Consider the following 272540-nt stretch of genomic DNA (forward strand, 5'->3'; position numbering starts at 1 on the left):
TGCTCCTATTTCTTATGTTCTTATGTTCTTATGTAGGAGCCACACCCTCCCAAAGAATTCATCCATTGCCTACCTCTTTCTACACCATTAAATGGTAAGCTATATATTGTCCTCCTGGATGTAAGAACAGTCACTGCACCTCAATGTAATTTAGGTTAGTGTAGCACTTTGGGACACTTCTGAGTAGGGTGCTAAAATGCAAAATGAATACAAGTCTTTTCATTGCTAATATAGGTATCAACCATTTCAGTAATTCAAGGAGTACATTCATAAAGTTAGTCATATAATAAGATTACTTTCAATTCATAACAAAAAATAGACTCAGAACCACCACATCAGATCCTGTCATATCTAATGATTACTAAAAGACTGAAATGCAAACTAATTTAATAGTAATGTGGGCTTGAAAAGGAGAAAAGTTCTTTTTTATTCATCTTTCACATCAGTATAAATGTCAAGTAAGTATTTTTTAACACTTCTGAAAAGTTAGCAGCAATGGCCCACGAGAAAAAGCCACTATTTGTTGTAGCTCATGCAGTGTGGTTCACCGAGGCTGAGAATGTGACATCAACTCCTATTTTCATCCTCTAGCCTGAGGGGATAACAGTCCCGAGCCGAGATCCTTTATTTTTGCAAGATTTGCTGAATACCTCGAGTTATTGGGAGTTCAGGTTCGGGTGTCAGAGAAAGCCAGCTTAATAATATATCCAAGTAATGGTATCATCTTAACAGACCAATCAGTGTGACCTGAACGCTTCTTGTTCTGACTCGATATAGACTCAAATTGTTCTTGCAATACGCGTTCAAACAATGAAAATTTTGAAAAGTTAGAGTCAATTGTTTTTGATGAAGTTTCACACAAGATCTAACTGTTGAAATTTGAATCTCTCAATCATGTGTGTCATAGATTACACGGTTTCTGTGTGAAGCTGGTTCCCTGTGTTCCAGCAGTTGGATCTTTGGAATAATTTTCCCATTTAGACTGATGCAGATTGCTGTAGTTTGTGAAATTGATTACACTTTTGCAATTCAGAAGTTAAGAGAGGTTGGCTATGATAACTGAAATAAAAACAGAAAGTTCTGGAAAACCTTCAGTAGGTCTGGCAGTATCTGTGGAGAGAGAAACAGAGTTATCGGGCAGGATTTTCCTGAAACCCTGAAATCGGAAAAACCTGCCCAAGGACAACAGACCTTTCCATGCCGCTCCAATTCCCGTGGCGGGCGGAATGGGAAAATTTGCCCCATCATTTCGAATCAGTATGATTCTCCTTTAGACTTACATAGTAAGACTAACTGGGATGAGACTCAAGGGGCCAAACACTGTTCCCATGCTGTTCCTCCCTGTGGACCCATCTATCTGGTTCCCCATATTGGGATCAGGAGTGAGGGTGACGTGAGTGCATTCCTGCTGAGGTAAGATTTTATGTTGCTTTAAAGGCATTTTCAGGTTCTACTGTGCGCATTTGCTCTGTATGTCAACACAGTTTGGCCCATACAAAGGATCAAACCACCAACAGATGTTAAGCAGTACAATTTAAGTCAGCATCATAAATCACATGTGTGCAGTTAATAGCTCTTATAGGAAAGCTGTGGTTGCTGCAGAGGCCAATGCTCTTGCAGCCTGGTTTTTGAGATCCAGGTGGAATTAGATTAGTGTGTTTCCCTAAATAGATACACTTGTGTGTGGCTGACTGGGAGATGAAGCACAGCCCCAGAGGAACCCCGGAAGAAGCCTCTGGTGAAGAAGGTTAGAGGTGAAATGATCTTATAACTTTAACTTAATAAGATAAAGGGTTATAGGTAAGCCTAGTAAGTAGGGACATGTTCGGTGCAACTTGTGGGCCGAAGGGCCTGTTTGTGCTGTAGCTTTTCTATGTTTCTAATACCACTGGCGTCTAAGTTCTTGCAGCTGTAAGTCCTCATGGAGAAGCTGACTGATGTGAACAGCCATATTCCAGGATATTGTGAGGCACCTCCAAATTTGCCTTATGCTCATCTGTAGATCGGTGCACTGCCTGCAGTATACCTCTGGTCAAGCCAATGCCACCATCACATGGGCTGCTTCCCAAGAAAGCCAAAGCAGCGTACTTCCACTTCAAAGTCCTGAAAGAAGTTGACCTCAGTAGGTGCACGCCACCTCTATACAGTCAGAAATGTCAGCATTCTAACTTCTGATTGGCATGGAAGGAGGAGGAGTTTAATACTGGCATACATGGCATGGTAATGCAGACAAAAGGGTTTCCTGACATTATTGATGGGAAATCAACATGACTTTAAAGTCCCAAGTACATAATTGTGGATGTTTATCCCACCATCAGAAAACTGATTTCTGGCCTCACACCAAACTAAGTTCCCTCGTTTTCCACTGCAGTTGGGACTGGAGAATTCTGAACTGTGTTATCGAATGGTATTAAAAGCATGAAAGTAATAAGGTCAACAATGCTTTATCTAATGGCAACAATAATAGCAATAGTACCTTACACATTGACAGTAATAATGTTATTTCTTGCTAAGTTTTTTAAAGGTTTATTTATTAACAAGCTTACATTAACACTGCAATGAACTTACTGCGAAAATCCCCAAGTCGCCACACTCCGGCGCCTGTACAAGTGCACTGAAGGAGAATTTAGCACAGCCAATGCATCTAACCAGCACATCTTGCGGACTGTGGGAGAAAACCAGAGCACCCAGAGGAAACCCATGCAGACACAGGGAGAACGTGCAGATTCTGCACAGGCAGTGACTCAAGCTGGGAATCAAATCTGGATCTGTGGCATTGTGAAGCAGCAGTGCTAACCACTTCAGGAATGATGCTTTGCCTAATGATAATAAAAGCATTAGTCGCATTTTATCCAGTTGTAGCTATAATACTGGCAATGCTCTACATAAGAGTAGTAATAACAGTGGCAGTCCTTAATAGCAGTATTAATAAATAGCACTGTCCCTAATGTTACCAACATTCTTCAGTGTTTTACAGAAAGGCAGATGCTCTATTACTTTGTTTTGAAAAATCTGTTTGTTTTCACTTCTTTCTGGCTGTCTGAAGGAAATAATTGTACTCTACTTTCTGGGGTACTTGGAAAGTTCTGCCTCAGCCACTCCTGCAGCTTTAAATAATAACCTTTGTTTGCAGAATGAGATGGAAACAGAAAGATGGCAGGGCTCAAATTGTGGTCGGAACTTCCTAACACAGAAAACGATTTGATAAAGTTTAATTCAACACAGACCACAAAGGGTCCAAGATGCAATTTGACCAGAATGTTGAAGCATGAATGGACAAATATGGATTAATATTTGTGTGTGTGGATCTAGTCACGGCCATCAGTTTGCTGTGGCTCTTCAGAAAGTATCCAAAGCTAACTACATATTGTAGAATGATAGGCTTAAGAGATTCCTTCACTGAAACAGAAAATCTGGCATTTATTGGTTGCCTTTCATAATCTCTTTATAAGTTTATTTATTTATTAGTCACAAGTAAGGCTTATATTTACACTGTAATGAAGTTACTATGAAATTCCCCTAGTCACCACGCTCTGGTGCCTGTTCGGGCCAATACACCTGACCAGCATGTCTTTCAGACTGCGGGAAGAAACTAGAGCACTCGGGGGAAACCCATGCAGGCACAGGGAGAATGTGAAAACTCCACTCAGACAATCACCCAAGCTGGGAATTGAACCTGGGTCCCTGGTGCTGTGAGGCAGCAGTGCCACACTCTGTATCACCATGCTGCCCCAGGACATCGCAAAGCACTTTGCAGCTAATGAAGCACTTTTGAAGTATGCTGTAGGAAGTGCAGTAGCCAATTTGAGCACAGAACACTCCCACAAGCCGCAACCTGATAATGGGCTTGAGGGATGTTGACTGAGGGATAAGCATTGACCAGGACACTGGGGAAAATTCCCTGCTCTTCTTCAAAATAGTGTCATGAGATCATTTACGTCCATCATGGAGGACAAAAGGGGCCTCCATTTCTCACCTGCAAAACAGCACCTCTGACAGCGCAGCACTCCATCAGTACTGAACTGGAGAGTCCACCTAGATTTTTTTATGCTCATTTGGAAGTTCAGAAGGATGTTGGTGAGCTAATTGACCTTTCCATAATAATCCAGCAACTTTCGTGATCTGGTCACAGATGAGTGGATTTATTGAACAAAATTTGAAAGCTTTCAATTTGCATTTAAAACCTCTACCGGAAAATTTCTTGTCAGTCAGACAATCAGAAAGTGCTGTAGAATCCTTGGTATTTGAGTGAATTGCAGCTCAGCAGTGCAGACTTTGGGGGATGGAAGAATTTGTGTGTAAAATAGCATACGTAGAAACCAGGAACAAAAGAGGGAAGTTCAGAGTAAAACTGATAAAAATAGTGTCAGTAAAATTAAGATGAGAAATTTTGCACCAAAGAGTATGGGGGAGAAGTGCTACTAATGAGAAAGAGATTAACTACCAGATCTCAAGCATTTGCTGTTACCCTACCAGCGGTTTTTTCCTCATATAGGGGAGCAGTCTTCAAACCTTTTATGGACTTGGCCTTTATGGAAAGATAAGAGGTATTGAGGAGAAACAAGGGCTTAACATCAAAGAGGAAGCTGAGCTTCTGAAGGCAACTAACGAGAGTAATGGGGGAAGTGTGGTCAGAGAAGATTGTGAAGCAAAAAGATCAACAGGTTACGGAGGATTAAGCTTTCATGCATCACAGAAGTGGTAGATAAAAATAGGTCAAGGCATTAGTAAATGTAAATTAGTTCCATTGATAATAAGCTGATACGAATTTAGGTGCCATTAGATGGAAAGAGGTTGAGGCACAATAGGCAGAAATAGGTTAAGGTGATATTTGATGAAAATTCATTGAGATTCCTTTAGACAGTCAAGGATTGAAGTGGCATTGAAATGGGTTGGATTCAAATATTATTAGACAAATATAAGTTAACAATCTGCACCATTGGATAGAAATGGGGTGAGGTGCTTCAGTTGGAAGTGCTATTCAAAGACATAAGTTGAGGTGGTATTTTATTGGTATGAGTTAAGGTCACATTACATATCCATGCGTTGAGGTGGCATTAGACTTGCAGAAGCTGAAGTGGTATTAGGGAGTTGTGGATTAGGTAGCATTAGATGAATTCTGGTTTTTAGACCATTGTTCCAACAACACAAATAAAGAATGTGACAATTTTGCTGAGTGAACAGTCTTTGGCAATATGTGCTTGCTTTACTGCGTAGTGTTCTGCTTACTCGCATTAAAATCATAAGTAGACTTCATCAATGTTTTTATGCATAAATTGCAAAACACTTCACTCAGCAAAGATGACTTATAAAATGTTTGCATTTTCAGCATTGTCTTCATTCAACATCATTTTAAATTTTCTGGAAACTTTGATAGTTCTGGTGTCATTCTTAGCTGAAAGTCGTAGCTTTACAAACCACAGCCGGAACTTACCACTTTGACCCAGAGAATTATTTTACACTTGTCTCTAAGCAACCTAAACCTCAGTGGTCTAAGTGTTGTGAAAGAAGGAAGTAGTGTATCAAGGTTCTCTATACTAAGACACGCACAGACACACTGCTCCTCGCCTGTAGAAATTCATCATTTGCTTATTTAAAGGTCAATGCTTTAAATGAGATGAATTAAATTTATCTTCTCACCTTAGAAATTGGCTGAGCACTTGAACACTTACACATTGTGCTAACAATTCAGCTTTGGTCATTTCCAATGAAGAACATGATGACATATTCCCAAGAGAAAAGATTAGGCGCAATTCCCTTTCCATTTCTGTCAATCCTGAATCAATAATAAAATCTTGTCTCTGAGGCAGAAGATTGTGGGTTCAGGACCCAGCTAGCACTTCAGTGCAGTGCTGAGGGATTGCTGCATTCTCAGAGGTAATATTTTCAGATGAGATGTTAAACCAACACTCAGCTGTCTTCTCTTATAGACTCCATAAAGAGCAGGTGAATTCTGCTGGTGTTCTAGCCAATACTTATCCCTCAACCAGCACTTATAATAGATGTTCATTGCTCTTTATGGAAGCTTGCTGAACTCAAATTGACTTCCACATTTCCTACATTTCAATGTCAAATTTCATTTATGTGTCCCTTACAAGTAATAAGACACTTCATAGAGTTTTATCCAATGACATATGGAATATTATGAAAGGTAACCAAAAGCTTAGAACAATAGTCACTACAGACCTAAAGTGCTTTTTTTCAACTGTAAATTGCTTTGGGGTATCCTAAGGTTTTTGAACTGCCTATATACGTTCAATTCTTTCTTTTCATTTCATTCCTAGGATCCTGCCAAGTTAGAACAAGGAACAATACAGTGCAGGAACAGATCCTTTGGTCACCAGGCCTGTACTAATTCCATTCCTTATTTAGATCCACTACTTATTGCCCACACAAGTTGCTAGCCCACTGCTCAGGAGCCTATCAAGATTCACCTTGAACATTGCTAACATGCCTACTTCCACCAACTTTACTGGCAGTGCGTTCCAGGCCCCCATCATCCTCCGTGTAAAAAGCTTACCACGCACACCTCCCTTGAACTTTCCCCCCTCACCTTGCACCTGTGCCCTTTTGTTGAACTTTCCACCCTATGTATGCCTCTCATAATTTTGTAGATCTCTATCTGGTCACCCGTCAGCCTCCATCTTTGTAGTGAGAACAATCTGAGTTTATCCAACCTTGCCTCATACCTAAAACCCTCTAGACCAGGCAACATCCCGGTAAATCTTCTTTGCATCCTCTCCAAAGCACTCACGTCCTTCTGGTAGTGTGGCAACCAGAACTGCATGCAATATTCCAAATGTGGCATAACTAAAGTTTTATACAGCTGTAAAATAACTTGCCAAATTTTATACTTGATACCCTGGCCAATGAAGGCAAGCATGCTGCATGCTTTCTTGACCACCTTGTCCACCTATGTTGCCACTTTCAAGGAACTATGGACCTGTTCACCCAGTTCCCTCAGCATGTCAATGCTCCAAAGGGTTCTGCCATTTACTGTATAATTGACTTCTGAATTAGATCATCCAAAATGCACTACCTCACATTTGTCTGGATTAAAGTCCATCAGCCATTTCTCTGCCCAAGTCTGCAATTCATCTATATCTGTTGCATCATCATTTGACAATCCTCTTCACTATCTCCATCTCCATCAATTTTTCTGTCATCTGCAAACTTACTAATCAGTTAAATGCGCTCAGTTTTACCTATCTTAAATCATAGAATCCCTACAGTGCAGAAGGAGGCCATTTGGCTCATCGAGCCTGCATCAATAAGGCCCTATCCCAGGCCCTATCCTTGCAATCATCCCTCTAACCCACAGATCTTGGGACACTAAGATGCAATTTAGCATGGCCAATCTGCCTAATCTGCATATCTTTGGACTGTGGGAGGAAAGCAGGGCATCCGGAGGAAACCCACACAGACATGAGGATTGCACTCCATGCAATCACCTAAGGCCGGAATTGAACATGGGTCCCTGGCACTGTGTGGCAGCAGTGCTAACCGCTGTGCCACCGTGCCACCCGCTTGAAGGACTCAAAATAACATGTTTGCCTAATGTCCATTACCAGAACCTTAATATTCATCAACAAACCTGAAAAAAGCACTTCCACAATTGTGGTGCTATGAGCTTACTATAATAATGATTTTATTGTAAATACTGATATCAAACTGTGGTGTGCAATCACCTGGCTGTTGATTCCACAAGTAAACAGTTGGCCCCTAAATGATTCCCATCATGAAACCTGCTGTTGAGATGAGTTCTCTTTACAGTATGAGCAATCCACAAAGCTGAAATCACTTCATTTAGCCACCAGTAGCTGCTTTGCCTTGAGTAGATCGAATAATTCAGATAAATGAATCACTAAAAGCAGTCAAGTCTCTGCTTCCAATATGAACAGCACAAAATAAAATATTAATGGAAATGAGAGCAAAAAGTTGCAAAAGGGCTGTCAATCTGGGATTCTGCTAAGAATGAGACTGATAGCTATAAAGGTTACAGCCATTCCTTTGTGTTGAACCCCAACTCTTCCTTGGGCACTACAACTGAGTGGTTCTGTTGCTTCTTCAGGTGTTGGCCTGAGGTTGTGTAGGTTAGTGGTGGATTTGTGCTCACACTTTCAGCCTTTCTATCTCACTGTGAGGTGAGGAAGTTCGTCGACGAGAGAAGGTTCTCTGCTCAACCTCCTGAAAGTGATTACCATACAACCAAAACTCTCTAAACAACATCCGTATCTAACCATCTCCTGGTCTGACTCAGTTAACAAACACCATTGTTTCCATGGAGACCTGCTCTGTTTTGTACATGTTTTTGTTAATGAAAAAGTTGACATGAAACCGTAAACTCTGCCATTCAGCCAGGGCCTAACTATTAAGTGACAAACTTTTCACAATGTTACACAGTCCCAGGGTTTGTGTTGGATGGGATTAACACATCAGCTTTTCCCTCATTAAATGCTTTTGCCTGTATTTAAATTTTCATCTTGAAATAACTCCTCAGAAGTCAGTGTCCCTTCACCAGATTCCCTTTATTCACCAACTCAATTCCACTCCTAACAGTTCTTCAGGTGCAACATCAGGATCCAGAGTGCTAGTAACCCTGACACTCCTCAATGTATATACACATGACACTCCCTGATAGGGCAGGCAATCATTACCTTAATCAGGAGCTCGTACTCCAAGAAGCCAACCTCATGGGCCTCGTTGAGGTCATTATACCTCTTTCCTTCCTAAAGAAAGTGTTCCTTACTGGACTACAGTTGCTATGATGGCTGAATGTTCTCCAGTACCTATTGCATGAATTTTGGCAATGAGGTTTATCGGGTTTTGCAACACAAAGGGAATGACAGTCTAACGTTAGCTTATTCTCAGCATTTGTCATTCCCGTTATCACCAGCAAATTTTGGTACGTAACTCCTTATTTAGAGTTTCATTTAAGTTTTCACAATCATATCTCAACCTTTATCTTGGAAACCCTTGTGAATTTCCACCTGGTTCAGACACTTGTCTACTTCCACTAGAAACCCTCTGTGGTCGCAACATATACAGTGAGAGCAATTCAAATGGATTAAGGTGCTATTATATTAGTATGAGTTAAGATCATTCACCGGACAGTTGACAGTTTTATATCGAATTCCTCTGATTGTGCTAATGCAATCCCCATTTGTCACATGTTGATATGAATCTGCTTGGAACATAACCTATAATTAACAATTTATTAATGCCTGCAAATTCCACACCAGCTTTTAGGAGATACCAGAATCCACTTTTTGTCACATTTTAGGTCCCACTCCAGGTTTTAGTTCTATCGTTGCCAGGTGTTGTTATGTTTGTCTGCTTATCCAACACTAACTTAGATATTTGGCACCACCACATTTGTCTAACTGGAGTATGGATGGGACATATATATATGGGTGGTTGACAGTAGAATGGATGTAAGACTTCTCTATCTGAATTTGTCTTACCAGCCTGCATTGGCATAGCTTTCTGGCCCTAACACCTGGAACATGAGATGAATATTGTTCTCCAGCGTAGTCCAAAGTTACCTGATGTTGAAGCTACCAATCTAATTTCAGAAACTGGGATGAGATTTCATCCAATTTCTCTCCAATTCTACCTGTATAACTTAATGAAATTGGAAATCACTACAACTCCATGATCATCCCAAAAATCCTGACAACCATCAATGAAAACCACAACCTTCCTTTGTAGCAATACTCTGCTATTAGAGGCAAACTAATTTAATAAGTAGCACAATTTAAATTGAAGAGATCTTAAATCTTAAAGAAAAGGTACAAACTAACCATGCTAGCCAATTACTGGGCCTTCTGGTAGAAATTATAGCAGAGTGTGTAAGGTACTAGCTAGTTCAGTGAGCTCAGGGTATGATGCAGAATAAGATCAACAGCATGGATTCGATCACCATATTGGCCAAAGGCCTACATTGTCACCTTGTTCCATAGTCATATTGTGGCGTAAAACAGAATTAGCAAGCAGAGTAACACCAGCCATCCACTGCAGCTACCCAGACATCCTGGGTCATCCATGTCTCTGGGGTGATGCAAGCATCCAAAAGAGTGGGGCATCCTTGCGTCATAAGAATGCAATTCTTTATTGTAGGTTTAACTGTAAAATGTTTGTACAGTAAGTCTCACAACACCAGGTTAAAGTCCAACACCTGACAAAGGAGCAGCACTCCAAAAGCTCATGATTCCAAATCAACATGTTGGACTTTAACCCGGTGTTGTGAGACTTCTTACTGTGCCCACCTGAGTCCAACACTGGCATCGCCACATTCTAAAAAGTTTGACCTTTGGAATCACTTCCAGCTTGGACATATCTAAACTGAGGAATATTTATGCTACAGCAGAATCTCATGGCAAATATCGATGTTAATGTGTCTGGAACTCTTCACCCTTCATCAATAGAAATCACCACCAGTATTTGCACAGACCTTAAAACAGATTCACTTACTGTGAATCATAAACATAAACACAGGGATGATAATTGAGTGCTAAACTTTTCACTTCTGGAATACACCATCAGTGTTAACAAAAGTCTACTTACAGACACTTCATTCATTCCTCCCATTTTACACTATCTGCACTAGCATGGGACTTATTATAGGACACATTACCCCCAATTTGCACAGCAGCAAGTCTGATTATACATCACTTCACCCTTCACTCATGCTTGTGTTATGAAAATTAGCACATGTTTTATTATAAGGCATTTCATTCCCAGCGCACATTATCATTGTTAGTATGGGTCATTTTATATAACACTTCATCTTTCATTCTGAGTACACATTATCTGTGTTAACATGGGTTGAGCATAGTCACTTCACCCTCTACTCCCATTGCATGCTGTCAATATTAGTGTAGGCCTGATTACAAGATTCTTCATCATTTGCTCTGAGTTCCCTTTCTACAGGTTAATATGAGTTTGATTGCAGTGCAATGAATCGGTGCCTAATTTATTTTCATAAGAAAAAATGTGCATTTTTATAATGTCACTCACAACCTCAGGATGTTACAAAGTGCTTTACAGTTCAGTATCTTTGATGTATTGTTGGCATTGCAATATAGGAAGCAGACCTTATTTAGAAACAGTTGATCTTCGCACTAATTGATTATGGATTGAGAACTGGCAGATACAGAACAAGCTTCAAAACTCTGGAGGAGAAATCATCAACTCTAAACGTCAGTATCTCTGAGCTCTGAGTCTAAGTTATTTTTAACAGCGATACAAATAGATGACACTTTAAGTCACTTAAAGACTTTTACTTAAATCTGTAAGTAAACGACTTTTATTCAGAATAGAATTCAGACGAACACTCGTTTTCCCTGTACACAGCCTTCAGGGGCGACAAAGAGATTGCAAAATTTATCAGTAAGATTTAATTTTAAACTCTTTCCCGACAATGTATTTTGCCAGTGTAATGTGTTATTTCACATAAACAGTACCACATTGCAAGCTAATCTGTGTTACAACTGTCACACTAATGGAAGCTACTTAAACATCAACTGAACGCTAAAGTTGAGAATAATACGTTTGAATACAGTCCTCCAATTATGTTTCCTGCTCATTATGTATGTATTATTTTATTAATTAAAAGCTCAATCTATCATACTACTACACATGGCTAGTTTGCCATGTGTGTGGTTGGATTAAGCTGTGACGAGGCTGGCATGTGTACCAGAGGGTACACATTGTGGGTAGATTGCATGGTTACATACATTGGGTGGGACTTTCCAGCTGCACTTGCTCCAAAACTGGAAAAACCTGTCCAAGGTCAACAGATCTTTGCAACTTCATTGTCGTCAACTTCAGGAAGCATAGTCGAGAATATACCCCTGTCTACATCAATGGGGACAAAGTAGAAATGGTTGAAAGCTTCATGTTTTTAGGTCACCAACAAACTGTCCTAGTTTCCCCATGCTGACACTACAGTTAAGAAAGCCCACAATTCCCTCTACATTCTCAGAAGACTTAGGAAATTTGCTATGTCAGCTATGATGCTCACTAACTTTAACAGGTGCACCATAGAAAGCATTCTTTCTGGTTATATCACAGCTTGGTATGGCTCCTGCTCTGCCCAAAACCACAAGGAACTACAAAAGGTCGTGAATATAGCCCAATCCATCACACAGCCTCCCACCCATTAACTCTCTACTCTTCCCGCTGCCTCGGAAAAGCAGCCAGCATAATTAAGGGCCCCATGCACCCCGGACATTCTCTCTTCCACCTTCTTCCGTCAAGAAAAGAATACAAAATTCTGAGGTCACATACCAGCCGAGTCAAGAGCTGCTTCTTCCCTGCTGCTGTCAGATTTTTGAAAGGTTCTACCTCATATTAAGTTGATCTTTCTCTACACCCTAGCTATGACTGTAACACTATATTCTGTACTGTTTCCTTTCCTTCTCAATAAACGGTCTGCTTTGTCTGTATACTTTTTGCTGTATACTAACACATGTGACAATAATAAATCAAATCAAATGTGTAAGCTCTAGATGCAGAAATGTGGCCAAGGACAAACAATAGATAAAAAAAAGTAGCTAAAAGTGAAAACAACCATATTCCACTAAAACATTGCTGGACATCACCAGGAGACATCAGTGAGAACATCCAGAACATTGTACAACAACATCTGTGTGAGCATTGACAAAAGCACAAATGAGTGCTTATTATGCATATATATTGACCCAACAAAAATGTCTGATGTGGAAAGTTGTGGCTAATGACAACTGGTTGGAACAGCCACAAGGGGATAAGATATAGGGGATTCCTGAACATCCGTTTGCCATTGGGAAGCTACCTTTACATATTTCATAGCTGCTAAATACCCCCTTTCCTCAAGGCCCAGCACATCCTACTATAGCTATGGACACTTTGTGCTTCATGTTTCTATCAATATTTCCTCAGGAGGTTAGTACTTCCAAGCTTGATAACCACCTAGCTTTTCCACATAGCCCAGTGGAGGCTAAGTTCCAAAGCAGCCATTAATCCTTGCAGGTAGAAACAGTTGTATTGCTGCATGACTTCTGAATGAATTCCCGGCAATTCAGCTATCATATTTTCTTCTGCAATGAAAAGAACAAAATGCATTGCAAACTCTCTATTCACAGCTACAGTAGGATGTGCTGGACCCTGGGAAAAGGAGATATTGATCAGCTATGAAATATGCAAACTCTGTTAACTGTATGGTTAGGTTAGATTAGATTAGATTGTATTAGGTGTTTATGATAGATTGCAATTAGTTTGCCAGAGGACTTTTGTAAAGCATCCATCCTAGTTCTATATGATGATCGAACTCTCACTAACATACAATAATAAGGCTGAAATAACCACATTATCTATCTTTTGGACTCCACTTTCAACACAATTCTGGAAAAAAAATCGTTCCCAGTGCTTTATGGGTTCTATCAAGTTCACTCCAGGTTGTAATGTGGTGTCCATAGCACACATGACCACATTTGTGCACCAGGCACTATATCAGTAGTGTGTGTGCCCTCAACATCCAGCAGAACAGGTATACGATGATGTCCATCAGTGTGAAAGTGATGATTTGATCCTAGTACTGTGGTTTTGGAGTTCCATGCTTCAGCCTTTGCCTCCTACAGCCTTGGACTGAATATAATGTTAAGCAGCTTAAAAGACCCCTCCTTCCAATCCATTAGGGTGATTTATAGGGATCATAAATTACTTATCAGACACAGGAAAAAGTCTCAAACACCAGATTAAAGTCCAACAGATTTATTTGGAATCATGAGTTTTTGAAGTGCTGCTCCTTCATCAGATGAGTGGAAGGCTGCCAATTGTGGGAAAAGCAGTAGATAGCCATGGAGGATGACCTCGAACAGCTCTGAACCCAGGAAGCCTAGCTTCAGGCTTTGGGCTGCACTATCACACCATGGATAGCAGCAAGTTGGGTTGGCTCATTGACGGATTATCAGAGGCAGTGGCACAGAAGCAGAGGTGTCATAGTCATAGATACATAGAGATTTACAGTATGGCCATTTGGCCCTACATGTCCATGCCACCCTCATTTTTTTAAAATCCCTAAGCTAATCCCAATTGCCCACATTTGGCCCGTATCCCTCTGTATCCATCATACCCATATAATTATCTAAATACTTTCTAAAAGATAAAATTGTATTCGCCTCTACTACTACTTCTAGCAGCTTGTTCTGGACACTCACCACCCTCTGTGTGAAAAAACTGCCCCTCTGGACACTTTTGTATCCCTCCCATCTCACCTTAAACTATGCCCACTAGTTTTAGACTCCCCTACCTTTGGGAAAAGATATTGACTATTTACCTTGCCTATGCCCTTCATTATTTTATAGACCTGCATAAGGTCACCCCTCAGCCTCCTATGCTCCAGAGAAAAAAGTTCTAGTCTATTCATCCTCTCTTTGTAACTCAATCCGTCAAGTCCCGGTAGCATCCTAGTAAATCTTCTCTGCACTCTTTCTAGTTTAATAACATCCTTTCTATAATAGGGTGACCAGAACTGCACACAGTATTCAAAGTGTGGCCTTAGCAGTGTCTTGTACACCTTCAACAAGACATCCCAACTCCTCTATTCAATATTCTGATCGATGAAACCAAGCATGCTGAATGCCTTCTTCACCACTCTGTCCACCTGTGACTCCAATTTCAAGGAGCTATGAACATGTACCCCTACATTCATTTGTTCTGTAACTCTCCCCAATGCCCTACCATTAACTGAGTAAGTCCTGCCCTGGTTCAATCTACTAAATTGCATTACCTCACATTTGTCTAAATTAAACTCCATCTGCCATTCGATAATCTTCCTCATTGTCCACTATGCCACCAATCTTGGCGTCATCTACAAATTTACTAACCATGCCCCCTATTTTCTCATCCAAATCATTAATATAAATGACAACTAACAATGGGCCCAGCATTGATCCCTGAGGCACTCCGCTGGTCACAGGCTCTAGTTTGAAAAACAATTCTCTACAACCACCTTCTGGTTTCTGTCAAGAAGCCAATTATTTATCCATTTAGATACCTCACCCTGGGTGCCATGAGATTTAACTTTATGCAACAATCTACCATGCGGTACCTTGTCAAAGGCCTTGCTAAAGTCCATGTAGACAATATCAACTGCACTGCCCTCATCTACCTTCTTGGTTACCCCTTCAAAAAACTCAGTTAAATTTGTGAGACATGATTTTCCACTTACAAAGCCATGCTGACTGTCCCTAATCAGTCCTTGCATCTCTAAATGCCTGTAGATCCTGTCTCTCAAAATACCTTCCAACAATTTTCCCACCATAGATGTGAGGCTTACTGGCCTGTAGTTCTCAGGCTTTTCCCTGCAGCCCTTTTTAAACAGAGGCACAACATTTGCCACTCTCCAATCTTCAGGCACCTCACCCGTGACTATCAATGACTCAAATATCTCAGCTAGGGGACCCACAATTTCTTCCCTAGCCTCCCACAATGTCCTGGGATACACTTCATCAGGTCCTGGGGATTTATCTACCTTGATGCGCTTTAAGGCTTCCAGCACTTCCTTCTGTGTAATACGTACACTCCTCAAGACATCAATATTTAATTCTCCAAGTTCCCTAACATCCATGCTTTTCTCAACAGTAAATACTGATGAGAAATAATCGTTTAAGCTCACCCATCTCTTGTGGGTCCGCACATAGATGACCTTGTTGATCCTTAAGGTGGGAATATGAAAGAAATCACCTTGATTCTGGACAATAAATTCATGCTGGGTGCAGCCACTGCCAGTTTTGCAGGATATTGCTTCAGCACTATTAGATCCCCATTGGAGTAAAGGTTGTTGGAATGTTGCAACACTCTGCAAATCCCTTGAATACAGGTCTTCACAGTAACGATGGCACCAGTCTGAGCTTGCATCAGTCTGCGGTTTCACTACAGTACACAAACATGTGATAGCAGCTTCTTGCACTGCAGTGAAGGCTGAGGTATCAGCTATCAGGGGCTGCATCATGTTTGGGTCTACAAGTGTATTGATGGAGTTGACCGCCAATTCCTGCTAGAAAGGATGAGCTCTGAGCTCTGCATAAAGCTTTGTGCCAACATGCAGCCAGAATCCTCCATTCTGTCTGATTTTAAACTCAGGTTTTCTGGCAGGCCTCCCAATGGACCAAACATTTTGTTGTGTACACCCATTAGTCTTTTCTCTGTACCCTGGCCCATCAAAGGTCTCTGCAGTAAAGCTAGCGTGGAACCTTTGTCCTCCAACAAACTGAACCTGAGCTATTCTTGCCTTTTGGCCTGACTGCAGCCCCCATGTGCCCAGTGCATCTTACCACATGACAATACCATACCTATGTTACCCTATGGCATCTTAATCTTACTCCCCCAACCACCACCACCCCTCACCCACCCCAGGCCCCCAGCTGCCATCTGTGAGACTGAAATCAAATGATGATATGCCTTCATCATCATTGTCTTCTTGACTTTCCTCCACTGCCTAGCTAACTCGTAATCCATGGCATTTGAAAGGGAAAGATCCTGAGGTAAGGTTGCAGTTAAGAATCATAGAATAGAATCATAGAATCTCTACAGTGCAGAAGCAGGCCATTCAGCCCATCGGGCCTGCACTAACAACAATTCCACTAAGCTCTATCCCCATTACCCCATGTATTTGCCCTGCTAGGGGGCAATTCAGCATGGTCAATCCCCCTAACCCACATATCTTTGGGCTGAAGGGAAGCATGCATTCTCACACCAGTTGCAGTTTCGCAGTCAGAGATTGTGGAATGAGGCTGAAGTGGGATGTGAAATGGCCTATTGGGCAGAACTATATCACCATCCTCAATGACTTTAGTCCATCATTGACCATAGCCTCAGCAATGGTCAGGCTAATATTTGCCAACTACATCTCCACCACTGGAGATGTGCAGGTGCAGGTGTATCTGTCCTCTGGTTAGTTCCAGCTGCTTCGGTTATGCATCATCTTTCCCCGCAAGAGACAGGGAAGTGGGTCAATGACTGTCATGCAATATTTTTGGACGATGTGGCTTCATGGTTGAATAGCTGCCAATGTATTCAAGTTGTGATGTGTGGGTGTGACACTAAAGCAGCAGTGCTAAATATGTGAGGGTAAGATGAAGCATTTGGATGCTTGGTGTGAAATTTGATTGATGAAGTTTATTAGTAGGTAAATGATGGGGATGTGGTGAACTGAGTTAACTGGAAGGACATTACATTTGAAGGTGCATTCACTAGCCCTGACCATTCATCTGCAGTTCTTTAAACTTCTTGAGGCATTAAGTCCTCAAGGTGAAAACCCTCACAATGACCTCCATGCCTATTTGCTCCCATCATCTTCTCATTGTGATTGGGGGAGAGGGAAGAAAGAGAGGTGCCTCCAACCTCAGCACATACTGGAAATCTCTCCTCCATGCTACCTTCTCCAATAAGACCTCCAGTCTTACTAAAACTTTGGCATCTACAATCTCCCAAGGTCAGCCTTTGTTCTTTGTTGCACAGGACCCCGCACCCAATATACAAGATTGTTCCCTTGCACCCAAATTCCTGCACCTTCAAAGATCCCTGTCTACCCAGGCAGCTTTCTTCTCTCCCTACACTGACAGCCTTCCTCCTTTCCTATCCAGACAGCATTCCTCCCTTCCTATCCAAACAGCCTCCCTCCCTACCCAGACAGCCCTCCTCCCTCCCTATCTGGTCAGCATTCCTCCCTTCCTACCCAGGCAGCCTCCCTTCCAACCCAGACAACATTCCTGCCTCCTTACCCAGATAGCATTCCTCCCTCCCTACCTGGATATCTTCCTCCTTTGCCACCCTAGTTAGTCAGGCTTCCTCTCCAGACACTGTCCTGCTCTGCCCCCATCAGTCTGGCTTCCTTTTCCAGACACCTTTCTACCCTACCTGACCTGCCACCCATGTCTAGCTACACAACTTGGCTCACCAGCTCCTCGCTCAATAGCTGGACATTTATAAAGAGTCTCTAAGAAGGACAAAGCAGCAGCCATTCGTTCCAAAGTCCAGGAAAAGAAGCCTATCTCACCATGGGCAGAAAAATATTTCTTGCACAAGCTAACTTAATTCAGAAGGAGTGTTTAATTCTGGTAAGCTGCCCCTTTGGGAAGCATGCCATTGAGAAGCTCAACCAACCCATAAAGTTCCGAGAACTTCATTGCAAAGTTTATCCTGCCATTGGGAAGCTGAATTCTGGCCTTCTGCACAATTATATTCCCCTCCTGCCTTTCTCCCCACTCCAGGAAGGCCCAGAAGATTCCACTCATTGATCCAGAGGCTGGAATGTTACAGCATTTCACACCAGTGGGATTTTCCCATCCCACTGCAGTAAATGGAGATTTGGCTGGGTGCCAAATTCTCCGACCTCGCTGCAGTGGAGTGTGTGGCAAATGGCCGGTAAGAACGTGTCCATAGAATCGTTACAGCAACATTATGGCAACAATGTAAATTATTTGACAATCAATCTGATCTAGAATGGTGCAAGATAGTTGCAGTAAGCATCATTGCTTAACTTTCTTTTATACATCTTTCTTCCAAATACATTCGCTCTGGGTTTAACTTACGTTGAGTGCCCAATGTGACGATGAGTGAAATTAGTGACAGGTTTATATAATCACACCAGCATGAGGTCCCTTTAACCACTTCAACTCAGTACAATATGTCAGGACTGATTCTGATTTGAAAGATGTGGATAAAGGCACAGTCATCCCACCCAGGCCCTATCCCAGTAACCCCACATATTTACCCTGCTAATCCCTCTAACCTATATATCCAGGGACACTAATGGGCAATTTAGCATGGCCAATGCACCTAACCCGTTGTGGACTGTGGGAGGAAACTGGAGCACCCAGAGGAAACCCACGCAGACACAGGGAGAATGTGTCTGGATGCTGGAATCTGAAACAAAAACAGAAAATGTTGGAAAATCTCAGCAGTCTGATAGCATCCTTGGAGAGAGAATAGAACCAACGTTTTGAGTCAGGATGACCCTTCATCAGAGCTGAAGAGTCTAGCTTGTTGGGCAGGGATTAACGCAGGCTATTACTGGAGATCATAGAAAGAACATTTTGTTTTCATAATGCTTGTCTGTTGAGATTGTCTGTAAATGGAACACATGCACGGTAGCACATAGTTAGCATTGCTGCCTCACAGATCCAGAGACCTGTGTTCAATTTCCGGCATGGGTGCAGTTTGCACATTCTCCCTGTGTCTGTATGGTATTCCTCTGGGTGTTCCAGTTTCCTTCCACAGTCCACATTGGGTTAGGTGCATTGACCATGCTAAATTGCCCCTTAGTGTCCCAGGATGTATAGGTTAGAGGGATTAGCAGAATAAGTATGTGGAGTTACTGGGATAGGGCCTGGGTGGGATGGTTGTTGGTGCAGATTTGATGGACTGAATGGCCTCTTTCTGCACTGTAGGGATTCAATGATTCTAGGATTCTAAAATCAGTTCACTAATCACATCCAACACAAAAAGCTGTTGGTCCGATCAGCGTTAACTGCAGTCGCTCCATATTTAGCTGCTTAACAGATTCAAAGCAGGTTACTATTTTAATTTAGAAAATACTTATGAGTTTCCTTTCCTCCAATTCTATTTTGGAATACTCACTTGAATACCAAATTCTCAAGAAAACGTTACAGATCTGTGCAAATTCAGCCCCATTTCTTATTGTAATTTAATTTCCTGCAAGAAATGAACATGATTGTAATATGATGGAGGGTTTGAGATTGATAACTTTTCCATGATTACTAGAAGCAAGTCAGCAAGAGATTTCTCCTGCTCCAGATAGCGTCCTGTGTATTTGAGTGGTGCTTGAAGCACGGTTTCTGTCTTGACATTACTGTAGGAGAGACCCCCTTCAGTCAGAATGCGGATTGAACCCTCTACTGTTAGCATCTTTCTAGCCAACTGGTCAACTGAACTAACAGTGCACCCCCTGCTCCCAACTCAACACCCCCCGCCAAAAGTTTATAAATCAATGTAAAATGCTGAAAATCAGCAGGTCAGGCAGCATTGTAAAGACACTTGCTGTCTTATCCAAACTGAATGCAAATCCAGAATCACAGCAGCAGCTAGGCTTCCTGCTCTCCTCCCTCCCCGCCTACCAAAAATAAATGTAAGATTCACCATCAAAAGCCCCCAAGTATCTATCACTATGAGGAGCGGCAGGTCTCTACAGATTGCCAGCTTCAGTTTGGGAACCACTGTGTACTATATGGTTGTCACTACCGTTTTTCAGTCCCTGAATGTTATTCACTCTAAGACACTAGAGTCTCCTCCATTACATTGGCTTCATTGAGCTCATCTTTGGTCTCTTTCTGAGCGCACACTATTATATGCTCTACTGCTCAATTAACACAAAATTGTGTTATTTGTTCTAGGTAAATGATCAACTCATGACTTCCTGGTTCAGATTTAGGGGTTGCCCCAAAGATGCGCTGGGAAATCCCCTTCGAAAGTTTCCAGGGTTCCCAGAAACACTAACTTCCCTGGACAATTGTGCTGTGCTAGGAACCGTCCAACAAAGTGACTTAAATCATGAACTTCAGATTCACACTCACAGTTATTCTGAAAGAGTTAAAAGAGATAAAGCCATTTCTAACTTCAAACTATTTTAAACACCCAGACTGAGCCCTGTCCCCATCTAAGCAACGCCCCCCCCCCCACCCACACCTCCCCAATATATTCCCCACACACAGGATTCCCCCTCCCCCCTGACTTGACCCCCCATCCCCCTTGCAGACTGACAGGCCCGACACCCCAACAGCCTGACCACCCTCCTGACCCTCACGCCTTTCACGTCCAGCTCCCTATTCCTGATGTCTGACTCCCCCCCAATGTCCAACCCCTTGCTAATGTCCAACCTCCCACCCTGATGTCTGATTTAGCCCCTGATGTTCAACTCCACCCTGATGTTTACCCTCCCACTCCCCCATGTCCAACTCTGCCTTGATGTCCCCCTGCTCCCCAATGTCCAACTCTGCTCTGATGTCCAGCTCCCCCGCCCCCTTCCCATTCATATCCCCCTTGCCCCACTCCCTGATGTCAGCCTCTCCACCCCACATCCTGACCAAGACTGCAAAAAGCGACAAAGGATCATGAACATGTCCATCATGCAAACCACACTTCCATCCATTGGCTCCCTTGCATTTCCTGTTGCCTCAGAAAAGCAGCCAGCATAATCAAGGACCCACGCACCCAGACATACTCTCTTCCACCTTCTTTCATCAGAAAAAAGTGACAGAAGTCTGAGAGATCACATACCAAATGACTCTCTCTGTTTCGCTCGTTCTCTCTGTCTTGCTCACTTTGTCTCTCTGGCTCAAGAACAGCTTTGTCCCTGATGTCATCGGACTTTTGAATGGGCCTAGCTTATATTAAGTTGATCTTTCTCATCACCCTATCTGTAACTGCGAAATTATATTCTGCATCCTCCCCTTTCCTTCTCCCCTATGTAGTCTATGAATGGTATGCTTTGTCTACATAGCACACAAGAAACAATACTTTTCACTGCATCCCAATGCATGTAATGATAATAAATCAAATCAAATCAAATCATTCACTTGCCTTGGACGCTTTCCCTGGCCTATTATTTTTAATGGGATATATAAGCTCCCCGGCTTTACTGCAGCTTTTGCTTTACCATAGAATCATCAAATCCCTAGAGTGCAGACTGAGGCCTAGTCTGCATTGACTCTCTGACAGAGCATCATTCTCAGGCCCAATCCCCACCCTCGTAACTCCACATACAAAAGGGGACTTGTGCTCCTTCGTTCTATTTCTCTTACACTCTGGAGCTGGGAATATGCTGTGCTGCTTAACTCTCACTCGGCCTGAGTCAGAAAGGTCGAGCGAGACAGGCACTTTCGCATTTTACTGGAGGTACGGGGATACAGAGAGGTAATTGCCACTCCAAGAACACTATGACCCTGTGTGATTTATCACCATAGTTGCAGGTTGTAAATGGTAGTCCCATTGTTCTTTAGAATCAAAGAATAATGAAGGATGGATGGATACCATTCAATCCATCATGGCTGCTCTTCACATGGATTCCAAACTCACAATAGATCAACCCAGTGTGTGAGTATACCTGTGTGCAAAAAAAAAACTAAACTCCTATTTAACACATTCTTAATGTGTGAGGAGAAGCTAATTTGCCTCAGAAACATGTGTTAAGGTGTGTCCAAATCTCTTTCCCTTAGACAGTTTCTCAGGATTAAGAATGACCTGCTTCCTCTCCAGGGCAATGGATTTGGAAATGTCTGCTAAACCCATTGTGTGATCTGTAACCTCATAAGTGGAGCAAGTGGGCTTGAGGAGTTGGATAGATTGGATGTTTGGAGGTTTTTCTCTGATGCTTCAACCTCCTCTCTGTACATCAGTTGGGGCATTGAGTTTAAAAATTGGCAGGTCAGCTGTACAGAGCTGCCACACTACCAGAAGGATCTGGATGCTTTGGAGAGGGTACAGAAGAGGTTTACCAGGATGTTGCCTGGTCTAGAGGGTATTAGCTATGAGGAGAGGTTGGATAAACTCGGTTTGTTCTCACTGGAATCACAGAGTTTGAGGGGTGACCTGATAGAGTTTTACAGGATTATGAGTGGCATGGACAGGGTGGATAGAGAGATGCTCTTTCCCAGGGTAGAAAAGTCAAGTGCTAGGGACATAGATTTAAGGTGCATGGGGAAATGTTTAGAGGAGATGTGCGAGGCAAGTTTTTATGCAGAGGTGGTGAATGTCTGGAACGCACTGCCTGGGGAGGTGGTGGGTGCAGGTAGGGTAGCGGCACTTAAGGGACATCTAGATAAATATATGAATAGGTTGGGAATGGAAGGATATGGATTCCATAAGTGCATACGGTTTTATTTTGGACAGGCATCATGACTGGTGCAGGCTTGGAGGGCCGAAGATCCTGTTCCTTTACTGCACTGTTCTTTGTTCATTATATTCCAGAGCAAACATTGTGATGTTTTTGCTGTCTTTCCAATTGAGCCTTGTCCCATTTTGTCGGCCACAAGCCTGAGTCTCCCATAAGTCAATGGGTATGTGGAAGGATGATTTGAGGAAACCCCTGGAAGGGTGAAAGTCCTCAAAGAGATGTTTCCAAATACAACACAATGGCAGACAGATACCGGATTCGTAGAACATAGAACAGTACAGCATAGTATGGGCCCTTCAGCCTTTAATGTTGTGCCGAACTATGTCCAAACCCAAGATCAAGCTATTCCACTCCCTGTCATTCAATCCCAGCTCTATGCTTAATTAGTAAGCAGCAGCTGAAGAGTGAAAATTGGCCTCCTGCATTAAAAGGAGTAAAATCGTAAAAAAGCTCCTTATCACTACTTAGAGGATGCTGAGAATCAGAGAAAAATAGGAACTTCTGACAATGAAAATTGTACAGTTTAGACACTTAACTGTGAACAAAACCCACATAGCTGATGGTCACACCTGCCCCCTCCCAGACTCCATAGATTCCTGAAGAGAGATAACACCTAAAGCAATTATACACAGGTAGAACCTTTTTAAATAGACAGCTTTTGCTTTTACTTCAAGAGAAATATGGGTGAGTCAGTGTCATAGAACATAGAACATAGAACATTACAGCGCAGAACAGGCCCTTCGGCCCACGATGTTGCGCCGACCAGTTAAAAAACAATGACCCACTAACCTAAACCAATCCCTTTTCGTCCATAAACCTATCCACAGATCTCTTAAACGCCCCCAAACTAGGCGCATTTAGAACCTCAGCAGGCAGGGCATTCCAATCCCTCACCACCCTCTGGGTAAAGAACCCATCCCTGACATCCGTCCTATAACTACCCCCCCTTAATTTAAAGTCATGCCCCCTCGTGCTAGCTTTCTCCATCCGAGGAAAAAGGCTATCACTGTCCACCCTATCTAAACCTCTAATCATCTTATATGTTTCAATAAGATCCCCTCTTAGCCGCCTTCTTTCCAGCGAAAACAACCCCAAATCCCTCAGTCTCTCCTCATAGGACCTCCCCTCCATACCAGGCAACATCCTGGTAAACCTCCTCTGCACCCTCTCCAAAGCCTCCACATCCTTCCTGTAATGTGGGGACCAGAACTGCACACAGTACTCCAAATGCGGCTGCACCAGAGTTGTGTACAGTTGCAACATGACGCTGCGACTCCTAAATTCAATCCCCCTACCAATGAACGCCAAGACACCGTATGCCTTCTTAACAACCCTATCTACCTGATTCCCAACTTTCAGGGATCTATGTACACATACACCTAGATCCCTCTGTTCATCCACACTATTCAAAGTCCTCCCGTTAGCCCTATACTCAACACATCTGTTATTCCTACCAAAGTGAATCACCTCACACTTCTCCGCATTAAACTCCATCCGCCACCTCTCGGCCCAGCGCTGCAACCTGTCCAAGTCTTCCTGCAAACTATGACACCCTTCCTCACAATCTACCACACCTCCGACTTTGGTGTCATCAGCAAATTTACTAATCCACCCAACTATACCCTCATCCAGATCATTAATAAAAATTACAAACAGCAGTGGCCCCAAAACAGATCCCTGAGGCACACCACTCGTAACCGAACTCCATGACGAATATTTACCATCAACCACCACCCTCTGTCTCCTATCTGCTAGCCAATTCCTGATCCAATTTCCTAGATTACCCTCAATCCCATACATCTGCATTTTCTGCAGAAGCCTACCATGGTGAACCTTATCAAACGCCTTACTAAAATCCATATATACCACGTCAACTGCCTTACCCCCATCCACCTCTTTGGTCACTTTCTCAAAAAACTCAATAAGGTTAGTAAGGCACGACCTACCCGCTACAAAACCATGCTGACTATCTCCAATCAATTCATTGCTCTCCAAATAACTATAAATCCTATCCCTAATAATTTTTTCTAAAACCTTGCCCACAACAGAAGTGAGACTCACCGGTCTATAATTCCCGGGGAAGTCTCTGTTCCCCTTCTTAAACAATGGGGCAACATTCGCTAACCTCCAATCTTCCGGTACTATACCAGAGGCCAACGACGACCTGAAGATCAGAGCCAGAGGCTCTGCAATCACTTCTCTTGCCTCCCAGAGAATCCTAGGGTAAATCCCATCCGGACCAGGGGACTTATCTATTTTCAAACCCTCAAGAATATCCAGCACATCCTCCTTATCAACTGTAATACTGTCTATTCTACTCCCCTGCAACCCAGTGTCCTCCTCAGCTATATCCTTGTCCCCCTGCGTGAACACCGAAGAGAAATATTGGTTCAATGCCTCACCAATCTCTTCCGGTTCCACACATAATTTCCCTCTGCTGTCTATAACTGGCCCTAATCTTGCCCTAACCAACCTTCTATTCTTGACATACCTATAGAACGCCTTAGGATTCTCCTTAATCCTATCAGCCAGAGTCTTCTCATGTCCTCTTTTAGCCCTTCTTAACTCACTCTTCAACTCCCTCCTAGCCAATCTAAAGTTTTCTAGTGCACTACCCAAGCCCTCAAGTCTCATCCGAACATAAGCCTCCTTTTTCTTTTTAACCAACGAATCAACTTTTTTAGTGCACCACGGTTCCCTAGCCCTACCAATTCCTCCTTGCCTGACAGGGACATACCTATCACGGACTCGCAGTAGCTGCTCCTTGAAAAAGCTCCACATTTCGGACGTTCCCAGCCCCTGTAATCTCCTAGTCCAACCTATGCTTCCTAATTCTCTCCTAATGGCCTCATAATTACCCTTCCCCCAGCTAAAACTACTGGCCCGAGGTTCATGCCTATCCCTTTCCATCACTAAGGTGAACGTAACCGAATTGTGGTCACTATCACCAAAATGCACACCAACTTCCAAGTCTAGCACCTGGTCTGGCTCATTTCCCAGCACCAAATCCAATATAGCCTCACCTCTAGTTGGCCTATCTACATACTGACTCAAAAAACCCTCCTGCACGCTTTGTACAAAAACTGACCCCTCTAACGAGCTAGAGCTATAGCAATTCCAATCAATATTAGTAAAGTTAAAGTCCCCCATAACAATTATCCTATTACTTTCACTCCTAACCAGGATCGTCTCCGCAATCCTTTCCTCAACCTCTCTAGAACTTTTAGGAGGTCTATAAAAGACTCCCAACAGGGTGACCTCTCCTCTCCTATTTCTAATCTCCGCCCATACTACCTCAACAGACAAGTCCTCATCAAACTTCCTCTCTGACACTGTGATACAGTCCTTGACCAATAATGCTACCCCTCCCCCCTTCTACCTCCTTCTCTATCTCCTTCTTGTCATCAGAAGGAAACCTCAGATTCGAGTACCAATGAGAAGCCACACCCGAACATTAAACTATGTTTTCCTCTTTTCGATGGCCACTGTGCATTGCAAACCCTTTCGAACATATCAACATATATGTTTATAATAGTTGACAAACGTTTCATATGTTTCTACTGCCTTCTTTTACATATTATTTCGGGGGGAGGGGAGTGGGGGCGAGGGTTGGCCACTAAATATTTTAAATAGTGATTTGTTGTTGTCCCCAGCAGTATATTGTGGCCTATCTTATCTGGGATTACATTGGGGTAAACTTTCTGGTTGAATCTGCAATAGGGGTCATCGCGAGTGAGATGGAAAATTTCACCAGTTAAAGGTCCGTTGATCTCGAGTGGGAATTTCTGGTCCTGGGGCAGGCGTGGCCAGAAAATCCCAACCTTTCATCAAAATCTTACCAAAGAATGGCAGAGTGTTGGTTCCAGAGTAAAACACGGGAGTGATTCCTGTCGACAGCACTGGTGTGTTTTTGGGCCAAAATAATTTTTATGCCCACGGATTTCATGGCGCTCCAGCGCTGTGTTCCATCTGATTCACCCACCCCAGAACAAGCTAATTGCTGCAAACACTGCAAAGCTCCATATAAATAGCTTCCCCGCACTCCCTGACACTTGTTCCGCAATGACTGCAGAGGATGGCAGACAAAAAGCCCACACGGCGCTTTTCAGAGGGGGCCTTCACAAGGATGCTGAATAGAATGGAGCTGAGGCAGGACACACTCTATCCCTGCTCCAGGAGATGTCCTTCCAGTAAGGTCATCATCCTCGCCTGGGATGCAATGGCAGTCCTGGTCAGCGCAAGCGCACTCCAGAAGAAGATGAGACAGCAGTGTCAGAAGAAGATGAATGATCTTCACTCAACCAGGATAAGTGAATCACCTCTAGTCTCCCACTGGACCCTCCTCGCACACCCCTTGCATCACAACACTTTCTCTCACTCAGTCATCCTGGTCTTTGCCAACAGGCACCAGGTTCCACAATCACCATGTTCCCCCAGTAGCTGTTATGCGCCACACACTCCAGATCCCACCCAAGCCTCACACCTGCCACATGTCATTACCATCTTAAATGTCAACACTCTAACCTACACTCTTCCTCTCTGTGTGCAGGACAAACTCAACCACAGCAAGCATCAGCAGGTGCAGCCAACTGGAGTTATGCCCAAGCTGAGAACCCTCGCATGTTTTGAGAAGTGGGCCCTCAAACTGGCTGGGGAGCTGGAAGACCTGCTGTTGTCTGCACTGCTGGTGAAGTGGAATCAGCAGAGAAATGTGAGAATCTTCAACACGTATGCTGTCAGTCCTCAACTCTCAAGTGGGTAATCAATGTTCCGTCCATATCCCCCGTAATGCAGTGATGCCATCTCCCTTCTCTTGCAAGCTGAGCAGTGGGACAGGCCAGACCATTCTCATACCCCTTCGACCCACTAGATTCCAGCAGTTCAGAGGGGGCTTCTCCAATCCCACTGTTGAAGAGAGATATCACCCGCACTCAGCATCAGCATACATACTCACACCTCAGTGGAATTACTGAGTAGGCAGCCTTCTAGGTCACTCACTGGTGAGCACTTCACAGCTAAAGATTCCACAGCAGGCGGAGGCAGGAACGTCACCGGGAACCGGCACTCAGAGGAATGATCGAGCTCAGGGTTCTGCTAAGCCCCCTAGCTATGATGTGCCCTTACACCCAGTTGATCAACAGTGGTTGGAGCTGCAAAGACAGAGTCATGAGCATCAGGAGGGGATGACAGCAGCCCTTCTTGGAGTGCAAGGCTGATTGGAGGAGTCCCATCGCCTTCTTTCCAAGGAGATGATTCATCACTGCATTGCACTGAGGCCAATACTGCAAGGTTGACATCCGTAGTGGAGACCTTGGTGCAGGATGTGCACCCCAGGACACGAGATGTCCACACAATCGTGCAGTGCTTCGACTGAATGGTGCAGGCACTGGTGGGAATCCACAATTGTCAGTGCCAGAGGATGGTGACACTTCTGGATCTCACTCTAGCTGCCCCTCCATGCCCTGGAGAAGCACAAAGGACCCCAGAGAGCCCAAAGGGAAGAGGATCAGCAGGAGTCCAGCCTGGTGCTCTACCGCCAGTGGATGCTGGGCATCTCCAGCACATCTGGCACCCGCTCCCTATAAGCGAAAAACCTCAGGGGATCAAAAGCTCAGGATCGTGCTTATGTTCAATCTATAAGTGTAACCTTGAGTTTTCAGTGACCTGTCAGTTAAATTCTCTGTCCAATTGCCACTCAAACCTCTCTGTCTTTCTCCTATTACCCTGTTCCAATAAAGCTCATGATAATCTCGAGAAACAGCTCCTCACTTTTCTAAATTCAGACCACGACTTTTGCGGCAATTATTTTCAGATGGCAGCTAATGATTGTGAATCAGTCACACCTCCTCTCGACCCTGCCTTTCTTTCTCCTCCTGCATCATTGCCACCTCATTTTGCCTTGCACCATCATTCCTTTTGTCATTAAATCTCTCCTGTTCCACCCTCTTACAGACCTTCCCTTTTGTGTCTTTCACCCTTTCCCCAAATCTGTCCATTGCAAAAAGTTGTTACATCTCTGATCTTTTCTATTTCTGAAAAACAAGTCACTGACTTGAACCAAAAGCTGTTTTTCTCTTTCCCAGGCACTGCCAGCATTTTCTATTTTTATTTCAGATGACCAGCATCCACAATATTTTGCTTTAAGCATATCCTTTGCTTCCTTTCATGTGTTTCACTTTCCCTTAATTGTATCAATGCGCCTCATCTCAAGTACTCCTTGTGGTAATCAGTCTAACCAACTTTTCTATCAAGAAGTTTCTCCTGAATTCTCTGTCAGATTTGTTGGAAGCTATATTATTTTCATGGCTTTAGTTTTAGTCTCCTGGCAAGTAAAAACATGCTTACGTTATCACACCTCTTCATAATTTTAAAGGTCTTTACAAGTTCATCTTTTAGCCTTCTCTTAAGAAGAGAAAGGATCACAGCTTCTTCAGCCTTTCCTGATAAGTATGTGCCCTCCACCCCATTCTGCTACCACCAATTTGAATGCTTTTCCCACCTCCTCCAGCGCCTCTAAGTCCTTTTTATAATATGAAGAACAGAACTGCACACTGTATTCTATATATGGTCTAACCAATATTTGATTCAAGTTTAACAGAACTTCTCTTTTTTTCAATTCCTCTATCCCTCTTTGGTACCCCTCCCTACCCCCAGAAATAGACCCCATGCTTATTTTGCTTTTTTTTAATAACCTTATTAAACTGCCCTGCTATTTTTGAAGATTTCTGTATCTGTACACTACATTGCCCTTGCAGTTTATTGTACTGGGGACATGAAACAATGAATGCTGAAATCATTGCAAACAACTAAATTGCACAAATACTTGGTTTGTAAGAACATGGGACTGAATCTTGTGCTGGCTTCCTCCAACCTGCAAGTTTATAATCTATTCTCCTTCAAATTGATACTTTCCCACAGATGATAGTTATTGTAATAATAATTACTGGTAAGAATATTTCATTGTAATCCAGAGCCTGGGTCACTGTTCTGGGGACACAGATTTAAATTGATTTAAATCCAATTAATAATTAAACCTGGAATTGAAAGCTAATCTCAGTAATGGTGACCATAAAATTATCTTCGATTGTCAGAAAAACCCATCTGGTTCACTAATGTCCTTTAGGGAAGGAAATCTGATATCCTTACCTACTCTGGCCTACATGTGACTCCAAACCCACAGCAAAGTGGTTGATTCTTAACTGCCCTCTGAAATGACCAAACAAGCCATTCAGTTCAAGGGCAATTCGAGAAAGGCAATACATGTTGGTGTTGCCAGCCATGCAAACATCCCATGAAAATTTTTTTTCAAAGCATGCATTTCCCTCCAAGGTTATTGCACACTTATAAAGAGCATCCCACCACAAGCAAACTAATAGCTTCTTACAAAGTTATAAACTACACACCGTGGGAGTAATTTTACTGGCCCACCCGCCTTGGGAATCATAGCGGGCAAGGGTCGGAACTTCTATGGTCCATTGACCTCGGGTGAGAATTTCCAGCCTTGGGGCGAGCGCAGTTGGGAAATCCCATCCCCACCTGTTACCCATAACAGATCAATTGTTTGCATTACATACCATAGCAACACCTGGAAATACAATCCGAAGTTTAAGATTCTTAGTGTCATTTGGTTGTTATTTGGTGAAACTCATTAACTCTCCAGCCCCATTGTCTATTAACTGTCAAACTGTGAAAATTCCATAAATACAATGACAGGAATTTACAAAAACTTAACGTAGGCTGCTTAACTCAGTCGAGTGTCTGCAGCTAAACTGGAAGAAAATAAACCTTCACTAAAAACATTTGCAGGGTAAGCCCCGGAAAATCCATTCAAGAAGAATGATACTTCCCAAACCCACAGTCCACAGTTTGTTTGTAATATCTATCTCCCTCCGAGGTGAACTTTAAACAAACACAGCCATTATTGAAATTTCCCAATACATCGATACAATCGGTACATCGGAAACAAGTTTGCTTTTTGCAGTTCCAACATCCAACCAATCTGACTGGTCAATGCTTTTCAACCTCTAATTCCAGCAGAATCTTCTTGTGAAGCATTGACAAACTGATCTATGGGTTAAAACATTGACTGCTTACATAGCTGACACATGGCTTAAACACTGCTTAGCTCTTGATGACACATCCACCCAGTCTGCCTTCTTCCAACAATACTGTGCACAATTGCCATCAAGTCATTGTGCATTAGTTTGTACATTGTCAGAGGTAACAGCACATTCACTGAGAGATACTGCTGTTGCTTGTGTTTGTTATGGGGTTGCTGGGAGGACACTGACACACTTGTACCATCTATAATCATAGAAACCCTACAGTGCAGCAGGAAGACATTCGACCCATTGAGTCTGCACCAACAACAATCCCACTTCAGGCCCCATCCCCATAACCTCACACATTTACCCAACTAATTCCTCTAGCCTACACATCCCAGCATACTAAGGGGCAAGTTAGCATGGCCAATCAACCTAACCCGCACATCTTTGGACTGTGGGAGAAAACTGGAGAACCCGGAGGAAACCCACGCAGACACGAGGAGGCAAAAGGTAGTAAGAATGGATGTACAAACTGCCCTGAAAAAGCTCTTGAGGGTAGATCTCTTGAAAAATTCAAAATTGAGCTGGGTAGATTCTTATTAGGCTTTTGCATTAAGGCATCTGGGGCAATGACAAATAGAGTTGAAATACAGATCAGCTACATCTAACTGAATAGCGGGACAGGATTAAGGAGCCAAATGGCCTACTCTTGTTCCTATGCTCTTTTGACCCATGATGTCAGCTGCTATTGTTTGTATCATGCCCACTCAGTGTCTGATAGAGCAACAACTTGTTGAAAATATTTGATAAATGACCAACAGCTAAAGGTTTAAGAGCTGGTCACACTAATAAATTAACTTAACCTTAAATTTAATATCCTGAATACTCATTAGAAGTCCAACTCACAGGATTCCCATTCTCCTTGCAGGTTAAGTGCCCCACCAGTGGGTAATTGTGATTCAGAATCGTATATCAATGGGATGAACCTCAAGACTTTCACTTCACCAGTGATTTCAAAGTTATTTGATGCAGCTTTCACCCATCTTTACAGAGATATTGCCATATCTAACTGTGATGTGGAGATGCCAGCATTGGACTGAGGTAAACATGGTAAGAAGTCTCACAACACTAAGTTAAAGTCCAACAAGTTTATTTGGTAGCACAAGCCACTAGTTTTTGGAGCACTCTGAAAGCTAGTGACTTGTGCTACCAAATAAACCTGTTGGACTTTAACCTGGTGTTGTGAGACTTCTTACTATATCTAACTGTCTCAGACTCAGCACTAAGGTTGCTGAGCATCAGGCAAGTGGAAGATTACAGAGGCAAGACTGGGACAGGGTGACTGGAGCATGGGTGGAAAGGGGGAAATGACACAGGCACTGCTGGGACAGAGGGATGGGAGCATGGGAGGGAAAGAGGGAACAATACAGGCGGGACTGGGACAAAGTGAAGGGAGCATAGGTGAGAAGGGGGGAATGACACAGGCAGCACTGGGACAGGGTGACTGGAGCACGGGTGGGAAGGGGAGAATGACATAGGCAGGACTGATCAGAGGGAACAGGGGAGGGCAGCGGGAGAAGTTGTTAGAGGAACAGAGGAGTGTGAGAGTGTCCTGGGGCTGTGGCTATACTGTCAGGGGAAGGCAGTCCTGGGCTGAGCAGGCCATGCCACTGGACACACATGTCATGCAGAACATAATACCGTCTGAGGTGTGGGGTATTAGATGGTATTGTGTGGGGGTGTGGGAAATTGGATGGTATCGTGTGAGGGTGTGGGGTATTGGATGGTTTTGTGTGGGGGTGTGGGGTATTGGATGGTTTTGTGTGGGGGTGTGGAGTATTGGATGATACTGTGTGGGGTTGTGGGGTATTGGGTGGTATTGTGTGGGGGTGTGGGATATTGGATGATATTGTGTGGGGGTGTGGGGTATTGGATGGTTTTGTGTGGGGGTGTGGGGTATTGGATGGTTTTGTGTGGGGGTGTGGGGTATTGGATGGTTTTGTGTGGGGGTGTGGGGTATTGGATGTTATTGTCTGGGGGTGTGAGGTATTGAATGATATTGTGTGGGGGTGTGGGGTATTGGATAGTATTGTGTGGGGGTGTGGGGTATTGGATGGTATTGTGTGGGGGTGTGGGGTATTGGATGGTTTTGTGTGGGGGTGTGGGGTATTGGATGGTATTGTGTGGGGGTGTGGGGTATTGGATAGTATTGTGTGGGGGTGTGGGGTATTGGATGATATTGTGTGGGGGTGTGGGGTATTGGATGGTTTTGTGTGGGGGTGTGGGGTATTGGATAGTATTGTGTGGGGGTGTGGGGTATTGGATGATATTGTGTGGGGGTGTGGGGTATTGGATGGTATTGTGTGGGGGTGTGGGGTATTGGATGGTTTTGTGTGGGGGTGTGGGGTATTGGATGTTATTGTCTGGGGGTGTGAGGTATTGAATGATATTGTGTGGGGGTGTGGGGTATTGGATGGTATTGTGTGGGGGTGTGGGGTATGGGATGGTATTGTGTGGGGGTGTGGGGTATTGGATGGTATTGTGTGGGGGTGTGGGGTATTGGATGGTATTGTGTGGGGGTGTGGGGTATTGGATAGTATTGTGTGGGGGTGTGGGGTATTGGATGGTATTGTGTGGGGGTGTGGGGTATTGGATGGTATTGTGTGGGGGTGTGGGGTATTGGATGGTATTGTGTGGGGGTGTGGGGTATTGGATGGTATTGTGTGGGGGTGTGGGGTATTGGATGGTATTGTGTGGGGGTGTGGGGTATTGGATAGTATTGTGTGGGGGTGTGGGGTATTGGATGGTATTGTGTGGGGGTGTGGGGTATTGGATGGTATTGTGTGGGGGTGTGGGGTATTGGATGGTATTGTGTGGGGGTGTGGGGTATTGGATAGTATTGTGTGGGGGTGTGGTGTATTGAATGGTATTGTGTGGGGGTGTGGGGTATGGGATGGTATTGTGTGAGGGTGTGGAGTATTGGATGGTGTTGTGTGGGGTATTGGATGATATTGTGTGGGGGTGTGGGGTATTGGATGGTATCGTGTGGGGGTGTGGGGTATTGGATGGTATTGTGTGGGGGTGTGGGGTATTGAATGGTATTGTGTGGGGGTGTGGGGTATTGGATAGTATTGTGTGGGGGTGAGGGGTATTGGATAGTATTGTGTGGGGGTGTGGGGTATTGGATAGTATTGTGTGGGGGTGTGGGGTATTGAATGATATTGTGTGGGGGTGTGGTGTATTGAATGGTATTGTGTGGGGGTGTGGGGTATGGGATGGTATTGTGTGGGGGTGTGGAGTATTGGATGGTGTTGTGTGGGGTATTGGATGATATTGTGTGGGGGTGTGGGGTATTGGATAGTATTGTGTGGGGGAGTGGGGTATTGGATAGTATTGTGTGGGGGTGTGGGGTATTGAATGGTATTGTGTGGGGGTGTGGGGTATTGAATGGTATTGTGTGGGGGTGTGGGGTATTGAATGGTGTTGTGTGGGGGTGTGGGGTATTGAATGGTATTGTGTGGGGGTGTGGGGTTTTTGATGGTATTGTGTGGCGGTGTGGGGTATTGGATAGTATTGTGTGGGGGTGTGGGGTATTGGATAGTATTGTGTGGGGGTATGGGGTATTGAATGATATTGTGTGGGGGTGTGGGGTATTGGATAGTATTGTGTGGGGGTGTGGGATATTGGATGGTATTGTGTGGGGGTGTGGGGTATTGGATGGTATTGTGTGGGGGTGTGGGGTATTGAATGGTATTGTGTGGGGGTGTGGGGTATTGGATGGTATTGTGTGGGGGTGTGGGGTATTGGATAGTATTGTGTGGGGGTGTGGGGTATTGGATAGTATTGTGTGGGGGTGTGGGGTATTGAATGATATTGTGTGGGGGTGTGTGGGATGAATATGGTGTGGGGGTGTGGGGTATTGGATAGTATTGTGTGGGGGTGTGGGGTATTGGATAGTATTGTGTGGGGGTGTGGGGTATTGGATAGTATTGTGTGGGGTGTGGGGGTATTGGATAGTATTGTGTGGGGGTGTGGTGTATGATGGTATTGTGTGGGGGGTGTGGGGTATGGGATGGTATTGTGTGGGGTGTGGAGTATTGGATGGTGTGTGTGGGTATTGGATGACATTGTGTGGGGGTGTGGGGTATTGGATGGTATCGTGTGGGGGTGTGGGGTATTGGATGGTTTTGTGTGGGGTGTGGGGTATTGGATGTTATTGTCTGGGGGTGTGAGGTATTGAATGATATTGTGTGGGGGTGTGGGGTATTGGATGGTATTGTGTGGGGGTGTGGGGTATTGGATGGTATTGTGTGGGGTGTGGGTATTGGATAGTATTGTGTGGGGTGTGGGTATTGGATGGTATTGTGTGGGTGTGGATGTATTGGATGGTATTGTGTGTGGGGTGTGGGGTATTGGATGGTATTGTGTGGGGGTGTGGGGTATTGGATGGTATTGTGTGGGGGTGTGGGGTATTGAATGGTATTGTGTGGGGGTGTGGGGTATTGAATGTTATTGTGTGGGGGTGTGGGTATTGGATAGTATTGTGTGGGGGTGTGGGGTATTGGATAGTATTGTGTGGGGGTGTGTGGTATTGAATGATATTGTGTTGGGGGTGTGGGGGTATTCGATAGTATTGTGTGGGGGGTGTGGGGTATTGAATGATATTGTGTGGGGGTGTGGGGTATTGAATGATATTGTGTGGGGGTGTGGTGTATTGAATGGTATTGTGTGGGGGTGTGGGGTATTGGATGGTATTGTGTGGGGGTGTGGAGTATTGGATGGTGTTGTGTGCGGTATTGGATGATATTGTGTGGGGGTGTGGGGTATTGGATGGTATCGTGTGGGGGTGTGGGGTATTGGATGGTATTGTGTGGGGGTGTGGAGTATTGGATGGTGTTGTGTGGGGTATTGAATAATATTGTGTGGGGTGTGAGGTATTGGATAGTATTGTGTGGGGGTGTGAGGTATTGGATAGTATTGTGTGGGGGTGTGGGGTATTGGATAATATTGTGTGGGGGTGTGGGGTATTGAATGGTATTGTGTGGGGGTGTGGGGTATTGAATGGTGTTGTGTGGGGGTGTGGGGTATTGAATGGTATTGTGTGGGGGTGTGGGGTTTTTGATGGTATTGTGTGGGGGTGTGGGGTATTGGATAGTATTGTGTGGGGGTGTGGGAATTGGATAGTGGGGGTGTGGGATATTGGATGGTATTGGGTGTGGGGTGTGGGGAGTTGAGATATGTATTGTGTGGGGGGTGTGGGGGTATTGCCGATCGAGTATGTGTGGGGTGTGGGGATATTGGATGGTATTGTGTGGGGGTGTGGGGAAGTTGGATAGTATTGTGTGGGGGTGTGGGGTATTGGATAGTATTGTGTGGGGGTGTGGGGTATTGAATGGTATTGTGTGGGGGTGTGGGGTATTGGATGATGTTGGGGGGGTGTGGGTTATTGGATAGTATTGTGTGGGGGTGTGGGGTATTGGATAGTATTGTGTGGGGGTGTGGGGTATTGAATGATATTGTGTGGGGGTGTGTGGTATTGAATGATATTGTGTGGGGGTGTGGGGTATTGGATAGTATTGTGTGGGGGTGTGGGGTATTGGATAGTATTGTGTGGGGGTGTGGGGTATTGGATAGTATTGTGTGGGGGTGTGGGGTATTGGATAGTATTGTGTGGGGGTGTGGTGTATTGAATGGTATTGTGTGGGGGTGTGGGGTATGGGATGGTATTGTGTGGGGGTGTGGAGTATTGGATGGTGTTGTGTGGGGTTTTGGATGATATTGTGTGGGGGTGTGGGGTATTGGATGGTATCGTGTGGGGGTGTGGGGTATTGGATGGTATCGTGTGGGGGTGTGGGGTATTGGATGGTATCGTGTGGGGGTGTGGGGTATTGGATAGTATTGTGTGGGGGTGTAGGGTATTGGATAGTATTGTGTGGGGGAGTGGGGTATTGAATGGTATTGTGTGGGGGTGTGGGGTATTGAATGGTATTGTGTGGGGGTGTGGGGTATTGAATGGTATTGTGTGGGGGTGTGGGGTATTGAATGGTGTTGTGTGGGGGTGTGGGGTATTGAATGGTATTGTGTGGGGGTGTGGGGTATTGGATGGTATTGTGTGGGGGTGTGGGGTATTGAATGGTGTTGTGTGGGGGTGTGGGGTATTGAATGGTATTGTGTGGGGGTGTGGGGTTTTTGATGGTATTGTGTGGGGGTGTGCGATATTGGATGGTATTGTGTGGGGGTGTGGGGTATTGAATGGTGTTGTGTGGGGGTGTGGGGTATTGAATAGTATTGTGTGGGGGTGTGGGGTATTGGATAGTATTGTGTGGGGGTGTGGGGTATTGGATGGTATTGTGTGGGGGTGTGGGGTATTGAATGGTATTGTGTGGGGGTGTGGGGTATTGGATAGTATTGTGTGGGGGTGTGGGGTATTGAATGGTATTGTGTGGGGGTGTGGGGTATTGGATAGTATTGTGTGGGGGTGTGGGGTATTGAATGGTGTTGTGTGGGGGTGTGGGGTTTTTGATGGTATTGTGTGGGGGTGTGGGGTATTGAATGGTATTGTGTGGGGGTGTGGGGTATTGGATGGTACTGTGTGGGGGTGTGGGGTATTGGATAGTATTGTGTGGGGGTGTGGGGTATTGGATGGTATTTTGTGTGGGGGTGTGGGGCATTGGATGATCTTGTGTGGGGGTGTGGGGTATTGGATGATCTTGTGTGGGGGTGTGGGGTATTGGATGGTATTGTGTGGGGGTGTGGGGTATTGGATAGTATTGTGTGGGGGTGTGGGGTATTGGATAGTATTGTGTGGGGGTGTGGGGTATTGGATGGTATTGTGTGGGGGTGTGGGGTATTGGATGGTATTGTGTGGGGGTGTGGGGTATTGGATAGTATTGTGTGGGGGTGTGGGGTATTGGATGGTATTGTGTGGGGGTGTGGGGTATTGAATGGTATTGTGTGGGGGTGTGGGGTATTGAATGGTATTGTGTGGGGGTGTGGGGTATTGAATGGTGTTGTGTGGGGGTGTGGGGTATTGAATGGTATTGTGTGGGGGTGTGGGGTATTGGATGGTATTGTGTGGGGGTGTGGGGTATTGGATAGTATTGTTTGGGGGTGTGGGGTATTGGATAGTATTGTGTGGGGGTATGGGGTATTGAATGATATTGTGTGGGGGTGTGGGGTATTGGATAGTATTGTGTGGGGGTGTGGGGTATTGGATAGTATTGTGTGGGGGTGTGGGGTATTGGATAGTATTGTGTGGGGGTGTGGTGTATTGAATGGTATTGTGTGGGGGTGTGGGGTATGGGATGGTATTGTGTGGGGGTGTGGGGTATTGGATGGTATCGTGTGGGGGTGTGGGGTATTGAATGGTATTGTGTGGGGGTGTGGGGTATTGGATAATATTGTGTGGGGGTGTGGGGTATTCGATAGTATTGTGTGGGGGTGTGGGGTATTGGATGGTACTGTGTGGGGGTGTGGGGTATTGGATAGTATTGTGTGGGGGTGTAGGGTATTGGATAGTATTGTGTGGGGGTGTGGGGTATTGGATGGTATTGTCTGGGGGTGTGAGGTATTGGATAGTATTGTGTGGGGGTGTGGGGTATTGGATGGTATTGTGTGGGGGTGTGGGGTATTGGATGGTATTGTCTGGGGGTGTGAGGTATTGGATAGTATTGTGTGGGGGTGTGGGGTATTGGATAGTATTGTGTGGGGGTGTGGGGTATTGGAGAGTATTGTGTGGGGGTGTGGGGTATTGGATAATATTGTGTGGGGGTGTGGGGTATTGAATGATATTGTGTGGGGGTGTGGGGTATTGGATAGTATTGTGTGGGGGTGTGGGGTATTGGATAGTATTGTGTGGGGGTGTGGGGTATTGAATGATATTGTGTGGGGGTGTGGGGTATTGAATGGTATTGTGTGGGGGTGTGGGGTATTGGATAGTATTGTGTGGGGGTGTGGGGTATTGGATAGTATTGTGTGGGGGTGTGGGGTATTGGATGGTACTGTGTGGGGGTGTGGGGTATTGGATAGTATTGTGTGGGTGTGTAGGGTATTGGATGGTATTGTGTGGGGGTGTGAGGTATTGGATAGTATTGTGTGGGGGTGTGGGGTATTGGATGGTATTGTGTGGGGGTGTGGGGTATTGGATGGTATTGTGTGGGGGTGTGGTGTATTGAATGGTATTGTGTGGGGGTTTGGGGTATTAATACCATTCAATACCCCACACCCCCACACAATACCATCCAATACCCCACACCCCCACACAATACCATCCAATACCCCTCACCCCCACACAATACCATCCAATACCCCACACCCCCACACAATACCATCCAATACCCCACACCCCCACACAATACCATCCCATACCCCACACCCCCACACAATACCATCCAATACCCCTCACCCCCACACAATACCATCCAATACCCCACACTCACACAATACCATCCAATACCCCACACCCCCACACAATACCATTCAATGCCCCACACCCCCACACAATACCATTCGTGTGGGGCTGTGGAGTGTTGAATGGTATTGTGTGGGGGTGTGGGGTATTGAATGACATTGTGTGGGGGTGTGGGGTATTGGATAGTATTGTGTGGGGGTGTGGGGTATTGGATAGTATTGTGTGGGGGTGTGGGGTATTGAATGGTATTGTGTGGGGGTGTGGGGTATTGGATGGTATTGTGTGGGGGTGTGGGGTATTGGATGGTATTGTGTGGGGGTGTGGGGTATTGGATGGTATTGTGTGGGGGTGTGGGGTATTGGATAGTATTGTGTGGGGGTGTGGGGTATTGAATGATATTGTGTGGGGGTGTGGGGTATTGGATGTTCTTGTGTGGGGGTGTGGGGTATTGGATAGTATTGTGTGGGGGTGTGGGGTATTGGATGGTATCGTGTGGGGGTGTGGGGTATTGGATGATATTGTGTGGGGGTGTGGGGTATTGGATGGTATTGTGTGGGGGTGTGGGGAATTGGATAGTATTGTGTGGGGGTGTGGGGTATTGAATGATATTGTGTGGGGGTGTGGGGTATGGGATGGTATTGTGTGGGGGTGTGGGGTATTGGATAGTATTGTGTGGGGGTGTGGGGTATTGGATAATATTGTGTGGGGGTGTGGGGTATTGAATGGTATTGTGTGGGGGTGTGGGGTATTGAATGATATTGTGTGGGGGTGTGGGGTATTGGATAGTATTGTGTGGGGGTGTGGGGTATTGGATAATATTGTGTGGGGGTGTGGGGTATTGGATGGTATTGTGTGGGGGTGTGGTGTATTGGATAGTATTGTGTGGGGGTGTGGGGTATTGGATAGTATTGTGTGGGGGTGTGGGGTATTGGATAGTATTGTGTGGGGGTGTGGTGTATTGGATGGTATTGTGTGGGGGTGTGGGGTATTGGATAGTATTGTGTGGGGGTGTGGGGTATTGGATAATATTGTGTGGGGGTGTGGGGTATTGGATGGTATTGTGTGGGGGTGTGGGGTATTGAATGATATTGTGTGGGGGTGTGGGGTATTGGATGGTATTGTGTGGGGGTGTGGTGTATTGGATAGTATTGTGTGGGGGTGTGGGGTATTGGATAGTATTGTGTGGGGGTGTGGGGTATTGGATAGTATTGTGTGGGGGTGTGGCGTATTGGATAGTATTGTGTGGGGGTGTGGGGTATTGAATAATATTGTGTGGGGCTGTGGGGTATTGGATAGTATTGTGTGGGGGTGTGGTGTATTGGATGGTATTGTGTGGGGGTGTGGGGTATTGAATAATATTGTGTGGGGGTGTGGGGTATTGGATAGTATTGTGTGGGGGTGTGGGGTATTGGATAGTATTGTGTGGGGGTGTGGGGTATTGAATAATATTGTGTGGGGCTGTGGGGTATTGGATAGTATTGTGTGGGGGTGTGGTGTATTGGATGGTATTGTGTGGGGGTGTGGGGTATTGGATAGTATTGTGTGGGGGTGTGGCGTATTGGATAGTATTGTGTGGGGGTGTGGGGTATCGGATAGTATTGTGTGGGGGTGTGGGATATTGGATAGTATTGTGTGGGGGTGTGGGGAATTGGATAGTATTGTGTGGGGGTGTGGGGTATTGAATAATATTGTGTGGGGGTGTGGGGTATTGGATAGTATTGTGTGGGGGTGTGGGGTATTGGATGGTATTGTGTGGGGGTGTGGGGTATTGAATGGTATTGTGTGGGCTGTGGAGTTTTGGATGGTATTGTGTGGGGGTGTGGGGTATTGAATAATATTGTGTGGGGGTGTGGGGTATTGAATGGTATTGTGTGGGCTGTTCAGTGTTGGATGGTATTGTGTGGGGGTGTGGGGTATTGGATGGTATTGTGTGGGGGTGTGGGGTATTGAATGGTATTGTGTGGGCTGTGGAGTGTTGGATGGTATTGTGTATGGGGATTTGGGGTATTGAATGGCACTGTGTTGGATATGAGTTATGGTTGTGATCATAAGGGTGTAGGTAGAGGCGCACTCTCTGAAAGACACTGTACATATGTCCTCAGGAAGGGGAGGGGTCAATTGTCATAAATCATTGGGACATCAGCACAAGGAGGAGAGGAACATCAACCACAATGCTGATTGGCCACAGGGTTAGTGGAGGAGGTTGGAGAATGATTGGAGTGAGGGGAATTTGATTACGATGGGGAAGGATGAGAATGGGATGAGCTCGGACAGTAAAGGAGGGGATTGGAAGCTGGCATCAAAGAGGAATTGAAACATCACTATTTCCACATGGAGCTGGAATGATGCAATTTAACAGTGGAAAAGCATCACCTGGGTGGTGGTCTGAGGGTGTGTGGGAGAAGGTAATGGCTGGAGTTTTCCCATTTTTTGGCTAAGTGCAGTTTTGGCCACAAAAAGTGGTGATTGACTATTGGCAATGATGGTGGGCTTTTCCACAAAGACCAGGATTTTACAGCCTAACTCATCCCAAAACCATAAAATCCTGCCCAAGGTCAACAGATTTTTCATTGTTCAGCCCTCATTCCCATGGCGGGCATTTTGGTAAGTTTACCGTCCACATCTTGAGTTACTCCATTTAAACGCCTGCCCAGGACTCCCCAGCACTGGTTCGAAGTCTACCAGGCTGCAAAGTTGTCGACCCCAAGATTCACTGAGACATCCCATGGCAGAATTCCAGTCTAAACAATTCCTTTAGATTTCAATATAAATAATCCAACCATTATTTCAAATCACCGTGAAGGAAGACTTAATGCGAAAGAATTAACTTTGGCTTAGCATCTTCCCGCACTAAGCAGACTCAACCAATGGCCAGTGTTGTTCTGTTTTGCCTGCTGATAGATTCAGAAGTTCTGCTCTCCAAATGCCAGAGACATTGGCTGTTGCTGCCCCTCTTTTAGTGGAGTCATGTCAGTGAGGTGATGACAAGAGAGTGACACCAAGCCTACTTTAGATCCAAGACCCATGCGCTTGTGCAGCATGCAAGTGAAGGTTCTTCTTCAAGCAGATGGTCTTACTTACACATCTGAGGTGGACAGGGGGCTAGGGTTGATGCACTGCCAAGAGGAGTGTCTCTGCATCTTCCTGTTAGTACCTGGAACACAAAGGAAATGGAATTAGTCCTCAAGTAGCAGATTCATATATTACATTTAATTCAAAATATTTGTCAGCAAGCCGCCTAGGAATAGGAGATGCGTTCTCCCTGACTTATTGGAAGAGGTCAATCTTAACTTCTGATCAGGATCAATCCCACTCTTCTCCAGTCAAATCTGCTGACTTGTCATCAAATTGGAAAAGGACCCCCTTCCAATCTGCCATCTCTCCTAGTTGTGGCCTATTTTGTTCTGCATAAAGACAGGTAGCAGGACCATGAGCACAACAAATGGAAGAGGATTTCAGATGTATGCATGCCTGTTGTATGTGCCAAATCCTCCCCAGTCAGGTCTGAAGGGTCTTAGATTAGATGGTGATGTTAACGTGGCTGTCAGATATTTTCTGCTGTTGATCAATCTGCTGATACCACCTCCTCCACAATTATCCTCAACACCAGTGCCCCACAAGCAGTGTCCTCAGCCCCTTACTATACCCCTTATACACCTATGATTGTGTGGCCAAATTCTGCTCCAACTCCATTTTCAAGTTTGCTGATGACACCATCATAGTGGGTCGGATCTCAAACAATGATGAGCACTGGTGCGACAACAATAATCTCTCTCTCAATGTCAACAAAATGAAGGAGCTTGTCATCAACTTCAGGAAGTGCAGTGGAGAACATGCCCCTACCTACATCAATGGGAACAAAGTAGAAATGATCAAAAGCTTCAAGTTTTTAGGTGTCCAGATCACCAACAACTTGTCCTGGTCCCCTATGCCAACATTATAGTTAAGAAAGCCTCTACTTTCTAAGAAAACTAAGGCAATTTGGCAAGTCAGCTACGACTCTCACCAACTTTTACAGATGCACCATAGAAAGTTTTCTTTCTGGTTGTATCACAGCTTGGTATGGCTCCTGTCCTGCCCAAAACTGCAAGGAACTACAAAAGATTGTTAATGTACCCACTCCATCATGCAGACCAGCCTCCCATCCATTGACTCTGTCTATACTTCTTGCTGCCTCAATAAAGCAGCCAGCATAACTAAGGGCCCCACACACCCCAGACACTCTCTCTTCCACCGTCTTCTGTCAGGAAAAAGATACAAAAGTCTGAGGTCATGTACCAACCGACTCAAGAACAGCCTCTTGACTGCTGCCATCAGACTTATAAATGGATTTGCCTCACATTAAGTTGATCTTTCTCTATACTCTAGCTATGACTACAACACTACTCTCACAACTCCCTCATTTCCTTCTCTATGAAGAGTATGTTTTGTGTGTGTAGCACGCAAGAATCAATACTTTTCACTGTATACTAATGGTGGCCAGCAATAGGGACCAGGCATGATGGCTTCACTGGTGGGACCAGAGTCCATTGAAGCCCCTTGGGAGGTGAGGGCTAGTGTGCCAGGCTGGCAGTGCCCACTGGGCACCCTGGCACCACTAGCCTGACAGTCACCAGGCAATGCCAATGGGGAGGGTGATCATGGATGGGGCCAAATGGGGCAGAGCTAGACAGGGGTGGGGGGAGATCAGAGGGGAGGGAAGGTGATAACTCTGCACGTGGGGTGGCTGATGTAGGGCAATGATGAGAGGCCAGGTCCAGAGCCATGGGAGACTGGCCATTTGGAGGGGCGAGGGGAGGGGGTATGGGGGACAACCATGGTAGTATGGTTCGGGGCTAGTGATTTGCCGGGGAAGGGGTGGGTGCTGGCAGTGTCATGGGGGGAGGTTGTGGTCAGAGCCATTGGGGCCAGAGGGCAAGGGGGCATGGCTGACAATGTCCAGGTTTTGGAGGGTGGTGGGGGGAGGTTGGCCCTGGTGATCGGGGAGATGCTGAGGTGCTTGGCAACCAATCTCCCGGTATACTGGGAGATCGGCACATGCAGTGGCTCTCGCAGCATCCAATGATGGCCTCTCTGATTGGATTAGGCCTCTCCGTTCCCCCTCACACTGGTGTAAATCCCCCAGCAGTCTCTATGATACACAGAGTGCTGTAAGTTCATTTCACTAAGCTTGCCCAATGAATGTGTGGGAAAGACTCTCGTTTTCCTGCCCATTGGGCACTTAGTTTCCTTTTGGAAAAATCACACCCCACTAGTTACAGAAAATGCCCCTCTTATTTTAATTTTCTGTCAACTATCAGTCAATCCTTTATGCTGATATACTATCCCAAACACCATGGGCCCATATCCTTTATCTGGTACCATATCAAATATTTTGTGGGCACCCAAGTATATAAGGCATGATTCCCCTTTATCTGCCCTGCTTATTACTACCTCAAAGAATTCTAATAAATATATCAGGCATCATTTCCCCTTCACAAAATGCAACCAGTATAATCAGGAACCCCATACAGCAAGAACATACTGTCTTCCACCTTCTTCCGTCAGGAAAAAGATACTAAAGTCTGAGGTCACATACCAACTGACTCAAGAACAGCTTGAACTGCTGCCATCAGACTTCTGAATGGACATACTTTATATTAAGTTGATCTTTCTCTACACCCTAGCAATGACTGTATCAATATATTCTGCTTACTCTCCTTTCCTTCTTCCCATATACTCGGTGAAAAATATGCTTTGCCCATATAGTGCACAAGAAACAATAACTTTCACTGTATACTAATACATGTGACAACAACAAATCAAATGAAATCAAGTCAAATCTACAGGCCTCCTACAGTAGCTATTCTTGAGGTCACATACTCAACTGTTCTTGAGTCAGTTGGTATGTGACCTCAGACTTTTGTGTCATTCGCCCGAAGGGAGAAGGTGGAAGAGTATATCTGGAGTGTGTGTGGTCCTTAATTAAGCCAACTGCTTTGCTGAGGCAGCGGAAAGTGATAAACAGAGTCAATGGATGGGAGCCTGGTTTAAACAAAGAACAAAGAAAATCACAGCAGAGAAACAGGCCCTTTGGCCTCCAACCCTGCCCTGACCATGCTGCCTGACTTAGATACAACCCCCTACCCTTCCAGGGACCATATCTCTCTATTTCCATCCTATTCATGTATTTGTTAAGATGCCCCTTAGAAGTCGCTACTGTATCCGCTTCCACTATCTCTCCTGGCAATGAGTTCCAGGCATCCACTACCTTCTGTGTAAAAGAATCTGCCTCATACATCTCCTTTAAACTTTGCCTCTTGCACCTTAAACCTGTGTCCCCTAGTAATTGACTCTTCCACCCTGGGAAAAAGCTTCTGACTATCCACTCTGTCCATGCCTCTCGTAATCTTGTAGACTTTTATCAGGTGGTCCCCTCAACCTCTGTCATTCCAGTGAGAACTAACCAAGTTTCTCCAACCTCTCCTCATAGCTAATGACCTCCATACGAGGCAACATCCTGGTAAATCTTTTCTGTACCTTCTCCAAAGCCTGCACATCCTTCTGGTAGTGTGGCGACTAGAATTGAACACTCTATTCCAAGTGCAGCCTAACTCAGGTTCTATAAAGCTGCAACACGACTTGCTGATTTTTAAACTCAATATGCTGGCCAATGAAGGCAAGCATGCCGTATGGCTTCTTGTCTACCTTCTCCACTTGCATTGCTACTTTCAGTGACCTGTGTACCTGTACACCGAGATCCCTTTCCCTATCAATACTCTTAAGGTCTGTCATTTACTGTATATTTCCTATCTGTATTAGACCTTCCAAAATACATTACCTCATATTTGTCCAGATTAAACTCCGTCTGCCATCTCTCCACCCAAGTCTCTAACCATCTATATCCTGCTGTATCTTCTGATGGTCCTCATTGCTATGCGCAAATCCAGCAATCTTTGTGTCGTCCGCAAACTTACTAATCAATCCAGTTATATTTTCCTTCAAATCATTTATATATATTACCAACAGCAAAGGTCCCAGCTCCGATCCCTGAAGAATGCCAGTTGTCACATCTTTCATTCAGAAACACACACTTCCACTGCTACCCTCTGTCTTCTTTGACTGAGCCAGTTTTGTATACAGGTAGCCAGCTCACCTCTGATCCATGCGACTTCACCTTTTGCACCAGTCTGCCGTGACGGACCTTGTCAAAGGCCTTACTGAAGTCCTTGTAGACAATATTCATTGCCCTACCCTCATCAATCATCTTTGTCATTTCCTTGAAAAACTCGATCAAGTTCATGAGACACAACCTCCCCTTCACAAAACCATGCATGATGGATTGGGCTACATTCACGGCCTTTTGTAGTTTCTTGCAGTTTTGGGCAGAGCAGGAATTATACCAAGCTGTGATACAACCAGAAAGAAGGCTTTCTACGGTGCATCCATAAAAGTTGGTGTCTTAGCTGACAGGCCAAATTTCCTTAGTGTTCTGAGAAAGTAGAGTTTTGGTGGGCTTTCTTAACTATAGGGTTGGCATGGGGGGACCAGGTCAGGTTATTGGTGGTCTGGACACCTAAAAACTTGAAACTCTCCACCCTTTCTACTTTGTCCCCATTGATGTAGACAAGGGCATTTTCTCCACTACACTTCCTGAAGTCAGTGACAATATTCTTCATTTTGTTGACATTGAGGGAGAGATTATTGTTGCGCACTAGTTCACCGGATTCTTTTTCTCAATCCTGTACTCTTCCTCAGCATTGTTTGAGATCCGACCCACTACGATGGTGTCATCAGCAAACTTAAAAATCGAGTTGGAGTGGAATTTGGACAGACAGTCATAGGTGTATAAGGAGTAAAGGGCTGAGAACACAGCTTTGTGGGGCACTGGTTTGAGGATGATCTTGGAGGAGGTGTTGTTGCCTATCCTTACTGATTGTGGTCTATGGGTTAGGAAGTTTAGGATCCAGTCACAGAAGGAGGAGCCGAGACATAGGCTACAGAGTTTGGAGATGGGTTTTGTAGGAATAATGCTGTTGAAGGCTGAGTTGTAGTCAATAAATAGGAGTCTGATATAGGTGTCTTCGTTATCTAGCTGTTTGAGGGTTGAGTGCAGGGCCAGGGAGATGGCATCTATGGATCTGTTGTGGCAGTAGGCAGTAGATCCAGGTAATCCAGGAGGCTGGAATTCATTCATGCCATTGCTAATCTTTCAAAGCACTTCATAATGATGGATGTTAGAGCCATTGGTCGATAGTCATTTAGGCACACTGCCTGGTTTTCCTTTGGTACTGGGTTGGTGGTCGTCTTCCTGAAGCAGATAGGAGCCACAGATTGTTGTAAAGAGAGGCTGAAGATGTTAGTGAATATGCTGCCAGCTGGTCCTTCAGGAGCAGCATTCCGAAAGCTAATGGTATTTGCTCCCAAATAAATCCGTTGGACTTTAGCCTGGTGTTGTGAGACTTCTTACTGTGTTTACCCCAGTCCAATGCCGGCATCGCCACATCATCTCTTGTATAGGGCACAGTCGTCTGACTTGAACGCCTCAGACCTAGATTTCAACAAGCAGTGAATATCCCCATTCATCCATGATTTCTGGTTGGGAAACACGCGGATTTGCTTCTTTGGCACAGAGTCTTCTACACATTTGCTAATGAAGTCAGTTACTCAAATGGCATACTTGTTCAGGCTGGTTGCAGAGTTTTTAAATACTGACTCTAAGCAGTTCCCAGGAGATTATCTGATTTCTAAGGTAACATTGCATGAATTTCTTTGACGGATTCTCCTACCTCACTTTTTGCTTGTAAGCTGGGAGCAGAAGCACAGTCTTGTGGTCTGATTTACCAAAGTGTGGGTGGGCAAGAGAGCGGTAGGTATGTTTGATATTTGTGTAGCAATGGTCTAGGATGTTTGAGCCTCTGGTGGAACAGGAGATGTGTTGGTGATAACTTCATAGTATGCTCTTGAGCTTGGCCTGATTGAAGCCCAGGCCACAATGAATAAGGCCTTGGGATGCTTCATCTCAAGGCTATTTGTAGTGGTGTATATTTCATCCAGCGCAATCTTCACGTCCGCATGGGGTGGGATGTAAACTGCATGATCCCCGCTGGTGTGAACATCTACTGGTGGGGTCAGAATTGTTAGCGAGCCCATACGATTACGAGCCCAGTCGCGATTCCCATTTTTAGCCTGCCACTGACATTTCCTGACCCGCTGTGCTACTCAGGCAGTGCAGCAGGCCGGGAAAATCTCATCAATGAAGTTCCACAGGGATCAGTGTTTTACAAAATATATTAATGATTTAATGAGGGAAGTGAATATATTATTGCAAACTTTGCAGATGATACAAAAATAGTTGGAAGGCAAGTGATGAGAATGAGAGTCTATGGATGGATATAAACAGGTTATGTTAGTGGGCAAAAACTTGGCAGATGGAATATAATGTAGGTGCTGAATATTATTTAAATGGAGAAAGACTGCAGAAAGCTGCAGCACAGAGGGTGTTGGGGGTCCTTGTGCATAAATCACAAAAAAGCTAACATGCAAGTTTAGCAGATAACAGGGAAAGCAAGTAAAATGTTGACCTTTATTTCAGAGGGAATGGAGTATAAAAATATGGGAAGTCCTGTTAAAACTGTACAAGACACTAGTTCGGCCACACCTGGAATACCGTGAACAATTTTGGTCCCCTTTTCTAAGGAAAGATATTGGAGGCAGTCCAGAGAAGGTTCACTACGTGGATCCCGGATATGGAGGGATTTTCTTATGAGGAGAGGTTGGGCCTGTACTCGTTGGGGTTTAAAGAATGAAAGACAATCTTATTGAGATATGTGGGATTCTCTGGGAGCTTGACAGAGTAAATGCTGAGAGGTTGTTTCCCCTTGAATCAAATTGATTTATTGTCACATGTATTGGGGCACAGTGAAAAGTATTGCTTCTTATGCTCCATACAGACAAAAGATACCATTCATAGAGTACATAGGGGAGAAGGAAAGAATAGGGTGCAGAATATAGTGTTATAATTACAGATAGCATGGGAAGCTTCACTTGTGATAGGACCATTCAGAAGTCTGACGATAGCAGGAAAAAAGCTTGTGGAAGAGTCCACAACCAGGGACATAATCTCAGAGTAAGGGGTCATCCATTTAAGACAGAGATGGGGAGGAACTTCTTCTCTAAGAGTAGTGAAACTGTGAAATTCTTTGCCACAGAGGGCTGTAGAGGCTCAGTCATTAAGTGTGTTCAAGGCTGAGATAGAGAGATTTTTAATCAGTAAGGGAATCAAGGGTTATGAGGATAAGGTGGGAAAGTGGAGTTGCAGATTATCATCAGATCAGTCGTGATTTCATTGAATGGCAGACTCGATGGGCTGAATGGTCTACCTCTGTTCCAAGCCTTTATGGTCTGATAGCTGCAGAACTGTGGAGCACATAATTTGCTTCTTTTTATGCCCTCTTTGAGTCATCAGACAAGCGAGAGACCTACAAGCTTTTCATCTAATTTTTCAACTCCAAGCTTTACTCAGTTAACACCTGTACCACCAGCACTCTCTGTCAATATCTACCCTTTCATAATCCATCCAAAATATTTGTTTAAGTTCCACCCCCAACTCACTCCCAGGTGTCTCTCATTCTATATATAAAACCACCAAAAGCCCTGAAGAGATTCCAGCTTGTACTTTAACTCTTAGAAATTCTGTGTGTAAACCATCCAAACCTCCACGACTTGATTCCAGCCTGTGAAACCCACTCCTGACTATCCGTTACTCTTTATTTATTGTTAGAAATGAACGGTTGGTGGCAGTTTAAGAACAGATTTTAATTTGGAGTATGGTAATAAAACCATCTGAAGAACTGAAACAACTGAAACAGAATTATTTGCTGAAAGAGGAAGCTGACTGGGTTGGAACATTGCATCAGTCTGGCATCTTAGAAAGGGGCTGTAACATTCACTGAACACCCATGTTTGACCTTGGGGCCTAGTTGCCTGTGCCTGCACTGAATGAGGAAGTGCAGGCTTTATACAGCTCGTGTGTGCTGCTGTGCAATCAGAGAAGTTCATGGGCTCCTGTGGGGCAGCAGATATTTCTTATCTGTTTTAACAGCAACTTCCCCTCCCCAGCCTGTGGTTGCGAGCTTGCTGCGTTCCCAGGCTGTGAGCTTCACCACCCACGCCACCTCACCTCGCCTGCCTTCTCCATTCTCTCTCTGTGTGCAGCGGTGCTGTGAGAGGCCGTCACCTCATTGCAAAACTGAGGAATTAATCCAACTCAGCACAGCTCAGGCAAGAGTTTCAGTTCAAAGCTGATTAATTTAGAAACTGCTGCAGCTGACAAAGTCAGGGTCTGAAAATGAAAAGTTAACGTCTGGATGTCAGCACAAGCGTGGGTTTTTTTTTTCACTTTCGTCCATTGATCTGTGCAAGCCCTTCTGAAAGAACAATCACCTTTTAAGGCAAAAAGCAAGTCATCATCCAATCAGTATTGACCATTCTATGACAAATAAAGCTCTTTTCACAAATGGAATCTTGACAGTCATTTATAGACTGACTTTTAATTCACTCAGTAACACTACTGAATAATTAACCATCTCTTCAAATAACATTGTTATTTAAGTTAAAACTTTAGCACATGGTGGATGCTGGTTACTCACAGACCAAGTAAAAGAAAAATCTCAAAGTATTCTTTCACAATGTGAAGAAAATGAGCATTGAAACAATATCAAACAAGTAACCTGAAGGAAGGGCAGGAATGTCAGCATATGAGTGTTGGAAGTGATTATATCGATGCTTTCTCCACCCCAGATTGACCTTGAGGCCTAGTCTTGAGGCCTCATTCTGAATGAGGAAGCTGATTTATTCTGCACAGGCCTTATATGGGCAATGTGCATCATTGTGCAGAATCTCTTGAGCTCCGTGTTGTTCCATTTGCAGTGGTGGGATCCTTTCGATGTGGATTTAGGGTGGCTCAACCAACTAGTTCAACAATAGCATTCTCACCAGATAGACAAGGCTTTTAAATTGACATTTTTCTTAATTATTGAGGCTTGCCAACTACACAACCCAGAACTTTGAATTCTACACTTGGTTATGGTGGCTGAAGCCAAGAAAAGTATTTCTGTGATTTTGTAAGGTGGGGGAATGGACTGTGGACAATTCTCTCAGAGTACCAGCACAAGCACTATGACTCAAAAGCCCTCCTGTGCTGTAAAATTCTATTGTTTCATGAGGGCTCTCTGGCTAATAGTAGGAAAGAGTGGTGCAAATGAAGATAGTGAAAGGGTGAAGGTTCCGACTTTCACTCAGATAACCTGTTTCCAAATGAGGGAGCAGACCCAAGAATAGTGGGTGGCACGATAGCACAGTGGTTAGCACTGCTGCTTCACAGCTCCAGAACCTGGGTTCAATTCCCGGCTTGGGTCACTGTCCGTGTGGAGTTTGCACATCTTCCTCGTGTCTGCACGGGTTTCCTCCGGGTGCTCCAGTTTCCTCCCACAGTCCAAAGATGTGCGGTTAGGTTGATTGGCCATGCTAAAATTGTCCCTTACTGTACTGAGATGCACAGATTAGAGGGATTAGTGGGTAAAATATGTAGGGATATGGGGTTAGGGCCTGGTTGGGATTGTGGTCAGTGTTGACTCGATGGACCGAATGGCCTCTTTCTGTACTGTTGGGTTTCTATGATTTCTATGAATAGTGATTCACCAGCATTTTGTAACAAATACTTGCTTAAAGTATTCATGCCACAAGTTTGCCATGTCCTGTTAATTATTTACTGTTGCCCCATCCAATAAAGAACTCAAATGACCTCTCTACTTACTTGACTATTGCAGCAGAGCAAAACACAAATTACAACTTGCACCTGAAACTCCTGTCATGGTGAAATCACAAAGGGCTTCTCAGAAAATGTTTCTACTGCTACTTACTTTCTTCACACACAATCTTTTACTGGTACACAGAATGGGCTGTAAGTTGCTCTCTGTGCTCCTCAGCCCTGCAGCATCTCAAAGTGATTGCTCTGCTTGTAGGATGAGTTGGAACACATGACGGAAAGAGGATGGGCCCAAACATGAAGACAATACAAAAGGAGCAAACAGCTGCAGGGCTTTCAAAGAGCTGCACTGGTCCTGATTGGTTGTGTGGGAAAGAAGGAACAGGAATAACAAAAAGAACTTAAAGTTATAAAGCGGACATAATTCTCTGATGTTTTTGTTTGTTGTTTCTGGTGGAGTGATTAGGCGGCCAGCGGAGGTGCATGGTTCCCAGTACAAATCAGTATCGACTTCCTGCTATATAGGGACTATAGGCAACTGTTCCCTCCCCATGACATGAGCCTTGTCAGTGATATCAGTTTTACCCATAACCAAGGGTGGACTATGTTGATTATTCATATTCAGCCCTTCACCTTTTCTTGAAGAATGGGATATTTCATAACTTCGGCATATTGCTGTTTCTACAGGGGTTTGGAAATCAATGGCAAATGTTTCCATTATCTACCTCCCACCTTGCTTCTGTATTCTGTGTGCATACTATCTGGGCCTGGTGACCTTACTCACTTCTGTCCCATTACGTGTATGTCAGTGAGGGGAACATCAGCATAATAGGATATTCTAGTGCCCCTAATCCTCATCATACATGAAACGGGAAACTATGAGGACATCCTGAGCTCTCCTGCTCCTGCAGAACATCACCACTCCCTAATGCTCTCTTCAACTACTTCCAGGGCCTCCTCCTTATCATCTACCTCAATATCCTCTTCATCACTGTAAGCAGAGAAAAAGAGAAAGTGAACATTGAGGAATTAACCCTGTGGCCATCCACCCCCGGGAGCCTCCTTGGCCACTGACTACTATGCGGGACTTTGATGTTGTGGCCGTTTCAGAGACATGGATAAAGCAGGGTCAGGAATGGTTGTTGCAGGTTCCGGGGTTCAAATGCTTTAGTCGGAGTAGAGAAGGAGGTAGAAGGGGGGGAGGGGTAGCATTATTAGTCAAGGACTGTATCACAGTGTCAGAGAGGAAGTTTGATGAGGACTTGTCTGTTGAGGTAGTATGGGCGGAGATTAGAAATAGGAGAGGAGAGGTCACCCTGTTGGGAGTCTTTTATAGACCTCCTAAAAGTTCTAGAGAGGTTGAGGAAAGGATTGCGGAGACGATCCTGGTTAGGAGTGAAAGTAATAGGGTAATTGTTATGGGGGACTTTAACTTTACTAATATTGATTGGAATTGCTATAGCTCTAGCTCGTTAGAGGGGTCAGTTTTTGTACAAAGCGTGCAGGAGGGTTTTTTGAGTCAGTATGTAGATAGGCCAACTAGAGGTGAGGCTATATTGGATTTGGTGCTGGGAAATGAGCCAGACCAGGTGCTAGACTTGGAAGTTGGTGTGCATTTTGGTGATAGTGACCACAATTCGGTTACGTTCACCTTAGTGATGGAAAGGGATAGGCATGAACCTCGGGTCAGTAGTTTTAGCTGGGGGAAGGGTAATTATGAGGCTATAAGGAGAGAATTAGGAAGCATAGGTTGGACTAGGAGACTACAGGGACTGGGAACGTCCGAAATGTGGAGTTTTTTCAAGGAGCAGCTACTGTGAGTCCTTGATAGGTATGTCCCTGTCAGGCAAGGAGGAATTGGTAGAGCTAGGGAACCGTGGTGCACTAAAAAAGTTGATTCGTTGGTTAAAAAGAAAAAGGAGGCTTATGTTCGGATGAGACTTGAGGGCTCAGGTAGTGCACTAGAAAGCTTTAGATTGGCTAGGAGGGAGTTGAAGAGTGAGTTAAGAAGGGCTAAAAGAGGACATGAGAAGACTTTGGCTGATAGGATCAAGGAGAATCCTAAGGCGTTCTACAGGTATGTTAAGAACAGAAGGTTGGTTAGGGCAAGATTAGGGCCAGTTACAGACAGCAGAGGGAAGTTGTGTGTGGAACCAGAAGAGATTGGAGAGGCATTGAACCAATATTTCTCTTCGGTGTTCACGCAGGGGGACATGAATGTAGCTGAGGAGAACACTGGGTTGCAGGGGTGTAAACTAGACAGTATTACAGTTGATAAGGGGGATGTGCTGGATATTCTTGAGGGTTTGAAAATAGATAAGTCCCCTGGTCCGGACGGGATTTACCCTAGGATTCTCTGGGAGGCAAGAGAGGTGATTGCAGAGCCTCTGGCTCTGATCTTCAGGTCGTTGTTGGTCTCAGGTATAGTACCGGAAGATTGGAGGATAGCGAATGTTGTCCCATTGTTTAAGAAGGGGAACAGAGACTTCCCCGGGAATTATAGACCGGTGAGTCTTACTTCTGTTGTGGGCAAGGTTTTAGAAAAAATTATTAGGGATAGGATTTATAGTTATTTGGAGAGTAATGAATTGATTGGAGATAGTCAGCATGGTTTTGTAGCGGGTAGGTCGTGCCTTACTAACCTTATTGAGTTTTTTCAGAAAGTGACCAAAGAGGTGGATGGGGGCAAGGCAGTTGACGTGGTATATATGGATTTTAGTAAGGCGTTTGATAAGGTTCACCATGGTAGGCTTCTGCAGAAAATGCAGATATATGGGATTGAGGGTAATCTAGGAAATTGGATCAGGAATTGGCTAGCAGATAGGAGACAGAGGGTGGTGGTTGATGGTAAATATTCATCATGGAGTTCAGTTACGAGTGGTGTGCCTCAGGGATCTGATTTGGGGCCACTGCTGTTTGTAATTTTTATTAATGATCTGGATGAGGGTATAGTTGGGTGGATTAGTAAATTTGCTGATGACACCAAAGTCGGAGGTGTGGTAGATTGTGAGGAAGGGTGTCGTAGTTTGCAGGGAGACTTAGACAGGTTGCAGAGCTGGGCCGAGAGGTGGCGGATGGAGTTTAATGCGGAGAAGTGTGAGGTAATTCACTTTGGTAGGAATAACAGATGTGTCGAGTATAGGACTAACAGGAGGACTCTGAATAGTGTGGATGAACAGAGGGATCTAGGTGTATGTGTACATAGATCCCTGAAAGTTGGGAATCAAGTAGATAAGGTTGTTAAGAAGGCATACGGTGTCTTGGCGTTTATTGGTAGGGGGATTGAATTTAGGAGTCGCAGCGTCATGTTGCAACTGTACAAAACTCTGTTGCGGCCGCACTTGGAGTACTGTGTGCAGTTCTGGTCCCCACATTATAGGAAGGATGTGGAGGCTTTGGAGAGGGTGCAGAGGAGGTTTACCAGGATGTTGCCTGGTATGGAGGGGAGGTCCTATGAGGAGAGACTGAGGGATTTGGGGTTGTTTTCACTAGAAAGAAGGCGGCTAAGAGGGGATCTTATTGAAACATATAAGATGATTAGAGGTTTAGATAGGGTGGATAGTGATAGCCTTTTTCCTCAGATGGAGAAAGCTAGCACGAGGGGGCATGGCTTTAAATTAAGGGGGGGTAGTTATAGGACGGATGTCAGGGGTAGGTTCTTTACCCAGAGGGTGGTGAGGGATTGGAATGCCCTGCCTGCTGCAGTTGTAAATGTGCCTAGTTTGGGGGTGTTTAAGAGATCCGTGGATAGGTTTATGGATGAAAAGGGATTGGTTTAGGTTAGAGGGTCATTGTTTTTTAACTGGTCGGCGCAACATCGTGGGCCGAAGGGCCTGTTCTGTGCTGTAATGTTCTATGTTCTATGCGAGCCATTACATAGAGGATCATTTCCTTACAGTCTCCTAGAATGGACAAGACTCCATACCACCCTTTCCCCAGTCAGCCTGTCTGAGTGGCCAAAGCTTTGAAAACCATCCTGTCCCCCGAGCTTTCACGTAGGGTGCAGCACCTGCCCCTTGGGTCACTGTGAGGTTCTGTGTGTGACCCTGTCAATGAGGGGAGAGGGCCCCACATGTGATGGAGCACCCACCTCTGCTGAACTTTTTAGTCTTTGCCCTTTTTTGGGTGAGGGTGTACATGCTCTTCCACCCAGAGAATGGTGCCCCAAGATCCATCCCCCCATCCTGCACTTGAGATCCTTATTCTGGTCAGCCATCAACTTCCCCCCTATATCCTAAGCCCCTTTGCCAGCCCTAGCCTTCAAGCTCCTCCTTCCCAGTGCCCCGAACAGCATAGTCTCCTCAGGCCTTCAAACTCCCTAGTGCACCCTCCTGAACCCCAAGCCTCAAAACCGGCTTCCCTTCCTGTCCCCACCAATCCTTTTAGTGCCTTATGTCCCCTGGTAGCCATTGGTAGCCCATGGCAAACTGTGCACTCACCTCCAAACACTCCTTGTAGGTGAACTCGCAAGTGTCACCATTTTAAAAAACCTGTCAGCAATCGTGCTAACATGACATCATGCCACCATAGGTGTAATTTCCAGCATTAGGGGAGGATCGCTGAGGGGAGGCCCGTCAATGATATTATAATTAATGCAAATGGAGTTCCGATGTAGCACGGTGGACACTATTGCTGGAGTGATTAAAATTGGGAATGGGAAAAAGGCAGAATTTTTGGAGTACAGATATTTAGGGGATGCAGGACTGAAGGAGATTACAGAGATGGAGACGGGTGAGACCATGAAGCAATCTTAAAATCAGGATGAATATGTTGCAGAGAATAGGATATAGGAGACTGGCCAGAAGAGCACTGCAATAATTGAGTCTAGAGATAAGAAGGAATGGATGAAGGTTTAAATGGCAGATAAGCTGAGACAAGGTTAAAATCAGATGATACTGTGAGGTGGAAGTAGGTAATGCTAGTGATGGGACAGATGTGTGATTGGAAGCTTATCTCTGGCTAAGAGATGAGTTTCCAATCCAAAGGCTCCAGACAGACTGGATAGATCTCAGGATGTTGCCAGGGACTATGATGGAGGAGTTGGCTTGAAAGCAGAGCTTGCAATGGGGATCTAAAACATTGGCTTGTCTTCCCAATATTTAATTGGAGGAAATTTCTCTTTATCCAGTAATGGATGTCAGACAAGCAGTCAATTTAGAGAGCGTGAAGGAGTCAAGAGCAGTAGAGAAGCAAGTTGATGCCTGGTCCTTTGAGTAACACAAATGCTGGGCTCCCCTTGCAGCTGAACATCTGGGCCAGAATTTTCTTGTCATTCATGCCAGCTGGATTCTCTGGTCCCACTGCAGTGAACAAAGATTTGTCTGAGCGTCAAATTCTCTGTCCTCACTTGCAGTGGTGGCAGGGTATGAATGGCTGGAAAATTCCAGCCCTGATCTTTGGTAGGTGATTGGCAAATCCATACAGTGGGCTTGCATGATCCAAGTTTGGGCAATGGCCAGTAGGCAATATCATCAGTTCAGCCAATTCTAACAACTGCAGGGGACACCTGCACTGGTACTCTTCTCAAACTGACATCAATTTTACCCATAACCAAGGGTGGACTATGTTGATTAGTCATATTCAGCCCTTCACCTTTTCTTGAAGAATGGGATATTTCATAACTTCGGCATATTGCTGTTTCTACTGGGGTTTGGAAATCAATGGCAAATGTTTCCATTATCTACCTCCCACCTTGCTTCTGTATCCTGTGTGCATACTGTCTGGGCCTGGTGACCTTACTCACTTCTGTCCCATTACGTGTATGATAGTTTCCTTTTGAATGATCTCCTCCAGCAGCTCTTTCACATCCTGTTCAGGTATTCCCTCAGTCAAATCATTCCTGTGTGATAGCTGACGTGAAATGCATCAGCATTTCCCTCAATGATTCGCTTTAAAATCTAAGGTGGGCCTTACATTTCTAAAGAGTCCTGGCATCCTCTTTATCTGTCCTTTCACTTCTTCTATGCGTTGTTTTCTCTTTTCCTTAACTATTTCTAATCTTTCCTTCTACGCTTTTCATATGTCTTATATTTTGATTTGTACAGTTATAATAAGACTACTTTTTACACCTTATTTTTGCTCTTATCTCTGTGTACATATAACCCACTGTTAACACAGTCAAAATGTCTTTAACTTGTGTCTATCCATCTCAAATTATGTTAGTTAGTTCATTTCCATTTCTTTCCCAACTAATTAATTTGGAATAGATTCCCTTTCACCCCACTGAGATGAACAAAATTTCAGCCCACATCAAGCCATTTTGACTCCTTCCTTCAAATCAGTTTCTGATATGGTAGTTGCTAAGTAAATTAGATTGACACTGCAAATACCTAAAGGAAAGGATGAGAAGATAACTGTTTGACTAGAAGTGATTACTATTTCTCAAGTCTTCTTCTCCTACTTGTTAACCAGGTCCATGTTAAATAAAAGTTTATTTATTCGTCACAAGTAAAGCTCACACTAACATTGCAATGAAGTTACAGTGAAATTCCCCGAGTCACCATACTCTGATTTCCTCCCACAGTCCCAAAAGACATGCTGGTTAGGTGCATTGGCCATGCTAAGTTCTTCCTCAGTGTACCTGAACAGGCGCCAGACTGTGGTGACTGAGGGATTTTCACAGTAACTTCATTGCAGTTGTGACAGTAGTAAATAAACTTTAAATTTTTAAACTTCAAATGCCTATTGAAACCAGGAGAATGAAATTCAGACTGAAAAAAAATCTTATAAGGAGGCTGAGAAGGAGCAGAGAAGATAAACCACGGCGGCTGGGTGGGGGAAGGGTGTGACGGGGCAGGCGTGGGGAGGTAGAGGGGTGGCAGGTGGTGTGGTGGGCTAAAACAGGCATGATGGGCTAAATAGACTCCCTGATATTTCTATCATTCACACAGTATAACTGCTGGTGTGTTAAGGCGTTTGTGTGAAAACAGCCTCTAGATTCAGTTCAGTAATACACATTGTAAGTATGAAAGCAATGCAATTGAAGCAAGTCAGTCCTGCACCTGGACTCAGCAGCTAGCATTGTGGTTACAGACATAGCAGCAATGTAATAAAGAACAACACCTGTACCAGTGTACCAGAAACCACAGGGACAATATGCTTGCAACATTTCATTGTGCATGTTTACGAAAAGGGCCAAGAACCCTTCACTCACCACCCTGTGACAATTCGACTTAACTAAATATATTTCTCAGCTGACAAAAACTGTGAAATTAATCTTGGCAGAAGGGACTCTGCTTGGTACAGATAAAAGAAATATTGGACAGCAGACACTGCAGATGAGTAGAAAAACACAAACTCACTGGAACAAAGAGAGAGAGAGAGAGAGGGATGTTCCTAAGGAGGCAATGTGGTTAGAAAGAGATTGACTCTGATTGACAGAAACATTCACACTTAAAAACTGGAGAGAGATACAACACAAAGGACTGGAAACAGTGAAAGGAACAAATACATATGCTCTTAAAAACTGGAAACACAAAGAGAAACCAGCAAACTGAGGGTTCACATCTGCCTGAGAGAGAAAGAGGAACAGACATTCTTACTCAGGAACTGAAGACAGAGAGACACAGACATACAAACCTTCTGAGGCAGTTGAAACAAGGAAGGAGATAGATTTTTATACTGAGAAGGATGGAAAGTTATGGACCAAGTGCTGGAAACCAGCACAGACATGTTGGGCCAAAGGGCCTCTCTCTGTAAATATTCTTAAATATGGCTGCAGTATCTACTGATTCCAAAAATTAATATTCCGGTTAGTGTGAGGTCATCTTTGTCCTCAAATTGTGACAGTTTCCCGACAGATCAGGAGCTATCTGGCAAAATGTTCGACACTGAGTCACATGTTAAGAGTTTCAAATGTTAATAACTAGCTTCTGCTCTCACCTTTATTACAGGGTGCTAACACTAGCTGCTCTACATTGCACGTTATGGCATTTCCTGTTGACAAGCGAAACCATGGCTGAAGCCCTGACTTCATCAGCGCAGAAATTGGAACCTTTGAAGATGCTGGAGATAAGCTAAAGCTTTCACTGTGATTAACATCACTGACTGAAAACAACATGACAGGGAGTGGAGGGTGGGGGAGAATATGATGCTGGCCTGATACACCCATGGCTTCACCCCTTTGTTGACCCAGGAGGGGCTAGGAAATGGGGAAGTTCAACAAGGAAGGGATTACAGATCAAAAGCAAGAATGGACTCAAATAAGACCAAAGCCTGAAACAGAAATCTGTACCCACTGCAGCCATCTGGAGGTATTTTGGGACTTAGCTTCATAATTCCAAAGTGGCTCTCTACAAGTGGAAAAGCATCAGTGAAAACTGGATCTTTAAACCTTCCAAATTGTGAGGATAGGCGTTAGCCTTTATTGGTAGGAAGTTGAAGGACAAGAATAAGGAAGACATATTACAAATGGTACACAGCTTTGGTGAGGCCACAGCTAGAATATGGTGCACATTTTTAATCTCCAATATAAGGAAGGATATACTTGCATTGGAAGTGGTACAAAGAATTAGGTTGGTCCCTGGATTGAGAGGTTTTTCCTATGATGAGAGGCTGAGTGAATTGAATCTACATTCTCTAGAGTTTAAAGGAAAGAGAGGTGATTTCATTTAAGTATGAAGGAGCTTGGCGGGATTGACACTGGGAGGTTGTCTCCCTTGAATACAAAGACTTGAACATGGGAGCACAGGCCTCAGGATAAGGGGCTGATCATTTAAGACTGAATTGATATTTGATTTGATTTGATTTATTATTGTCATATATTATACAGTGAAAAGTATTGTTTCTTGTGCGCTATACGGACAAAGCACACCGTTCATAGAAAAGGAAATGAGAGAATGCAGAATTAATGCTACAGTCATAGCTAGAATGTAGCGAAAGATCAACTTAATGCAAGGTAGGTCCATTCAAAAGTCTGATGGCAGCAAGGAAGAAGTTGTTCTTGAGTCATTTGGTACATGACCTCAGACTTTTGCATCATTTTCCTGATGGAAGAAGGTGGAAGAGAGAATGTCCAGGGTGCGTGGGGTCCTTAATTATGCTGGCTGCTTTTCTGAGGCAGTGGGAAGTGTAGCCAGTCAATGGATGGGAGGCTGGCTTGCATGATGGACTGGATTTCATTCATGGCCTTTTGTAGTTTCTTGTGGTCTTGGGTAGAGCAGGAGACATACGAAGTTGTGATACAACCAGAAAGAATGCTTTCAATGATGCATCTGTAAATGTTGGTGAGAGTCATACTTGACATGCCAAATTTCCTTAGTCTTCACCTAGAGGACCTTAAATGTTTGGAATTTTCTACCCGAGGGTTGTGAATGCTCCATTGTTTAAGGCTGAAATAGATAGATTTTTGATCTCTTTGGGAATAAAAGGAAATGGGCAGTAGCTGGAATAGTGTAGTTAAGGCAGATGGCTGGCCATGATACTATTGAATGGCAGAATAGGCTCAAGGGGTTCAGTCTTTACTCTTGACATTGCTCTTCATGTTCTTGTTGACATGACTGAGGCCTGGCTCAGTGGGTGTAAGCATGTATCAGATGCAGGTACTCTGATCCACCAGTGGCCTACAGCCACTCCACTTGTTGCTCCTGAAGGCCTGCCCCTTTCTGTGTTCTTTTTAATTCATTCAAAGGATGTGGGGCATCGCTGGCTAGGCCGGCATTCATTGCCCATCGCTAATTACCCTTGAAAAGGTGGTGTATTACCTTCTTTGAATAGCTGCAGTCCACAGTCCATGTGGTGTAGGTACACTCACAATACTATTAGAGAGGGTGTTCCAGGATTTTGATCCAGTGACAGCAAAGGAACAGCAATATAAGTCCAAGTCAGAATGGTGAGTGACCTGATGGGGAGCTTCCAGGTGGTGGAGTTCCCAAGTGTCTGCAGTCGTAGACCTTCTGGCAAGAGATGGTTATGGGTTTGGAAGGTGCTGCCTATGTTGCCTTGATGAATTCCTGCAGTACATCTTGTAGATAATACAGAACTGCTGCCAATCTGCCACTTGGTGGTGGAGGGAGTGAAGTAGTCAAGTGGGCTACTTTGTCCTAGATGGTGTCAAACTTCCTAAGTATTGTTGGAGCTGCACCCATCCAGGCAAGTGGGGGTGTATTCCATCACACTCCCGACTTGTGACTTGCAGGTGGTGGGCAAGCTTTAGGGAATCAGGAGGTAGTTATTTGCTGCAGGATTCCTAGCCTCTGACCTTTTGTGTAGCCACAGCAAGAAGTCTCACAACACAGCTAACCCCAGTCCAATGCCAGCATCTCCACATCATGACAGCCACAGTATTTATATGACTAGTTCAATTCAGTTTTTGGTCATAGAGTCATACAGCACAGATGAGGCCCGACGGCCCATCAAGTCTGCACTGACGAAACTATACTAAATCTACACTCTTCCCACTTTCTGGCACTTGGCCCATACCTTTGAATGTTACGACATTTCAAGCATTCATCCGCATTCTTTTTAAAGGTTGTGAGGTTTCCTGCTTGTGCTACCCTCCTCGTAAGTGCATTCCAGATTCCCAACACCCTCTGGGTAAAAAATGTTTTTTTCTGAGTTCCTCTAAACCTCCTGGTCCCCTTTTTATTATGCTCCCTTGTTATTAACCCTTCAACTAGGGGGAACAGCTGCTTCCTGTCCACTCTGTCCATACCCCACACAATCTTATCCAGCTCAATCATGTCCACCCTCAGCCTTCTCTGTTCTAAAGAAAACAATCCAAGCCTATCTAGTCCCTTCTTATAGCTCAAATGCTCCATCCTAGGCAATGTTCTGGTGAACCTCCTCTGCAGCGCAGTCACATCCTTCCGAGAATGAACTGACCACAAATGCACACAGTATTCCAGCTGTGGCTGAACCAAAGTTTTGTACAGCTCCAATATAACCTCCCTCTTCTTATAACCTATGCCACGACTCTTAAACTTAACTACCTTAACTACCCTATTAACTTTGTCCTGCCACCTTCAGGGATCTGTGGACCCCAAGTTTCCTCTGTTACTCTGAGCTTCCTAGTTTCCTGACATTCATTGAGTACTCCCTTGTCTTGTTACTCCTTCCAAAGTGTCACCACCTTGCACTTTTCAGAGTTAAATTCCATCTGTCACTGACCTGCCTATCTGACCAATCCATCTATATCTTCCTGTAGCCTAAGTCCTTCTTCCTCACTATTAACCACCCAGTCATTCTTCGTGTCATCCGTAAACTTACTTATCACTCCCCCACAATCTCACCTATATCGTTTATATATATCACGAGCAATAAGGGACATAGTACTGATTCCTGTGGTACGCTGGTGGACATTGGCTTCCAGTCACACAAACATCCTTCTACCACTGTATTCTCTCTCTTGACGCTAAGCCAAGTTTTGGATCCAATTTGCCAAATCCTATTTGCTTATATCGTCTTTTATCTTTGTCTTCCATGTGGGACCTTGTCAAAGGCTTTGCTGAAATCCATATAAAATACATCAACAGCATTTCCCTCATCTACACACGCAATTACCTCCTTGGAAAATTCTATCAAATTTGTTAGGCATCACCTTCTGACAAAGCCATGTTGACTATCCCTAATCAAGCCTTACCTCTCCAAGTGGAGATTAATTCACTCCTTCAGAATTTTCTCAAATAGTTTCTGTGCCATTGATGTGAGTCTCACTGGTCTGTAATTCCCTGGTTTATCTTTACAAACCTTCTTGAAAAGTGGAACCACACTAGCCGTCCTCCAATCTTCGGGCACCTCTCCTGTGGCTGAGATAAATTAAAAGTTTGAGTCATAGCTCCTGTAATTTCATCCCTTGCCTCCCACAACAGCCTGGGATACACCAATTCACCCAGATCTAGAGATCTGTCCACTTTTAAACTCAACCTCCAATACCTCCTCACTCCCTATGTCAGACTGTTCAAGAACCTCACAGACCCTCTCCTGAAATTCTGTATCTACATCTCCTTCTCCCAATTGAAGACAGATGTGAAGAACTCATTTAACACCCTACCAATTTTCACTGGCTCCACACACAGGTTGCCCCCTTGATCCCTAATGGACCCTATTCACTCCCAGATTATCCTCTTCTCCCTTAATATACATAGAATAGTTTGGGATTCTCTCTAATTTTACCCATCAGTTCTTTTTCATGGCCCCTCTATGCTCTCCTAATTGCTTTCTTAAGTTCCCCTTGGTCAATGGTAACCCCAAAGACATTGATAATAATCTAAACTTGGCTACATTCTTCTTCAGCTGTGAAGGAACTTCAAGATCATTGGAAGGTAACCCATCAAACTCAGAATAGGTGACCTTTGGCTTAGTAACTTTTGAGGCCTTTAGTCTCTGATCAGAAGTCTCACCACTTCTCAGTAGTTGAGAATTTGGTTGGTCTAGTCAGAATGTGTGTGGAATAAATTCTGAAATAGAATAGGAACTCCAATACATATGGAGGAACTGAGTAAGAGATATGCCCTCAACTCCCACCCCACATCAAAATCCACTGTGTCCTCCATAGGCCAGAACTCCCCTGTTTCTGAGTTGCACCCCAAATAAAAACTCCCTCACAAGAAATCACTCTTCCTCCACTACACCCAGTACCTTGAGTTTCGGCAGCTGCCTTTTTCATTTATTTCAAGGTGGTCAACGGTTGACAAAAACCCCCTGCCAGCCCCCAGCCTTGGGGAGAATTTTAACCCGTCATACCTATCCCAAAACCCACAGCAAAAAGAGGTGCAATCATGCTAAGGGATTTAAATTAGCAATAGTCCAAAACTGAAACCGAACGCATGAATAATAAACCACCTGCCTGGTTAACCACAGTGGTTGGTCTCTATATGAATAAACCCTCTAGAGTGGGGAATTTAATGCTTAAATTAAGGTGATTTAATGAGACTTGTTCCATGAATTAATGTATTAATCCATACATTTTGTATGGATTTTCCAAGATTCAGAAAACTCCACAATAAGCGGAGTTGCAGTTGAACGAAACTTCAAGAGGTTTTATTAGTTTAGCAGTCTGAGATTAAGTTTAAATTGAAGTTTTTATTTATTTGTCACAAGTAAGGCTTACATTAATACTGCAATGAAGTTACTGTGAAACTCCCCTAATTGCCACAGTTCAGCATCTGTTCAGGTCAACACACCTAACCAGCATATCTTTCTGACTGTGGAAGGAAACTGGAGTAAACCCACGCAGACGCAGGGAGAACATGCAGACTCTGCACAGACAGTGATGCAAGCCAGGAATCGAACCCAGGTCCCTGGCACTGTGAGGCAACAGTGCTAACCACTGCGCTCCGTGATGCCCAAGGTTTGCTATTCAAAGTTCCTTCTGGGAAAGTGTTTTCCGACTGTAGTTGCTTTGAGAGACACATCTGTAGTTTTTGGAGATGTCTTTACAGGAAATATTAGGATGGCTGGCACAGTAGTTGTGACAGATGCCTACATTGGAACAGAGTTAAAGGAGAAACTCAGCTGTTATGAGCTCGACATGTCTGCAATGAAGGCACCAGTGATCAGAAAAATGATTTACCCTTCTTGGGAAGAGAGGGAATGTGACAGTGAGTTGGAAAGACAATCCCTTGAAGAGAGTGGTGTCATGGCCCTTGATGCTTCCCCCCAGCAGGGCAAATTAGCCAACGCTGGGGCTCCTCCCAAAGACTCCTCACTCTTCATCCGCAGGAACAGCATCCTGTAGGGGAGGGAGGTGCAGGTGGATAACAAAGGGGGCAGCAACAAGGGAGATCAAGTTTGCATGAGCCATTATCTCCAATGAGGTAATGCAGAGATAGTTAACTCTGCATGTTGGAGCACCCCACCAAAGATTGTTCCATTTGTATCTGTGCAAGGGCAGACTGAGCCATTGGGAATATGAACTGGTATGGGGCTGGCTGAGGATGGGCGATGGATAAGAAGTGGGAGTACTTCCATATCCCGTTCAACATCATCCACCTCTCCTGGACTAGCAGCATATCATTGCTAGTCTGCAGGCAAACAACTTGGAGCAAATCAGTGGTATCCAGTGAGGTGAGAGCTAAGACAACAGTCAGGTTAACATTCATCATATCAACGTATGAATTAGCAACAGGAGTAGGCCAATCAGCTGTTCAATCCTGCACCATCAATTCATAAAATCATTGTTGATCTGAATGTGGCCTCAATCCACTTTCCTGTCTGCCACCTGTAGCCTTTGACTCTCTTGTCAATCAAACTCAGCCTTAAGAATATTCAATAACCTTGGTTCCATTGCTCACGAGGGAAGGTAAGTGCACAAACCAACCAAACCCTGAGACAAAAGAATTCTCCTCTTAAGTGGGAGACCCATTATTTTTAAACTGTGTCCTTTCAGTATCTGCCCTGTTAAGTCTCCTCAGGGTCTGATATATTTCAATAAAGTCACCTCGCAATCTTCTAAACTCCAATTGAAACAGGCCCAACATGTCCGATCTTTCTTCATAAGATCACCTCTTCATCCAAGGAATCGGTTGGGTAAACTTTATCTGAACGATTATATCATTTCTTAAGTAATGAGGCCAAAATTATACACGGTATTCCAGATATAGGGACAAATTTTCCCATTCCATCCACCACGGGAATTGTAGCAGGGGAGGGGCAGACCTTGCAAAGGTCCATTAACTTCAGGCAGATTTTCCCATTTTGGGGTGAGTGCACTTGGAAAATCCCACCCACGCTCTCAGCAGATATGGGGGGAGGTGGTAACATCATGGTATTATCACAGGACTAGTAATCCAGAGGCCAAGGATAATGATCTGGAGAGGTTGATTCAAATCTCATTGTGATCGCTGGTGAAATTTAAATTAAATTAATAAATCTGGAATATAAAGCCAGTCTCCATAAAAGTAATTGTGAAATTATCATAGAATCCGACAGTGCAGGAGGCTACCTTTCAGCCCATCACGTCTGCGCCGATCACAATCCCACCCAGGCCCTAGCCCTATAACCTCATGCATTTACCCTAGCTAGTCCCCCTGGGGTAATTTATCATGGCCAATCCACCTAACCCGCACATCTTTGGGCTGTGGGAGGAAAACCTAGAGGAAACCTATGCAGACATAGGGAAAATGTACAAACTCACACAGACACTGACCCCTGGCCCTGTGAGGCAGCAATGCTAGCCACTGTACCAATTGTTTGAGAAGAACATAAGAACATAAGAAATAGGAGCAGGAGTAGGCCATCTAGCCCCTTGAGCCTGCCCCGCCATTCAATAAGATCGTGGCTGATCTGAAGTGGCTCAGTTCCACTTTCCCGCTTTCTCCCCATAACCCTTAATCCCTTTGCCTACCAAAAACCTATCTACCCGTGTCTTAAATATATTTAGTGAGGCAGCCTCCACCACTTCAACGGGCAGAGAATTCCAGAGATTCACCACCCTTTGAGTGAAGAAGTTCCTCCTCAACTCTTTTCTAAACCGCACCCCCCTTGTCTTGAGTCTGTGCCCTCTAGTCCTGCTGTCCTTTCTGAGTGGGAAGAACCTCTCCACCTCTACCCTATCCATCCCCTTCATCATCTTATACGTCTCAATAAGTTCCCCCCTCATCCTTCTAAACTCCGACGAGTACAAGCCTGGTCTATTCAGCCTCTCTTCATAGTTCAACCCCCTCATCTCTGGTATCAGCCTAGTGAACCTCCTCTGCACTCCCTCCAAGGCCAAAATATCCTTGCGCAAGTGCGTACTCCAGCTGCGGCCTCACCAGTGCCCTGTACAGTTGCAGCAAGACCTCCCTACTTTTATATTCAATCCCCCTCGCTATGAAGGCCAGCATCCCATTTGCCTTCCGCTCCATCTGCTGCACCTGTAGGCTGGGTTTTTGCGACTCATGCACAAGGACCCCCAGGTCCCTCTGCACCGTAGCATGCTGCAGCTTTTTGCCCTGTAAGTAGTAGTCCTTCCTACTATTATTCCTGCCAAAGTGGATAACCTCACACTTGCTAACATTGTACTCCATCTGCCAGGTCCTCGCCCACTTGCTCAGCCTATCTCAATCCCTCTGTAGACTTTCTATACCCTCCGCACAATTTGCTTTTCCACTTATCTTTGTGTCATCAGCAAATTTCAACATCTTACACTCAGCTCCCTCCTCCAGATCATCTATATAAATGGTAAATAGCTGAGGCCCCAGCACCGACCCCTGGGGCACTCCACTAGTCACCAACCACCAATCCGAATAGCACCCATTGACACCTACTCTCTGCCTCCTATTTGACAGCCAATCCTCTATCCACGCTAACACCCTACCCCCAACTCCATGCCCCCTAACCTTCTGAAGCAACCTTTTGTGCGGCACCTTATCAAACGCCTTCTGAAAATCGAGAAACACCACGTTCACCAGTTCCCCTCCGTCCACCGCACTAGACACATCCTCAAAGAATTCCAATATATTCGTCAGACACGACTTCCCCTTAACAAATCCATGCTGCGTCTGCTCTGTCAAACAATTCTTCTCAAGATGCTTTGCTATTTCTTCTTTGATGACGGATTCAAGCATTCATCCTACAACAGACGTGAAACTAACTAGCCTATAATTCCCTGCCTTTTGCCTGCTACCCTTTTTAAACAGCAGCGTAACATTAGCCGTTTTCCAATCTTCCGGCACTTCCCTGGAATCCAGCGAGGTTTGGAAAATCATCACTAATGCATCCACTATCACCTCCGCCATTTCCTTCAGAACCCTTGGATGCATTCCATCCGGTTCTGGGGACTTGTCCACCATCAGTCCCACTAGTCTGTCGAGCACTACCTCTCTAGTGACAATGATCTCATTCAGGCCCTCAACTCCTACCATCTTTCCATCGTTAATACCCGGCAAACTATTCGCGTCCTCCTCCGTGAAGACCGAAGCAAAAAACTTATTCAAGGCCTCAGCCATTTCCTCATCCCCCACCACTAAATCCCCCCTCTCATCTTCTAAGGGTCCAACATTCACCCTAGCCAGCCTCCTCCTCTTTATATATTTATAAAAACTCTTACTGTCCTTTTTTATATTTAGCACTAGTTTAGGTTCATAGTCTATCCTTCCTTTCTTTATCAACTTCTTCGTCATTCTTTGTTGATATTTAAACCTTTCCCAATCCTCTTCTCGTCCACTACTTTTAGCCACTCTAAATGCATCAGCTTTTAATTTAATACTCTCCTTTATCTCCTTCGTTATCCACGGCTGATTATCTCTCCCCCTACGATCCTTCTTACCATCGGAATAAATTTCTGCTGAGCACCAAGAAAGATCTCCTTAAAGATCCTCCACTGTTCCTCAGCAGTCCTACCGCCCAATCTGCACCCCCAATCTACATTCGCCAATTCCTCTCTCATCCTATCGTACTCCCCTCTGTTCAAACAAAGGACACAAGTCTGGGATCCTACTTTCTCCTCCTCCATCTGCATCAGAAACTACACCGTACAATGATCACTCTTCCCAAGTGGATCCCTCACAACAAGGTCCCTAATTCTACCTGCCTCATTACATAACACCAGATCTAAGATAACTCGCTCCCTCATCGGCTCCAGTACACACTGTTCAAGGAAACTATCCTGGCAGCATTCCAAGAACTCTTCCTCAAGCCCACCGCGTCCAACATGGGTCGACCAATCAATATGTAGATTGAAATCCCCCATAATCATCGCCATACCATTCCTGCACGCATCATTTATTTGTGTGTTTATAGCCCGCCCCACCTCCAGATCATTATTCGGGGGCCTATAGACCACACCCACCAGTGTCTTCCTCCCTTGCTATTCCTTATCTCCACCCACAACTATTCCACGTTCTGCTCTTTGGCACCTATATCTTCCCTTACTACCACCCTGATACTATCCTTAATCAGCAGAGCTACCCCTCCCCCCTTTTCTTCCCGTCTATCCTTCCTAAACACTTGATACCCCTGGACATTCAGCTCCCAGTCCCTGTCACCCTGCAACCACGTTTCCGTAATGGCCACCAGGTCATATCCATTTGTGCTGATCTGCACCACCAGCTCATTCATTTTGTTCCGAATGCTTTGTGCATTCAGATAAAGTGTCTTCATCCCAGCCTTTATCTGGACCCTATTTGAAGGAACGCTACTAACCTTACTCATGCTCCCTATTCCCTTTATTATTGGGACATCCTTGACCTCTTCCCGTACCTGTACCCTCTCTTTTACTTTAGACACTGTAATTTCACCTACCCTCACACCCTCCCCCCCCCCCCCCCCCAATTAGTTTAAAGCCCTATCTACAGTCCTAGTTATACGATTCGCCAGGACTCTGGTCCCAGCACGGTTCAGGCCAACACCATCCCACCTGAACAGGTCCCACCTGCCCCAATACTGGTGCCAATGCCCCATAAATTCAAACCCATTCCTCCCACACCAATCCCTGAGCCACCTATTCATCTCTTTAATCCTATCTACCCTACACCCATCTGCACGCGGTTCAGGTAGTAATCCAGAGATAACCATCTTGTCAGTTCTACTTTTTAATTCCATTCCCAGCTTTTCATACTCCCTCTGCAGATCCTCAGTTCCCATTTTGCCTACGTCGTTGGCACCCACATGTACCACAATGACCGGATTCTCACCCTCCCACTCCAGGTTCCTCTGCAGCCCAGATGAGACATCCTGGACCCGAGCACCAGGCAGACAAGACACCCTTCTGTGTTCTTTATCATTGTGTCAAAAGGCAGTGTCTATACCCTTAACCACACTATCCCCAATTACCACTACATTCCTTTTCACCTTCTCTTTGTCTTTGTCCTGTGTCTGCATCACTGTACCGTGGGCAGTTTGCTCATCAACCTCATAGCCCTCATTCTTGTCCACACTGGGAGCAAGAACCTCAAACCTGTTGTGCAGATTGAGAGGCTGAGGCATTTGGGTCCCACCCTCCTTCCTCTTCTCCCCACCCTCCTTCCTCCTCTCCCCACCCTCCTTCCTCCTCTCCCCACCCTCCTTCCTTCTCCCAGCAGCCCCCTCTTGTTCCTGACCCTTAGAGTGAGCCAGTTTAGGGGTGTGGATGTCTCTTGCACCTCATTATCTACGGTACACTCCCTCCCCCTGATGAGCCTCAGTGTCTGTAGCTCAGAGGCCAGCTCATCTACTTTGAGCTGGAGCTCCTCCAGCAACCTGCACTTACTGCAGACATGGTCACTGGGAAGGACCCTGGGATCCACCAGCTCCCACATCATACAGAAACAGGACATCACATGGCCCTCCATTATTGTCCCTTAGTAATTACTAAACACAGTTAACAAGTCAAATTTACCTGGCCCTTTTCTCCCAAGCCCTTTGATCCTAAGCCTTTACAGTTCACTCTGCTTCCCTCTCACTCCACTGCCCGCTGTCTACAGCAGGCCTCCTTTTAAACCTAGCGCGGTTTAAAAAAATCCCTTCCCACAAATCCCCGCGACCCACTTCCTTTGTAGTTTTAAATCCGAAAACGTTATTAAGCCCGCGAAAATGTTTTTTAAAGGGAATCTCTTACCTTACTCTGTGCAACCTTCAGTCCGCCCACTCCAGCGAACAATGGACCCACCTGATTCACTAATGCAGAGATAAATGTTTGACTGGCCCCTTTAACTACTGTGTGAGGTCCAGGACATCACTGCAGGAATTCTACAGGGTGGTGTCCAAGGCCAAAACATCTTCAGCTGCTTCAACAATGATCTTCCTTCCGTCAGAAGGTCAGAAGTGGGGATGTTCATCGATGACTGCATGATGATCAGCATCAGACACCAAAACAGTCCATGTCCAAATGTAGCAAGACCTGGACAATATCCAGGCTTGGCTGACAATTGACAATTAATATTTGCATTACACGAGAGCCAGGCAATGACCATCTCCAACAGGAGATGATCTAAGTATCTCCCCTTGACATTCAATGACATTATCATCACTAAATCCCCCAATATCAACGTCCTGGGATTTTACCGTAAACCAGAAATTGAACTAGGCAAGCCATGTAAATACTTTGGCTGCCAGAGCAGCTCAAAGGCTAGAAAAACGACAGCAAGTAACTCACCTCCTGACCCCCCAAAGTCTCTCCACCATCTACAAGGCACAAGTCATAAGTGTAATGGAATGCACTTGCCTGGGTGAGTGTAGCTCCAATAACACTCAAGAAGCTTGACATCATCTAGGACAATTAACCTGTTTGATTTCTACCCTTTCCACACATATTCAATTCCTCCACTGATGAACAAGGCAGCCAAATGTACCATCTACAAGATGCACTGCAGGAACTCACCAAGGCTCCTTAGGGAACACCTGCCAAACCCATAATCACTACAATCTAGAAGGAAAAGGACAGCAGCTATTTGGAAACATCACCTAGTGCTTCCCCTCCAAGACATTCATCATCCTGATTTGGAAATATATCGCCATTCCTTCACTATCACTGGGTCAAAATCCTGGAGCTCCCTCTCTATCAGCACTGCAGTGTACCTACACCTCAAGGACTGGAGCAATTCAGGAAGATCGCTCACTATCACCTTCTCAAAACCAACTAGAGTGGGCAATAAATGCTATTTAAGAAATAATTCAAAGACACTTTTGCTTACGGTAGATGGGGGGAGGATGAAGATGTTCAGTTTGCCTCTCCATAACAATATTTAATTGTGATCAGCTAGCTGGAACTCCCAATTCACCGTCATCAGTGGTTGTATATGTTAAAGCTCCACTGATTTCCAAAACTTCTTCCAAAACTTCTTGCCACTCATAAGTAGAGCAATGTGTGGAGGACCACCTCCAGTTTTCTGTTTCTCCCTGATGTTCTATGTGCTTTTCATTTGCTATTGGAGAAAGAGCAGAGTTTTGAGTAAGTGCATTAGCACATATTCTCCTGATGGATGAAGTGCATTAAATTCTCCATTTAATTCATGTCTTCCCATTCACAATCAAACAAATTAGAAAAGCAACTTGTCACCCAGCCCAAAAATGGACAAGGTGGGAAATTACTGCATTACTTCCCTTTGCATCCATTGATGGGTGTTGGGTAGCAAATCGCTTTTTTACTTCTTTATGTGACAAACTAAAGAACAGAAACTTATGTGTGGAAAAATCACAGATACCTATGTGCATATGTTTGTACAACTACAAAACTTTACTCTGCCTTTTCCAACTTTTTCAGTTGATCAAATCTCTCTAACTCAGCCTTAAATCTTTTCAATGATCCAATCGTTGTGGAATAAAATTCCTAAGGCTAATAGTCCTCCGACAGAAGAAATTTCTCCTCATCTCTGTTTCGAAACGAACAAACTTTATTTTTTAAATGGTGCTCCCTGTTCTGGATTCCTCCATGAGGGGAAACATTCTTTCAGCATCCATCCTCTCAAGTCTCCTCAGAATCTTATATGTTGCAGTAAGATCACCAATCAGAATAGGCTCAAGCTGCTCAATACTTACTCATAAGACAAACCCCTCATCCCAAAAATCAGCCCCGCAAATATCCACTAAACCATTTTGAAGTGATTCCTCCGAAGTCAGTGTCACTTCAACAGATTCCCTTTATTTACAAATTTTATTCAACTCAAAGAGCTTCTGGTACACAGTCAGAATCCAGACTGCCAGAAGACCTGACACTCCCATCTTTATATATAAGTGAGGCAATTATGACCAACCTTTTTGGGGGCAATTAGGGAGTTTATACTCCAAGAGGCCAACCTCATGTACCTCACTGAAGTCATTACACACTTATAGAGTCAGAGAATCATACAGAGCAGAAAAGGCCCTTCAGCCCATTCAGTCTGCACTGACAATAACTATCATTAAAGTCACTCTAATCCTATTTTCCAGCACTTGTCCCATATTCTGAGTTATGGTATTTCAAGTATTTTTTAAAGATTGTAAAGTTTCAGGCCTCCATTACCTTTCCAAGCAATGCATTTCAGATTCCCACCCCGCTCTGGGTGAAAATTGTTTTTTTCAAATCCCCTCTGAATCTCCTGCCCCTTACCCTAAAACTATACCCCGCTCATGATTATCCCCTCAACCAAGGGGTACAGCTGCTTTCTATTTACCCCATCCATACCCCTCATTATCTTATACACTTCAATCAGGTCCCCCCTCAGCCTTCTCCGCTCAAAAGAAAACAATCTAAGGCTATCCAGTCTCTCTCTATAGCTCAAATGCACCATCCCGGTGAATCTCCTCTGTATCCCCTGTAGTGCAATAACATCCTCCGTATGGTGAGGTGACCAGATCTGCACATAGTACTCCAGCTGTGGCCTAACCAACATCCTGTACAACTCCAACATTACCTCTATGCTCTTCTACACTATACCGCGACTAATAAAAACAAATGTCACATATCCCTTCTTAACTACATTATTCACCTACTCTGCCACTTTCAGGGATCAGGGATAAGTATCCCAAGATCCATCTGTTCCTCTGAGCTTCCTAGTGTCCTGCCCCATTCATTAAATACTCCCTTCTCTTGTGCATCACTTTGTACTTATCAGGGTTAAATATCACCTGCACTGCTCTGCCCAGATGACTAATTTATCTATATCTTCCTGTAACCTACGATCTTCTTCTTTATTATTAACCACCTTGCCAATCTTTGTGTCATCTGCAAACTTGTTTATCATTTCCCTCACATTATCATCTATATCATTTGTGTACATAACAAACAATATGGGCCTAGCACTGAACCTTATGGTATGCTAGAGGACACAAGCCTCCAGTCATTCAAACATCCTTCTACCACCACACTTCATGTCCTATTACTGAGCCAGTTTCTGATCTATCTTGCCAAGCTTTCCTGAATTCCACAGGCTTCAACCTTCTCAATCAGTCTTCCATGTGGGTCCTTGTCAAAGGCTTTGCTAAAATCCACATAAACTACATCAATTGCATTTTCTCATCTACACACTTGATCACATTTTCAAAAAATTTGTTAATCATAACCTCCTTCTGACAAAGCCAATTATTGACTCTTCCAAATTAACCCATGCCTTTCTAAGTGGAGATTAATTCTCTCCTTCAGAACTTTCTCTAATGATTTCCCTATCATAGAACATAGAACATAGAACATTACAGCGCGGAACAGGCCCTTCGGCCCACAATGTTGCGCCGACCAGTCTTATTTTTAAAAAAAAACATTGACCCACTAATCTAAACCAATCCCTTTTCGTCCATAAACCTATCCACCAATCTCTTAAACGCCCCCAAACTAGGCGCATTTACAACTGCAGCAGGCAGGGCATTCCAGTCCCTCACCACCCTCTGGGTAAAGAACCTGCCCCTGACATCCGTCCTATAACTACCCCCCCTTAATTTAAAGCCATGCCCCCTCATGCTAGATTTCTCCATCCGAGGAAACAGGCTATCACCATCCACCCTATCTAAACCTCTAATCATCTTATATGTTTCTATAAGATCCCCTCTTAGCCGCCTTCTTTCCAGTGAAAACAACCCCAAATCCCTCAGTCTCTCCTCATAGGACCTCCCCTGCATACCAGGCAACATCCTGGTAAACCTCCTCTGCACCCTCTCCAAAGCCTCCACATCCTTCCTGTAATGTGGGGACCAGAACTGCACACAGTACTCCAAGTGCGGCCGCACCAGAGTTGTGTACAGTTGCAACATGACGCTGCGACTCCTAAATTCAATCCCCCTACCAATAAACGCCAAGACACCGTACGCCTTCTTAACAACCTTATCTACTTGATTCCCAACTTTCAGGGATCTATGTACACATACACCTAGATCCCTCTGCTCCTCCACTCTATTCAAAGTCCTCCCGTTAGCCCTATACTCAACACATCTGTTATTCCTACCGAAATGGATTACCTCACACTTCTCCGCATTAAACTCCATCCGCCACCTCGCGGCCCAGCTCTGCAACCTGTCCAAGTCACCCTGCAAACTTCGACACCCTTCCTCACAATCTACCACACCTCCGACTTTGGTGTCATCAGCAAACTTACTAATCCACCCAACTATACCCTCATCCAGATCATTAATAAAGATTACAAACAGCAGTGGCCCCAAAACAGATCCCTGAGGCACACCACTCGTAACCGCACTCCATGATGAATAATTACCATCAACCACCACCCTCTGTCTCCTATCTGCTAACCAATTCCTGATCCAAGTACCTAAATTACCACCAATCCCATACATCTGCATTTTCTGCAGAAGCATACCATGGTGAACCTTATCAAACGCCTTACTAAAATCCATATATACCACATCTACTGCCTTACCCCTATCCACCTCTTTGGTCACCTTCTCAAAGAACTCAATAAGGTTAGTAAGGCACGACCTTCCCGCTACAAAACCATGCTGACTATCTCTAATCAATTCATTACTCTCCAAATAACTATAAATCCTATCCCTAATAATTCTTTCTAAAACCTTGCCCACTACAGAAGTAAGACTCACTGGTCTGTAATTCCCAGGGAAGTCTCTGCTCCCCTTCTTAAACAATGGGACAACATTCGCTGTCCTCCAATCTTCCGGTACTATACCAGAGACCAACGACGACCTGAAGATCAGAGCCAGTGGCTCTGCAATCACCTCTCTTGCCTCCCATAGAATCCTAGGGTAAATCCCGTCCGGACCAGGGGACTTATCTATTTTCAACCCATCTAGAATATCCAAAACATCCTCTGTATCAACTACAATACTTTCTATTTTACACCCCTTCACCCCAGTGACCTCCTCAGCTACATTCATATCGTCCTGCGTGAACACCGAAGAGAAATAATGGTTCAATGCCTCTCCAATCTCTTCCGGTTCCACACACAACTTCCCCCTACTGTCTGTAACTGGCCCTAATCTTGCCCTAACCAACCTTCTGTTCTTGACATACCTATAGAACGCCTTAGGATTCTCCTTAATCCTATCAGCCAAAGTCATCTCATGCCCTCTTCTAGCCCTTCTTAACTCCCTCTTCAACTCCCTCCTAGCCAATCTAAAGCTTTCTACTGCACTACCCAAGCCCTCAAGCCTCATCCGAACATAGGCCTCCTTCTTCTTCCTAACCAACAAATCAACTTTTTTTGTGCACCACGGTTCCCTAGCCCTACCAATTCCTCCTTGCCTGACAGGGACATACCTATCACAGACCCACAGTAGCTGCTCCTTGAAAAAACTCCACATTTCAGACGTTCCTAGTCCCTGTAATCTCCTAGTCCAATCAATGCTTCCTAATTCTCTCCTAATGGCCTCATAATTACCCTTCCCCCAGCTAAAACTACTGACCCGAGGTTCATGCCTATCCCTTTCCATCACTAAGGTGAACGTAACCGAATTGTGGTCACTATCACCAAAAAGCACACCAACTTCCAAGTCTAGCACCTGGTCCGGCTCATTTCCCAGCACCAAGTCCAATATAGCCTCACCTCTAGTTGGCCTATCTACATATTGAGTCAAAAAACCTTCCTGCACACTCTGAACAAAAACTGACCCCTCTAACGAGCTAGAGCTATAGCAATTCCAATCAATATTAGTAAAGTTAAAATCCCCCATAACAATTACCCTATCACTGATGTGAGACTCACTGGCCTGTAATTCCCTGGATCATCTCTACCCTTTCTTGAGAAGTGGAACCACATTAGCCATCCTCCAGTCCTCTGGCACTTCCCCCTTATAATGCAAGTATATCCTTCTTTAAGTGATGGTACCAAAACTGCACATAGTACTCTAAGGGTGATCTCACAAATGCCTTGTACAGTTGTAACAATAGTTACAGTTGTAACAATACTTCCCTACATTTACATTCAATCCCCCCTTGCAATAAAAGCCTTTGTTACCTTTGGCTAGTTGATTTGTGATTTATTTGTGACAACACTGGGACCCCTTGGGACCGCAGCACTCTGCAGTCGCTCCCCATTATATGATATTCATATTTCTATTCTTCCTGCTAATGTGGACAATTTCACAATTTTCAATGTTATATTCCATCTGCCAAACTTTTGACATTCACTTCACCCCATCAATATCACTTTCAAAACTCTTTGTATCTGCCTCACAAATTGGTTTCCTCCTTATTTTTATAACATCAGTAAATCTGACCACAATACAAACAGTCCTTTCTTCCAAGCCATTGAAACAGATTATAAACAGTTGAATCCCCAGCTCTGATCCCTGTGTCACTCCACTAGTTATAATTTGCCACGTTATTCTTTACCGTTCACAGTTACTCTCTGCAATTATGTGTTACTGATACTTGCCTTTCCACTCTGTTAACTCTTTGTAATGGTATTTTGGTTACCACACTCATTATCATGCTGTGTTCTAACTGTTGCGCTCTGAAATTCACAATTGTTGCTTTCTGTGCAGTTAAATATCTCAGTGAACCCAAATATATAAACTTTTTTAAAAATGTCATTACTATCAAGATCACCACTGCTGAACTCCAATCTGTCAGTCCAATAGTGACAATGGTGGCTAATCTTTAAAAACTAGGCAAAATATTGTAAATCACTTTGCTTTCTTTACACCTCCTCACCATGCCCCACTTTTCATTAGCAGTTTTCTTGTGAACAGAGCTTGTACTGACCGTCCGAGGGCTAAATCGAGGCTTGGTGAAACAATAATAACCATGATCACAGTATACCCATTTGATTGCACCGCAGTGGCTAACACACTTGTAAAACAGGGTGACTGCGCAAGCACTGATGGCTACAATGAACCTGCACCAAAATAGCTGAAGTCTCTGTAAATGGATGACTAGATAAGCGACAATTGGACCAACACTGAAGCAGTGTTCAAAGTGCAAGGACAGCCAGCAAATTCACCCCAAAAGCCTCTAAAGCTGGGGCGACCAATCAGGGAAAGTGACAGAATCTGAGGAGCTATCCTCTAATCACAGATTGCGTCCCTCCCTTTCTGCTGCTGACCTTGACCTTCCTCCAGGTGCACCATCTCCTCCCAGAATCAAATATGGGCCCATGGGCACACACAGGGAGGTTCAGTGTCAGGAGGTCACCCCAGGGACTTCCTCTCTGGACACTTCAAATGCGTCCAGTCAGTTCAGTAGAGCAAGATGGAAGTTCTGCTCTACTACATTGATAGAGGCTTTGACGTTCCCTCTCTGACTGTCCACATCCCTGATAACTACCTGGAACCTCATAATATGAAGGTAGAGCTCTCTCCTGTTATTCTCCAGCCTTCCCCAGTAATTCTGGTTTCATAGTTTTAGTGGTGGATATTCTTACCCTTTCACCTAAGCCCATCACTACTGCTGTGCCCATGACCAATGTGGATCTCTTCCCTCCTCGTTTGGGGTCTGTGTGCATGGTCGCCTGTGAAGGTGCATTCCCCTGAGAAATATTTCACATAGCCCATTCCCCTGTCTTGATTATGCATTGCCCAAATACACGTGGTGCCCAGCATGAAACCCAACACAGGCAGGTTGGGAAAATTCAGCCCTGAGTGTTCATTTTTATTGGTTTCAGAAGCATCAGTCCTATTGTCAGTCAACAAGTTTGTCCACTGATCTTTCTTTCCTTAGTGGGAAAACACAATAGCAAGGAAAGAAGATTTGTTCTGGGCAGCAGTTACAATGGAAAAATACAGATAACTTATTTTCCCACACCAAGGACAGCTTTAATCTAGGAGTACATGGTCCCTGCAAACTAATAAAAGACTATTTTATCCACCTCAGTCTCTGTCATGTGTCCATGTTCTGTTTAAGGCTTTCTCTTGGATTATCAGTGACTTTGTTGTCATCTTTGATTACCAATTTCAAAATCCATGGTACGTTTTTCTTTGACAGACCTGTTAAGGTTGACCAAAGAGGTGAAGGGGTCACTCTTAAGTGGGTTGCATCAAAGGTACAATCGAACAACCATCTTACCCACACTCCCCATTGATGACCTGACTGCAGCGCCCAGTGATGTGACCAGCCAAAAGTTGATCAGTAACAGCTAATCTTCATGAGTGATTCATAAATGTACCATTTAATAATTTTCATCTTGTTATCTTGTTCTATATTTGAGGAGTTTTTTTGTGCATGTCCTGGTAAAAACTGGGCATGAGTTAAATGAAACGATAAAGTATCTTTCTTATTAATAGAGAAAAACAACACTCTCACTTGTAAAAGTCTTTCACACAACTCTGAAGGAATGAAAGAGTTCTTGTGATTCTTAGTTCCATCCAGCTGAAATGTTGCACGCTGGATATTGATTACCCAGTTAATCCTCTATTTCATAACACACTTTGTGAGCAGTGTCCATTCTAAAAACAAGAGCACATGGAGTATATGATGGCACAGTGGTTAGCACTGTTGCCTCACAGCACCAGGGACCAATTCAATTCCCAGCTTGGATCACTGTCTGTGAGGAGTCTGCATGCTCTCCCTGTGCCTGCATGGATTTCCTCCGGGCATTCTGGTTTCCTCCCACATTCTAGAGATATGCATGTTGGGTGGATTGGTAATGCTCAATTGCTTCTTAGTGTCCTAGATGTGTAGTTTAAGTGGTTTAGCCTTGGTAAATGTGTGGGGTTATGGGGATGGGGCAGGGGAGAGGGCCTGTGTAAAATACTCTGTCAGAGAGTCAGTGCAGACTTGATGGACCAATTGGTCTCTTCTCTGTCACGATTCTATGATTCTATGGAGCTCTGTGATAAATAGGTAGTTTCCAGAGAATAATAACTTAGACTGTACCAATCATCCTGCAAAGATAAATGGTCAGATTCTGACAGATGGTAGCACCCAGTCCATTTACAAGAGGGCATCAATCGATTAGTCAAAGTTCAATCTGAATGCAGGCCCTAAAAGAGAAGAATGAAATATGTCTCATCATCAAGTCCCCATAAAAGGGATGAAGAGGTTTTTATCCGCAGTGAGGCGGAAAAATACTCAAACCCAATGGATGGTATTTAACGGAGAGTGATTAGTGCAATGCACATAGGACTTGTTCTAGCTGGTTGGAAGGACACTTTAGTGCAACATCCGAAAGATAACTACCTAACATTTGTTTCAGTAATACTGCATCAAACAGTCAGTTGTAGCTTCAGTTGCAAGAATCAATGTGATTTCACAAGCAGAGCTTTCATACGCCTCGCAAGCAATAATGTGCAGAATAGCATCTAACAAAGACACACAATGAAAATCGAACAATCTGTAGACTGAGCAGTCACATAATAACATGATGCCAGGGTTCCATAGGACGTTACGTGGCGGGAATGTGGGGGTTATCCCCGGGATCTCAGGTAGAGTACAGGTACTGTGTGTAACTGTTGAGCTTAGGGATAAACTACCTTTGTTGGAAATCCTTGATGTGTGTGCTTAAGGAACCCGCAATTTTCTGCACATTCAGATGTTGTAATTAAAATTCTAGTAAACCAATAGAATAAATTGCAACATCCTCTTCTGGAAACAGGAAGAAAAGAAACTGCAGTCTGCCCAGTGGGTTAGAGAACTATTGCAAAAAAATTGGATTGCAAAAAAATGAACAAATTGTTTGCAAATTACATATCCTGCTGATTGTCACAAGTAGATCGATGGTTATCGAGGTGTTGCAAGGCAACAAATTAAATATGGAAACAAATGCAGCGGCAATGCCAGTGACTGTTCTGAGGTAACACCCTTCATATAGAGGGAGGATGGGGTAGCCTGAATATTTCACTTTTGCAATAGAGGCCTTGCTAGGTTACTGACACTGTGTCAATTAATGGCAGCTATATTACCTTATCAAACATTCTTGCATTATTTTATTCTACATCAAAGGCTATCATATCCTGTATAAAATGTATGCTGATAAGCTACATGCAAACCCATATTGGCCCTTAATCATCTGCTTTTCAAACAAAGTTGTTCAGAATTATGACATTCACATTGTGAAATTCTTTTCAGATCATATCAAGTCCAACTTGAATTAAGTAAATCCTTTCCTCACATCTTGTTCACATTCATGTTGCTGCCACTGCAGAGAAAGAGGTGAAATTGGCCTCCAAAGGACAATGTGTCAGGTCAAAGGACCAGCCAGAAATTCCCCATGGGAATGGAGCGTGACTGTTTTATCAGCCAACATCTCTGAAAGAGAGAAATCACCCACAGTGCCTTCACAAGTTAAGGGGATGTAGCAGGGGGAGAACTTAATACTGTTCTTTCCACCCACCCGTGTGGTGTAAAGTATATTCAACTATATGCATAAGTACATTGCCAAATATTTTACAATATTACAGGACGCTGTTGGTAAATTGGATTGCTCTTCCTACTGGGTGTGCCATGCATTTTGAACTAATCCAGCAAGTTTGCTCCTCAGCAGAATGCAGTGTGACGCCAACTGAAGGCACTTGTATTCAGACTTCTGCCTTAATGTCGGACTAGATTCAATTTTGACAGATTTATCGTAAAACAAAGGATAATTGAAGCAGTTCTAACTGCAAGTACTGTACTGTGAGACACATACTCTATCTGGAGCTTAGGCTTATTCATTCTGCAACCTGGCTTTCTCAAGCAGGAACTGTAGACACTGAGAAACACAGTTTGGAATTTTTTGCACAACCTGCCACATGTTTTACCACGGCGGAGGCGGCCCACCATCGACTCCCATTGCTCAGCGGTGGGGTCTTCTGGTCCCACTGTTGTCAATCGGGTTGCCCAATAAATTCACCCCTTGCCACTGGGAAACCTGCAGCAGGGGGCACTGCTGGTGGGACCAGAAGATCCCACTAGTGTGAAAGACCAGGGAATTCCAACTGTGGAATGATTACAGGACAGAAGGAGACGATTTGGGCTGTCACTTCTGTACTCTCTGCAAAACAACCAGTCCCATTCCCCCACAATTCCCTATAACCCAGCAAACCTTGGCCATTCTAATAATGATCCAATTCTCTTTTGAAAGCTCTGATTGAATCTCTCTCCACCACACACTCAGGCAGTGTCTTCCAGAGGCTAACTACCCACTGCAATGATGCTTCTTCATGCTGCCTTTGGTTCTCTTACCATTTCCCTTGAACTAATGTCCTCCCAACACATCTGCTTTATTGAACCAGGTTTTCCCTAACCACTCTGACCAGACCCTTTGTGATTTTGAACACCTCTATCAGGTTTCCTCTCAAGTTTTTCTGCTTTAAAGCAAACAACACAATTTCTCTCATCTGTCTATTGCCTGAAGCCACTGATCCCTGGAACCATTCTTGTAAATCTTTTCTGCACCCTCTCTCAACCCAACCCTCTATATATTTTAAAACTTTGTCCTTATTACTATTTCTTATTTTTAAACCAAACTTTTATTGCTGAACTCAGGCAATTAAAATGGTTGGCCCTCTATCTGGAAATTATCCCACAGCAGTTTCCAAAACAAAATAATTCTCTTCTCCATTTCAGGAATGTCACACCTTGTTATGCCCAAGGAGCTTCTAACCAACCATCTGGGACCAATTTCAAAAGGAGTTACAGGAAATTCAATTTACATTTGATAAACTACGTTTGGTAGCAGAATCTGTGGGTTGAGACATCCCATGAATGGATTAAAAGAAACAATAGTTTCCTAAACACCAGTTCCTCAATATAAATGGCACACCTTTCAACCATTATGGTTGAGACAGTATCAGTCCTGAAAATAGAGTCAAACTTCAGATGCTGGATAAACATCCTTTGTTGAAGTTGCGGGGAGAAGAAAGGTTTTGTGATCCAAGGCTCTTTTGCTCCATTTAACACTACCTTTCCGAGCTGCGTGCCTGGTCTCCTGTCTAACATCCAACTGGCAGGCCACACAGAAGTAAGCCCTGTCCAGATTGGGCCACTGACCTATCTAATCTGACTCTCTTGGGAGATGTATCCTTGCCTACAGAACTGATTCTATCTCTGAGTGCCTACATCATCTTGTGACACCAACACCACCTAGAAGAGCAAATCTTAAAACACCGGACTCCAGCCAGCCAACCATGTGAAAGACTTTCTCATTGGACTCTGACTTTGGCACTCTGGAACGCACGTGAACCAATATTCACATTTTTCTCTCTGGTCCTTACATGGTTCATTGCCTTACCATTCTCCTTCCATCTCTTTATAGTATCAATGCAAAGTGGCAAACTGTGATCACTTTGTGAATGTGTAAAAATAAACTAACCTACTAAGTTAATCCTAACTTGAGTTTGCTATGCAGTTACTGGTAAGATTGGATCACACAAAAGACAGAAGAAAATTATCAGTTATTCTTTAAAACAAACTAGTTCAAAACACCATCCATTTACAGACAGGTGATAAGAAAAAAATAGTGGTGTTTGAACAAAACCCCTTTTGTCCTGGATGTCACTCTTTTTTGACTTAAATAGCTGGTAGAAAACATATGCAACAATGGGATGATTCAAGACCAAATTAAAATATGATAAATGGAATCTGACTTTGAAAGAAAATTGGGAAATGGGAATGACTGGGTTATTCTATAGAGAGCTTGCATGAACACAATAGGCCGAATGGTCTTTATCTGTACTGTAATATCTCTGTAGAGTGAATTTTATCATTCCCCACCAACATATTTGAGATGCTCAGAAAATAAACCAGGTGGCCTGCCTGCTGCATTCCCGCCCACCTCTGAAATGAGCTCCCATATCATGGTCGGCAGGCAATATCTGTCTTTGGATTTGCTGAGGCCCCTTATGTGGCTAGTTAATGGCTACTTATGAGTCTCATTCTTCCTCTGCCACAATGTTGTGTGATGGGAGAAGGCAAAGGTGAGATGAGCAAAATCTCTGACTTACCAGACTCCAAAATTCCTTTATCTTGGTGGACTGCCTGTGGTCTCAACAGGGCCTGAATCGAATAGAGGCCACTGCTGGCCCACTAGCAGCCACTGACAACAGAGCTGCCCACCAATCAAATTGGCTGACAGTTCTTAATTGGGGGCCTTCCCCTCTGAAGGGAATGTAGGTCCCAATGAAATAATGTAATATCGCTATGGGGCAGTTGGGACTATGGTTGGCATGGTGCCAACAGACGTTTCAGTCATCAGGGGAACTGGTAAACTGTCCCACCAATAAAATCCAACCCTACAACTCTATGACACTGCAAGAACAGAAATTGATATTTAAATGAGATGGTTGTAGCCAAAGGGGAGCTGTGGTTGCATTAAATATAAAACATGAAGGTACAGGAGAAGATTCAGGAGAGAATGAATCACTCTGGATATATTTAAAGGAGAGGGACAACTGGAGGATCATGATAGATGCAAGATGAAACTGCACCAATATTTCACAAAGAAGTAAAAAGCGTGTCGCTGAGCTGAAGGGATATTTTGTTCCAATATCCTTCCATCTCCAAAAGATGATGGAGTGTCTTCGTATGACATGCCTTGGATAATGGTTGAAGGGGCCAATTCTTGAGAAAATGGTTCTGCTTCAAATGAAGCTTGAAGCTACCAAATTTTCTTACTGTTTTCAGTGTTGGCATCCTTCACCAAGCTATTGTAGCCACTGGTCAAAGTAGTGGTATAGGCCAGCCCACAGGAGATATCACCATTTTCCTTTGTCATCAGCTAGTGACTCCCACGTTCATTAATCAGCATCTAAGACCTTCATGTCACACTTGCAAGAGTTCTTGAAGAGGAGCAATGGGTGTCTTGCTGCTGGCTCCAGAAAGCCCTTGGGTAGGTGACTGCGGATGTAACCAAGCCAATGAAGCTGTCTCTGATTGATCAGTGTTAACAAACCTAGGTGCTCTGCCTTTAATGGAACTAATGTGTTAATGAATTGGTCGTGGCAGGATAAACCCATAACTACCGCAGACAACAAAGGTGGAAGTTGTTGAGCTGCTTTTCTTGATTGCTGTGCGACATCCACGTTTCACAGCCTTACAGCAAGGTGCTTGGAAAATAGGCCTCATAAACCATCAACTTCATCCTCAGAACAGCTTGTGCGTTCTACGTACGTTTTGTGAGTCAGCCAAAGGTGGTAGCTGCCTTCCCTAAGCATATATCAAGTTCTACATTAAAGGACAGATTGTCTGTCAATGTGGACCCAAGGTATAAATCACTTATAGAGGGGAGTTTTTTAGTGTGATCAGGAGCTTAGATGCAACTCTTTGTCCTGTGACCATGGTTTTCCTGATCTTATTGTTAAATATTTTGATAGGTGTTGTCTTGTTGTGCTGCCTCTTTTAGAGACTACTCACATATTCAGTTTGTGACATCATTGGCTGCTTTGTTGGCTTTTACTTTGTACAGCAAAACATAGGACCATTGAATTTTAAGACAAAATTGTACCCGCCTCTACTACTACCTCTGGCAACTTGCTCCAGACACTCACCACCCTCTGTGTGAAAAAATTGCCCCTCTGGACACTTTTGCATCTCTCCCCCTCACTTTAAACCTATGCCCTCTAGTTGTAGACTCCTCTACCTTTAGGAAGAGACATTGATTATCTAGCTGAACTATGCCCCTCCTTATTTTATAGACCTCTATAAGATCACCCTTAAGCCTCCTATGCTCCAGAGAAAAAAGGTCCCCGTCTATCCAATTTCTCCTTATAACTCAAGCCATCAATTCCCGGCAGCATCCTAGTAAAACCTTTCCGCACTCATTCAGGTTTAATAATATCCTTTCTATAATAGGGTGATCAGAACCGTATACAGCATTCCAAGTGTGGCCTTACCAATGTCTTGTCCAACTTCAACAAGAGGTTCCGACTCCTGTATTCAATGTTCTGATCAATGAACCAAGCATGCCAAATGCCTTCTTCACCACTCTGTCCACCTGTGACTTCACTTTCAAGGAACTATAAGCCTGTACCCCAAAATCTCTTCATTCTATAACTCTCCCCAGTGCTCTACCATTAACTGAATAAGTCCTGCCCTGGTTCGATTGACCAAAATGTATCACCTCGCATTTACCTAAATTAAACTCCATCTGCTATTCGTCAGCCCACTGGCCCAATTGAACAAGATCCTGTTGCAATCCAAGATAACCTTCTTGATGTTATCTGCAAACTTACTAGCCATGCCTCCTAAATTCCCATTCTAATCATTAATATAAATGACAAATAACAGTGGACCCAGAAATGATCCCTGACGCACATAGCTAGTCACGGGTCTCTGGTTTGAAAACCAACCCTTTACAACTACCCTCTGTCTTCTGTCACCAAGCCAATTTTGTATCCATTTGGCTACCTCACCCTGGATCCTGTGAGATTTAACCTCATGCAACAACCCACCATGTAATACTTTGTCAAGGATCTTGCTAAAGTCCATGTGGACAACATCAACTGCACTGCCCTCAACTACCTTCTTGGTTACCCTTTCAAAAAACTCACAAAGCCATGCTGACTGTTCCTAATCAATCCTTGCCTCTCTAAATGGCTGTCTCTCAAAATACCTTCTAACAACTTACCCACTACAGATATGAGGCTCATTGGCTTTTCCCTGCAGCCCTTCTTAAACAAAGACACAACATTTTACCATGCTCCAATCTTCAGGCATCTCGCCTGTGACTATCAATGATTCAAATTTCTCTGCTGGGGACTCACAATTTCCTCCCTAGCCTCTCACAATATCCTAGGATACATTTCATTAGGTCCTGGAGATTTATCTACCTTGATGCGCTTTACGACTTCCAGCACCTCCTTCTCTGTTATATGTACACTCCGCAAGACATCACTATTTATTTCCCCAAGTTCCCTAACACCCATGCTTTTCTCAAAAGTGAATAGTAATGAGAAATATTCATTTAGGGTCTCATTCATCTCTTCTGGATCTACACACAGATGACCTTGTTGATCCACAAGTGGCCCTACTCTCTACCCTAGTTACTCTTTTGCCCTTTATGTATTTGTAGAAGCTCTTTGGATTCTCCTTTGCATTATCTGCCAAAACAATGTGTCCCCTTTTTGTCCTAATTTCTCTCTTAACTCTATTCCTACACCCTCTATACTCTTCAAGAGATCCATTTGATCCCAGCTGCCTATGCATGTCATGTGCCTCCTTCTTCTTCTTGACCAGGGCCTCAATATCTCGAGTCATCCAGGGTTCCCAACTTCTACCAGCCTTGCCCTTCACTCTTAGAGAAATGTGCTTATCCTGAACCCTGATTAACACACTTTTGAAAGCCTCCCACTTACCAGATGTCCCTTTGCCTTCCCACAGACTCCCACAATTAACTGTTGAAAGTTCCTACCTGATACTTCAAAATTGACCTTGCCCCAGTTTAGAACTTTAACTTTTGGGCTAGACCTATCATTCTTCATTGATATCTTAAAAGTAATGGGATTATGGTCACTGGTTGCAAAGTGATCCCTCACTAACACTTCTGTCACCTCTCATTCCTTATTTCCCAAGAGGAGGTCACGTTTTACCCCCTCTGTAGTTGGGCCATCCACATACTGAATAAGAAATTCCTCCTGAAAACACTCAAATTTCTCTCCATCCAATCCTTTAATACTATAGCTGTCCCATAGTCAATGTTGGGAAAGTTAAAATCCCCTACTATTACCACCCTATTTTTCTTGGAGCTATCTGTATTCTCTTTACATCCCTTTACATCCGGTGTCGTCCCACAGGCCAAAGATGTGCAGTTTAGGTGGATTGGCCATGTTAAATGCATTAGGTTATGGGGGTAGGACAGGTGTGGACCTGGGTAAAATGTTCTTTGGAGTATCAGTCCAGACATGATGGGCTGAATGGCCTCATTCTGCAGTTTATGGACTCTCTGGCTCTCAGTACAGAAGGGGTCTTTATTAATCATTCCTTAAACCATGGGCTTAGGGTGAGAGAGGCGAGGTATGATTCAGATGTTAGAGGGAGGTTTTTCACACAGAGGGTTGTGGGAGCCTGGAATGCACTGCCAAGTAGGGTGGTGGAGGCAGGCACGCTAGAGTTGTTTAAGGCTTACCTAGATAGGCACATGAGCAGACTAGAGATGGAGGGTTACAAAAGATTGTTCTAAATAAGGATCAAGAGCCTCAGGACGTTCCTGGGAATCAATAGATTCCTATGGGCCGTCCAACATATTTTATGGCTCACCTGTCTTACATTTGAGCTTCTAGGGATCTTCTGTGAATGTCTGTATAAGCTGTGTATGTTTATTGATACCTTTTTTTTTACAGCCACAGGTGATTCGGTCCGCCTTGTTGGCCAACAAGGGGCATACACGCGGTGGGTCCTGCGAGGGCTGCTCTTGGATGTTGCTTCGAGAGTTGCCTAGTGCTTCACATCGTTAGTGTACACTTAAACTGGACTAACTGATGGGCAGCACAACAGCTCAGTGACTATAACTGTTGGCCGTGCAGATACATGGACTTGGGCCGGTGCCTGTAGGAGTTTGCACATTCTCCCCGCGCTTGCGTGGGTTTTCTCTGGGTGCTCTGGTTTCATCCCACACCCCAAAAACGTGCTCTTAGGCTGATTGGTGTTAACAAGTTGTCCCTAAATTAGACCTCCCTTAATCTGGTGCATATATAATTCTCTAAATTTGCACACCTTTATTGTGGAGTCCAAGAGGTGTAGACAAAGGTCATAGGTAGAAGAAGGATTGGAATGAGGCACTGACTGAATGTTAAAATGGCAGCATGGGCTTGTAGGGCCGAAGGGCCTGTTTCCTGTGCTGTGTTGTTCTTTGTTGTAAACAGTAAACATTATGAAGGGTAGGTGAGATGTTTTTGATTTTGTTTCACTAAGGCTGAGTTCTTGAAGCACTCTGATGAGTTATCAGAACTTTCTAGAGATATATGTGACTCACAGAAATGGAGGAAAGGCCAGTGCCTTATACAGGTGTGTGTGTGTGTGTGTGTGTGTGTGTGTGTGTGTGTGTGTGTGTGCCTATACATGTTTTGTGGAGTGGGCATGAGGGCACAAGGGGAGGATGGTGTGGGAGGTGGATGCAGTACACTAGGGCTGCAATATGACCAGAACATGGAGGGAAAAGGGAAGAAGCTCTAGAAGCAGTAAGGAGAGGCAGCAAGCTCCATAGAAGGCTCTACCCACTAAAGGTGTTCCATAAGCACCATTCCTACTTAGCAATGAGGAGGCTACAATTATAAAAAAAACTCACCCTGGGTTTGCACCACATCCATCACACCAATCTGGAGTCTCAAAGAAGGGTGAGGATGGCCCTCCCAGTAATCTCAAAGCTCACTGTTGCTGGAACATTCTATAGCAATGCTCTTTCCAGGAGGGAACATTCATCAATGCATCAGGCAGGTCACAGAGAAGTATATGTGAGGGGAGAGGCCTTTGTCCTATTCTCCCTGGGTGGGAGGAATGGAAGAATGAAAGAGAATGTGGATACACTGGGCTGACATGTTTCCTGATGTTGCAAAGCACTATATGACTCTGCAAGCCTCCTACATCAACAAGCAGTAATGCAGGAATCAGAAGTAAGACCACCCTCTTAATTTGCAGCCACACCAAGAAGCTCACCTTATTGAATGCCTTCTTGCATTTAACTTGTGCCTGTCTGCACTTCAGGCCTCTAAGATGCACTAGACGATGGCTTCTCAGTGCCAAGGTCATCTACACTTGGCCATGAACCCCTTCCTACCATCTTATCATGAAAGGTTAAAGGGCCATCAATGAAAGTTATGGAGCGACCTGCAATAACTTGGAAAAACCCCATCGGTCTTCCCAAGTTTTGCTGTCTAGGTCACTTGGGCCATGCTGGAGAAAATCTCCATGTTTGTGAGGAAGTGTTACATACTCCAAAACATGGTCATTCTGAGGGTGCAGCCACTACCTCCTGGGTACTGAGGCCAGTTTGAGAGAAGGACAAAAAGGAAGGGGAAAAAGAAGAAGAGGACGAGGAAGTGGGAGAGAAGGGACCACAACTACCCTGTGCAACTGCATGAAGTGACAAGAACCGTATTCTGAGATCTTGCTCAATCCACGGAACCACCTCACCCCAACATTCCCCAACAATACAACCAATAAACTCCAACATAGCCTCTTCCTGTGCTGCAGTTGAAGCTAAAACAAGGGCCAGCGTATGCAGCATCCTGGTTGGGTGGTAACACTGCCAAGGATGTGTCACTACTTCCATGTTGAAAAAAATAGCCCCTAAGCTCTGGGCGGTGTCTGTGGACAAATTGGAGCCTGATTCCTCCACGCTCCTAGCCAGAGACTGGTCTGCATTATCATCATCAGTATTTTCCTGTAGTCAATCTCAATGAGGTCCTCATCTCGGTTCCCTGCAGTACACAGGAGGAGTTTGCTCACAAGTAATCTCTTCCCTCTAATCTGGCTGTAGCTCACTTGTGCCTGTTCACCACATGCTGATCCCAACTCTACAACAGCTTCTAAAGTTTGTGCAGTGCCAGAATCTGATTGAGCGGCTGCAAGTTTAAGGTCAAGTGACAGTGCCTCCTCTTCAAGTTATTGTGCTTGCTTTTCCTTTTCCACAGGCTCTGTTCTTGACCATCCAACAGAATAAGAGAAGGATCAAGTCGAGGAAGTGGTGGCTGTTTCACGCTCATACGTTCTGCAATTTCCATGACATGGTACCTTTCAAGGTGAGGTTTGGGGCAGAGTGGAAAAGGTGAGTAAAGCAGCAAGTGACCATCATCCTCAATGGCCTTGACAACACCATATTCCACTGCTCTATTAACCATCTTCTCAAACGCACTGAGGAGATTAATGCACGCTGGTTCACCACCTGTCTATGGGTTCCTGCCTGTTATTTGCCAACTTCTCCTGTAAAAGAGAGCACAGAATGTTAATGATTGTCACTGTGCTTGGGTGAGATGAGCGTACAGTTGAATAGTTGTAGAAAGGAATGTGAATGGCTGACATGATTGGAAGATGTATGTGGTTAAAGTTTATAATGAGAATGTTAGGGATGAGCCCTGAGGATGTGCTTCAGGGTGAAGAACATTGAGAGGTGAACCTGTAATGTGATAAACAGCTTACATTCACTTGTATTGACTACCTGAGTGGAGTCCGCCATTGCTTCCATGTCATCACGATGATACTGGGACCATGCTCCCATTTTCCTCTGAGGATGTATCTCGCAGTCTTCCTGCCTGATTTCTGGCCTCCACTTGTCACCAGTGCCTCCAGAGCAGTAACATTGCACCCGAGAGTCCTCTCCCTCGCGCATTGCAACATTTCCCTTCAGCTTCCGTCTTTGACAGTTTTGCCACCATTAGTGCAGCTACTTGATGTGGTTTGTTCACAATGCTTGTCTGCCCCCTGTGGTGTACAGAGGCTGCTGGCATCACTATGGAGAGGAGAGCAGTGCAGGGCTAGGCTACAATCCTGGAACTGAGGTGGAAGCACCAGGAGTACAGGCTCCCAAACTCCAACCGAATCACTGTGGGGATAGCACCAATTTTGAGATAAACCAATTTCTTGCCCCAGGAGTTCTCTGCAACATGGCAGGATAGTGAAAGCTAAGTTAAGGGTAAAAAAAGCATGCAGAAGGATCTGTAAGAGAATTAAGCAAGCATAGGATATTAGAATTGATGATACAATTGAAATAAATATATGACAAAAAAAAGTAAGCACATCAAGGGAAATAGAATACCAACAACGACAACTTGCATTTATATAGAACCTGTAACATAGTCAAACATCCGAATCCACTCTTCAAGAGCATAATCAATCAAAAATTGATGCCAAACCAAAGAGGGAGACATTAAGGCACATGATCAAAAACTTAGTCAGAAAGGTAGATTTTAGGGATTGTTTTACAGGGGGAGAGTGATGAAGGCAGAGTGGGTTTAGGAGGAACGTTTAGAGCTTAGGGGCCTAGGTGGTTGAAAGCACAATCACCAGTTGTGGCAAGAAAAGAATCAGGGATACACAGGAATCCATTTTCAGAGGGACACAGAATTTTTGGAGGACTGAAGGAAGTTACAGAAATAGGGAGGGGGTGAAGCCATACAGGAATTTGAACACAGACATGAGAAGTTTGAGGCATTGATAGACTTGGAGCAACTATAGGTTAATAAACACATGGGTGATGGGGATTACCACACCACTATTTACAAGGCAGATTTCTTCACCTGATATTCCAGCAGTTGAACTGAATCAACATGCCAAAAGATATTCGTACTTTGCAGGGTTAGTGGTTACCATAACAGGGTAAAACGTTGCAGACATGGTCAATGGTTGTGAAGCTGTGGTCAATTATACCAGGATGATTCAGTACCCGTTAAATTCTACTTGATCCAAAGTTGAAATGTCATGACTAGGTGACAGCTATTGTCATCCTTTTTCCGACTTACACAAAATGGTCACCACTGCAGTATGGCATTACTGATCACTCAGCCATTCAATGAAGGCAAAATGTATGCGCCATTCAAATCTCCCATTGGGAAGTGAGCCCCATACACTTTGGCATCAATCCTGGTGAATTGAACAGGTGGTTCTACACTGGATTTTATGGTCAAACTACAGCATTGAAACAAATTCTAGCCAGCATTGAAAGACAGAAATGTTCCTGTGAGTGTGGTAAGCCAGTCCCATTTGCTGGTAAGCAGTGATTGGCTGAGCTAATGCCTGACTACTGCTTTTCAGCAGTTTGTGGTATTTGCACAAACTTTCCACTGACATAGGTGAGATATGTTATCTACCACAGCATCAGGGCCAACCAATGAGAGACAGCAGCATCAAAGGCAACAGCAACTCTGCAGCACAGCTCCTACTTTCAAGATTGCTCAATGTAAAGAAATACCAGCTATCGACCCTATAAATGTATTTTTTTTTAAAAGTACCAAAATTATTGGGAGAATGTAGTGTGCAAAGGAATTGTATATTTCAGATTTCCTAGAACCCAGTACAGCACCCATTCTGTGTCAGGGTGCTAATGCAGAAAGGGATCCATGCATATTGTGAAACTTCCTTTGTTCTGCTACCTCCTCAGAATAAAAGGCCTTTAAATGTGTTAGTTGTACACACTACATACTCTGCTAACATTTTTAATTGGCATGAAAAGGTAGTCCGGTAATAGTAGTTAATAATTGATAAGGTAATTATCTTGATGTACTGGGCCACTGATTTGCTAACATAACCAACACCAGTGCTCTGGAGTATTCGGATCACAAGTTTGTTCATATAGGTGAGTAAGAAGTGGTATGGCCAGAGATGCGGTAATATAACCAGCAATGAGCGCTGAGATGCTGAGCGACAGGTTACATCCTTTACTTTGATATCCTGACCTCAGTCACTCTGTTATTGGAACATCCTGAGCAGAAGTCAGTGGGTCTCCAGTTGAAGGGACATTCGCCTTAGGCAACCTGTGCATTATCTATTAACGAGTTCAAATAAATATCAACAGGCATTCAGAGAAAGATTGAATGCCACCCCTCTTGGCTTTCATCAGTGCATGATCAGAAAAATGAAGACTCAAAAAAGTTCTAAAAGATTATATAATTCCAGAAGATTGAAGTTCTTTTCCTGCATCATTTATGGAATAGAAAAAAGCACTGGCCAGGAACTGATAACTGTTGATTTCCATTCATCAATGGGAACAAGACCACACCTTTCAGCAATATGCAGTCCTCAAGTGGACCAGTGATTTTCCAGCAGGTCAGCTGCTGCTTTCAAGGATCTGCTGGGATGTCAGCACCTTTAACCCCAATATGTGACTCCTTAGATTTCATGATGTACACCTTTTGTAGTCCTCAAAGGCAAAGCTTAGGGATCTCTGTAAAAGCCTTGTGTGACTATCAGTGTCATTTGTTTTGAATAATGAAGTCAGTTTTCAGTTTAGCTAACCAGTTGAGAATTGTGACCAGCTCTTAAATCTTTAGCTGTTGGTCATTTATCAAATATCTTCAACAAGTCGATCTCTATCAGACACTGGATATGATACAACTGATAGCAGTTCACATCATGAATCAAAGGAGCATAGGAACAGGCATAGGCCATTTGGCTCCTTAATCCTGACCCACTACTCAATTAGATGTGGCTGATCTGTATCACAACTCTAATTGTCATTGCTCCAGATGCCTTAATGCCAAAGCCTAATAAAATTCTACCCAGTTCAATTTTGAATTTTTCAAGTGACCTATCCTCAAGAGATTTTTCAGAGGCAGTTTGTACATCCAGTCCTACCACCTTTTGTATAAATAAAAGCTAAGAAAGAGGCAAAAAAAACCAGATAATTGTTCATCCCCTTCCAAGATTTCTAAACTTCCCTCATAACTCAGATTTGGTCCAAGTAAACATTGAGACCATGGTGTACAAAAGCAAGGAAGCTGTATTAAATCTTTATAAAACATTACTCCAGTGGAAGTCTAATTAATGTGTCCAGTTCTGGTCTCCACACATTAGGAAGGATGTCAAGGCCTTAGAAGAAGTCTCACAATACCAGGTTAAGCAGATTAAAGTCCAACAGGTTTATTTGGAATCACGTGCTTTCAGAGTGTTGCTCCTTCATCACTCACCAGATTCCAAATAAACCTGTTGGACTTTAACCTGGAGACTGCTTACTGTGCCTACCCCAGCCCAATGCCAGCATCTCCAGATCAAGGCATTGGAAGGGTGAGAGAAGAATTACTTGAACAATACCAAATGTGAGGGACTGCAGCTACATGGAGAAAATAGGGAAGCAGAGAATGCCCTCCTTCCAGAAGAGAAGGTTAAAGGAAGATTTAATGGAGGCATTCGACTCATGAACACTTTTGATAGCATGGCTAAAGAATCAGGAGCCAGAGGATACAGATTTTAAATTAACTGGTAAAAGAACCAAAGGTGAGATGAGGAGAAATGCTGTTGTGAGTTGTTATGGTCCAGAATGAGCTTGCTGAAGGTTGTGGTGGAAACACATTTGATAACTTTCAAAAGGAAATTAAATAATGAAGAGTGAAAATATTTCCAGAGAACAAGGAGAGGACAGGGGAATGGGGCTAATCAAATATTTCTTTCTTAGAGTCTCTATCATACTTGCTCAACATAGAAAAGCAAGAACAAATCTTCAGTCTAATGCATGTTAGAATGTTTCATTAAGGATATCACCTTGTATCAGTCCAATAGATTAGTGCACAGCCCCATAATCATAGTTCAAAAAGTTACCTTTCTAACATCTAATGCATCAATCTAATATGCCAGCACTCCAATCCATGCAGAATACAACCTCTACATCTCTTTTCTATCAGTGCACTACACCTTATTATGATCTGAACAAACCCTGTGTCTTAAAGAGAAGTAACATTTTTAAAACAGGCTGGGTTCTGCAGATAAAGAAAAAGATCAACATTGTTTCCTGTTGGGCTCTTTAAGACCTTTGCAAAACTCAGAAATCTCCTTATACAGCAAGGACTAAATAAAACTAGGCATTGTGGTGAGAAGAGATAAGTCTGTAAAAGACTGACTCGTCTAAAGTGGATGTGCAAACTACTCCTAATAGCAGCTAGCTAACCTCAAACATCAAGTAATTTAGATCTACACCACATGTAACATAGAAGAGAGCAGGAGCTATGATCTGTACCTAAAGTTCTGCTGCATTTTACTGGAAGATTTACTGAAAGAAAAATAAAAGAAGCGGGGGATGTTTGAGGAAATGAGTATGTTTGTGGAAGGTGGGGAAGTATCTGGACCTGCTTCATTATTTAATAGCGTCATTTTCATGAAAGGTATTGATAAATTACTTATCTGAGGGAGAGGAGTTGCAACTCATTTTCCTAACTGTGATATGCGACATGTAAGTTCTGCAACGATACACTTCAAAGCGTCATGGTAGAACGTAAAAATAAGTTTGCCAAAATACATTTTTCATCAAAATGGTACATTTTACAGTTTGTTGTGTTTTTGTAACTAGGACATAACACATCAGATATGTATCTTTTATCAATTTGTAACAAGATCTTTATTAATTGGCAGCTTTGAATACATCAGGCCCACTGCCACTTGTGGGTGAAGAGTTACGTTAGTTTCAATCTGTTCAAATTATCCTATTTGCCTATTGTTTCGCAAAATAGGTAAATAATTCACTAAAACATAATGCACAGATTAAACAAAACCAGAAAAGCTAAAGTAAGGTTGTTTATTATTTCAGTGGAGCAGAGATGCAAAGTGATGTTTCAGTTGTACAGAGTCTTGGTGAGATCCCAGATAGAGTATGGCATACCGTTTCTTGTGGGAAGGCACTGAGGCCAGATATATTGGACAAGCAATGGCTGGAATGCCCGTGCAGTTGGAGGCAAGCAATCATATTATTAAACCTCTAGGATAGTTTCCAACCAGCTGGGAACCCTATGTGCTCCAGTTTGTCAATTCCTAAAGCGAAGACAATGGTATGGAAAAGTAAACAGAAAATATTTTGGGGATTATGTTGGATAACTCCCAGAAAAGGGGCAATAAGTCATTAATCTACATGTGTACATTGCAATGCTGGCAACATTTTGGATGATTGCTACCTGCAACCAGTGTTACCGGAACTGTACATTGGCTGTATCCATCATCTGTAACCGTGGGTGTCTACACTTATTTAAAGGTAACTGGTACCACTTATAGAAAAGATCACTTCTTCCAGCTACAGTGCATAAGAATCCTTTGATAACTGAAGCTTTGCACTGAAAAATTGAAGACAGGTTAAATCTGCAAGAGATTGAGCTCCAAGGTAATCTGGTGGGGATCGCAACAGACACCTCCTGACGCTGAAAGATGCCCTCATGAGAACAGGATATGGCATTCGATTCATTGATCGACAGTTCCAACGCGCCACAGCAAAAAACCACACTGACCTCCTCAGAAAACAAACGCAGGACATGGTGGACAGAGTACCCTTCGTCGTCCAATACTTCCCTGGAGCGGACAGGCTACAACATCTTCTGAGCCTTCAACATGTCATTGATGAAGATGAACACCTCGCCAAGGCCATCCCCATGCCCCCACTTCTTGCCTTCAAACAACTGCACAACCTCAAACAGAACATTGTCCACAGCAAACTACCCAACCTTCAGGAGAACAGTGACCATGATATCACAAAAACCTGCCACAGCAACCTCTGCAAGATGTGCCGGATCATCGACACAGATGCCACCATCTCACATGAGAACACTATCCACCAAGTACACGGTACATACTCTTGCAACTCAGCCAATGTTGTCTATCTGATATGCTGCAGGAAAGGATGTCCCGAGGCATGGTACATTGAGGAGACCACGCAGACACTACGAGAACGATGAATGAACCAGGGAGGAGTGTTCTCTTCCTATTGCGGAACGCTTCAGCAGTCACGGGCGTTTAGCCTCTGATCTTCAGATAACTGTTCTCCAAAACGGCCTTCAAGACACACGACAACATAGAATCGCTGAGCAGAAACTCAGATAGCCAAGTTCCACACACATGAGGATGGTCTCAACTGGGATCTTGAGTTCACTTCACACTTATCTGTAATCCCCACAATTTGCCTGGGCTTGCAAAATCTCATTAACTGTCTTGGCTGGAGACAATACACTTCCCTTTAACCTGTAATTAACCCTCTCTCTACTCACATTGTCTGTACCTTTAAGGCTTGATTACCTATAAAGACTCGCATTCCAATCATTATCTTGTAAATTGAGTTTGTGTCTATATATGTCCTGTTTGTGAATACAATTCCCACTCACTTGATGGAGCTGCAGCGCTCTGAAAGCTTGTGGCTTATGCTATCAAATAAACCTGTTGGACTTTAATGTGGTGTTGTGAGACCTTATTGTGCTTACCCCAGTCCAACGCCAGCACCTCCACATCTTGGGAAATAGTAAGACAAGGTAAATGTTTTGGAGAGAAGGTCATCTGATGTCTGTCAGGGGCAGGAGGCTCTCCAGGTATATATTACTGCTATCATTCAGAAATAGTCTAATCATGTGGAGTCCTGCCAAAAAAGGGCTCTTTACATTGTACCCAGTCTTCTCTTCTTCCACGTACTTCTGCACTTCCTCCTCTTCTTCCGACTCGGCTTTTTTTTTGGCTGGTTGCTGGTAAGAACTGTTCCCTTATAATAGCCAGATTGTGCAGCATGCAACACACTACCAGAAATCTTAATCTTCACTCAGCTGAATGCTGCATGGTTCCTCCAAATGGCCAAAGCACTGGAAATGCTGCTTGAGAACATCAATGATGTGCTTTATAATATGCCTTGTAGCTGTCTAGCTCTCAATGTGCACGTGTGCATGGATCATGAGCCACCTTCTCATCTCCGTCGTAAACGGTCTATCCTGAATCTTCAGTCTGTGATTCCTGGATCGGGCCTCCCATCGTTGGGAATATCCTCCCTGCATCTACCCTGTCTAGTCATGTTAGAATTTTATAAGTCTCTATGAGATCCCCCTCATTTGTTTGAAAATAATCTTAACCTAGTCAATCTCTCTTCATACATCAGTCCTGCCATCCTCCGAATCAGCCTGGTAAATCTTCGCTGCACTCCCTTGAGAGCAAAAACATCCTTCCTCAGAAAAGGAGACCAAAACGGCACTTAATATTTTAGGTGTGGCCTCACCAAGACCCTGTATCATTGCAACACATCCCTGCTCTTGTATTCAAAACCTCTCGCTATGAAGACCAACATACCATATGCCTTTTTTACCGTCTGCTGCACCTACATGCTTACCTTCAGTAACTGGTGCATAACGACACCCAGGTCTCGCTGCACATTCCCCTCTTCCAATTTACAGCTATTTGGGCAGTAATCTGCCTTCTTGTTTTTGCTTCCAAAGTGAATAGCATCACATTTATCCAAATTATACAACATCTGCCATTGATTAGCCCACTCATCCAACCTGTCCAAATCATTCTGAAGGATCTCTGCATCCTCATCACAGTTCACCCTCCCACCCAACATGGTATCACATGCAAACTTTGAGATGTTACATTTTGTTCTCTCTTCCAAATCATTAATATACATTGTAAATAGCTGGGGTCCCAGCATCGTTCCCTGTGGCACCCCACTAGTTACTACCTGCCAATTTGGAAAGGGCCCATTAATTCCTACTCTTTGTTTCCTCTCTGCCAACCAGTTTTCTTCCACCTTTTGCTTGGCAGTGTTCCTCACACACCAGCCTACAAAAGCCAGTTTGGGTGATAAGATCTTGTGTGGCGTTCTGGCCACACAATGTTCAGTTATCCACTTTCATGGCACTTATCTCCCACACACATCACCCACACTCCCTCCCATCTGTGTGCCAACATCAGTTTGTTTTTACACTTACCCTTGCAGAAAGGAGAAGGTCATTTACCCATTTTTGACATTATAGCCAGGGCCTCCAGGTGACTCCATGGCTACTGATCTTCTCTGCCACCTTCATCCAGGCTTACCCTATGGTCTGATAGGGGCGTCTCCTCTTCCTATCCTGTGGCATGAGAAACTCCTGCCTTTCAGTCCTTTCACATTTGCGAAAGGATATATTGGCCTTGGAGGGAGTGCAGAGGAGGTTCACTAGGCTGGTACTGGAGATGAGGGGGTTAGCCTATGAGGAGAGATTGAATAGACTGGTTCTGTACTCATTAGAGTTTAGAAGGCTGAGGGAGGGACTTATAGAGACATATAAGATAATGAAGGGGATAGATAGGGTAGAGGTAGTGAGGTTCTTCCCGCTTAGAAAGGATAGCAGAACTAGAGGGCACAGCCTCAAAAAAAGGTTGGGGGGGCAGTTTAGATCGGAGTTGAGGAGGAACTTCTTCCCTCAAAGGGTGGTAAGTCACTGGAATTCTCTGCCCATTGAAGTGGTGGAAGCTACCTCACTGAATATTTTTAAGTCACAGGTAGATAGGTTTCTGATAGACAAGGGAATTAAGGGTTATGGGAAGAAAGTGGGAAAGTGGAACTGATCCACTTCAGATCAGCCATGATCTTGTTGAATGGCGGGGCAGGCTCGAAGGGCTAGATGGCCTACTCCTGCTCCTATTTCTTATGTTCTTATGTTCAGTCACAGGCTGCAGGAGGAAATGGAGGAAGTCATGTGACATTTCAGCCCCTCCATTACCATTGGGATCACTCTGATCAATGGGGAGGTGCCACGGAGGAGCAATTGTTACCCACATTTGTATTATCTAGGGGTAGCAGCTGCCACAGGAGGTAACAAACCAAAACCAGATATAAAGCCCAATAAATTGAGGCTCCCCCTTCCCTCTTTCCCCACAACATTGCCTTTTCTCTGAATTGATATACAGCTTAAAGGCATGGGTAACCCCACAATGCTGCATATTGCTGGAACCCCCTAGTTCGAAGCTTAGCTCAGGCCATAAATTTGCCGACACTCCTAAAAGTCAGCCACTAATTGGCCAGCTAGTGCTTAATGGCAGTAGGAACACAAGAGATTGGCAGAAGCAGGCCACACACTTCTGGTATCATTGCCATAACCCCCTGCAATCTGTAAAGTTCAGCCCAATAGAATCATCAAGGCACAGAAGGAAGTCACTTGCTGCATTGATTCCACATTGGCTTCTCATGTCTGTCCCATTCCCCTTCTCGATCCCTGTAGCTTTACAAGTTTATTATCCTCAACTGCCCATCCAATTCCCTTGTGAAATCACTAATTATTTCTGCTTCCCGCACCCTCATAGGAAATGAGGTCCAGGTCATTATCACCTGCTGTGTAAAAATGTTCTTCCTCACATCCTTCTTGCACCTCTGCCCAAAACCTTACATTTATGTACATTGTTCCTTATACCATTCACTAAGTGGAGCAGCCTATCTTTGCCTACGTTATCTAAACCTGTCATAATCCTGGACACTTCCATTAAATCTCTCCTCAATGTCTTTTGCTCCAAGGAGAACGACACCAGCTTCTCCATTATAATCTAATGGCTAGAATGCTTCATCCTTGGGATCATTGTGATAAATCTTGTCTGATTCAAGGACCTTTATATCCTTCCTAAAGTGTGTTAACCAGAAGTGGACCCAATTATGAAGATTCAGCATAATTATCCTGCTCTTGTACCACATAGCTCTACTTAAGAACCCTGAGTTTCCATCTGCTTTGCTAACTATATTCTCTGAATATGTCCCACTGCCTTTAAGGATCTATGCACATGTACTCCCACGTCCCACTAAGTAGGGATGCACCTGAGAAACAGGAGGCAACTTTCTCTCATTCTCTCTGACAAGTACCCGCTGTCTCTCATAACACTTGTAGAATTCTTCCATTCCAACTCTGGCAGAGTCCCTTTAAATGGTGAAACTGAACTGTCAGATGGAGTTTGCCTGTATTATTCAATCTGAGAACCAGGAAGTAAGATACTAACACTGTGGCTCAGTTGAGAAGTCACTTAAAAAGCCTCTGCTCAAACTTCTGAGTTCTTGACAAACTGCCAGTTTCACCCACAGCAAATGGGTTGCAAAGTTACAATTCATTCCACAGGTCTCCTATTAGGATCTTCTGCCATTGAATAGTTTTCTCTTAAATATACTTTATTTATAAAATTTGTTAAAGTATATTGCATAACAATTCAAATCTGACAGAGTATAAAGTGAAATACAGATTAGTTTATTTCAACATAATACAAAGGTGCCTCGCTACATTTACCATTCAATCTACATTGACATCATGTCAAAACATTCTCTGGTGCATACAGCCCGGGGAGTTTGAAATGGTTTCCAGCTCCTCAATATATTATGGCAGGAGGACCTTAGACCATGGCCATTCTTCAGTGAATCTTTCCAGCACCTGCCCAAACTGTGTGTCCCGTAGAACATAGTACTGGTCCTAGGAATGTACAAGTCTGTAACACTCGGTCATCAATAACTCTTTGCAGTTTTGGGCAAAGATCACCTTTCACTGAGTTGATGCTCCTCAAGCACTGGTTGATGTTTACCTCAGTGTGCATCCCTGAGAAGAGGTGACAGAGCCCAGACTCTTGCATTACAGAGCTGCTCAACAATCTTAGAACTTCAGGAAAAGTCACTGTATCACTTTTCAGACCTGCTTTGCAAATGCACATTCCAAAAGGAAATCAATGGCAATCTGCTCCCCACCCCTCCTACCTCGAAGGCAGCATGTGAAATCAATGAAGAAGTTGATAGGAAGGCCTCTTCTTATCATCAGCCCAAGCTATTTTGATGCTTGTTTGCATTGGGACCCTTGCCAGCACTGCACTAAGCAATGTGCCCTCACCTCTGAGTTTCTCTGAAAGTTCAGGTTGCCACATGCACACTTTTCAAATATAAATCATGTTGGTGTGGAATTTAAGTTTGACATGGGGGAATGATTTTAGCATGTGTTCACAATAATGAGTTGCAAATTTATTAAAATAAAGTTCCCGATGTTCAAAGGTGGGAAATGCAGCCAGCCATTGATGGGAGAGGGGACAATTGTTTCCTGGATCTATAATCATCAGGAAACACACCTAGGACCTTCTCATGAAATTTCCAATCTCACCACTGAACATGCCCACTCCGATTAGGCATGGCAACTCCCACCGCAAACTCCAACATTCTTACCTTAATAAAGAAAGGGAGATTTGCATTTATATAACACCTTACACAACCATCGGAAGTCTCAAAGCACTTTACGGCTAATGAAGTACTGTTAAAGTGTAATGATTGTTGCAATGTGGGGATGGCAGTCAGTTTGCACACAGCAAACTCCCACAAACAGCAATGTGATAACAGCCAGATAATCCTTCTTGGTGGTGTTCATTGAGGGATAGATATTAGCCAGGAAACTGCAGATCCTCTGCTCTTCTTCAAAATAGTGACATAGGATCTTCTATAAGCACACAACCAAATGGAATATTGGTTTATCAGTCATCTAAAAGATACTTCCTCCAACAGTCCACCTGTCAGCCTTGGTTTTTGTGCTTAAGCTTTGGAGTGAGGCTTATGCCCAAAATCTTGTGACTCTGAGCCAGGATGCTGCCAAATGAGCCACAGCTGACTCACTGAGGTACTTACTGATTCCACTCTTTGGGAGTATGATAGCTGCAAACTGAATGAGTTTTGTCTACTTGCCTTTCTGTTATTACATAGTTCCATACTCTGTCAGGCGAGTGCTCACAAATAAGCAGAATCTGTTGGTGCCGACTCCTCCAATAATCGTGGTTGTGCATTTACCATAATATGCTGTGCTGTTTATTCTTGAACTTCTGTAAAGAGCAATTCAGACGAAAGAATCATCCACCTTTGTAAGCACACCAGGCATAAAATTACTGCTAGGTTGTTTATAGAATTTCAACACCGGAGAAAACCATTATTCAGTATAGAATTAGTAGTAAATATGGAAAAATGAAAAGAGGAAAAGGCTAAAAGGAGATTTGACAGATGTTCAAAATCATGAGGGGCTGGACAGTGTAGATAGAGAGAAACTGTTCCCATTCATAAAAAACATTCAGAATGAGACAGCACAAACTTAAAGTGATTTGCAATAGAAGAAAATGTGATGTGGGAAAAAAATTTTCACACAATAAGTGGCTTGGATCTGGACTGCACTGTTTAGAAGTGTGGTGAAGGCAGCTTCAGTTAAGTCATTGAAGAGGGCATTCCATGATTATTTAAGTAGAAACAACATACAAAAAACAGGAGAATGGCACTAAGTCATAATGCTTATTTGGAGGGCTGGTACAGAGACAATGGGCTGAATGGCTCCTTCTGTTCTGTGATTTGACCCATCGTGCCTGTCTTTATACTAGCCCCATATTGCAGTTAACTACTTAATTCTCATTTATTTGCCCTTTCTTCATGGCATTTCAATATTTTTTCTCCCAAGTGCTTATTTAAATGTTAAATTCTTAAATGTTGTGCTTATCTGTGGTAATGAATCTCATTTTCTTGTGTGTGAAAATATTGCTGCTAGCCTTTGTTTCTGCTATTAATCCCTGTATTAGCAATGCAGTGCCCAATGGAAATCATAATTGGCTACTTAGCCTGCTAACCACTGTCACAATTTTAAAATTTTAAATACTTCTCATAGAATCCCTACAAGTGCAGAAGAGGCCTTCGGTCCATCGACTTTGCACTGGTTTTCTGACAGAGTATCTTACCCAACCCCTCTGACACCCCCCTCCCCCCACCAGTCCTTCTTTGGACACTAAAGGGCAATTTAGCCCTTCTGTTAGATGTTTCTTAGTCTTTTCTGTTCTAGTGAATACTACCTAGTTTTTCCCATTATCACTCTCATGAACCCAAGTTTTATATGACTCTAATGCCCTTCCTTAATATAGTGTTCAAAATGATACACTGTACTAAACTGTGGTTTAACCAATATCTTAGAAAGATTCATTAGAGTAGGTTTCCATGTTATTATGTACTACCAGCTCTGGAAAGTTTGGTTTTACCATATATTGTCCAGAGATAGATCAAAATAAACCTAATCTTAGTTAGAGATTCTACAGCCTTTCCTGGCTGAAAAAAATATGCAGCTCTCATTTCAGCTTCTGAGAAATATTTTTGCATCCAGATTGTTTATTTGCTGTTCTTCTTTTGTGGTATTTAGAAGCAATGCATATCCAGATTGTACTCTTGTGTACACCTTCCATTGCCCGACAGCTCCTTCTCAGGTATCCTCTTTTTATGAGAATTTTGTTGAACCTCACATTCTGTGCATGACTAATACTTCCCACCGCAGATCTACAGGTTGCAAATCTGAATTTGATTACATTGGTTTTCTTCCACTCGCTAGCATTGTTCTTCTGGGGTGGCCCCATTTAGGAGCTTAGACAAGGCTTTATCTTCCTGCAACTTAGTGCTTAAGACTGATTATTATTGATACTCAGAGATTAGATAGCTTAATTTATTGCTCCAAGAATAAAACTGTGCTGTAATTGGTGCTCAACATTCACTGAACATGCTGACCCTCCACTTATTGCCAGATAAGCCCAAATGCTATGCATAGTTGTTGCCATCTGTTTTATTTGGATAAAATGTGTTTCTTAATAGTAATTAGGCAGTGATGCATTATCCTGGCAGCTCATTATAGTGTTTGGTGTACATTTGCAAGATGAGAATGTTCATATAGGACCAGAACTCAATCCCCACTGAGGAACTGGAGGAACACACCGACCTCCACATTGTACACTGACTGATTATTTTGTCTATATCTGAACCCTCCCCTCATTTTGTCATCAGCATCATTCAATACAGTCACCAACAAATCTTGTAGCCATGGAAAACAGGAAGGAACAGACAATCTGAGCAGAGAAGCACTGAAACAGGGGTAAATCAGCTAAAAACCAGGATAGATAATTAGGGAAGATATATAGGCTAACAGCAAGAAAAATTTAACTCTGGGTAGATAGATGGAAAGAAAAGGTAGGCAAGTATTGCAAACAGACAAGCTAAGGGGGAGGTAGTTAAAAATAATCAACATAGCAACAGACAGACAATTAGACCAGCAAAGGAGTGTACGCAAAACATTAACCTGACTTTTCTCTGAACAGATGATTACTGACTTGATAGGTGTTTCAGAATGTTCTGAATTTACAGCAGAGAGACAGACAGCCAAGTTTGTAAAGATGACTAACAAGCAGACAAATGGACAATCAGAGCAACAGACAGGCAGTGCAGTATATATACCAGATACAGAGGCAGATTGTAGAAAGAGAAAAATTGTTATTTTTATACTGATCAAAGTGAGGAGTGTTAGTGTTGGAGAATGGGATACTGGTACCTGATGTTAGTACCAAACATTCCAGGCCAGGTTTAGTAGAAGCTCTTAGTAATCTGATCCAGCAATATACCTCATCCCAACCTTCTGAGAAACAAACTCTAATTCAGCAAACATAACATTTTCAACATCTCCCACTCAAACACTATCAAATGGGCCAGGTCTCAGAGGTAAAAGGTTAGTAAAAAGTTCCCCAGAGGAAAATAATAAAATGAAATAAAGAATAAAAACATGCATGTTCTCAGACTCCTATGGAAGTGAGTTGAAAATTACTTACAGGTGTTTGAAAAGAGATAGGAGCACTGTAGAAAATTGGAATATTGATAGAACAAGAGCCAATGGCTCATTCTTAGTGATATATATGTGGAAAGTGGTGATTTTAGGGACCAGGTATGTCTTTAATAGACAGCAAATGTACCTGAAAATGTTCATCAAGGTGATAAATTTGAATAATTTCCCATTATGCCACAACTTCAGATTCAAAGCAAGGATCAGTTCGAAGAAGCAGTGACTTTTTTTTCTTCTGAGTATAGAATAGTACAAAGAAAGCTTTTCCAATAGTATGAGTTAACCCTGTTCAACACTCTCCCAGCTAGAATCCCATCCCATAAACTTCAACTTATCCAAAGCTCAATTACCCATATCTAATCCCTACAGCAAGTCATGTTCACCCTTTACACGTCCTCGCTGACCTCGATTGGCTTTCAAATCCCAATGCCTCATATTATTGTTTTGGTTCTTGTGTTAAATCCTTCGATAACCTCATCCTTAAGTAATTCTGTAGCCTTCTGTGGCCCTACAGGTCACCCTGCCCCCATCACCACCACCTCACTGCCGTCAGCACCCCCCCATAACTCTTCCTCCCCCACACCCCATGACTCCCTTACCACCTGACTTATCTCCTTTGGTTTATTATCTATTTCTCTTCTTCCCACTGTGAAGCTTCTAGGGATTATTATGTTAAAGATGCTATAACCATGCAAGTTGTTGTTTCTGGAAATTTAATACTGTTATCTTTGAGAGTCAAGCCTCTTTCTTTATACCCAAAGAGAAAATGCTGGAAAATCTCAGCAGGTCTGGCAGCATCTGTAAGGAGAGAAAAGAACTGATGTTTTGAGTACAGATGACCCTTAAAAAGGTCTTTAAAAGGATAATCTGGACTTCAAACATCAACTTTTTTCTCCCCTTACAGATGTGGCCAGACCTGCTGAGATTTTCCAGCATTTTCTTTGTTTCAGATTCCAGCATCCACAGTAATTTGCTTTTATCCTCCTTCTTTACATTTCTGCTAACAGCCATCTTACATTTTAAAACGTTTTGCCAAAGGCTCAGAATGAGCTTTTTAGAATAATGGTGTCCTATGGTGGATGGAAAGTGAATTCCAAGTAAATAAACTATAGCCCCTTTTACAACAGAAATCCCAAATCTAAATAGCAACTCTGTCCAACCCAATCTTAAAATTCTGCTTCTTCTTATTTAAATGGTTTGATGACAGTTTCTGTAAATGGAACTGAAACTTTTGTTGTTATGCTCTGCTACATTTGAATTCACACATCACAGGTCTAGTAATTAACCTTAATTACATTAAATTGTTGACCAAAGATGATGAAAACTACGCACTACATATCAATCTGGGCAGAGGAATGTTATTCTTTAAGCAGAATTATTATTTTAGCTTAATTTACGAACAAAATATTACAGACTCAAAAGCAATTATGCCAAATGTTAACAGCACAAAACAACTGCAATCAAGCCAAAATCCTTAATAGACACTGTGTTTCTGCACCTTCTCAGAATGGAGCGATTCCTTTAGATGAATCGCCCTACCTTTCTCTTTCTACTCTGCATTTTGAAATATATTTTTGTGAAAATCCACATGATATTGAGGAATGGCTGAAGGCATTAGCTGCAGCAAAGGCTATGGCCCTGGTTACATCTCGGCTGTAATACAGAAGGCTTGCGCTCCAGAAATAGCTCCACACCTAGCCAAGCTATTCCAGTGCAGCTACAACACTGGCATTTACAATGTGGGAAATTATCCAGGGATGTCCTGCCTACAAAAGCAAAATAAATCCAATGCAACCAATTACCACCTCAACTCTCCACTCAATCTTCAAAGTGATAGAAGGTTTTGATGATAATGCTATTAAGCTTCACTTACTCAGCAACAATCTGCTCACCAATGCTCAGGGTCACTCATTCCAGACCTTACTATGGCCTTAGTCAAAACCTAATAAAGAGAGCCAAATTCAAGTGGTGAATTGAGGCTTGCTGCCCTTGACATTAAGTTAGCATTTGAATGTGGCATCAAGAGAACCTAGCAAAATTGAAATCAATTAGAATCAAGTAGAAAACTCTCCACTGGGTTATGGTTGTTGGAGACCAACCATTCCAGAATGATGGCTCTATTACTCCCCCTACAGCCTAACCATAGATTGCCCACTTGTCATCATCAAGTTCTGTCCTTGAACATGATTAGAACTTTACTAATCTGCCAACAACATTAAGAAAATAAAAATCCTAATTTACTTTGAAATCTCATGACTCAATTAGTTACTCCAACTTCCGTGGAGTAGCAGAATCAGAGTCCCACACTGCTCCCAGTTTCTTAACTCAAACGCATTTTTTGATCCTTTCTCGCCCAACCTTCTAATTCAGGTCAGGCAAGAACCGTGTACCACAGCGCACTCCTCAGGCCTTCTCATGAGGGCAACAGAGCCAGGTGCAAGGCAATCACACCCCTTTTTAATGGCACTAACTGCAATGAATGAAGCAAGTTAAAAAGTCTAGACACTTTCAAGCCAGGGAGAAGGTACATTTGTTAAGGTAAGTGAGTAGGATTTGTAGCGGTCAGGAGTAGAGGAGAAACGTTTGAGCATTCCAGGGATAATGCAGTTGGTAGGAGGTGAGCTGTGTAATTGTTGGGGAAGTGATGGGGAGGAAGAATTAGGCACTCGGAAGAATGGCCAGTGAGGTGCAGTAGGTACAGATTGTGGAGAAGTAGAGTAACGAGGAGACCTGTGGGGTGTCAAGGGAGGTCAGTACAAATAATTACCTAGAAGATGGAAGTGGTTTTCTGGATAACTATTGTTGTATGACAATTGGAATAATCTGAAGTTTAATTTGCATTTTTGTTTGTTTTTTTGTCACAAGATAGTGAAATGCATCGTTTCTTACACACTAGTCAGACAAAACACACTTAATTGAGTACACTGGGGAGAAGGAAAGGAGAGTGTAGAATATATTGGTGCAGTTACAGATAGGGTAAAGAGAAAGATTAACTTAATATATAATAGGACCATTCAAAAGTCTGATGGTAGCAGGGAAGAGCTATCCTCGAGTCAGTTGGTATGTGAATTCAGACTTTGGTATCTTTTCCCCAATGGAAGAAAATGGAAGAAAGTATGTCCAGGATGGCGTGAGGTCCTTGATTATTCTGGCTGCTTTTCCGAGACAATGGGAAGTGAAGACGGAGTCCATGGACGGGAGGCTGGTTTGCACGATGGACTGGGCTATATTCACAACCCTTTGTAGTTTCTTGCAGTCTCGGTCAGAGCAGAAGCCATACCAAGCTGCGATACATCCAGAAAGAATGCTTTCTGTGGTGCACGTGTAAAAATTGATCAGTCATTCCAGACGTGCCAAATTTCCTTAGCCTTCTGAGAAAGGGGCATTAGTGGGCTGGGATGGTTCCCAGTAAGGAAGTTCAAGGTCCCGGGCAGTTTTTGTGCAATCCTTACCTGGGGCAAAGGGTTGTTCCCAGTGCACCTTTGAGGTAGACTCCAGATGCTGTCCCCGAACTTACAATTTAATGTTTTCTTTTCACTTGTCCACAGAATAGAAGCAATTTTCTCACCTCGAGCTTGAAGGTTGAGAGTGTATTACCCATTCCAGTAACCCGAGCACTGACATTCTAGTCTTAGTCAATCAGAGATAGGTAACTCCTGCACAGAAATTATGTTTGGATTGATGTTAAGACAAAGCTCTTCTTGCTCTCTTGAACTGATGTAAAAAAGTTCTGCGACACTATTTTGAAGAACTGGTAAGTTTTCCATGACGGCTGATCAGTATTCATCTCTCAGCCATTATTATTATAACACGCTTTCTGGTCATTATCCCGATATTGCTAGTAGGTCTTTGCTATATGAAAATGCGTGCCCTATTTTCAGTATTCTGACAGTCACTGCAGCTCAAAAGTACACTGGCTTTGAGGACATGAGGCACTTTTAAAAATATTTATAATTCAAGCTATTAATTAACCAAAGGCTTGAATCTAGTGGATTAATTTTGACTTTGGGACGAAAAAAATTTTAATTTCAATTTCTGCCCCTACTTTGTTGCATTTTTCTTTGCCGGTTTTTTTTTTCCTCTTGCTTCTCTTTTTCTTACATTTCTTTTCTAGCTGTTCAAGGCTTCCTCCAGACAAGTCTTCTATTTTTATTTGTCCTGTTACCACTCACCTGACCTTGCACTATGAAACCTTTTATGATTTCATTACTCCTGATCTCCACTCTGTCACAGACCTTCCCCACTCAAGATAAAGGGGGGGCGGTTTAGAACGGAGTTGAGGAGGAACTTCTTCACTCAAAGGGTGGTGAATCTCTGGAATTCTCTGCCCGTTGAAGTGGTGGAGGCTGCCTCGCTAAATATTTTTAAGACGCGGGTTGATGGGTTTTTGATAAACGAGGGGATTAAGGGTTATGGGGAGAGGGCGGAAAAGTGGAACTGAGCCACGACAGATCAGCCATGATCTTATTGAATGGCGGGGCAGGCTCGAAGGGCTAGATGGCCTACTCCTGCTCCTATTTCTTATGTTCTTATGTTCTTTTCTTTTTGCCATCCTATCCTCTTTCACATCTAACTTTTCCCAGTTCTGATGAAAGGTCACAAAGGTGTTAAATGGGTTTACACACATTGTGCCAGTCCTGAGTATCTCCAGAATTTTCCAGGTTTTATTTGTGTTACATTCCGATTGACACCCCAATCTTTCTTCCTCTGCACACTTGTGGTGCACAACCCGGCATTCACAATAAGCACCAGTCCAAAATTGTGCTCAGTAACCAGGTGCTGTGAGACTTCTTAAAGTCCAACAGGTTTATTTGGCAGCACAAACTTTCAGAGTCTCGCTCCTTCATTAAGTGAACGAGGGACAAGTCTCTGAAAGCTTGTGCTACCAAATAAACATGTTGGACTTTATCCTGGTGTTGTGAGATTTCTTACTGTGCTTACCCTAGTCCAACACCAGCATCTCCACATCAAAATTGAGCTGCGCAGAGCAGTTATCGAATTGGGCCCCAAAAGCACCTATCACATTGAAAATACAGGTTCTATCCAAATTCAATTGAATTCAGGCCTCATCAAACACTGATGCCACTCTATGCATTGGCATGATTCTGCTAGGAATGCAAGCATCTCAATCCAAATTTTAAAAAATACTTCAGCTACGATGTCTCATAATCCTCTTGATCTTAAAAAAGGAAATCAACAAATTAAGGCAAGTAATATGAAGTTGAAGGTACAAAGAAGGAGCCAGAAAATTATTGAGAGAGATACATTGCTTCTATGAACAGTTCCTGAATCCTTACTTTTGTCACATTCTTTCCCTTGATCCCTAAATGAATAAATCTTCCCTTTTCTCATACAAACAGGTTTTTAAAACCCAAACTTGATGTCACAATCACTCATCTGGTCTTTTGCTCTGCACTTTTTCAGCCTTGATGTTATGCACTGACAGCCATGACCTTTTACCCAAGATTATCAACTTTATATAAGTTTGCATAGTTTTGTATTGAAGTTGCTGAGGGCAGTGAATCAAAATCCATTTATCTGTCAGTTGTGGTAGAGGTCTAGAGCAAGATCTATTGTTCTGAATCACTCTAGAAGAGCAAAAGGAACTTGCAACTCAAGCTACGTAGAGTGAACATAGTGACCCAAGCAAGCCAGGAAACTTCAAGTCTACAAAGAACAGCACAATATGAAGAATCCTGTGAAGTCTGTATGGGCCTCCTCACAGAACTACTTACCTGTTCTCAACATTGACAAGGAATCTTTGCTCGTGGACAGGGCATCTCTCCTGACAGGCAGGCCTGTCATCAAAGAATATTAGGCTGAACACATTAGGGGCATGCTTAACCATCAAGCCATCTCAATGAGGCAGACTGTCCTTCCAGACTGGCCCAACCGTGAAAAAATCTGACACAGCAAATCATTTGTTGTAGATGTTAACAGGATCTCAGGAAAAATTTACAAATCTGGGACCCAGTTAGCCATCAAACTCATAATTACATTTCAGAATATGGGATCAACATACTATTCCTTAGGAATTCAAGGATGCCACAGTTGTTCACTTGTACAAATGGGAAAGGATAAAAGTGTGTGTGTGTGACAACCAGAGGAATCTTGCTGCGTGTGATAGCTGGCAAGATTCCAGCCAAAGTTCTACTCAACCAAGTAGTAAATTACATAGCAGAACATACACTTTCAGAAAATAAAAACAAGTTCAGGAAATGCAGACACTTGTGACATGATCTTCACTTTTTGGCAAATGCAACAGAAAGATCATAAATAACAGATTGGGCTCTACTGTGTCTTTGTTGACCAGATGAAGACCTTTGAGAGTAAATAGAAAGGCCTTGTGCAAAGTCGTAGCTAAGTAGCATATACTGAAAAGAGTTACAAATCTGATGCAGTAGTTTCACAATGTAATGAGGACCAGTTGCTGACTGGTGAATACAATGACTCCTCTGATGTAATAAATGGTGTGAAGCAGGGATGTGTATCATGGCCCTTACGCTCCTTAGCATATTCTGGCTGCAATGCTTTCTGGGGCATTTGATGGAAATATTGGTAGAATATACATCTAATTCAGAGCAGATGGTAATTGCTTCAACTTGGGACAACTGAAATCCTCAAAGATATCAAATGGTGATATGGAAATTGCTGATGACCATGCTGCCATGTCATACTGTGAGTTTGACCTATGGGCTAGCCATCATCTTAAGGAAAACAGAGATACTCCACTAATCACCACCAAATTCTGACTATACCACAGCTTCTGTAACCATCATTGATACAATCCTGAAGGCAATCGATAGCTTCACCTATCTCAGGAGCTGAATCTCCAGAAACGTCTGCATTGTCACAAATAGAATTGCCAGGGCAAGCTCAGCACTTACCCAAGAGACTGTGGAGGAAACAAGGTGTCAAACTTGCAAATTGCTGTGTACCTCCTATACGCCTGTGAAACAGACTACATACGCCAGACATGTTAAGCAGTTCGACAGCTTCCACATTTTTGGAAAATCAAAAGGAAAAAAAATCCATGGCACAGATATTTCAAAGGGAAATGTGTGGAATTGAAGCCCTCATCACAACCCAGCTCAGATGGAATGGACAGTTATTACAGATGACTTAAAACAAAATCCCCAAGACAGTTATGTACTCTCAGTTTAAACATTACCTGAGAGGCCAGCCAAGGTTAAGATTCAAGTATTCCTTTGCCACAGACTTGGGAAAAATGGCAATGGAAAACTACCTGGTAACGATCTCAAATAATGGTGCTTTTTTTTCCAAATAGCAAAGAATATAAGTAGCTAAGAACAAGAGACAAACTAGAAAGACCAAGCACTCCCAACAAAATCAGACAATTTATCTTTGCCTGTGCTGTTGAAAGTCCACAATCAGTCACCACAGACACATTACAACACACAACAGATGACTATGCATACAAGAAGCAACCATCTCCAATGTCATATGGAAACCAACGACAGCGCATGGCAGGGGTCTAGAGCTGAGAAAAGATGGATCTGGCTGGAAACCTGGAATGCTGCAATCCACAGAATTCAACAACTCTTTAAATTTGCTTGTAAAATCCCTGTACTTCCACGTCAAGGAAAGGGCATTGAGAATCTGCGCAAATAAAAAAAATCAATTTAGCTGTAGTTTTGCAAGGTTTCATTCCAAGGCTGAAGTGAAAAGGGACTTAAATCATTCTTTTTCATGTAATAAATTGGTTAACTTTAACTAAAAGGTTTCTTCAAAGTTTTCTCAAATTCAAATATCCAAAAGTGCACGGAAAGCAACTACAACAACTTCATTTGGGGCCCTTTATGTTCAGATCAGATTTTAAGTCAAGGTGGATATTAGTAATCCCAGGGAAATATTCAATCAATATGGCACTGATACTACATTTGTAAACAACATAACTTTTATTGCCATTGACATTAAACAGTCACACAAGACTCTTCCTCGTTTCTTAAACAATAATTGGCTTTACCATTTGGTAAACAAACCAAATTTCTTCCAGTGTTTGCGGGGGCGGGGGGGAGGAGGTGGTGGGGGGGGCAGAATAAAGTATAATGTGCTGGACTCTCCACTTTTTTTTCGGAAGAATACACAACACTTCGCTGATATTAAATGCAACTTCTGGATGCTTCATTACACAAATACATGTGCGTATCTTACAAATAGGAGAAGGTGAATCCTCGTTGATAAGAATCATTAGTAATAATTTTGGTGATAAGATGGAGCCATTAAGATTTGATAGCAGTGTCTCTGGATTTGTAGATCACACCTCGACTCTTCAGCTCCCTTACAATACCTGGAAAACAAACAGATGAGACTAAATTGCAAACAACAAACACAATTGCACAAGTCAGGCCACCAGAAAGACCCAGGTTTACTCTGATATATTGCACCAGATGATGGTATCTTCAAGCAGAACTCCAGGTAGAGTTTTCAAAATACTGCATCAAATGCACCAACAGATTCAAGCGTACTGGGGAAATGGTGGCGTAGTGGTAATGTCACTTGTCTAATAATTCAAAGGTCCAGAATAATGTTCTGGGGAGATGGGTTCAAATTCCACCATGACATCTGCTGGAAGTTAAATTCAATGAATCAATAAATTCAATTTTGGAATTGGAAGCTAGTCTCAGAAATGGATGAGTGGGTGAGAGTGCCAGACGGCCTAATATTGTTCACTGCAAAAAGGACAAAGTCCCAGAAAAACTGAGACAGGTAGTTCTTCAGGCCCACCTCAAAATTCAGCAGCTTCTATATCCACCCAGAACTGTTTCTGGGGACAGTGGACCCAACTGCATACCATAGCCATCTCCCCAAAACAAAGGTCCTCCAATTTGTGGCACTTATTCTCCTGAGGTGGGTGCATTGAGCCACAATATTGGAATAACTCAGAGCTTGCTCTTTCTCCTATATTCTCTCTTTAAATTCTGGTCAGAGCATCAGCAACTACATTATTTTTTTCCCATAATCTTTTCACAGGCAACCAAATGTATTCAAGGTACATGGAAGCTTTCTTTACAAGCAACTTAACCAGCTTATATTTCTATTTTGTGCCATGGTTTTTCAGCCTCTCTGATGGAAATACAAACCAATACTTTGGCAGCCTCCCACTCTTCACACATGGATGCATAATAGTCGCACCATATGATATAAGTGGCTTTTGCGTAGGTTTCCCAACATTAATACAGAAAAGCGCAAGGGCTTTCTTACACTTCTCCTCTATTGATGGAAACATACCTTTTAGTTTGTTAAAGAAAACGTGTATCTTTAACAACCAGCTTCAAAATAATCTTCCTCAATCATTTCATTCCAGAACAAATCTTGCCATTGTATGGTCAACACCAGATGAGTAAATCTGCAAGGAAACTTTGCTCCCTTTATTTATCTGAAAGATGTGCCATTGCATTCAGTGCATGTTTATATCCTAGCTGCTGAAGCTTCAAAAAAAGTAGAACCATCAACTCTTCACAATTTCATTCAAATATGTTTACTTACTTAATTTCCAATTCTTTCCTGAGTTTATAACCTTTTAATTCAGGGTAGAAACTGATCTGGTTAAGTTCAGTTGACTTTGTTTCAGTGTCATCGACAGAACTCTTATACAAGTTCGACAACTTCATATGAGCATTTGTTCATTTTGGAGTTTTTCTTCCATGGTTGTTGACTGTTCCTTAGACGCTCAATTTACTCATTATATCCTCAGTTTCTTGATTTTTTTTCTTAGCTGCTTTTAAATTCTGGATCTCCTCCTCCAACCCACATATCTCATTCTTTTTGCTCACCAGATTGCATTTGAGTTCAAGAATTTCATTGTTCCTTTCATGGCCAAGTTCTAATAGTCAGTCAGTCTTGGTTAATTCTGCATTCAACCAACTACCCTGATGCATTAGCAATGCCTTCCCCAGACAAGGCATTTTTCATGATACTTAGCGATTTCTGATACTTGGCGATTTCTGATACTTGAAGTTTATCAAGTTCTAAGTGAAGATCTAACTCCATTGAATTGGTTTCTACAAGTTTATCATTTAGACTTCAAATCGTCATTCAAGTGTTTACTTCCTGTGACTGACACTCAAACAGTTCTTGCTTTTGATCACCTAACTCAACTTTTATGCCTAAAAATTTGTTCTGTACACTGATCAGTTTTTTCTTTAGTATATAGTAGCCCCATTGTAATGCGATGGTTGGGGTCCAAAAAACGTCATCAAGAATGTTATTGGAGTCGTGCTAAACCGGAAAGAGCAAGAAAAAGGGTTCATCCGTCATATCCGATTTCATGCTAAATCGGGGCACATAAAATCGAGATTCCACTGTAGCTGTTTATCGACAATAAGCTTCTTGAGTTTGACCACAATAACGCAAGTTCCGCATGATAGAATAACTGGTGCAATACAGTCTTAACATAAGAACATAAGAAATAGGAGCAGGAGTAGGCCATCTAGCCCTTCGAGCCTGCCCCGCCATTCAATAAGATCATGGCTGATCTGTCGTGGCTCAGTTCCACTTTCCCGCCCTCTCCCCATAACCCTTAATCCCTTCTCTTATCAAAAACCCATCAACCCGCTTCTTAAAAATATTTAGCGAGGCAGCCTCCACCACTTCAACGGGCAGAGAATTCCAGAGATTCACCACCCTTTGAGTGAAGAAGTTCCTCCTCAACTCCGTTCTAAACCGCCTCCCCTTTATCTTGAGGCTGTGCCCCCTAGTCCTACTGTCTTTTTTGAGCGGGAAGAGTCTCTCCACCTCTATCCTATCCATCCCATTCATCATCTTATACGTCTCAATGAGATCTCCCCTCATTCTTCTAAACTCTAACGAGTACAAGCCTAGTTTATTCAGCCTCTCCTCATAGCTCAATCCCCTCAGCTCCGGTATCAGCCTAGTAAACCTCCTCTGCACTCCCTCCAGGGCCAAAATTTCAGTCTTCCCTGCTTAAATCATTATCCAGTATAAAATCCACCTCTTCCACAGGTAACTAGGAATAACTCCTACAGTATCAGTTCTGTTACTAAGTTGCTTCGTAAATTAACTTTGCACAAGGGAACACATTCATAAAACTCACAAATACCTCCATTAATACATTTTCTTTCATTCAACCATCTGGAACACAAATTGTATCAGCAGCATAATTACCCCAGCATCTCTCTAAAATTAATTTGTTTACCTGGTTTGAAGGACTAAAAGATTACATAAGAACATAAGAAATAGAAGCAGGACTAGGCCATCTAGCCCTTCGTGCCTGCCCCATCTCTATTACACAGAAAACCTCTATAACCTGACACATCAGCATCTAGGGAAGAATCTACTTGAACATCCCTAGATATATCCTGAGGGATTATATGTCAATTCACACCATCACACAGGCCCTAACCCTTTTCAAAAGAAAACCATAGGCTGTGCACGCTCAGTTTGTCTCTCATATCAATCAGCCCTCATCTCCATGGAAATGCACCATGGAAGCGCTGGTCCCATTCCACTGTTTGAATGAGCTAAATCCTGAAAACACAGATTTCCACCCAATACCCAAACATACAACCATGTGCGGTGCAGAGAAGAGCATATTTCCTCCTGCCATCTCCTAGTTGAATGTCTTTTGCAAGTGCTGGAATTAGTTAATAAGTTGTTAATGTCCCAAATTGTTGTGGAAAACTGTTACAAAGTTAATTATGCTACTTAAGTCTGCAATTGCTACATTTTAGTTATAATCTGAGAGAATTCAAACAATTCTTATTTGAAAAGAGCTCACTTTAAAAATAATTCACATGAAATTGTATAGCTTTTACAGCACAGAAACAGATCATTGAACAAATTAGGAGGAAACAAACTGCACACTGATGTTAATGCTTGGCCCTCAGAACACAGATCACAATGTATCCACAGAATTCTAATGTGGTTATAGGCTGTACCCATCTTTTACTTCCCAACTTGCATTTAGTAGATTTGATATTATTGTTTGTGACTATCCAAAGCACGGAAGAGAAAGCTGTCTAATTTTTTTACCTTGAGGTAATCGTCCTGTCACTGATACTGCATAGATGCCTGGCTTGAAGTTACCTGAAAAACAGGACATAATATTAAAAAGTAACAGAGGCAAGTCATCATATACCAATTCAAGCAGACAGACATAAAGGACTGCCTTGTGAGAAAGAATTATCAGACTTCTTGAATATTATACATGAAGAATCTTTATTACCGAAGCATTGCCATTAAGTTACATTGTAATCACTAATCTGACTTGTAATATTTTAGTCATTTAGAATGTAATCATTACATTTGAAAAATCAATGAATTTCTACTACATGGAAGAGATAGGGATTGCGTCGCTGTGGGTGGAGTTGAGGAATAAAAAGGGAGAGATCACATTGCTAGGGGTGTACTATAGGCCACCCAACAGCCCAAAGCCAGTGGAGGAAGGCATTTGCAGGGGCACTTTGGACAGGTGCAGGAAGAATAGAGTGGTTGTAGTGGGTGATTTTAATTTTCCCAGAGTAAATTGGAGGGGGCCTCGAGCTGGGGGTACGGAGGGAGAGGAGTTTGTGAAATGTGTTATGGAAGGGTCGCTAGAACAGTATGTAACTAGCCCGACTAGGGGAGGGGCTATACTGGATTTAGTGTTGGGAAACGAGACGGGGCAGGTGGGTGAGGTAGAGGTAGGCGAACACGTGGCGAACAGTGACCACAAGTCCGTCTACTTTAGGATAAAAAATGGGTACGAACACGAGAGGTCATCACTTAAGGGTGAGGGGGGGGGAGGTATAATTTGGAGGTGAGAAGAAGGTTCTTTACGCAGAGAGTTGTGGGGGTCTGGAACGCGCTACCGAGTAGGGTGGTGGAGGCAGGAACATTGGACTCGTTTAAGATGCAGTTAGATAGGCACATGAGTGAAACGAGAATGGAGGGATATGGTAGGGGCTATTAAATAGGGTTAAACCTCGGGAGACACCGGAAGGGCAGGCTGTATGATTAATATTTTTGTCTTTATTCCACAGGTGGAGGTCCACCTCGTGTCAAGCGAGGGGCATGCACACGGCGGGTCGTGCGTGGGCTGCTCTTGGAAGTCCAGGAGTGGCCTAGTACTTCATGTCGGTGTGTGTGCTTGATCCTGGACCGATAGACGGGCGCCGCAACAGCTCAGTGACTAGCACTGCTAGCTGTGCAGATACATGGATTTGGGCCTGTGTCTGTGGGAGTTTGCGCATTCTCCCTGTGGATGCGTGGGTTTCCTCCGGGCGCTCCGGTTTCCTCCCACACCCCAAAGATGTGCTCTTAGGCTAATCGGTTTCTACCAAATTGACACTATTTCTTCCCTGAATCTGACTGAGTAGGGTCCCATTCGTAGACATGCAGGGTAGAATAGGTGTAGGGTGATGCGGCGGCGCGGGCTCATTGGGCCGAAGGGCCTGTTTCCCGTGCTGGGTTGTTCTTTGTTCTTTGTTTGTTTGTATGCCTAGCACAAACCAACTCACACTTCAAACAGACAGTACTTTGAAAGCCATGTGTTAACGCTTCAGCTCAGAATGGGGCTCAGATCTAAGCCAGGCTATTCAGCAAATGTGATGGGCAGAGACATGGTACTTGTCACAGGAAAGGAAGTCTGAAGCCAGTAGCTCCTATACTGATAAACTTCAATTGTCAGTTCTCTTGTCCCTTGTGCATTATGAGGCTATACATCATAGCAGCTATTGCAACGATTCTCCTTCCACCAATTCACACCCGTGTATGACTACAGCAGTTCAATAAGGCAGCTTACCACCACCTTCTTAAGAGCAATTAGGGATGGGCAATAAATGCTGGCCTAGCCAGCATCCAAATTGATAAAAAACAAACATGTTTGTACACATGTACCCCACATGAATAATGGTTACTTCAGCAAGCTTCTATATGCCAGTAGGATGTCAACACCTTGGCAGAGAGGAGAGGATAGGAGAGAATTGGTGAGAAAAAAAGACACTCCTTTTGAAGACTGGTATTGTTCTCCTTGTACATCATTACTGCCATCTACAGTGTGAAACAGGTATTTATCAACGAGGATGCAGAAGCTTGGAAGAGTAAGGATAAAAGAGGTTCAAAATCCCAACGGGACTTCAAGTTTGTGTGATTTGAACTTTAAAAAATAATTACAGAACACTTACTTATGTAGGTAATTATTTCTTCAGTCAATTCCTACAAAAGTATTGGATCTGAAACAGTAATTCTGTTTCTCTCTCCACAGATACTGCCTGAGCTGCTGGGCATTTCCAGCATTTTCTACTTTTATTTCAGATTTCCAGAAATCACACAATTCTGTTTTTAAACCATTTATTCAAATTATACATATTCTGCAATACAGAAAGTAAATTTCTGAGGACTTTTTTTTTAAAAACAGGTGTATGTGGAGCAACAACATCAAAACATGCACTATGTTCAACTGACAAGTCAAGGCTGCTTAATAAAAACATACTTACAATCATCCAGTTAAAACGGGCATCATTAAGACACCTTCACTGCACAAAATGATCGATGAAATATTAAGGGAACTGTGCACAATCTGCTACATAGATAATTCTCCTTCCTCTGTCTAAAGTAATGCCCAAATATGAACTTGAAAGAGAAATATTGCAAAGTCATTCTAAACTTACTTATCCGTTGCCACTTGGAGACCCAACTGTCTTCAGGACTCATCATTGCAATAATCCTGAAATAAAAATAGTAACTATTTGAGCAGCTACATCCTGCATAACATCTACAAACAAAATTCTCAACTGTATCAAGAGTTAAAAACTATCAGAAAAAATGGTATGTTTTAGATCCATAGCACCACGACATGCAAACAGCAAAGAACTGAAAAAGCAGGAATACACCATTGGATAATTAGCGTATTTTGAACTGGCTTTTCTGATCTGCTTTATAAGTGTGGGTAGCATTCTGCACGTATGGAGTTGGATGATTGGTGGGCAGGGTGGGGGAAGAAAAGGAACGAAATGCAATATTATTTGTGAAGAAAATCTTTACAAAATCTTATTTGGTAACATTGCATTACAGAGATCAAATGGCACCAAGCTAATTTCTAGTCTTCACTTAGCTGATCTCAACCAGGGAGAGTACTTACAGCACTACCACCTACCTGCATCAGCATTCTCTGTTGAGGGAGCAGGGAAAGGGGGAAATATCAGTCAAGGCTAAAATTTTTACCTCATGACCTGTTTCAATGGCCAGAAACAAGTCACACATTACCTTACATCATATCATTTCTAGGAAGTAAAAAGAGCACCCGGTTTAGAGATCATAGCGGTCAGAAGTTTCCAGCATGGAGACAGGCCCTTCAGCCCAACATGTCCATGCTGCCCAGTGTTTACCACTGAGCTAGTCCCAATTGTCCCATATTCCTCTATACCTATCTTACCCATGTAACTGTCTGAATGCTTTTTAAAAGACAAAATTTTATCTGCTCTGTTCCTGGCAGCTCATTCCAAACACACCACCCTCTGAAAAAAGTGCCCTTCTAGACCCTTTTGTATCTCTCCCCTTAAACCTACACCCCCTACCTTTGGGAAAAGATACTGATTATCTTGCTGATCTATGCCCCGCATTATTTTATGGACCTCGATGCTCATGGGAAAAAAGTCCCAGTCTATCCAGAGTCCCATCAAGTCCCAGTAGCATTCTAGTCAATCTTTTCTGCACTCTTTATAGTTTAATAATATCCTTTCTATAATTGGGTGACCAGAATTGCACACAGTATTCCAAGAGTGGCCTTACCAATTTCTTGGACAACTTCAACAAGAACTCCCAACTTCTGTGTTCAATGTTCTGACGAATGAGAACAAGCATGCAGGTGCCTTCTTCAATACACTATCCATCTGTGACTCTGCGTTCAAGGAGCTATGAACCTGTACTCTTAGATTTATTTGTTCTCTAACTCTTCCCAATGCCCAACCATTAACTGAGTAAGTCCTTCCCCAATTCAATCTACCAAAATGCATCACCTCACATTTATCTAAATTAAGCTCCATCTGCCATTCATCAGCCTATTGGCTCAATTGATCAACATCCCATTGCAATCCTAGATAACCTTCTTCGCAGTCCACTACGCCACCAATCTTGATGCTATTTGCAAACTTGCTAACAATATCTCCTAAATTCTCACCTAAATCATTAACATAAGTGACAAACAGTGGACCCAGCACTGATCCGAGGCACAGGCCTCCAGTTTGAAAGACAACCCTCTACAACCATCGCCTGTCTTCTGATGCCATGCCAATTTTGTATCCAACTGACTACCTCCTGGCTGGTCCTGCATGCTACACTCCAGAACCCAATGGGTGTCATCCAATAACTATGTTCCTATTTTCCCCTATATTTGGGAAGTTAGTGATTGAAGGCATCACACTGATTTTATTTCTTGAGATTGTGTGTTTCCGAATTTTCCCCTGTGTTTGAGACCACATTTTGAAATTCTGCCTTTTTCTAAGAAGATCACAAATCACTGAGTTCAATACTTTTTTTTGGTGTAGATCAAATATAGGACTTGGAAGATGGGCAACCACAATGTTAGTTCCTTTTCAAATAATTATGGCTGTTTCTTTGTAGGTTAAACCATACAACTTTTAATGGATTAGTTGAGTGAGGGCGTTGACTTTCTCCAGTCTCAATTTGTGAGGCTGCTCACTTCTTTAGACACACTTGGTGTAAACTTAGCCAACTAATAACCAAATCATTAAAAAAAACCTATCAGTTAACATTGACGCTAAGTTTTAGGGACCCACCTCTTAACCTGGTGCAATTTAGTATGAACTGGAACTTTGAAGAGAATATCAATAAATTGCAATTATGATGCCTTCAATCACTAAGCTCCCAAATATAGGGGAAAATAGGAACATGGTTATTGGACAACACCCAGTGGATTATGGAGTGTAGCATGCAGGACCAGCCAGGAGCGCACAAGAACCAATAAATACACAGACAACAAAGGCAAAGATGAGAAAAAGAAGAGGCTTGCTGATTTATACTGGAATACCAATCAATAATACAATATATCCTTAGGCAAAAAATCCTCCTTTTTCATAGGAGGAATTTATTTTCAGTTACAGGTAAAGGATAAAGTATATGTACTCGTGATACCTCACTGACATCATGTGCAGAGATCTTCCATAGAATCTCTACAGTGCAGGAGACCATTTGGCCCAATGAGTCTGCACCAGCCAGAATCTCACCCAGGTCCTATCCCGTGACCCTACATATTTACCGTGCTAATCCCCTGACACTAAGGGTCAATTTAGCACGGCCAATCAACCTAACCTCACAGTGGGAGGAAACCAGAGCACCCAGAGGAAACCCACACAGAAACGAAGAGAATGTGCAAAATCCACACAGTGACCGAGACCGGAATTGAACCCAGATGCCTGGCGCTGAGAGGCAGCAGGGTGGTTTAGTTGTTTAAAAACCACTGTGCCACCATGCCGCCCAGTAGCAAATCAACTGCAAACAACTGAGAAGAGACTACAAATCTCAATTTTAGATTGCAGTGTGCTTTAGTTGTTTAAAAATGGTGAATAGCTCCAGAGCAGTTCAGGTAGAATGAAAGTCACATCCTTTTTGTTAAGGGAACATTTACTACATTCTAATTCCTTCACCCACCCCCAAAACTCAACTGGATCATAAAACAGTGCATTGCACTCGCCCCCTCAGCCCTGTACCAATGTTCTCACTAAAATTCAGCTGTTGTACACAGCCTGTTCCTTTAAATTTTGCATCATATTTATCCTGAACAGGGACTGCACAACAACTTTCAGGATGCTGTACAGCCATGCACCTACACAGCTTAGCAGGATCATTCATCCACACAATCATTTTCAAGAGCAATCCCATTAATCCTATTTCCCAACTATTCCCCGATATCTACATACTCTTCTTCAAGGATTCATACAAATTCTATTTTAAAAGTTATTTTGAATCTGTATACAGAACGTATTAAACAATGCATTACAAATTCTAACTACTTGTTGCATCAAAAATTCCTACTTCATGTCACCTCTGGTTCTTTTAGCAATTAACTTAATTTGCGGGCACAGATTTCAACACATTGGAAACCGTTTCTTTACTTTATCTAAACCCTTCATGATTTTAAACACCTCTAACAAATCTCCTAGCTTTCTCTGCTCTAAAAAGCAATATAAAGTTCTCAAGTATCTTCCACAAACTGCAATTCCTCATCCCTGGGACAATTCTAGTAAATCTCTTAAGAATTTTTTTTAAAATAGGTTATTTGATCCTTTAGGCAAGTTCTGTCTGCCATTCAATCATGGCTGACGGCCTATCTTAACTTCATCTTCACTTCATCTTCACTATCCCTACAAATGTTAATTTCCAAACATTTAGCAATTTCTGTCTGAATACGCTAAATAATTGAGCATCCACAGCCCCCTGGAGCACAGAACACAAATACCCATAACGTTTAAGTGTAGGAGTTTCTTCTCATCTCAGTCCTACATGTCTGACTACATGTTGAGACTGCGAGCCCTAATTCATAAGAACATAAGAAATAGGAGCAGGAGTAGGCCATCTAGCCCTTCGAGCCTGCCCCACCATTCAATAAGATCATGGCTGATCTGAAGTGGCTCAGTTCCACTTTCCCGCCTTCTCCCCATAACCCTTAATCCCCTTGCCTATCAAAAACCTATCTACCCGCGTCTTAAATATATTTAGCGAGGCAGCCTCCACCACTTCAATAGGCAGAGAATTCCAGAGATTCACCACCCTTTGAATGAAGAAGTTCCTCCTCAACTCCGTTCTAAACTGCACCCCCTTTATCTTGAGGCTATGCCCTCTAGTCCTACTGTCCTTTCTGAGCGGGAAGAGCCTCTCCACCTCTGTCTGAATAACATCTAAAACATTTTAACATCTAAAACTGCCAAGCAAATCTCAGACAAGCGCAGGCTGCTTGCAATGGCACGCAAAACTTTAAACACTGCAGCACGGGCAGATGTTGAAGTACATCCGGATTCCGAAATTCTAGATTCCCCAGCCAGAGAAAACATTCTGCAGCCTTGTCAAAGCCTTCATATTCTTTGTAAATTGCACTACTCAGGATGTGTGCACAATTTTCCAGCTGGGGCCAATTTTTTTTTATATAGGTTTAACATAACTGTCTGGCATGTGTCTTTTGAGCTTCTATCTATAAAGCCTAGGATTCCATGTGCTTTAACTGTATTATTAATGTGTTCTACCACCTTCAGAAATTTAGAATATTCCTTTAATTAATGCAAGCAGAAGAGCTGATTAGAAAAAAGGCACCTCAAATATATTAATTAAAAAACTCAGCACTGTTTTGTTCTTACATATAATTATAAATTAACTCACCCATCAAAAGATGAACTGGTGCAGTCATATACCATCTCTCGATTCCCCTTCATTTGCAGATAGGAATCACAGTTATCGCAACCATCATACTCAAACTGATCTATCGTCTACAAAGGGGAGTAAAAAGACAAACAGTATCTAAGTCAGGCTTTGAAATTGAAAATTGTTTTGTTAAAGGTCTGTGACTGTTTTTCAAAGTAAAATTAAAACATATTTATCAGGATCATAGTTTCAGAAGCCAACGTGTGTCCTCCCCACATCCCAATTATTTTCAGCTGTAAAACAGCTGATTTCAAGGCTACCATTGCAAATGGAGGCTGTAAAAATGGATATTAGCATATAGCAAACAACTGGCAACTGAATAAAATTGGACAGTTGGAAATAACTGCAACTGAAGTCAAGACAAGCTCACATCCATTGCAATTACTTTTCAAATCACAGAACCTTGACAGTGTAGCAGAAAGCCATTCAACCCATTGAATATGCACCGACAACAATCCCATCCAGGCCCTATCCCCATGACCCCACATATTTACCCTGCTAGTCCCCCCGACACTAAGGGGCAATTTAGCATGGCCAATCAACCTAACCTATACATCTTTGGATTGTGGTAGGAGACCAGAGCATCCAGAGGAAACCCACAGACACCTGGAGAACCTGCAAACTCCACCCAAGGTCTGAATTAAATGTAGTTTATATGAGGCCATTGGCTTGAAGTTTTCAGAGTGTCACCCTGACTTTCAAAATTTGATTGCCAACATTAAGTGAATAAACACTACCTTGAAGCAATGGACTTAGTTATGATTTTATTCAAGATCATTTTTCACTTGCACATCGTTATTAGAGCTAAATGGTTGGTTAGTTGCATCAAACAACCCTAAAGGGATGATTTTCAAACTGGAGGCCTACAACCAGCAGTGTGCCTCAGGGATGTGTTGAGTCCATTGTTATTTGTCATTTATATTAATGACTTGGATGAGAATTAAGGAGGCATGGTTAGTAAGTTTGCAGATGACACCAAGATTGGTTGCATAGTGGACAGTGAAGGTGGTCATCACGGATTGCCACAGGATCTTGATCAATTGGGCCAGTGGGCTGATGAATGGCAGATGGAGTTTAATTTAGATAAATGCAAGATGATGCATTTTGGTAGATCGAACCAGGGCAGGACTTACTCAGTTAATGGTAGGGCGCTGGGGAGATTTATAGAACAAAACGATCTAGGGGTACATTGAAAATGGAGTCATAGGTAGACAGAGTGGTGAAGGAGGCATGCGGCATGCTTGGTTTCAGTGGTCAGAACATCAAATACAGGAGTTGGGATGTCTTGTTGAAGTTGTACAAGACATTGATAAGGCCACACTTGGAATACTGTGTACAGTTCTGGTCACCCTTATAGAAAGGACATTATTAAACTAGAATGAGTGCAGAAATGATTTACTTGGAAGCTACCAGGACTTGATGGTTTGAGTTAAGGAAAGGCTGGATAAACTAGGACCTGTTTCCTCTGGAGTTTAGAAGGCTTAGGGGTAATCTTAAAGAGATCTATAAAATGAGGGGCACAGATCAGCTTGATAGTCAATATCTTTTCTCAAAGGTAGGGGTCTAAAACTAGCAGGCATGGGTATAATCTGAGAGAGGAAGAGATATAAAAGAGTCAGAGGGGCAATTTTTCACACAGAGGGTGGTGAGTGTCTAGAACAAGCTGCCAGAGATTCTAGTAGAGGCAGGTACAACTTTGTCTTTTAAAAAGCATTTAGACATAAGCAAGATGGCTATCGAGGGATATGGGCCAAGTGCGGCAACTGGGATTAACTTAGTCATTAAAAAAAAGGCAGCATAGACAAGTTGGACCAAAGGGCCTGTTGCCATGCTGTAAACCTCTATGAATCTAATTGCTTTGAAATTACAATAAAAGTGGTTGAAAAAGTTGGTAATTGTGGAAGGGTGCATTGGATAGCAAAGGATGAAGAAGTGCTGCAGAAGTAGATGCTTCAGAGGAAGTCAAAAAACATAGCAACCATATATTATTGTCTTTAAGATGCTGCCAGAACTCCTTCAGTGTTTGCTATTCAATTTCAATATGTCAATATTTCAACACAGATTTAGATTAACTCAGAAATTACTATCAAGAAAACTGTGAACGGTTTTATTTTACTAGGAATGTTGCCCTACATATACATTTATATACAGGGTGATAGGATGGAGGGGACTCTTGCGTTATTACTTCCATCGTGAAGGCTGAAAGGAAAAGACTTCGGATTCGGAGAGAGGTTAAAAAACCTTCGTCCTCGCTGAACACCCAAATTTAAGCCCTAGCCAAACAGAACAGCAGCCAACACAATCTAGTTGGTGACATGTTCTATCCAGGCTTACCTTGACCAAGGAGCACAGCAAACAAGCTCGCAAATGCCGTAAATCCTTTGGCACAGTCTCCAATGCTGCCATTACTGATGTGGAAATCGGACAACTTCCGGCCTGAAGCAAAACTACCGGCTCCGCATGAAATTAGCGTCACTTCCGTAGATTCGGCGTGAGGAGGTGTGTAATACCGGAACCGGCCACAATAGAAAGGAATGGAGCTGTTGTTAGCCGACTCTATTGACAGATCCACAATATGGTTAGCGCAGCATTGCTGATCAAAAAGAACAGATACATCATAACAACCTCTTATTTATATACCCCATTTCCTCGATTCATAGTGTACCATCCTTACGGTTTTAAACATGAAGTAAATGTATTATTAAATATACACTACATGAGACCCGCAAAATAATTGTTTATCGTTATTGCATAAGTACTTCTTAAATCCCATGCTATTCCATGCTGCCGATGCAATACTCACATCCCATTCCTTTCTTTCCTCCCATGTTATCCCCATCCCATCTCAGTCCTTCTCTTTACCTAATCTCCATACCCAATTCCATCTTCAAATTTTTTTTGCGTTATCATCCCCATGCAAACTTTCCATGCAATCCTTCCTCACATATCATTCTATCAGCTTGTCGTATTCCCCAGTCTAACCTTTACTATCTCCCCAACTATCATGCAGTTGCCACTGCACATGCTGCTCCCCTCCTATGCCCTACTTTGTGTGCTATCACCCTTCATGCTTCCTCTGCATCCTCCCGGCCTTCCAACCCATGTAATTCAGCCCACCTCTCTTGCAGTCCCCTTATCAGCCATTCCCATACTGTACACTCCCTCCCATAACGTCCTACCCCCCCCCCAATACTATCTGTCTCTCATTGCTCTCCTCCTCTCATGCCATCCTCACCCCCTCCCATGTCATTGTTGCCACATGCAGCTCCCTGTCCCATATCAACCCTCACATGCCATGCCTCTCTATCCACCCGCCTATCCCATGATGCTTTGCCCCCATGCAGACCCGTTCCCTCTCATACCATCCTTTCCATTTCTATCGAAACCAATGCCATCCCAGTCTTTCCACTCTTCTCCCTTGCCTCCTCCCATATTATATCCTTGCCCTCTCGCAAGCCACTCCCCGTCCTCCTCTCTCCAGCTAGAATAACTATTGTGTTCTGCTTACATTCTACTGTTTTTGTTCTCCATGAACAACTCCCGACCATCCCACTGTCACTGCCACTGCTGCCGTCACCACCAATTATTGGCAATCACACGTGCATTACATGCTCTAGTGCTCAGTGCGAGCTGCATGCCTCTCTGTGCGCTCGACCCCTTCCGGTAAATCAACCACTCAATCCAACAAAAAGCACGGACAGATTATTATGAATTAAAAGAATAGTATAATAGCGATGTGAATATCATCATAATTTTGCTTTACAGCAATAAGATAATAACCTGATAGCAACTCTAATAACAAATAATCAATTGCATGCAAGTTACATGCACATGGAGTGTTTCTCCAAATTGCCTGCGATTCTCAGCTGTTGTGAGTTCCTTCATCTAAATACTCTTAAGGTGATTGCTTCATCTTTTCTTGAAGAAAGTGTCAATTCATCTCACTTCTTCATGAAAACATCAAATTGCCAACTACTATTTCTAGAAGGGATTTTTTTAACCAGTAGATAAGTCAATAGAAATATTTTTGTGATTTGAATAGGAAGTCTCACAGATTCAACAAGAGGTTGGTCCAAACAGATATCTGTCTATAATTGAAAACTGTGGTTGAGGTCCACCTAAATTTATTGTAGAGATGACGCCATTTGTTCTACTGTATCAAATGATGGCGTTGGGAATTTCCCAATTAACCATTGTAACTTTGGTGGATGGCAGAAATTCCAAATTGATCTGCCACCAGGCTGCTAATGGGGATTATAAAATACAATAACCGGAGTAGGTTTGTTCTGTTATTCGATGAAATCATGACTGATCTGTATATTGAACCTAATTTTCCACTTTTAGCCATATCAGAAGTAGATTTTGGGACACTAAAGAATCAAGTATTGTGGAGCTGGAGTAGGAAGATAGAATTGGTATAGCTGTCCAACCACGATCTTACTAAATGAGGTTCACGGAGCAGTATGTCCCACTTCTACTCCTATCCTGTGCGCCCTCGTTTGATTCCTATAGGAACAGAGTTTACGGATGTCATGAATGATTCAATTTAAACACTTCCACAGCTTTTGGGAGGGAAAAAATCTCAGATTTATATTCAGATGTGCGTGAAGAAATGTATCCTGATTTCACTCGAGTGGCCAAGCTCGAAGATTAAGATCATGCAGTATCCTCTTTATCATTTTAAACATCTCAATTAGGTCTTCAAGGAATTCCTGTGCAATACTTCCAACTATTTGGAACTTCCAGCACAAGTGAGATTTGGAATTACAATTCTAGAGAATAATTTTTCTATTCCATAAATCAGAGTGTTGTCAGGAAAGCTATGACTCTTCCGAATCGGTTATTTCTTGTGAAATTATTGCTATTAGCTCCCCATCTTTAAACTACCCACCAGAATAGATCTGTTGTTACTATTAACAAATATAATTACAGAGATGCTGGTAGAAGAACCTGGACGCAGTTGGTTGGAGAGAGAGAGAAAGCTCCTCCTGCACGGCCGGGCACACTCGCTCCACTAGTTACTTGGATGGTCGAGGCAAAGGAAAAGACTCCTGGGCGCATGCGCTCTGGCAGGAGAGGAGGCCGGGGAATTCTCAGCCTCCCAGTGGCGGCGCCGGATTGCCGCCGGGCGCATGCGCTCTGGCAGGAGAGGAGGCCGAGGAATTCTCAGCCTCCCAGTGGCGGCGCCGAATTGCCGCCGGGCGCATGCGCTCTGGCGGGGGATGAGGCCGGGGAATTCTCATCCTCCCAGTGGCGGCGCCGGATTGCCGCCGGGCGCATGCGCTCTGGCGGGAGATGAGGCCGAGGAACTCTCAGCCCTCCAGTAGTAGCGCCGGTTTGCCGCCGGGTGCATGCGCTATGGGAGCGGCCGCCGTGGCGGGCCCTGCCGCGAGCGAGTGCCGCGTGCCGCGGTCAGGGGGTGCGCGCGTGCGGCGGGCGTTTGGTGGGGGGGCGCGAGCTCGGAAAGTGATTGGCCGAATTGGAATTTAAACAGCGGTTCGGGAACGCGCACCAACGGTTCCATGGAAGCGATCGCTCGACGGCGGAACCCCGACTGAGTGAGTGGGAGTGCTCGGTTCCAGCCCGCCCCTCCCCGCTCCGGTTTACGCTTCACCGGCCACTTGGACCGATCCCCCCGATGAGCCCCGTGGTGAGCAATGAAATGGAAGAGTTCCTGCTTTCCACCCCCATCAACCCCAACAACTTCCCGGCCAAGCTGTGGAGGATCGTCAACAGCCCCCGGTACCGCTCGATCCGCTGGGACCCCCGCGGCGAGGGACTCATCGTCGACCAGCAGCTCTTCGAATCCGAGCTGCTCACCCCCATCAAGAACGTCAGCAATGGTGCCAACCTGGAGCCCGAAACCGACCTGCTCTTTAAAACCACCAACTTCACCAGCTTCATCCGCCAGCTCAACCTCTACGGTTTCCGAAAGATGGGCCAGGGCAGCGGCGAGCATCCGGTGCCGGGCGAGCTGGGGGCGGGAGACGGGCTGCTCCACCACTTCCACAACCCCAGCTTCAAGCAGGACCATCCGGAGCTTCTGATCAACATGAAAAGGCTGACCAGCGCCAACAAAGCCAAGCTGGCCGCTGGGCTCCAGGTCAACACCAGACCGCCCAACCGCTTCCAGAGGTATCTCACCAACTCCATGGACTCCATTGGCCAGACTAAAGGGGACCGACATGGTAGGGGTGGAGTTACTGTTTACACATATATATATATATACTCTGATGATTGAAGGAGGAGGAGTTGGGGAACTAATTTCAACAACAATTTGTATTTGTTTAATGTCTTCAAAAAAGGAGGGGGGTGAATTTAATACCAACAACAGCAATTTGTACATGTTTAATGCCTTCAGAAAATGTCCCAAGGAGCTTCGCAAGAGAGTGAATAAAACAAAATGTGATGCCACGTAGAATATATGGGTGACCGAAAAGCTAATTTAGAGAGACATGTTTTAAGGAGTGTTTTAAAGGATGAAAGCTAAATAACTAAGTGGGGAGGTTGAGGAAGGGAATTCCGCTGTTTAGGTTCCGGGCAGCTGAAAGCACTGCCAGCAGTTGTGGAATGATTAAAATGGAGAACACTCAACACATCAAGGTTAGAGGAGCACAGCAAACTTAAAAATCTTTTGCCTGAAGGAGATTACAGAGGTAGAGAAGAACAAGGTTGCGAGGAATTTGAAAACTAATTTGAGGATTTTACCGTGGAGTCATTGCTTAACCAGAAACCAGTAAGCTTTCACTAAAGGAAATGACAATGGACAAATGGGTCATAATGGGTGATGTCAAGTTCACTGAGTGTAGATTATGGGAGTTTGGTCAGGAGTATGTTAGGAGAGTCAAACTTAGAGCCATTATTGTCTCACCACATTTGAGATGAGGTGGGAGAGGAATCAGGAGATATTATAGAGATGCTAATAGACAGTCTTAGTGATGGCATTGATATATGGTTGGAAGCTCATCTAAGGATCAAATGTAATATAAATACACTAACAGTTTGGTTCGGCCTCAAACAGTTATAAAGCAGGAGGATGGAGGCAATAGCTAGGGGCAGAGTTTATGGTGGGGGGGGTGCAAGTACAGTCTTCAGTCTTTCCAGTATTTGTTTGGAGATATTTCTGTTCACACAGTATAGAATCCCATTGGCACTTGGAGATAGTGGAGGGATCAAAAGACATGGTAGTGCTGTAGAGTTGGCTATTGTTTAGATAATGTTGCAGAAGTGCAGAATATAGATGAGAAATTGGAAGGGACCAAAGAATGATCATTGAAGGGCACCAGGTGGGATTGTGCAGGAGTGGAAAGAGAAGCCACTATAGGTGGTTTTTCTTTGGCTCTGGTTAGATGGATAAGAGTGGAACCAGGAGAATGCAGTACCACCAGCTGAATGACACTAGAGAGCTGTTAAAGGAGGATGATTCGATCAATCATGTCAAAGGTTGCAGACAGATCAAGAAGTCTGAGATGGGATTGTTTACCTTTGTTACAGACCAACAGGATGCTATTTGTAATTTTGATTAGTTGTGGCAGAGCAGAAAACTAATCATAATAATTCAAAAATGAACTTTCTGGGATGGTGGCAGTAATGAGGACTTTGGAGAGGAAAGAGAGATTGGAGATTGGCAGTTGCTTATAAAGATGATGGCGTCATGAGAAGGCTCTTGAGGAGAGTGATGATTACAGCATATTTGAGGGAGATAGAGACAGTATCTGAGGAGAGAGATAACAGCTGACAAGCAGTGTTGGTAGACTTGTCACAATTTTGTGGGGAATAGGGTCCAGAGAACAGGAGGTGGGATTCATGGACAATCTGAACTCAGGGAGCGCATGAAGGGACAGTGCAGAGAAACTAGAGAGAGATGCAAGTTCAGGGCCAGAGCACAGGGAAATTATAAAAATGTTTAATCTGATGGGCCATGGGAAGGGAAGGAAAAACCAAAGGCAGGTGATTGGCTGGTCTCAATGTTAGTGGCATTTTTCTTTGACGAGTAAGTCCACCAGCTGCTCAGACATGTTGTTGGAGGAGCTGAGGCCAGAGGCTAAATGGGAGCAAAAGTACACCATTTATGATATTTAGGCGGTGATTTTTCCAAAAAAAAACCTAAGTGCTGAATTTGCAAGAAAAATGGTATAAATCACAATTGATTTTTCAGTGGGAATCCACACTCTGTGCACTGCAGAGGTCACATTCATAAATATCATTAAAAGCTCAGGGGTGCAGCTTATTCACACCAGGGTCTAATAGTTCCAGGCCTCTGTGCATGCACAGTGGTCCCAAACTTTCTGCCTGCAGTTTGCTGGCCAGCCCGGAACCCGTGCGGCACTGGCACTCCAGCCCCTCCAATCCCCTCCCCCACCAGCGCTGGCCCTCCATCCCCCCCTTCCCTCACCCAGGTCTGATCGTAGCCCAATCGCAGCCCCTTCAAGCATTCCTGGGCCAGCCCAGATTCAACACCCGCCCATCCCAAAATGCCCCAATTTCCAGCCCCTCCCCGCTAGCAATGATGATCCACCCTATCCCCCCCACACCCGGGATACAGACCCTCCCTCACAACAGGAGGTAGACCCTAGTGGCAGACCCCCACCCACTCAGCCCACCACAATCACTGGCCCCCGTCCGGGACCCCCCATCTCCACCGATCACTTCCTAGGTCCTGTTCCCATCAAGCTCCATCGCAATAGGCCCCACATCCTTGGCACTGCCTAATGCCTGATGGGCAGTGACAAGGTGCCCCAAGCATGGACACTTTGCCCCTTGAGAAGTGCCAGAGGACATAGGCTGCCAGCGTTCCCACCCCCCCAACTGCCTGACCCCAATGGGGGGCCCCATTTCCTCCTCCTTCATTCCAGTGGAGTCTCCCACTAGTTCCCCAGAGTGGGAAGCTACTCTAAACCCCACCAGAGTGAATAACATTTGGAAGTCTAAGAATTTCCATCGATATCTAAGTGGAAGACGAGTTGCAATACTAAGAAAGCATCTGAAAAGGAAATGGTTATTAAAACTGTCGCCATGTTGCAGGTGAAACATGCTCTTTCAGAATTAATGAAAAAGGTGGATAGGTCTCAAGTTAGTTCAGATAATTATTTGAGTACTTGTGAAGGAAGTCTGGTTGTCAGAGATTCTGAATGTTTTGATTCAAAGGGAAAAGTTTTCCCTTACTCGTCTAACAAAACAGCTAAAATTAAAATTGTAAGAAATACAGTAGCAAATCAATCATTGCTGGTAGCTGATAGGAAAGACTATTAGTAAGAGATATTAATGGAATGGATGAACCTGTTTCTTTGTGTAAAGTTAATTTAAGAAGTAGTTTTGTGAATGGAATTTTTATGGTGGTAATTATTCCTATTTTAACTTTTGGAAGAATGATAGGTAATGGTTTGGCTTGCGAGGACAGTAATGTGATAACAACTGTATTGCAACAGGAAGTTGATCATGATGATCTTAAACTTTTGAAAACTACTGTGGAGAAAAATGAAACACTTATTGTAAATAACAAGCAATGGAAGGAAAACCCGATTAATGCAGAAAATCAATTTTCACATAGGAAAGACGGGTTTGCAAATGAAAAAAGAGAATTGATAAGAATCAGTCAGGAAAAGTAGAACACTTGACTGAGGACTTAAATTGTTTAAAGAATAAACTTGAAAAAGCAAACTTGGTAAAGGATAATCTTCTGTTAAAACTTGGTGAACTTCAAGCATCAGATGTATTTTTGAAGTATTGTGGGAAATGCTTTGAACAAGGAAAGGAGGTTCAAGTCAGACAGAATAATTGGTTGAATGCAGAATGAAAAAGCAAAACTAACAAAACTGTTAGAACTACATCGTGAAAAGAAAAATATTTTTGAACTTCAAACCACAATGGAGAAAATGAAGGAGAAGATGTATAGTATGGAGTGTCACAATATGAAAGTTGTTTGTGTGAATAAAAACTCATTATTGAATAGTGATGAAGTTGAACAAAGTAGTGATCCAAGTAATATTACTGATATATCAAAGTAATGGGCAATAAAAAAAACCATAAGTACCTGCAAATTTGGAAATTGCAAATTGTCAACCAGAAGTGCTGACATTACCTTTCTGAGTCAATGACTAGAAATACTGATTTAAAAATGCATGTCTGTGATTTGACACAAGATGTATTAGTTGGAAGAAAGGCAAACGAACAGGTTGCCAAGACAATTCAAAATCTGAAAACTAGATGGGATTGTTCAGAAATTGTGCAAAAAGTTTGAGGGGGTTAGAACAAACTATTAAACTTGAGGTTGAGGAAGTGATTGAAATGGTTCAAACCAATGAAAATAACTCGTTTGAAATGGAACTAGGAGAAACAACAAGATCACAAAACGTTCAAAGAACAAGCAAAGCAAGAGAGTATACTATTTTGAGTATTCATAAGAAGCATCGTAACATTCTTGAAATGGCTAAAATAGATTTTGACAAGCGAAGAAAAGAGATGTTAATGCATAAAAATTATATTTTGATTGTGTTAAATCAAAATACAAATTTACCACATGCATTTGAGTGGACTTGAGAATGGGACTATGTCTACAAGTAGTGAAAAGGATAATTGCACTGTAGACTTAAATGAAACATTTCTCTGAGCTAAAAACTGGAAATTGGAAGAAAAAGAAACGCAAGAGTCGAGTTATGATGTTACCAAGTATTGATTCTGGTGATGCTGTTATCTTTATTTTGGTTAAATCATTGTAATTGTATGTAATTGTGAACTAAGAAAATTATAATTGTGTGATGCAATAAGTTCTATGTGATTAGATATTTATCATGCTATTGTTTGTGACAAGTGGATATAACACCCAGTATAAAGAAATGTTCATGATTATGAGGGGGCAGTGTTAGTAAAAATAAAGGTAGCTTTAAGGGATTTATATTTGTATTTGCAAACATTAGAAATAATGTATAATTTTAAATGAGTTTAATTTAATGTTTCTGTGCCTGGAAGAATAAAACCGATAGTTAGATTAATGATGGACAAAGGTGTTTGTATGTGTGGAGGTTGGTTTTAATTGCAACTATGATTCTGTTGTGCTTAGAGAGGGCTGCACCGTGAAGAGTAAATAAACCAGTGGTTATTACTTAGCAAATGGTGCCTTGTTAGGTAGAGGAGCTTTTAAATTTTAGATGAACTAATTTGATCATAGTTGGAGATGGATAGTGAGTGGAAAGGCAGATCTCACAATCCTGATAGAAGCTTTAGAAGGCTGAAGAGGGAACATTTTTTCCAAACTTGCTAGAAGAAAAGCCATACTATGGAGTAATGCTTAAGAAAACAGATGCCAGAAACCTAAAGTCCAGCTAGCTAAGAAAATTAGAAAAATGAAGAAAAGTTTCCAAGAAGTCTGGAACAGGGAGCTAGAACAGATCAGTGTTCAGTAAAGTCACAGTGAATTGAAAAGGCATTGGATCGTGAGAAACCGGAAAGATATCTGCAGCAGTGCTAAGGTTTATGAGAAATGATGACAGTTTGGGAGACATTTGAAATAATTGGAGAAATTGGTGACTGGACCTCAGCGTTTGCCTTTAACACAAAGGAAACCCGAAGCGAGATTTATAAAACCTGAAAGTGAAATCTTGATGGAAGCAGCTGAGAGTAAGCATTATTTAAAAGAAAATTTGAAAGTATGACTATTGAGAGCAGAATTAGAAATCCACAGATAGTCGCTTGGGTTCAGAAAGGATCATGTCTTACCAGAATTACCTTGTGTGCTCAAAAAGGACTTTGTGTGTTAATGAGACCAATGTAGCTTAAGATGTACTTTATAATCTGCATTGATCCTAAAATGTTTGTGTATTGTATTCCTTTATATAATCCATTTTTTTCATATTTAATAAAAATGTTTTTTTTCTTGTTAAAACTAATTTATAGTCCTGTGACTCTGATCCTCCATGTTTCTTAAAAAAGGAAAAGTTATGATCTTTTGAGCCAGCGTTCCATTCTGGGATCTTCCTGTCCAATTATAACACCAACTGGAATTGTAACAGTGTATTTTAGAAATAAATTTACAAGAAATTGTCAACAATTTGGTGCTAGCAACATTAAAAACTTCTAATTCCGCATTTCCTTCATCTGACCCATAGCACAAGAGGGAACCCAGCTAGAAACAAGGAAGAAATTATGAAGAATGAGAAGAAATTATGTTCTTTTAAGATGCTTTGATTTTCACAACGTGAAGTTTCCTCAGCACTATTTTAGAACCATAAGTCTAAATTTCCAGCAGTAAGTGAGGCATTTACCACATGGTGTCTAGCTAGCTGTTTGTAAAAATAATCCAAAATTAACTCATAGCTCTACTGCCTCCACATGCCTCTTTACCTTTCTATCTCACTAGACATAAGTAAGTGACTTGCAGTTGGAATCTCCATTCCAATTGAAACACTTAATTCTTCAAAACTTAAAATATCTATGGGGGAATGTGCCCAGATACAAACAATGCATCAAATATTGTTCCATATCTATGTTGTTCACTGGTCACAAAGAATATCTCCAGTGGTTTTTGTTTTAGTCACCGCTGATTTCATTTGATATCTGTTTAATATTTACATCATTAAAGTGATTGCACTAAACCATTTCCTAGAAAGAAATTGGTACTAATGATGTACTCAGTTCTTTACATCACTTGTAAGTGAACATCAATTTAATTCTTCAGTTAAACCATTCCTACAAAATTACTTGAGATTCATTGACAAGTTATCCAAAAACCAAAAATAATGATTATGTTGGCTAGTAGCAAGCGATCTCCATATAGGCTTGGTACAGATTAGCTTCAGTCATTTATATCCTTAGAGTATTTTCAATTCGTCCTGGTATCAGGATATCATTTGAACCTTGTATTTCAGCAAGAAATGCCATAAGTGGCCACAAATACAATGATTCCTTCTTCTTGGTTACTTCAGAGCTCCCTCTTCTCCAAATGTACACTTTGTATGGATATTAATGCTGATGAACATCCCAAACTTCTAATGCTGACCTACAAATAAACATACAAATAATTTGATTTCTCATCAGATCCTAAATTGTAAGAGACCAAAGCCAAAGAGTTTCATCCAGGATCTATGAAGGAATATCACTCATTCTTTCAAACCGTTCCAGTGATAGAACTTGAGAACTATAAATTCTGGGGATGGAGCTGACATTTCAGATCTCAAAACAGTTAATTTCCGCAGTATTTATAATTTTCATCCTTTTCTCATTCCCTTTAAACCACAGCTGAGATATTAGAGTTCCTACATGCACGCCATGCATTGGCAACAACACACAAAGCATTGGACAGTGAGTCTTTCTTGTCTGTACTGGATGACCTCATGCATATTGGTTCACTATAGCAACAATATGCAGTTTGAGTCTTGATACACACAGATGACATACTGCTTTATTGGAAACTTTGGTGAGATTTTTTGATAATCCAGCACAGGATTTGCTGAAAAACCATAAAAACTGTGATTGTATATGTTTTGTCAGTGGAATCAACTCTCAATGAACTTGCCACCCAATTCAATTATGGCTGATCAATAATACAAGTAGCTTGTTAAAGAACCCAAGTTTCCATATCAAGGCCCAAACCAATAAGTTTTCCTTATCTGGTGGAACCATTGAAATACCCAGTTGTGATCCCTCCCCTCAGAGCACACAAGGAGGGAGATTCCAAGATTTGCAGCCAGGTTGGAAGTGACCTCCAGAGTGTTTCCATTTTTATCACAATTCAGAGTATAACAGGGTGTTCATAGGTTTTAATTTTCTAGAGAAACAAACTAATAGGACATTTGCTCCATCCTCAATGTCAGAATAGCCAGAAAAACGACAGAGAAAGAGGAATACACCACTTAGCACCGCAGGCCTGTTCCATTATTCGAAACTCATGCTGATCAGGGACCTAACGGGGACCTTACTCAGAGAAACAAGAGGCAGGGTGGGAACGCTAATCAGAGAGGGTCTCATGGACTGGAGTGCATTTGTTTCAACATGTGGAGTGTAACAGGTAAGGCAGATGAACTCAGAGCTTAGATTAGTACTAGGAACTACGATGTTGTTGCCATTACAGAGACTTGTTTAAGGGAAGGACAGAATTGGCAGCTTAACATTCCAGGATACAGATATTTCAGGCGGGATGGAGAGGTTTGTAAAAGGGCTGGGGAATTGCACTACTGGTGAAGAAGAATATTACAGCTGTACTCTGGGAGGACACCACGGAGGGCTCACACAGCGAGGCAACATGGATAGAGCTCAGGAATAGGAAAGGTGTAGTCACAATGTTGGGGGTTCGCTATAGGTTACCCAACTGTCAGTGGGAGATTGAGGAACAGATATGTAGGCAGATTTTGGCAAGGTGTAAAAGTAGCAGGGTTGTTGTGGTGGGAGATTTTAATTTCCCCTACATTGACTGGGACTGTCATAGTGCTAGGGGCGTGGATGGGCAGAGTTTGTAAGGAGCATTCAGGAGGGCTTCCTGAAACAGTATGTAAATAGTCCAAGTAGGGAAGGGGCCATACTGGACCTGATTCTGAGGAATGAGCCCAGCCAGGTGGTCGATGTTTCAGTAGGGCAGCAGTTCGGGAACGGTGACCGCAATTCGGCAAGCTTTCAGGTACTGATGGATAAAGATAAGTGTAGTCCTCAAGTGAAGGTACTAAATTGGGGGAAGGCTAATTACAACAATATCAGGCAGGAACTGAAAAATGTAGATTGGGGCAAATGTTAGAGGGCAAATTAACATCTGGCAAGTGGGAGGCTTTCAAGTGTAAGTTGATAAGGATTCAGAACTGGCACATTCCTGTAAAGATGAAGGCTATGTATGGCAAGTTTTGGGAACCTTGGATAATGAGAGAGATATTGTGAGCCTACTCAAAGAGAAAAAGGAAGCATTTGTCAAAGCTAGGAGGCTGGGAACACACGAAGCAAGTGTGGAATACAAGGAAAGTAGAAAGAAACTTAAACAAGGAATAAGAAGAGCTAAAAGTGGTCATGAAAAAGCATTGGCCAGCAGGATTAAGGAAAATCCCAAGGCTTTTTATACATATATAAAGAGCAAGAGGATAGCCAGGGAGAAGGTTGGCCCACTCAAGGACAAGGGAGGGAATCTAAGCATGGAGCCAGAGAAAATGGGCGAGGTATTAAATGAGTACTTTGCATCAGTATTCACCAAAGAGAAAGATTTGGTGGATGATGATTCTGGGAAAGGATGTGTCAAAAGTTTGAGTTATGTTGAGATCAAAAAGGAGGAGGTATTGGGATTCTTGAGAAACATTAAGGTTGACAAGTCCCCAGGACCTGATGGATGTACTGCAGTATACTGAGAGAAGCAAAGGAGGGTGTTGCTGGGGCCTTGAGAGAAATCTTTGTATTTTCACTGGCTACAGGGGAGGTCCCAGAAGATTGGAGAATAGCCAATGTTGTTCCTTTGTTTAAGAAGGGCAGCAAGAATAATCCAGGTAATTACAAGCCGGTGAGCCTTACTTCAGTGATTGGGAAATTATTGGAGAAGATTCTTCGAGACAGAATTTATTCCCACTTCAAAATAAGTGGATGTATTAGTGAAAGGCAATATGGTTTTGTGACGGGCAGGTTGTGTCTCACGAACTCGATTGAGTTTTTTGAGGGAGTGACGAAGATGATTGATGAGGGTAGGGCAGTGGATTTTGTCTACATAGACTTCAGTAAGGCCTATGACAAGGTCCCTCATGGCAGATTGGTGCAGAAGGTGAAGTCACATGGGATCAGAGGTAAGCTGGCAAGGTGGATATGGGACTGGTTCAGTCATAGAAGACAGAGGGTAGCAGTGGAAGGGTACGTTTCTGAATAGAGGGCTGTGACTCACCTGACAAAGGGCAAACCCTGAAAGCTTGTGGGTTTACTGTCACATAAACTTGTTGGACTTTAACCTGGTGTTGTGTCTTACTGTGTTTACTCCAGTCCAATGCTGGCATCTCCACATCACAAGTGGTGTTCCTCAGGGATCAGTGGTGGGACCTTTGCCTTTTTTAACATATATGAATGATTCAGAGGAAAATGTAACTGGATTGATTAGTAAGTTGGCAGATGACACAAAGGTTGGTGGATTTGCGGATAGCGATGAGGACCATCAGAAGATAAAGCAGGATATAAATCAGTTGGAGACTTGGGTGGAGAGATGGCAGATGGAGTTTAATCCAGACAAGTGTGAGATAATGCATTTTGGAAGGTCTAATACAGATTGGAAAGATACAGTAAATGGCAGAACTCTTAAGAGTATTGACAGGCAAAGGGATCTGAGTGTACAAGTACACAGGTCACTGAAAGTGGCAATGCAGGTGGAGAAGGTAGTCAAGAAGGCATAAGGCATGCTTGCCTTCACTGGCCAGGATATTGAGTTTAAAAATTGGCAAGTCATGTTGCAGCTTTATAGAACCTTAGTTAGGCCACACTTGGAATGTAGTGTTCAATTCTAGTCGCCACACTATCAGAAGGATCTGGAGGCTTTGGAGAGAGTGCAGAAAAGATTTACCAGGATGTTGCCTGGTATGGAGGGCATTAGCTATGAGGAGAGGTCGGAGAAACTTGGTTTGTTCTCTCTGGAGTGACAGAAGTTGAGGGGAAACCTGATAAAAGTCTACAAGATTAGGAGAGACACGGACAGAGTGGATAGTCAGAAGCTTTTTCCCAGAGTGGAAGAGTCAATTACTAGGGGGCTTAGGTTTAAGGTGTGAGGGGCAATGTTTAAAGGAGATGTATGAGGCAGATTTTTTACACAAAGTAGTAGGTGTCTGGAACTCATTGCTGGGGGATGTAGTGGAAGCGGATACAGTAGTGACTTTTAAGGGGCGTCTTGACAAGTACATGAATAGGATAGGAATAGAGGGATATGGTTCCCAGAAGGTTAGGTGGTTTTAGTTAAGTTGGGCAGCATGGTCGGTGCAGGCTTGGAGTGCCAAAGGGCCTGTTCCTGAGCTGTAATTTTCTTTGTTCTTTGTTCTAATTTCACATACCTACATGTTGCCTGCTGTTGGTTTGATATATTTTATTAACAGAAATATCTCAATATTAAATTTAAAACTAATATTAATTGCCCTTCATATGTGGAAGTGTTTCCTACTTTCACTTTTGAAAGACCTGACTCAAATTTTTAGATTATGCCCCCATTTCTTGACTTCACAACCATCAGAAATAATTTATCCCAATCTGCCCTATCTGTTCCCTTAATATTTAAAAAATAGCAATCAAATTACCTCTTAGCTTTCTAGGTTCCAAGATATAGAACTGTAGTTTCTGTACTCCTTGAAATGTAATTCTGGCAATCCAGCTTTCATTTTGATAAATAGGGGGAGGTGGTGGCAGAGTAGTAATGTCACTGAGCTAGATTAGGAGGCCTTGTGGCACATGGTAATTCCTGCATCTCTGGATCAGACATTCCAAGTTCAAGGTTATAGAAGGAGCGTTCATGCACCAACAATCACTGTGCATTACTGGAAATGATAAAGGCACACCAACTCTGTTGTCACAGATGCTAGTCCTTCTCCTAAAGTCCTTACTAACATCCAGGAGCTTGTGCCAAAATTGGCAGAACTGTCCCAGAGATAAGTCAAACCACAGTCTGACATGGCCATACTCAGCAAATCAAACCTACAGTCTATATTCCAGCCACTTCCTTGTATGTCCTATCCCATTGGCAGCCCAGACCCCCATTGGCACAATGGTATTCAATTGGAGGAGGGCTGCCCAGGGTGTGCTCAACTTTAACTCAGGGCTCGAAGTCTCATGGTATCAGGTCAAAGATTGGCAAGAAAACCTGCTGCTGATTAACACCCAACAGTCTTCCTGTCTCCTTCCCTCATTCTGCTAAATAATCAGCACCCTTCATGTTGAGTACTGAGCTTAGCAATGTATTCTGAGTGAGGGATTTCAATGTCCACCACCAAAAATAGCTAGTGATTGAGTTAACCAAGTACTGAAGGAAATAGCAAGTAGTAGGTGGTGAGGGAACAGGCAAGAGGGCAAAACATACTTGACTTTATATTCATCAGTCTACCTGGCACAGTTCCTTCTGTCCATGATATTCATAGGAATGCCCAGTGCCTAGTCCTTGCAGAGATTTCAAATTGAGAATGCCCTCCATTATGTTGTGTAATACTAATCCACTATATTAAATAGGCAAGATTTACTACCTATCTAGCAATCCTAAAGTGTGCATCCATGAGAGACTGTGGGCCATCGGCAGCAGAGGAACAGTACTCGACCAACTGTAATTACTTGGCCTGGTCCATCCTTTACTCTATCATTACCATCAGGCCAGCGGGTGGGGGTTATCTTTGTTTCAATGGAGAGTGTAGGAAAGCATGCCAGCAACAGTACATTTAAACACAGGATGTCAAACAGTGGACATGGCACAACCAACAAATAAGATCACAGCTTTGCAGCCCTGACACATCCAGTTGTTGATGGTGGTGGATAATTAAAAAACTAACTGGACGAGGAGGCTCCACAAAATGCCTCAACTCCAATGATGGAGCCTAAAACATCAGTGCAAAAGACAATACAACAAAGATGAAGAAACTTTTGTAATGGTCTTCAGCTGGAAGCGCCGAGTGGAAACATCGCGGCTTCTTCCTGAGGTCCTTACCATCATAGGTGCCAGCCTTCAGCCAATTCGATTCACTCCACATGACTTCAAGAAATGGATGAAGGCAGTGGATATTGCTTAGACTATGGGCCCTGACAACTTTCCAGCAGTTGTACTGAAGGCTTGTGCTCCAGAACTAACCATTCCTCTTGGTAAACTATTTCAGTACAACTACAAAATTGGAAAATTGCCCAGGTATGTCCTGTCCATAAAAAGAGAGATAAATCCAACCTGGCGATTACTACCTTAGTGTAGTGTTGATCATCAGCAAACTATTGGATTGACAGTGTTTTCAAATGCATATACACAGCAATAACATGCTCACTGATGCTCAGTTTGGATTCCACCAAGATGTCTCAGCTCCTGACTTCATTACAGCCTTGGTCCAAACTTGGAGAGAGGTGACATGAGAGTGAATGTCCCTGATGTCAAGGAAACATTTAACTGGAGTGTGACATCCAGGAGTCCTAACAAAACTGACATCGATGGGAATCAGAGGAAAAATTCTCCATGATTGGAGTCATAACCAGCGCAAAGGAAGGTGGTTGTGGTTGTTGAAAGTCAGCTATCTAAATCCCAGGACACCACTGCAGGGACTCTTATGATGTCCCACATGTAAACGGACTACTTCATCAATGACTTCCCCTCCATCAAAAGGTCAGAAGTGGAGCACCTCATACTGAAGCAGATGATATCCATGTGAAGCAAGACCTGGACAACATATAGGCTTGAGCTGATAAGTGGCAAGTAATAATCATGCCACACAAGTGCCAGGAAATGACTATCTTCAACAAGAGAGAATCTAAACATGCCCCCTTGACATTCATTGGCAGAACCATCACTGAATTCAACATCCTGGAAACTAGCACTGACCAAAAACTTAACTGGACCAGTGAAATAAATACTGTGGCTACAAAAGCAGTCAGAGGCTGGGAAATCTGCAATGAGTAATTCACCTCCTGACTCCCCAAAGCATGCCCACCATCTACAAGACACAAGTCAGAAATGTGGTGGAATACACTAGAGATGTGCAGGAATGTACCGTTGGGCTGGAACAATCCAAGACAAGATCTTGTAACAAAACAGCTTTAAATGGCTGTAAATATTATCTCCATTGACGTGTGAGGCATTAAATTGCAACCTGGATTACCTTGTCAAGGTCAAAGGTTGCCTTCTAGTAGTTTGAAATATTACACTTCAACTCCCACAGATAATATTCACAATGGTAGTCCTGTTCCCTCAGCCTTACTTTCTGCTGTGGGAAGGAACTTCACCATCTCCAAAGTTAGGGAGGTGATGGCCACATCATAGCAGATAAAATATAGAAAAATGCTCTGGTTAATAAATGTGTACTTGTTGGCCCAAAACAGCTGGCAGCTCGCTTTGCTGCTGGCAACATCCAGGTTGTCATTCTAGCCAGTGACTTCAGCTGCATTATTGATGCAGCTGCATGATCAGGTACAGTCAACAACAAACTGGACCAGAATCTTGATGAAATGACTAAAGTTGTCAAGCTGGACAACATCTTTAACAACCAGGCAGATGGAGTGACACACAGATAAACCTGGTCGAAGCCATTCTAGTCTATCCGTTCCAGGATAGACTTCCTGTTTGTGTCCTGAACATCCAGAATCAGATCCACAGGTGTCAAGCTAGTGTCCTTCTTTGACAATGCCTCCTATGTGGACTGTCACTTAAAGGAAGACCATAGGCCTGGAAGAATGACATGGAAGTTGAACGTAAAATCATTGATCCAAAAAACAGTGAGGAACTTAAAAGGTTTTTATCAAGGCAGACAGCAAAGGGTTCTTCATCTTCAAAGCTGCCCAAAAGTCAAGAGAGGAAAACAGAGGGAAATGTCCCAAATCTAGAAAAGCATGCAGAATCTGTTCCTATTGCAGTTGAGGGATCAATGTCAAGGAGAATTTCTAAGAGGTGAAGGCTTAATTCTCTGCTCCAGAGACCTCAAATATCATTTTCTGGTCTAGAGTCCATTTGCTGGAGCAGAATGACACATGCTTCCTTTTCTTTTTCCAAAAGATTCATAGGGAGAACTCTGTGAGAGGGAAGAAGAGGGCGTGGTAATGTCATCACAACCTAAAATATTTCAACAAATCCTTTCATATCAGACATGAAGCCCAAAGACAGCATGGTCACTCAAATCTCACTGCCCTCTAACATGCAGGTCTTAAATGACAGTATGTGGAAGAATCAGGACAAACTGGCTGATTTTGTCACTAATCTTTCCAAAATCTCCTTGGAACACTTCAAATGACTTTGTATCAATTGCCAGTACCATTTCAAAGATCGGTCACCAATTCAGGTGGATTTTCTGTAGCTAGTCCCTTCCTAAAAGGCTACACTACATGATTGATGAACACCTGGTAAAGTCCAGATGAAGGAACTAGTTAATTTTTGTGGGTGGGTCTGACTGCTCAGATTGAAGAAAATGTGGGACTATGTCAATCCTGTGCACAAATAACAAATACACCATACACCCTTTGGAGTGGCCTAAAACACCGTGGCAATGATTATATGCAAGTTTTGCTGTACATTTGAGAGTTACATGTTCTTAGTCATAATTGATGCACACTCAAAGTGGCCAAAAGTTATCATGAGAGCTACCACATCTGAACAAACCATTGAAAAACCTAATGAAATGTTTGCAAGATTTGATAAACTGAACAGATTATTAGCGATAATGGATCACAATTTGCTTCGTAAGTGTTTGTGGGTTATCTCAAAGTAAATAATATTTAGCAAATTAAAATCACAACTTATCCATCAATCAATAGATTAGCTGAAAGCTTTGTACAATCCTCGAAACATTATTTAAAAGTTTTGAAAGAACAAGATTTGTTAGCATGTCCGAAGAATAGATTTTGGCTTCTTACAGAAACACTCCTCATGCACCTATCCAAAGTTCACCTGCATTACTATTCTTAAAAGAGAAAGCTGAGAATTTTGTTTGATTTGTCATTGCCTCCAGAAACTTCAGAGATTGTATAGCATCAACAACAATCACAGGTTGAGAAATGAGACATGATGGCAAAACAATTCTCATTTTAACAAGGACTTTGAGTGTTAGCATGTAATTTTTCTTCGGGTGAGAAATGGGTACCAGCCATAGTTTTAGCAAAAACAGATCCAATTTCTTAAAGGTTCAAACCAAAGATGAACTAATTTGGCAATGCCATGCTGTCCAATTATTGTCATCTTGAAATCATTTCTGAAAATTGTCTTCAGAAGTACCAACTGCTTTAGTCCTTAGTGTTGTAGTACAATGGAAGACTTAGTTGAATCTGAGTTCCTTGATGATTGTGTCTTTGCTACTATACCAATTGAGAATGATTAAGAATTTGTTCCAAGAGAAGGAGTGTCCACTTAATTTCCAAATCATATTTCTAGGGTTGAGGACAGTCGAACTCCAGAATGTCGTATATAATGAGAGATGATTGGACCTCATCCTGATGAACTTTTTTATTGACTGTATATGTAATTACGCATACTGCTGTGTCCAGTGTATTATTTATCCCGATGTATAACATCATAGTAATTTGTTGTCAGGACCATAGAAGTAGAGATGGAGGAATACTTAAGTGGTTGCAGTTCGCTTTAAGAGCTGATCACATGATTAGATGGTGGTGTCATTACAGTGTCGCAGAGGCTGCAGTTTTACTTCCAGTTTGCCCTCTAAACCCAGGCAAACATTCCTAGAATAAATCATATTAGTTTGATTCAACATGTGCAAACCACATAAGAATGGCTTACGCCAAACTTAGGACAACTGCTGTGAGCAAGTTCCTTCAAGGTTGTGCTTTATCTCATCGCCACTGGAATAACTCCTCTAAGGCCAGTGTCCCTTCACCAAATTCAGATTTACTTACATAGGAACACTCAGACAAGTACTTCCTCATACAGAGTGTAAACCCGGAGTGCCAGTAACCCTGATGCTTCACATTATGTACACATGTAGGGCTCCCTGATTGAACAAGCCATTATTGCCACTCTTTTTATTATCAAAACAGTTACAAATACAAAAATACATCACACTTTCAAAAAAAATGCCATCTCAATTACAAATTGTGAAGATAACACACAATAATGTCAACAACAAACATGTCATTTAAGTACAATGGTACAAACAACAGAGCACCATAATGGAGAGCTGGTAAGCAGTGCAAGTTGTCCACAGCTCGCCTTCCAAACTGCAGACAATTCACAACAACAATAAATAAAAGTTTTACGTAAACAATACTGACAGCTAACACCATCCTTTAACCAATAATGAACAACTACTCCCTTGCACTAAGAAAGGGTTCATTATAGGTTATCTTTGAATTCCCAGAGCATTGCCCTCCATATTTTCCCCTACCGAAGGGTTTGCTCTCCAAAGCTGATCCTCCCGGGGTCATACCAGAGCACAACAACAAACATCTCCATCACAATACAACAACCATTGTGAGTCATCTGCAGCTCTCCAGAGTTTCACCCTCCAGATGTTCCCACCTCCCGGATTTTTGCCTGCCCGATTATCCAGGGTTACTTTATCGGAGGGGATACATCGCCTGGGCTACAGGCAGCCCAGAATGATAGACTATGAAACAACAGAACAGCATTAACAATGATTTAGCAAGCAACTCTGGTACACTAAAAAGAAACATTATAGGTTATCTGCAACCTTCCAGGGCATCGCTTCGTGGTTTCTTCCCCTGCTGGGGGTGGGGGGCAACCCTTGGAAGGTACTTATGTCCGGGGTTTACACCTTACGGATTTTCGGCCGGAGGGGGGAGGGGGAGAAAGCCATCCGACAGTTACTCTGTCAAGACCTCCCTTCCGGATTTTTGGCCAGGACAGGGAGGAGGTGGGGGTGGAGTGGTGGTGGTGGGTGGTCTCCAGGATACTCTGTCTGGGTACAGCTTTCCAGATTTTCTCCCAGAGAATGAGGACCCTCCAAAGTTACTTTGTCTGGGGCTTCACTTTCCGGAGTTCTTTCTTGCCAGACATTACACTCCTCGGGGACTACTCTATCCGGGGGGATGGAGCCCATGCCATAAATAGTGCAAAAGAGAAAAAGGAGGAGGGGATAAACCAAGAAACTAAGACAATACCAAGGCCTCATAATACACTAACAGACAATCTCTTTACAACAATGGAGTCCACAGTAAGCAACATTTGAGTCAATTTTAAATTACCTTGCAACATTCCAGGGGCTTCACCTTTTAGGGTTTTCACTTCCAGAGTTATGCCTGCCAGGATCACAAATAGCTCATCTAAATACTTTTAAAGTTCCACCCTGCTGGGCCAGATCTCCCTAGGGTACATCTCCTGGGGTTACGCCTTCCTGAGTTGAACGTTTCAACGTTGAATCTTTCTGACTCACATTTTCCTGAGTACTCCTTCCTGGGTTGGGTCTTCTGGGATTGCATCTTTCTGGGCCACGACTTCCAGGACACGATTCTCAACTGGAACATCATCTCTCACACACGTCTCAGCCAGGTCAAAAGTTCTTACACAAATCCCAAACAAAACAGATGGAAACACTCCTTGACCCTCAGACAGGAATCAAGGTGAAGCCCAGGAGGAGGAATTTACCAAGACCTAGGGGTGGCTTCAAGGAGATTGCTGGCCTCGAAACTGTTGCAAGCAAGTTCCTCCAGAGTCATGCTTTACCTCATCCCACTAAAATAACTCCTCAGTGTCCCTTCACCAAATTTAGATTTACTCATATAGTCAGCAACATTCCACCAGGTACTTCCTCATACAGAGTATAAACCCCGAGTGCCAGTAACCCTGACATTTCAATAATATAGAAACATAGAACAGTACAGCACAGTACAGGCCCTTCGGCCCTCAATATTCTGCTGAGCAATGTCCAAACCCAAAATCAAGCTATCCCACTCTCTATCATTCTAGTGTGCTCCATGTCCCTATCCAATAACTGTTTGAAAGTTCCTAAAGTGTCTGACTCCACTATCACAGCAGGCAGTGTATTCCACACCCCAACAAATCTCTGAGTGAAGAATCTACCTCGGAGTGCAGAATCTACCTCTCAGCTCAACACCAAGTTGAACTTCAGAACAAAGGGCCCACATCACCTCGCTGGCCTGGATTCCAGTCATGCTGCCCAAATATGACCTGGTGGAGGCTAGTAAACTGACACTTGGCACACTGGCTGTCACTATGATACAGAGACCCAGCTAAGTAAAGCAATTAGAATTTCAAACTTTGGGAGTTCAATCAGCATTGCTACATGCCTGTTATTTGCCTTTTAAATGCATACATATGTAGAGCTCCCTGACTGGACAAGCCATTATTGCCTTAGTCAGAGAGCTCATATTCTAAGAAGTCGTAAGAATATAAGAAATAGGAGCAGGAGTAGGCCATCTAGCCCCTCGAGCCTGCCCCGCCATTCAATAAGATCATGGCTGATCTGTCGTGTCTCAGTTCCACATTCCCGCCCTCTCCCCATAACCCTTAATCCCCTTGCCTATCAAAAACCTATCAACCCGCGTCTTAAAAATATTTAGCGAGGCAGCCTCCACCACTTCAACGGGCAGAGAATTCCAGAGATTCACCACCCTTTGAGTGAAGAAGTTCCTCCTCAACTCTGTTCTAAACCGCCCCCCCTTTATCTTGAGGCTGTGCCCTCTAGTCCTACTGTCCTTTCTGAGCGGGAAGAGCCTCTCCACCTCTATCCTATCCATCCCATTCATCATCTTATATGTATCAATGAGATCTCCCCTCATTCTTCTAAACTCTAACGAGTACAAGCCTAGTTTATTCAGCCTCTCCTCATAGCTCAACCCCCTCAACTCCGGTATCAGCCTAGTAAACCTCCTCTGCACTCCCTCCAAGGCCAAAATATCCTCACGTAAGTACGGCGACCAAAACTGCATACAGTACTCCAGCTGCGGCCTCACCAGTGCCCTATACAGCGGCAGCAAGACCTCCCTACTTTTATATTCAATCCCCCTCGCTATAAAGGCCAGCATCCCATTTGCCTTCCTGACCACCTGCTGCACCTGGAGGCTGGGTTTTTGTGACTCATGCACAAGGACCCCGAGGTCTCTCTGCACCGTCGCCCGCTGCAGTTTTTCACCATGTAAGTAATAGTCCTTCCTACCATTATTCCTACCAAAGTGGACAACCTCACATTTGCCAACATTAAATTCCATTTGCCAGTTCCTGGCCCATTCGCCCAGCCTTTCTAGATCCTTCTGCAGACTCTCCACACCCTCCGCACAATTTGCCATTCTACCAATCTTGGTGTCATCAGCAAATTTCGACACCATACACTCGGTTCCCTCCTCCAGATCATCTATATAAATGGTAAATAGCTGAGGCCCCAGCACCGACCCTGGGGCACTCCACTAGTCACCAACCGCCAATCCGAATAGCACCCATTGACCCCCACTCTCCGCCTCCTATTTGACAGCCAATCCTCTATCCACGCTAACACCCTACCCCCAACTCCATGCTCCCTGACCTTCTGTAATAACTTCTTGTGAGGCACCTTGTCAAACGCCTTCTGAAAATCAAGAAACACCACATCCATCGGCTCTCCTCTATCTACCGCCCTAGACACATCCTCATAGAACTCCAATAAATTCATCAGACACGACTTCCCCTTAACGAAACCGTGCTGCATCTGCTCTATCAAACAATTCTCTTCAAGATGCCTCACTATTTTCTCCTTGATCACGGATTCTAACATTTTACCTACAACAGACGTTAAACTAACCGGCCTATAATTCCCTGCCTTTTGCCTGCCACCCTTCTTAAACAACGGCGTAACATTAGCCGCTTTCCAATCTTCCGGCACTTCCCCGGAATCCAGCGACATTTGGAAAATAATCACCAAGGCATCCACTATCACCTCCGCCATTTCTTTCAGAACCCTTGGATGCATTCCATCTGGCCCTGGGGACTTGTCCACAATCAGTCCCTCCGGTCTGTTGAGCACTGCCTCTCTAGTAACAATAATGTCATTCAGACCCTCCACTCCTACCATCTTTCCATCACTAACACCCGGCAAATTATTCACATCCTCCTCCGTGAAGACCAAAACAAAAAAGTTATTCAAGGCCTCAGCCATTTCCCCATCCCCTACCACTAAGTCCCCCCTCTCATTCTCTAAGGGTCCAATGTTCACCCTAGCCAGCCTCTTCCTTTTTATATATTTATAAAAACTCTTACTATCCTTTTTTATATTAAGCACTAGCCCAGCTTCATAGTTTACCCTACCCTTCTTTATCAACTTCTTTGTCATTCTTTGTTGACAGTTAAACCTCTCCCAATCCTCTTCTCACCCACTACTCTTAGCTACTCTAAACGCATCCGCTTTTAATTTAACACTTTCCTTTACCTCCTTCGTTATCCACGGCTGATTATCTCTCCTCCTACTACCCTTTTTAACCATTGGAATAAATTTCTACTGAGCACCAAGAAAGATCTCCTTAAAGATCCTCCACTGTTCCTCAGCAGACTTACCTTCCAACGCGCTCCCCTAATCAACATTCGCCAATTCCTCCCTCATCCTACCGTACTCCCCTCTGTTCAAACAAAGGACATATGTCCGGGAACCCACTTTCTCCTCCTCCATCTGCATCAGAAACTCCACCATACAATGATCACTCTTCCCAAGAGGATCCTTCACCACAAGATCCCTAATTCTACCCGCCTCATTACATAACACCAGATCCAAGATAGCTCACTCCCTCGTCGGCTCCAACACACACTGTTCAAGGAAACTATCCCGGCAGCATTCCAAGAACTCCTCCTCAAGCCCACCGCGTCCAACATGGGTCGACCAATCAATATGTAGATTGAAATCCCCCATAATTATCACCATTCCATTCCCGCACGCCGCATTTATCTGCGCGTTAACAGCCCGCCCCACCTCCAGATCATTATTTGGGGGCCTATAGACGACACCCACCAGCGTCTTCCTCCCTTTGCTGTTCCTAATCTCCACCCACAACGATTCCACTTTCTGCTCTTTGGCTCCTATATCATCCCTTACTACCACCCTGATGCTATCCTTAATCAGCAGAGCTACGCCCCCCCACTTTTTCCTCCCGCCTATCCTTCCTAAACACTTGATACCCCTGGACATTCAGCTGTCACCTTGCAGTCACGTCTCTGTAATGGCCACCAGATCATATCCATTTGTGCTGATCTGCGCCACCAGCTCATCCACTTTATTCCGAATGCTTCGTGCATTCAGGTGAAGTGCCTTCAACCCTGCCAAATCATGGGTCTCATTAAAATCATTACATTATGCAACGAAATTTTACAGCTAGCAGTTTAGGCCATCCTTTAAAAGGCCTAAGTCCCAACAGTCTTCAGACCCCCTGTAGATATACAGGCCAGAAGTGAGCTGCATATGAAGAGTTTTGCACCTTTACATTCTTCGGGCCTGTGCCTAAAGGGGACAAAAAGAAGTGCGAAAATCTGGGTCAGGTGACCGGATACAGAATGCCAGAGCCAGCAAATGTCCCAAAGCCAGCAAATGTCCCAAAGAGGTGGACAAGGACTGGAAGAAGGGACATGGAGAGTTCTCAAGAAATATCCCAGGTAAGTGACAAGAGAGAGGGTGCAGAGAGAGGTCCAACAAGAAGAGTCCAACAAGAAGGGGACAGAAACAGGTCCCTGTTCAGTTCAGGAAGTTGCAGAGAAGCAAACATTAACAATGAGAGAAAAGAGTTGTGAGAAGCAGACTTTAAGTGATGTAGGCATGGGAGAAGTCTTGGTAATGCTGAAAAGAAGCTGTGAAGATCCAAGAACATGGCCAAAGTGAAGATAGTGTTGATAATGCTTCCAAGGTGCTTCTTGCCCATTTACCTGAAATGAGTGAGGTACCCCCAAGAGATGGTCCAACCGAGTAGATGCTGGACCATAAAAGTGTTAGGGCCATGATATCCAAAGAGTGATTGGTCATTAACTTTCCTGATGCAGAGTACATAGCAATATAGAAATTAAGAACCATGAATGCACTATATCTACAATTAGGGCAGGAATTATTGTCAATACCTGATATCATGTAGTTGTGACAGTAATAACAGAAAATCCCATGAACCTCTCAGCACTTAGTGAACACAGAATGAGATACCAGAATTCCTCAGATTGTCGAACAGTGACAAAATTGTACTCTCTAATCAAAGGCTATCAATTCCATTTTATAATGCATAAACCAGTCAATTATATCCCTTAGTTTTGCTCTAAAGCTAAAAGCTATCAAATGTTAATACAGCTCCCATGATTCAGGAATCTGCTTACACATGACTCATTTCAATGGATTGAAATGGTAATCATTTCGCTGATGCAAAGTAGTTAAGAAAGTTTTGAAATATAATCTACAAATTAATGTTGACACACTAGCAGATGGATGCTTAATGCATTTGTATTCTGTTGTTAGCTATTTCAATACAGGCATTAATCAATTGATGCTGCCATTAAAATAATGAAGGAGAAATATTATATGGCAGTATTTAGTATTTGCATCAACATGAATTTTAAGCTTTTTATTATTCAACAATGCATTCATATTTGTATATAAGCATTGATCCACTAGATAATGTTATCTCTTTTGTTATGTTTTATTCAGGACCTGTGACAGTTGGACAACTTCAGCGAACATTTCGCAGGGATAGCTTGTCTCCATACCCATTTATGTCACCTTCCCACAATCAAAGTCCTTTACATACAGTATCCATTAAAAGTTTATCAAGTTCTAATACCGGAGGCCTAGATCGAACCCCTATTCCACCACGTACATGGCATAGCTCTATTGGACTAGTGGCTGGACAAATGGACACAACATCATCATCTCCATTTTCTGATAAAGCAATTCCATTTTCTGTCATACAAAGATTTCCAACTGAAGTCACCTATACACTGCAACCAAATCCTAATAATGTGCATGTTCAGCAAGGATCTCAAGAGATTGGAGCTACAGGTCAGAAATACACTGGTTACCTTACTTCTCCACCACAGTATCACCAGGCTTTCTATCCAACAGGTACAATGTTTAAATTCCTTAATTATTTTACTTTTATTTCAATTTTCATTCCATTTTGATTGTTGTAGATGTGTTCTTTGCATTTTCTCAGCAACATCCGCTATTCTGTCAGTAAACGTTTAGTGACCTTTTCAAGAACTATACCAAGCAAGCCTTGACTCAAAAAGAAGTTTTAAACAAAACTAATTATTTTGGTATATATATGTATATTTGATAGAAGCCTTAGAGTGAAATCAATCCAAGCCAGTATGTATTGATGGATGGTATTTAGCTCAGAGTGCTAAAAAAGGATTACAGTAAGAAGTTTCACAACACCAGATTAAGATCCAACAGGTTTATTTGGTATCACTAGCTTTCGGAGCACTACGCCTTCATCAGGTGACTGACCTGATAAACCAGTTAAGTGGGTTGGTTTGTCTTGGATCATTTTGAGTTTCCTGAGTGTTATTGGAGCTGCACTTATCCAGGCAGCTGGAGAATATTCCACCACATTCCTGACTTCTTGTGGATAGGCATAGGGGAGCCAGGGGGCAAGTTACTCTGCAGAATTCTTAGTCTCTGACCTACTCATGTTACCACAGCATTTATGTAGTTGGTCCAGTTGCATTTCTGGTCAACCCCTCAGAATGTTGATAGTGATGAATTCAGTGATGATAATGTCATCACTTGTAACACTTCTTTTATATCTTTCTGTTTCCCCAGTGCTTTTGGATTTCAGATCATTGGTGGAGGTAGCAACCCCTGGGGCTTAAGTTTTTGGAGGGAGGAGAAGGGATACCCAAACATTATGAATATTATCTGTACTATCATTATTTCCTACTATACTCTCAACAAACATTGCTTTGTACCCACTTCCAACAACCTCATAATTTTCTGTATCCTATGTGGTGCTAAGATTATTTGTTTTCACTTCACTGGCTATACTGTGCTGTCATATAATTTACTGGTGTTGTGATCCCACTTGATGTTACGACTGGACGTGTAGGTCCCAGAATGGAAATTGGCTCAAAAGATTGTAACCTTTTGTTTTTGTAGAAAACTTGATTAAACAGAGTCACAGGACTGCCAGTTAACTTTTGACAACAAAAAAATTAGGGGTAAAACCCTCCATTTGTTGGAGACATACCTGACAGAAAGGAAAATGGTTATGCTGGTAGAAGGTCAATCATCTCAGCTCCAGTAGATCACTGCAGGAGTTCCTCAGGGTAGTGTCCAAATGAATGCAGTAATCACAACAAGATAGATAAATTAATGGCACAAATAGAGGTAAACAGGTCAGATTAATTATCATTACACAAATATTTTAACGAGATGACCAGGCCAAGAACTGAATATTCCTGGATATTCAACATTTATGAAGAATCAACAAAAATGAAAAAGAGGTGGGATAATGCTGTTAATAAAGGATGAGATCCCTGCAAAACTGAGAGAGGGTATTTAATTAAAAAATCAAGATGTTGAATCAGTTTGGATGGTGCTACAGAACAGCAAGGGCAACAGACATTGATGGAAGTTATTTATAAGCCACCAAATAGCAGTGGTAATATAGGGCCCAGTATAAATCAGAAAATTAGAGGTAATTTTAACAGGGGTAATTTAGTAATAATGGGAAACTTCAATCTACATGTAGGCTGGGTAAAGCAAATTACTGTGGAAGATGAATTCCTGGAATATGTACAAGATGATTTTCGAGAACAATTTGTCGAGGAAACAACTGGGGAATGGATTATTCTAGATCTAATATTTCGCAATGAGAAAGGGCTAATTAATTTGCTGTAAAGGAGTCTTTGAGGAAGTGTGACCTTTATATGGTCAAATTTTACATCATATTTGATAATGATATAGTTCAATTCAAATCCCCTGTAGTGCCAGTTGAGCTTCAGCTCATAAACATTTTTGATTAGTTAGTTTATTAATCTTGCATACCAGACAGTCTCTAAGCATCTTGTTAAGGGTTAAACAAAACTCACATTCTTACATCAGTCATCTTAACCTAGTTAGGAAACCCATAACAGATTCCCCTGGCTTTTGGATTGCCGAGTAAAAGTGATAACATCTCAGAATTAGAGGTTTAAGGTTATAGTTAGTATAACTAGTTCAGTCAATTCTTGAGAAGCTTTAGTATCTGGTGCCTCAGGGAAAGTTAAACTCTGAATGACAGCAAATGCTGAAGCACCACAGGCAGTCAGGAGAATTACCCATTGTTTTTCATCTGTCATAGTGCCATTTGCCCCAAAAGTGTAGCACATGTCATCCGCGTATTGGGTCCTGTCATCAATGGCAGGGTTAAACAACTCTGGTCTTCCAAGCAAAGACATAATGCATCAGAATGGCTTATTCCAACTTAAACCAGCTGGTGCAAGTGAGTTCCTTCAGAGTGATGCTTTATCTCATCACCTCCGAAATAACTCTTCTGCTGGTATCCCTTCACCAAATTTAGATTTATTTACATAGTAAAAAATGCTCAGACAGGTACTCCCTCATACGGAGTATAACCCTGAGTACCAGTAACCCTGACAATCTACATTATGTACACATGCAGGGCTCCCTGACCGGACAAGCCATTACTGCCTTAATCAAGGAGCTCATATTCTAAGAGATCCACATCATGGGCCTTGTTAAAGTCATTACAATAAATAGATGTTTCTTCACTCAGCAAGTGGTAACTCTTTGGAATTCTCTACCCCAAAGGGCTGTGAGGGCTCAGTAATTGAGTATTTTCAATTGAGATTGAAAGAGTGCTGGATAATATCAAGGGATGATGTGGGTATGCCGGCGTTGGACTGGCGTAAACACAGTAAAAAGTCTGACAACACCAGGTTTTAGTCCAACCTATTTATTTGATAATATACTCACAAGCTTTCGAGGGACACCCTCTTCGTCAGGTGAATGGAGAGTTCTCCAGTTCACCTGACGAAGAGGGTGTCCCTCGAAAGCTTGTGAGTATATTATCAAATAAATAGGTTGGACTAAAACCTGGTGTTATCAGACTTTTTACTACTAATATCAAGGGATACAGGGTTAGTGCGGCATATGACATTGAGGTGGAAGATCAGCCATGATCCAATTGAAAGGCAAAGCATGCTCAAGCAGCCAAATGCCCTACTGCTATTCCTATTTTCTTTGTTTTTATTGTTATGGTCCTATTCTTATCAGGCTCTATCCATCCCACTAAATTCTTCCTGCCATTGTCTTCCTTTATGCATGAGTAGCTCACTTATGCTTTCCTCCCAATCACGTCTGTTTATTTTTGCCACACATGTCCTTCCACCTCACGATTCCCATAATTCCCTCATATCGTTATCTACCCTCCCAGGAGTTATCATCATGTGCATTACACCTGTCACTAATTTTACCTCTTTCAATGATATTCTGTCACATTTGTCTATCTGATCTCCTAAATATAAGCAAGCTGACCCCAAAGGCTTTTAATGAACAAATCTGTTATTTGCTTCATTATGTTCCCTTTAATTGGTTGTCAATCCCTGTTATCATTAACTCCCTCACTCACATGATCTGTTGCATACCTTTCCAAGGGCACTTTGAAATTCATGCTATGGGTGGGTGAAGGAATTTCACTAAGCGCTTCAGTTAAGTTTTGTCTGGCGGAGGAGAGAGTTCCAGCCAAGCACAGGGTCTCCCAACTACTTCTCCATGGACATTTAAATACTGAGGGTGATTCATCCAGCCTGCTGCACTGCTTTTGACCGTGTCATCATAATTATTCAAATACTTTTATTTAAAGTTATTTTAAATATTATTAGCAGGCTTGGGTCTGAAGTCTCCAGTCCCACTAGAGTCTCCCCCCATTAGGAATGGTTCACTCCAGCAAGGTTTACTATAGCTCCTCACTAATGGGAAGCTTGCGGCCTGACCCTGCTGAAGTGAAGGGGAGAGATCAAGGTCCCCCAACAAGGTCACAGGTAAAGGGGATTGCCCCCTGGGCATTGCCACCCTGGCAGTGCCAGCCTGGCTCCCAGGCACTGCCCAAGGGGCAATGTGGTAATGCCTAAGGGTCATCTTGGCACTTTCCACCAGGCATCGGGCAGTGCCAAGAGGGTGAGGCCTAATGGGAGCAGAGTCTAAAGAGGGCAGGGCCTCTGGGGCTGCAATTGGTGGGTTGGGGGGATCCCACTGTCACTGGGCATAGGGATCACAAGCAGAGGGAGGGAGGCCAGCAATAAGGGCTGGGCAATGGGATCGAGGGCATGATCGGTCTGCTGCGGGGCTCGGGACTGTAGGACGGGGGGGAGTCGGAGGCTGACGGTGGGGGGAAATGGGCAGGGGGCAGAGGGATGTCGAGTGGTCCAGACATGCTCCAAGAGGCCAGCGATCGAGCCACGGGGGTGGTGCTCAGAGATGCAACAATGGAGGTTGTGGGCTGGACCACGATTGAGCTGGCCAGCCATCAGGAGGCCAGCAGCACGGGGCTAATGCGCATGCACCAATCTGGGCACTGATAGATCAGTGTATGCGCAGTGGCCTGCTCAGCCTTATGCTGCTGGTCTCTCTGGTAAGAATAGGATCCTCCCACTAATTTTTCACGTAATTCACACTAGTCCAGGGTGTGAGAAATTTATTTTGAAACTCCCGCTGAGAAAACCAGAGGGATTTATTTCAGTTTTTGTGCAAATTTGACACTTAGAATTTTTTTGGGAGAATCTTCCCCATTGTCTTTCACTCCTGCCACTAATGTTGTCTTGCACCCTTGAAATCTGTAAATGTCCATTGTTCCCTCCTTGTGGCTCTTCTGATTCACTGTATTCCATATAATACCCGTCCATCACTTTCCTGTTCCCATCTTTGTTTTTCTGCTACTCCTCACTCCTGTTGCTTTCAGTACTTCTACTCATTCACACCATGATCTCTGCATCCTGCCAGTATCTCACATCCATTGCCTCCTCTTTCTTCTGCTGGATAACCATCCTAATTTACCATGTATAGCAGTTCTTACTACCTTAACTGTGTTATTTGAAGCACTTAAGAACAAAAGACCAAAAGTACATTTTACTTTCCTTTAAAGTGCTCACAATCGGATACTTTATCCATATGTATGCATGATATGATCTTAATTAATAACTATGATTAGATAGAGAAAACTCCTATATTTCTATTGGTATATGCTAATTATTTGTAATTAAAATTGAAACTATAATTATTTATGCATTTATGAATTTTTCACTCTGAATGACTTCATTCAGAATCCTATAGCTGTAGTCAAAGAACAAAGAGCAGTGCAGTACAGGAGCAGGCCCTTCAGCCCACCAAGTCTGTGCTGACACATATTCCTCTCTGATCTAACATTTTATTGCCTCTATATGGCGCATATCCCTTTATTCCCTGCCTATTCATGTATCTATCTAGATGCCTCTTGAACATTTTTATAGAATCTGCTTCCACCATGTCCTCCAGCAGTGCTTTCCAGGCATTCACCACCTTCTTTGTGAAAAACTTGCCCCTTTGATCTCTTTTAAGTTTTTTCCCTCTCACTTTCAACCTGTGCCCCTGAGTAATAGACCCTTCAACCCTGGGGAAAATACTCTGACTATTGTTTCTATCCAAGCCTATCATAATTTTGTAAACCTCTATCAGGTCGCCCTCCAGTGAAAAGAGTCCAAGTTTGTTCAACTTTTGTTCTCTATGTCCTCCAAACCAGGCAACATCCTGGTAAATCTCTTCTGCACCCTCTCCAATGCATCAACATCTTTCTGGTAGTGTGGTGACCAGAATTGTACAAAATACTCCAAATGTGGCCTAACCAAAGTCTTATACAGCAGCAACATGATTTTCCAATTCTTATACTCAATGCCTCAAATGATGAAGGTTAACATACCATATGCCTTCCTGACCACCTTCCCTTAGTTGCCACCTTCAGGGAACTGTAGATCTGCATGCCTAGATCCCTCTATGTGCTAATATTTTGAAGGGCTCTACAATTTACTGTATACTTTCATTCTGCAGTAGACCTCCCAAATTGCATTACCTCACATTTGTGCGGTGATGCCATCTGCCATCTTTTGGCCCAGGTCTCTGGACAATTTATAGCCTGCTGTATCTTCTGACAATCCTCCTCACTCTACACTACTGCCCCGATTTTTGTATCAACTGCACATTTACTATTCAGACCACCTACATTTTCCTCCAAATCATTTATATATATTACAAACAACAGAGGCCCCAGCACTGATCCTTGTGGGACACCAGTTGTGACAGGCCTCCAGCTAGAAAAGTACCCTGCTACTGCTACTCTCTGCTTTCTATGCCCAAGCCAGTTTTGTATCCATCTTATCAGCTCACCTCGGATCCCAGATGACACCACCTCTGAATTAGCCTGCATGAGGAACCTTATCAAAGGCTTTACTGAAGTCCATGTATTACAACATCCATTGCCCTACACTTACCAATTTTTCTTGTCACTTCCTCAAAGAACTCAATCAAGTTTGTGAGGCACAACCTCCCTTCACAAAACCATGCTGCCTATCTTTAATAAGCATATTCTGTTCCAGATTTGAGTACATCCTGGCCCTAAGAATCTTCTCCAATAATTTCCCCATCACTGACATAAGGCTGACAGGCTTGTAATTTCCCTGATTGTCTTTTCTACCCTTCTTAAACAGAGGAACAATGTTAGCTACTCTCCAATCCTCTTAGCCTGTGGCTAAGGAGAAGACAAAGGATTTGGCCAAGGCCTCAGCAATTTCTTCCCTCGCCTCTCTCAGTATTCTGGGATAGACCCTGTCTGTCCCTGGAGACTTGTCTATCTTAATGTTTTTCAAAACCTCCAATACCTTCTCCCTTTTTATCTCAGCATGTCCTAGAATGTCAACATCCTTCTTTCTACACTCACCATTCACCGCATCTTTCTCCTTTGTGAATACCAATGCAAAGTACTTGTTAAGGACCTTACCCACCTCATCTAGCCCCATGCACAAATTCACTCCACTGTTCTTGAGTTACCATAGAATTCCTAAAGTGCAGAAAGGGGCCATTTGGCCCATCGAACCTGCACTGACTTGCCAAAAAAGCATCCCACCCAGGCCTTCCCCTGTGCCCTCTCACCATAATCCTGCACATTTGCCATGATTAATCCATCTAACCTACACACTTTTTGGACACTAAGGGACAATTCAGCATGGTCAATCCACCTAACCTGGAAGGAAACCGGAGCACCCGGAGGAAACCCATGCAGATACGGGGAGAATGTGAAAACTCCACACATACAGTGACCCAAGTCCAGAATTGAACCCGTGTCCATGGCACTGTGAGGCAGCAGTGCTAACCACTATGCCACCAGACCTACACTTTCCTTAGCTACCCTCTTCATCCTTACATACACATAAAAAGCCTTGGGATTCTAATCCTGCCTGCCAAGGGCATTTCATGGCCCACTTTTGCCCTCCTAAGTCCCTATTTAAGCTCTTTCCTGCTACCTTTGTATTCCTCAAGAGCCTTATCCATTTTCAGTTTCCTGAAATTTATGTATGCCTCCTTCTTTCTCACTATGCTCACAATCTTTCTTGTCATCCAGGGTTTCCAAATCTTGCCATCTTTATCCTTCATTTTTACACTCATATTTACATTTATATTTACACCTACTTGTCCTGAATTGTTAACAACTGATATAACATATCATATAACAGCCGCATATAACATCCACCCCCAGCCTACATTCACTAGCTCCTGCTAACACAATAGTGGTTAGCCTTCCCCCAGTTTAGTACTTTCACTCGGGGACTATTTCTACCCTTTTCTACAATTATCTTAAAACTTTTAGAATTGTGATCACTGTTCTCAAAATGATCCCCTACTGAGACATCAATCACCTGTCTGGGCTTGTTTCCCAGAACCACACTTCCTGAGTTAGACTATCTACATATTGCCTCAAGAAGCATTCTTGGACACAATGAACAAACTCTGCCCCATCCAAGCCCCTGGCAGTAAAGGAATCCCAGTCTATGTTGGGGAAGTTAAAAGCGCCGATCACAACCCTGTTTTTACATCTTCCCATAATCTGTTGACATATCTATTCCTCCTCTTCAGCTGGCTGTTGGGAGGTCTGTAATAAAACCTCAAAAGTGTGATTGCACCACTCCTGATCCTGGATTCTACCCATATGGCCTCACTGCATGATCCCTCCAAGATGTCTTCCCTCTGTATAGGTGTGACATTCTCCCTAATAAGTAAAGCAACACACCTACCTCTTTTGTCACCCTCTGTCTCACCTGAAGCATCTAAATCCTGGAATGCTAAGCTGCCGTTAGTCCTGCTCTTCTTTCATCCAAGTCTCCATAATTGCCACAACATAATAGTTCCATGTAATAATCCAAGCTTTAAACTCATCTGCTTTTTAATAGTCATTTAATATTTTATATTAAATTCATCTTGAAACCACGTCATGACTTTGGCTACATGAGGGAATGATAGTTTTAAATACAACAAGAAAACCATCGTAACAGCCCCAGAACACAATATACCAGCTGCTTTAAGTTCCAGTGATATACAGCACCATATAATGCATAATTGTCTTGTATAATGACTATGTTGCTGTTATCATATACCTGTTATAACTTGTTTGTGACGTCAGTTGTCAATTTCTAATTCTTTGTTGTTACAGAAAAGTTCTTCAGGTATTTCCCTAATGTTCTGGTCCAGTTTTTATTCCAGATGTATTTAATTTGAGGAATTCCCTATATGTACCTGTGAATATGAATGTATTGATGCAATGTTGTTCTTTTAATATCATTTAAATTGTTTGCCAGCTTTCTTGCAAACCCATACTTGATTTTTTTGCTATAGACTGTAGAAATAATCTAAGCTTTTTATGTTTCAACTGAAAGCTGTTACATTGTTCTTTACAGCATTTTACTGATCAGGGTTTTGTTTTTCCAGCTGTCTTGCAATGCTGCCCTCCTAACTCCCCTCTGGATCCAATGACAGGTTGCCCAAACACAAACACTTCTTCTTATCCTAACTACAACTATTATCAGGTACGTTTACTGAGTAAAAATTCTGTAATTTACGATTAGTTCAGAAATGTCTTTAAGTGATATAGATGATTAATGTACTTTTTTCATTCTGCTATTTTAACAATGATTAACCTATTTCCTTTAAATTGTTTAACACGTCAGTTCAATTGGTGGGGAGAGGGATTTTGATACATGTTAAATGTTAAAGTATTTATAGAATTATGGATCTACTGACTTATGGAATTCTTCAATCTTGTCAAGACAATTTCACAATGTAACATATTGTTATAATTTTCCTGGCTAAAACTTGGACTGACTTTCCTGTCGAGTATAAAATGGGACTAGACAGTTACTTTGAACAGTAGATTGCTGATTATGCATACATAATCATTTACAATATAACTCCCTTGTTTCCATTTGTGTAATTTTAATTAGTGGCCAATAGTTAAGCTTGTTTAGCTGCCACTTTAGCCATATTTCATTTGTCTCAGTTCCGTTGCGCTATTTTGTCAATATGAATAAGATCATTAATTAGTCACAACAAATTATTGCTGCTTCTATTTTGTTAGATATGCTTACTGATTTACAATTGAATGTTGAAATTAATCTGGCCCAGGACTTTCAGATTTATTCCCTGTCAGGATATGCTTTTCTGGCGCTTGATTCCTCCATCTGATACCAGTTGCAAGATAAAGATTCTATTATCGACCTCCAGCACAAAAGTCTTCTGTGTCTTCTTAGGCAATCCCTCGGAGTCCAGAATGATTTGCTTCCATTTCGATTCTGAGATGGCTGATGTGTCCAATGCATAAACTGCTGACTCTGCCACTTGCAAGGAGGTGCTGCTGGAATCTGTTCTTTTACAGCCACCTAAAAGAACTGATGAGGCCTTGGTCAGAGATTTTATCTGAAATATTATGGTTAATCCAGTAGTGGGGAATAACTGACACTGACTTCTGCTACCAGAGATGTCTTCGGTTTGCACACTTGCACTTGAAGTTTACATTGGAAACCACTGATTTCTTTGAGGTGAATAGGTTGCTTTACTAGAGCTAATTAAACCGGTTCTGTTATTTTGTTATAGAATTCTTTATCATACTATACATTTGAACTCAGCAGCACAGGATATAAGGCACTAAAAAGAGATGAAGCACTTCTATAGAACAACAAAGGAAAAATAATTGGAGGTATCATGCTGTATCAGGGAAGGCAGGTGGGAAGGGGAATTGAGATAAGGGTGGATGAGGATAGAGGAGGGAGCAAGGAAGATGAAAAAAGGGGGATGAAAAATTGAGATGAGGAGGTCCTGTTAATTCAAAGTGGAGTTAGGGGGAAGCTGAAAAAGAAACATTGACCAGTCAGTGAGCAGGGGGAAGGATTCTTTTGGTACTTCATATGGCAAATTCTAATCAATGAAGCAGTCTAGGTCCTTCTTGCTACTCAACGGACAAAGGTATCATGACAAGTTTTATTGCACTGTGGGAAACTGAGCAAGTAACATTTTATTGATAGGAAGTGCAGCAGACGAAGATTATTAATAGCACTATCCTTTACTTCCCTGAAGCATCGCAAAAGAAGAGTCAACACTTGGTGTCATCTAAAAGGAAGGTGTAGTTGATAATTGAACTATGGTACATAGTCAATACAGGCACCATTTTAAGCAATTCAATCTGGCATTATTATTCCTTTAGATCATAAGAACATAAAGGAACAGAAGCAGACCATACAACTTACCAACTCTACTTGACCATTCAAAATGATCATGACTGAATTTCAGCTTCAACTCCACTTTCCCATTCACTCCCCATATCCTTTGATTCCCTGAGAGAACAGAAAGCTGTCCATTGTGGTCCTGAATATAATAAACAATACAGCATCCACTAGCCCATCCACAAGCCTAGCCAATGATATCCATATTCCATAAATGAAGAGTATTATTACCCTGTTTTCTAGGTTTCACCAGAGAGAACAACCTATCAGTAACCAGGCTGTCAAGCCCTAGAAAATCTTGTACATGTCTATAAGATCACCTGTCATTCTTCTAAACTCCAGAAAGCACAGACCCAATTTACTTGGCTTCTCATCATAGAACATAGAAAAAATACAGTACAAACAGGCCCTTCAGCCCACAAGTTGTGCTAATGATATCCATACCTACCAGGCTTACCTATAACCGTCAATTCTATTAAGTTCCATGTATTCATCCAGAAGTCTCTTGAAAGACCCTATCAAATTTGCCTCCACCATCACCGACGGCAGCCGATTCCAATCACTCACCACCCTCTGAATGAAAAACTTACCCCGATATCTGCTCTGTACCTACTCCCCAGCACCTTAAATCTGTGTCCTCTCGTAGCAACCATTCCAGCCCTTGGAAAAAGCCTCCTGAGAATCCACCCAATCTGTACCTCTCAACATCTTATATACTTATTTCAGATCACTTCTCATCCTTCGTTTCTCTAAGGAGAAAAGACCGAGCTCCCTCAACCTATCCTCATAAGGCATGCCACCCAATCCAGGCAACATCCTTGTAAATCTCCTCTGCACCCTCTCAATAGCTTCCACATCCCTCCTGTAATGAGGTGACCAGAGCTGAGCACAGTATTCCAAGAGAGGCCTGACTAGGGTCCTATAAAGCTGCAACATTATCTCCTGACTCCTAAACTCAATCCCTCGATTGATGGAGGCCAGTACACCATACGCCTTCTTAACCACAGCCTCTACCTGCGAGGCCGATTTAAGAGTCCTATGGACCTGGACCCCAAGGTCCTTCTGATCCTCTACACTGCTAAGAGTCTTACCCTTGATGTTATACTCCTTCGTCCCATTTGACCTGCCAAAATGGACCACTACACATTTATCCGGGTTGAAGTCCATCTGCCACTTCTCCGCCCAGCCTTGTATCCTATCTATGTCATGCTGCGACCTCTGATATCCTTCCAAACTATCTACAACACCACCAACCTTCGTGTTATCAGCAAACTTACCAACCCATCCCTCCACTTCCTCATCCAGCTCACTTATGAAAATTACAAACAGCAAGAATCCCAGAACAGATCCCTGGGGCACTCCACTAGTGACCGACCTCCATGCAGAAAAAGACCCATCTACAACCTCTCTCTACCTTCTGCAGGCAAGCCAGTTCTGGATCAACAAGGCAACAGCCCCTTGATCATCTCAGTGATCAATCAGGTGAACCTTTCCCACCTCCAATCAATTATACCTAATCATTCTAACCACTGCTCCTTGACATTCAATGGGGTGATCATTACTGAATCCCCCACAGTCAACATCCTTGAGGTTACCATTGACCAAAAAGTCAACTGGAATCACCACATAAACACAAAGGTGACAAGAGCATGTCAGAGGCTAGGAATACTGCGGCAAGTAACTCACCTCCTGACTCCCTAAAGCCTATTCACAATCTACAAACATTCAATCCCTCCACCACCTAAGCTCAGTAACAGCAATGTGTACTATCTACAAGATGCGCTGCAGCAATTCACTAGCAGTCCTTAGGCTACACCTTCCAAATCCATGACCACTTCCATCTAGAAGGACAAGGACAGCAGACACATGGGAACACCATCACCTGCAAGGTACCCTCCAAGCCACTCACCATCCTGACTTAGAAATTTATTGCCGTTCCTTTGCAGCCACTGGGTTAAAATCCTGGAATTCCCTCCCTACTGGCATTGTGAGTCAACCAACAGAACATGGACTGCAGCGATTCAAGAAGGTAGCTCACCACCACCTTTTCAAGGGCAACTAGGGGTGGGCAATAAATGCTGGCCAGCCTGTGATGCTCATGTCCCACGAATGAATAAAAAAAAGCCTTTCTTCAATATAGAGCCCTAACAGCACATAGTACTTCATGCATGGTCTTATCAAAGTTCTTCACAAATGTAGTAAGACTTTTTTATCTTGGTACTCCAATCTCCTTGCAATAAAGACCAATGTACCATTTGCCTCCCTAATTGCTTGCTGTACCTGCATGCTGACCTTATGTTCCTTGTACAAGTATACCCAAGACACTCTGAACTTAAAATTTACAAATTTAACTTATTTTCTGTTCTTAGTATCAGAATGAATAATCTCACACTTATCCACATCACATTCGATCTGCCACCATGTTGTCCACTAACTTAATCTGCCAATGACCCAAAGCTTCCATAAACCGTCGAGTCCCTACAGTGCAGAAGGAAGCCATTTGGCCCATTGAGTCTGCGCTAACTCTCTAAAAGAGCATCTTTCCCAGGCCAATAACCCCCCTCCCCCACTCCCACTCTACCCCACAACCTCATTAATTTTACCATAGCTAATCTATGTAATCTACACATCTTTCAATTGTGGGTAGAAATCAGAGCACCTGAAGGAAACCCATGCTAAGAATGTGCAAACTCCACACAGTCACCCAAGACCAAAATCAAACCCAGGACCCTGGCGCTGTGAGGCAGCAGTGCTAGCATTGGACTCACTTCGTCTGATGCCAATTAGCCTGAAAATTATCCACTTCACTGGACACATTTAAAAAGGCCAGACTTCTGATCCAGAATGCAGAAGAGCTCTCACAAGACAGAAACCCATGTAAAGCAATAAAGAAAATCAGTGTATAAACCACATCCCCTTTTAATGCCATTAGCAGCTAGAAGTTTAAATGTTCACCGTAAATGTTGATGAATGGGTAAGTGGATAGGAATGAGTGGATGTGTGAGGTAAGTGTTCAAGGCAGCACGTTGGTGAGATGGTAGGTGGATAAGATGCTAGATGGATGAAATGGCAAGGTTTGTCCTTTTAGAAATTGTCAGGTCGGCAGCTAGTCAGGACAGGTTGGGGATCTAGCCAAGTACTGGGTCAGTGATTAGCCAGTGGCATAGTCAGGTGATCAAGAAGTGCGTCATGGTCAGTGTGAGCTATTTGGGAGTCTGTTGTATACTTACCCACAAGTTAGACAAGATTTTTCTGTCTTCTATTTCATGGGTAACTTTCCAGGTAAATACATTGGAACTGTCTAAAGCCTCTGATGCTTCAGGGAAATTAACAGGTTTTCCTCTGAATGCTTTTGAGGAGGAGTCACATTTGACTCGAAACGTTAACTCTGTTTATTTCTGCACAGGTGCTGTCAGATCTGTTGAGCATTTTTAGCACTTTTTATTTTTAGTCCATATTTTGAACATCCACAATGATTTGCTTTTGTTTTAACCAATGCAGCCTTTACAACTCTGTGCTATTTCCTGATTGCCATTATGATTTACCTGCTAATATATTTTGGAAAGTGGCATTAGGCATGCGTTGACCTCGCATGGTGTGATCCTTCCTATCACACACTTCGAAGGAGCCGGGATACTGCTAAATGCCCACAAGAAGTGGAAAAAATTAACCTGCCTTGTAACATTCCATATTTATCAATGGGCGGAATTTTCTAATTTATAGGCAGAGTTGTGCTGCAGGTGGGAAAAATGGCTCTTGGGGCTTCCTTCACCATCTTTGTATGGTATTAGTAAAATAAAAGTTATGGGGCAAGTCCCACAGTATCACACTGATGGAGTGGGCTCGGCTTGAGCTTGCCCTACCACCAACGGCTTGAAAAAGATTGGAGAGCCTTTTTCAAAGCGCGCTCGGATTTAACAAACTGAAAATAGAACCTTCGCCCTAAATCCCATGGAAATCCACTCTCCTCATGGAACATCCATCCATTGTGTTTTGGGACTCCTGTGGAATTTCGTCGATCCCACTCCCTGAAAGTGGGAGTGAAAAATCCCCCCAGTGATTGCAAGGTAATATGCATTAACAAAAAATAAACTTGTGAATTCCCAGGTATAGCTGGGTGGTCTTCTTAAATCTCTTAATGGTGCAATCACTGTGCAACCACTGTGCAGTCAGCTGTGGTAGAGGCAAGCCATTGACATTGGTTCCACATTCCCTTCAATAAGATTGTTCGTTGCCTTCTGGTTGCCTGAAGTCTGGAGGATCCAAGCATTTTGTGGGCCTTTTGTTCAAATGCAGGAACCACATCCGTATCATGAGGCCTAGGAGTCACTCATAGAAGGGCTGAGGAGCTGCTGTCATGCCAGGAGCACCTTGAAAGGAGCCCCAGATGTATCAGGCAGTCATTCCTCTACCTTTCAAGGTACACTAGTTCTTTCCTACTCACTGAGGAGTCCAAGGACCTTGTTCCACCAGAGATTGGTGGCCTTTGGGGCCTGGATGGATTCCTGCATTGTCTGCGTTTGGTTGCACATAGCCTGTGGAAGTTCCACCACATGTTCCCACATACTGCACAAATAGATGATACCAAAGGCACGTCATCAGCCTGAAGGACAACATCATTCTGCACTCTCACAGATCTTAAAGTATAAGATACCTTGGCTGTCACAGCCTCCATCAGCTGCTCAGACTCACCAGAGATGTGATTACCAGGCTGTGATCTCAAATCTATCCACGAATGTATAATTACTGAGATGAAACACATGTGAAAATGAAAAGTGTGATTATGGCATAATGTGCATTCCACCACATCTTTCACAGTACCTAATAGTGTAGAGTCCATGTGGGGGCGGCATAATGGCACATGGTTAGCACTGCTGCCTCACAGCGCCAGGGACCCAGGTTCAATTCCAGCTCTGGATAACTGTCTGGAGTTTGCATGTTCTCCCCATGTCTGTGTTGGTTTTCTCCAGGTGCTACAGTTTCATCCCAAATCCAAAGTTGTGTAGGTTAGGTGGGGTTATGGGGATAGGGCAAGTGGTAGGGTTTGGGTAAGATGTTCTTCGGGAGAGTCAGGGCAGACTCAATGGGCTGAATGGCCTCCTTTTGCGTTGGGCATTCTATGGTCTATGGTAATCAGTAGTGAACACCTGAGTACTATGTCTTGCATCTGCCAGAGGCTCTTGTGTCATTCCGTTAGGTCCTCCAAGTTCCAGAGCCTCTTCCATTGGCAACAGGATGGCTAGGTAAGGGATGCAATTGCCCAGTTTGGCCCTTTCTTTAATGATAAGTGTTTTTTCCTCCTTCAAGCACAAAAATGTCCCTTGTTAGTCATCTACCAAAGACATGTGCAGCGCCTAAGCTGGCCGCCTGACTGTCCACAGGATTGCCTCCCACATGTGCACTTAGAAACAATATAAGAGTACTCAGTTCCAAAAAACCAGGACCCTTCATAGAAATACTGACATGCCTTTGACAGGCAATGCTAATCTAGCCATTGCTAGTGATTGGGTGGGCATTACCCTTTCTCCCAATCTCACATTGATGCCGAGTCACATATAAGGCTATAAGTTAAGCAATGTGCAGGACACTAACTTATAGGGAGTGCATGAAGTCATTATTCCATTTGCAGCACAGAAGCCAGATTTGAGGAATGACTACTAACCTCTACTAGGCTACTAACTTCTTCACAATCACCATCTAGGCTTCCTTCATTATCCTAGCCAATCTCCTCTTCCCATCCAAGAGACAAAAAGACCTCTCTCCTTGCCAATCTAGCCTTCAGGAAAGCCTGCAAGGGGACAACAAATAACTTTGGGGCTACCCTGGATTATTCTTTAGCCATTTCTTGTGCTACTTTGTTCTTCAAGCCCTCAATATATGTTGCCTTTGTGGGTATATTGAATTGGCAGAATGCTAGCAGCCCTTGAGATATAGGCAGCTCCTCTGCCTCCTGACAATTAATTAGCTGGCTGCCACTGAATTGCAGATTTTGCAGGCCACCCCACGAAGCCAATGGCTCCCATTTCAGCAGCAGCAGCAGGAGCTTACACCTCTTCAATTTGCTGCCACATGTACAGTTCAATGGAAGATCAAAGAGTAATAAGATAAAATTCTGATATATTTTAAGAATTTCTGCTCAAGATGCATCAAAGTTTGGTCAGAGTTTGTCAATGAAAAATCCCATTTTAAATGTCAGATCTATCTGCAGTACCTATTATGACTTTAAATGGTACAGTGGTTTACATTCAGTGTTCAGAGCTTGTTACAGTTGCACGGTCAATCTGACACTTGTTTTATCATGAATAAACATGTAATTCCAAGACAAAGGCATTGGGTGGCAGCACAGGAATGTCTTAGAGTATAATTAAGAGCCTTGAAGTGAAGTCAAAAATGTTTTAGAGTCGTGGAGTTTTACAGTACAGAAAGAAGCCCTTCGACCCATCATGTCTACACTGGCCACCAAGTGTTTGTCTATTCTAATCCCATTTTCCAGCACTTGGTCTGTATTCTTCTATGCTGTGGCTTTTCAAATGCTTATCAAAATGCTTCTTAAATGTTGTTATGCAGAGAATTCCAGATTCCCACCACCCTCTGGGTGAAAAATACTTTTTTCTTCTCTTCTACAAATTTTGCAATTAGCTACTTTTGTTCACAGCTTTTATATTAAATTTATATTCACTTTTCCTTTAAATTACAATCAAAAGTAGCTATTTTGCAAACCAACATGACTTTTCCATCCATCTGTACAAAATGACTGAACCTGTTGTAGTATCTTGCCCAGAAGTAATTCCTTACGACACGTTCCACTAGTTCATATCACCCATATTTTTGAGATGTTCCCCCAATCCAGCATCTGTGATTCTCACTTCACACCACCACTCTCAAAAACAAAACAAAATCTTACAGATTGAAGCTATTAAATGAAGTCGTAACCAGAGCAACGGAATGAGGTATGAAAGGTGAAGGACAAATACCCTGTAAATCTCTGTTCTGAAGATACCACTGAAGCAATCTTCTGCTCAAGGTAATGCAGCTGATGGAATTTTCTCAACCCAACCCTGCATTGAATACCAAACTAATTCACTGAGGAAACATCAGGAGAAATAAGAAATGAAAAGTTGTCCCTTCTGGAGCAAATAAGATCTCTCTCACATTTTAAAGCCTTCCACCCATCTCATTCTCATCACCATTCACCTCTATTTCCTTATCTGTTATACACTCTCCACCTTGTTTTCTCCTCTCCCCATGATTTTGGACAATAAAAAATCAAGTTGGGAGAGAAAAGTTTAGAGTGAAAACACATAAAGAAAAATTAGAGATAGAGAAATCAAGCCTAATGAAAGGCAGGGGAATTTATAAAAATTTGCAGCACCTTATTACCAAACCTGGAAGAGTGACAATTTCAGTGCGATGGAAAGGGATCTAGCCAAGATAAAATGGAACTGGAGCATAATAACCTCACCAAGACCAATCCTCTGGTACAATACTGCTTTGTTAAAATAAAGAGAAGGCTGCATTTGCAGCTTACAACAAATCAAGGACTGTGCTCTGGGCCGACATAACTCGTGGTCCAGGCTGTGACTGCAGATTTTAAAACCCTTTTACTCGCCACTCATTGAGCAAGCCCCCGTTCAATCAAAAGGGAATCTCATATTCCGTAGGCTCATGAGATATATTAATGATGCTCCCTGTTCTTCATAGCCACTATAACATCCTTCCTTTCCCAGGTCCGCATCTCTCCTAGCACCCCTGCTGGGAAGGAGTTCTTTTTGCCACTTGGCAGCCAAACCTGGAGGTGATAACCTAATTAGGGACTTCCATTTTTGGAGGGAATGCTGAAGCGTTGCTGACGCTGGTTTCTCTTCAGGGGTTTGTTTCGCTCGGGGCACCTGCCTCCTCAGCTTCCATTTTGGAGTCTGTTTCTTCATTGTCTGAAAGAATAGGTTCCAAGTTAGCCTCAAGCTGTTGTGCTGTACTTGTAGTGGCTGTCTCTATTGTTGAAAGTAAAGCCTGCTCCAAAGATGATCTAGGTATTTTTTCACAACCTTGTCCTGGATCTTCATCTTGTAGGACACTAGCCTTGTCCTTTCTAATATGATCCCTGAAACCCAGCTAGGACCAGTTCTGAAGTTTCTCTTGTAGACTTGATCACTTGTTCAAACAATTACATTAACATTACAATGAAGTTACTGTGAAACTCCCGTGGGGATGAGGAGAGGGATGAGAAGAGGCAATATAGAGACTTAGTGGCACAATTTCAAAAAGTGTTTATGAACAGAGACCAAAGGGCTCATGTGCATTGTTCTTTGAAAGTGGCAGGACACATTGAGAGATTGACTAGCAAAGCCTAAGGGATCTTGGGCTTCATGAATAGAGACATTAAGTAAAAAGCAGGGAAGTTATGCAAGACCTTTATGAAGCTGTAGCTAAGCATCAACTGAGTACTGTGCACTTTTCTGGTCACCACTCTTTAGAAAAGATATAAAGGCCTTTGAGAGTACGCAGTGGAGATTTACCAGAGTGGTGCCAGACATGGGGAGAGGCTTTAGCTTGGAAAGGCTGGGGTTGTTCTCTTTGGATCACAGGACATTGAGGGGAGATTTGATAGAATCGTATTAGGTTATGGCAGGCTTAGATATGGTTAAAGAAAAAGAAAGCTGCTTCCCATTAGTTGATTGTACAAGGCCTAAGGGCACAGATTTAAGAGGTGTAAGGGGAATGTAAGGAAGAATGTTGTTTTACACAGTGAGTGCTAATGACCTGGAATCTACTGTCCACAGGTGGTGGAAGAGGAAACAAACAATCATTTCAAAAGGAAATTGATTGGGTACTTGAGAGAAATAAATTTGTAGGACTATGGGGATCCAGCAGGAAATGTGACTGATTGCAGTACTCTGCAAGGTGCCACCCTGGACTTGATGGACCAAATGATTTGCTTTTCTGTTGGGCTAGTTTTAATGAATGCAACTGGGCTTTCGCCCACAAGCTGGAGACCTGGTGGCAACCCATGTTACCTCATTTAGGGAAGGCCTGCCAAATGAAGTACCATTTAGGCATTCAACTGGATAGTTGTGGGTCTTCTCCAGCATCAAGGACACTAGGAGTGACAGTCCCACCCACAGAGAGCTGCTGCCAATTGGAGGCTGGCAGTGAGAGTGGCACCAGGGAGGCAATGGGTGCTGTTGGTTTTACACCTATTGAAGGCATAGGATTGTCACAGGTCCCAGGCCACAGATGAAAGAAGGATGGAAGGCATTCATGAGGGAGGGGTCATCGGCAAGGATGGGGCGGGAGGGTTCTGAGTGCCCATTTATTTGAATGAGAGAATCCACCCTCCCCTTTCAATTGGTAGTGGGGCAGGATGGCTACCCACAAACCTTCCTTCCACAGACAGTAGTTCTACCACAGACCTAATAGGGGTAAAGTAGGTCCGCCACTTTCTCACCTAATTCAATGCACATCCTCCACTTTCCGCCAGTCTCACCGTGAGGGAAGGCAAAGAAATCCACTCTATGACATAATGACCTGGAACCCAAATGCAGCAGGCTTAGAGTGAGAGCCAGACTGTTACAGAGAAAATCATAGAACACATCATCAGTGATCTCATGAAATGCTTCCACTGCTTGGACTACTCTAGATGGGCCCTGTAATACTCAGTTCAGTGGATATCAAGATTTGTGATATGCCACATGCTGCACAGCCTGATCATTATGAGGGCACAGGCTTTGCCACCACCTATCAGGCAAAAAGCAAAGAAGCAGCAGCATGAAGAAGAGTTTGAGAAGTACAAAAAGAGAACATCACAAAGATGAAGGAAGGCTGATTCTACTTTGTGATCATATTATTCATGAATGATATCAGTAACCATGATCACACCTTCTCAATTACCAAAAATCCCTCAATCCTTACCATTGATCCAATGTTCTGTTAGCCATGTCACAAACCCAGCTGATGTTATCTGCGAGGATGTCCCAACCTGGGACACCAGTTTGTGGTAGTACATAAAGTTTTGTTTACAGGAGTGGTGTGAGGAGCCTCATGTGAGACCCATTGAGAACAGTAACCAGCCCAGTCATAGCATAACACTTAATAAAGACTATTTATTACAATAAAGAAAAGGTACATATACATGAACAGGACTAGAATGATCTAAGACAATTATGCATACGAATAACTAAACACATCCATACAATTTAAGTTGAATTTACCCTTTTTGATTCCAAGTACACTTATGAGATCTGAACTCTTTCAGGACTTCTTTCTTCCCAAACAACATCCAATTCAACAGATCTATAAGTAAAGGCAAGCTTATTATTACCACACTGCATATGATAGAGTAGTTATTCTGGGGAATGTCTCTTCTTGTTTCAGTGAAAATATGGCTTTTAACTGCCTCCACAAAGGTTTCTTGCTTCTGCTGTGCTAGCTAGAACTGGCTTACAGCCTGCTAGGTAGAATCTGCCCCTCAGGCTGCTAGAAGGATACTGCCTCCCTACTTCCACAAAAAGGTTGCCAATTATACTATCGTTTCCCTTTGATGGATCTCTCTGTGTATTTGCTGTCTGTCCCTTAGCTTCTACAGTTCTAAAAGATTAACAAATGTATGCCTCTCCTGAATAGGGCAATTGACTACCCAAAGTGTTTCCTATTAGCAGGGCAATGCATTCTTCTGCTAATCTCATTATTGGTATTCACACTTTGTGAAATAGCTTTTAAAATGCTGGTAGCTTTTAATCTGCTGGCACATTCATCACATCAATCATGATAAAATTTGGAGAAAAATAAACTAATCATCCTTGTATACTTCATTAGCGGCTGTCTTATGTGTACCATGTGCTACTATTGTAAAACTTTCGCAGGGTACTTCCAGAATGGCAATAGTGTGGGTGTTGAAAAGCTGCTTATCTTTAATTCACTTCACCTGGCGAAGAAGCAGTGCTCCAAAAGCTTGTGATTTCAAATAAACCTGTTGGACTATAATTAGTATATCATGACCTCTCATCTTGTCCACCCCAAACCAGCACCTGCAACCTTTACCTGAGGAGACTAGATGGATTTGAAGGGCAACCTTACTCTGGAATTAAAAGTCCAATGATAACCACAAAACTATTGTTGATTGCCATAATAATCCATCCCATTCACTAAGCGAGGAAAACTGCCATTCTTGCATGTTCTGACCTATATTTATAGCAATGTGGTTGTCTCTTAAATGCCATCTGAAATGGCCTAGCAAGCCATTTGGTTAAAGAGCATTAAATGCTAGCCCATACAGTGACACTCACATCCCATGAATGAATTGAGAAAAATCTGCTCTGGGCTTTGAAGGTCTGGCTTCAGATTACATCATCTTGACCTTGGCTTCAGTAGTCTGGATTGGCTGACTGACAATCAGTAAGATTGGCACTTGACAGAAGTGAGAGTAGGAATCCTGTCATCCTGAATGAGGATAGCAGGTTTATATTACATCGACTTTCATGGGACAGTACCTCAGCATTCATATTGATCTGTTAGAGAACAGCTTGATGGAATGCTCTGATGCTCTGAAAGCTCTCTTGAACAATGATAACCAGAGACATGAAGGGAGCAATCTGAATTTCCCTCACAGCACTCTGATCTTTGAAGAAAGTGGTGACATAGACCATCAGAGATATTAGGTATCACAGGTATGCTAATAAAAGTAACCAACCATATCACGTTTGAAAGGATGGACTTCAAGATCTATGCAAAGACCTGTGTCATACCCACAGTATGCAGAATGGGTTTGGGGGGTGGGGAGTTGGAGAGGTGATGGTGGTAGAGCATGTGAAGTTTGATATTAAATCTTAGAGGAGCCAAACTAGTAAATCTTTCTGATTAGAGTGGAAACTGCCTACAGTGATAGTGTTTGGGTAGTGGGAGTGGCCTTTACCAGTGGCATCCTCTTTAAGGGAGGGAGACTCCAACCTCAGTGGCCCTCATGGATTGCTACGAAGAGGCCAACACCGCCAAAGTGGGTGGCTATTTGTAGAGGGAGAGTGGCAAAATGGGTGTCTTGGATATGCATATTGATGACCTGCCTTCTTGAGTGGCAAACATCTCTTTGGTGGCAATGGTTTGGGAAAATTTTGCCTGTTTTGAAACAAACTTTCTATACTTTGGAGACTTTGAAACTGAAGATCTGGATGGGAGGCATTGAATTCATCTCATAGCCCATTAGGAGAGGAAAGTTACTACTGTTCATGGCAGTGATTATGTGCTGGGGATCAGCAAGTGCACAGGATAATGTTGAGGTTTCGTGAAGCACTTACCCATGACATGTGGTTTACAGACAGACACTCAGGCCCTGATTTTACTGGCATGGCCGCCTGAGACTCATAAGATTGTGCTGATGGTCAACAGGGAATGCCAATCTATGAGCCTCAGCCACCCCGATTTTGGGGCGGCCATGCCAGTAAAATCAGGATCACAGCTTCTTTGACCTCTCAGAAGAACAGTGCTTCCACAGGATGAGATTGTGGCAGAGTCCTAGAAGTTAAACTGCAACATTGACAATAGCTGTAAAAGTCACCATTGCCCTCAATATTTTACCCTCAATTCTTTCCAGGAAGCTACCCCAGTTGCTTCAAATGTCTCACAGGTCGCTGTTAAGTTTGAACTTAAATCTCAGAGGAGTCAAGATGGTAAATCTTCCTGATTAGAGTAGAAATCCCATCCAGTGATAGGGTTTGGGTCATGGGTGTGGCCTATGTCTTTGAGGGAGAAAGACTCCAGCCCAAAGGCCCCCTTGGATTGCTACAATGAAGCTACTTTCACAGAAGTGGGTGGCCATTTTGCTGCAGAAAAACGCATAAAACTGGTGACAGATAATTTATTTGCCAAGTCTGAAAGTTAAGCTTCCTCGCGATGATAATAATCAGAATGAGGGGCACTTGCATTCATCTCTCTGGTGAGATTTCCAGATATACAGGATGCCATTGACTGCATTTGTGTTATATATTTAAAAGTTGCAAGGTTGCTTTAAGAGCTGATCACATGATTTGATGATGCTGTCATTATGGTGTGTGCTCAGGTTACTTTTTACTTTCAGTTTTATACTTGCTGCAATACAGAGAGCAGCTCTTCAAAGGAAACCTGTTGTTTGAATCTACATGTGCAGACCAAGTCTTTTCTTCTTCTGTTAGAAACTACAACTCCTAATCTAGTTAGGACATTACAATTTGCATGGCAACCATGAATTTTTATGAACTGCAAGGGGCTGGATTTCCATCATGCACAGCTGGTAGTAACTGTTATGTACTGCACTTCAGGACGAAAGGATATGAAGATGTAGCACATGGAGTTTGTTGATTGGTGTTAACTGTACAAAGGCTTGACTTACACTGAGGCAAAGCCTGCAATGCAGCTGATGACACCACAACCTATAATATGACTGAACCCTTAAAGTGATACTGCAACCACATAACAAGAATCCCAAATATATAACAGTAAGCATAAGAATTGCTTCATGTAAGAGTACACCAGATTCCCTGGAATTCCTCCCCACTTTATCTCTAAGGTCCTATAACAACAAATGACCACTGTACCTTTACCTTGTCATAAAACCATAAAAACAAAGGCAGGCAATGAATCATTACACAGTAATAATACAGTTAATAGGAAAAACGATCTGGTAGGCATCTAATCTGCACCGGATACCTGCACATTTCAGGGTTTTGGTTGTTCTTGCCCTTAGAGGTGCTTTCCAGCTCATCTGAAAGATGTCTCTACCCTGGAAGGCATAACAGTCTCTTTTGCAGATGGAAAGTAAGTAGTAACAAGGGATTCTTTGGTCATCTCGGTTTCTGCTGATTGATCAGAAGTCGCAATCACGCTATCTGGTAAGATGGATGACAGTTCATCCTGAGGTAGTTCTGGCACATGTGTTACTGGCACATTGATGCATGTAGCTAACAATAGAGTTATGTGTCATGTCTACACTAATTCTGTATAGGAGATAGGGCCAGTTTGAGCTAATACAGTTGCAGGAGCCCATTTTTTGCTAGTGGTATAGCTGCATACCATAACTTTCTCTCCTTGTCAAAACAGGCATCTTTTCGAACTGCTTTCTTTTAAGATTTGTGTCTGCTGATTGTGTTTTACTACCTTGGACATCTCCTGCAGTCACAGTTGATCTAATGTAGTTCTCAGTTGGGAAACAACTCTGAGTATTTGCATGTGTGGTGTTGCGATATATCACCAAGAAACCACTTAAATGAAGATTAATGAACCTTTATCCTTGGAGGCTTTCAAAGAACGCATCAAGAACTGGACAAACCTTTCAGCTGATCCATTCGTAGATGCGTAGCATGGTGCTGATTTTACATGTTGGATATCACTCATCTTTTGATAATTTTCAAACTCCTGAACCATGAATTGTGGTCCATTATCATCCACAATTTGTTCTGGTTTCCCAAATCTGGTGAAAATCACATTGAGTTTTTTGATGCGGTTTGTTCCTCAATTGTTAGGACAACTTCCAGCCATTTAGAGTGCGCGTCTATGTCAACTATGAATATGTACCCTTCATATAGACCTGCAAAAGCTATGTGTTGACATTGCCAACCCCATGGATACAATGGGGACAACAGTGATGTATTCCTTACCTGCACACATGACTGGCACAGTCCTACGTTTTCCTTGATCTGGGCATCTGGTCGAAGAAGTTGTTCCTCATAAGTTCCTTCATTTGAACTATACTAGATGTCCTTCATGTGATTGTTCTAATACTCTGTCGCAAGTTTCACCCCTCCCAACAAGCCTTATCATATAAACTTGCGTTTTCTGCCAATACATACATTTAATTCAGGAGGCACTCCCACCGTCCTTCCTTTTAATACCATTTCCAATGCCTTTCCCATCACAGGATTTTTGTTGGAACTGAGCAGTTACTGGGATGTGTTCTATTTGTGAAAAATAGAAGATATTGGAAACACTACTGGATGCTACCTGACCAGCAGGCATGACAATGCATCAGCATTGGTATGGCTTTCCAGTTGTACTTGATCTCGTGTGTATTTGCTGATAATATTAAAGACCATCATTGAGGTCTGCTTGCAGAAAGCCCAAAAATACTACCCAAAAATAGTTGTCAAGGGACGGTGGTCCATTAACAATGTGAAGTATAAACCATAGAGGCATTGATGAAATTTCCACACTCCAAAGATAATACTCAGTGCCTCCTTCTCCAACTGGGTGTAACTTGATTCAGCACTTGTTAAGATGTTTTTTCTCCTGTGATCCATCACAGGCAAATTGGATTGCTAAATTGCTAACTTTGGGTTGAAATGTCCCAACATTTCTGATTTCTTCAGGGCTTTAACTAGTTGATATTTTTGTTTTGGATTCTGGTATCCATTGCCATGCTTGTTTTATACACAACAATTTATGCAACTGTTTAAGCAGTGTTGTTAGATTTGAAACAAATTTCCTATAACAATTAATTAACCCAAGGAATGATGTTAACTGTGTGACATTTATTGGGTGTGAGACCTCCAGAATAGCCTCCATTTTCTTAGTTGCCTTGTGTAAACCCTTGCTCTTGCTCACATGCCCTAATATTGTATTGAAGTCCTACTTACCTTTTCTGACACAAAGACCATGCAGTTGAAGGCATTTCAATGTGGCTTCTAGGTTATGTAAATACTCCTGTTCGTTGGTACCAGTAATCAATGTGTCATCAAGGTGACATTATACCCCCTATAGATTGGTCAAGATCTGGTCCATGTATCATTAGAATTAGGTGAGTGCTGATATTATCCAAAAGGTAATCGCTTAAAGCAGAATAGGCCTTTATGTATTATGATGGTGAGCAGGTGTTGAGGTTCAGTTGCAACATACATTTGCAGGTGGGCCTGTGTCAATTTTGCTGAACCTCTGTCCTCCTGCTACGCTGACAAGTAAATCCTCAATCAAAGGTAGTAGTATTGATTGAAACACAGAACTGGATTAATTGTTTTGAAATCTCCACAAATGTGTATAGCCCTGAGCTGCTTCATTACAGGCACAATTGGGGTTGCCTAATCACTAGTGGTGATGGGTTCTATGACTCCTGTATCCACAATCTCATTAGTTCAGAGTCTACCTTTGGATGCTTGGTGTAGGGTACTGTCCTAGCTATGAGACTCTTAGGCTGACTTCATTGTTTGATCTTAAGTATCACCTTCATCCTTTCATGAGCCCCAGTGCGTCCTCAAATACACTATTGTATTTCTCTAGGATGTTCTTTAGATCTGTTTTAGAATCAACTCGTCTGTTCACAACATTCCAATTTGACTTCATATTCCATAGCCAAGAGTGGCCAAAGGGTTGGAAAACTTCCTCAGATAACATGAAGTGGCAGCTCTGCAATTTTCCCACTTAACTATAATGTATTCTTCTATAGGCAGTATTTTCTCTGTGTAAATCCTCAGGATGACATCTGTTGGAATAATTGTAGGTGATAAAGTTTTTGCTTCTAGGTGGTCTCGGGAATTATGGAGGTGGCAGCCCCTACACCTCCATTCTGATAGGCTGTCCATTTAACTTTGGAACTACCCAGATCCAACGTGATTCACTCTGAACTGAAAGTACATTTAATTTCAATTCTTTGTCAGATTCATGTGCTGTGTCCTCATTGTTCTTATTACTGTTTCTTCCAAACTTCTTTTGGTGGAATTTTTTTTGTTATTCCCTTTAATTTTGTCCTGTTTCTTTCTTCGGACATTCCTTCCTGGATAAACTTGTTTTCTCCAGCAAGCTTGTGCTATGTGGCTAATTTTGCTATAGTTTTTACCTTTTGCCATAGTTTTTATATTACTCGCTCGATCCAAGACCGGAAATCCTGCCCATGGTCAACGGATATTTCCATTGTCCACCCCTTGCACGCTCGAATTCTGTGGCGGGGCCGGGGGGGAGTGGGGGTTGGGGGGTTTGGATTCTGTCAGCTAACTTTGCTTCAGCATTCAGGCAGTTTTTGCACAGCGATGACACTCCTGTTGCTTTTTATAGATTTTATGGATGCTCATGCCTGCTCTGAGCTCAGAAGCCTTCTTAGCAATAAGCACCATTGAAATGGCTATTTCTAAGGCTGTTTTAAGACATAAGTTTTGTTCAGTTAGCAATCTCCACTATATAGCCTCATTCCTCAGCCCAAAAACCAGAAGATCCCTAATTGTATCGTCCTGAGAGTCACCAAATTCACAATGCTCCATGAGGCACTTTGTTGTCACAACAAATTGTGCTTTATTTCTCCTTGTAGTTGATTTCTTCGATGGAACCTAAAATGCATTGAAATAACAAGTGATTTGAGTGAATAATGGTCCTGAAGTATCTTAGTTGATTCTTGATATGTTTTGCTACTGTATTTCTCAGGCTGGACCAAACTTCCGAGTAGATTAACAGTTTTACTGCCAACGGTGCTAAGAAAAGCTGCCATATCATCAGCAATTTTGTTAGCTAAGGTATAGTACTGAAGTCTTTCTGCATAGGACTTCCAATTCTTCCTTTAATGAGTCAATCGCACCAAACAGTCGTAAGAACATAAGAACATAAGAAATAGGAGCAGGAGTAGGCCATCTAGCCCCTCAAGCCTGCCCCGCCATTTAATAAGATCATGGCTGATCTGAAAGTGGTTCAGTTCCACTTACTCGCCTGCTCCCCATAACCCTTAATTCCCTGATTGATCAGAAATCTATCTACCTTACTTAAATATATTCAACAAGGTGGCCTCCACTGCTTCAATGGGCAGAGAATTCCAGAGATTCACTACCCTTTGAGAGAAGAAGTTCATCCTCAACTTTGTTCTAAACTGACTCCCCCTTATTTTGAGGCTGTGTCCTCTAGTCCTTGTTTCCTTTCTAAATGGAAAGAATCTCTCTGCCTCTACCCTAGCTAGCCTCTTCATTATCTTACATGTCTCTATAAAATCACCCCTCAGCCTTCTAAACTCCAACGAGTACAGGCCCGATCTACTCAATCTCTCCTCATAAGCTAACCCCCTCATCTCCGGTATCAACCTGGTGAACTTTCTCTGTACTCCCTCCAAGGCCAACATATCCTTTCGCAAATAAGGGGACCAAAATTGCACATAGTACTCCAGTTGCGGCCTCACCAGTACCTTGTACAATTGCAGCAAGACCTCCCTGCTTTTATGTTGCATCCCCCTTGCGATAAAGGCCACATTCCATTTGCCTTCTTGATCACCTGGTGGACCTGCAAACTGAGTTTTTGTGATTCATGCACAAGGACCCCCAGTTCCCTCTGCACAGTAGCATGTTGTAATTTATCATCATTTAAATAATAGTCCATTTTACTATTATTCCTTCCAAAGTGGATAACCTCACACTTGCCAACGTTATACTCCATCTGCCAGATCCTCACCCACTCACTCAGCCTCTCCAAATCTCTCTGCAGACTTTCCACGTCCTCCGTGCAATTTGCTTTCCCACTCATCTTTGTGTCATACCATTTTACAATGATTACAGGATCTGCTCAACTACTTTTCTTCAGGAATTTGCTTTAATATAAATAGTTCAGTTTATGTTGTAATATAAGCCAATTGTAACAGCTTGTCCTGGTTAATGCATTGCAAAATTCTCTCTGTCTCAATCTCTTAATCTAACTGTGCACATGATGAGCTCTGCAGCTTGAGCTCTTAAGGGTGCCAATTTTAATTTTAAGTATGGACCTTTCTGTTGTTCTGCCCAACAACCTAATTGGCTCGATGCCAGGTTCAATCAGCTAACCTGCTGTTGATTCTGCCCCAACACAGAAAGTTTTGAAATTTTCAGTTGATTTTCTTTTCTTGCCTGAAAAAAATTTAATCCCGTCCTTTTTGCCAGTATTCTTTTTATCCTGTTATGTACTGGACTTTTAGGAGAAAAGAATGTGAAGTGGGGTTGGATGCAAACAGCAATGCAGGATATTGAATAGCTGTTAACTCTACAAAGGCTTGATCTGTACTGAGGTAAAGCCCACAAATCAGCCAATGAAGTTACAAACTATACACATGACTTAAAATGATAGTGCAAAAATGCCAAATATAGAACAGTAACCATAAGAATTGGTTCATGTAGGTTTATGCCACGTTCCATAGGAGCTTTCATAATGTGTTCACATGCAGGTAGTACAATATTCTAGACCTATTTGTTTCCGGAAGCAAACTTAATCTTTGACGAGAAGGGATGCAAGGATCTACATTATAACTTGGATTCTGTCACCACTGAGGAATCCTACCAATGATCAGCTATGTTACTAGCAAGTAGGTCATATAGCAAGACATTAAAACTGTTTTAGATGTCTGGTTAAGTCAGTAAGCACCCTTTAAGGGTGTCCGTAATGCTAGTGTTGAATCCTGTACAATACTGCATAGCAGTAAGGACCGCAGTTGGAAGAGAATGTAGGAGTTCATCACTGATCATCAGTTGAGAAGCACAGAAGAGAAGCGGGAAGAAGAATGAGGTACCCATCAGCAGACCAGCCACATACTTTGTTACCCAGAATGCTATGGATGCTCTAGTATTTGCACAGTAAAACATTAGGGCCCTTTGCTTTGGATGCAATCAGTTGTCCTCCACAATTTATGCCAAAAATTGCACTTGTTCCTTCAAGCTTCTACCAAATCTATTTGCATATCACCATGCTTAATATCTGCCATGAGCCACTGGCATAAACAGATCATTTTAGAATGCAATTTAGAAAGATATCCATTTAAATATATCAAAAATATTTTAGATTGATGACTCAGTGCAGTTTGATTTTAGAAAATAAGCTTTTTTAATTAGAATGTCTGGCCCACCACCTGTTGGTAACCTGATTTTAAATAACTACAATTGATTTTTAAGAGTCATACAGAAAATTGAGGAGAGCAATAAATCCTAAAAAGAATTATGAGTTTCCCAGTGATCCATCCAAAGAATCCCACAACAAAATTTCCTATTTTAAATTTTTTTTCTCGAACAAACCAAAATTCCAGACTCTGCAACATGACTCTGGAGAAGTGCCTGAAAAGTACAATGGACAAAGGGGTTGAAATTTGTTGGCATCCAAAGGACTGTTGGATGAGGAGGCAAACTGTGTGAAAGGCCCACTTCAGTGATCCTGAACTTTATCCCAGCTTAAAAAAAAACCTCACCACCTCCCCTACATATTTCACATGCCCAATCCATTCCAACTCTTGCCATCTTATGCCACAAACTATCCCTAGACCAACTTATGTCCTTCAACTATGCCAATTAAAGCCTCATGACTGCCCATGCCCACCATCCATTGCCCTTATATTCTACATTCCAGCTCATCCAACATCCAAAATGAATAGACCTGAAGACTCATGCTAAGATTAAACAAAATAAAGTTTAGTGTCTATTATAGACTTTATTTAAAGAAAACTCATTACGTAATTCCTTATAAAAGCAAACATTTCATTTAGGTGCTTAATTCTTTATAAAAACAAGCACTTGTATCCCTATCTCACTCCAAAGGCTTTATAATCACTTGAACTGGCAGGTACCCCACTGTGATAATGATAGGTTGTGAAATCATTCATGCAGCACTCATTTTATAATGAGAACCCTCAGGCTTATGCCAACAAGCAAATCAAAATAATTAAATTTTATTTAATTGTGGCGTGTTCTTTTCAATTAAAGGGGCAGGAGATTTAAATGCTGTGACATCTTCACAGTTTCCTTCAGTTTGACAGTTACAATGAACTCATTCACTTTTTACATATATTCAAGTCTAATTTTAACAATCCCAAAGAGCACTTGGTTCTGCCCAAAGTACATTTGACCTTTCCAAAGGGCACTTGACATCTTCCACAGGTCTTCCTTGGCCTATCGAAAAAACTACTGTGCGCTCCTGAAAGCTTTAAACCCTCACTTCATGTTGTGAACATCCCAGTTACAGCAATAACATTTGTTTGAAGGCAGCTGCACATGTACTACTCTGTGAGCCACTTCTTGGATACCAAATTCTGGAACAGGACTCCTGAAATCAGGTTTCCAACACCATTTTGACTAAGCTGAAGACTCCCTTCATCTTTACAGAAATTCCAGCCTGAGATCTTTGGGCAGAATTTTCCGGCCGCACTCGCCCCAAGGTCAGATAATCCCACCCAATGTCAGTGGACCTTTGCATGGTCCATGTTCTGCCCACTTCAATTCTGTGGTGGGCGGGACAGTAAAATTCCCCCCTTTAAGGCTGCACAGATGAAGACCAGCTCCTTCTTTTGTGTGTCCAGATGTTAAAACTATACCTGACTTTCAATAGGAAATTGCCATCCCCTGGCAATACTGTTACATAGGCTTGTCACCGGGCAGAATGAGGTACAACTTCAAGCAAGAATTGCAACCACCCTCCATTCCCTCAAGTTGCACTGAACAGTCTCCAACAACTCATCTACCTATTGCACATCTACCAAAGTATCCCATTACGTATTGACATTCTTCAGGAAATAACTGTAAGGATGAGTTGGCATTTAATATACAACAATGGGTAAGAAATGGAAATACTGGTAATCAAAAAGATTTTATGGCATTATAAAAAGAACTTAATATCATTTTTTTCAAACTATCGTGAAAGACCCTAACCATGAAATACTCGGGTGCAATTTTACTAGCTTATGCACCAGGCACAAATCGGATTGCTATCTTTCCAGCTCCATTTTACTGGTGAATATAGCTTCTTGCCCAGAAAGGACATTGGATTAACATGTCCAAGCTATTGCTCCCCCTACCGCCCCCACTGCCAGAAAGACATCATGCTGGCGAGAATCGTTACTGCTCTGCCATACTGGAGAGCAGATGCCATGGCTGTGCCAGGTGGATCAGAGATCATTGAAGCTCCTGGGTAGTTGGGGACATGCCCATTGGGCAGTGCTTGCCTGACATCCTGGCCGTGGCTGGTTGGGCACTATAAGCAACTTAAGTAGGGGTGGGTTCTGACTGGGGAGGGGCTACACAAAGGGGGTGCACAGGAAGGGGCTGTGCACAGTGACGGTGTCTACATATGTTGGGCGCTATGATAATGAAGGGAGGCTACGCACAATGATTAAGGGCTATGCAGTGGGGGAGGGCCATGCAGGGTGGAGGGGGCCTATTGCAGGAGTGGTCATGCAAGAGGGCAGTTGTGCAGGGGTGAGCCGCAGAGGGGGCCATGATGGGAGGTATGGGTGTTCACATCAGGGATCTGCCCAGAGACTATCGAGGGGTTGCAGGTGCCCCAATGCTTGGAACCTATGTCAATGTAGGGGCTAACAATTCCTCCAATGAAGTTTGGGAGGGGGTCTAACATCCTTCATGGCGGTGGGGGTGGGAGGAGGTCACCCTGCGAAATGATGCCTGAGTGTCCTGGAGGACCACCCCCCCCCCCCATCAACTCCAGTACCAGCACAAAGCAAAGAAATTGACAGAGTGCCAGAGGATTTCAATATCAACAAAACTATTGGCATGTAGGATTCCCTAATTCCCTTGAGGACATGGGCATTACCTGCCATCTTGAACTACTGCCATCCAGACTGTGGGTACATTCACAGTCAAGTTAGGTAGGGAGTTCTGGGATTTGCACACAGCCACGGTGAAGGAACGGCACTATTGTTTGAATTCAGGATGTTGAATGATTTGGAAGAGAATTTGAAGGTGATGGTATTTCTATGAGCCTGCTCTCTTTGACTAATAATTGGCAGAGGTCGCAGTTTTGTGCATTTCTGTCATAAAGCCTTGACAAATTGCTGCAATGCGTCCTGTAGATATTACACACTGCTGTCACTCTGTACTAGAGTGGAGAAAATGAATATTTAACCTGGTGAATGGGGTGTCTACTAAAAAGTTCTGCTTTGTCTTAGATCATGTCAATATTGGTGGTATTGTTGGAGCTGCATTCATCCAGGAAAGTGGGGAGTATTCCATTACACTCCACACTTGTGACCTGTAGATGGTGGACATTACTTGGTGCAGAATTCCCAACTGACTCACTCTTGTAGTCATGGTGTTTATGTGGTTGTTTGAGTTAACTTATGGTCAATGATAACTCCTAGATGTTGATGGTGGAGGAATTTAATGGTGGTGTTGTGATTGACCAGCAGGGAGAGACTTTCTCTTTTTGGAGATGGTCATTGTTGGAAACATGAGTGATGTAAATGTTACCTACAGCCTATCATGTGTTGTCCATGACTTGTTGCATGCTGACACTGACTGTTTCATTGCCTAGGGAGTTACAAATGGTACTGAACACTGAAACCATCAGCAAATATCCTCACTTCTGACCATATGTTGGAGGGAAGATCATTGACAAAACAGCTATAGATGGTTAGTTCTTAGTACCCTGAGGATCTTCTGCAGCAATATCCTTAGAATGAGATGAATAGTCTCCAACAAGGACAATCATTTTCCTTTGTGCTAGATATCCATGAACCAGTGGAGAGTTTTTCCCTTGATTTCCATTGACTTAAATTTTGTTAGGACTCCTTGATGACCACTCTTATTCAAATTCTGCCCTGATATCAAGGACAGTCTCACTCACCTCACTTATGAAAGTCAAATCTTCTATCCATGTTTGGCCCATGATTGCAATGTGATCTGGAGCCAAGTGGCCCTGGCAGAACATAACCTGAGCATTGGTGAGCAGGGCTGTTGTGCGAGTGCACTTGATAATGCAGTCACTCTCACTTATCATCACAAACTGTTGGGGCAATAATTGTTTGGGTTGGATTTGCCCAACTCTTTGTGGAAAGGACATGCCTCGGCAATTTTTTGCATTGTCAGGTAGATGCCTGCATTGTAGCTATACTTGAGCAACTTGGCTAAGGGCACAACTAGCACAACTCTTCAGCACTACAACTGGGATCATGTCAAGGGCCATACTGTTTGCAGTACCTCGCATCTTCAACCATTTCTTGATACTGGGTGAAGGGAATCTAATTGGCTAAAGATTTGCATTTATGATGATGAAAGGTTGGAGGCACATAACTTCCTCCGCAACACACAACCACTTGCCCAACACTGCCATCACTACCACTCCCTTCCAGGCTGGAAAAACCAGTAATATTGCCTTGTACAGATGCAAAGCTCAACCTGTCACCTTCCATCAGCCAAGCAGCAGTTTAGAAAAAGGGCTCTGCCCAGGTTTGAAAATCTGGCTCCATCATACTGTTTCTACTGGAACTCCTGCATCATTGCCTACAAGACTACTTTGTCTCTGCATGCCCATCTCGTTGTGGAAGTCATCTCTACCAGAAAAGTGGATTATGCAGTATCAATTTCAGCCTGCTGATCTCTGAAGGAACACACCTTTGGATTTTCGATTCTGAACACTGGACCACATGAAACAATAATTCTTGTTTTCCCTGTGTCTTTGCTCTGTACCTCTTTTCTTCATCCCTCTTTAGTTCTATGAATGCAAAAAGGGGGAGATTTTGCAAACCCTCTTCCTGTGTTTTGCATGTAAGTAAAATAAACTCACCATCTAAATTTATATAATCTTGAGTTTGCTGTGGAGATATTAATAGAAAATTGGATCACATCAAAATCAAAGAGTTGAACAACATACCGCTGCTTACAAAGAGGAAAATCAAAAATCAAAATACCTTTGTGTTTATGGATGTAAGTTGAGAGGAGAAATTAGGACTGTTTTAAGTTAAACCCTACTTTGGAATTCTCTACCCAGAAAGCTATGGAAGGCTGAGCCCTTAAACATTTTCAGGGCTGAGATTGATAGATTTTTAATCATTAGGGGAATTAAGGATTATTGAGAGAAGGCAGGAAAGTGGACTTAGTGAGGGTTAGATCAGCCATGATCTTACTATTAGCAGTGCCAAAGGGCTGAAAGGCCATTCCTCTTGCTATTTCTTATTTTTTGTTATTTCTTATGGTCTTATGATGTCCACTGTGAATAACAGTTGTGAATACTTTGTAATTACTTTCAGTATGCTTCATGGTGTTGTACAAAATCTGCACACAATTTTTGATGAGATAGTTGAGGAATTTTCATGATGGAACACAAAGCAATATAGCATCATCAATTGCATCCTAGATCTTGGAAAGATATCAGTGTCATAAGATTGATGTCATATCTCCTCTTTGCTATGATTCCAATGGTGAGCATTTCTTAAAGTATGTCAGTCATCTGACAATATTATTCCTTTAGTACACCCTGACTGATATTAGAGATTCCCCATAGCTGCCTGAAGTGAGCTTGCTCATGAAACATCAGTATGTTTGTCAGCTTCGTAGTCAAAGACAGAGAGAATAAGCGATAGGCAAATAGATGTGACTGCAAGTCCTCATGAAGTAAGTGGCAGAACTGCTCTGTTATCTCTTTGGTGAATCACACTTTTCTTATGCTTCATGCTTTACTGGTCTAATGAGGGTGATATCTGGTGGAGTCCATCTGCCATAAATGCTGCAGACCATTCTTTTTTCCATCCTATACTGTTCCTCTTCCTCCTCCAATGACATGTCTGCTTCTGAAAAGCCTTACCATAGGTGAAGTTAGGCATGATAATTCTCTACTGTTTTTGCTGTCAAAAACAGTGGCAGCAAGTCCACATTTGTGTAGAAGTGTTGTTAAAATTGTCACTACAAAACTTTGTTCTCACTGCAGAAATCATTATTAAACTTCTCCATGTTCTTCAGATGCAAGAACTACATGCAGCTCTCTCAGCTGATCCTGGCAAAAGCAGCAGTTTAACTTTCAGCTTAATTGACCCAAATTCACTGCATGGGTCAAAGTGGGAAACTTAGAACTGTTGTATCACTGGCCACATAATGATAAATTTAAGGGAGTGCACTTGACAGTCAGTGGCAGATTACAATAAGAACCAAAAAATGAAAGGGTATAGGGAAAACTTGAGGGTTTCTTTATAGAATTCCTACAGTACAATAGAAGTCCTTTCAGCCCATTGAGTCTGCACCAACTCTCCATAAGAGCATTTTATCCAGGCCCTTCGCCCAATCCCCCTAACCCTGCTCATTTACCATGGCTAATCTACCTTACCTACACATCTTTGGACAGTAAGGGGCAATTTAACATGGCCAATCCACCTAATCTGCACATCTTTGGACCTGGGAGGAAACCAGAGCACCCGAAGGAAACCCACACAGACGTGAGGAGAATACGGGAAGAGGATTGGGATGATGGTGGGATCAAATCAGGAGGGGAAACCACTTCTTTGCCTTTTGTTGCTGAAACAACCATTTTGCTGACTAGGTGTGACTATTATGCTAAAAATGTGGGGAAATTTAAGTCATTTTGTTCAACATGAAACACACACCATTCATTTATCTGATTAAAAATGTGACAGTTGTCCTTCTGCTCTTTGAGTATTTTTTGTGAATACTTAGCAGAACTGCTTGAAAATAGAGAAAAATATTCCATCAATTCAAATGACTGAATGGAGTTGATAAACCAAGGGAAATTAAGTACATTGCATGTGCTTCGACTGCAAAAGCCAATGCAGCTCATAGATACATAGCATTGGCAAAAATATCAAATCTTGTTTTTTTGGGAAATGGTAAGACTTTGAGGCAAAGACACTTATGAAGGCATTAAAAGACTAAACATATTTCAATGATGCACCCAACCATGTTATTGGAAATATGTTTATTTTATTTTGTTTAAATCCTTATTTTGACTTGGGGACAAAGAAATGGAAGGAAACTTAGAACACATTTTGGGGATCTGTAGGAACTAAGTGGTCATATTGCTCAGTCACAAAGTGACAAACTTACATGGTCAAAAACTACTATAAATGAAAAAATTAAAAATTCTAATGTAAACATTTTGATATAAGACTTGACAAAAGAGTAAAAACAGGAAGTCAAGTTGTTCAGAAAGGAAATGCACACATGTATAATTTTTAATAACATTCATTTATTGAAAGAAATATATGCAAACCTAGTTGGTGAGAAACTTCTTCAATTTTTAAAGAAATATGGAAACAGTATTTTCATGCCAAAATTATTTGCATACAGACTTAGAAATTTCAACTTTCTTACTCTTCAGAATGCTGCCATGCAGTCTTCATACCCTGTTGATGTTCTACACAGCAATGCAGCAGCCTGGCACTGCACTGCTACAGATGAATCCAAAAAGTCTGAAGTTAACTTGGAAACTGTCTTTCAGATAGTGGATGAATTAAGGGCATCTCCAAAACTTCAGCTGGTGAAAATGGATGCCGTAGAGAACACAACACAAATGCAACAATCGCAGAGCACCCATCAGGCCCCCAGCACTCCAACATGTACTGACCATGCTGCAGCCAACGTTCAGTCTATGGAAATTGAGTCTCTCACTTCTACAGTCTCAGAGATTAAGTCATTTGTGGTAGCAGCAGACCAGCCACTTACCTGCTCACTGACAGCTGCTGACAGTGTGCACTCAGCTACCACGCAGCCATTTGAGAGTACAACCACTGTAAGCATTGTAGCAGATTCAATACCTTCTGAACAGTGCCCATCAGAGAGAGAGATGCATAAGCTGTGTCACAATACATCTCTCCGTCCTATTGTGTTTGTTGAGGATGGACCAGAATCCAACTCTGAAAGAGTAAGTTATACTATAAATATATTTATATCTGATAGATACAATAAGTCATATATTGTATGAAAATAATGAGCAGATTTAATAATGTTTAACAGCAGTTAATAATCTCATTGATAACACCTTTATATTGGTAAACTGTGTGAAGATATCATGAAAAGAACTATAGAACCAACAGTGTTTCACGTTTTCTTTTCTTTTGAAAAGCAATGCATATTCTGCATATATCAATCTAAAAAAAGATTTCATTTAATATTTCACTAGAAGCTCATAATTGGCATGCTATTAAAGCCTGAAAGGATGAGATTAAGTGTATATGCATCTGTTAGAGTATAATAATAGGAAATAATAGCCTTGAGTCCTCACATAGATCAATGAAATTCAAATACAAGATTTTAGATGAACATTAAAACGAAATCATTATTTGGGTTCCCATTTCACTTTCTGATCAAAATTAATATTTTCTTTGTAAACCTGATTTATAGTTATTAGGGCTACAGTAATTGAGCAGGAAAAAACATTCAATAGAGTTGCTCATTTTAGAGAATAACATAATTAGGATAAAAATTATTCTCAGCAATAGTGGATGAACAATTAATGTGTTCATATGACATTCTTACTGCACTATTTGATGAAGGTATTAACTTATTCAAAATAAATTGGTTATGTTGAGGTGAGAGTAATTTCTCACTAACTTGATGACCAAGTTGGTGACTAACTTGATGTCAAAACAGCATTTGACTGAGTTTAGCAACAAGAGCCCCACCAACATTGAATAATCAGTAGGGAAAACCCTCCACTAGCTGGAGTCATACTTAGCACAGAGGAAGATGGTTGTGGTTGTTGGAGGCCAAACATTTCAATCCCAGGACATCACTGCAGGAGTTTCTCAATGTAGTATCCCAGGTTGAACCAATCTTAGCTACTTCATCAATGACCTTCATAACATTTAAAGACCTGAAGCAGGGATGTTCACTGATAATTGCACAATATTCAATACCATTTGCAAATCCACAGATAATGAAGCAGTCTGGAAGTGCATGCAGCTAGACCTGGACAACATTCAGGCTTTGGATGATAAGTGGTAAGTAAAATTCGTGCCACACAAGTGTCAGAGAATGACCATCTACGAGAAAATTTAACCATATCCCTTTAACATTTAACAGCACTATCGTTGCTGAATCCCCCAACATCGGCATCTTTGGGGGGAGGGTGGGGGTTACCATTCACCAGAAACTTAATTGAATCAGCTATACTGTAGCTACAAAAGCACAGTGGACTAAAATTCTGCAGGGAATAACTCACCTCAAAAGCCTATCCATTATCTACAAGACACAAGTCAAGAGTGTAACAGAATACTCTCCAATTGCCTGGATTTGTGCAGCTCCAACTCAAGAAGTTCAGCACCACTGAGGACAAAGCAACTCATCTGATCAACACACCATCCATCCTCCTGGGCATCCACTCACGCACACGGTGACATTAGTATGTACCATCTCCAAGATACACTCCAGCAACTCACCGAGCATACACCAATGGCACCTTCCAAACCCGCAGTATCTACCCCTTAAAAGGACAAGAGTCCTTCTAAGAAACATGAGAACTCCAGTAACGGCAAGTTCTCCTCCAAGGCACACAACATTCTGACTTGGAATTATATCATCATTCCTTCACTGTCACTGGGTCAAAACCCTGGAACTCTCTTCCATTAAATATTTAAAACAATTGCTTTAAGAGCTGATCATATGATTTTATGGTGCTGTCATTAGGGTGCTCCCATAGGCTGCTATTTTACTTTCATTTTGTACTCTATGTAGAGAACATCTCCTAGCATGAATCTGTTGTTGTTATCTTGAATCCACTTCTGCAAACCTCATTCTTGTTATTTCGTTAAAACCCAGAGCAACTAATATATAGAGAACGAAAGTTGGTAGGAAGTCAGGATTTCATTTCATCGAGAACAGGATTAATGATTGAAGTTCCAGTGCAGGAGGACAAGAAAGAAAAAGCTCTCTGTGTTGTTTTAAAGAAGGTTTTTTTCTCACTCAGAGAAGCATGAGATTCCAGGCAGTTATCTGGCGTATTTGAAAAGAAGGAATGCTTTGCTGTATGGCTGGGGCTATTTGAAGAAAAGAGTATATCAAGTCAACGGTCTCTAAGGTAAAAAGGGAAGTACCAGGAAATAATTTTAAAAAAATGAACAGAGCAACCTCAAGATGCTAGTGCCTGCAAGAGAAATGATGGGTCATTAGGATCCATGGGCCCTTCCAATGAAAAAATGTAAAGCATTTTCAATACTTTGTATAAGTGAATAAAATTGCAAACGAGTTTTTCTCGGGGCATTAGGAAGCAAAACCTATAATTTGGTCTGGAACTTGTTCATCCAGCATTGCCAGGGATCAAAATTTACAATGACTTGACAAACATCTTTGAAGAGTATTGCTATCCATCACATGAGTATCACATAATTAGAAGGTACTCTTCAAGATCATTCAATCTGTGGTCACCAAAATGAAGCTATCGAAAAAAAATTGATTACTGAACATTCCTTCAAAGACAGCACGGGCTCCAGAAGCTTCACAATTTGGTGCAGGAATGAAAACTCACAAGTTGGAAACTGCCCATAAGAAGTCAAAATAGCAACATGCATGTCCTAGATGTACCAAACTGGGCCATTCAGCAAGTGAATGCTGGAGCATGGATAGTCAGTGCAAGAAATGTGGCAAAATGGGTCACATTGCAAAAGCTTGTTGGGCTCGACCAGGTACCCTGAGAAGTATGTTCAGAAAAAGAATCAGGGTATCTTCAAGAAGAAGAACAAGTTGAATTCTACAAAATGCATTTACGACTTGGAAGAAAAGAATTATCACTGTGAAGAAAATAATGTCCAGAGACATGAGAAAGAGTTCCAACTGAATGTTTTATTCGTACAGGGCAAATCACACAGGTTCTGGGTATCCCGAAATTAAGTGGACAACTAATTAGGCTGGAGGTTGATACCAGATCTGCATACCAACAAAAGCTGAAGTATCTTCCTTTAAAACCAGCTGATGTACTTTTAAGGACATAAACAGAAGAGATTGTGCTCTTAAAAGATACATCATGGTCGATGCAGAGTTGAGTTGACAAACAGCAAAGATTCCTCTCCATGTGATCCATGGTAATTTTCCAGCTCTATTTGGGAAATCGTGGTTAGAGAAGATAAAACTTAGCTGGAGTGCTGCAAACAGATTGGTTAGTGCCAAGATAGACCTACAGCAGCTTCTGGATAAGTACAAGCCTGTATCTGAAGTGACAGTGGGCTCAATAAAGGCAGTTAAAATGAAACACAAGATAAAGCCTAATAGTCAACCAAAAAGTCTCAAAGCAAAAGTGGTGTCACATGCAATTCATCCCAAGGTAGAAGAAGAATTATTACGACTTGTTGACATTGATATATTGGAACCGGTTACAATGAGTGATTGAGCTGCCCCCTTCCTACCTGACATGAAACATAATCATATTTGTGGTGATTTTCAAACAACCATAAGAACATAAAAACTAGGAGCAGGAGTAGGCCATTTGCCCTCAAGCCTGCCCCACTATTCAATGAGATCATGGCTGATCTTTTCATGGACTCAGCTCCACTTACCTGCCTGCTCACCATTACCCTTAATTCCTTTACTGTTCAAAGATCTATCTTTGCTTTAAAAACATTCAATGAGATAGCCTCAACTGCTTCACTGGTCAGGGAATTCCACAGATTCACTGTCCTTTGGGTGAAAAAGTTCTTCCTCAATTCAGTCCTAAATCTGCTTCCCCTTAATTTCAGGCTATGTTCCCTAGTTCTGGTTTCATCTGCCAGTAGAAATAACCTCCCTGCTTCTATCTTATCGATTCCCTTTATAAATTTATATGTTTCTATAAGATTGCCCCCCCCCCCATTCTTCTAAATTCCAATGAGTGTAGTCCCAGTCTACTTAGTCTTTCCTCATAAACCAACCCGCTCAACTCCAAAATCAACCTAATGAATCTCCTTTGCACCCCCTCCATTGCCAGTATATCCTTTCTCAAGTAAGGAGACCAAAACTGTGCACAGTATACTCCACTTATGGTCTCATTAGACTTTATACCAGCAACATAACCTTCCCGTTTTTAAACTCCATCCCTCTAGCACTGAAGGATAAAATTTCATTTGCCTTCTTAATTACCTAGCACACCTGCAAACCAACTTCTTGTGATTCATGCACAAAGACCCACTCCCAGTCCGTCTGCACAGCAACATGCTGCAATTTTTTTACCATTTAAATAATAGTCCATTTTGCTACTATTTGTACCAAAATTTACCAACATTGTTTTCTACCTGCAGACCCTTGCCCACTTATTTAAACTATCTATATCCCTTCACTGATGTTCAGTGTCCTCTGCACACTTTGCTCTACCACTCATCTTAGTGTCATTTGTGAACTTTGACACACTACACTTGGTTCCCAACCCCAAATCATCTATGTAAATTGTAAATGTCAATCCAGTGTTGTGCACTAATCAATATCTGCTTCCTTTAATTGAAGATTTGTTTCCAGAGTTGGTTAGCAATTCAGCAATATTGATCTTTCACCAGCATATTTATAGATGAATGTAGCCACTGAATCTCAATCATTCCTTACCACTGTTACTCATGAAGTCTTTTTCATTAAAAAAGATTGTCTTTTGGAATAACATCCACATGAGCCATATTCCAAAGATTGATGGATCAGATTTTAAGTGAGCTCTCTGATGTACAATGTTACTTGGATGATATTCTAATTACTGATTTCAGTGAACAGGAACCCTTGAATAACTTAGAAGCAAGACTGGAATGTCTTCAAGCACATGGTCTGCACATCAAAAAAGAAAACTGATTTTTTTTCCCAAATGTCAGCCCAGTATTTGGATCACATTTTTGATAGTAAAGGCCTACATGAAGCACCTCAAAAGATGGATGCCATTTTAGTGCACCACATCCAACAAATGTGATGCAATTGAGGTCCTTTCTATGATTAGTACATTTTTAAGGCAAATTGTTCTTAATTTAGCTGTATTATTGAAGCTGTTGACTAACTTGCTACGTGTGAAACTATCATGGGACTGGATGATAGAATGTCAGAAAGCATTCAAGGATGCCAAAGATGCATTACAGAAATCTAAAGTATTGGTTCATTTTAATCTAGAGTTACTTTTATTGCTTGCTTGTGACACTTAACCTCATGGAACATGGAAATAGTTTCACATATTATGCTTTCAGGAGAAGAATGAACAATAGCTTTTGCTTCGCAAATTTTGACCAGCATTGAATCTAACTATGCTCAGCTAGAAAATAAGCATTAAGTGTAATTTTTGGCATACAAGGACTTCATTATTATTTATATGGTTGTCATTTCACATTATCGATTGTTCATCAGTCCTCAATGAATAGCTTTGGGCTATATAAAGGCATACCATCGTTAGCTGCTAACTGATTGCAAAAATGGTCACCGATCTCATCTGCACACTGACATGATATAAAGTATTGTCAAAGTGCCATTGTCGTGCTTACCTTTTCCTATTGAGCAGATGCAACCAACTTATTTTACTTATGTTCTTTATTTTTCGTGAGTAGAATTATTTGCCTGTGACAACTTTACAAATGCAAAGATGTGCCAGAAATGATCCCGTGATCGGGAAAGTGTTGGATATGGTATTGAAAGGAATAATAGCTGTGATGCATCCTGATTTTTAAACATATGTGTCAAGAAAGCTTGAGTTGATGGTCCAAAATCTATTGTGAGAAATCTGAGTGATCATTCTTCCTAAGACTGAGTGGGAGAGTTCTTGGACAACTACATGAAGGAGATCATGATATAGTCCACATGAAAGAATTAGCAGATAATAATTATTAATAGCTGGGTCTGGATGCTCAGATTGAAGAAAAAGTGTCAATTCAGTGCACAAATAAGAATACAACATCATTATCTCCTTTACACCCTACATGTAGATTTGGCTGCTCCGTTTGAGGGTCATATGTTCTTGGTCATAATTCATGCACATTCAACATGTCCAGAAGATGTTATCATGAGATCTGCTATAACTGAATAAACCTTTGAAAAACTCGATGAAAGTTTTGCAAGATTTGGTAAACCAGAGCAGACTGTTAATGATAATCCTTCACAGTTTACTTCACAAGAGTTTGAGGATTATCTCAAAGTAAATACACTGAATATCATGAAATCTGTAACTTATCATCTGTCAACCAATGGATTGACTGAAAGATTTATACAATCTATTGTGAGAAATCTGAGTGATCATTCTTCCTAAGACTGAGTGGAAGAGGTCTTGGACAACTACATGAAGGAGATCATGATATAGTCCACATGAAAGAATTAGCAGATAATAATTATTAATAGCTGGGTCTGGATGCTCAGATTGAAGAAAAAGTGTCAATTCAGTGCACAAATAAGAATACAACATCATTATCTCCTTTACACCCTACATGTAGATTTGGCTGCTCCGTTTGAGGGTTATATGTTCTTGGTCATAATTCATGCACATTCAACATGTCCAGAAGATGTTATCATGAGATCTGCTATAACTGAATAAACCTTTGAAAAACTCGATGAAAGTTTTGCAAGATTTGGTAAACCAGAGCAGACTGTTAATGATAATCCTTCACAGTTTACTTCACAAGAGTTTGAGGATTATCTCAAAGTAAATACACTGAATATCATGAAATCTGTAACTTATCATCTGTCAACCAATGGATTGACTGAAAGATTTATACAATCCTTGAAACATGCTTTAAAAGCTTCAAAAGAGTAAGGTTTGTATCATGTCATGTAAATAGTTTTTTGGCATCTTATAGAAAAACTACGCATGCAACTATCTGCAAAGTTCACCTGCGTTACTACAATTAAAGAGAAAGTTGAGAATTACATTTGATTTGTCATTACTTCCAGAATCTTCAGAAATTGTCAAGCATCAACAACAATCTCAAGTAGCTAGATGACATATGAGGGCAAAACAACACTCATTTCAACAAGGAGATGGAATGTTAGGTGTAATTATACCACATGTGAAAAATAGGTACCAACCATGTTCAAACAGTAGGTGAACTAATTTGGTGACACCATGCTGACCAATTGTTGTCATCTCAAAATGATTTCTCAGAATCATTTCCAAATTCTTTAATCCTTAATGTTGTGAATACTACTACGAAAGACTTAGTTGAATCTGAGTTTCCTGATGATGTTGTCTCTGCTAATATAGTGAGTGAGAATGATACAGATTTAATTCCAAGAGAAGAAGTGTCTACTGAAGTTGTAAATCATACTTCCAGGGTTAAGGACAGCCAAATTTCAGGCTGTCATATACAGCTATAGAAGAATAGACGTCCTGCTGATTGATTTTCTTATTGACTGTGTATAATGATTAATGATGTATAAAGCTGTGTCTAGGGTATTATTGACCCTACGTGTAACATCATAGTAATTTGTTGTCATGACCGTAAAAGTGAAGGGGGAGGGATGTTACATATTTAAAAGAGGTGCAGGTTGTTTTAAGAGTTGATCACATGATTTTATGGTGCTATCATTTAGATGTTGCAGACTGCTTTCAGTTTGCATTTTATATAGAGAACATCTCCCAGAGTAAACCATTTGTTGCTATTTTGAATCCATGTGCCCAAACCATGTTCTTTTCGTTTTGTCAAAACCCACAACTCCTAATAAAGTTAGGACATTACATCTTCCTAATTGCAGTGCGGGTTTACTTACAACACATGGATGGCAGCTGCTCAAGTACACAGTTCACCAACTTCTCACCCACAAGTAGGGATGGGAAACAAGTGCTGGCTTTGACAACAATGCTCATGTTCCATGAATAAATTTTAAAAATCTCTGTTCCAATAACAGATAGACACTGTCATAAGGTTGTGGTATGTGTTCATCCATAATTATAGTAGGGATGGCACTTTCTAGTGAAATAAAAACAAAATGAAAACAGTTAATGATGGAAAAACACATGAGCATTGAAAAACAAACACATCTTCACTACATCCCATTTGTCTGTAAACAATTTATCTCAAAAACTAATGGAAAGATTTCAATGAAACTTGGCACATTGGAGAGTCCAAGGAAGAATTCATTCGTTCTTGATAAACATCCAGGTCCATATCCTGGAACTTTTTAAAGAATCCACTAACATTAGGAGGTAAAATGAATTGACTTTTTACCTCTGGTCTTGGAAGTTAGAAGAGGAAATTTTTTAACACCTTTTTTTAAGTCTAGTTGTCTTTAAACAATATGGGCCTGATTTGACCATTTTGATTCTAAGTGCTGAATCTGGGAGTGTTTCAGATCTGATTTTAGACCCATTCTCAGGTGCCTCCGTACGCACTCTGCCTTGAAAAAAAGCAGCGATTCTGAATCACGCTGCAGAAGCCTGTGGGCAGGGCTTATCACTGCTGCTCCAATTGGAGCCTTCAACTCTGCATGCGCAGTTAAAAAAAAGAAAAATGCTCCCCTGCCGCATCGCCCCAAGGCCCGATAATCCTTCCCCCCAGCACCCATAGACATTACCCCATCCCCACAACATAACTTATCCCCAGACCTATCGCAGCCCACTGCCCCCTATCGATCGCATGCAGAGTGGCAGCAGACCCTCCCGCCCACCAGAGAGCCACCTGACCAGCCACCTTCCCCCCCATCAGACAGCCATCTGATCTGTCTCCCTCCTCTCTACCAGTGAGCCATCTGACCTGCACCCCTCCTCCCTCCTATCTGGCCCACCTCCCTCCTCTCCTCATCAAAGAGTGATCTGAGCCCCCTCCCTCCCCCCCCCCCAACCAGAGGGTCATCTGACCCTCCCCCCTCCCCCAATCAGAGAGCTGTCTGATCTGTTGCACCTGTTTTGGGCGTGGTCCCAATTGCAGCCATTTTAGGCACTTGGTAAAGAGGGAACAGACATGGGGGTAGTCATGGATCGCACTACTCGCCTCACACCCAACTTTACCAAGTTTTTGTGTCCGAAAGCGGACGCAACTTGGTGGTAAAATTGAGCCCTACATCTCAAAAACAAATGGACTGATTTAAATGTAACATGAAACACAAATATGGCCTGGCCCAAGGAAGAACTGATCAGTTTTTGGTGAAGATACAGATCTGGAACCTAGAAATTTTTAAAGGATTTGTTTACATTGGGAGATAGGGTGAAATGACTTATTTTAGAATATCGTGGCTTGTTTTATTTGGATTGTTGTTGATCATTTTAGAATAGTACGGATTGTCTCAGCTGCTGTAGTACAATTTGTCACAGCAGTCTAAAGGTGAGCAGAGTTTTCAGAGCAGGTCATTGAATATGGATTGGTCTGAAGCTTCCTCAGTGAGATGGAACATCATAATAATATTTATTTTTTCAGCTTTACAGTTATAGGGCACAGTTATAGACAGGGAAAAGCCTCAAGGAAGAACTCTATATCTGTAATAACATTGGGTTAACACAGCATGCTAGAGGCATGCACTCCACTGAGTGCTCCCTTCATTTGTTAAAATATATTCCCCTGCATTTCCAATTTTATTTTGTTGCTCTTAATTTGCAATATCATCTCCTGTACTTAAATTCTGTACCTGGCAAAAAAGCTTATTTGAATCCAATCACAATCCTAATCACTGTCTACCTGTCTTTTCCCTTTACAGATATTTATAGAACGACAGTGTAGTTCAAGCATTTTTCATGTTATTTAACTATGGTCACAGGAATCTTAATAATATAACAATTTCAAACAGAAGATCTTCAGTCCATTTAGCACAAATACCTGTAGTGTTTACTTAGTGCATTTCTAATGTCACTGCTGTGACTGAATCCCATTAGTTGGCAACAAATTGGCTAGTCCATTATAAATTTAAAGAACCAGGAATTTCTGGTCCCACAGGGCTTTGGATGGTCCATTAGATTTTTCATTATGCCCACGACAATGCCCATTTCTCTATTACCACTGCTGTGACTTATGAAACTATCCTTAGCTCTCTACTGCTTCTCATCTATAAACTGCCACTCAGCAACACCATCCAAGACATGATTTCACATTCCACATATACAATGACATACAGTTCTATCTCTATTCACCTCTTAGCTGACTTTGTTAGTAGACTACCTGTCTGACATCTAGCTCCAGATGAACCACAATTTTGTTCAATTAAATATTGGAGAAATCAAAGTCATTGCTTTTTACTCCAACTACAAACTTCATTCTCTTGTCACCATTTTCATTCTGCTCATTTATTACTGATGCTGCTCACGACCTGAGTAACTGTGAGGTGATCTTCAGGCCCCATATCAACTCCATCTCAAAGACCACCTACATCCGTTCCATAACATTTATGCCTTGACTCATCTTGAAATCCTCTTCCATGCCTTTGTAATAATGTGGAGTTGATGGCGTTGGACTGGGATAGGCACAGTAAGTAGTCTCACAACACCAGGTTAAAGTCCAACAGATTTATTTGGGAGCACATGCTTTCGGAGCACTGCCTTTGTTACATCCAGACTCAAATACTCTAGTGTTATGTTGCTGATTTTTCATTTTCACTCAATCTCATCCAAAACAATGCTGCCTATGATCTAAACAGCATCATTTCCTACAGACCAATTGCTCATGTTCTCACTAATCTGCAGTGTTACCATTGCCTTGATATTAAAATTATTTTCCTTATATTCAAATTCCTCCATAGTCTTGCCCTTTTTTTCTCTTTAGGCCAGAGGCTCTTGGTACCACTCCTATTCCAGGGCACAATGATCACAGTAAGTGCCTTCTTAACGTGGTCAAACAACTTATTTATCAATCTGTAAATTCTTCCAATATACCTGATGGCAGGTGGTAAGAATTACCTGGTCAGTCATCTTGCAGAAATCAATGATAAATTGATATAGTACTTTGCCAAGCATAATCATGGACCAATTCATTGGAAGCCAATGCCCTCTTCAGGAATGGGACGGGATTCTGCAGCCACGTTCACCCCAAAACCAGAGAATCCTCTCCAAGGTCAATGGACCATTGCACGATCTGACCCCCCGCCCGCTACAATTCACATAGTGGGTGGGACAGGAGAATTCCAGCCCTGGTACTTGAAGGACAGATCAGTTTGCTCTCTCCAAAGCAGTTTACATGGTTGGGGCAGATTGCTCAGATCAGGCCAAGCTGGGTTGTGTGGCGTCAAGCGTCTCCAAACCATTTGGAATATGGGGAATGTCAGGCATGTGAAGCAGATAACTACTTGACATGCCACTGCATCCGTGAGTAATTCCCTGAACAAGCCAGTAAGTTTTTTCAGTCATTTAATAGGATTTAAAATTCTCACACGGCAGGCTAAAAAGATGTTCAATTTTCAGACAATACTGGTTTCCAAATAGCCAGATTTGAAATCCTGTATGTAATGGTTTTCATGAAGGGATCAAGAGTAACATATCTAAGCTTTCTGACTTGAATATATATTGCATTTCCTCACAGATTCTAGATCAAATTTCAGTAACTACACCACAATAACTGCAACAATTCAAGAAGATGAATCACTACCACTTTCTAGGAGCAATTAGAGATGGACAATAAATGCTGGTTCCTTCAAGCAACATTCACATCTCAAGAACAGTTTTTTTAAAAGACACAAAGCTAGATGGGATAGTAAGCTTTGAAACTCATGAGTGGGCATGAAGATGACAGATGGAGTATAGTGTAGGGAAATGTGAGGTTATTCTTTACGAGAACAATACTGGACTAAAATTGGTCTGCACGCATTTGTATTCCTACAATCAGGATGGTGTGTGACTTGCAAGGGAACTTGCAGGTGATGGTGCTCTCATGAATCTTCTGCTCTTGTCTTTCTAGGTACTAAAGGTCACTGGAATGGAAGGTGCTGTTGAAGGAGGCTTTGTAATTTACTGCAGTACATTTTTAAGGTGGTACACACTGCTAACCTACCTTGCATTGGTGATGAAGGGAAGTATGGTCTTCCCACCAAGTGGACTGCTTTGCCTTGGATGCTGTTGAGGTTTTAAGCATTAGAGGTTTACAGCATGGAAACAGGCCCTTCAGCCCAACTTGTCCATGCCACCCTTTTTTTTTTAGAAAACCCCTAAGCTAATCCCAGTTATCCAGATTTGACCCGTGTCTCTCTATACCCATCTTACCGACGTAACTATCTAAATGCTTTTTACTCCTGTATTCAATATTCTGACCGATGAAACCAAGCATGCCGAATGCCTTCTTCACCACTCTATCCACCAGTGACTCCACTTTCAAGTAGCTATGAACATGTACCCCTAGATCTCTTTGTTCTGTAACTCTCTCCAATGCCCTACCATTAACTCAGTCTGTCCAGCCCTGGTTCAATCTACTAAAATGCATCACCTCGCTTTTATCTACATTAAACTCTGCCATTCATCAGCCCACTGGCCCAATTGATCAAGATCCCGTTGCATTTGGAGATAACTTTATTCACTGTCCACTATTCCACTAATCTTAGTGTCACCTGCAAACCTACTAACCATACCCCCTATATTCTCATCCAAATCATTAATATAAATGACAAATAACCAGCACTGATCCCTGAGGCACACCGCTGGTCACAGGCCTCCAATTTGAAAAACAACCCTCTACAACCACCCTCTGGCTTCTGTCAAGAAGCCAATTTTGTATCCATTTAGATACCTCATCCTGGACCCTGTGAGATTTAACCTTATGTAACAACCTACTATGCAGTACCTTGTTTTTACTCAGAGAGTAGTAAGGGCGTGGAATGCCCTGCCTGCAACAGTAATGGACTCGCCAACTTTAAGGGCATTTAAATGGTCATTGGATAAGCATATGGATGATATTGGAATAGTGTAGGTTAGATGGGCTTTAGATTGGTTTCAAAGGTCGGCGCAACACTGAGGGCCGAAGGGCCTGTACTGCGCTGTAATGTTCTAGAACATAGAACATCATGTTCTATTGTCAAAGACCTTGCTAAAGTCTGTGTGGACAATAACAACTGCACTGCCCTCATCTACCGTCTTGGTTACCCCTTCAAAAAACTCAAAAAACATGATTTTCCACCCACAAAGCCATGCTGACTGTCCCTAATCAGTCTTTGCGTCTCTAAATGCCTGTAGATCCTGTCTCTCAAAATACCAACCACAGATGTGAGGCTTGCATCTCTAAATGCCTGTAGATCCTGTCTCTCAAAATACCAACCACAGATGTGAGGCTTACTGGCCTGTAGTTCCCAGGCTTTTCTCTGCAGCCCTTTTCAAACAAAAGTACAACATTTGCCACTCTCCAATCTTCAGGCACCTCACCTGTGACTACCGATGTTTCAAATATCTCAGCCAAGGGACGCGCAATTTCCTCCCTAGCCTCCCACAATGTCCTGGGATACACTTCATAAGGTCCTGGGGATTTATCTACTTGATGCGCTTTAAGACTTCCAGAACCTTCTCCTCTGTAATATGTACATTCGTCAAAACATCACTATTTATTTCCCCAAGTTCCCTAACATTCATGCTTTTCTCAACAGTAAATACTGATGAGAAATATTCATTTAGGATCTCACCTATCTCTTGTGGATCCGCACATAGATGACCTTGTTGATCCTTAAGAGGCCCTACTCTCTCCCTTGTTACTTTTTTGCCCTTTATGTATTTGTAGAAACTCTTTGGATTCTCCTTTGCCTTATCTGCCAAAACAATCGTGTGTCCCCTTTTAGCCCTCCTGATTTCTCTCCTAACTCTACTTATGCATGTCATGTGTCTCTCTTCTTCTTGACCAGGGCCTCAATATTCTGAGTCATCCAGGGCTCCCTACTTCTGCCAGTGTTGCCCTTCACTCTAAGAGGAATGTGTTTACCCTGAACCCTGGTTAACACACTTTTGAAAGCATGCCACTTACCAGACGTCCCTTTGTCTTCCCACAGTCTCCTCCAATTAACTTTTGAAAGTTCCTGCCTGATACCATCAAAATTGTCCTTGCCTCAATTCAGAATTTTAACTTTTGGACCACTTTGTTGGAGATGCAAGCGTCTAGAAAAGTGGGTATGTCCCATCACTCTCGACTTGTAGATGGTGGGCAGGCTTTGGGGGAGCCTCACTGCAGAATTCCCAGTCAGTCACAAGCCCCTGTAGATACAGATTTATGTGACAGATCCATCTATGTTTCTGGTCAATAATAATGTTGAGTATAGTGATCACAATTCTCTACCCGCCATCACTAGTTCTTACTAAGGCTAGCAGCATCTATACTTGGTGCTGCTTCCTCATTCAAATTATTTCACAGTATGGCCACACAGGTGACAATGGAAATGAGAGGAAGCCTGGGTAGCATCATCTTCTTGCATTGAAGTTTTTGTTGTGTTAGCACCAATGGCTCTACAATGTTAAATTTTACACCCAATTATATTTAAATCATGAGAAAGTATTAAATGTTGGTGTTCAAAAGGATTTTTGTGCCCTTCTATACAAAAGACAGAAATGTCTTCGAAAGGAGTGTCTTCTACCTAGAGTAGAGTTCCTACTTATTTCAGGCTCCTTGTCTCCATCCGGTTCTAATTCCATGGATTCCTTCCCAATGATTTCAACACTCTTCAGTTCTTTCTGATATTTTCCTGCTCCATTTCAACTGTACAATATCTTGGTTATGGAGATCTTGCTGTGACAATGCCTTCTTTCTGTTGATCTCATATTCACACTTTCCCCAGACTGTAGCACTGTCAAGTCTCATGCTCTGTTCAAGCTGAAATTACAAACTTGACAATGTCTGTGTTGTTCCTTACATTTCCAAACTTTTTCACAATCATCTGAGATAGTGTTAGGTTGTAGTGTTTGTCATAAAACTGGAAATTGCGTTCACAACCATCTTCTCATCAATAGTTCTGCTGGTGAGAACCTGCTTTTTAATGGTGAAATTCTGTAGTTAAGAAGGGCTAAGTTAATATTTTTGTTCATTGTCATCAAGTGCTTGATTATTCGAACTTCTCTTTCTGCTATTTCGGTCGACTGAGGATACCTAAGCAAACTAGCCACATGGTGGCACAATGGTTAACATTGCTGCCTGAAAGCGCCAGAGAACTGGGTTCTATTCCGGCCTAGGGTCATAGAACCATCGAGGTTTGCAGCATGGAAACAAGCCCTTTGGCTCAAATTGTCTATGCCGCCCTTTTTTTTAAAACTCCTAAGCTAAATCCAATTGCCCACATTTGGCCCATATCCCTGTATACCCAACATACCCATGTAACTAGTTAAATGCTTTTTAAAAGACAAAATTGTACCCACCTCTACTAGTACCTCTGGCAGCTTGTTCCAGACACTCACCACCCTTTGCGTGAAAAAATTGCCCCTCTGGACACTTTTGTATCTCTCCCCTCTCACTTTAAACCTATGCCTCTAGTTTTAGACTCCCCTACCTTTGGGAAAAAATATTGACTATCTAGCTGATCTGTGCCCCTCATTATCTTGTAGACCTCGATAAGGTCAACCCTCAGCCTCCTTTGCTCCAGAAAAAAAAGTTCCAGTCTATCCAGCCTCTTCTTATAACTCAACCCATCAAGTCCCAGTAGCATCCTAGTAAATCTTTTCTGCATTCTTTTTAGTTTAATAATATCTTTTCTATAATAGGGTGATCAGAATTGCACACAGTATTCCAAGTGTGGCCTTACCAATGTCTTGTACAACTTCAACAAGACATTCCAACTCCAGTATTCAGTGTTCTGTCCGATGAAACCAAGCATGTCGAATGCCTTCTTCACCATTCTGTCCACCTGTGACTCCACTTTCAAGAATCTATGAACATGTACTCCTAGATCTCTTTGTTCTGAAACTCTCCCCAATGCCCTATCATTAACTGAGTAAGTCCTGCCCTGGTTCAATCTACCAAAATGCATCACCTCGCATTTGCCTAAATTAAACTCCATCTGCCATTTGTCAGCCCACTGGCCTACAGTACAAACTCACTGTCTATGTGGAGTTTGCACATCCTCCCCTGTGTCTGCATGGCTTTCCTCTGGGTGCTCAATTCCTCCCACACTCCAAAGATGTATGGGTTAAGTTGATTGGCCATACTAAATTGCCCCTTAGTGTTAGGGGTGCAAGCAGTGTAAATACGTAGAGAAAGTGTCTCGATAGGATTGTTGTTGGTGCAGACTCAAAGGGCTAAATGGCCTACTGTAGGGATTCGTTGATTCTGTGCATGAAAGCATATTCCTGAACAAAATGGTGGAATAGTTCATTAGCAAACTGAGGACTGTTTACTGGTACAGAGGGTGGTGAATCTGTGGAATTCATTACTGTAGAGGGCTGTGGAAGTATTTTAAGACAGAGATAGATAGGTTCTTGATCAATAAGGGGATTAAGAGTTACAGGGAAAAGTCTGGAGAATGGGGATGAGAATCAAATCAGCCATGAGTTGATGGACAGAATGGCCTAATTCTGCTCCTATATCTCATAGCCTTATGGTACCACAGCACCGAGGATATCATAACTCATGATTACTTTCAGTGATGGAATGACTGCCTTGACAGTAATGCTGTACAGTCAACTCACTTCAAATCATCTGCAGTAGTAACCAATGAAGGTGATGAAAGTTTTGTCTTTAAACACAAGTGAATCCATTCTGAGGTGTTGCCATGACCTCGACAGAGGGAGCCAGTGGTTTTGGTCTGCTATGAGGCTATTCACTGCACACTAAAACAATTTGTGATTAACTCTTCAATGGAATCACTGATGCTGGCCCTCCAAACTGACTGCTGGGCTCTTGCTCAAAAATGTCACTATTCTCACATGACCTTGACATATTTTTTAGAGAACGTTGAATTGAAGGATTTTAAGGTTGGCCAGTTTGTTGTTAAAATTTAAGAAACTATCAATGATTGTGTGAGTTTTCTCTGTTCAAAGTAGTGATGAAGTCTTGGGTTGTCTTGAGATCAATCTTGTTTCAATGAAGAATGCAAGAAGGCATGCCAGAGAAAATAGCATATACATACCTAAAAATGAGCTGTTAGCTGGTGAAGCTACAATACAGCACTACTGGTTTATGAAACAGCATAAGCAGCAAATAATAGAGTTAAGCAATTTTACAACCAATGGATCAGATCTAAGCTCTGCAGTCTTCCCACGAGTTGTGAATGGAAGTGCACAATTAAATAACTCATTTGAGGAGGAGATTGCATAAAATTCCCTATTTTCAATGATGGAAGAGCCCAGCACATCAGCGCAAAAGTTAAGCCTCATGCATTTGCAACAATCTTCAGCCAGAGATGCTGAATGGATGATATATCATGGCCTCCAGCATCACAAAAGCCAATCTTCAGCCAATCTGATTCAGTCACATGATATCAAGAAATGGCTGGAGGCACTGGATACTGCAAAGTTTATGAACCCTCACAATAGTACTGAAGACTTGTGCTCCAGAACTTGCTGAGCTCCTAGCCAAGCTGTGCCAGTACAGCCAAATAACAATTATTTCCACAACAGAGTGGAAAATTGCCCTATTATGTCTCCATCTCAGCTTTAGATATCAGGGCTGCATCTAGGTACAGGTGTACATTCATTACAAATACATTGGACACTTGTAAAAGTACGTCCACATACATGGTTTGAAAATCTCACAGATTCCATCTTTTTGCCAGTTCAATGTCCTGGTGCATTTAAGACACTGGAATGTATGACCTTATTAGAGTCCAATCAGGAACTCATTCAGAAATTCAGTTCTCCCACATTATCAACATAGTGATTAATTAATAATCGGCATGTGCATGATTAAGCGCAGGCCATCAGTTGTGAATGTGCTGCCCTGGCCACTCCTCATGTAACCGTTATTTACCATGATCTGATCTCATAAAATGTGTTCATCGAGATCATTGTATCTCTTACGTTGTTGCCCTTCTATCAGATGTGGGTGGATGGCGTGACCACTTGCAGTGAGTTAAATCTGCTATATGAGGAACAAGGTACAATATAGTTATAATTTCAGGGCTGAGAGACTGATGCTCCAAACTGTCTCAGTAGAAACGCAGAGGTTCCCTTAAATGTCTGGAGGAAGCTATGGTGAACGCATTCCATCACAAATGGATTTCCTTGATGATTTGCCATTTTGAGCTAACATGCAGCTGAATGCAGCAAGAGGCAACAGGCATATTAGCCATGAACGCAAGTAGGATTTGAGTGCAGTATTTAAGAGATGTGTGTGCTTTTGGGTGAAGTCTTTGTCAGATCTCACATGGAGATTTGTGTGACCTGTTTGCTTCCTTTTCAAGTGTTAGTAGACCTTGCATAACGGGTTAGCTTTGGACATCATCGAAGGATAGGGCTTTAGTGAATGAGGAGAGAAAGCAGAATGGGCCTGTGTATTGGTCTGTGCCAAGGAATCTGGCTCTGTGTGGAGCATCACCAGCTTTAACAGACTTCTGCAGGGTCAATGCAGGAAAGAATTATACCTTGGCTGGGGTGTCCACAATGACAGAGCACAGTCTCATAGTAATGCTAAGGCAGTCTAGAACTGATACATGTTGGGGTCTCTGCACTTGGAGAGTCCAAAGTCCTTGCACCTTAGCAACTCAGTGCAAGTGAGGCACCTTCAATGAGTGGACCAAAAAAGTTACTTCAAAACTTATTAACATGATAAAAATGTCAAGGGATTTTAGTTTATGATGTGTAAGTAGCGATTAGGGGCAGAAACATGATCATCCCTCATCAATCTGCATGGAGGAGTGATTTTGATCAAATAGTGCTCTTATACGACTCCAGCCTGAGGACCCATCTATCTGCTTATGCCTGATAAAGCTTTCTAATAGGTTGTCCCCATCCCCCCACCACACCCATCCTTCGAGAGCAGCGTGATATGTGCATCCTGGTGACTTTAGATTTGATATTGCTTCCAAGCTGCTATGTACTTTTTGAGGGGCTGAGAGAAATCACTATTCTACTTGCAGGTGCACAGAAGTGACTGCTGTATACATTCTGATGCATGCATTTAGGCTCTGATGCATGCACTGAGGCTTTGCATTTTGACAAAGTTTTACACATGGAAACGATCAAACCAATAGCAGACAGTAAGTACTGCAATTTAATACAGCTCTCATCAATCAAGAAACATTAAATAAAAGTAATGGGCAAAATATTACCAAAAAATAGTAGTGTTGGTTCCGGCGCGAAAAAAGGAGTGTTTCCTACCGGTAGTGCCGGCATATTTTCGGGACGAATCTTATGCCATATTGGCAATAATTTTCATATCCACGAGTAGTGGCGTGCTCTCTTTGATTTGTCTGCCCCACAACAACTTAATTGTTACAAGCACTGGGGAGCTCCATATAAGCTCCCTGGCATTTGTTCCACAGTGACTGCAGGAAGTGGCAGGCAAGAAAGCAGCACCATGCTTTTCAGAGGGGGCCTTCACAAGGATGCTGAATAGAATGGAGCTGAGGCAGGACACACTCTATCCCTGCTCCAGGAGATGTCCTTCCAGTAAGGTCATCATCCTCGCCTGGGATGCAATGGCAGTCCTGGTCAGCGCAAGCGCACTCCAGAAGAAGATGAGACAGCAGTGTCAGAAGAAGATGAATGATCTTCACTCAACCAGGATAAGTGAATCACCTCTAGTCTCCCACTGGACCCTCCTCGCACACCCCTTGCATCACAACACTTTCTCTCACTCAGTCATCCTGGTCTTTGCCAACAGGCACCAGGTTCCACAATCACCATGTTCCCCCAGTAGCTGTTATGCGCCACACACTCCAGATCCCACCCAAGCCCCACACCTGCCACATGTCATTACCATCTTAAATGTCAACACTCTAACCTACACTCTTCCTCTCTGTGTGCAGGACAAACTCAACCACAGCAAGCATCAGCAGGTGCAGCCAACTGGAGTTATGCCCAAGCTGAGAACCCTCGCATGTTTTGAGAAGTGGGCCCTCAAACTGGCTGGGGAGCTGGAAGACCTGCTGTTGTCTGCACTGCTGGTGAAGTGGAATCAGCAGAGAAATGTGAGAATCTTCAACGCGTATGCTGTCAGTCCTCAACTCTCAAGTGGGTAATCAATGTTCTCTCTCTCACTTATAAGGCATGGATACCATATGCCTCATCTTGCAGACCTACCTGCAGAACAGGCCAGACCATTCTCATTCCCCTTGGACCCACCACACTCCAGTACTTCAGAGGGGGACTTCTCCAACCCCCTGTTGATGAGACGTCACAGCTGTCACTCTTACCCAGCACCAGCGTAGATACTCACACTTCAATGGATTCAATAAGATGGCAGGCTTCTGGATCACTCATTGGTGAGCACTTCACAGCTAAAAATGTATAGCAGGCGGAGGCAGAAACATCCCAGGGATCTAGCACTCAGAGGAATGCCAGAGCTCAGGACTCTGCTGAGCCCCTTAGCAATGATGTGTCCTTACGCCCCAGTTGTCCCACAGCTGATGCAGCTGCAAAAGCAGAGTCGTGAGCATCAGGAAGGGATGATAGCAGTCCTCCTCAGAATGCAAGGCTAATTGGAGGTGTCCCATTGCATTCTATCCATCAATGTAGTGCACCAAAGCCAACACCTTGGTGCAGGATGTGCACTTCATGGCAGAAGATGTCCTCAGTATGGTGCAGTGCTTCGACTGCATGGTGCAGGTACTGGTGGGAAACCATATGTGTCAGCGCTAGAGGATGATGGGGCTTCTGGATCTCACTCCAGTTGCCCCTGTATCCCATGGAAGAGTGCAGAGGGCCAGGGAACCCAAAGGGAAGAGGATCAGCAGGAGTACAGCCTGAGGACTGCCAGCAGGGGACCCTAGACATCACCTGCCCCTCTGACACTCACTTCCCTAAGAGCAGCACACCTCCAACCCCTCAAATACTGTGGAGGGAAGCAGTCAATTATCTCTGTTGTCTGAAAGCATGCCTGATTTGATTTGGTTTGATTTATTATTGTCACATGTATTAGCATACATGTAAAGTATTCTTTCTTGCGTGCTATGACAAAACATTCATGGTGAAGGAAATGAGAGAGTGCAGAATGTAGTGTTATAGTCATAGCTACAGTGTAGAGAGAGATCAACTTAGTGCAAGGTAGGTCCACTCAAAAGTCTGACAGCAGCAGGGAAGTAGCTGTTCTTGAGTCAGTTGGTACACGACCTCAGACTTTTGTATTTTTTTCCCGACGGAAGAAGATGGAAGAGAGAATGTTCGAGGTATGTGGGGTTCTTAATTATGCTGGCTGCTTTGCCAAGACAGTGGGAAGTGTAGACAGAGTCAATAGCTGGGAGCCTGGTTTGTGTGAAGGATTGGTTTACATTCACAACCTTTTGTAGTTTCTTGCAGTCTTGGGCAGAGCAGGAGCCATACCAAGCTGTGATACAACTAGAAAGAATGTTTTCTATGGTGCATCTGTAAAAGTTGGAGAGACTCATAGCTGACATGCCAAATTTCCTGTCTTCAAAGAAAATAGAGGCATTGGTGGGCTTTCTTAACTATAGTGCCTGGACCCTCAATGTCCCAGCCCCCAGGGGACCAAAGTCATCTCAGGCAAAAGGATGTGGAAGTCAGCAGGCTGCTTTAACCTCAGCTGTGAAGCCTGGGGATACACCATGATGTGTTGGAAAGTTCAGGAAGATTAAGAAACTTTGTGGGCATGGGTGAATATTAGCACCAGTTTAGGTAGGTTATCATTTTGTTTTGAATGTTTAGGATTAAGTTTACTTCATTCATCCACAAAGCCTCCACCTTGTCTGTTCATGCCACTAAACTTGCGGAACCACTACACTTAACTGACGCATCATCCCTGTGGAATGTGAGAATAGCAGTGCTATGTCCCTCCCACCCTCTTGCCAGTCCACACAAAGGAAGAGCACTCCTCAGCTGTGATATGGAAGGGAATCCAGGGAGGAGGACATGGTAAGCCTTCACAACCCTTTCAAGCAAGGGCTGCCCCAACATGATGGGAAGGTAAAGCCTGCAAGTGACCTCTCCCAACCCCTCTCTCCGAAATTCTCTGGTCCCAAATTGAGCTTATCTGTGTCCCCCAAGTCCTCTTTGTTACCCCCTGAGCTCTGCGCATTCCCAAAGATCCTGGCTGCCTGAGCGCTCACCTCTGAAATCGCTCTCAAAGGTGAAAGCACAAGTTCACACTTATGTAGATCTTTTGTAAATGGTGCCGAGCTGATGTCATGCTGGCGCCCTCTGAATATCCAGTGAGGAGGTGGTCTCGGAGAGTGCTTGCTAATGACATGCTAATAAAGTATGATTCTGCAGCATTTTTCATGCCGCTCCACCAGCGAGCAATCAATAAGATCAGAACTCGAAAACGCACTGGAATCATTGTGCTCTCTGGATTTTGAGCACATGCTGCCATCCCACAGACAGAGTGTGTGGGCGCAAAATAGACCCCAATGGGCAGAACTTCACCAAAAAATGGCAAAGTGTCAGGATCTAACTGAAAAACCTCGGGGGAATGTTTGCTAGTGCTGTTGGAGAGGGTTTAAATTAATGTGGGGGGGGGATGTGAACCAATGCACAGAGTCAGAATTAAGAAGTCAGAGGGAGCAGAAACAAAGGGCAGCAAGAGGAAAAATGGAAGGCAGAGAAACCAAAACAAAAATTAAAAAGGGTCACATTACACTATAATTCTAAGAGGGCAGTAAATGCCAAAAAACAAAGTTGAAGGCTCTGTGTCTCAATGTGAGGAGCATTTGTAATAAATTGGATGAATTAACTGTGTAGCCATTAATGTATATGATGTAATTGGGATCATGGATATCTGGCACCAGGGTGACCAGGTATGAGAACTCAACATCCAGAGGTATTCAATATTCAGAAAAGATAGATGGAAAGGAAAGAGGGGTGGGGTAGTGTTGCTAGTTAAAGAAGATATTAATGCAATAGTAAGTAAGACACTAGTCTGGACGATATTGGAATCTAAATGGTAGAGCTGAGGAACACAAAAGGACAAAAACACAGAGTTGTTTACAGACTATCAAACCGTGGTAGTGAGGTTGGGGATGGCATCAAGCAGGAAATTAGAGGTATGTGCAGTAAGGGTACAGCAATTATCGTGGGTGACTTCAATCTGCACATTGATTGGGCTCACCAAACTGGTAGCAATGAGATGGAGGAGGATTTATATAGATGATCTGGAGGAGGGAACCGAGTGCAGGGTGTCGAAATTTGCTGATGACACCAAGATTGGGGGAAAGGCAAATTGTGCGGAGAATGTGGAGAGTCTGCAGAAGGATCTAGATAGGCTGGGCGAATGGGCCAGGAAATGGCAAATGGAATTTAATGTTGGCAAGTGTGAGGTGGTCCACTTTGGTCGGAAGAATGGTAGGAAGGACTATTACTTACGTGGCGAAAAACTGCAGCAGGCGACGGTGCAGAGGGACCTCGGGGTCCTTGTGCATGAGTCGCAAAAACCCAGCTTGCAGGTGCAGCAGGTGGTCAGGAAGGCGAATGGGATGCTGGCCTTCATAGCGAGGGGGATTGAATATAAAAGTAGGGAGGTCTTGCTGCGGCTGTATAGGGCATTGGTGAGGCCGCAGCTGGAGTACTGTGTGCAGTTTTGGGCGCCGCACCTGCGCAAGGATATTTTAGCCCTGGAGGGAGTGCAGAGGAGGTTTACTAGGCTGATACCGGAGTTGAGGGGATTGAGCTATGAGGAGAGGCTGAATAAACTGGGCTTGTACTCGTTAGAGTTTAGAAGAATGAGGGGAGATCTCATTGAGACGTATAAGATGATGAATGGGTTGGATAGGATAGAGGTGGAGAGACTCTTCCCGCTCAAAAAAGACAGTAGGACTAGGGGGCACAGCCTCAAGATAAAGGGGAGGCGGTTTAGAACGGAGTTGAGGAGGAACTTCTTCACTCAAAGGGTGGTGAATCTCTGGAATTCTCTGCCCGTTGAAGTGGTGGAGGCTGCCTCGCTAAATATTTTTAAGAAGCGGGTTGATGGGTTCTTGATAAGAGAGGGGATTAAGGGTTATGGGGAGAGGGCGGGAAAGTGGAACTGAGCCACGACAGATCAGCCATGATCTTATTGAATGGCGGGGCAGGCTCGAAGGGCTAGATGGCCTACTCCTGCTCCTATTTCTTATGTTCTTATGTTCTTATGTTCTTGGAATGTATAAGAGATGGTTTTCTCGACAGATATTTTGAGGAACCAACTAGAGAGCAGGCCATCCCAAACTGGGTATTGTATAATGAGAGAGGATTCATTAACACATGGTGTATGATACTTTGGGGACAAGTGACCATAATATGGTAGAATTCTTCATTAAGATGGAGAGTGACACAGTTACATCTGAGACTATCGTCCTGAACTTGAGGAAAACTAACTTTGATGGTATTGGCTAGGATAAACTGGCAAAGAATACTTAAGGGGTTGATAGTGAATAGGCAGTGGCAGACATTTAGAGAACACATGGGTGAATTTCAACAACTGTACATCCCTATCCGGCATAAGAGTAAAATGGAGAAGGTGGCTCATCCATGACAAAGGATAGTGTTAACGTCAAAGAGGAGGCATATAAATTGGCCCAAAAAACCAGCAAACCTGGGATAAATTTAAAATCCAGCAGAGGAGGACAAAGGGTTTAATTCGGAAGGGGAAAATAGAATATGAAAGTAGGTTTGCAGAACCCTCCCAAGCACCCTGAGTGTATCTGCAGCAACTCAAGAAATTAGCTCACCATCACCTTCTCAAGGATAATTAGGGATAGGGAAAGAAATGCTGACCCAGCCAGATAATACCCTTGTCCTATAATTTTACAAAAAAAATTAGTACTGATATTTCATTTGCTGATTGTGTGTCACACCTGTGGACTCTAACCTGTAGACTTATGAGAATGTGAGTTTGCAATGTGTAGCAGTTTGACTAACCATTGCACAGCAGATGAGATCATTCAACCATTTCATGTATTGCAGATAGTCCTCCTTTGGACTCCACAGACGCTCAGCATTCTGACAACTTCCTCCAAGGTCACCATGGCAGGACTCTCTGCTCCCTTCTCTCAGAAATACCAGGATATGCCAGGGGGCTATAGATGGCACACACATTGCCCCATATGATCAGGGGGTGCCCTTCATTAACAGGAAGGGGTTCCACTCCCTTAACATACAGAATGTGTGTGACCGCTGGATGAACATCATGCAGATGTGCTCTCAACACCCAGACTGCACACACCACATCTACACCCTGCAGAGCTCAGACATCCCTAGGCTTTTTGAGGACCTTCCCAGGCTGCTGGGATGGCTCGTGGCAGACAGGGCTAACCACTGAGACATGATTGATGACACCAGCATGAAGGTCTGACACCTCTGCTGAGACCCATTTCAATGAGGCTCACGCTGCCACCTGAGTGGTGCAGCAAACTCCTGAAGATGCAGTTCCACTGCCTAGACTGCTCCCGCACCATGGTCTGTTGTGCATTCCACAACCTGGTGCAGCAGTGGGGAGACATACTGGAGGAGGAAGAGGGGGACCAGGCGATGCCCCTGGGGTGGAGGAAAAGACTAAAGAGGATGTGGAGGATGGGACTGAGGAATAGCCGGAGGATGGAGGACAGGCAGAACTAGTAAGAATTGGCAGTGCAGGACAATGAGGGAGGCCCTTGTCACAGCAAGGTTCACCAGTCAGGAGGCTTTGCGTCCAGCACCTCCAAACCATACCAACCTGTCCTTCCCACTCCATCCCACCCATTGTCCACACCTGCTGCCATGGGTCCCATTGACATCACACCACAGTGATGGGCCTATGTTGGCCATGTTAACGAGTAATTGGTCCAGGCAGAAAGGTGATGATGACTCGCTATGCAGCATGCCATGACGTTGCGCTGGTGCAACATTACTGAGTCCTATCTGTTCTCTAACGCACATTGGTGCTATGGATTATGGTTCTATGAGTGATGGTGTATGGCACCGTAGTGTAGCACAATGGCCCAGGGGTGGGATGGTGATGCTTAGAATGTCAGTCCTAGGGTTTGGTGAATGTGGGGGATGCCATCCCAGGCTGTCATTGTGGGCCCATAGGCCCTCACTGCTGTGACTGTTTGAGAGGCCGGCAGAGACTGGAACTGAGGAGCTCATGCCAGTGACCACTGTGGGGGCCAGTGACCTTCCGGCATTTTTGACAGAGCACTATGGTACCGCAGCACTCGGGTGTGGTGCAGGTGCTGAGAATTAATTCTGATTTGATTTATTATTGTCACTTGTATTGGGATAGAGTGAAAAGTATTGTTTCTTGCACCCTATAGAGACAAAATATACCATTCATAGAGTATATAGGGCAGAAGGAAGGGAGATGATGCAGAATGTAGTGTTACAGTCATTGCTAGGGTGAAGAGAAAGATCAGCATAATATATGGGTCCATTCAAAAGTCCAGTGGCAGCAGGAAAGATGTTGTTCTTGAGTCGGTTGGTACATGATCTCTTTCCCGATGGAAGAGAGAATATCCAGGATATTTGGGGTTCTAAATTATGCTGGCTGCATTTCTGAGGCAAGGGGAAGTATAGATGGAGTCAGTAGATGAGAGGCTGGTTTACGTGATGAACTGGACTACGTTCATGACTTTTGTAATTTCTTGTGGTTTTGGTCACAGCAGGAGCCATGCCAAGCTGCATTGCATCCGGAAAGGATGCTTTCTATGGCACATCTGTAAAAATTAATGAGAATCACAACGGACATGCTGAATTTCCTTAGCTTTCTGAGAAAGTAGAGGATCGTAGAATCGATGGAACAAAGGGCGTCTCTTGCACAGAATGACACACTGCGCCTCCATGCATACTTTCAGGGTACGGTCATCCCTGTGGAGGAATCACAGCTGTGGGATGCAATAATATTTAGTTGTGATTATTTACAGTGCATATTATCATAACCCTGACTACAGTGACTGTCTTCAGCATGCTCCCTTGGTGACACTACAACTTCTTAATCTTACATGGTCTACCATTACATCTAGGCGACTCCCCGGGATGTACATCAGAGATGGAAGCAGTCAGCTGTGTTCCATGCCCCTTGGCCTGTGATGTACTTGATAGGTGTGTTCTGGCGGGCTGGAACCTGGAGGGCTCCAACCAACATTCAGGTGTCACAGATGTAGCCATGCCACCGCATGTTCAGTGCACTGCCTGGTGAGATGTACCAGTGTCAGGAAGCAGAGATTTGGAAGGGTTGGGGATGACTGGGGTTTCCTGGGTGGAAGGGCCCACCGAGAAGTCAAACAATTCCTCCTGCCTCAGGCTGATTATTGGCCATTGGGATACCCTGTGGAACAGAGGACAGCTGGAGTGAACTCCTGAAGCCTCTGTGTCACCTGCGCTGCTAGTGCTGGAAGCCAACTGCGTCTGCATCCTGGTGTGCAAGCCCTCAGCAATGGCCCTCTAAGACTGGCCCAAGCTCTGGAGCTCCTCAACAAGTGCCCTGTGAGACTGGGCCATTATCTCAAAGCCTGCAACCATTGACCTCCGTGTCCTGAGCATTCTCCTGAGGCCCTCAGCCATGGTTCCTTGAGACTCAAATCATGCCTAAGACCATGTCACCCATGTCTACCATTTCCTGCCCCAGGCATTCCACTGTGGTCGCCATCCTTGCAGTGTTGACCTGGGTGCCATGCAATGCCAACACCATCTCCTGCACCTGAAGACTGTAGACTCCTCCAAGCGACTTGCAGTTGCTGAAATGATACCCACTCCTGCAATCTCAGCTCTGCCTCTGCATCTCCAATAGTTTCTGGAGAACTGTTCCCAGTGCCTCGGCACCTGACTGGGGACAAGCTGTCTTCTTGGTTCTGGCAGGCCACTGCCTATCCAATTCCTCGGATGCTCCCCCACCACCTGATGTGCATCCAATGGCTTTGTGGCACTCACCAGAAAGTGCCCCAGAAGCCTGAATGCTAATATTTCCCACCAAGGTAACTGGAAGATGGTGTTGGTGATGCCTGTGCTTTCCTCAGGAGCTTTCCTCCAAGGTGTCAGTGGGGCTTACTGCGGGGGCTGCAGAAGGGGCACCTGAGGGTCTGGCTTCATCACGTTCTGCTTCTGCAAAGGAAGACACATGGTTCAGTGGAAGGGAGGGACAAGTATCTGGGAACTTGCAACTTACTTGAGAAGGATCATATGAATTAAGGTTTTATGGCTCCTCACTTTTGTGACACACACTGATCTGACTGTTGGTCATGGCTGTCTCCGCTGCCTCCCCTGAGAACTCCATGGCACACTCCTCGAAGTGGGTCAGCTCAGGGGTCCCACCACTGGTCTTCTCCCATTCCCTTCGACTATGTGCTCTTTTATCCTGCAGAGAAAGAAAGGTGTGATTGGGAGTCTGATAGATGAGAGGCTGTGTGGTGTCATGGGGTGGGGGATTGGGGAGGTGGCATTTTATGGCACCATGCCACAGAGGGGGGGTTGTGACATGAGGTGGAGAGGCGCTTGATGATGTCGCTGTGGGACCGGGGCCGAGGCGGTGGGGGGCAGTTGGTGGATGGCAGAATGAGGGAGCAGCGGGAGCTGTGACAGGATGGGATGGACACTCGCCCTTACTGCCTAAACAAGGTCATTCATTTTCTTACAGCTTTGGCCATTGGACCAACAGGGCGCAGGCTCTGACAGCTGCAGCCACCGCATCCCAGGCTGCATTGCTGTCCCAATGCCTTGATTGTCTGCCCTCTCAGAGGTATAAGATGGCTCTCTTGTCCTCTGTTGCAACCAGCCGCTGTATAAGATCTCCCTCAGTAAACCATGTGGCTGGTCTGTGGGGTTCCATCTTCCTGGTGTGACTGAGTGTGTGCATTGTTAGTGTTTAAATGCAGCTCCCCATGCTTAACGGCACATAGCTGTGGCACTTGGGGCAAGTCATGCACCTGGAGCCTTCGTGACAGAGTGTTCAATGTGATGGCTCTTTCAGTTCACTAAGAGCCTAAGCGGAGCACACCCAAGAGATTGGCATGGAACACTCCATCATTCTCACTGACTTCACACTTAAAACATTTTGGGAAAATTCAACCCAATTTCTGAGCTTTCTTCTGAAAATGTTCATCTTATGTAATCACTGTAGTTTTATGGAAGTAGCTTGCACAAAATCAGAGCACTATGAAGGAACTAACACCGTCATGGCCATTTGTGGAGAGAGAGAGAGACCGAGCAATTGCAGAACAACATTTTTTCGAGAATGTTATAACTGATATCATGGAGACCTTGGACATTTCTATTTATACCTTCTGCTGTAGTGAACTTATAGCGAATATTACCATGGTATGAAACTTCAATACAACAAGATTCTTTGAGGCCACAGTAGGGGATATCTAGCAAATGGATGAGTCTACAGTTTGTGATGCCACATGCTTTACTTTGTTCTTGGGGTTTGAGCAACACTATCAAGGAAATGTTTAATGGTCCAGTATTATTTTTATAATTGAGTGACATACTAGGTCAACTAAGAGGACATTAGATTCAATTAGGTAATGCAGAACTAGAGACAAATGTAAGCCAGACCTGGTAGGTGTGTAGGTATTATGAACAGGTTAGGTCTTTGTAGTAATTTTTCAGTTTTATGATGAATTTTCTGGTAGCAGCCCTCAAAACGCCAGATTTATTGAATTTAGTTCACAAATCATCACAGTAGAATCTAAACTCGTGAACTCTGGATTTCTGCTCCAGAGCCAAAATCACCCTCTGTATAACCCTATTATTTACCAGGTTTATAACTTCACCAGGAGAAAGGACGTATCAATTGGAAAGAACACAGAACTTTTAATGATTTACAGGCTTCCCAAAGGAGGAGGGTGCCATAAATTAATCTGTGTGGCCAACACAGCTCCTAGTCACAACTCCAATGTGTATAAAAATAGGGATCGATTATTTAATGTATTTTAATTGTAATATGTGGTTGGTTTTTCACCACAAAATGTTATTTTACATAATAATTTTTATTTTCCTGCGAGCACCAGCAATGATTTTATCCTTCAACAATTCACTTTTCCTGTATTTTTATGATGCGAAGGAAATGAATAGATAACTCTTTGATTAAGGTGACCCTTTGCCCCCATGGTTGTTGACTATAATTAGAAATTTCAACATAGCAGCATGATGCAAATGTAGCTACCATCCAATTATTCGGGAGCACACTACTGAGGTGCTCAAACACTGTAGATTTTAATGCATGGGAATGCTGGGAGTGGGGAGGACTAGTAACACATGAGAAACCCATAAGTACAGTGCATCTGTCAGTGGCTTTTTAACTGAATAACAGAATTATCATTTTACTTCCAGGTTTTACATCCAATTAACTCCAGTGGGGATAATGACTACTCACATTACAAGACTTCAACTCCAGTATTTAAAGGGGCATTCCAAACATCAAAGTTGAATGAGCCTGGAGTTGGGATGGAAAGCCACACACTTGTTAATGTGGAGACGAGATGGGCAGAGGCTGCATCACGCTTCAAGAACATTTCCCTGCTCTTGCTGTTGGGTGCTGTAAGAGCCAGGAGGGACATACTCTTCCCTCCAGGTGAGAGGAAGAAGCTTTCATGTGACACAGAGGAGTGGTTATAGGTTACCCAGGAGGTTAGCAGCAGAAGTGTGGTGACAAGCTCCTGGATTCAAAGCAGAAAGCAGTTTTATAATGTAAACAGAACCTGCTTCTTCTCCTATTCCTCCTGAGGATCATCTGATGAGGTTCTATGCTTTTTGTGCCTTGTTCTCCTGCAGGTTTAAAATTCACTGTGACATATTGTTGTCCAGAACACTGCACGCCACAATCATTCTGGAGACCTAGGTGGAAGAAGCCTCCAGATTTGTTAAGGCAGTTACTCTTTAACATGTTGATGGTTTGTTCAGTGACATACCTGGTAATCACCTGGCATTCATTGTATTTCTCCCAACCTCATTCATCAGATTTCTGAGAGTCAGTAGTGTTTTAAATTGTAATCATTTGTCTCCAAGCAGTCAACTGGTAGTTTGCTTCGTGATGCGAAGAAATCAGGTGGATGCACTGCTGCAGAACAAAAACATTCAACTCCTGGGTAGCTTGCACATCTGATCAACATCTTCTTGTGCTTGCACACCAGCCAAAAGCTCATGTAATTGAGGTGCATTTGATCTGTAGGTACATCAATTGCCACATTCCTGTAGTCAGTTGCAGCTTCCACCTAAGGGAAGCCAGCCAGAGTCACAACTTCAAGCGCGTTGCATTCTGGAGAGCTCCATCAAAGGAAAAGTTAATGTAATTGTCTATACCCCGGAAAAGAAGGAATCAGTCACTTGTCTTACATATTTGTATGCTGCCGACAACAAGATCTCTGCCAGATGCTGGAAGAATCCAGAGGCAAAGAAGTTAAGGACAGTGATAACTTTAACAAAGAAATGAAGCAAACAAGTCTACTTAGCAACATGCTGCAAATGTTCACCATCCATTGATGCAATTCTGAGTATCCTCAGGACCTGGTGGTCTGAAATGTTGACGAAGCTTATTCTCTGCCATTACTCATTGTATGCCAGAAACAACCTTCTGCAAGCTACAACTTTCTACTGATTCCTGTGGAGTTTCAGGTTCATGAGCAGCATGCTGTTGCTAGTTCTGCACCTGCTGTTCGTCTTCTTGATCTTCATCTGCAGTCCGAAGTAAGACAGCCTAAGCATAACCCATGCTGATCTGATACAATTCAAGATTGTTGCTCACCATCGCTTCCTCAGGAACAATTTGGGATATGTAATAAATGCTGGCCTTGCCTGTAATGCCCGCATCTTATGAAGGAAAGAAAAACAGGGCATTTCTTGCAACCTGCCGCACTAATTTTCTAGTGCAAAGGGATGGGAGAATTGCACGGCTGGGTATGAGTGGGATTCGTGCATCCATTCCCATTGCAAGTGCGTTGCCCAGCGCCACATTTCTGGCACTGTCAGATCCGTGCTGGAAACCGGTGGGAAGACCAAGTAAGTGATTTTAATATAATTTAAATGTAATTAGCGGGCCCAGGACTGAATTCTCCCACACTGCCACAGTGTTTCACTCTAACAGGTTTACAATAGCTCCCCACTTTCGGGGAACTATCGGGAGAACCCCACTGGAGTGAAGGGGGCCAACCAGGACCCCCATCCAGGGGACCAGATGGCAGGAAGATGATGCCTCTGGGCATGGGCACCTGGGTAGTGCCAGCCTGTGCCCCTGGCACTGCCCAAGTGCCCATGCCCAGGGGGCACCTTGGCACTATCCACCGGGCTTGGGGCAGTGACAAGGGGATGGGGCCAATGGGGCAATTGGTGGAGGTGGGAAGTCCTGCTGCACTTTGCATAAGGATTTGTCGGAGCAGGAGGGAAGCCAGTGATCAGGGCGGGCTGGAGGTTTGGTCTGCCTGTTGACGGGTCGGCATTGCCTGGGGTGGGGGGAGAGTGGGCTGGAGAATTCCGGCCAAACTCTCAATTGATAATCTATGTCTCCTAAGTAGATTGCATGCACAAATACACACACAAAAGTTGCACGCATACACAAACAGACACACTCAGAAGTTGGAGGATTGAAGCCACCTTCCACATGCACCTGGAACTTTTCATGATTTAACCCACCACAGGCATCCCATCCCACATGCTCACAAAAGGCTGACACTAAAATAACTTTGATGTGTTGTGTCCTGCAGCAACTTTGTTTTTTTCTTCTCTTTATTTGTTCATGGAACTTGAGCTTTATTTGCAAGACCAGCACTTAATACCTATTCCTAATTGTGCTTGAGAAAGTGGTGGTAAGACACCACCTTAAAGCATTGCAAATCATTTAGTGTAGGTCCACCCACAGTGCTATTAGGGAGTGGGTTCAGGATTACTGCCAATAATAGTAAAGGACCAGTGATATAGTTCCAGGTCAGGATGGTGTGTGATTTTGACAAGAATGTTCTGGATGATGGTATTCCAATACTCAATAGAATAGATTCAGAAGCTAGCGAGAGTATTTTCCCCCCTCTCTTCTATCCACTTGCTTCACCTGGTGCTCTTTCCTCAAATTAGCTAATACGTTGCACTGATGTGCTAGTAACTAAGAATATGAGTAAGTTCTTGCTAAAATGCTCTATAATTTGCCAAACTCTTGAGGCACAGTGCCCTGGAATTTCATTTGGGACAAACCCATAAAAAGACAAAAGAGCAGCCTGTAAACATCTTTCAAAGAAATATAGGAACTGTAGACATTTTCTCCATAATACTTCAGCAAATGTTACCCCAGGAAAGGAGAAAGACAAGGAATATGAGAAAGATCTCAAAAATGAGATTAGTTGCTTGGTACTAGCAACCTGCCTCCAAATTCAGCCACTTCAATATCTTTTACTGTTTCACAATGAAAGGACAAGAATCATTGCCTTGTGTGCTCTGATGGTGTTCGAGACTGGTAAGGTCATACATGACTTGATACTCACCCAGTGGCTAAGTAGTATCAGTGTGCAAACAGAGCACCATTGTAGGAGTATTAATAGTTGGAACTCAAAAAGCACTCCAAACAGTACAGCTATAACTGTAATACCCCTACACTAGAACATACACTTTTCCAAGAGGATTGCTTAAATAGTCACTATGGTGACAATACTCAATCGGAGCAGAACTAAGTGTCCTGACTCTGATAAAGGGAATATTTTATCCTCATCCTGTAACTCAGAAGAGAAACAAACTTTGTGCACTATGCATTCCATGAGCAAAGAAGGCAGTATTTACATAAAAGCTGCCTGAAAATTACTTGCATATTTGCCTGCTTCCACTTTGATTGCACTGTAAGTTTTGATATAATGTAATACAGTGCAATACAATACTTTTTCTCCTATGAAAAAGTAGGAGCTATGGGAATCCTCTTGAAAAGAGCATGAAATAGTATATCCAAATCTACCCTAAAGTGCTGTGGGCTAGGAACAAAATAGATTGGCACTTCCTAATGTGAAAATATCCATGGACAACACAATTTCTAGGTCTTTTATGTTACATGTGTTACTTTAAGCCCTTAGATATTATTATACTGTTTATTTATAAAGTGGGTGATTGCTATTGTATACTGACAGCCTCAAATGTGTACAGTATCCAAAGTTGCATTTAAGTTTTCAGTTGGACTTTCGAATCTCCTGCTGGTTCTTTAATATTAATGTGAATTGGAGCATTTCAAAACTAATTATATAGACTGTAGTATAAAGTAATTGAGTAATACTTATACAGTGGAGATCACTTGGGAAAGTGGGTTACTGTTATATGTTGTAATTATGTGATGCTTTCTAAATTAACATCTTCATTCTTGCAGACAGTACAGAGTACTGACTATCAGACTGGCTCTTTGAACTCTATCCAGACCAGTGATCGATCAAGAACCATTATTTCAGCACTACTTTCTGACTTTGACATACCTAAAGACACAATTGCAGCTAATAGTACTTCCTCTACCCCTAGCAAATCAAGGCAACGGCAAAGCAGTGGCCAGCAAACTAAGTCTCCAGGTAAGGAATTTTGATGATGGTAGCTGTGGATGAATGTGCCATGTCTCTAAATTTTTTCTGAAACTTTTAACTAAGGAGATAAAGCAGCAAATGTTTTGTAATAGTTTTCATGAAGTTCTTGTTATGTTTCAGGATTAAATATAGGAAGAGAAAATCATCAGATATTTTATAAGATTATAAAAGTTATTGACATGGTTGCAACACAATGCTGTTTTTCTTTCTGATTAAGTCCTAGATACAGCATCACTGGCCTGCATGACTTAATCATTCTATGTGCAAGGTTTCCTTATGATCTATACTCAATTTTCTTTTTCTTCGCACACTTATGATTTTATCCAAAAAAAGTACAAAACATTGCCGCATTGTCAGAGACGAAATTCAGTGTGCCTTTGATGTGGGAGGTTTAAATTATGTTACACAATTCATGATTTTGCACGTACCACCAGATTTCTACAGGATGAATACAAAATTACTTCAAATGTCTCAATAGATTCCTGTGCATTCAAAATAGCAGTAGGAAGTCTCACAACACCAGGTTAAAGTCCCAACAGATTTATTTGGTAGCAAATGCCACTAGCTTTCGGAGCACTGCTCCTTCGTCACCTGAAATTACCTCCAGAATCAGGAAAAATGTTGGGCATGAAATGGATGGGATTTTTATGGCCTCGCTCATCCCGAAACCGTAAATATCCACCAGAATTCAATGGACCTCTCCATGCTCCACTCTTTGCCTGCTCCAATTCAAGTGCTGGGCTGGATGGTAAAATTCCAGCCAATATATCACATTTGCCTAATAAGCAGGCTTCAGTTGTAAGCTGAATGGTTCGTTCATTCACTCGTTCATCTTGATCAATTGATCCAGTGGGCTGATGAATGGCTGGTGGAGTTTAATTTAGATAAATGCAAAGTGATGCATTTTGGTAGATTGAACCAGTACAGGACTTACCCAGTTAATGGTAGGGTTTCAGGGAAAGGTATAGAACAGAGATCTAGGGGTACAGACTCATAGCTCTTTGGAAATGAAGTCACAGGTGGATAAGGTGGTGAAGACAACATTTGGCATGCTTGGTTTCATTGGTCAGAACATTGAATACAGGAGTTGGTCATCTTGTTAAAGTTGGACAAGACATTGGTAAGGCCACACTTGGAATACTGTGTATAGTTCTGGTTACCATATTATAAAAAGGATATTATTAAACTAGAAAGAGTACAGAAAAGAGTTACTAGGATACTACTGGGACTTGATGGTTTAAGTTATAAAGAGAGGCTGGACAGACTGGAACTTCTTTCCTTGGAGCATAGGAGACTTAGGGATGAACCTATAGAGGTTTATAAAATATTGTTGTTCGTCCATCGTCGTCAATGAGGACCTCGACACCTTTAGTCATTTTGAGGCTGGATGCGGTGTGTCTGAAGATGACTGATCAGGCCAATTCAGGCACACGTTGTCCTGGCACATATTGGACAGACTTGTGTAGGCACTGTAGTTGTTACGCTGGTGGCTCTGGACTTGCGCAGCTCACGCTTAAGTTGTGCTTCAACAATGCACCTTGCTTCGTATGCTTGACAGCCCTTGTGGAAGAGGCAGCACCAGGTAGGGCAGTTTTGTGCCAGTGTTTCCCAGGTGGTCATGTCTATGTCAAGCGACCTCAGGGAGGCCTTGAGTGTGTCTTTTTAACAATTCTTCTGCCCTCCATGCGAGCGTCTACCTGCAGAGAGTGTTCCCCAAAAAGGAGCTGCTTGGGTATGCGCTCGTCCAGCATATGAATGACATGCCTGCCCACCGGGTCTGTGCTCTCATCAGCAGGGTGTGGACTGATGGTAGACTTGCTCTAAAGAGAACTTCAGTGTCTGGTATTTTGTCTTGCCATCTGATGCGTAATATTCTACGAAGACAAGTCATGTGGAAATGATTGAGCTGTCTTACATGTTTTCGATACACAGTCCACGTTTCACAGGCATACAGGAGGGTAGTGAGTACCATGGCACCATAGACCTTCAGTTTTGTTGCTGGACTGATTCCTCGATGTTCCCATACAGTAGAGCACAGTCTACCGAAAGTAAAACTTGCCTTTGCTATTCTGCAGTTAACTTCTGTATCAATAGTCACTGCTTGGGAGAGGGTGCTGCCATGATAAGTGAACTGGTCCACTGCCTGTAGTTTCTGCCCTTTGACTATGATTATGGGTTCTGTGTACAGTGCATGAGGAACAGGCTGGTGCATGACTTTGGTCTTTTTAATGTTGATGGTGAGTCCAAAGTTGTCACAAGATTTGGAAAATTTGTTCATACTAACTTGCATCTCTGACTCTGAGCCAGTAAAAAGTCTGACAACACCAGGTTTTAGTCCAACCGATTTATTGGATAATAGACTCACAAGCTTTCGGGGTTAGCCCCGAAATTCGCATTCTAATCAGTAATCTCTAAACTGTCTGTGCTTTATATGCTCTGTCTGAGGCCAGAACTCTCCATTCACCTGACAAAGGGGCTAACCCCGAAAGCTTGTGAGTCTATTATCCAATAAATCGGTTGGACTAAAACCTGGTGTTGTCAGACTTTTTACTGTGTTTACACCAGTCCAACGCCGGCATACCCACATCTGAGCCAGTATACAGGGCGCAGTCATCAGCAAAGAGGAAGTCTCTGGTAATAGCTTGAATTTTATAAAATAATGAGGAACATCGATGAGGTAGATAGTTAACATGTTTTCCCAATGGGGAGTCTAAAACTAGGAGGTTTAAGTTTAAGATGAGAGGGGAGAGATACAAAAGGGTCCAGAGGAGCAATTTTTCATAGAGGGTTGTGAGTGACTGGAATGAGCTGCCAGAGGTAGTAGAGGCAATTTTGTCTTTTAAAAAGCATTTAGACAGTTACATGGGTAAGATTGGTATAGAGGGATTTGGGCCAAGCACAAGTAATTGGGACTAGCTTAATGTTAAAAACTGGGCTGCATGGACAAGTTAGTCCAAAGAGCCTATTTCTATGCTGTATAGCTCTATGACTATATATGTGAAACACTTCAAAAAAATGTTCAAACAAAGTTAAAATGGTACACCCTACTAATGAACTATGATTGACTATGCCAAGTGAGCGGGAAGAATCATAGCTAGAGTTGCTCTTTAGTACCATGTAATATAACAATTGCGCTGAAGCAAGTTAAATAGGTTAGAACAAGTCAGCTGAACAACTTACAAGTAGTAACAATGAAATGGCCCAAGCCATCATTAAATAAGTTAAAAGGTAAATATGTGTCTTTAATTGATCCATAATACCAATTTCACATTTAGGGAACAAGTTGAACACCCACACTCCCCCCATCCTGCCAGAATGGCACACAGTCATGCCCAATTCTGCATTTGCAGCCTCATTAAATATGCATAAGCAAGCATCTCTCCAAATCATCTAACAAATCAAGAGCTGATTTGTCCGTCCTTCATCAGCTAGTGAGTTTGAAAATTCAGCTGCCATACTTCAGCATCAACACAATATATTTATATCACTCTTTCCAGCCCACTTGACTTCATGAGATGCTGCAGGATGTCAGCAACCCAAAGGCAAAGCCTAGCTGCCTAAAGAAGAAGGCCATATCCCTTTACAACCATCATGCTCTCAAGGCTTTGATTCAAGGAGTTGAGTTGTGGAGACATGTCCTCTACCCCAGGGATGGCTCAAGGAAGCACAGCACTTCCTGAGCCTAGGAGGCCAATGCCAGGAGGTCAGTAGAGCTGGCAACCACACCAGAAGTGTTGTCCAATGCAGAAAGCAGATGAATGATCTCATCTGCACCACCCGGGTAGGTCCTCTTTCAACTTCCCCCAACATCAAGCTCTCAGATGGCATCATGTACTCAAATGGCTACTCTTTTCAAGGATCACACACATCCATTTGTAGGAGAAACATATCAACACTCATGCTTTCACAGACACTTTCACAACACCACCATCCTATCTGTTATGTTGTTCAAACTCCACCATCCAATCCTTCTATTGGAGGGTTTACCACACACAGTGAACATGCATTTAACCCTCCTCTGCTCCATCCTCTGATTACATGTCTTTTTGTTTTCATACAGAGCAAGCTGACACACAAAAATCTGAGCAAGAACAGATCAGGGCAGGGAGGGCCCTCACAGAATTCAAGGAGGCTGCAGTCAAACTTGCTGTGAAGGACAGGGATCAGTTCTGTGATGATGGGGAGATTGGCCTCTCCTAGCAACTGAGTATGGATCACAGCTCCATCACTTCATAAAATCCTGACAATCACAGTGTGTCAGATATAGTCTGAAATAGTTTTAGTTCATCCACTAGAACTATCACTTATTTCTTGTAGGCACAAGCAGATCGAGGCAATTAATGCAGCTGAACAGATGTGGGGGATCATGACGAACCATCATAGAACCTCACCCACATTCTCCATGTAGAAACATGCACCTCAGTGGGGCATAGCTCTAGATTAGATTGGAGTCACTTACTGATTAACGCTTCACAAACACATCCCCACAGCAGTCAGAGGCAGGCACAGCCCAGGTCCCCAGCACTTAAAGGGCTACTGGAGACCAGCACCTGCTTAGTCCCAGTCAGATGATGAGTCCTTGGAAGTAGCTGCCAGACCACTTGTAATGAAGCATTAGTAGATAGCAGAACATCAGCAGGGATTTGACGGTCACTCAACAGACTAGAGCAAATGATGGAGAAATCCATCCACATTCCATCTGATGTCTTGGTTTTGTCATGCGAGTTCCTTGAGGCCACCATGGGAAGATTGATGACTATCATGGAGACCTTGGTCCAGCAGGTCTTGCTGGATTTGCTCTAAGTCCTGCACTCCATGGTCAGACACTCTGATGTGCATCATCAGGATGTCGGCAATGTGAGGACAAGGCACTTTGACCTCCCTCCAGGCACCTCATCTCCTGCAGGAGTCAGATCAAGGCACTTCTGGAACCCAAAGGGAGGATGAGAATCAGCCGGGCCCCTGTGGGCTTCCACTGATGACACTCCAATGTGCAACTATTCAGAATCCCCTCTGCCTCTGCCCGTACCCACTCCAGCAATACAAGCCTCTGAAGGTACTTCTCCCTGAGCAGGAGACCCTTATAAGGCATGGCCCTCCAGGGCTCAGACCACCAGAGGATGTTGCCAAGGTCACAGGTATCAGAACACAGCAGGCTGTCTCCACCTCTGCTGTAGATGTTAGGACTGCACTAAGATATAGTTGAGAAGTTAGGAAGATTAAAAAATATTGATGTTCATGGGTGTGCTATCACTGCAAATAAATTGCACTATTTGTTGGATGGGTATTTAAATATTCTGGCCATCTGAAAGTGTTTTTGTTTTGTTTTTTAAAATCCTCTTATTCAGCCATTCTCAAACTCAGTCAGAATGCTCCATTTTAAGATTAACATTCATGTTATGTCAACCTCAGTGCTCCTCCTACTGGAACAGTGAATTATTAATAAATGTGATGCACATGTCTCCCACATCTGCTTCCTCCATGGCATCAGCATGCTCAAACTGTTCCTCAGAAGGCTTCTGGGCTTCCTCCACCTCCTCACCTTCACCTTTCAATTAACTCTTATTTTCTTCCCATTCAGCCTCTGGCAAGGCCTCAGCTCTTTTTATAGCCAGATTGTGAAGTACACAGGAAACTGCAATCATACTGGAAGCCCTCTCTATAGAAACATAGAAAAATTACAACACAAGAGGCCACTCAGCCCATCTTGTCTATGCTAGCCCAAGGCACCCAGATGCACTTTCTAATCTCACCCTTTTGCACCTGGCCCATACCTTTGTAGCTTACAGCAGATGTAGATCCAGGTACTTTTAAGAAGCGCTTAGGGTCTTTGTCTCCACCTCCAATTCAGACAATGAATTCCAGACATCTACTACTCACTGCATAAAACAAAAATCTTTTTTATGTCCCCTCTACACCTACTGCTACTCATCATGAATCTATGTCCCCTGGTTCTGGAATTCTCCACTAAGGGGAATAATTTTATCCTGTCCACTCTATTCCTTCCCCTCATAATTTTGTACATCTCTATCAAGCCATCCCTCAGCCTCCTTTGTTCCAGGGAAAATAACCCCAACCTATCCAATCTCTACTCGCAGCCACACTTTTTAGCCCTGGCAACATTCTTGTAAACCTTCTCTGTACTCCCTCCAGAGCAATTATGTCCTTCCTGTAATATGGTAACTAGAACTGCACTTAATATTCCATTTGTGGCCTCATCAGTGTTTTATACAATTCCAACATTATATCCTTACTTTTATATTCTGTAACACTGCCAGTGAAGGAAAGCATTCATTATGCCTTTTTTACAAACTTATTTACTTGACCTGCTGCCTTTAGGGACTTGTACTCAAGATCTCTCACTTCATCTAACCTTCTTAGTATTTTCCCATTTATTCTGCATTCCCTATAACTTGTTAAGACCCAGAGCAAAGACTCCAAAGTGTTTTGTGAAGTTAGCCTAGACCCTAAGTGTTACACTTGATTTTGGTATTGGTGGATTTAAGGCGTTTCACTCCAGGTATGATTCAAGTGACTCATTAAAAAGCTTTTTATCAAACAAAGTTTATTTAAGAACATAGTTAATATATAACAAAAAGAATTAGCATAACTTTTACCAATTACAGGACTTAAACATGACATAATATAACTCCTAATAGCTAGCCACCTTTTTTGTTCCATGTTAAACCCTTCTTCAGATTCAGTACAAAAACAAGCATGCTCATATGATGCTGGGTTTTCAGCTTTGTAATACCAATGGACAGAAATCCAGGCCAGCTATTTGCAGAGAAGGATACATTCTCAAAACAGCCAAACTTCAGGGAAGTAAATCCAGTCTCTGGCAGCTTCCAACACAACAACACTTAAAAAACAAAACCTTCAACTCCAGAGAGAGAGAGAAAAACCACTGTGCTTCTCTCAGCTTCAAGCTGCTTTTGAAAGTGAAACTAAAACTGAAATGCTCTGTGAAAAATAGCTATTCCTCAGTCACATGACATGACCTGTCAATCACCATCAAATCAAGCTCCACTCAGCAATCTCAAGGGACCATTAAAACCACAAACACTGCAGTGGTTTAGATTAAAATCAACATGATACCAATTATGCTGCCTTAGTAACAGTAAAAGATGCTGGCTATCGACAACACAGTGCTGACAAAACATCCTGCAGGGAAACATGATTAAAAAACACTTCCTTAAGGCACAGCATCATCACAAACTGTTTGATCTCCCTCAACGCATTACCTCACACTTCTCTATGTTAAAACCCACCTGCCACTTTACCGCATACTCACCAACTCATCAATATCATTTTGTAGGTTGTACAATTTTGTAGATTTTGTAGACATCTTATATCCTCTACCAACCATTACTCGGCCAATTCTTATGTCGTCTCAAATTTTCCAATCGTGTCCCCCACATTCACATTCAAATCATTAATTGATAATATATAACACAAATAGATACGGCTTCTGAATAAAGGAGCTTTGGTGTTATGATAGAACAGGCAGGACAGAGGCTGCTCCACCAGCAAGAGGACGTGAAACCCGATGGTAAAACCCATGATGAATCAACGATGAGAAAAGTTAGGAGTAAACAAAATGGTGGAAACAGCCGCCATTACCATCAGCAGGTCAAACGCCATTTTTTGCACCCGCTAATAGACTTTGCCAATTTCTTTCTGGCTTATGTGTTGCATTAACTGAGCTAATTTTAGTCAGGGACATCGAAGTCCTCCACCAGAGTACATTTTAGATCATTGCTCCCTCAAATTGATGTTCAAAATGATGGGGTAGCAATTCTTCAATTGAACGATGCAACAGATTTTCTTGATCATATTTGATCTATTACAGCTGCAGAATATTAGAGCATTCAATGCAGTTCTTCTGTAAAATCATCGTATTTTGAGTTAACTTGGGTGTGATTTTCCCACCACACCATCCAGCAGGAACTTCTGGTTCTGCTGAAGGGGACCCCTGCAATGGATTCCTTAACGACGCAGCTAGCAAGCCACACAAAATGCCATAGGCATTGGTGGGACTGGAAGATTCTGCTGGTGGCCAGTAATGAGCCACCTCTGCCACCAGAAAACATGCCACAGGGAGAGGGGCCAAAAAATCTTACCCATGGGATAAATTTTCAACCTACAGCTTGGGAATAAACTGGCTTCATAAATTGACTGTGCATTATAGAAATCCTTGTCAAGCTCAAACTGTTAGAGATCACAAGTCGCATGCAATTCAAAAGACCTTAGTTGACGTTCAGCAGCCTTAAATCTCCAATATAGCAGCAGATAAAAGAGCAATTAGGAAAGGCATTATGGGCTCATACCTGTGCAATAACTAGTTTATTTGCATAAACCAATAAAGTTACAAGTTCCTGTAGTAGTTGTTGCCTCTGCAATAGCAGGTGACATGTTAATCAATATACTGCTCCTCTGTTGCCTTCCTGAAAATAGCGACTCACTGGATTCCTTCTATCATTTGCTACTGCCTCTTTGTCTTATTCCTTAGGCCAGAATGAATTCATAAAAGGATATCCATATTCAGAAATAAAACTTTGCCAGTACACAATGAAGCTTCCATAAGAAAACCAGTTCTATTGTTAAAAACAACAATGAACTGGGAGCAAATCATTGAGAAGTTTAGGAATTTAGGTGGCAGAATTTTATCAGTTGCAAACAGTACTTAGGCTCTGAATATGTCATAGTTATACAGTAAAATGAAGATCCTAAGATCTTGTTGGTTTTGGAAAGGAGTCCTGACTACATCCAGCAGTAAATCTGTGGGATTTTAAGCAATACTCACATCTGCTGCCTATTCACACTGAAATATGAATCGATTGTAAGATGAAACTTGATTCAGGAGCTGTGAACTATGCTTTTGCAAAATATGTCCTTGAAACATTCTGTTGGTGGTCCTAACTGTCCTTGTGGCAAGGAGGGATTTCTAACTTTTAGTTTCTCAACTTAAAAAAGATAGCTAACCTCAGTTGCTCCATTCACAGCAAGGCGCTCCTTTTGTAATTTTCAAGTGGGTTTGTAAATGAGCAAACAGCATATACTTGTTTCGACAGAAAATTGTGTAAATATGCAAATCAAAGTCCTACAGTATTTGTATCAAGTAACTTATCCGGTGGCCATTAAAGGAACTGCTCAAGGCCATTCAAAAAACAAAAAAAAAAGTTTCGTTTTTATCCTTGTGTGCCCAAAAAGCCAGCACACCACTGACTATTGCTCTGGGCAAGCCGCCTCCCAAGATTTTGGTACCATAGCCAAAGGAAGCCCAAAATGAAAATAGTTCAGAGCTCACAATGTCAGCTTTGACCAGCCATTGTGGTCTCTCCACTGATATGATTGATGTTTTGAATTGAAGTCCAAGACTGTCATAATTATATGGTTAAAATGTGACTGGCTGCTTCTGCCTCCATTTTTATTTGTCTGTCTCTGCTTTTATGTTTCTTTCTCTTCATAGCCAGAAGGGAAAGCCTGCCATACTCACGACAGTGAGCAGTCCAGACCAGAGGCTCACAATAAGTGTGAGGTGTTACCAGTTACTGGTACAAATAATGAATTTCTTATTGTTTGCAATCTTTGTGGAAAAAGCTTGATTATAAGGTAAAATTGGATCAAATGTCTCCTGCTTTTCAAAAAAACCTGAAAAAGTGGTCCTATCCAGAAGTCTTGATGTTGCAGAGCATTAAGGACTGAATGATTGCGGCATTTTGAGATCAATCAGATACCAAACATAAGCATCAGGGAAACAGAAAAGTTACAGATGGAAGGAATGAGGATGAAGGCATTTTTAGCACATTTGGCAGATGACAGGATTTGAGTGACACGAATAGACAAATTAACCTCAGCAATGAATTTCCAGGGAAGGCAACAGGTGCTACTGATGTGTATCAAAATATCACTACGCAATGAATACCCAAAATGAAAAAGTCAGGTTTTCCAAATAACATATGACACAGAACTCAGAAGCTGATGATAACGATAATAATCAGTCTGAGGGGAGTGTACTAGTCACAGCTAGTTTTAGTCCAGCAATGAGCATATTAGTCACATTTAATTTAATTATACCATCTTAAATAGCAGAGGTTTTCAAAGGAAAAGATTTCTTAAAATGTTAATTAGCTTAAAAGGACAGAAGATTGAAAGAAAAGTCAAGGAGAATGAAAATTATACTTGTTTCAGGTTCAAGGATGACAGCGCATTGAGGTCACTAATGAGAATCGTGATTCCATGCAAAATAACTGGAGTAAGCCACTTTGTGCTGCCAGGAATTCCAACTGAATGAGCTATAGGGGCTAAAATTAGATTCTCAAAGAGTGTCAAACCCATCAACATTCACCTGAATCAGGTTCCTGCGCAGACTGAGTGGGAAACTGTTGATTATGCAGAACTGCCAATTTGAATTAGTGGGTTTCAAGCCCAATTCAAAATTCCTGCATCATTCATTCAGCTCCCTAGAGGGACCTGTACCAGACTGGCTTTGATGCTGGTCACAAGCATCATGGACCTGACACGGTGGACTCCAAGGAGATAAGCGCAGTGCTCTTGTGCCCCTCTACCACTGTCATGCTGAGGAGGGAGGGTGCCCAAAGGCACTGGGGGGGTTGGGTGGGCACAGGCTGGGGCTACACATTGAGCTCAGTACTCTCTTCTGAAATGAGGGTCATACGGCTTGACTGCCCCTTCTCATCCTGGGAAACCTAAAGGTTACTCTTGGCATGGTGATTTCATGCATCTCTGTTCAAAGTCTCCATTCTGGTCTATATACTATTTAAAGTGGGCTGCTCACTTTAATCTCCATGCCTGTGGACCCTTGACAGGCTTTCAAATCATAGCAGCACTCCATTTTGTAGAACGGATTCTCTCTGTCTGAAACTACACATATGGGAATATGTATTTCAAGTTCTCTGACTGAGAAGTCACTTTCACTAGGGGGATGGGGGATGGTGTACCCCTTCTTCACAACCCCTCACTCAGCTCCATTTAATACTGCATTTATTCATAGCCTCTGAATATTCCTGTAAAGCACAAATCCTTGGAAATCCTTTGAAGTCATAGATGTCTGTGGCACAGAAAATTGCTCTTTGGCCCATTGTGCCTGCACTGGTCAAAGACAAACCATACAACTTTCTTTTCCTTTGAAAACCTCTGCTTTTATTCAATTTCGTCATGCAGTCTGACAAGCATTTGATTGACAGCCTAATGGATTTTGCACTGTGTGCAGTGTTTATCATTGCATGTTTTACCCTCCATTGTTCCTAACTGCAGTGTTTGTACAAATGAGGACTCAGGAACACTTGGCTGCTTTGAAGTTGTTTACAGCTATTCTGGTTCTCAACCTGCCAGGTTTCCACGGGGCATGGAGATTGAAGTACCAGCCCACTTCAAAGTTTTCACAGTGCACAGACCAGAATGAATATTTTGATCAGAGAAATGCCTGAAGCCATCATGTCAAAAGCCATATTCAGATTTCCCAGGGCTAGAAAAGACAGTCTAATCACAGGACCCCCATCCAGAGGTAGAGTGCCAGTTCAACCCCTGGCCCTCAGCCTTGGATCACCCAATCCTCAGGACCCTGATGGGAGCTTCCCTCTTCACCCTGGAAGTGGCAGGGGAGCACATTGGCACTGTACTTACCTTGTTGACACTCCTTGGAGCACAAGGCCAGATCAGGGCATCACTGCCAGGGTGCCACGGGCCAGTGCAAGGTTGGCATGGGTGGCCCTGAAGGGTGGCAGGAGGAGGACCATCTGGGAGTGTCTTTCTTGTTATTCATCATAACTCACCCAATGTTAGCAGACCACCACAAGCAATCACAATTTTAAATGGAAATTGTGTTCAATGCAAATCAAGGTTTTTGCACAAATATGGACAAGCTCCATGACCATTGGTTGGTAAATTCTGATAATTGTACTTGTTTGCATGCCTTTGAGGAAGTTGTAATAACTTAATTGTGTCTTTTGGGCAGAGGGCATTAATAAATATATTTTAAAATGTTTTGATAGTATATTTTTAATTCGCTAAGTAACCAGCAACTGTATCCCAGTATAACTAGAAGATAGTTTTGTACATTTTTTAAGTCATTTTCAGTCATTTAAAATTGGCTTACTCATAGAAGATATCAATCTGAATAATACCAAATTCTGAGTAAGCCACAATGTAAGGATTTATGCCATCCTGCTTCTCCAGGACCATGCTGCCTGAATCTGAAACATGAAAATTATTGCAGCAGTGCGTAAGGTTGTGCCAAGAAATTTGTTACCAATATATAACCACATAAATGCAATGAAGGCAAAATGAACATCACCAACGTAAAATTCTGCAAAATTTATGCAAACAAAATAGTATGAGCATCAGTATGATGACTTAACATTTTAACACTTCTGTACAGTTTAATACCTAGGACTTTTTTTTCTAGATCTTCATCTTCTAGTAGATGTGGCATGTAACCAGGATCACTTTCAAAAGGAGGAGGACATATGTGTTTGGGAGACAGAAACCAACCATTCTCCCCAGCTCTCACCTTAGCTATTTTGCTCTTCAGCCACTTCAAATAGTCTGAAAGTTACCTTACATTAAAATACAAGCATTTAATATCTGCTTTATGATTTACAATTTTGTTTCTTGCATTATTTCAGAAATTTTATAAGTTATATTTTGAGCTAATATTTGAAAGAACTGTTAAATAGTGCAGAAATTATACTTCTTTAAATCTTCAAACACCATATTTTAATATTACATTAATTCAATTATTCTTTGTAGTTTAAGTTGAAAAGCAACATCTAACTTCTGTAATAAACGTTCAGCTTTCTCAAATCTAGCATTCTAGTCAAGTGCACCCAAAAATTTAACAGAGAATAGTGCGCAATATTTTGTTATCAATGTAAAATGGCATAGCTTTCTATGTCCATCAGTTTAAATAGCTTTGCACACATAATTAAAAATGTAAATAAATATGAATTGATGCCATTTTACTGCAGTTACTAGTATGCATTAAACTAACCTCAACAAGAGTATTTATTGAGTAATCTCCCTCAGGCTATAACAGAATGAGCAATGAAAATACAACACTGAATCAGATATACCTGCTCCTTTCTTCTGGATATACTGTCAGGGCAATGTGTGCTGTATTTGAGTTATGTCAGAAGTGCACTGCAAGTATTTATGTTTCTTGCATTCTCAGAAGTTTGTTATAAAATGTAATTACATAATCATTAAGGAGGGTCAAACTCTATCACTTCTGAAACTGCCAGCAGAATAGTAATGGCAGAACCAGTGTGCAAAGCCGTTCTCACCTAAAGTGAATTTAAAATTTGCTGGAGCTTATATGGATTAAATTACATAAAATGGAAAATAGAGAAAAAAAAAATGTATTAATTGAAAGTTTTATCGTTAAGTAAATTTTATTTTTTCCATAAATGTTACAAAGATATATTTAATTTGCAAATTGCAGTGAGTTTATCCTGCCTGACAGTTTTATTATAAAGTAATGTTTTGTCATTATCAATAATTTTAATAATATAAATATTTAAAATTATATAAACTAATATTTGGACAAGTAAAGGAAGTACAGCTTTCACATACTACTATTTTTAGCTGTGAGTTTTGAAAGACTGAAATAGTCCTGAGTTAAATGATTTTACACTGTTACACCACTGGATGCTTTCTCATCAGCAACACCATTATCATGTAATGACATTTCATATACAAGAGTTTCTGGTTTGCATTGAGAAATTTGGAATTAAGAAGCAATGGGTTGCTCACAAACTTAACCACAGCCTGAAGCTGCGTCAGACAAAAACACAGCTGGTTACATGGAAATTTCACCTCTCGACCATTGATTTTTCATGCATTTATAACCAGTGGGTTGGAAATCCAGCTTGGGCTTTTCTTTTTTTCTGCTAACTGCCTTTTGTGAACAAATTTATTTCTAATGATTATTGGGAGCAAAGAATTAATTGTTTCGCTTTCCAACATTGTCTTCTGTCACTTCTACCAGGCAGTGCACATGCATGAAAAATATTAATGCAAAACAGGATAACTGCTTTTTCTATGAACCATGAACAGTAATGATGAAATACAGAACCATCTGGGTTGGGCATTACTTTTTCAATTCCTGCTTTAAAAATTGTATTGTTTTTATGTGATGGTCTCTTTTATGTTCATTCTCTATTTAATATAAAAATTATATGTCCAATGTATGTCAATTCTAGAATGCAATTTCCCAATATATTGTACAGTACTTAATCTACTATGTAATTAACAGCATATTAAAAAAAAATAATGCTTTACTGGTTCACTTCGTACCTTTTCTGCTTTTCATTAAATCACCTAATAATTCATTCTGACAGGATATATAATACATATTTTTTTATGTTAAATTATAATGGTGATTTTTCATAAATATTTTAATTACAAAAGAGACAGAGAAAAGGTGGAGGTCTTAGAACTAAATGTTGGTTTAGCCAATATTTAGTGCAAGGCACCATCTTGGCATTGGCAAAGGAATTTAGCCAGCATTAGAAATGACCAACCAGAAGCTTGTTGAACAGTTGATTCTTACTTTTCATTTCAAATGGCTACTGGCATTCAGTAAAAAGGCTGCACACATTTTATGGCTAGCATGTCATTGAACACCTGCTCCCAATACACACTAGCTATTTGGGAGCAAATGTGTTGTTTTCAATTTCAAGCATTCCTTAAAAAGATATTCACCACTTAAAGAGATATTCACCATTTCATGCTCATTCCTACTGGAATTGTACATAGAACTTGTGGAATACATTGGGACACTTCTTGGGACTGTCAAAATTTTACCAACACTCAAGCAACATTTGTTCCAGAATTTCTCAAATGAGTTCACTGAAAAAGAGTTAATACTGTGTTACTTTACCTTATTGAACATCTTGTGGGTCCACCAGACCTCAGATGCAGTAGCTAAGAACCTGAGCCATCCTGTAACATTCTGTTAAATGTTAGCCAACCGACTCCATACCTTAAGGGGAATTGGGTGGTGTGAGCATGCTTTAAATAAATCATGTTTAATCAACACTTGAATGCTAAACTTGCAAATTTCTGTTGAACACTTCCAGGTTATGGTATTCAGTTATTAGAACCAATATGTACTAAATCCCTATAGCACAGAAGGCGGTCATTCAGCCCATCAAGTCTGTACTGGCCACAATCCCACCCAGACCCCATTCCCATAATCCCACATGCTTCCCCTCTATTCCCCCTGACACTAAGGGTCAATTTTGCATTCCCAATCAACTTAACCAGCATATCTTTGGACTGTACAAGGAAACTAGAGGGCTCAGAGGGGACCCACGCAGACACAGGGAGAATATGCAAACCCCACGCAAACAGTAAGCCAAGGCCGGAATTGAACTTGGGACCTTGGCACTGTGAAGCAACAGTGCTAACCACTGTGCCAGCCTGATCCAGATTTTCAATAGGCTGGTCTTATTGGCACTGCTCTGTTTTGGAGCCTATTGCTTAGTTGGTTAAAACATCTGTCTAATGAATAAAAAGATCCTGGGTAAATCTCAGCTGAGCCTTAAATCAATTGAGAATGATGGACTTACTGTGACATTAAGTAAATCATTCATAAAGTACAGGTAATAAGTATTATGCTAAGTATTTCAGAGCACCTGTTTAAACTTGTCCCTCATTGTGTATTCAGTTGAGCTCCTGTTTTCTCCATTGACCAAAATCATCCCAATATGTTTAACATAGTTTATTTTGTTAAATGTTATGCTGAGGAGGATATTCCATATAGAAAATCAAACCTGCTATTTGGACTAATAGAATCACAAAATAAAAATAGCACAGAAGGCCAATTGGCTCAACAAGTCTGCAAGAGCTGTTTCAAAGAGCAATCCAATTCCATTCCCCAGCTCTTCCCTATATCCCTGCAATTATTTCTCCTTCAAGTATTTGTCCAATTTTCTTTGGAAGTTACTATTACATCTGCTTCCAAAATATCAGACAGTGCATTCCAAATCCTAACTACTCATTGCTTTAAAACATATTTCCTCATGTTCTCTCCGGTTCTTTTGCCAATCACCTCAAATTTTATTATTGACTGTCCGCCACTGGAGACTGGGCAGGATTGTCAGGACATTTCTGCCTGAGGTCAACGGACATTTAAATGATCTGCCAAATTATCTGTTTCGCCCATTATGATTCCATGGTGGGTGGGACTGGAAAATTTACCTCCTGTCTCTTTATTTATCTAAACCCTTCATGATTATAGACTCCACACTGTTAGGGTCCAGATCAGAATTTCAAGATATGTTATGATGTTAGCCTGGAGCCCAGCTATTTTTAATTTTGGTATTTGTGTGAGCATAAGCTGTTTCACTCCTGGTGTGATTTTGTTAAACTTTTATTAAAACAAGCTTTGTTTTAACAGTACAGTTTAAATATAACAAAAAGAATTAGCATAACATTTACCAATTGAAATACTTAAATGTGACAAAGTATAATTCTTAACAACTAGTAGTTCCAATTTAAGCAGACCTAAAACCTTCTTCAGAATCAGAAGCACTAAAACTATAGGCTCACTGGATGCTAGAATTCCAGCCTTTTAACCCCCCGGATAGAGATACAGGAAGGCTGTTGTCTTTGCTCTCCCATGCAGCAACCTCTAGAGAAAGATCTATATTCAAACAGCAGAATTGGCAAGTCCCAGTTTCCAATCTCCATAAAGAAAGAACAGAAAACTACTTCTGTCAAGCAGCAACTAAGCTTGTGAATCTGTGAGGCTAGCCCCTCCTAGCCACATGACTTTCCTATCAATCAACTTAATCAAATCCTACTCTGAAAAACCCCAGGAGAAAACAACAAATAATGACACAGCATTAACACAGATTAAATCAAACATTCCAGCAATTAGGGTCATTTATGCTTCTGCAGCATCAACATGTCCACTGCTGATTATAGGCAAAGTGGCAGTGGTAAATAGAACTGACTCCTAAAAAATCCTGCACAAGAAGCATGACACAAATATATTTTTAAAGGCACAGTATTATCACACTACCAAATCTTCCCTTTGCCTTTCTTTTGCGCTGAGGAGAATAGTACAAGTTTCTCCAGTCTACCCATTTAACTGTAACCCCTCAATCATGAAAACGTTTGAGTAATTTTCTATGTACATTCTCCAAAGACTTCATATTCTTCCTAGAGTGGTGTCCAAAATTGGGCACAATGCTCCAGTTGAATCAAGTGTTGAAACTAGTGTTTTACATAAGTTTATGAATGCTACCATTCATAGAGCTCAGGATCCTACGTGCTTTATTAACTATATTGTTAACACGTCCTACCATTTTCAAACATTTATGCACAAATGCCTGAGGTCATTGTGGCACCCTGTTTAAATTTATACTATTTGATTTGTCTTTGTCTTCCCTCATTCTTCCTATCAAAATATATCACCCCACACTTATCTGTGCTGAAATTAATCTGCCATAGCCAGAAATTCGCTGATGCTGTATATCCTACTATCACTGCCAGTGAGAATGGAAAATTGGTTGCTCAGTCAAATCTCCAATCACTGCCCTGAGACCAGAGAATCCCAGCTGCAGTCTATCCTTTCCACCAACTTGTCTATGTCCTTTTGAAGTTAATTACTATCTTCCTCAGTGTTTGTTACATTTCCAAGATTCCTCTCAACCCAAGAAGGGCGCAAAGCCAACTAACATATTTAAATATGCATAGCCCATTGGAAACCCAGCACACAGAATCTTCAAACCCTTGGGTGTAGTGTCATAATGACAAGAGTCAGTATGGGTCTTTGCTCACGCAGATCTGCCACAATTGTCATATCAATAGGCTTGGAAGCCATTGAAGCCCCTCAGGTGGTCAGGGGCACAGCTGAGCAGTAGCCATTGGGCAGTGCCTACCTGGCAGTGCCTACCAGGCAGTGCCAAACAGGCATGCTGGCAGTGCCCTCCAGGCACGCCAGTGGCTCCAGTTGGGCACTGCCAGAGGGCCAGTTGAGCACTGCCATTGTTTCAGGAGCAGTGCCAAGAATGTGCTTGAGTGGTAGGCATGATGGGGGAACTATGCAGGAGTGGATTGTGGAGTGGGTCATGATGGGGGCATGTCAGGGGCCTGGCAGGGACACTCATTGGGAGGGCCCCTGGTGCCCAATGCGGGTGACCCCTGTCGGGGGAAAGCATGCCACCGATGAAGATAGGTTCAAATCCCTGTGCGGGATGGGAGAAGTCTTCCAGTGCGCTCTGAGATCAGGTGACCTTGCAAAACGACACCTGAGCTCTTTGCAGCTTGCTCCCTGCATGATTAGGCCCTACAACCCCCAGCACCCCCCTCCCCCCACAATTGCCTCCTCCTCAGTACTAGTGCACAACTCACCACTCTCTAAAAAAGTGACTGAGTTCAGCTACCACTTGGTCCCATGAAGTGGCCTTGACACCCCAAGGGAGGAAGAAGCACTGGAGCACAGTGCAGTGCTTTCTACCAGTGATACAGTGGCAGTCTTCCATCTTTCTGAACCCGTCTGATACCAACACATCTATTGGAATGCAGGAAAAACAGAGTGATATGGTGACACTTGTGACACCAGGAAGTCAACGAACGGGTGCCTTCAAGGCCCAGGCCCTCCAGAGAATGCCCGCCAAGAGCATCACAGGCCAGAAGGCATTGAAAGTAGCAGTCTGTCTTCACCTCCGATCAATTTGGGAACACCTAGAAGGAACGGGAGAACTCAAAAAGTTAAGAACTTGAACAAGCACTGAGTTGGAATGGATGAAGTTTCACAGTGTTAGAGAGAAGGGGCACCAAATGTTCTATTTCACTATTAAAACCTGCTTCACTCTTCACCCAAGTAACTTTGTGCAATCAGCTTCATCAATGAATGATGGGGCAATGGGGGTGACCAGCTCTCTTGTCTCCAGCTCTGACCTTATTGGAAAGGTCTGAGGAGAAGGGGGTGGGGGGAATTGAGCTGCCAGATATGATTCCCTCTGGAGGCTACGAGGAACTCCTTAATTCTCCAGCCCTATAGCACCCTGGCTGTCATGAGTGCAGCATCCTCTGAATCCTCTTTGCTCTCCTCCTCTGCATCTTAGCAGTCCTCCTCCTCATCTTCCGCTGCAGCGCAAGTTGTGCAGCACACAGCAAACAACAATGATCTCCTCTGGAACTGTATTGAAAAGCCCTGCCAGAGTGATCCAAACAGCAGAACAACATCTTCCAAAGGCCTATGCAGTGGGAGAGTTGACCTCATTGTAATGGTTTTCTGCCTCAGTCTGGAGCCCCTGTACAGGTATCATTAACCCCAATTTCAATGGGTAACCCCTGTCCCCCACTAGCCAGCCTCTCAACTGAGAGTGATCCTCAAAAGTGCTTCAGGTTTACTAGGATGTAAGCGTCATGCACACTCCCAGATGGCACTCACTGATGTGCATGATATTCAATTGATGGTCACACAGCAGCTGTATGTTTACGGAGTGGAACCCTTTCCTGTTGATGAAGGGCACTCCATCACAAGTTGGTGTTTTAAGAGTGACATATGGCATAGATCACTCCCTGGACCTGGGGCAACCTGGCGATGGCACTGAATCCTGCAGCCCAGGCATGCTAATTGGCCTGGTCCAGGTTGAATGAATGTATTGCACTGCTGAGCATTCAGGCTATCCGTGACCTGGCAGATGTACCTGTGCACAGATGACTGAGAGATCCCACACAGGTCCATGCTCAAGCTCTGGAAAAAAACCAGTGGCAAAAAAATTGAGGGCAGTTGTGACCTTTACAAGCACCAGGAGCAGGTGGCCTCCTCCTCCTCCTTCTCTCAGTGCTAGAACGTGGCATAGGTGTCGCACTGTCTCCTTTTCAATGGTAGTCTTCTGCGACGCATGTAATCCGGCAGTTCCTCAATATTCCAGCGCATAGATCTGGGGTCTACAGTCCTGCTGCCTTCTTTCTTCCTCCTCGCCTGATGGACGACTGGCATCTGAGCCTCTGTCCACCTCCTTCATGCCTTGGCACCAGTCAGCAACAATAAGGCAACTTTGCCCTGACTCGAAACCAAAGTCTATCTTCTATCTGTCACAGCATGGAAAAGGAAGAGAGAAAGACAGTCAGCAATCTTATCCATCTTTTAACTGTAGCATCCTCCTTCATCCCTGTCTGGTGCAGCAGCTGAAGGCTGAGCATTCCTCCCACACAGCAACTATTGTCCACACCAGCCAGTTTGCATGGTAAGGCTATGCCCCATGTCCCCTCATCCTTGTTTAAAAGCCTCATGTCTGCATCATCTCTCCTTTCACAATATCTGTGGGATGCTTCATGGCCTGCTGAAAGTGATGGACATTTGGTTGCCCCATGCCTGTTAGCCTTATGGGCTTGTCTGTGACTGCACCTAGCCCTGACCCTTGGCCAGCTATTGTTCCTGGGGGATTCAATGACAACGGATAAGTGTTGGGAGAATGAGTGATAGAATGAATGACAGAGGGCACATCTTGATCTCACAGGAAAGGAAGGACGCTTGCTAAAACCTCTTGAGTGCACATCACCCCATCTTACCTGAGGCACTCTGGTTAACTGCAGGAGAATGGCAACCAACTCTATGATCCAGACATTAATGTTCCATTGGCAGCATTTTGTTCCTCAACCCACCCCCTTTTTTACTGAAGAGGATAACAATAAATTATGAGAACATATCAGAAAACTTCCAGAATGGGGCAAAGCATTGGCAAGTTAAGTTCAAAACGGATAAATGTGAAGTGGCACTTCTTGGTAGGAAGTATAAAGTGATCACTATTACTTGGAGGGTGAAAGTCTAGTGGGGAGAGGAATAAAAGGATCTCAGAGTACAAATGCATCAATATCTAAATGTGGCACCACAGATTAGCAAGATTGTAAAAATGTTAGAGGGATAGATCTGAAAGTAGGATAATTACATTAAACTTATGTGAATGACGCTTAATAATGCATAATGTACATTATAAAAAGGATCTAGAAGCACTGAAGAAGATTCAGAGATAATTTACAAAGATGATATCAAAAAGACATGATATACATATCGGAAAATGACTGACAGATTGTGTGTCTTTATAAAAAGATCGCTTAGAAGTGACTAAACAGAAATATTTAAAATAATGAGAGGTTTTGATATAGGGAGAGGTGTCGGTACAGGGAAAATGTTTTCTCTTCTGGGGAAGAACATAACTAGAGGCCAGAAATGTAAGACAGTCACAAAGAAACCCAGTAGAGAATTCAGAACAAACTTCTTTACCAAAGAATGGAAAGAATATTTACCACAGGCTGAAGCAAATAGTATAGATGCATTTCAGGGGAAAATAGGTAAGCAAATGAGAGAGAAGAGGATATATAATCACACTGGGAGATTTCAATGGGAAAAGATGGGAGGAGGCTGTTTTACAATACATTCATAGGATGTGGATGTCACTGGTTAGGCTAGCATTCATTGCCCATCCCTAATTGCCCTCAAGGAAGCAGTGGTGAACTGCCTTCTTGAATCACAGCAGTCTTTGTAGTGTAGGTACACTCACAGTACAGTTGGGGAGGGAGTTCCAGGATTTTGACCCAGTGCCAGTGAAGGAACAGCAATATAATTCCAAGTCAGGATGGTGAGTGACTTGGAGGGGAACCTCCGCTTGATGGTGTTCCTGGGTATCTGCTGCCCTTCCCTTTCTAAATGGTAATAGTTGTGGGTTTGGAAGAAACTGTTTAACAAGCCTTGATGAGTTGCTGCAGTGCATCTTGTAGATGGTATACACACTGCTGCCATTGTGCATCAGTAGTGGAGAGATTAAATGTTTGTGCCAATCAAACAGGTTGTTTGTTCAGTATTGTGTCAAGCTTCTTTGGAGCTGCATTCATCCAGGTAAGTGGAGAGTGTCCCATTACACTCTTCACCTGTGTCGTGTAAATGGTAGACGGGCTTTATGGAATCAGGAGGTGAGTTACTCACCACAGAATTCTTAACCTCTAACCTGCTCTTGTGCCATAGTACTTATATGGATAACCCAGTTCAGTTTTTGGTCAGTGTTAACACCCAGGATGTTCAAAGATGGTAATGATATTTAGGACAGCATTTTCCCATTCCGCCCACCATGGGAATCGTAGCAGGCAGGACACCGACCATACAAAGGCCTGGTGACCTAGGGTGGGATTTTCTAGTCTTGGGGCGAGTGCAGCCGGAAAATCCCTTAATGTCAAGATGTGATGGTTAGATTCTCTCTTATTGGAGAGGTCATTGTCTGCCATTTGTGTTGCATGAATATTACTTGCCACTGTCAGCCCAAGTCTGGATATTGTCCAAGTTTTGATCCATTTGAACTTGGACTACTTCAGTATCTGAGGAGTCACGAATGGTGCTGAACGTTATGTAGTCATCAGTGAACAACCCCATTTCTGACCTTATGATGAAGCAGCTGAAGATGGTTGGACATAGAATGGATTGGTGCATAAACACAGACATGGACTGGCTTGGCAAAATGGTCTATTTCTGCTTAATCTTGTTTAGTATATCTCCATGTTGAACACCACACGGAAGAAACACTGAGGGTAGCAAGGGTACAATATTTCCTCTGGGTGGGTGACTTCATTGTCCATTGCCAAGAGTGACTCAGTGGAATGATGACTGACCAAGCTGCCTGAGTCCTGAAGGATAAAACCAGATGGGATTTGTAACAAGCGATGAGAGAACCAACACAAGAGAACAGCTGCTTGAACTCGATCTCACCAATCTACTCCTTGCATTACTTTATGGCAATGCTGCTAGGGATGAACATTATAGTACATAGCTTTCACCTGTGCCCCATGTCAGACCATGCATGACACAGGAATATATATTCATTTACTATTTCCTAATGTGCAGTATATTAATCACCACTGCATGTTAAAAGATCTCAGTGGTGTTTATTCTGTGCATGAAAGTGGAGCAAGATGGACTTTTCCTCCCCCTGACACCACAGTAAAGTATTTTTAAAGTAAAAGTTATCTAGCTGTTGGCAGCTTCCAGAAGGCCTTCAAAAACCATTGGTAAGATGACAGAAGGACCTCTGAAATACTGAGCAGATATTCACTGTTGTACATGCATACTTCCTTTCTGCCCAATTTTGGTGATAAGTATTTACCACAAACAGGTATTAGCCTGTGCAGCAGGTCTAACACTTCATAATTGGACATGAATCCCATTACCTAATTTTGTAGCTGAGAAATATGAGAAACAAGCTTCAATTCTTTCCTGCATAGTGTGAGCTTCATGTTGCTTTCCCACAGTATTGCAATCCTAACCATCTGCACATGGAACTAAGCTTTTCTGAATTTCACATGCTCAGGTGCCTTAGAGGCAGATGCCTCCAATTCCATTAACCACATGACATGTACATATCCACAACACGTTCCCACCAACTCCATCATAGCATCTCACCCATTACAGTATTGCTGGTAAGGCCACAATATATTACCTAACTCTAATTACCTTTGAAAAAGTTATTAGGTACCTGCTTGAACTGCTGTAGTCTAAATCATGCAGGTACATCCACAGTGCATTTAGCGAGGGTATTCCAAGATTTTGGTCCACAGCCAGTGAAAGAGTAGCAATATAGTTCCAAGTCAGAATGGTTTATGATTTAAAGGGAAACTTACAAAAGTGGTGTTCCCATGCATCTACTGCACTTTGTCTTGTTTTGCCTCTCCATCTTCTTCATACCAAAATGCATTACCTCACACTTCTTCACGTTGAACTTCATCTGCTGCCTATCTGCCCACTCCACCATCTTGTCCTTTTGAAGTTCTACACTGTCTTCTTCATAGTTTAGAATTGTGATATTAGTCCTCGTAAGAAATGTTTTTTTTAAATCATGTTCTCTGCAGTAAAACAACTTTATTGTTGCCAAGCTGTCTGTCAGAAAAAAAAATTGCTGCTTCAATCACTTGGGTTTTGTTTATTTTTACTCTGGGCCTCAGGTATTCTTTGGGATTTGTTTTATGACCCTGCATTGTTCAGGAGAAGACTGGGTGGCAGGTCATGTGTTTTGGGCAGTGCTTTTTCTTCATAGTGAATTCAAGGTTCCATTTTCAGTTTGGCTGCTGCCAGCTGCTGTTTTAGTCAGCAGCTGTCCTGGTTGTCATGTGGAAAGCAGTGTTCCTCTCTCTCTCTCCCTAGCTTTGCAAATTCTGCTGGCTAGCTGGACGCAGGTCTCCTGGCCTTCCCAGTGTGAAAATTCTGCTGTTGATTGTTTTGTTAGCTTGTACCTTGAGCCTTCTTCTCTCTCTCTTCCTGGTGTTTTGGGAAGCTGTTCTGACTTCAAGCTTGTGTGTGTGTGTGTGTGTGTGTGTGTGTGTGTGTGTGTGTGTGTGTGTGTGTGTGTGCCTCAAGAGAACTGCAGCATTCAGCCAAAGGACTAAGTTCAGCATTACGTGAACATTCGTATTTGCTGTGTTAAATCTGTGGCAAGTGTTTTGTTTATGCAGAAGTTTGGCTGGAACAGTATTTAGCTATTTAGGTTTATACAATATCATGGGGTTTTTTTCCACTTGTTTGTAATTGGTAAAAGTTATTGCTAATTTTCTTTCTATATATGTTAACTGTATTCTTAAATAAACTTCGCTTGATAAAAGCTCCCAAGTGGGTCAGTTGAATCATACCTGAAGTGAAACATCTCATGCTCACCCTAACTAAATTCAAATTGCAAAACTTACTTCTGACCTGAATTATAACAAGAATACTTTCAAGTTTTACATCATGTACAAATTTTGAATTTGGTTCCAGGACACCAATATCTAGATCACTAATATATATCAGAAAAGCAAGGGTCCCAATACTGACCCCTGGGGAACACAACTACAAATCTTCCTTCAGCCCGAAAAATATCACAGAATACTACAGTGCAAAAAAGGCCATTCAGCCCATTGAGTCTGCACCGATGCATGAAATGCCCTGACCTGCCCACGTAATCCCACTTGCCAGCACTTGGCCCATAGCCTTGAATGTCATGGTGTGCCAAATACTCATCCAGATACTTTTTAAAGGATGTGAGGCATCCAGCCTCAACCATTCTCCCAAGCAGTGTGTTGCTGACCGTCACCACCCTTGAGTAAAAAGGTTTTTCCTCACTTTCCCCCTAAACATCCCACCCCTCACTTTTAACTTGTGTCCCCTCATAATTGACTCTTCAACTAAGGGGAACAGCTATTCCTTTCTACCCTGTCCATGTCCCTCATAATCTTGAACATCTCAATCAGTCTTATCTGCTCCAATGAAAACAACCCAAGCCTATCAAACCTCTCTTCATAACTTAAATGTTCCATCCCAGGCAGCATCCCTGCACCCCCTCCAGTGCGTTCACATCTTCCTATAATGTGGCGATAGGAACTGCACACATTACTACAGCTGTGGCCTCACAAAAGTTCTATATCACTCCATCATGACTTCTCTGCTTTTATAATCTATACCCCAATTGATAAAGGCATGTGTGCCATGGGCCTTTCTCACAACCCTATTTACCTGCCTTTCCACCTTCAGAGATCTAAACAAGCCAAGGACTCTTTGTTGTTCAGAACTTCCCAGTGTCAGACCTTTCAGAGTATATTCCTTGTCAAATTACTCCTTCCAAAGTGCATTACCTCACACTTTTCAGGGTTAAATTACAACTGCCACTTATCAGTCCATTTGACCATCTCATCTATAACTTTCTGTAACTCAAGAGACTCTGTTAACCCGGCCAATCTTTGTGTCAATAGCAAACTTACTGATCTTACCCTACACATAGTCATTTATGTCATTTATATAAATGATGAACAACAGGGGGTCCAGCACAGATCCCTGTGGTACGCCACTGGTCACTAGTCACCAAAGTAGCCATCTGTCACTACCCTCTGTCTCCTACCACTAAGCTAATTGTGAATCCACCTTGTCAGCTCATCCATATCCCATGTGCATTAGCCTTCCTAATAAATCTTCCATTTGGGACTTTGTCAAAGGCTTTGCTGAAATCCAAGTAAACAACATCAGCCGCACTACCCTTATCCACACACTTGGTTACATGTTCAAAAAATTCAATCAAATTTGTTAGGCATTACCTCTCTCTGACAAATCCATGCTGACTATCCCTGATCAAACCTTGCTTCTCCAAGTGGAGATAAATTCTCTCCTTCAGAATCTTCTCTAGTAGTTTCCCAAACACAGATGTGAGATTCACTGGTCTGTAGTTCCCTGGTTGTCTCTACAACCTTTCTTAAATAATGGGACCACATTAGTTGTTCTCCAGTCCTCTGGCACCTCTCTGGTAGCCAGGAAGAAATTAAAAATTTGGATCAGAGCCCCTGCAATTTCCTCCCTTGTCTCCCACAACAGCCAGGGACACAATACATCTGGACCTGGAGATTTGTCCACTTTTAAGTCCACCAATACCTCCAATACCTTGTCACACCCTGTGATAATTTTCTCTAGAGCCTCACAGTCTCTCACCCCAAGTTCCATAACTACCTCCTCATTCTCATGGGGGAAGACAGATGTGAAGTATTAATTTAACACCCTACCAATATCCTCTGCCTCCATCCACAGATTTCCCCCTTGGTCTCTAATGGCCCCTAGTCTTTGCCTGGTTATCCTCTTCCTGTTGATATATTTATAGAATATCTCAGGATTTTCTTTGCTTTTAGCAGCCAGAGCTTTCTCATATCTCCCCTTTGCTCTCCAAGTTGATTTCTTAAGCTCCATCCTGCACTTTCTGTACTTCATTAGTGCCTCTGCAGACATACTCCCCTTATACTTGTTAAAAGCATCTCTTTTCCTTCTCATTGTATCCTGAATGTCCCTGGTCATCCATGGTTCTCTGGGCGTGTTGCACCTTCCTATTACCCAAGAGGGATCATGTTGGGCTTGTACCCTCCCCATTTCATCTTTGAGCACCCTCACCCCATCCCACTGCTCTTCTGTAAATTTCCCCACAAGTGACACATTCCAGTCTACCTTGGCCAAATCCTGCCTAATTTTGTTAAAATCTACGCTCCCCCAATCCAAAACTTTTTTCTGCAACTTGTCAATTTCTTTGTCCATAACAAATTTGAATTGAACCATGTTGTGTTCACTATCACCAAAATGCTCCCCCACCAACACATCAACCACTTGTCTGGCTTCATTCCCCAGAATTAGGTCCAACGCAGCTCCTTCCCTTGTTAGATCCTCTTCATATTGACCTAAGAAGTTTTCCTGTATACATTTTAAGAAGTCTACTCCACCTAAGTTTATTCCATGATGGCTTTCCCAAGTAATGTTGGGAAAGTTGAAATCACCAAATATAATTACTCGTCTTATTTTTACACCCCTCTGCGAATTGCATACATATTTGCTCTTCAATTCCCCGCTGACTATCTGGGGGTCGATAATAAACAGCTAGCAATGTAGCTGTCCCTTTTTTATTCCTCAGCAGTACTCACAAAGCTACATTTGATGCACCCTCCAAGGTGCATCAAATCTCTCCTTACTGCAGTTAATGTTTCCTTAACTAATAATGCAATGCCTCCTCCTCTTTCACCCCCTCTCTGTCTTGTCAGATGATTCTATATCCGGGACATTGAACTGCCAATCCTGTCTCTCACTCAACTCCATTGACCATTACTCCCTGTTTCCTATTATTGAGCCAATTGTGTATTAAATTTTTATTCCAGCTGTGAGAGTTGTGGCCTGGCAGTGCCAGTGAAAACTGCAGGGAAGAAGCTAAACTTCTGACTGAAGAGGAATTCAACAGCAAAGAGAATTGGACTGGGTCCAGTTAAATATGGAGAAAAGCTGGAAGAAAGGGTGACATGAGACTGGGATGTTTTTTAGATTGGAGTGGTTCAGGCCCAAGAGAGGGAGAAGGGAATAAGGGCAGAAAATGGAGGCACAAACGGCCTTGATGCATTATGTGGAGGTGTCCAACTTTGGTTGTGGACGAGACAGTAAACTTGGCAATCTGGATATGAAGGACAAGCAATTCAGTTCTATTTACACCTTTATTTCTTACTCATTGGTTTGCTCTGTTTGAATTTTATGGAACTAATGGGTTGAACAGCTTTATTTGGAATATGCTATTCATGGGCCTTCACACCCTTTTGGCTGTCTGGATGTGAGGCTGAGTGAGTGGGGCAGGCGAGGCTTGGCTTTGTGTTGTAGAACATTGCAGGGGAATGCTGGAACACATTGAAGGTTCCTTTCCGGGGGGTCCTTACGGTGTGGCCAGGCCCACATGTAGCAGCTAGTGTACTCACTACACAACTACAGCATACCACACGTGTTTGTACACGGGAAGTCTGCCCGTGTTCAGTAATTAGAATGTTTTGTAAACATGTAAAATGCTGATGTTAAGTATCAGCATTAAAATATAACCTGGAAAACTTTGACGTGGTTAGGGAATTAAACCGTACAAGTAAAAACACGTAAGGTCCTACACATATATTCTCTGCAGTCTTGTTTTCTGGTTGTGAGGGATTTTTTATTCAATGTCTTTTACAGATGCTGTGTTCTATATGTTCCTGGAACCCTGTTACTTTTCTCTTCCCACATCCACCCCCACCAACCCCCCCCACCCCCCGCCACACCACCACATGATGTCAATGTTACTATGTGAATTTAACGTACTGATGAACATTTTACCGATATGTGCATAGGTTTATTCAGTTAGAAAATGCTGTAAGTACTCAGATCAGGCAGCACTTGTTGTGAGAGAAACAGTGAACAGGTGATATTTAATGAGGCAACAGGAGTTTTGTCCACTGGGGGAAATCCAGTGAGAGTTCTAAGATGCCTCTTTTTAGGAGGTCTGAGTTCCAGATTTACTCATCTCGCATCACAATATTTACCATAATTAAGAGATATGTTTAGATTTCAACAAGGCAGTTATTCAAACAGGTATGGAGGGGTAAGGTGTCCCTAAAATGACGATGAGCACAGGGCCCCACTAGCTGTAAACGTGCCATCGCCGTGTTGGCTCAGGGCAACTCTGATTGTTGGTTAAGTAGCTTGGAGTCTAGTGCGGTCCGCTGTCACATGTTGCCAACTTCAAACATTCACAAGTAAGATAATTGATTATTGTACATAAATCATACAATTGTAAAATGAGTCTTTCCTTTTGGTAAATTTGAGATGTTGTCTCGTGAGGTCCTTTGTCACCCCAAATGTTTGTTGCAGTGAGAATCCTCCCTCTGCAAAATTAGATAGTTATCTCCCTATTCTCTTGTACCATTGGGAAAAAACTGAAATGTGTAGCCCAGTAGGGCAAGGGATCAGTGGGCTTTTCATACAGTGGTGTGCTGCTGCTTGACTAACGTGACAAAGGGTGGGCCAGCATTTATTGCCCATCCCTAACTACCCTCCATTTTAGTGGGCGTCTGAGAGTCAACCACATTGCTGCTTTGGATCTGCAGTCCACAGCAGACTAGACAGGGGCAGATGACCATGGCAGATTTCCTTCCCTAAAGGATATTTAATGAACCAGGTGGATTTTTACGACAATCAACAATGGATTGCTAGTCATCATTAGATTTTTAAAATTTCTGATTTTTTTTTAGTGAATTCAAATTTCACCATCCTGTGGTGTCATCTGAATCACCAGATTTTCCCCTGAGTCTATGGATTGCTTGTCCATTGACAATACCAATACGCCACTGCCTTCCCCCCTTGTCAGCCAGTTGAGATTTTAAGTCAAAATGAAGTCCAGTCCATTGACTCTGAAAGTCGGATGTCAATTCTGTGCAAATGGGTAGGTTTTTTGTGAATGAGTTCTCACCCCAAGAGTTTCTTGGGAGCAGACTAATGTGCTGATGTCAAGAAAATACTTGAACATAAGAACATAAGAAATAGGAGCAGGAGTAGGCCATCTAGCCCTTCGAGCCTGCCCCGCCATTCAATAAGATCATGGCTGATCTGTCAGGAGTGGAAATTTTGTTTATACCAGCCTGAATTGCTAATAAAATGTGTAGATATAATATAGATGTGCAGCAGTATCTGAAAATAAGGAAAATGATAGTCTAGGGAAGGAGAAGCAGGAAGAGATTAAATATAAACTTCGGTAATAAAGAGAAAAAAACTATTGGTTACTGAATGTGTAAACAGAAGAAACTGTTGGTTCCAAATAAAAAGACACCCTAGGCTAAAGATGCAAATGTAGCGTGGGAAGAGATAGTTACAGTTTTAATTGCTACCTCTCAAGTTGACCTGGGAGTACTGCCAGAGAAGGTATCTATACCTTAGGCAGAATAACAAGAGGAAATCTGTAAACCTGAAACACTTACTGAGGCCACAGCAGGTGACCAAAGTTACCACAATTGACTGACACGATTGAAAGAAATCTTTGTCTTCAGATGCAGTTGGACAGAAGGGAGATTGTAAAAGCTTGTCCTCAAAAAGTCATTGTTAAGTCAAAAGTGCTTCAGATTCAACACCGATTTGTCATTTTTGCCTACTTAACTTTTTCTACATGTGGTGTAAGTAAGGAGTGTCCGCTTAAAACATCTGTAACAAGTTCTGATGTGTCGTCAGATTAATCCTTTCTATTCTTGAAAGCACCGAATTACCAAGGCATATTTCAAAGTTTACTGATGAAGTATTGCAAACTGTGAGGAGGATAGCTTCAGGAAATAGAGGCCAGTAAAATGGGCTGAAAAGTGTGAAGTCACACATGTTGGTTGGAAGAAAGGCAATATAATTGAAATAACAGGATACATTTCCAAAGCTGTACAGGAGCAGAGAACTGGGGGGAAATGTGCACAAATTATTGAAGAGAGCAGGGTAGGTTGAGAAAATAGTTGATGTGCATACTGAATCCAGGGCTTTATAAATACAGACATTCAGTATAAAAGCAAGGAAATGATTAAATTTTGTGAAACACTATTTCAGCCTCAACTGAAGCATTATGTCAAATTTTGGGAAACACACTTTAGGAAGAGGCATGGAGATTATGCAGGAAAAAGTTACAAGGATGGTTGCAGGAGCAAGAGATGTTGTTACATGCATAGATTGGAGAAGCTGGGACTGTCCTTCGAGATTTGTTTTTGTTGCAAATCATGAGGGACCCAGGCAGCATCAACAGGGAGAAAATGTGGCAGAAGGGTTGAAATCCAGAGGAGAGACGTAAGGTAATTGACAAAAGATCAAAGGCAATATGAAGAAAAGCCTTTTAATGACAGGGAGCGGTTAAGATCTGGAATGCACTGTTTGAGAGTGTGGTGGAGACAGACCCAGAAGTTGCTTTCAAAAGAGAATCGAATAATTCTCTAAAGAGAAAATATTTGCAGGTCTTTGGGGATAGTGCAGGGGCATGCAACTAATGAGTTGCTCTTATCGGGAGCCAGCATAGACACCTTAGGCTCCATAGCTCACTTCTGTCCTGTAATCAATGTTATAAATACCTAGTTCTTTGTTCAGAGTAATAAGTTAAAGGTAAATTTTAGTTTGGGACAGATTAAAGTTTTACTGTAGAAAATAGGACAAATGCAACTAGACCAGCTTAAAGTCTATTACACTTAAATAGTTGGGGCCATGTTGACTTAAGGGATTTACAGCAAGTAGTCTCACAACACCAGGTTAAAGTTCAACAGGTTTATTTGGTAGCAAGAGTTTTTGGAGCATTGCCCCTTCATCAGGTGAGCGAAAAGTTCAGTTCGCAAACAGGACATATATAGACACAAACTCAATTACAAGATAATGGTTGGAATGCGAGTCTTAACACGTAATCAAGTCTTTACAGGTGCAGACAATGTGAGTGGAGAGAGAGTTAGCACAGGTTAAGGAGGTGTGAATTGTCTCCAGCCAGGACATTTAGTGAGATTTTGCAAACCCAGGCAAGTCGTGGGGGTTACGGATAGTGTGGATGAACTCAAGATCCAGGTTGAGGCCATCCTCATGTGTGCGGAACTTGGTTATCAGTCTCTGCTCAGCAATTCTGCATTGTCGTGTGTCGTGAAGGCTGCCTTGGAGAATGTTTACCGGAAGATCAGAGGCCGAATGCCGTGACTGCCAAAGTGTTCCCCGACAGGGAAGGGAACACTCCTGTCTGGTGATTGTTGAGCAGTGTTCATTCATCCGTTGTTGCAGTGTCTGCATGATTTCCCCAATGTACCATGCCTCGGGACATCCTTTCTTGCAGCGTATCAGGTAGACGACGTTGGCCGAGTTGCAAGAGTATTTACCATGTACCTGGTGGATGGTGTTCTCATGTGAGATGATGGCATCCGTGTCAATGATCCAGCACGTCTTGCAGAGTTTGCTGTGGCAGGATTGTGTGGTGTCTTGGTCACCGTTCTTCTGAAGGCTGGATAGTTTGCTGCGTATAATGTTCTGCTCGAGGTTGCATGGTTGCTTGAAGGCAAGTAGTGGAAGTGTGGAGTTGGCCTTGGCGAGATGTTCGTCTTCATCAATGACATGTTGAAGGCTCTGGAGAAGATGTCACAACTTCTCACTCCGGGGAAGTACTGGATGACGAAGGGTACTCTGTCTGCCGTGTCCTGTGTTTGTTTTCTGAGGAGGTCAGTGCATTTTTCATTGTGGCACATTGGAACTGTCAATTGATGAGTTGAGTGCCATATCCTATTCTTAAGAGGGCGTCTTTCAGTGTTTGTAGGTGTCTGTTGCAATCCTCCTCATCTGAATAGATCCTGTATAATAAGGGCTTGTCTGTTGGGGATGGCTTCTTTAGTCCATGGTGACTCTGGATGGTGGGATGGAACTTGTTGATGTCATCATGCAGTTGTTTCAGTGATTGTTCACCAACGAGTCCAAAGGAAGAAAATGCCATCAATGTATCTAGTGTATAGCTTATATGGGTTTACAGCGAGAAAGGTAAGATCATAAAACAACAGGTAGGCTGGAGAATTGGAGATGAGGTTGCTTGTAAAGAAATGCAGCCCAGAGTTATTTTATTTTGGGAGTTAAAACCAAAGTTAATTTAAATTCATTCATTGAGTCCTGGAAGACAATGGGAGCAATCTTGAACCCACACTTGTTGTCCATGCTAATGCTGCGGCTGTCAAAATCAGTAAGTCGCAGTTCTTGCCAGCTAGTTCACACTTTTGGATCTTCCCCGCCATTGACATCATGGGTGTGAACCAGCTTTACATGAATTTGAATGTATTTAAACGTTATTAACCCACCACTGCCAGACATTCACCCCCTGCTGTATATTGACACCACACTGATATGATGTCATGTTGTTTAGAAAAGGATTGATGGATACTTCTGGAGGTTAGGCTGTCGGTAAACTCCAAACTATTTAATCTCCCCTCATAAGAAGATCCACCCATACCTGGGATCAACCTAGTGAATCTTCTCTGGACTGCCTCCAATGCTAGTATATCTTTCCTTAGATAAGGGGGCCAAAACTGCTCAGTGCTCCAGATGTGGTCTCACAGGTACCTTGTATAGTTTTAATAGCACACCCCTATTTTTATACTCCATTCCTCTTTAAATAAAGGCCAACACATGAAGATGGCCTCAACCGGGATCTTGAGTCCATGTCACACTATCTGTAACCCCAATGACTTACCTGGGCTTACAAAATCTCACTAACTGTCCTGGCTGGAGACAATACACATCTCTTTAACATGTGCTTAATCCTCTCTCTGCTCACATTATCTGCACCTGTTATGTAAAGACTTGATTTCCTGTAAAGACTCGCATTCCAACCATTATCTTGTAAATTAAGATTGTATCTATATATACCCTGTTTGTGAACATAACCCCCATTCACCTGACAACCACTTGGTCTACATAGAATCATAGAATCCCCACAGTGCAGAAAGGGACCATTCAGCTAATCAAGCCTGCACTGACAGCAATCCCACCCAGGCCCTATTCTCGTAACCCCACACAGTTACCTTGCTAATCCCCTGAACTCAAGTCCTGGCACTGGGAGGCAGCATTGCTAACCACTGTGCCACTATGCCATCCCTGCATTCCATAGGCTAGCAGAAAATAAGAGAGGATTGTGACTAGTACTATACATAGACCAGAATGCAATCCCAGGACAGGACATTGCGTCAATATACAGCATTTTTTTTCTATGTCTAACTACAGGCATTTAGAGATGCAAGGACTGATTAGGGACAGTCAGCATGGCTTTGTGACTGGAAAATCATGTCTCACAAATTTCATTAAGTTTTTTGAAGGGGTAACCAAGAAGGTAGATGAGGGCAGTGCAGTCGATGTTGTCTATATGGACTTCAGCAAGGCCTTTGCCAAGGTGTCGCACGGTAGGTTGTTGCATAAGATTAAAACTCATGGGATCCAAGGTAAGGTAGCCAAATGGATACAAAATTGGCTTGATGGCACAAGCCAGAGGGTGGTTGTAGAGGGTTGTTTTTCAAAATGAAGGCCCGTGACCAGTGGTGTGCCTCAGGGATTAGTGCTCGTTATACTGCTTGTTGTCATTTATATTAATGATTTGGATGAGAATTTAGGAGGCATGGTTCGTAAGTTTGCTGATGACATAAAGATTAGTGGCATAGTGGACAGTGAAGAAGGTTATTTAGGATTCATCAATTGGCCAATGGGCTGATGAATGCACATGAAGCTTAATTTAGATAAATGCAAGGTGATGCATTTGATAGATCAAACCAAAGGGCACTCATTCAGTTAATGGTAGGATGTTGGGGAGAGTTATAGAACAAAGAGATCTAGGGCTACAGGTTCATAGCTCCTTGAAAGTGGAGTCACAGGTGGACAGGGTTGTAAAGAACGCATTCGGCATGCTTGGTTTCATTGGTTAGAACATTGAATGGAGTTGTGTAAGATGGGTTTTGAGAGATATGGGCCAAATGTGGGCAATTGGAATTAGCTTAGTGGCAAAAAAAAAAGGCAGCTTGGGCAAGTTGGGCCAAAGTGCCTGTTTCCATGCTGCAAGCTTCTATGGCTCTCTATGATCTGATGAAGGGGCAATGCTCTGAAAGCTTGTGGCTTGTGTTACCAAATAAACCTGTTGGACTTTGACCTGGTGTTGTGAGACTTCTTATGTGCTTACCCAGTCCAATGCTGGCATCTCCACATCATTCTATCAGTTAGCCAATCTGTTATCCTTGCTATTATACTCTTATGTTATTAAGTAACCTTTTGTGCACAAAAGCTTTGTGGAAATCCAGGTGTATGACATCTGCTAGTTCTCCTTTATTATCCTGCTTGTTACCACTTCAAGTAATTGTAATACATTTGTCAGGCATGACTTCCCCTTTCTGAAGCCTTGCTGAGTCAGCTTGATTATATGATTCATTTCTAAATGCTCTGCTATTACATTCTCTATAATGGATACTAACATTTGACTAATGATAGAAGTTAAATTAACTGATTTATTGTTACCTGTTTTTTGCCTCCCTTTCTTTTTGAATCAGAATGTTACAATGACAGTTTTCCAATCCTCTGACTTTTCCAGAATTTAAGGATACTTGGAAGAATCACTACCAGTGCATCCACTATTGCTATAAAGTTGAACATATCCTGAATATGCTCATGCCTCTCCCAATCTCTCTGGAATCAAGATATTAAATAGTTGGGGTGGCATCTTGGTCACGTGGATTTGTGAGGTGGCACCTCCACTGGAACATGGGATCAGAGAAAGCCGAGTTGCACAGACGCTGCTCCAGGGCATGATAGTGACTTTCTGATAGTGTCAGGAAGTAAAGAAAATTATAATAAGGAGTCTGATAAATGGGAATTGGTTAAGGAGACAGATTGATGGAGGTCTTTGATATGCAGATTAGCCTAGCAGCACTGTAAACCGATATTTGCCTGAGTGAAGTGGATAACAGTAGGGCATAGATTATCAGGAATTAAAGCACAGTAAGAATTCAAAAGGAAGATGAGGGTGAATTTCACACTTACATTCTGAAAGGATGAAATCATGTATGAAAGGTCATCTTGGAAGAGCCTCAAAGACAGGTAGTTCAGAAAACAAAAGATCAAAAGGAAAAGCAGTATATACACAGCAGGGTTCAGCTGAAGTGAGCTGAACTAAGATTAGCCGAATTCAACTGAGCAGATCTAGTCCAAGATCACAGCCAGGAAGCTGCGTTCACTCCAAACAAACCACTGCCAGGAGAATCCTGTTTGATGATCCACCAGTTGTTGCTATTCTAAACCAGAAGCAACCCCCAAAAGAGATATAGGGTCTGAGTGTGGTAACTATTGCTGGAATTTGTTTGCAGTGTTAAAACCTATGGGATATTGCTTGGGGAGGTTTATCTCTGAATATAGGAACCTAGCGGGGTTTGGTACTGGGTCAGTTTAATAGTATTGCATGCAGCCATTATTGTCGTTAAGTGTATGTTTTTGAGTTGTCTTTCTTTTTCTGTTTTATTCCCACAGTCCAAAGATATGCAGACTAGGTGGATTGGACATGCTATACTACCCATTAATGTCCCTAGATATGTAGCTTAGGAGGATTAGTAGGGTAAATACGTGGGATGAATACGTAAATACTCTGGTTTCCTCCCTCAATCCAAAGATGTGCGGGTTAGCTTGATTGGCCACGTTAAAATTGCCCCTTAGTGTCCTAAGATGCGTAGGTTAGAGGGATTAGCGGGTAAATGTGTCGGGATATGGGGTAGGGCCTGGGTGGAATTGCGATCGGTACAGACTCGATGGGCTCTTTCTGTACTGTAGGGTTTCTATGTTTCTATGTGTCTTAGTCTCCAGAGTAGATAATTCCACCCAATGTCTTTATCTATTTCAATATGCCTGTACTTCACAGTGTTAGGAACAACTCTCATCAGTAAGACTTCATCAGTATGATTATAATAACTCCAGGATGTAAAGGAAGAGTGCTTTATTGCACAAAATAAAGTAAAGCAAAAGTCTGTGGAGAACACAAACAGGTCCCAACTTGGGCAATGCAATAATGGACCCACTCAGGGGCCTGCTTTATATAGGACTCAATATTCGAGCTCCATCTGGTGAGTTAATTACCAGTCACTAGGGAGCTTATGTTCCATGAATTCTAAGAAAGTTCAATCAATGATTCCCTGTGCAAGTCGTGGGGGTTACCACAAAAATCATCTAGGGTGGCATTACAAATGTTCTTGATGGCTACAAAATGTTAATCTTGAGAGCCCTTTTGTCTTCGTCAAAATATGTTTCTACCCATTGGGAGGATAATGGTAGGTGCCCTCTATTTCAAAGTCATTGAAGGTGGATCTGGTAATTATATATTCTCAGACTTTGTTAGGACTCTATTCCAATATTTCTGTTCTGCAATCTAAATACTGGAATCTCATTTTAGATATGTCAGTATTCTCCTATAAATATTCTGTGTTTGTGTATGAAGTTCATTGTACTTTTATGTATAATTTGAATATTTGGCATTGGTAAAATGTGAACCATATGTTCCCTAAAGCAAGAGAGTGGCATTACCTAAAGTAGACATAGAGATTGATCAGTGGTTTTTAACCTGTGTGCCATTTGCTTATAACAGTCTATATAGCAAAGAGAAAGAATTTTTAGAGAGTTACAGTAATATGAAAGAACCATAGGACAATAATAAATTATTTTAGTGACTCAAAGGTAGATGAAGATAAGAGTAATTTAATTGGCAAAGAAGGCTAAAATGTTCCTCCCAGAATCGCAATGCAGATTCCACCCACTAAGGGGCACAAGTTCATGATCTTCTTCACCTGGCAATGAGAAGAAAAATGCAGGGAATAGCACCAACTCTTGTACATGGTCTTCTTTGACCTGACAAAGCCTTCAAAATTGTCAACCGGAAGGGATTATTGAGCATCCTCCTCCATTTCGGCTTCCCCCAAAGACTTGTCACCATCCTCCCTCTGCCTGCTCCACAGTGACATGCAAGTAATGATCTTGATCACTGGGTTCATCACTGCTCCAACTTGCATGCGGACTGTGGTCAAGGAAGGCTGTGTCATCGCACCGACATTATTCTCCATCTCACCCTCAGCAAGCCCCCCCCACTGGAGTGGTGATAAACTCTAGAACAAATGGGAATCTGTTCAACTCTGCCACCTGCAGAAAAGATCCAAGGTCACCCTCTTTTCTGTCATTGAACTACAGTATACAGACAATGTTTGTGCCTGCGTACGCACAGAAGTAACACCTTCGCCGAAGCTTACAGAAGCATGGGCCTTACACTAAACATCTATAAAACCATGCTCTAACAAAGCACTGCACTGTCCTCCTGGCAATCAAAATCCTTAATGAGACCTTGGACAATATGGATCACTTTCTATTCCTTGGGAGCCCACTGTCAACAGGGACTTTACAATTTTAGTCTGTGATCTTTCTCCTCCATCCGTGACTTCTCTTATATCCCAATTTACTTTGTCTCAATGAAAAACCCCTCCTCCCCCTTAGGGCCATCTGTCATTATTTTTTAATTTTGTTTTCATTGGACACTGACTTTTATTCTCCCATTAACACATTCTTACATTTTGTGCAACTAATGTCAGCTCCTCCTGACGTTAATGCTTCCTCTGCTTGTGATTGATATATTTTTGTTGCAATCTCGCCCACCAATCATTGACCTTCTATTCTGTTCGGGCTGCTCCGCCGCCTCTTAAACAGTAGTTAGACCATCACATTTCCCCCTCTCTTTAACTCTGAAGAAGAATCATATGGATTTGAAACGTTAGCTCGATTTTCTCTCTCCACAGATGCTGCAAGACCTGTTAAGTTTTTCCAGCATTTCTGTTTTTGTTGGATGAAAAATAAGGCATACTTAACTATTCTATGTAATTTAAAAGAGACTCAGTAGACTCATTGACCTTTACAACATTCTGCATTACTCAAACTGCAATAGTTAACTATTTCAGCCTAAAGTTCTGAGAATCAAGCTACTTGTTTGGATAAAAGCATTATCAATAAGATTGAAAAGGATCCAGTTCAGATAAACTGGGAAAGATTGCCACATCTAGATACTGGAGTACTATGTGCAGTTCTGGTCGCCGTACTTGCGCAAGGATATTTTGGCCTTGGAGGGAATGCAGAGGAGGTTCACTAAGCTGATACCGGAGATGAGGGGGTTAGACTATGAAGAGAGACTAAATAGACTGGGTCTGTACTCGTTGGAGTTTAGAAGGATGAGGGGGGATCTTATAGAGACGTATAAGATAATGAAAGGGATGGATAGGGTAGAGGTAGAGAGATTCTTCCCGCTCAGAAAGGACAGCAGGACTAGAGGGCACAGCCTCAAGATAAGGGGGTGGGAGTTTAGAACGGAGTTGAGGAGGATGGTGAATCTCTGGAATTCTCTGCCCATTGAAGTGGTGGAAGCTACCTCGCTAAATATATTTAAGACACGGATAGATAGGTTGACAGACAAGGGAATTAAGGGTTATGGGGAGAAAGTGGGGAAGTGGAACTGAGCCACTTCAGATCAGCCATGATCTTATTGAATGGCGGGGCAGGCTCGAAGGGCTAGATGGCCTACTCCTGCTCCTATTTCTTATGTTCACATGGGAGAATGTTATGGGTAATGTGAACACTGGAGAGTTAAGGTACAAATGAGATATATTTCCAACAATAAGTAAAGAATGAGCAGAGAAATAAAAATTAAAATAAGATTTTAAAAAGAGGCCCAACATGAATCTAAAGCTAACAACAGAAAACAAATATCTGTGTGGAGTTTGCACATTGGTCTATAAAATAATGAAGGGCATAGACAAGGTAGATAGTCAATATCTTTTCCCAAAGGTGTAGGGGTGTCTAAAATTGGTGGGCATAGGTTTAAGTTGAGAGGGGAGAGATACAAAAGTGTCCAAAGGGGCAGTTTTTTCACACAGAGGGCAGTGAGTGTATAGAACAAGCTGCCAGAGGTAGTAGTAGAGGCAGGTACAATTTTATCTTTTAAAAAGCATTTAGACAGTTACTTGGGTACGATGGATATAGAGGGATATGGACCAATTGCAGGTGATTGGAATTAGCTTGGGGGCTTAAAACAAAATAAGGGCGGCATGGACAAGTTGGGCTGAAGGGCCTGTTTCCATGCTGTGAACCTCTATGACTCTATGACATTCTCCCTGTGTCTGTGTGGGTTTCTTCCAGGTGCTCCAGTTTCCTCCCACACTCCAAAGATGTGCAGGTTAGGTGGATTGGTCATGCTAAATTGCCCTTTAGTGTCAGGGGGACTAGCTAGGATAAATGCATGGGGTTATGGGGATGGGGCCTGGGTGGGATTGTGGTCGATGTAGATTTGATGGTCTGAATGGCCTTCTTCCGCACTGTAGGATTCTATGATTCTAAATGCAAGTTAAATAATAAAAGCAGGAGTAGAACAACCCCAGTTTCTACGCTAATAAGCTCCTCTGCTTCAAATACCAAACGTTATCCTTTTAAAAGATGCAATGGTCTTTTCCATTTGTTCATGGGATGTAGACCAGTATTTATTGTCCATTCATCATAGTCCTTGGAAAGATGTTGTGAGCTGCCTTCCTGAACTATGTAGTGAGTTCCAAAGACTTTAATCCAGTGACCATGAAGGAACAGTGATATATTTCCAAGTCAGGGTGGTGTGTGACTTGAAGGTGTTTTTGGAAGTCTCAGTGTTCCCATGTACCTGCTGCCTTCGTTCTTTCATTTGGCAGAGGTCATGAGTTTGGAAGGTGCTCTTGAAAGAGCCTTGTCAAGTTGCTGCAATGCATCTTGTAAATTGAATACACTTCAAACACAGAGTGCCAGTGGTGGGCTAAATGAATTTCTAATGGGACGCCAATGTTCTGGATAGTCTCACGCTAATTGAGTGTTGTTGGCACTGCATTCATCCAGGCAACAGGACGGTATTCCATCAGATTTGATATTTTTTACAGATCTCACAATTGACACTTATCTCTTCCATTCGCCGTATGTACACTTTAGGTGCACATGTATCTTTTAACAGAGTTTTTAATCTTTGACAGTTAGAAAGGGCAAATTATCTTCTAAGTTTAAGACAATTTTCTTTTTCTCTCTCTGATTTTTATCATCTGATGTCATTAATGCTTCTTTAATACTGATCAAAAACATTACACAATAACATCCTGACTGGGCAAACTGCAGATCAACACAGTTTCCAAAAATAATTGCCATATCAGACTCCTTTTATTTTTGCCTGTTTCATTAAGGTTTACTTAAAGCATAGATATCTCATATTAGTACTTGAAGTTTACTCTTTATATTACATGGAATTACAACTCTCTTTAATGACCTTGAAGTGTTATTTTTAAAGCAATTTACACTTTTGTATCCATTAACCTTGCACTGATACTCATTTTGCAGTGAATCAAGATAACGTTTTTACCAATCTGTTTCACATACCGATGAAGTGCAAGTACTTTCAGATACTGCACTGTTAAAAAAGTCCATGAAAGGGCTAGAACAACTTATGAACAATATAATTGCTGTCAGCAACCATGGGGGACTAAGTTGGCAGAGGATGCTGTGCAGAGGTGGGAGCCCAATCTTTCCAAAATGGAAGTGGAGTTCTATCAGCATACTTGCTGACCATGAAGCAGTGTCTGAAAGCAATATTTCAGACATTGTAACAAAAAAGTCACAAATGCAGCTTCCACCAGAAATGTCAGCTTGCATCCATATCAGCTCAGAACTCTGCCATGAATTACAGCGTGCAAAAGCACTCGCAGACTGTGACAGCAGTCCGGCAATCTGACCCCCTAACAGACTGCTGAGGTATTGCATGATTTGGACTATAAAATTGGTTTGAAATGCTTATCTTCTGGTGGCTTTTATGCTTCCATTCTGGCAAAAAAAAATGCTTTGGTCAGTGACAGAGAAAAGGCAAAGTTTGGGACTGTCAGTGGATAAAGAATTGGATTTGTGGTGGCTGGTATTATAAGCGTATGTATTCTTCACTGACACCCGGCCAGAATAGTTAGCATCTTGCAATGATGAGGTGTGGAGTGCTCCAGACTGAGAAAACCAGGAAGAAGCTGCCTGGTCTATAAACACTGGGGTTCCCTGAAATCTGAAGGCCCTAGATGCTGATATTAAGTTTTTGGAACACTTGGAAGGGAATCTGATGATCTGTCAGCATTGGAACATTGGAACGGTTCAGGGGTCATTGGGAGGAAGGCTTTGGACATTTGGTCCCTAAATTCAGATTAATATTGCAGCTTTTAATGTAAATATATTACTCTATGTTAATGTGTGCTACAGAATCACATTGATGAATGAAATTGATCAAAGCAGAGAAACTGTCACTTTCCCTGAATCTGTCACATTTAAGGACCAAATTAGAACCACACCATTGGGGCTGTTCATTATTTTGAAGGTCTTAATAAAGATCCCCCTTAATCTTTGCTCCTTAATTCATTAGTTATCTTGCTTGTTTTTGTATATTCCTTAGATTCAGGGTTGGTGTCTGAAGACTAGAGAATTGCAAATGTTCCACCCTTGTTGAAAAATGAACGTAGGAATAACCTCAGCGTCTATGGACCAGTTAATTTAACCTTAATGGTGCAAAGCTATTAGAAATGATCATCTGTGACAAAATTAACAGCCACATGAACAATTGTGGATGAATTAATGAAAGCCAACACGACTTTGTTATGAATAAATCATGTTTAACTAATTTAATTGAGTATTTTGACAAAATACTCAATTAGTAGTTTGTTGAAGGAAGAAATGTATTTCCTATGGCTTCAAAAAAGCATTTGATATAGTACCACATAACAGACTAGTCAGTAAAGCAGAAACCCTTCGAATACAGGGACATTGGCAGCATGGATATGAAGTTGCTGAATGACAGGAAACAGAGTGGTGGTGAACAATTGTGTTTCAGACTGGAAGACACTAGCTATTGAGATACCTAGGCTTTAATGTTAGGAAACACTTTTCTTGACTTGTATTAATGATCTAGACTTGGATGTGCTGGGAACAATTTCCAAAATTGCAGATGACACAAAATTTGGAAATATTTAGCATGGCCAATTCACCTAACTTGTACATCTTTGGATTGTGGGAGGAAACTGGAGCACCTGGAAGAAACCCACACGGACACAAGGAGAATGTGCAGACTCTGCACAGACAGTCACCCAAGGCCAGAATTGAACCTAGATCCCTGGTGCTGTGAGGCAACAGTGCAAACCTGTTCCCACTGGCGGGAGAGTCAAAAACAAAAGGGCGATGATTTAAGGCAAATGGACAAAGAACTAGAGTCTCCATGAGGAAAAATATTTTCATTCAGCAGGTGGTTAGGATCTCGAAAGCACTGACTGAAAGTGTGATGGACACGTATTCAATCATAGCCTCCTAAAGGGAATTGAATAGTTATCTGAAGGGAAAAGATTTGCAAAGCTGTAGAGAAAAGGCAGATGTGTGACTATGAGTTGCCCCCTCAGACATGATGGAATAAATGGCTCCTCTATGTTGCAAGAATGTTCTGATTCAACACATAAGTGACAAGCACATTATCTTTATTTCAACCTATAATTAAGAATCTTTAACCTAGAGACTGATCAGCATTTTTTTTTGTTTATATCTAATTCAATCCAATCAAAGTCCAATTCAAAGTCTCAGCAATTGAGACATTCCAGATCCAAGCTGACAAGGCAGGCTGGCCTCTTCCTGTCTTGGGCTTGATCTACATGATCCAAGCTGATTGGAGCAGGCATTGCACCTCCTCCAAGGCTTGATCTCATTTGCATCTTAGCCAAAAGGCCGAAATGCCGCTTTAAAAGATTGCTTCAAATAAAACCTCAGTGTAACCTCATGACTTCAGCCAAGTGCAGGATACAAATACTACACTTGATCTTAGCCAAAAGATAATTGATCAGCTTTGTTTCATAAACAATTCACATTGACTTCATCATGGCAACAATGGTAACTGTGGTGGGGTGGCCCTTCTAAAGGGCGATCCTTCCCAGACCATGTAACCGAGCCAGAACCAATAGAATGTGAGTGTGTGAACCTTCACCTATCAGGAGTGAGGGCGCACATCCCCAGTGTTGGAGGCTGCTGTTGGAATCAGGGCGTTGATAGGAGTAGACTTGTATAGTTAAGTTGTTAAACCCTTCTTTGTACAGTTCTTCTCAATCAATAAATCCTTTGGTTTGTTACTTGTCACATCGAGCTGCCTCAAGCTACTACAGTGATTT

The 272540-nt window shown here is 42.6% G+C and overlaps 2 protein-coding genes across 2 annotated transcripts; one reads left to right on the forward strand and one right to left on the reverse strand.

Moving 5' to 3' along the window:
- Positions 1-114662: 114662 nt before the first annotated feature.
- supt4h1 (SPT4 homolog, DSIF elongation factor subunit) lies at positions 114663-128607 on the reverse strand. The gene is made up of 5 exons (XM_080210540.1): positions 128496-128607; positions 126120-126226; positions 121400-121455; positions 118782-118835; positions 114663-115077 (listed from the first exon to the last, which is right to left on the reverse strand). Exons 1-5 carry the CDS (start codon positions 128565-128567, stop codon positions 115010-115012), a joined length of 357 nt encoding a protein of 118 aa, XP_080066666.1. The 5' UTR covers positions 128568-128607; the 3' UTR covers positions 114663-115009.
- A 3216-nt stretch (positions 128608-131823) lies between these two features.
- On the forward strand, positions 131824-232664 carry hsf5 (heat shock transcription factor family member 5). Its single transcript, XM_080211072.1, has 11 exons — positions 131824-132349; positions 155387-155800; positions 164690-164787; positions 193468-194010; positions 205877-205921; positions 213840-214025; positions 224263-224503; positions 224704-224843; positions 225493-225615; positions 228260-228452; positions 232525-232664. Exons 1-11 carry the CDS (start codon positions 131824-131826, stop codon positions 232662-232664), a joined length of 2649 nt encoding a protein of 882 aa, XP_080067198.1.
- The last annotated feature ends 39876 nt before the right edge of the window (positions 232665-272540 follow it).

Source organism: Carcharhinus amblyrhynchos, chromosome 23, assembly GCF_965287045.1.
Source record: "Carcharhinus amblyrhynchos chromosome 23, sCarAmb.v2.hapA, whole genome shotgun sequence".
NCBI classification, from domain to species: domain Eukaryota; kingdom Metazoa; phylum Chordata; class Chondrichthyes; order Carcharhiniformes; family Carcharhinidae; genus Carcharhinus; species Carcharhinus amblyrhynchos.

Coding starts and splice junctions, on each gene's coding strand:
- supt4h1 (XM_080210540.1), bottom strand. CDS start 128,567: ATGGCAGCATTGGAGACTGTGCCAAAGGATTTACGGCATTTGCGAGCT. Junction 126,227..128,495: donor TGCTGTGCTCCTTGGTCAAG/GTAAGCCTGGAT, acceptor TCCCCTTTGTAG/ACGATAGATCAGTTTGAGTA. Junction 115,078..118,781: donor GACAGGACGATTACCTCAAG/GTAAAAAAATTA, acceptor TTTGTTTTCCAG/GTATTGTAAGGGAGCTGAAG.
- hsf5 (XM_080211072.1), top strand. CDS start 131,824: ATGGAAGAGTTCCTGCTTTCCACCCCCATCAACCCCAACAACTTCCCG. Junction 205,922..213,839: donor GTGCTGTTGAAGGAGGCTTT/GTAATTTACTGC, acceptor CTCTGTGTGCAG/GACAAACTCAACCACAGCAA. Junction 224,504..224,703: donor GGACATACTCTTCCCTCCAG/GTGAGAGGAAGA, acceptor GTTCTCCTGCAG/GTTTAAAATTCACTGTGACA.